The sequence below is a fragment of the Podarcis cretensis genome (genome assembly GCF_951804945.1).
Source record: "Podarcis cretensis genome assembly, chromosome: 2".
In the NCBI taxonomy this organism is placed as follows: domain Eukaryota; kingdom Metazoa; phylum Chordata; class Lepidosauria; order Squamata; family Lacertidae; genus Podarcis; species Podarcis cretensis.
This window is the reverse complement of record NC_137171.1, coordinates 19,753,915-19,997,707: the sequence shown is the minus strand read 5'-3', so window position 1 is coordinate 19,997,707 and position 243,793 is coordinate 19,753,915. Positions and strand designations below refer to the sequence as shown.

The 243,793-nt window shown below is 45.1% G+C and overlaps 2 protein-coding genes and 2 long non-coding RNA genes across 8 annotated transcripts in view; 1 reads left to right on the top strand and 3 right to left on the bottom strand.

The window, feature by feature from the left end:
• Nucleotides 1-1,977: 1,977 nt before the first annotated feature.
• On the bottom strand, nt 1,978-218,269 carry RAB11FIP4 (RAB11 family interacting protein 4). 5 transcript variants are annotated; one of them, XR_013835802.1, is made up of 17 exons: nt 217,952-218,269; nt 156,931-157,018; nt 133,143-133,231; nt 29,245-29,468; nt 23,357-23,548; nt 19,993-20,127; nt 19,324-19,359; nt 18,930-19,029; nt 15,651-15,754; nt 13,989-14,129; nt 12,152-12,233; nt 9,809-9,946; nt 8,431-8,589; nt 8,097-8,240; nt 6,385-6,480; nt 2,581-4,299; nt 1,978-2,544 (listed from the first exon to the last, which is right to left on the bottom strand). XR_013835802.1 is itself a non-coding variant. In XM_079965448.1 (16 exons), the coding sequence occupies exons 1-16, from the start codon at nt 218,102-218,104 to the stop codon at nt 4,183-4,185; spliced, it is 1,998 nt and encodes a 665-aa protein (XP_079821574.1). In that variant the 5' UTR covers nt 218,105-218,269; the 3' UTR covers nt 1,978-4,182. The 5 variants fall into 5 exon arrangements, 4 of the variants coding, with proteins under 4 accessions (XP_079821574.1, XP_079821575.1, XP_079821576.1 ...); XM_079965448.1 differs by having other exon boundaries at nt 1,978-4,299; XM_079965449.1 differs by having other exon boundaries at nt 1,978-4,299; nt 23,357-23,482; nt 217,952-218,265.
• Nucleotides 62,937-72,232, top strand: LOC307210156. Its single transcript, XR_013835883.1, has 3 exons — nt 62,937-63,869; nt 66,649-66,747; nt 71,651-72,232. It is a non-coding gene; the product is annotated as an uncharacterized lncRNA (long non-coding RNA).
• Nucleotides 218,270-231,139: 12,870 nt separating the features above from the next.
• Nucleotides 231,140-243,793, bottom strand: part of SCPEP1 (serine carboxypeptidase 1) — a 24,350-nt gene continuing 11,696 nt past the window's right edge. The window contains exons 8-13 of the mRNA XM_079965553.1: nt 243,189-243,317; nt 241,952-242,045; nt 241,284-241,397; nt 238,185-238,322; nt 234,886-235,049; nt 231,140-232,660 (exon numbers count right to left, since the gene is read on the bottom strand). Coding sequence (XP_079821679.1) covers nt 232,595-232,660; nt 234,886-235,049; nt 238,185-238,322; nt 241,284-241,397; nt 241,952-242,045; nt 243,189-243,317 — 705 coding nt within the window. The 3' untranslated portion in view covers nt 231,140-232,594. The remainder of the gene's footprint in view (nt 232,661-234,885; nt 235,050-238,184; nt 238,323-241,283; nt 241,398-241,951; nt 242,046-243,188; nt 243,318-243,793) is intronic.
• On the bottom strand, nt 238,711-239,372 carry LOC307210177. Its single transcript, XR_013835905.1, has 2 exons — nt 239,055-239,372; nt 238,711-238,983 (listed from the first exon to the last, which is right to left on the bottom strand). It is a non-coding gene; the product is annotated as an uncharacterized lncRNA (long non-coding RNA).

Below are 243,793 nucleotides of genomic sequence, written 5' to 3'. Positions count from 1 at the left end.
AATTAAAAAGAGCTGGCATAATTATCATCCCATTATTATTACTCTCACTGCGGTGGGAACCACCATAAATATCCACTGGACTTTAAGAGCTTCTTGCTCTGTTGTCACCAATATTACCATGGCTCATCCTGTTCCTTTTTCCAGTGCTATGGATAATTTCGGTGGCTTCCTGTTTTGATTCTGCTAATACTCTTCTTGGTCTCTCACGATTCCCATCCCATTCATCCACCTCCCCATCTCTTCAATCAACTGCAACTGATCCCTTACATGTTGGACATGCAATAGGAAGCTGCTGTGTGGCGCACTCTTGTTCAAGGTTCCAGTCAGCCATGCCTTCCCCCAAGAAACTCCTCATTTTCATCCCTGACCGTAAATCAACATTCAGTACCCTCTGTGCATGCTTAGTCCTCACTTGAGATGCACTGGACATTCCTCCTCAGAGTTTGCTTCCTAAAGATCTTTATAAATGTCTGTAAACTTTGGGGTTCCCTCAAGCCTGCCCCTGCCCCTTGTGTTTAGATGGTGCTGTTTTGACTTCATAAGGATGGGGACTCAGGTAGCTTGCTATTGGTGTATATCAGCGGCTCTCAACCTGTGGGTCCCCAGATGTTGTTGGACTGCAACTCCCATCATCCCTGAGCTCTGGCCTTGTTAGCTAGAGGTGATGGGAGTTGTAGTTCAACAACATCTGGGGACCCACAGGTTGAGAAAAGCTGGTGTATGTGATCACAACATCAAGTGGGAGAAATCTGTAGGCAACCCAAAGGCAGGAGCTACAGAAGCATACATGAATGCTTCATATAGAATAATTTTAATTGGTCATCCCATTTCAGAGGAAACTACTGAATCTCCTTTAGATATATCCAGACGAACAATAATATAGAGGCATATTTTCAAAGGAGACAACCTGGTTTGTTTTCTAGATTACTTCGTATCACTACTCTGGCTGAATTTGTCCCGGATGTTTGGCAAGATTTGCTTGATATCAAGGAGATTTGAATATAAACAGCTCTGGGGTGTAGTTGTAATAAAATCCGTCAGAAAAAAAGAGATTACAGTGGTACCTCGGGTTAAATACTTAATTCGTTCCGGAGGTCCATTCTTAACCTGAAACTGTTCTTAACCTGAAGCACCACTTTAGCTAATGGGGACTCCTGCTGCTGCTGCGCCGCCGCTGCACAATTTCTGTTCTCATCCTGAAGCAAAGTTCTTAACCTGAAGCACTATTTCTGGGTTAGCAGAGTCTGTAACCTGAAGCGTATGTAACCTGAAGCGTATGTAACCCGAGGTACCACTGTACTCTAGGGCACACCCAGGTCTCAGATGCAATGAACCTATAGGGAAGATCATTGGTGGCAGTGGAAAGAGGCGAGGGAGTTTTCCAAAGCACCAAAATACCACCCTACTCTTTGAGGTGTGTCAGTTACCCCAATGCGTTATTTGGATCATGAATCTTCTACAGACGCAGTCAACACATTTACAAGCCTTTCTCTTCAGCCGCCTTCCCCAACCCTCCAAAATGTTGTTTGCCTCCAGTTCCCATCATCTTTAGCCAGCATAGCCAGCAGTCAGGGATGATGAGAGGTGTAGTTCAAAACATCTGGGAGGACATCAAATATAGGAAGAAGGCTGCTTCACAAGGTGTAGGGAGAGACGTACGATTTCACAAGAGTAAAATAAACACCATGGGCATGTCAAACGCATGCAGACTCCTAACTCTCAGATAGCTCACCCCCTATTCTGTTTATGAATTGCATTCCCATCTTTTTCTCAAAAGAAAAGAAGATTTACTGTTGTTTGCCAAATGTATGGTTGCCCAAAAAGCTAATGCTTGTTTGGACATGAAATGTGAGACCACAGAAGAATTTTGATCATGATTTCCACAGAACCATTTTATATCTAGAAATCAAAGTGAGGGGCGGAGGGGTTTTGCTAGATATAGATCAGTGGTTTTCAAAATGACTAATACCCAAGAGATTCTGTCTTCCAGTTTATTGTTGGTAGCTACAGACCCTAGAAGTCTACACACCCAACTTCCCTTTTTAAAACAAAACAAAAACAAAACACCGCCACCAAGTCTGTTTTTTGACTTGGAACTGAAGGCTGTGATCAGTTAGGGAATGAAGACGCAACAGGTGCTAACAGATACAAGCATCACCCAAGTCTTGCAGATGTTTTGACACACTCTGTATTTTCTGCATGTAAACCACTATTGAGTAGGAAATTGCAGGAAACCCATGTGATTGAGTTCAAACCCCACCCCTCTAATACATGTGTCTGCCTGATTATCAAATTCAACAACAGACATGCTGCGTCCATGCAGCTAATGTGTTATCTGTGAAGCAGCTGTCACAAGGCATCTTTTGAGTTGGACAAGCCAAAAATGATAGCCCCCATGGTCTGGGAAAATGGTGTTATTTCGCTACCAATTTTCCCCACATCCCGAAGGTATCATTTGCATGGGTTTACTTTGGATATAGAATGGGGGGGGGGGAATGGATGACCACGCTGCAAAGCCGTGGTTTTAAATTAGGGATGGAGAACCTCCAGATGTTGCTGCACTCTACCTCTCATTGTCACTCACCACTGGCCATGCTGGCTATGGCTGACAGGAGATGGAATCCAATGACAACTGGAGGGCGTCAGGTTCCCTACCCCAGATTAAACAGTGAAAAAAAGAAAAGGAAAAGCCAGAGTGAGCTTGAGAATGCTTTTAGGTAGCACACAATGGAGGTGTAAGGTGATCAATCCTGATTTTTCCAGAGTGATCACACCCAGAATCAATAGCACAAGTGTCTGCATGTCTGGTTACTCACAAAAAAGCTGAGCTTGAGAGCCATCAAGCTGGATAAATGTGTATAAAGAAGCGATGTTTCTGACGTTTCAGGGAATTAAAAAAACAACTTTGTTCTTCAATGAAGCACATGGTTCATTGCAGTCACAGGCTTTGGATGCCTGTTAAATGAGGCATCTGTAGGTTCGCCCCCATTCCTTAAATTAATTTGCGCCTTGAATGGCTTTGTAAATAGGCACAAATCAGCAGGGAAAGGTTTGCCCAGATCTAAAGCAGCAGTAGCAACAAAATCTCCTGTTTGTTGATTTCTATTTGCAAAGCACGCAGCCTCACCCCACCCTGGGAAAACTTACTAGCCTTCAGTGGGTGGACAAGCCCACATTTTAATACGGCAGCTGCTAAGGCTATGAAAGCACAGTGAGTTTCATGTGACCAAAGTCAGCTTGCATTTGTTGCCTGGTGCAGCAAACAGTCTAATCTCCAGTAGCAGCCCTCGATGCAGCCCCGTGATAATTTCGATGCAAAAAGAAAAGAAAAAAGTTTTTCGGAAAACAGCTTTGGAGGTGTGAAGCTCAGAACAACATTGGCAAAACCCCAGCCCTATTACATGCTTGGACACATGGTTCTGCGTAATACTATCAGCTGCCCTAGAGGATTCATAACCATGTACATGAGCATTTTTAAAGTGTTTTTTTCTAGAGAGGAGGCAAATGCGTGTGTGTGTGTGTTTAAAAAATAAAAATTCTATACTCTTTCCCCTTCTGTATCATACATACATTCTTTTTGGCAGCACTGACCTTCCTGTAGCTTAAGTAGCAGAACACTGACAAAAAGGGGAAAAAATCAGTGCTTGTTAATTGAACCTGGAACTGCTACACATTTCCGGCAAGAGGAAGGGGTGAAAACTGATAAAACATGGGACTCCGCATTGTTTGGGGTAGGGAGGATTGGCACTAGATATGCTCACATTGTCTTTTTCTCCTTGCATCTAGAGGTAGTGTCATTTGTGTGTGTGTGTGTGTCCAGTATCTAAAAACAGTGCAAATCCAGTTACTTATGTGGTTATTTCGTTACAATCCTGTAACAGTCTCTTCTTCCCCCCTCCCACAAGTAGTAGTGAAAGTGCATGGAAAAAAACGGACCAAGCCAAATTATGATTCACAGACAAGGTGTACCAAACCTCATATAAACACGTCCTGTGCATCCACACGAGAGTATATATATATATATATATATATATATATATATATATATATATATATAATATGTGTGTGTATATATGTATATATATATATAGGTTCATTTACAGTAGCAAAGTGATATTTGGATCCAACAGCATCCCATCAGATGCAAGGCTCTACTTGCTTCTCCTTTCTTGCTCCAAGTCTTCAGTTTTTGATTTCCAGGATGGATGGGTTGTGGTCTAAAATGGCGAGGATTATCTTGTCCATGTATTGGCGCAGTCTGTAGTTGATCTCTTCCTGTTCTTTGAGGGCTTCCATGAGCTGAAACGAGGAAGGACGATGTCAAAAACCTCCATTGCGACATGACGTAAGGACCCATAGCTACTGAGCGATCAGGCACATTTTGGCCTCCAGCTTATTTTTATGGAGATTACTGTATTTTTCGCTGTATAAGACACACTTTTTCCCTCCTAAAAAGTAAGGGGAAATGTGTGGGCGTCTTATGGAGCGAATGTAGGATGCGCAGCTATCCCAGAAGCCAGAACAGCGAGAGGGATCGCTGCACAGCGCTCCCTCTTGCTGTTCTAGCTTCTGGCTTAGCCCCTCTGCCCCTTCCCCTACCTCCTGGAAAATCCCCCAAGAGCTGCGCTCCCTTTAAAGAGCTGCGCGGAGCATGTGTGTGGCTCTTGGGGGCTTTTCCCTCCTTGGGGAAAAACCCGCAAGCGCCGCACACATGCTCCATGTGGCTCGTGAAAGGGAGTGCTGAGCAGAGCCTGGGATGCATACAGGCTCTGCTCAGCGCTCTCTTTAAATAATTTTTTTTTCTTGCATTCCGCTTCTAAAAACTAGGTGCGTCTTATGGTCAGGTGCGTCTTATGGCGCAAAAAATACGGTATTTTAATGGACCAGGCAGGGGAGGGGATGGTGTGGAGATTTCCCAGTCTCTCCCCTCCACCCCCCCACCTATCAGTGAATCAAACAGGTTAGGTGGTTAGAAAGGCAGTTGAGGCTCATATTTCCAAGCCCAACTCTTATTTCCCCCATGTATTTTGCCCCCCAGTGAGAACCGAACCAAACCAACCTTTACCTAGCTCTGCCACAGGTTCCTCTCTTTCTTGCTGTGCATTTGCAGAGAAAGGGAGACCACAAAGTAGCAGAAAGGCACACAAGTTTTGAGGGGGGTGGGCATGAACGTAAACAGGCTAGTCAAAAGCCAGCTCTGTCCTCTTTCCCAAAGCGTCCAAGCCCTAAAGGGTGAAGCGCTTCCCCTTCCAAATGAGGTGCTGCGCCCTCTCCCTCCTCAACCCAGAACCTTTTTGTTGTTTTTTGAAGGGTGGGAGGACGAGGGAAAGTGTCAGGGCTTTTTTCCAGCCAGAACTCTCCGGAACTCAGTTCCGGCACCCCTCAGGTGGGCGCCATTGCCATTCTAAGAAAACACTACATCTTTGGGAAGTTGATAACCCGGTTTAACCATGTGTATAGTATGAAGAAGGGGACGCAGGTGGCGCTGTGGGTTAAAGCCTCAGCGCCTAGGGCTTGCCGATCGAAAGGTCGGCGGTTCGAATCCCTGCGGCGGGGTGCGCTCCCGCTGCTCGGTCCCAGCGCCTGCCAACCTAGCAGTTCGAAAGCACCTCCGGGTGCAAGTAGATAAATAGGGACCGCTTACCAGCGGGAAGGTAAACGGCGTTTCCGAGTGCGACTCTGGCTCGCCAGAGCAGCGATGTCACGCTGGCCACGTGACCCGGAAGTGTCTCCAGACAGCGCTGGCCCCTGGCCTCTTAAGTGAGATGGGCACACAACCCCAGAGTCTGTCAAGACTGGCCCGTACGGGCAGGGGTACCTTTACCTTTATAGTATGAAGAAGGACACAAATTTAACTACCTGTTTGGATACTTTAACCCAGGCAGCAGTCAAACAAGAACAACCATATTAAGTCCAGTCAAAGACGACTATGCGGTGACAGCGCTTATCTCGCTTTCAGGCCGAGGGAGCCGGCGTTTGTCTACAGACAGCTTTCTGGGTCATGTGGCCAGCATGACTAAACCGTTTCGGGTGCAACGGGAAACTGTGACAGAAACCACAGCGCACGGAAACACCATTTACCTTCCCGCCACAGCGGTACCTATTTATCTACTTGCACTGGTGTGCTTTTGAACTACTAGGATGGCAGGAGCGGGGACAGAGCAATGGGAACTCACCCCGTCGTGGGGATTCTAACCGCCAACCTTCTGATCGGCAAGCCCAAGAGGCTCAGTGATTTAGACCACAGCACCACCCATGTAAATAAAGTTTGGAATACACTGCAATATACAGAAAAGAAAATTCTATCTTGATTTTCTTTTTTTTCTTTTTTTAAGTACACTATTTGTTTGCTACAGCATGTCTGTATTATCTATTGCATTTTACCTTTAGAGACTCTGGGAGTTCATAAGCCTTAGAAATCTCTTGAATCTTCAGCTTTTGATCCCTGTCCCCTTGCAAAAGCTCTTTTACCATAACACCCTAAATATCAAATCATATTCTCACTTGAATAAAATACAACTGGAAAAAGTTTTTTAAAACTTTGGATTTATCTTTACAGATATTTCAGTTTCTCTTAGAAGTCAAAGCTTAGTTTAGCAAAGGTTCCTCGTGGTACAGAAATATTAATACAGCAAAGGAGAAGACAGATCATGGTCCATCACGGTTATTTCCTAGCAGACCAATTGATTCCTGCTGGTTGCCAGGAATTCTTGCAAGGGCTGCTGGGGCAGGTATTAATACTATTACTGTTATTAATTATAGTTTGCTCTGACTCATCAAAAACTCATTGATTGTGCATTCTTGCTTTATAAATTTAATCCGTACCAATGGACCATAAGGAGTCTAGCAAAAGGCTGTGCAGTGCTGGTGTCAAGTTGCTGTTAACTCTGTATTCACATGGGTCAGTGTGTCTGGCTGTTAACCAGAAGGTTGGTGGTTCGAGTCCACCCAGGGGTGGCTGCAGGCAGGATTCCTGGTTTGCAGGGGGTTGGACTAGATGACCCAACTCAACGATTCTACATCGCCCACTGACTACAGAGCTGAAGGCAGCACACTCCGCACTCGGGGCCACGAGGAGGCTGCTCCCCCAGCCATCCGGGAAGAATACAATGACAAAGGGGAGACTAAGCAGGCTGCCCCATCTGTTGGCTAGTGAAGGGGCAGTTGCAAGGCTCTTCCTCCCCCTGTTCTCCAACAGAAAGAACACTGTGCTCCAACAGCCAGCTGACTGCATAAATGAGGGGAAAGGAGACTTTGGTCCAATCTGTCGGCCAAAGGAATAAGAGTGACCAAATGCTAATCAAGCCATGCAGAAGATCATCCGCCTGGACCCTAAGCTGGATATAAATGCCCACTTTTGATCACCGCTTTGTTGTGGCTTTAGAGACTGATCTCCCTCCTCTACCTTTTCCCACCAATTCCCAGCCCTTGTGTGTATTTGTAAGGTCAGGTGGCAGCACCCCCCCCTCCCTTATTAACTTAGGTGAACAGCTTTGGAATAATTCTGCCCACCTTTCATGATAAGGAGGCCCTGTTTTGTTTTTTTTTATTACACCAACCAATGTTTCAAAGCAAGCCTCCCACAGAAATCTGGGCAGTGCTTAGAAAACTGGTTTCAAATTTCTATCGGTATCTTGTCCGCTCAAGATTTTGCAATCTTACCACTAATATCGCTCAGCCCGGACACTGAGGTCCAGCTCCGAGGGCCTTCTGGCGGTTCCCTCCCCATGAGAAGTGAGGTGACAGGGAATCAGGCAGAGGGCCTTCTCGGTAGTGGCGCCTGCTCTGTGGAACGCCCTCCCATCAGATGTCAAGGAAATGAACAACTATCTGACTTTTAGAAGACATATGAAGGCAGTCCATCTTTAAGGAAGTTTTAATGTTTGACTTTTTATCGTGTTTTTAATATTCTGTTGGGAGCCGCCCAGAGTGGCTGGGGAAACCCAGCCAGATGGGCAGAGTATAAATAAACTATTATTATTATTATTATTATTAGACAGATGTGTGTGCGTGGTGTGTGTGTAGATGCATGCTCACACATGCTCTGCCTGTGCACTCACTTAATCAGCTGCAAACTATTTTTTTTCACACTTTACCTCATCTCTGGAGGCAGAATCAATTTCAGCGGCCAACGACTGGGCTTTCGTTTGTGTCGCAAAAAGGTTCTTGGCTTCGTAAAGACTAAGACTAAGAATCTGCCCGTTAAGGTCATCGTTCTGGTCACGAAGCTTCTGATTCTCCTATCAAGAGAGGAAGGAGAGGAGAAAGGAAGTAAATTTCGCATCAGGCTGAATAAGAAAGCATCAGTCAGAATACTATTGTGGATATTTCCGCATTGCAACAATGACAAGGTTGCTTTCTTCTGCTCCTCCTGAAAGAGGCATGGAGGTTTCCTAAATCTCCCTCACTCCAGCCCCAAGAACACCTCACCTGCTTTAGCCTTTTAATTTCGTGTTCCATTTCCACCTCTCTCGTCTTCGCATTGAATTCGCTCAAGCTGGAGGAAGAGCTTCTCCCTCGACCAGGCCGCTCACATTCTAGCTTGTACAACTGCAAATGTTCCAGCTCCTTCCGCAAATCCTCAATAAGCTGTGTGGGGAGAAGAAACAGGACACAGAGAATACAATTTGTTAAGCCAACATACAGAACGGAATCTGGCGGTACACAGCCAACTGACAACTTAAAAATGTACTTGACAGGACTAAGCAACAACACACCCAGAAAAAAACAACTCATTTCCTGATTTCCTGCTATAGAGATAGAACCCTTTCCACATGCATGCGCCTGGAATCAATTCACTTGTCTGAATTGGGCTTGTTTCAAACTGAGCCTTTGGAGAGGTGGTGCCTCACCCACAACTAGGCAGTCAAGCTTTGCCTCTCTTGCAAATGACTATCGCAATCAAATAAATTAGTGGGGATCTTCTAGGGCTCACTGTGGATTGCAAGGCCAAAAAGATGCTGGACCGAACCACTTCCAAATGGACCCAGACCTCAAACCTTTGGATCTGCCCTTCTGAAGCCCAAGTGGCGTTATTAGCCCCAATCCATGAACTGTAAAATCCCTAATAATAATAATAATAATAATAATAATAATAATAATTTATTATTTATACCCTGCCCATCTGGCTGGGCTTCCCCAGCCATTCTGGGCGGCTTCCAACCAAATATTAAAATACAGTAATACATCAAACATTTAAAGCTACCCTAAACAGGGCTGCCTTCAGATGTCTTCTAAAAGTTTGGTAGGTGTTGTTCTCTTTGATATCTGGTGGGAGGGTGTTCCACAGGGCAGGTGCCACTATCAAGAAGGCCCTCTGCCTGGTTCCCTGTAACTTGGATTCTCACAGTGAGGGAACCACCAGAAGGCCCTTGGCGCTGGACCTCAGTGTCCGGGTAGAACGATGGGGGTGGAGATGCTCCTTCATAAGATCTTGAACAACCATGACAGTTTGAAAACTGCTGCTAACCAACAACTGGTAACTTCTTTCCCAAAGCAATTCTGCGGTGCAATTTTTAAAGGACCTCTGGGGGGAGTGTAGAGAGAAGCAACGCCATGGTGTATCTTCAGTAGCACAACTGGACGCTTTCCTCTCCCCAGGCTGCAACAAAACATGTCTGTCCTGTATCTCTCTCGGCAGACGCTGTAACCTTCCAACAGTTTGACTTCATCCCCAAAGGCACACACTTCCATTGTCTCCTGAGACAGAAATTGGATGCCAACCAATTTCTATTTAAGAAGTTCCAGTCTTTATTTACCCTTACACACGGGCAATATTAGCCCTGCACCATTAAAAATGGTTACCTACCTCCTGAGTAGCCTCCCTCTCCTTGTTAAATTCCATCCTGTTCTGTCTCAGTTTGTCCATCATCCTTTTATACAAATCCATCTCATCCTTGAGCCGCAGACTGGTGTCTTCCAATCGGTCTGACATTCGCTGCCTCTCCTGAGGAAAACGAAGAAAGAAGTTACAAGCTGCCTACAACCCAAGAGTCACTCTGTACAGTGGTGCCCCACAAGACGAATGCCTCGCAAGACGGAAAACTCGCTAGACGAAAGAGTTTTCCGTTTTGGAGGTGCTTCGCAAAACGAATTTCCTATGGGCTTGCTTCGCAAGACGAAAATGTCTTGCGAGTTCCTGCGGGTTTTTTTTTCCTTTCCCCCCCTTTTTCTAAGCTGCTAAGCCGCTTATCCGCTTATCCGCTTATCCGCTTATCCGCTAAGCCGCTAAAAGCCGCTAAACCACTAATAGCGCTAAGCCGCTAAGCCGTCAATGGGCTTGCTTCGCAAGACGAAAAAACCGCTAGACGAAGAGACTCGCGGAACGGATTCTTTTCGTCTTGCGAGGCACCACTGTATATTCAGGAGAAATATTTTGTCTTTGGCCTCCTGGAATGGTGTCATTTCAGAGGGGAGAAGGCTTGACTGTTTTGAATGCCCCCAATGTAAACAAACAAACAAACAAACAAACAAACAAACAAACACTAAATCAAACAAAAAGCCCTCCTTGTGTACAGAAAACTTGTGGAAAATGCTAGAATGTTGGTTTTTCTAGGGCAAAGTGTGTGTGTTTTTTAACATGAGCGAGCATTCAAAAAAGGCAATTTCCTACAACTGAAGAGACCGCCTTGTTCCATATGAACAGGCACAGGAAAACTCGGCCCTCCAGATGCTTTGAGACTACAATTCCCATCATCCCTGACCACTGGTCCTGTTAGCTAGGAATGATGGGAGTTGTAGTCCCAAAACATCTGGAGGGCCAAGTTTGCTGATGTCTGCATATGAACCTCATCTTCTGAGGCCCTTCTTCGTGTGCCTCCACCTCGAGAAGTCCAGAGGGTGGCAATGCAAAAGCGGGGCCTTCTCTGCAGTGGCTCCCCGCCTGTGGAATGCTCTCCCCAGGGAAGTTCTCCTGGCGCCTTCATTGTATACCTTTAGGCACCAGGCAAAAATGTTCCTTTTTAACCAGGCCTTTGGTTGATCTGATTGACATCCTTTTAAAATGTGGCTCTCTTTTTTTTGGGGGGGGTGTTATTGGGTTATTGTTTTTATTTTATATATTGTGATCTTTTCTGTGAACCGCCCTGAGACCTCCAGGTATAGGGTGGCCTAAAAATTCAAACAAACAAAATAAGAGGCACAGATGACATAGGCAGGGGCCAGCAAACTTTTTCAGCAGGGGGCTGGTCCACTGTCCCTCAGACCTTGTGGGGGGCCGGACTATATATATATATATATTTTTTTTAAAAAATTCCTATGCCCCACAAACATCCCAGAGATGCATTCTAAATAAAAGCACACATTCTACTCATGTAAAAACACCAGGCAGGCCCCACAAATAACCCAGAGATGCAGTTTAAATAAAAGCACACATTCTACTCATGTAAAAACATGCTGGTTCCTGGAATGTCCATGGGCCAGATTTAGAAGGCGATAGGGCCGCATCTGGACCCCGGGCCTTAGTTTGCCTACCCATGACATAGGGCTCTGCCATGCAATTCTTCCAAAGGCATTTATCAGCTCTCAGTTGTTCCCCCCCCTTTTTATTTCTCCTAGAGGTTTGCATATGGTAGTTAGGGATATAGTGGCATATTACTTTGTGATTTACAGTATATGCCAGGGTTTTCCAATTCCCAAATGCTTAAAAAGAAGGCTTCTTGATCCACTGAAGCTAATACAGTGGTACCTCGGGTTAAGTACTTAATTCGTTCCGGAGGTCCGTTCTTAACCTGAAACTGTTCTTAACCTTTTAGCTAATGGGGCCTCTTGCTGCCGCCGTGCCGCCGGAGCACAATTTCTGTTCTCATCCTAAAGCAAAGTTCTTAACCTGAAGCACTATTTCTGGGTTAGTGGAGTCTGTAACCTGAAGCGTATGTAACCTGAAGCATATGTAACCTGAAGCGTATGTAACCTGAAGCATATGTAACCTGAAGCGTATGTAACCTGAGGTACCACTGTAGGAGCTTTATCCAATGGCAGATTTGTATGCTGTCATGATATTATATTAGGGGCTGCCAGTTTATAAATACCTTTAGGAATAAAATGACCTAAAGGCAAAACTCGTGCTACAGACCCGTCAGGGCTTAAGAGGTGACAGACCTGCCGTGATTGAAAGTTAAGGTGCCAAAAAAAATTTCAAGAGCTCCATTACCTCATCCAGTTTCTCGCTTTGCGATTTCAGCCGCAAAACGGTGGTTTTGAGTTCACAGTTTTCCTCCTCGAGCTGTTGAACCCTGAAATTGAAGACGAAAAATAAATGACTGCACACAAAAACATTGTCTCCATCTGTACAGGCACAAAGGAAGTATCTTCTTTTGCCAACTGGCAAAGTACAACTAAACATCAGCTACTGAGAAGTCCGATTTTCAGAGCACAATGCTCAGCGTCAGGGCTGGTTTTTTAAAAAATCGTACCAGTTTTTCTAATCAGCATTTTCTTTGGCCCAAGAAATTGTTCTAAGATTCTCCTGCCTGCTTGCCCTCCCTCCCCTGCCCCAAATGTGACTTAAGACCCATAACATTCTCAGCCATGGCCAGTTTTGTACACTATATCAAGTTAAGGCAGGACACTTGCTCAGGAGTCACTTCATCAAAAATTGGTCTATCAAAAGTTTGTTTCATTCTAAACTAATAACAAGAAACAGAGTCGCCATTTGTCTATTGTATTCATTAAGAACCGATTTAAATCCTGCTTTCCCATTCCAATGAGTTTCCAACATGCCTGAACAAACAGTTTTAAAATAAAAACAAAACTAAAAACAGAGTGTATTTCCAAAAACAAATCCAAGCCAGAATACCCAGTGAAAAGCGTAAAAACAGGAACAAAAGAGCTATGCCAACGTTCGTTAAAAGCCTAGGGAAATAAAACAGTTTGCTGCAGATGCCTAATTAGGGCTGTGTGGATGCAGCAATTTTGCAGGAGCACGGAGGAAGAGCCAAGTGTGGTATTGAGAATTCACCCTCCAGAGATTTATTTTTGAAAAAGTGTACAAGTTTCTAGCCCTTATAGCTGAGAAATATGTCTTGAAATGCATAGGTTGATGATGCATAGTTCCAGACAGCAACCACAGAGAAGCATCTTGCATTAACAGCAGCTTCTGGGAAGTTTCATGCGGTTGCATATACAGTTTTCCTTGGCATGGGATTTTAAATGCCTAGATGCAGAATTTCTCTCTGCATGTAAAAGGTAAAGGTAAAGGACCCTGGATGGTTAAGTCCAGTCAAAGGCGACTAGTGTGGTGTAATGGTTAAGAGCGGTAGTCTCGTAATCTGGGGAACCGGGTTCGCGTCTCCGCTCCTCCACATGCAGCTGCTGGGTGACCTTGGGTTAGTCACACTTCTCTGAAGTCTCTCAGCCCCACTCACCTCACAGAGTGTTTGTTGTGGGGGAGGAAGGAAAAGGAGAATGTTAGCCGCTTTCAGACTCCTTCGGGTAGTGATAAAGCGGGATATCAAATCCAAACTCTTCTTCTTCTCTTATATGGGGTTGTGGCGCTCATCTCGCTTTCAGGCCGAGGGAGCCGGTGTTTGTCCACAGACAGCTTTCCGGGTCATGTGGCCAGCATGACTAAACAGCTTCTGGTGCAACGAAACACCATGACAGAAGCCAGAGCGCATGGAAACACTGATCACCTTCCCGCCACAGTGGTACCTATTTATCTACTTGCACTGGTGTGCTTTCAAACTGCTAGGTTGGCAGGAGCAGGGACAGAGCAACAGGAGCTCACCCCGCCGTGCAGATTCGAACCGCCAACCTTCTGATTGGCAAGCCCAAGAGACTCAGTGGTTTAGACCGCAGCGCCACCCGCATCCCTGCAGGTAAAGAAACCTTGATAGTCCACATTTCAGAAGACTGCTCGTTTTGGGGCTTATGTCCACATGTTCACATTTTGTTCCCTAGATAGTCATCCCTGTTGCAACTTGGAAACGAAGCCGTTCGTAGAGGCAAGCATGACTGAGGAAAGCCAGCAGGGTAACAATGAATATTACCTTGCGTTCAGCAGTTCGATTTCCGTGCTCTTCTCTTTCTCGTACTTGCTATATGCTTCTCTGTGCCTCTTTATCTCTTCTTCCAGAGTCTGCTCAGCTGACGTCTCTTGGTCTTTCAAGAGTTCTTCGAGTTCGTGAACTCTTAATCAAAAAAAGAAAAAGGTCGCCAATTTATTTATTTGATTTACCGTATTTTTCGTCCCATAGGACGCTCCGTCCCATAGGACGCACCTAGTTTTTCCCCCTTTATTTCCCCCCCCCAAACCAGGTCGGGGAAACCGAACCAGGTTGAGGAACAGCAGGATGACGGTGCTGCGCCTCCTTGCTGTCCCCCGAGCTTGTGGGCCTGGCCGATGTCTGTCCAGCGGGCGGGGCGCTCTGCTTCAGGGTACCCATCGCGCCGGGCCGCAGGCTGCTATCCGCAGCGTAGGGAGCCCTCCAACACGCTGCGGGTGTCTGTTCGGCGGGCGGGGTGCTCTGCTCCAGGGCGCTCCTCGCGCCAGGCGGCAGGCTGCTATCCGCAGCGTAGGGAGCCCTGCGGGGACATCCCGCAGGGCTGCCTAGGCTGCGGATGTGTTCCCGAAGCACCGGGCGCTCTGCTTTCAGGGCGCCCGGCGCTCCAGGAAACGGGCTGCTATCCGCAGCCTAGACAGCCCTGCGGGAACTCCCGCAGGGCTGCCTAGGCTGCGGGTGTGTTCCTGAAGCCTGGAGAGCGAGAGAGGTCGGTGCGCACCGACCCCTCTCGCTCTCCAAGCTTCAGCGAAAGCCTGCATTCACCCCATAGGACGCACCCAGATTTCCCCTTCATTTTTGGAGGGGAAAAAGTGCGTCCTATAGGGCGAAAAATACGGTATATACCGCCCTTCGTCGTAAGGTTCACAGGATAAAGTACAGGATAAAAATAAATAAATAAGTTAAGAGTGCAGCTGTTGACTAAGGGATAATTTTGCAAAACGGAACGTAACTAGAAGTAAATCAGAATTTGTAAACGCAGTGACACCAGATGTGGAAAGTGACTTAAACAAAATGTTATTAATTTAAAAATAATTTGTATAATTGGGATACAATTTGGAAAATCATTAAAAAACATATCTGCAAAAAACCCCCAAACGAAACAGCAAACAGAAGTAAATCCTGCCTGTGATTTCATTTGGTTGTTATATTTTCTCAAGTAATCAAAAATAGGCTTCCACTCTTCCATAATGTCCATTGTGCTGATCTCTTATTCTATTAAAATAATAATTTAATAATAATAATTTATTGTTTATACCCTGCCCACCTGGCTGGGTTTCCCCAGCCATTCTGGGCGGCTTCCAACAAACGATTAAAAATATATTAAAATGAAAATAAATACATAAAAATGTAATAAAAAGACATAGTTGCTAATAATACATTGAGTATCACATCTGGTCTGACCCTGAATCTTAGGCCAAAGAAACTCCTTTTTTTAAAGGGACTTTCCTGCCCACCCTCAAATCACAGCTATTGCAAATATTCTAAACATCTCTGTTTTGAGGGAAATCCTTTTGAAAGCAGACAGCCAACAGATCCAAGTGATCATTATCACTTCCATTGTTGCTGGAGTCCTTGCTGTGCCTAAAGTTCTAAATATAGCTCTGTGGCGGCTACAGAAATGAAACAGTAGGCAGTATACTAGATTACCTGTGAACCAGGTGTGTGTTCTCCTGTTTCAATTTGCTCTTCAGGTCACCGTTTGTCATGCTGTCATTTTCCAGTTCCGTCACTTTTTTCTCTAAATAAGTAACCTGTAAAAACGAATTATGTATAATTATGTATAATTTGAATTATGGTGCTGGAGGAGACTCTTGAGAGTCCCATGGACTGCAAGAAGATCAAACCTATCCATTCAGAAGGAAATCAGCCCTGAGTGCTCACTGGAAGGACAGATCCTGAAGCTGAGGCTCCAATGCTTTGGCCAGCTCATGAGAAGAGAAGACTCCCTGGAAAAGACCCTGATGTTGGGAAAGATGGAGGACACAAGGAGAAGGGGACAACAGAGGACGAGATGGTTGGACAATGTTCTCGAAGCTACCAGCATGAGTCTGACCAAACTGCGGGAGGCAGTGGAAGACAGAAGTGCCTTTCGTGCTCTGGTCCATGGGGTCACGAAGAGTCAGACACGACTAAACAACTAAACAACAACAAAAAACGAACAGGGATGTAAGCTTCTGCCCATAATGCAGTGATGGCCAAACTTGGCCCTCCAGCTGCTTTGGGACTACAACTCCCATCATCCCTAGCTAGCAGAACCAGTGGTCAGGGATGATGGCAATTGTAGTCCTGAAACAGCTGGAGGGCCAAGTTTGGCCATCATTGCTAGAAGGTTTACCGAAAATATAGACTGGAGGAAAGAGCAAGTTAGACCCTTAACGGTTTATTAGAATCATAGATGGAAAGGGACCATGAGAGTCATTTAGTCCAACCCCCTGCTATGAAGGAATCTTTTGCCCAATGTGGGTTTCGAACCCACGACTTTGAGATTAAGAGACTCATGCTCTACCGAGTGAGCTAATCTTAATGGTTTACAAATGGTAACAGCTTGGGAAATGTTGAGAGTGTAGCAGACTGCACTTTATCTGCTTGCACTGCCTGTGTGTAGGAAGAAGAAGACCTCATTCAGCACCAATTTGGGTGCCACAAAGTATTTCACCACTGCTGGGGGCTGGTGGGCCACCTGAAATTACTTTGTGGGCCTGATTTGGCCTGTAGGGCATGAGTTCACCACTCCTAGTGGGGGGGGGATGGGGTTTATTGCTTTGTAGTTTTTTCTATATATTTTTTTACAGGGGAACTTCGGTTTTCGAATGTAATCCGTTCCGGAAGACCATTCGGCTTCTGAAACGTTCAAAAACCGAGGATCGATGGGCTGGCTTCAAAGTCAATGGAGAAAAATGAAAAATGTGCCTTGGAAGCCGTTTGGCTTCCAAAAAATCGCTCAAAAACGGAAGTATTCACTTCCAGGTTGTCGGTCTTCAGGTTCTGAATTGTTTGGCCTCTGAAGCATTTGACAACCAAGGTTCCACTGTATTAAATTTTCTGTTTTACATTTTAGAATATTCATTTAAACAACCTTAAAATATCAAATGACTTCCCTTCTTCTCTTTCCGTGGTTTATTTTGCATAACATAAATCCCTGCATATTTCATATAAAGGAAACCATGCAGTATTCCATTATTACATCCAACAATACTTATTTATACGGTTGAATTTATCTTCATGCTGCCCACGTTCTCAAATGCACACAATTTCCCCCCATATATTCAATAAACACTTCCCAATCTACCGTATTTTTCGCCCTATAAGACGCACTCCCCCCCCCCTCCAAAAATGAAGGGGAAATGTGTGTGCGTCTTATGGGGCGAATGCAGGCTCCTTGGCTTCAGCGATAACAACGCTAAGCCTCCGAAGCCTGCGCTCCGGAGGCTTCGCGTTGCTTCCGCTGAAGCCAGGAGAGTCTACTCTTTGAGGCTGGCGGTAGGGAAAGCAGCGCTTCCCCCATCGCCAGCCCCAGAGGATGGGGGGCAGCAGGAAGGCGCGCGATGCCTTCCCGCTACTCTCCAACCCTCCTGTGGGCTTTTGCGGGAGATGGGGGAATTCCCCCACCTCCCGCAAAAGCAGGCAAAAGCCGTGTGCTCTTTAAAGGGGCTCCGCGACTTCTGCTGGCTTTTCTACAAGGGGGGGGGGGAATTCCCCCACCTCCTAGAAAAGCCCGTAGGAGCCGCACAGCCTTTAAAGAGCGTGCCGCTCTTGGGGGCTTTTCCTTGAGGAGGGAGAAGGGACTGACTGGCCGTTTCAGTCCCTTCTCCCTCCTGGTCATGCTGGGCTGCTGTGGGCTTTTGCGTGAGGTGGGGGAATTCCGCCACCTCCCACAAAAGCAGGGAGAAGGTCCAGAGCTGCGGGGGGGGGGGGAGGATATCATATTTTTTTACTTGATTTCCCCCCCTGAAAACTAGGTGCGTCCTATGGGCCGGTGCATCCTATAGGGCGAAAAATACGGTACTTTAAACGTATGTTCTTCTTGTTTTCTTCTATAGTTTGTCTTCTTTGTAGCTTTCCTCTTGTTGTTTTTATTATGTATTTTATGCTTTTATCTTGTCTTTTTATGTTGTGAGCCGCCCTGAGATGAAGGGTGGCATACAAATTTAATAAAAATAAAGGGATTATGCCAAGAGCTTGGCATTGTTTCACCAGCCACACTTTCCCTAATTTAAAATTGCTCCCCAGTTTCTGTCTACAGTGGTACCTCTGGTTGCGAACGGGATCCATTCCGGAGGCCGGTTCGCAACATGAAAAGAATGCAACCCGCAGCGGCGCGTCTGCGCATGTGTGGGTTGTGATTCGCTGCTTCTGCGCATGATGTCATTCTGCGCATGTGCCAGCGGCGAAACCCGGAAGTAACCCTTTCTGGTACTTCCGGGTCGCTGCGGGGTGTAACCTGAAAGAATGTAACATGAAGCGGACGTAACATGAGGTATGACTGTATAGAGTTTGGATTTGGATTTGATACCGTGCTTTATCATTACCCGAAGGAGTCTCAAAGCGGCTAACTTTCTCCTTTCCCTTCCTCCCCCACAACAAACACTCTGTGAGGTGAGTGGGGCTGAGAGACTTCAGAGAAGTGTGACTAGCCCAAGGTCACCCAGTAGCTGCATGTGGAGGAGCGGGGACGCGAACCTGGTTCACCAGATTACAAATCTACCGCTCTTAACCACTACACCACACTGGCTCTTGTATATCACATTCACACTGCATGAGACTTCAGGAAAGCCTCAGGACTATAAACTGACAGATAAGAAAAAGCAGCTTTGGCACATTAGCAAACCCTCAGAGTGGGGAACCAATGTCCCTCCAGATGTTGTTGGACTCCACCTCCCATCAGCCTCAACCAGCATAGCCACCCGTTCCACATTGACACCTCACCTTTTCTGTGATATCGTTATCGCATGAGTCTATGCTGTCTCTGAACAAGTCCTCTGTGCTGCCGTTGCTGCTGCTGAAGTTGCTGTTGTGGAAAAGTTGCCTGTTGGGAAGACAAGAGGACAGCTGCTTTGACCCTTTGGAGTAGTGTTTCTCAACCTGCGGGTCCCCAGATGTTGTTGGACTACAACTCCCATCATTCCTAGCCAGCATGACCAGTGGTCAGGGATGATGGGAGTTGTAGTCCAACAACATCTGGGGACCCGCAGGTTGAGAACAGCTGCTTTGGAGTAAGAAAGGGGGCTCTGTGAGCCACTTTAGTGGAGAAGCCTCCAATGTCTAAACAAGTCTGTATTTAAGGGCCAAGTCTCAGGTAGAAATGTGCGCTGATTCTTACCTGCCAAAAGCCGTACTTGTTATTTTTCTGTTTGGGCTAGAAGAAACAAAAAAAGAAACAACATAGGATGAGTTAAGGTTAACCCAAAGCTGTGGTTTCTTCATTATGGCCAGGGCCGGATTTAGGTTTGATGAGGCCCTAAGCCACTGAAGGTAATGGGGCCCTTTATATGCCCAGCTGCCCTTTGTCAACAACAAATTGCCACTGTTTCTTGTGTTGAATATATGTTATATGGTAATTTATGGACCTAATAGGCCCATACACAACACAAAACACTGTTGCTCTATGTAGGTTTTATTTGATTTGTTCTTTATCTTATATTTTGGAAATGTACATCCAGTCCCCCCCCCCTTGGAATTTATCCTATACTTCTTTCAGAATTTCACAATGACACAGATATTGAGGTTTCACTAATGTGCAACTTTATTCAATCAATGAAAACTCAACTAAAAGGGAATCCTATGCAGGTCTACTCAGAAGCAAGCCCGACTAACCTATTCAGTGTGTGCAGAACTGCAGCCCGCAACCATAATGAAATCATATTCTTCCTCATTTATTACTAATTTTTAATTCAATTTAATGCTAGTTATTAATATAACATCACTATCAATGCCCAGGGTTGCTTGAGGACTCTTGAAATGTTCCTGCAAGTCCACTGTGTTTACTCACCTGTTTGCTTTCAGGTTTTTCAGCCTGGCTTCCAAGTCATTCAGCAGGTTGATTTTCTTACAGCACTGTGTGCAGTAGACATCCAGCAACTCGCTATTGTAAATATGCCTCATTTTTCTTGGCGTCTGGCCGGCACTGTTGGCAGAAAGGCAAAGAGGTGTTCAAACGGGTCCTGTGTGGACCAGCCATAAATCACACCCACCCTTCTTGAATGATGACACCAGTGTTGCTCTTACCGCAACATCTGCAGCAGGGTGTTAACCCCAGGAAGTTGTTGCCTGCATTGCCCTGTTCCTAGTATGACCCCCCAAATCTGTGAGATTTTACAGTAGGAGCCAGTGCAGATATATTTGATTTATACCAGGGTTTTGCAAACTTGGATCTCCAGCTGCTGTTGGGAATAAAACTCCCATCTTCCCTAGCTAGCGGGGCCAGTGGTCTGGAATGATGGGAACTGTAGTCCAAAAACAGCTGGAGACCCAAGTTTGGGAAACCTTGATCTACACACATTCCAGTCCTCCTTCTCTTGTTGGCTTTTGACCAAGATAGATTATGGATATATAGTACATGGTTCAGTCAGTTAAGGCTACAATCCTATACCCATTCACCTGGAAGGAAGGCCATTGAACTTACTCCTTTGCTTCATAGTAGACTTCTAGAAGGGGAGGTGGGTGGCACTGTGGGTTAAACCACAGAGCCTAGGGCTTGCCGATCAGAAGATCAGCGGTTCGAATCCCCACAACGGGGTGAGCTCCTGTTGCTCGGTTCTAGCTCCTGCCAACCTAGCAGTTCGAAAGCATGTCAAAGTGCAAGTAGATAAATAGGTACCACTCTGGCGGGAAGGTAAATGGTGTTTCCGTGCGCAGCTCTGGTTTGCCAGAAGTGGCTTAGTCATGCTGGCCACATGACCCGGAAGCTGTACGCCGGCTCCCTCGGCCGATAAAGCGAGATGAGCGCCGCAACCCCAGAGTCGGTCATGACTGGACCTAATGGTCAGGGGTCTCTTTACCTTTACCTAGACTTCTAGAGGATTGTGCTCAGTCATGATTCAGTGAGCTGAGTTACCTGCCATCCTCTGGTAACAACTCATTGATCCTTCAATGTCTACATGAAGGCGGCAAGAGGAATAAGAGGACTTGGTCAATAACGCCACACTTCCATAGGTGAAATTCAACATTAGCTAAACTGTAGCCAATTTTGACAGCCTGGCTTGATGGATAGGATTGATTCCTTCCTCTACACTTATGTAAGCAAGTATGAGGAAGGCTTGGCCTAGGTTCCTCTGGCCTTACTGTAACACCACCAACTTCCACTTTTCTCTCAGGATGTGTTATCATATGCATGGTTGTTAACTCAGGGGTTCATCCCTGCTATGTGGATTAAAGGTCTCTACAGCCGCCTTCCCCATTCTAATGCCATCAAGTTGTTGTTCTAACTCCCAGCAAATGACTGGGTTCAATGGCAATGGAGTCTAGAACATCTAGAGAACACTGGCTTGGGGAAAGCTGCTCTGGAGATTCCCTGTTCACATAAACCACCACCTCTGATATTTAAACAAGCATCATGATTTAGTACAGATAGGGCTGCCATATGTCTGGAATTTCCTGGACATAGCCTGTCGAAACTGCCGTCTGTACGGAATTTTTGAAAACCCAGGTGTATGGCAGCCCATACTGGAAATGTTTAAAACTTCAAATTTTTTTGAAAACAACAATAACAAACTCAACAACTTTGCACCCCCCCCCCAAAACCCAAAACAGAAACTCAACTACTTTGCCAAAAAAAGTCAAGAACGTTTGTGTCTGGATTTTCACTTTTTGAAATATGGTAACGCTAGTACAGAATTATTTTGCTATCCAGGCTCCCTAAATGCTTTTCCAATAGCATCTTCAACAATGATATTAATACCCCCCAGCATGCACACAAAAATGGAAGGAACCAAAAGTTCTCACCAAAGAATAATGGATAAGTAAGACTATGCAGGCAAAGTTAACAACCAAAATAAGAGAACCTAAAGATGCAGGTTTTGTGGAAGAATGGAAGCCTTTTTCGGACTATTTAAAGAAATATTATTATATGATGGATATGTGAGCAGGATTTAAACTACAAGCAACAGAAGAACTTAAAAGATTATAGTAATGTTGTTAATGTTGTTAAGATATATAATATAGAAGACAAGGTGCAGCAGAGAGAGAGAAACAAAAACACAATGGAAAAGAAGGTGGGAAGTACCATATTTTTTGCTCTGTAAGACTCACTTTTTCCCTCCTAAAAAGTAAGGGGAAATGTGTGTGCGTCTTATGGAGCGAATGCAGGCTGCACAGCTATCCCAGAAGCCAGAACAGCAAGAGGGATTGCTGCTTTCACTGCGCAGCGATCCCTCTTGCTGTTCTGGCTTCTGAGATTCAGAATATTTTTTTTCTTGTTTTCCTCCTCCAAAAACTAGGTGCGTCTTGTGGTCTGGTGCATCTTATAGAGCAAAAAATATGGTAGACAAAAATCGCAAAGAAAAAAATGTTTTATTCTGTATTGAAATGTATGTGTTACATTTTTGAAAACTTAATAAAAAGTGTGATTAAAAAAACACACACAAGAAAACCTTTGTAAATTTGAGATTACATGGTGTGTCATGACTCATAAATTTGTCTTAGGGTTTGGAAAAGATAGTTGCAAGGTTCTCTCCGAAGCTAAAAAACAAACAAAGGAGAAAGCAGAGGCAAAAGCTGGATTTTATACTTGTGAAAAAGGAAGTAACTGCAAAAAAAAAAAAAAGTCTCTGGGGTATATTAAGTAGGCAGTTTCTCCAACCCCCAGGAAGGGAGCAGGGGGCGAAGGGAAGGATATGGTTTAAGTGACACAAATTACCGTATTTTTCGCCCTATAGGACGCACCTTTTCCCCTCCAAAAATGAAGGGGAAATGTTTGTGTGTCCTACGGGGCAAATGCAGGCTTTTGCTGAAGCCTGGAGAGCGAGGGGGGTCGGTACGCACCAACCCCTCTCGCTCTCCAGGCTTCAGGAAGCTATCCACAAGCCTTGGGAGCCCGGCGGGAAGTCACGCCGGGCTCCCAAGGCTTGTGGACAGCAGCCTGCAGCCCAAAACCCAGGGAGCACAGCGGAGCTCGCCCCGGGCTCCAGGCAGATATCTGCAAGCCTGGGGAGTCCGGCGGGAGTTTCCGCCGGGCTCCCAAGGCTTGTGGATAGCATCCTGTTCTGGGGTCTGGGGAAGCTTGGGCTTCCCCCGCCCCAGCCCCGTGCCTGGGGGGGGGAAATATATATTTTTTCTTTATTTATTCCCCCCCCCAAAAAAACTAGGTGCGCCCTATGGGCCGGTGCGCCCTATGGGGCGAAAAATATGGTACCAACCTGGAAGAAACAGATGAGCCAAGGTCTGAGTAGGCATTTGTTCGGCTTTCGTCGTCGGGGCAAGGGCTGCTGGGAGTGTAGTCCACATCGTCGCCTTCTCCGTAGTCTTCAAACTGTTCTTCATTACTGATCAAGGAGGCAGTGGAATAGGTGGAGAGGTCAGATGCCGCGGAAGGGTTGAGGGGGCTGGACCTCAGGGCGAGAAAAGGAACGTCAGAACACATGCAAAGAGGCAATTCGAATGGGACACCTTCCGTATTCAGAGCCAAATAGTGCCTTTAGGTCCACACCCATTGCCCACTTTGAGAAAACAGGGGTGAATGGAGCAGAGAAGTGTTCAGACCGCCACCCTAAGGTTTATGGGGAAATCCAGTTTGGGGCCGTAAGTGGGGAAGGACAGAACTCCACCCCCAGGTTTTGGACAACAAGCAATTATTCCACAGGATTGTTTTCACTCCTTTTCTACGACTCTTTCGTTGTATTTGTATATTTTTGAAACACATAATAAAAATAATCTTGCAGAGAAATTATTCCACAAGAGCCCCTATTTCTCTCATCAATTCACCCGTTTTACTCTACCGAGTGCCTTTTGTTCTGTGCATCCTGTTGATCGATATATACGCATACATATAATAAACCACTTGGGGGGGGGAGGAGGGGGAAATTATTGGGTTGTTCTTGGTTTTATTTTTATTATGCATTTTGTGTTTTAATATTGTGATTTTATGTTGAGAACTGCCATGAGATCTGTGAGTACAGCGGTACCTCTGGATATGAACGGGATCCGTTCCGGAGCCCCGTTCGCATCCACCAGCAAACGCAACCCACATCTGCGGGTCATGATTCGGCGCTTCCGTGCATGCGCGTGACGTCATTTTGACCATCTGCGCATGCGCGAGCGTCGAAACCCGGAAGTAACGCGTTCCGTTACTTCTGGGTCACCGCGGAGCGCAACCCGAAAGCGCTCAACCTGAAGCAACTTCAACCCAAGGTATGATTGTATAGGGCAGTAGAGTAGTAGTGGTAGCAGGGCCGGCTTACCCATAAGCGCTAGGGGCGCAGGGCACCCGGGCGCGGGGCTCTCAGGGGTGCCAGGCTGAGAGTCCAGGGCTGATATTTGGAGTCTGGAGATTGAAGAGGCCAGCCAACAGCTGCTGCCAAGCGGAGCAGAGCCCGTCAGAGCGCTGCAGACTTTTCTGCTGCGGGCGCTGAGGCAGCTGGCTGGCTCTGCCCTCCTGCGTGCCTGGGATTGGCGGGCCGTTGAGAAGTCCGCCCAGTGCATGCACACTGCTCACATGAGGCACGCAGCTTCCCTCCCAAGCCTCTCTGCATGGGAGAGAGTTGCAGGCCCCACAAATGCTCAGCAACCCCAGTGCTGCATATGCTAAAGACGGCCGTGAGGAGTAGTAAAGGTAAAGGTAAAGGTACCCCTGCCCGTACGGGCCAGTCTTGACAGACTCTGGGGTTGTGCGCCCATCTCACTCAAGAGGCCAGGGGCCAGCGCTGTCCGGAGACACTTCCGGGTCACGTGGCCAGCGTGACATCGCTGCTCTGGCGAGCCAGAGCCGCACACGGAAACGCCGTTTACCTTCCCGCTGGTAAGCGGTCCCTATTTATCTACTTGCACCCGGAGGTGCTTTCGAATTGCTAGGTTGGCAGGCGCTGGGACCGAGCAGCGGGAGCGCACCCCGCCGCAGGGATTCGAACCGCCGACCTTTCGATCGGCAAGCCCTAGGCGCTGAGGCTTTAACCCACAGCGCCACCTGCGTCCCTCCGTGAGGAGTAGTAGTAGTAGTAATAATAATTATTATTGGTCAACAACAAATTTGTTGTCTGCATTTTTTCAGATGATTTACAACGAATCTGATGCGCTGAATCCCAAAATCACATTGGTTTTTCTCAATCAGGTCAAGTTTTTGAGCTACGGCCACATGTCTTTTTTTACATTTTTGTTCACATGTACCCTTGTGTGGAGCATTTTAGAAGAAGTTGGTGGGGGTAAAATGCCATGTTGAATAATTGTTTTGATTGGAAATGATTATTTTAATGACAAGAAGTATTCAGGTCTGATAGTTCCGGGTGATTATGTCGAAAAGGGATCAGTTTGAAGTCATAAAACCTCAAAATCTTCCATAAATTGGTGCGGCAAAGCATAAAGTAATTTTGGTATTAAACTTGGTGACCAGGATAAAGCTTGGGCGCCACACATGGTGTGCAAGGCATGCACCGAGACTCTACATGGGTGGACCAATGGCAAGAGGAGTCTGAACTTTGGAATTCCCATGGTTTGGAGGGAGCCGACAAACCATGTCACTGACTGCTACTTCTGCGCTGTTGATGTGACTGGGATCAACAGAAAGAACCAGAGCAGCCTCAAGTATCCTGATCTTCAATCAGCACGTTATCCTGTAGCTCATTGTGATGAAATTCCAGTGCCTATCTTTGGAGAACTTCCTGACATTAGTGACGAAAATGCCTCCAGTGTTGAAGGACATGAAGAAGAAGAAGTGGTTCTTGAAGATGATGCTCCACATCCATTTTCCCAAAAGGAGTTGAATGATCTAGTTCGCGACCTCAGCTTGTCAAAGGACTCTGCCGAACTGTTGGCATCCAGATTGAAGGGAAAAAAACTCCTCTCTGACAGTGCTCGCATCAGCTTCTTCCGCAATAGGCATCAAGAGTACCTCCGTTTTTTCTCAGAAGAGAAGGACTTGGTGTACTGTGCAGATATTGTGCAGCTTCTGCTCAAGCTTGGAGTGCCACAGTACGAACCCAAAGATTGGAGACTGTTCATTGACAGCAGCAAGCGATCACTGAAATGTGTTCTGCTACACAACGGCAACCAGTTTGCCTCTATACCCCTGGCTCACTCAAGTACACTGAAGGAGAACTATGAAGCGGTGTAGTATGTGCTGGAGAAAATTGGTTATGATCAGCATAAGTGGTTTATTTGTGTTGACCTGAAGATGGTGAACTTTTTGTTGGGACAACAGTCTGGCTTCATCAAGTACCCATGTTTTCTGTGCATGTGGGATAGTAGGGACCGTGCTCAGCATTACACGAAGAAGGACTGGCCTGTGCGGGAGGAATTGGTGCCTTGCAAAGAAAGGAACATCATCAATGACCCTCTGGTGGACAGAGACAGAATACTCTTCCCACCGCTGCACATCAAGCTCGGCTTAATCAAGCAGTTCACCAAGGCTCTGGACAAGGATGGTGACTGCTTCACTTACTTGTGCCAGGCTTTTCCAGGATTGACCATGGAGAAGTTGAAAGCTGGCATCTTTGACAAAGGTCCTCAGATCCGTCAGCTCATCAGAGATCCAAAGTTTGGAAACTCAATGAATGAAGTGGAACTGGAAGCATGGAAGGCATTTGTTCTGGTAGTGAAGAACTTTCTGGGCAACAATAAGGCCAGAAACTACGCAGAACTTGTCAACAACATGCTGACTGCTTTCAGAAACCTGGGCTGCAACATGAGCGTCAAGATGCACTACCTATTTTCACATATGGACTGGTTTCCTGAGAACCTGGGTTCAATGAGTGACGAGCAGGGGGAGAGATTCCATCAGGACATGAAAGAGATGGAGACCAGTTATCAGGGTTGCTGGGATGCAGTCATGATGGCTGACTACTGTTGGACTCTGAAGAGAGACCTCCCTGCCACTGAGCATTCCAGGAGTTCCAAGAAACAGAAGTTCAAACCCAGAAGTTTGAAAAATGGTGAAGCAACATGCAATTTACGTGTACTTACCTTTATCAGTTTACAGTAATCGATGTTTCTATCAGGTAATCAATATATGTTGTTGGAAAAACATTTTTTTTCTCTTAAAAACATATTTAGGATGATATGTGTTGACAAAAATCAGCTGATAATTCCACAAAAATGTAATCGATTTTGTCACAAGATCTGATTTTTTTCAAATCAACATAGCAGAGAAACCTGACCTGATGGAGAGAAACGGATGCCGTTTCCTGATTCAGCAGTGCAAAAATACCCTAAATCAGTTGTAGAAATCTAGACAACATTCAAAAAGTAAAAAATTGTTGCCCAATGGTGGTGCATGGAATGCATATCAAAAGACACTTGTCCCTTTGCTCCCCTTTTAAAAAAGCTGATACTGCATGTGGATGCAAAAAGACAATAAGCACAACCAAAAATGCATCTGTTCCCTGATTAAATATCTTCCTCACCCCCAACTGAAATGCTGTCCTTGACATTTCCCCTGGGAATTGCACCTTCATGGGCCAGTTTACCCCCCCCCCTTTTTACAGTGGAACCTCTGGTTAAGTACTTAATTCGTTCCAGAGGTCCGTTCTTAACCTGAAACTGTTCTTAACCTGAAGCACCACTTTAGCTAATGGGGCCTCCTGCTGCCGCCGTGCCGCCGGAGCACGATTTCTGTTCTCATCCTGAAGCAAAGTTCTTAACCCGAGGTACTATTTCTGGGTTAGCGGAGTCTGTAACCTGAAGCGTATGTAACCCGAGGTACCACTGTATTTTACAAACACTTGCTCTAGGCTCTCTTTATGAAATCCAGGGCAAACAGGACATTAAATATATTCCTGAAAGCTTGCTGCAATCCCAACACAATTTAACAAAATCATATTATGCAGTTACATAGCAGCCCGGCTCAGGTTTATAATGGTTGCCACTGAGCCACACCTAGATAGCTAGACACTACCTATTCCAAAACTGCACCCTGGTCCTACTCAAAAGTTTCTGTGTTTCTGTGCTTGCATCAGGTGTTCTGTTGGGAAAGGAACCTTTGGGCCAGGTCAAGACGTTAAATACCAAAAGGGATATATGAAGCAATACAGTGGTACCTTGGTTCTCAAACGCCTTCGCCCTCAAGCAACTTGGAACCCAAACACTGCAAACCTGGAAGTAAGTGTTCCGGTTTGCAAACTTTTTTTGGAAGCCAAACATGCTCCGTTTTGAGAGCCACACTTCCGTTTTGAGTGTTACGCTGATGTCTGTCTGTTTTTGCTATTTATTTTGCATTTTTGTGGCTTTTTTGTTTTTGTGACTATGTGGAACACAGTTCAGCTATTGATTGATTGATTGATTGATTGTGTGTGACTGCAGTACATTGTTCATTGCTTTCATTTTATGGATCAATGGTCTCGTTAGACAGTAAAATTCATGTTACATTGCTGTTTTAGGGGTTGTTTTTAAAGGTCTGGAATGGATTAATCCATTTGGCATGACTTTCTATGGGAAAACGCACCTTGGTTTTGGAACGCTTTGGTTTTGGAACGGACTTCCAGAAGGTATTAAGTTTTGAGAACCAACGTACCATTGTATCAAATCCAGTTGAATGTCCCTATTTTCATTGGAGAAATTTTGGATGGTATTGTCATACACAGAGAGAGTTAATTGTGTCCAAGCCTGCTGAAGCACGCTCAACTTTGTGTTCAATTGCGACCTTCAGTTTTGTCACATCTACCAAGTATTTGGCACTAAGGTGTGCTTTTATACTGTGATCTCATTTTGCATGAATTTCTATGGGAAAGCGTGGCTTGGTTCTGGAATGCTTTGGTTTTGGAACAGACCAGGAACGGATTAAGTTTGAGAACCAAGGTACCACTGTACAGTGGTACCTCTAGATGCGAACGGGATCCGTTCCGGAGCCCCGTTCACATCTAAACACAAACGTAACCAGCGACGGCACGTCTGTGCACGCGCGCGTCGCTTTTCGCCACTTCTGTGGATGCGCATGACGTCATTTTGAGCGTCTGTGCATGTGCAAGTGGCAAAACCCGGAAATAACGCGCTCTGTTACTTCCGGGTTGCCGTGGAGCGCAACTCGAACGCGCTCATCCCAAAGCACATTCAACCCGAGGTATGACTGTATAGGAAAGGCGATGTAAAGCTTTCTACTCACTTATCTCCAGGCAGGAAGAGGCCACCCAGCATGCCATCTTTCTCCTCACTCCGACACACATCCGACGCCTCTGAGCTGTGGGCGCTTTCAATGGCACTGTCCATGTCGGACTCATGGTGGACTTCCTGCTGAGCCAGGGTCATGTTGTCTTCATCGGGAAAGAGATCTGATTCACTGTATGCACTTTCACTGTCCAAATAGGCGCCGTCTTGAATTTCAGGACCCTGGGAAAGAGGGAAAGAGAGCCTTTAGGATCGGAGGAATATAAAACCTTGATGATGGATGTGATAGGGAGAAGAGGGTAACAGCCTTTTCCCATTAAGTCTGCTAGCAGCCCCAGTCGGCAAGCCTGATGCTGAACTCCGTCTCACTTTGAAAACTGTAATGTTGACTTTGCCTCGGACAGCTGAGTGGGTTCAAACAGGTTGCCCAGAAGCTGAGCAAAGCTTGCCAAATTAGAACAAAGCAAACTAATTTAAATTTCATCTGCTATATACCGTTTGCCAGACAGCAGAGCTTGGGCTTGGAGCTTCAAAGTCAGGGTGGCGGCAGTGGCAAAACCCCTACAATTTCTGTCTTTTCCAGTGTTGGGAAGTACAGTGGTACCTCAGGTTAAGTACTTAATTCGTTCCGGAGGTCTGTTCTTAACCTGAAACTGTTCCTAACCTGAAGCACCACTTTAGCTAATGGGGCCTTGCTACTGCCGCCGTGCCGCCGGAGCACGATTTCTGTTCTCATCCTGAAGCAAAGTTTTGAACCTGAGGTACTATTTCTGGGTTAGCGGAGTCTGTAACCTGAAGCGTATGTAACCTGAAGCATATGTAACCCGAGGAACCACTGCATACAGTAATGGAGGACTGTGGGTATGGTATAAAATCGCACCTGGAGTCCCAAGTAAAATAATATAGTACGCTAAATAGGAAAAGCAGCTGTAAGCACTTGTAACACAGTACAAAGCTAACTGACAAGCCTGCAGTTTTAAGTTCCACATGCTCCAGGCAAGGACAATGCCCACTTTTGACCTAGTGCTTTTACTCCCTGCAACTTCAGATCTGATAAGAGGAATGACTGCACCTTAAGTTTCAAAATTCACCAAACAAGTACCAGAAAGACAAGTTCTTATCGACTAGTTTCCCCCCAGAAGATAAGTCAACAAAAGCAACAGTGGGAGTTTGGAATCAGAAATACTGAAGTAAGCCAAATGGCATGGGGAAGAACACGTTTTTATTCAGCCGCTGAGCACTAAAATCTTACTCAAAGCTTTCTGTCAGAGAAGAGTCCTCTAATTCTCCTTTCAGTGTCTCTGTGTTGTAAACACGGGCCATTACAGACCTCTGAATTCAAGTTTCTATAATGCAAATTTTGACCGATTGAGTGTATGACGTTTTTGACGTTTTCATCCCCAAAAAGTTTTTGATTTGAGTTTCTACTGAAATGAGGCTGCATTTCCCCCCCCCAAAAAAATATTAGTTTTCACAATATTATAAACAAACAAACAAACAAAACAAACAAACAAACATAAATCATAGCTTTATTGAAAATTACAGTTATTAACTTTGTTAAGTGACTTCCTCAGTTCCCCTTGGTTGAATTTCACTGCATGTCCTTTTAACGGTTTTCCAAGTCCCAATTTCTATAAAATTTAACTTAAACATTAACATCCTTAAATCTTCACCTTATGGAATTAAACATATTAATTCATCACTTAACATAGATAAAATCCTAAGCCCATTAGGTATCTGCAAGCTATTTTCAGTTAGTTTAACTTAACAAATTTAACTAAATAATCATTAAATTTATTCCACTCTTCCTGATACTCCTCCTCCTTCTGGTCGCAGACTCTTCCAGTTAGGTCGGCTAGCTCCGAAAAATCCATCATCTTCATGAAATGGGGCTGCATTTTAATGTTGTATTTTAATATTGTTTTAAAGTTGTATTTTAATCAATTGTTTTTATACCTGGTGTTAGCTGCCCTGAGCCTGGTCTTGGCTGCGGACGGCGGGGTGTAAATAATAATAATAATAATAATGACACCGATTGACAGGTTGCACTTTTAAAACTTATGGAACACCTTGTTGCTGTACTAGTGACAGGACTTGCCCAGTCCTATGAGTGGCTGCTCATAATATGAGACCATCAGACAAACTTTGAAAAACCAGAGTCGTTTAACACAGTATCCCCTCCTTGCAAGACGGTTAACTTCCAGACTAAGTGAAGAAACCACAACATAAACGTAGGCCGATTGTAGTTACTGAGATGGTTTTACATAAACACATACCCTCCAACTTTTTTCCGATGAAAATAGGGACGTCCTAAGGAAAGGTGGGACATTCTGAGATCAAATCAGAAACCAGGACAGCTTCTGTAAATCTGGAACTGTCTCTGGAAAATAGGGATACTTGGAGGGTCTATAAACATTTTATTGGAAGTGTCTGCTAGCATAAGGCATGAAAAAACTTTCAAGCCAGCAAAACTTTCTAGGAGCCATACTGAAGGGAGGGAGAAGTGGAAAGCTGTTAACTACAGTTCTGTGGTGAGAGGTTGGGCAGGAGCAGATACCTTATTGCAGAAGTAAGCAGAATCAAAGCTTATGAGGTCTACTTTGGTTCCCCCTCCTTAGAACCTCAAGGTCTACCATCAGGGGCAAAGTGCAAAACAGAATTAAGCTACCACTTTAGCTAATGGGGCCTCCCGGTGCCGCTGCGCCGCCGCCACACAATTTCTGTTCTCATCCTGAAGCAAAGTTCTTAACCCGAGGTAGTATTTCTGCGTTAGTAGAGTCTGTATCCTGAAGCGTCTGTAACCTGAAGTGTCCGTAACCCGAGGTACCACTGTACTAGAACTGAGCTTGCAGTCCTTTCACACAAAAACTTATTCGTTCTCCCCCCTGCCCACACACACAAAATCTTTGTAAATTAATAAACAATAAATTAAAAATGCCTCCTAATATCTGTAAAAAACACTGTGAGATATATAACAGCAAAGTTGGCTGTTAATATAAAAATTAACAGATTGTGACTTCTCTGGAGAAAATAAAATCAGCAAAAACTTTTATTTCAACTGGCACGTCCTTTGGGGGATGCTTTCTACAAAACTGGGCTAAGTAAGGCTATTTTTTTAGAAAACACATTTCATTGTCACTTTACGCACACAGAGAAAACATGAGGTAGGAACATCTGATAACGACTCCAATTCCGAGGCCTGTTTATTTTGCTAATAACCATTTTTAATTAGTCACTCTAAAATAGACCTGTTAGCAACCAGGCACGTAGCAACATCTCCAGAGTCAAGGATGCTTATTAAAACTTCTCAGAAGCTAGTAAGGTTTCGTTTCAACTCATTCCAGGAGGGATAGTTTGAGGTCACAGTATAAAAGCACACCTTAGTTCCAAATATTTGGTAGATGTGACAAAACTGAAGGTCGCAATTGAACACAAAGTTGAGCGTGCTTCAGCAGACTTGGACACAATTAACTCTGTGTGTATGACAATACCATCCAAAATTTCTCCAATGAAAATAGGGACATTCAACTGGATTTGATACAATGGTACCTTGGTTCTCAAACTTAATACCTTCCGGAAATCCATTCCAAAACCAAAGTGTTCCAAAACCAAGGCGTGTTTTCCTATAGAAAGTCATGCCAAATGGATTAATCCATTCCAGACCTTTAAAAACAACCCCTAAAACAGCAATTTAACATGAATTTTACTATCTATCAAGACCACTGATCCATAAAATGGAAGCAAGAAACAATGTACTGCAGTCATGCAATCAATCAATCAGTAGCTGAACTGCGTTTCACACAGTCCCAAAAATAAAACAAAAAGAGCCTCAAAAATAAAAACACAAAATAAATAGCAAAAACAGACAGACATCAGCGTAACACTCAAAACAGAAGTGTAACACTCAAAACAGAAGTGTAACACTCAAAACGGAGCATGTTTGGCTTCCAAAAAAAGTTCGCAAACCGGAACACTTACTTCCGGGTTTTTCAGAACCGGGCGTTTGAGAACCAAGGTACCACTGTAAGTCCTATTGCCCCAGCTAAGAAGAAAGGGGAAACAGACCATGAGAGGGAATCTGAACACTGGGCCCCCAGAACCAAGACTGCCTCAAATACCATATTTTTCACCAGACCACAAGACGCACCTAGTTTTTGGAGGAGGAAAACAAGAAAAAAAATATTCTGAATTCCAGAAGCCAGAACAGCAAGAGGGATCACTGCGCAGCCTCCATTCGCTCCATAAGACACACACACATTTCCCCTTATTGTTTAGGAGGGGGAAAGTGTGTCTTATAGAGCAAAAAATACGGTATTTTGGCACCTGAGGAAGGCCCCAAAATGGCACCGCACTCCCCACTAGGGAAGATCCACATTCGGAACAAAGGGGGGGAGAAAGAATGACATAAGGCTCTGATGCCCTGGTGGAGCTTTGCCATCTGAGACAGTTGCCCCACCTTGCCTCATGGTTGGGCCGGACCTGAATAAATATTACATCAGGATCTGCTGTCCCTATGGATCTTGCCACCTGAGGCAGTCACCTTATCTTACCTCATGGCTAGAATGCTCAGAAGATTCTAAAAATTACAATCAACTACCCTTTCCCTCTCTTTTATGCTATTTGTTTCTTTTTTGTTTATGGTGAGATTTTTATTTATTTATCTCTTTGTCTTTGTAATATGATGTGTTATAGAAGTATGGCAGCTAATTCTCACTGTACGTTAACTGAAATGGATTTGAGATAAGATAAGATACGTTACTATGCTGTGTTTCCCAGAATCATTAAAAATGTGAAGAAAGAGCTGTCCCGATTCCAGAATTAGAAGGAACGTTTCTAAATTTTGGACATTGTAGATTTGTCCTGCTCTGGTGCATGTAATGTACTTTGTTTTGTAGTTGTGTGATATGTGCTTCTGCTGTATTGTGATGGTCATTGGCTATAAACAATAAAACTTACTAGATTACAAAATTCATCCCTGTATAAAAACAGGACTGCATTTTGGAGGCCACCTCCTATGTACAGTGGACCCTCTGGATACGAATTTTATTCGTTCTGGGGATCTGCACACACCCCAAAAAATCCATATCCAGAGGCGCTGCTTCTGCGCACACATGCGTGATACAGTGCTTCTGCGCATACGCACGGTGCACAGAGCACTTCTGCGCATGCACGAGCGGCGAAACCTGAAAATATACTTCTGGGTCTGCCACTTTCACAACCCAAAGTTCACGTTACTTGAGAGTAACGTAACCCGAGGGTCTACTGTATATCTTGCTGTTGAACCCTGGTAACTGCAAGCCCAACCTATATGAATTGCCTGCATGTGTTCACATCTAACACTGTAAGTTGAACAAATACAGTGGTACCTCAGGTTAAGTACTTAATTCGTTCCGGAGGTCCGTTCTTAACCTGAAACTGTTCTTAACCTGAAGCACCACTTTAGCTAATGGGGCCTCCTGCTGCTGCCGCGCTGCCGGAGCACGATTTCTGATCTCATCCTGAAGCAAAGTTCTTAACCTGAAGCACTATTTCTGGGTTAGCGGAGTCTGTAACCTGAAGCATGTGTAACCTGAAGCATATGTAACCCGAGGTACCACTGTAATGCTAGGTGCTGAAAACCTCCACTGACACTATTCAAGGCCAGAGGCTGGAGCAGAAGAAAAAGAAATAAATTCGGGGGGAAGGACGTCCCTTTAAAGAGGTGTAATCTAGAGGCACCCCTGAAAATAAACTCATTTGTGCTCTCGCTGCTCCTTGCACTAGAGACATGATGTGGACAGAAGGCGAAAGGGGAAAGCGCATGAAAAGCCGCTTTGTGCTCTGGCGAGTTTCCACTGTGTTTTTTGGGGGGAGGTAAAAGCCAAAGAAAAACTGGCCTGGAATATGGAAAAGGGCCAGGAGCTACAGGCATGTTTGCATTTACACTACCTGTCATTCAAATGTGTGAGTTTGCAGAAGTGCCAGGCTGCTTAACATGAGAGGACCCATTCAAAGCACTGATTATTACTAGCAAAAAACCTGGTAGTGTTTGCTGTGAATTCATTTTGAATGCGCCCCAAAGGATTGTCAGTAGAAGAAAACAACAACACTAAAGTGGCGCTGGCAACATGTAAATCCATGTATGAAGGAAGCTTTAATATTTTTATGGCACCGTTGCTGTCAAAAGCCTGTTAAACATAGAAGCGCAATTCAAACCCAAGAGGTACCCAAATCAGTGCTCTTTTTCTAGAAAAAGAGGTGCTCACCATGAACACCTCTCTTGTTCTCTTACAATGGCCAGTGGGATCTTAGCTCAATTAGGCAAAACAGTCTCAAATTCAGACCCTGGTACCCCCAGTTAACAGGGCCAGGCAGGCAGACAATGGAAAATATGATCTATTCCTGAGACCCTAGAGACGCAGGTGGCGCTGTGGGTTAAACCACAGAGCCTAGGATTTGCTGATCAGAAGGTCAGCGGTTTGAATCCCCACGACAGGGTGAGTTCCCGTTGCTTGGTCCCTGCTCCTGCCAACCTAGCAGTTCAAAAGCACACCGGTGCAAGTAGATAAATAGGTACCGCTCTGGCAGGAAGGTAAACTGCATTTCTGTGCACTGCTCTGGTTCGCCAGAAGTGGCTTAGTCATGGTGGCCACACGACCTGGAAGCTGTACGCCGGCTCCCTCGGCCAATAAAGCAAGATGAGCGCCGCAACCCCAGAATCGGTCACGACTGGACCTAATGGTCAGGGGTCCCTTTACCTTTTACCTGAGACCCTGGAGAGCTATCATCAAGCAGAGTAGACTACAGCAGGTTAGTCCAACAATGAGATTAATATAGTCTGATCACATAGTCCTAAAACCAATATTACGAGCATAATGGAGGCTGCATGCATCCAAAAATAAAACAAGTGGAGCTTTTATGACTGTAGACTGAAGTCTTTGTCTCTCTGAGGAGGTACCTCCAGACTTTGGGGGACTGAGTGTGAAAACTGTAGAGCCTGCAACTGTAAGACACACAGTACTGATAGTATTTTCCTAAAGGTTTGCAGAAGTGCAAAGAAATGGGGAAAAGGAAAGGTAGAGACCCTACTGTTATGTACTGAGCTTGGATCCTAGAACAATAGGCAGGTAGGATCCTAGAATGCAACTATCTGATTGGCCTGCAGGAGTAGCCCAATCAGAACCCAGGAGGAAGTTAATCAGCCTATTAGGTCGCTAGGATCCTAGAATGCAACAACTGATTGGCCTGCAGGAGCAGCCCAATCAGGCTCCAGGAGGGAAGCAGAGCCAGCCAATCACACGGGACCCATTGTGCAAATAATGTATATAAAGCCTGAGGTTTGGAGGGAAATTCATTCACTGTTACGAGCTGAAATAAAGAGCGTGAAATCACTACGTGTCTCCGAGTATATTTCACCCCCCCCCTCAAAACAACCTGACCCAACGAGGTTGAGACTGTTCACTGGGCACAGAATGCAAATTGTTGGGGAGTGGGGGTGGTTGGAATGGAGTATCCTGGGAAAGGGGGTGAATAGACCCCTAAGCAAGAGCACTCCTCTACTTTGCCACATTTTTGTTGCAGGTCCTACTTGTACAGGTGACTCCTAACTTATGTGGGGGTTATGTTCCCACAACACAAGTGGCTGGATTTATAGTACAGCTACCACTCCTGAATTCAATAGGGTATTAGTGCCTGGATAGGATGTTGTTGTGAAGGGGAATTTACACACACAGTCCAATTAGCGATTTCTCAAAACCCAGGGGACAGAGGTGGAGACTGGAGAACTCTAGGGTATGCTGACACACTTGAACACTCGCTAAAAGCACCTCCAAGTATCTTGCCAGAAGACAATAATCAGGACAGTGCTAACGCCAAGTCCCTGAAAATAAGAGAAAGTAATGAAATACTCCTGTTCTCTGAGGTGAAAAGAAAAGACAAAAGCCCCTTAACAACATTTTTATCAGGTTGCTGAAAATAGGATTGATATTCACTAAAATGGTGATACTTCAAGTGAAGAAAAGGAGAAAATATTTTGCAAACTGGCTTGCTGATCTGCCATAAAGGTAAAGGTAAAGGTACCCCTGACCATTAGGTCCAGTCGCGGATGACTCTGGGGTTGCGGCACTCATCTCGCTCTATAGGCCGAGGGAGCCGGCGTTTGTCCGCAGACAGTTTCTGGGTCATGTGGCCAACATGACTAAACCACTTCTGGCAAACCAGAGCAGCACAAAGAAATGCCATTTACCTTCCCGCCGGAGTGGTACCTATTTATCTACTTGCACTTGAAGTGCTTTTGAATTGCTAGGTGGGCAGGAGCAACAGGAGCTCACCCCGTTGCGGGGATTCGAACCGCTGACCTTCTGATCGGCAAGCCCAAGGCTCAGTGGTTTAGACCACAGCACCACCCATGTCCCTAGTGCTATTTTCCACCTGATCCTTTATGTTCCAATCCTTGATCTTACAAGAAAACAAAAACCTTCGTACCTGGATGTATATTTGGAAATAAGTCACCATGTACCTCTCTCAACCCAAGAGTCACATGCTAGTAGTGGTAGGCGGGGCCAGAGGCAAAAGTAGGTGGGGCAATGGATGCAACACTCATCACTGTACATTCCAGCCATGGAAAAGGCATCCACACAAACAACAAACACTTGCTTCAGGCAAGCAAGAGGCGTTATCACCGGAATATTAGCCTTGTTTCGCCATCCTAGGCTTCATCAGTAGAACAGGCTCTAGGTAATGCGAATAAATACAATATCGTGATCTCACACATTTTTACAGCAAAATTAATATAAAAAATCCTAAATAATTGTATATACCATATGTAATATTACAGGATAATAGTTTATTCGCATTACCTAGAGCCTGTTATAATGATGAAGCCTAGGATGGCGAAACAAGGCTAATATTCTGGAAATCCTTGTCTTAGATTCTGTGGAACTGTAACAACTCTTCATGTGGATTATTGGACTCTATGAACAGACAGGTGGAATAGATACTTATACATGTATGGACCTTATGCATGAACTGACTAGAGAATGAACTGATCCACTGGGTCTTCTGCTTTTCTCGTTGAACTTTATGAGACTTCCATTGAAATCTATAGTTTGACACAATGAATATTATACCTTATTTATTCAAAAGTACAGCCGGTTACGTCTTGTGTATTGATCACATGCAGACACAAAACACAATGAAGGGCACCAACCAGTCTTCTTCCCTGCCTAAAATTTCACCCCTGGTATATCTTCTTTGAATCGTAAACACAATAACTCACACTTAACATGCTTTAACACCTACGCCAAACCTGTTGGATTTTTCCTTTCAGAATGCGGCAGAAGTAACCTTAGTAACAGCCATGGAAAAAGCACCCTAAGTGCTGGAAAACAACCATCACCATGGCACAGAACAAATCTTACCACTGTGGCAGAAATGTGATCCTAAAATACCCCTGATTTCAGGGAGATCAAGCCTTACTGGTATCAAGTTTGGGGTAGTATTTGCACTATAGCAAAGGAGGAAACAGTGGTGGAAGTGAGCTCATCCCTAGGGGAAGCGAAGGGGGGTACTGGACTGAGAGACAGACAGAGGCAACCAGAAAAAGTATGAAAGCTTGTAGGCCAGAAAATGAGGCAACAGTAGAGCAAGGAGAGATTAAAAAGAACACACACCAAGTTAACCTGCGTTCCCAGGACTTGGGAACATTCATAGGCATCAACGGCCAACGAGAACTAATGCACAGAGGGGGATAGGATTTGGACAAGGAGTCAATGTAATATACAGGGCAGGGGGAAAGAGATTTTCAGTATTTGCTGAATTCTAAAAATGTCTATGACATTTGCTCCAAGGTAGTGAGTTTGATGCTATACAAGATCTTGGCTCCAACCAGCATTGAGCTGAAGCACTTTGAGGAAGTGCATTTTTGAGAAGCCTCAAGGATGAAGAAGTGGATACAGATTTACAACACATCAGCTTGTGGAAGGAACATAGCAGATGGAGAGCGAAGCCTTGATCACTTGTTTTATGGCCAAGTGGACCAGACACTAAAAGGCAGAAAGGAAAGGAAGCTTAGCTCTAAAAATCACAGCAATGACAGTGTGTTGTAATGGACAAAATATTGAGCTTATACCTGTGTTCAAGATGCTGCTTAGCCATAAAGTTACAGTTTTGTTTTTTCATGTGGCAAAAAGCATTTCCTGGTAACTGAGGAATGAGAAGGAGCTATTCCCCTTTCACAGTCTATGTCCCTAATCTAAACTGGGGCTGGCTGTGGCTAAACCTAGCCATTTTTGTTAAAAATGGGAGAGCGCAGATCTCCTAGATGGCCATGGGCAAGTTGCTTTTCCACCAAAGACATTCAGTGTGACCCATGTGCAGGCAAGTGGATTAACCCCAAAACCACAGTTTGGTGTTGAACATGAACTGAGTTGTTGCCTCTCAGTCTATCATATACAGTGGTGCCTCGCAAGATGAAAAGAATCCGTTCCGCGAGTCACTTCGTCTTGCGGTTTTTTCGTCTTGCGAAGCAACCCTATTAGCGGCTTAGCGGATTAGCGGCTATTAGCGGCTATTAGCGGCAAAGCGGCAAAGCGGCTTAGAAAAAGGGGGGGAAAGCGAAAAAAATCGCAAGACTCGCAAGACGTTTTCGTCTTGCGAAGCAAGCCCATAGGGAAATTCGTCTTGCAAAGCGCCTCGAAAAACGGAAAACCCTTTCGTCTAGCGGGTTTTTCGTCTTGCGAGGCATTCGTCTTGCGGGGCACCACTGTATATGTGTGTGTGTGTGTGTGTGTATATATATGTACCACCCTGATTAGGGACGCGGGTGGCGCTGTGGGTCAAACCACAGGTCAGCGGTTTGAATCCCCGTGACGGGGTGAGCTCCCGTTGCTCGGTCCCTGCTCCTGCCAACCTAGCAGTTCGAAAGCACATCAAAGTGCAAGTAGATAAATAGGTACCACTCCGGCGGGAAGGTGAATAGTATTTCCGTGTGCTGCTCTGGTTCGCCAGAAGCGGCTTAGTCATGCTGGCCACATGACCCGGAAGCTGGACTCCGGCTCCCTCAACCAATAAAGCAAGATGAGCGCCACAACCCCAGAGTCGGTCACGACTGAACGTAATGGTCAGGGGTCCCTTTACCTTTCCCACCCTGATTATCTTGGGAGGGCAGATGGAACATGGATACAGCTGGAACATTGAAATAATTGGCGAGACGTTTGGCGGCCATTGTAATGCCAGTCTGGCAGTGAGACAGAGAAACCATTTGGCCACTAACAATGTTGTTGATGCTTAAAACATTTCATGCGGAGAGCCTTGTGTCGTTACTCTTCAGCTACATAGTAAGCTGAACCGGCTAGTTGCTTTGAAAGAGAGATGAGGGAAACATCCAACGAGGTGACCCACCCAGGGTTTGAAATTCACCAGATTATCGGCTACTTGGAACCAGGTGAAGATGCCCTGGTGCCAGGATGGTGCCTCACTTCTCCACCATCTGGAGGTACATGCCTAGGGAATCCTTGGATCCGCACTGTGTTTTCGCACCCTAGCATAAAACATCCTGTCAAATTCTATCCGTTATATTTCATCTGCACAACCAGAATGAATTTCAGGAACCAAAAAGTCCTGCTGAAAAATACGACTTTCAAGCCGTCTGGCCCCAAAATGGCAACTAAGCATACCATTTTGGTGATTGTATCTCTGGTTCAAGGAGCCATTTGGTGCCTAGCTTATATATCTGGGCTTCTAACAATGGACCCACCCCATTGTACTGAACGTTGGAGCTCACCTGCCAACTAGTGCCGGATTTATGTACAGTGGTACCTCGGGTTAAGAACTTAATTCGTTCTGGAGGTCCGTTCTTAACCTGAAACGGTTCTTAACCTGAGGAACCACTTTAGCTAATGGGGCCTCCCGCTGCCACTGCACGATTTCTGTTCTCATCCTGAAGCAAAGTTCTTAACCCGAGGTACTATTTCTGGGTTAGCAGAGTCTGTAACCTGAAGCGTCTGTATCCTGAAGCATCTGTAACCCAAAGTACCACTGTATAAGCTAAACAAGCTATAGCTTAGGGCCCCACTCTCTTGGGGGGCCCAAAAAGGAAGAAAACAACAACTGGATGTACATTTCCAAAATATAAGATAAAAAACAAATAAAATAAAATCTACATACAGCAACAGTGTTTTGTTTTGTGTTGTGTAGGCTCCTATGATGTAAGTAATGGGCCCCGCCTGCTAGCCTGCTCCCTAAAATATCACTGGTTTGCTCATTTCTATATATAGGGTGCCTACATTCTGCATGTGCAAATGGCTTTAGATACCTATTAGGTCCATAAATTACCATATAGCATATATTCTACACAAAAAACAGTGACAATTTGTTGTTGACAACGGACAGCTGGACATATACATTACCTTCAGTAGCTTAGGGCCTCATCAAACCTAAATCCGGCCCTGCTGCCAACTATGCCTATTTAACAGGTGCAGTACCACCAACCTTGCTTTGAACTTGTCATACTGTACACTTATATGTTCTAGCATGTATCCAATTGGAGGGTTCTAAAGCCATTAGCATACAGTGGTACCTCGGGTTAAGAACTTAATTTGTTCTGGAGGTCCGTTCTTATCCTGAAACGGTTCTTAACCTGAGGTACCACTTTAGCTAATGGGGCCTCCTCCTGCTGCTGCTGTGCCGCTGCTGCATGATTTCTGTTCTCATCCTGAAGCAAAGTTCTTAACCCGAGGTACTATTTCTGGGTTAGCGGAGTCTGTAACCTGAAGCGTCTGTAACCCGAGGTACCACTGAAAGAAAAAGCAGATGGACAAGGGAACAGCATGCAAGCTCATGTCTTTATGTGCCCCTGGAACTACAGCAACATGCCTATTTTTTAAGTTAATACTTCATGGACTCTTTAGGCAGCTGAAGCAGCTCTCACTCTCACTCATACTATGAACCCTCTGTTCACCTAATGAAAAAAACAGGGCACCTTTTGGGGGTGGCACATCTTCAAGGAAAAGAGGCCCTTGCAGATGGCAGTCAAGGCACCACATCCAATGGTACAACACTACACGATCATTCATACGATCAACAAATTTCATCATCTGTTTTTAAAACCCAGATAGCTGCCTTTAAGGAGATACAAATTATCTGGGATATTTTTCTGCCTCTGCACAAAGGATATTGCAGAAAGATGGGTTGCCAATGCTCAGAGGAGCCTTAAAATGTAACGCAATTAACCCACTCGCAAGTTCCCAAGGCAGGGAAACAATTAACATCTCATTTACAAGCTTCAAGTTCATGCTTGTAAAAGCCTTGTTTTTTTTTTTTTTTGTCTTTCTTGTGACACCACAGATAAGTGTGGAAATCGACAAAAGCATGCTAGCAGGGAGGAGGGGACCCTCCAGGTTAAAAGGGAAGGAGTGCCAATTGAAACAAGACTAAAAATGAAAGAGAAGTTCTCTGCTAAATATAAATTAGGAGAACTCTGACTAACAGAGGCTCCAGCTTAAAAACCAAAAGAGACCAGCGGGTGTTTCCAAAATGTGATAAGATAAAAGGTCATATGTTCAAAGAGGATGGTTTATTATAAGCAGAAGAAATTAGATAACTTGATGGCAAAGCTTCCCACACTTCTGTCTTGATCTGCCACACTGTTCAGCCTAGAATATGTATTTCAGCATTAAAAGCTTTCCTAAAACTCATATCCTCTCTTGGGAAGTCTTGCTGCTTCCAAATGATTTGCTTAGTAATGATCCACACTCAATGTTTCCAGTGCTTCATGATCAGGAGTGCAGGACAGGAGGAATTAGTTACCCCAACAACTTTTCACCGACATCCTTTTAACTCTTTGAGATAAAGAGAATATGCATCTGAAAGAGGCTTTAAAAATAAAGTTTAAGGCTGTGGTGCAGTAACCAGTCAGTCAAATTGACTGGAAGCTCCCCAAGAGAATCTCAGCAACTCTGGCTCCCCAATAAAAGCTCAACAACTTTGGTGAATCCAAAGTGGTAGATTACTGCCAGGTTTTTTTTAATAGTGGCAGTAGATCTCAGTCTCTTGGGAGTTGGACATGCCTGCCTTATGGTATTATGTGTGCATTGCTGTAGATCACTTTGAAACCTTCAGGTAACATGCAACTAATAAATTTAATTAATTTGTAAAAGCTCAGTAGCAAGCTCCACAGAGTTCCATGGGGTTTCCCCTGTTGACTGTGGGGCTGCAGTCTTAGTTACTGTTGTGATTTTTTTTTTAAGGGATGCTTTAAATTTGTCTTGCGCTTACCAAACACATGAAGTTTTCTGCAAATAGCTCTCACACTGCTAAACTTTAGCAGTCTGCCATGCTGCACTTCTGCGCGACCAATTGCTAGAGGCTTCCCTTAATACCAGAGCAGAACAAGGCTATCCTTTTCAAAACAAAGGCTGTCATTTCCAAATTTAAAACAGCCAGACAGCTAAAGATGGCTCAGTGTTGGGACAGAATACTGTTTAGATCATACTTAGCTCAGCAGTGACCCATGTCAAATTATGTAACTGAGTCAATATTCTATCGGGAGTCAGGACTGTGCATTGTTATTCAGAAAATGGGTGGGGTGGGGGTGGGGAGTCAATTCCACCAGTTAATTTAGCTGCTAATTAGCACGATGAATGAATGGGCAATTTAACATTATAGCACATTTCTGTTGCTGTTAGAAAGAGCAATGCATTTTGTCCTCTGCTCTCAAACAAAAAAACATAAAGAAAACATTACAGCTAAACAAAGAAGATTATAGCTGGTCAGGAAACAGGAGCTCTCTTTGCGCCACAACAAACAGACAGAGCAAATAAATAGATATCTTGAATAGTTCAGGGCACAAACAGAAAGCACATGCAAAAGATTCGTGACACCTGGTGCCTAGTTGTGAGCAACTTGAAACCATACAACTGGTTGGATTTGCTACAATTGATAGTGGTAACACATGCAACTGCTCTGAAATCCAATGCATGCTTTCCAGTGAGGCCACATCTTGTGACTTGTATTGTATGGTTAAGAATATATGGTGATCACACGCCAGGAAGTTGCAATGGGAGGAAACTTCACTGAGTGTGTCTACTACTCGGCCCCTGTAGAGACATAATGCTTAGCCATGGATTGTTTCCTTTAAGTGTGGCTAAAACAGGTTACAGTAGCTAAGCCACAGCTAAAGACTGGCTGCAAAGCAGGATAGAAAACCATGGTTTGAAATGATTTGACCAAACCATGGTTGGCATTAACCATGGTTCAGGATTGGATTGGATTGATCTTTATTACGGCCATTGGCCCGTTACACGACAGTTTCCCATACCAACATATTAAACTTAAACCTCCAAATTTAAAATCGCCTAAACTTACAAAAGACAAACAGGAACTGAAGCAAAAAAAAAACAAGGACGACCATCATACATTACAATAAATTTGTAACCTATACATCGCCCTCTGTTCATATATTAATCAAGGATATCAATGGTGATATCGCCTAAAACATAGATCATGGTTTAAAACAATGGTGATATCACCTAAAACATAGATCATGGTTTAAAGGGGTTATCCGAGCCACACAGGAGACCGTTTCTCTTCTTTAGGGATAGGACGCTGATCAAGAATCTGGCAACCATGAGTGATCTTAGGGGGTCATCGTCAATTAGTAGATATCTCAGTTTGGCTTCAATCGTATCATCGGCAATTCCCTTAAGATATTGAGCAAGAAACTTGCTCCTGGCCGGTAAGTGAAAAGCACAGTCAAAAATTATGTGATGCAACGATTCCGGTGCCCCACAATTACAATCACATAAGAGCGATATCTGTCCATTGGAGAATCTATTTCTCAGCACATTCGATGGGAAGGTGTTGAATCTTGCCTTTACAAAGGCATATCTATGAGCTGAGGAAGTTAAGGAATTCAAATAGTTTGGGAGCCTTAAGAGGGGTAATAAACCAAGATTTAGAGGTGAGCAGGTACCATTGCCCAAGACCATTTTCTGCTGCAAGTCCATCTCCTCTAGCTTACAGGTTACTGTTCTTTTAGCTGGGACTATGTCCTGCTCTAGTAATTTGGATGGGGAGATTCCCATTGCCGTGATTTTCAGCTGTAAATTTTTTACCCATGGGCTCTGGAAATCATCTCTCCACATACATTGTATCACGTACAAGTTTGGGAGATTGTGCCATAGAGATAACCAGTGACCATGGTTCAGGGTTTCTCTGTCTCACCAGACTCTTTGTTTGCAATGTGACAAGAAGGTAGTTGTGGCGTTTGCCTCCTAGGTGGGTCATAAGGAAAGGGTTAAAAATGAGTGTGATGTGATTGGCCAGTGGAAACTGATAGGAGGAGTTAGAGTGAGAGTGAAGCTGTGTGAAAGTCAGTTGAGAGTTGGGAGTTGAAGAAGGAAGAGGGAGGTTAAGTCTGTGGGTTGGTCGAGTTGTGTGGTGAGGGAGTGAGAGGAATTGTTAGGTGGAGTCAGATAGTTGGAATAATCAGTTTGAAGTTGTTAGGAACGCATAGAACAGTTACGGAACTAGGATTAAGAAACCGCTAAGAAAAATTAACTGAAACCATAAGCTTGTTCATGCCTATCAATAAACTTGATTATTTGTTACTGTTAACAACTGTCTGGACTCCATGATTACCTGTGAGAAGAAATGGGTTGGTGGCAGCGAAGAAAGCAATCACAGTGGTGGCACAGGGTCAATAGACCGTCAAACGTCCGGGGGCCCTGTGTGATTGCCACAGTAGTATTACTGAGTGCTGCCTTCCTGGACATGACCTCTGGCGAGCAGGGTCACCACAGCAAAAGTGCAACATGATTTGTGGCTCAGTGGCAGAGCATCCGCCTTGCTAGCAGAAGCTCCAAGGTTCAACCTTCAGCATCTCCAGGTAGGAGTTGTGGGAGACTGTGGTGTAGACAATACTGAGCTTGATGACTATGGGTCCAACTGGGGGGAAGGCAGTTTTCAAAGTTCCTATTGCACTGCAAATTGGGGGTCCTAATCAGGATTGAGGCTGCAATATACAATGTGTGAATGGTCACAGAAATAGGACAAGAAATATTCGAACATACAGGCCTTGTTGTTGTTGTTTAGTTGTTTAGTCGTGTCTGACTCTTCGTGACCCCCTGGACCAGAGCACGCCAGGCGCTCCTGTCTTCCACTGCCTCCCACAGTTTGGTCAAACTCATGCTGGTAGCTTCAAGAACACTATCCAACCATCTCGTCCTCTGTCGTCCCCTTCTCTTTGTGCCCTCCATCTTTCCCAACGTCAGGGTCTTTTCCAGGGAGTCTTCTCTTCTCATGAGGTGGCCAAAGTATTGGAGCCTCAGCTTCAGGATCTGTCCTTCCAGTGAGCACTCAGGGCTGATTTCCTTCAAAATGGAGAGGTTTGATCTTCTTGCAGTCCGTGGGACTCTCAAGAGTCTCCTCCAGCACCATAATTCAAAAGCATCAATTCCTCAGCGATCAGCCTTTTTTATGGTCCAGCTCTCACTTCCATACATCACAACTGGGAAGACCTGCAGGCCTTCAAAGTAGGCCCCCTCTGATACAATGCACCATTGACAATGTCCGTAGAACTGTTGGAAACTTCTGGAGAAGTCCTCTTTTCGTACTTTCAGTTCCCTCGTCACAGCAGCTTAGACGTGTGAAATGTTGGGAAATCTGTGCCCTTTCAGTGCAGATTTCAGTTTTGAAAAAAGAAAGAAATCTGATGGGACTAGATCGGGAGAATATGGAGGGTGGGACAACTCCGTAACCTCAGTAACGATTTCACACGGAATATGCAATTCTTCCGCCATCATTCGGATAGACAAACGCCGATTCTGCATCGATAACTCACAAACTCTGTCAACATTTGCCCCTGTTCTGCCCGTTGATGGTCTGCCAAATTGAGGGTCATATTTAATGGTTTGCCGCCCTTCATGGAAATGCTTAAACCACTCATACGCTGTCTTTTGAGTTACAGCTTCATCTCTGTATACAATTTTGAGCATATCGTGTGTTTCTGATGCAGATTGGATGTTCAAATATTTCTCGCTGTCCAATTTCTGTGACCATTCACTGAACATTCCGGTCACACCTTGTACTATTCACATTTACCTGTGAATAAGTCTCACTGAACTCAATGGGGCTTTCTTCTGAGTAGACATGCCTAGGGCTGCACTGCAAGGCAACAAACCACGGTTAAAACTAGTCATAGGTAAGTATTCTGTCTTCACCAAATATGCATAATTATTGCAGCGAACAACAGGGCAAGAACTCTACATAGCATTTCACCACAAGATTCTCAGATTCTCTCTGTTCAAAAGTGGGATACAATGTTTTAAGATTTGTTTGGGAATTTTTGTTACTTTGCACAAGCTAGTTCTAGAACTACAGTCAACCTCGGGTTGAAGTAGCTTCAGGTTAAGTATTTTTGGGTTGCGCTCCACGGTGACCCAGCAGTAACGGAGCGTGTTACTTCCGGGTTTCACCACTCGCGCATGCACAGATGCTCAAAATGACGTCACACGCATGTGCGGAAGCAGCAAAATGTGACATGCACAGATGCGCAGTCGCGTGTTACATTCTACTCAGGATGCAAACGGGGCTCCGGAGCGGATCCCGTTCGCATCCAGAGGTCCCACAGTATTTTGGACTTTCTTGAAATATGTATCCACTATGATACTTCTCTCAGGTCTCTCATAGTTCTAGTAACTGCGAATGTTGAATCAAGGGTCAGCATTGGTGTAACACCAGCAGTTAAATTATAAGTGACCACGGAAGACAACTGCAGTGAACTGGAGAGTCAGATTTAAAGAGAGCCAACCCTTCTCCATCTTATCTCTCTGTGGTCTCTGCTGCTCAAACTTTTTCTCCAAGCCTGGATCCAGTGCCAGAAATCAGCACAGCTGGGCTAGAAGACCTTGGAAGCAAGTGCAGTCAAAGGTTTTGGTTCCCTTCAACTAGTGCCTCTTTTGCATGTGAAGAATCAGATCCCACTATACATGATTCGGGCAGAAATCTTTCCAAACATAGGTTGCCACCCTCACGTCTAATTTGATCTGTCATGACTGTAAGAGCAGATATACAGGAAAGATCGCATAAGGGGAAAGACTGAAGCAGTCAGAGAAATATCTGCAGTTCAACTGACCTCCCAGGTCTGACCTCAGATTAATAATTAGCTCAACTAGCCAGCTGACTAAGGAACAAGCAACATCTACTGGATTTATGCCATGAATTTGCAAACTCACTGCAGCAACCAGGCATGGCTGCCCACCTCTCGGGAGAGACAGAACATATCCACTCTTTCTTGTAGAAATTAGTTATGAGCCAGCCTTCTGGCTTCAATTCTAAGGGCTGGTTCTTGCTTTGAAAGCTCTTTATGACTTGGGACCAACATGCTTCAGAAAAAGCCAGCTCCCATATGAGCCCAGTTGTGGGCAATGTTCTCCACAGCAAGCCTCCTCCAGGTGTCCATGCTATAGCAAAGAAAGACATCTACAGTCATACCTTGGTTCTTGAACAGAATGTGTTCTGGGAGTCCATTCGACTTCCTGAACTGTTCAAAAACCAAGACGCGGATTCCGATTGGCTGAAGGATGCTCCTGCAGCCAATCGGAAGCCACACCGGATGTTTGGCTTCTGAAAATCGTTCAAAAACCGGAACACTCACTTTTGGGTTTCAATCGTTTGGGAGCCAAGGCGTTTGAGATCCAAGGTACAACTGCATAGCGGAGAACAGGTCCTTGACCATAGCTGTTCCAGAGGCTCAGAGCTGTTCTGGCCTTAAAGCTTTGCAGAGAGAATGAAAGCTATAACTGCAAAGTGAGCATTGTGGGTGAATGCTGCTGCTATGATTGAGATTTTTTTAAAAAGCTCTGTGAATTATTTCTATTGTTTTATTTAGGCCAGAAGACACCTATGCAGGGCATAGTTTGAACAAACAAGGAGGGTCAAAATACAGCATACTGGAGAAACATGGTAAAGAACCTCAGGTCCATTCTGCATCTTAACTCTATGAAACCCACCTGCCAGAAATAGATTCTGCTCCTAATCTGGTCCCTGTGCCATTTGTATGATCCATGTTTGGCAAGCATGGGTGATGTAGTTTAAAGTGTCTAAAGGTAAAGGACTCCAGACAGTTAAGTCCAGTCAAAGACAACTGTGGGGTTGCGGAGCTCATCTCATTTTCAAGCCAAGGGAGCCAGCGTTAGTCCACAGACAGCCTTCCGGGTCATGTGGCCAGCATGACTAAACCGCTTCTGGCACAACAGAACACCGTGATGGAAACCAGAGCACATGAAAACACCGTTCACCTTCCTGCCACAGTGGTACCTATTTATCTACTTGCACTGGTGTGCTTTCAAACTGCTAGGTTGGCAGGAGCTGAGACAGAGCAACGGGAGCTCACCCCATTGCAGGGATTCAAACTGCGAACAAAACATCCTCACAGTCTCCACCCAACCCACCAGGAAAGGCAAAAGCAGTTCAACACATACTAGGAGGTATGTTCCACCCTCCAGTAACCATTTATTCCTTGTTGCTCTGATTGCATCTTAGCTATGGATGGGAAGAATTGAGCACTGTATTGGCATGTAAAAAGCCTGTGGAGATGGGAATTGAAAGTATTTTCATGCCCATGTTGGAGGCAGCTACCTTGAACATAGCCTAGTGGGCAAGTGTAAGTGAGTTGCCCAAGGCACATGTCTATAAAACAGGAAACACATGTAGAAGTAAAATAGATCTGGGTGGTTAAAACCAGCCTTCCCTAAACTTGGTGCCCTCCTGATGTTTTAGACTATAACATGCATCAGCCACAGGTTCTGGGATGGCTGGTAAAGCAATAAAGCTATGGCATGTGTCCAGTACTCTTTTTCTGGGGGGACGCATACCCCTAAACATTTTGCAAATATTTGCACTTTTGTCCGTTTACTGTATTTATTTTTCCCGATTTGATTTTCCCTGAATGGTGATTTTCTTGAATCAAAATGAGAGTACCCCTAAACATTTTTTAGGGAGGGAAAGGCACTGCATATGTCACTAGAGAAAGTAAAAACTCACTGCGGTCATGGTGAGCCAATCTGATCCGGCAGATTGTGAGCGACAGTTATTATTTCTAGATCCCAAATATGAGCAACAGTGGTACAAGCAAGCAAAAACCCCAAACCAAAACAAATCATGCCTCCCTAAGGGAATTTACTGCAATTCCACTTTGAACAATAGGCCCAGGTTTTTTGCAAAAAGAAGGAAAAGAGCAGAAACATAACACTCTCGCAGCCTCTCGCGAAATGTGATATTTCCACTAAAAAAAGAGAGAGGAGGACGGGGGAACAAAAGTGTCTCATTTCAACGCTCAATCTGAGATGTGTTTCATTTGAATTACAAGTGCAACAGGAAGCTGAACCACAGACATGGGTTAACGTCTAACAACTGCCAGAAAGTTCTCAAGGTATCTGAGCAGCAAAAGATAAACTTTCGTTCACCAACACCATGGATTCTTCAACCCTCTTCGTTTCGTGGAATCCATCTCCTATTGAGTTGCATGCAAGGGAACCCTGCACAACACAGAGGATTCTGGGACCAGAGGAGCAACCTGGCTGCCGATACAAATGCTGGTCACCTCTGATGGGCTTGATCAATTAGATTTATGTCCTGCTTGTTGACTAGTGACTTACAACATACACAAAATGCAATAGATAAAGTAACAACACACTCTAAAGGAAAACAACCATCTGAGTCAGCATCAGATTTTCCTTGCAACAGGGCAGTTAGTAGTAATGGAAGGTCTTTGGGGTTGTTTTTTGGGTAGGGGTTAGTGAGAGGCGGGGACACAGGTGGCGCTGTGGGTTAAAGCCTCAGCGCCTAGGACTTGCCGATTGAAAGGTCGGCGGTTCGAATCCCTGCGGCGGGGTGCGCTCCCGCTGCTCGGTCCCAGCGCCTGCCAACCTAGCAGTTCGAAAGCACCTCCAGGTGCAAGTAGATAAATAGGGACCGCTTACCAGCGGGAAGGTAAACGGCGTTTCCGTGTGTGGCTCTGGCTCGCCAGATGCAGCTTTGTCACGCTGGCCACGTGACCCGGAAGTGTCTCCGGACAGCGCTGGCCCCTGGCCTCTTAAGTGAGATGGGCGCACAACCCCAGAGTCTGTCAAGACTGGCCCGTACGGGCAGGGGTACCTTTACCTTTACCTAGTGAGAGGCAAGTTGGTGCACACTTCTGCCTGCTGGGCAGGGGACAGTCTTGCTCAGCTTTCCCCAACCTGGTGCCTTCCAGGTTTTGGTGGACTATAATTCACCTTATCGCAGACCATTGATCATGCTGGCAGGCGCTATGGGGAACTGTAGTCTAACAACACCTGGGAGGCACCAGGCTGTGTTAGCTGAAGCAAGTAAAGGTAAAGGTAAAGGGACCCCTGACCATTAGGTCCAGCCGCGGACGACTCTGGGGTTGCGGCGCTCATCTCGCTTTATTGGCCGAGGGAGCTGGCGTACAGCTTCCAGGTCATGTGGCCAGCATGACTAAGCCGCTTCTGGCGAACCAGAGCAGCGCATGGAAACGCCGTTTACCTTCCCACTGGAGCGGTACCTATTCATCTACTTGCACTTTTGACGTGCTTTCGAACTGCTAGGTTGGCAGGAGCAGGGACCGAACAACGGGAGCTCACCCCGTCGCGGGGATTCGAACCGCCGACCTTCTGATTGGCAAGTCCTAGGCTCTGTGGTTTAACCCACAGCGGTGTTAAACTTCACCTCTCCCCCTTGCTCTCATCATCACCCATGGGCAGTGTTAGAAACTTGGATATATAAGCTAATTGCCAAATACCTCCTTAAACCTTTGTTACAGTTGCCACCACATAATGTCTAGAAGCCATTTCCTCCCAATGAAGTTCATTTCCATTTCCACGCCACTTTATCTTTTAAAGGAAAAAATCTCAAAGCGGTTGGCAACACATTAAAACAGGCCCAGCAAAAGAAGGATGGATACAAAAACATAGGGAATAGGCAAAAACGGTGAAACTTACCAGACTGGTTGCACCAGTCACAAAATGTGCCTGGCTAATTTTGGACACTGCCCATGGGGAATATAGTTTTAATTCCTTGGGGCATACCCAGTGGCAGGCCACTAGACAGGAAGATCAAGAATGGTTGAATGTTGGTTTCTTCAAAGAAGCATGTCTGCCACCACTTATCTTCCCACTGGGGAATCCCAACCTCTCAAGGAAACCAGGGGGTACCCTCAAGTACAATTAAAAAACCTATTCCAAACTAGTCTACCCCACGTACGCCATGCCAACATTGTTTTAAGACAGCAAATGTCTACTGGCAGCACCTGTAGATTATACAGAAGAAGAGCTAAAGGCATCTAACACTTTTTTGTGCTGGGACAGTTTAGTGAACAGCAGAGATGCACTGAACATGCCCAACAGGCAGTTGCAGCCACTAGCTCAACTCAGCATAGCAGCTTCTTATAACTTTTTTTTTTTGCAAATATTTATAAACCACCACTTCCCAAAAAAAATGTAAAGGCATAATATATCAGAAAATTATAAAACAAATGGCCAACAATGAATCAAACTTTCCATTTTTAGGAGCAGTCACAAAAAAGTGCTCAACCACAAGTTGGCCAGACTTTTCAGATTCTCTCCGCTACTAGCAAAAAAACCAAAAAAAACCCTTCTAAGTGGAAGCATATAGAATTGCTGAGAAACTCTGCCTTCTCAAGAATACCCATATGGCGGCAACTGCAAAATACAGACCTGGCCGGATCAGCCAAATGGCAAACATGATGGTAAAATATTGCAGTCCTCAGCTTGCAGAAACAGATGTTTTGGGAATAAGCGCAGCAAATACAATTTCACACCTTGCTTGTTTGTGCAGTATTACAATCTCACTTAGCTGTCCTGAGGTTGCCATCCACTTTCATGCATAGTTGGCACATTTTGGGAGTCAAAAGATTTCTCTGCTCAAAGGAGCCATGACAAACCACTCCCATCATGATATGAAGATGCAGATCCACCATTAAAAGCCACTGGAATATACTGGGCTACCGTGTTGAGTTTGGCGACCCAGATTCATGGAGGAATCCCTAGTGATGTTGCTCTGTGTCTATCTCAGAGCTGCTGTGACAAGCAAATGAGTCAGGAATTTATGGAGGGTTTTTGTGTGTGTATTGCAACAGAAATGATTTACCGTGATGTAGAAGAAACTACTGGGGTCTCTCTGGCAACTATCCAGATTGTCACTAAACATGCAAACAAGAAGTCTTTCATTTTTCATTGGGAAAGACTTAATCAACAAAACACTCCTTGTGAACGCATTGCAGGATGCCGAGCACAAATGTAACCACTGGTAGCAACAAAACATAACATCCTGAACTGAACTACCTGCCCACAGATCATAGAATCGTTGAGCTGGAAGGGACCAATCCGCAGCATTGCAGGAGTCTTTTGCCCAAACCCGCAACCCTGAGTCTCATGTTCCACCAACTGAGCTATCTAGCCACATTGCATGGTAACCAGATGTTGCCTGGACTCCCAACTCCCATCAACCCCAGACAGAATGGTGGACGGGCAGGGATGATGGGATTTGTAGTCCCAGCAACCTCCGGAGGCCACCACGTTGCTTATAGCCTCATCTGTGCTTTTCGGTGCGGCACACCGATTCGTAGATCTCAAAACTGGGCAGTAAGACGCTTGCGTAATCAAAGGCGCATCACAGGAAGCCAGCGATCTGATTTTTCATTTCCCGATTCCCTGCGTCAGAATCGGTCCCCAAGACAAAATCTTACAGAGAGCACTGACGCTGGATCCAGACTTGCGGCTCTCACAAGCCCGACATTCGTGGAGGGGGGGTGAGGGGGGGGAGAGAGAAGAGAACATAATGCACCAAGCTGGCTAGGCTGATGCGCCGGGTACACCTCGATCCTGCCTCTGGTCCTTTCCCAGGGAATCCGGCGGAACAGCAGCAGCCCCGCGCACCGCAACGCGCAACCTGGAAAGGTCATGGATCCGGCGCCCTCCAGCGCCCACCCACGCCGCCTCCCGACTGCCCTTCCTCCAAGGAACGAGCCAGCCAGCCTTGCCCGTCCTCCCAGGACCTAAAAATAAAAACAACGTGAAATCTGCGGGAATTATATGGATAATCTACTTGCCTGCTTGCTGCAGTGGACGGGCTCCCACCCCGCGCTAGAGTGCAAAAAAAAAGAAGGAAAAAAAGAAGTAGACGTTGCCAGACCTAACAAAGAAATCTCTCCTGCTAGAATTTCGCTTTGATGGTATCTCGAGGTTCCCGGGGAGGAACGAGGGTTGAAGAAGGAGAGAGGAGGGGGGCGGGCAAGGAAGCGATTCCGCCGATCGCCCACTCCTCCCTTCCGTGGAGAAGAAAACGGGGTTGCGCGGGGGGGGGGGAGAGGAGGGGTGACATTAGGAAGAAGCAGATTGCTTAAAGCCAACTGACTCCCCAAGCAGTGGCCAACCGGACTGGAGACGCACCCCAGGCTTCATAAGGGGGTTCCCCCTTGCAAAGAAAGCAGAGCCCTCCCCCCGCAATTGTTAGACCCCCCCAAAAAAAAACTTTGCAAGGAAAGACCCCCCCCCCCGCCAGTCCCCGCTCCTTTCTTTCCGTCCAGCGTCTCTTCGCAGCAGCATCCAATTCATTTCCTTCCTTCCCCCTTCATCCTTTCCCCTTACCTGGCTCAGCGGCGGATCCAGGCGATGCCTGCGCTCCCCCCAGCCGCCGGGAAGAGGAAGGAGCCCGTCGGCCGTAGCTGGGCGAGAGAGCAAGTCCGGCCTCTCTCCTGCTCCTCCTCCTTCGCCGCTCGCTCACCCCGCGCTCAGGAGCCAGCCAAACCCTCCGCCTCCCACCTTGGGCAACAGTTGGCAGTTAGCGCGGAAGCCACGCCTCCACCCCCCCCCCGCAGGCTGTTGCTAAGCGCCCCGGCCCCCTCATTGTATCCTTTCGGCGGCATCAAAACGGGGCGGGGGGCGCGAAGATTCCAAAAGGGAAAGTGGGCGGCGCCAAGAGTTTTTAGAGGTTGCTGTTGTTGTTTAGTCGATTAGTCGTATCCGACTCTTAGTGACCCCGTGGACCAGAGCACGCCAGGCACTCCTGTCTTCCACTGCCTCCCGCAGTTTGGTCAAACTCATGCTGGTAGCTTCGAGAACACTGTCCAACCATCTCGTCCTCTGTTGTCCCCTTCTTCTTGTGCCCTCAGTCTTTCCCAACATCAGGGTCTTTTCCAGGGAGTCTTCTCTTCTCATGAGGTGGCCAAAGCATTGGAGCCTCAGCTTCAGGATCTGTCCTTCCAGTGAGCACTCAGGGCTGATTTCTTTCAAAATGGAGAGGTTTGATTTTCTTGCAGTCCATGGGACTCTCAAGAGTCTCCTCCAGCACCATAATTCAAAAGCATCAATTCTTCGGCGATCAGCCTTCTTTATGGTCCAGCTCTTGCTTCCATACATCACTACTGGGAAAACCATAGCTTTAACTATACCGACCTTTTAGAGGTAGCCGCTAGCAAAGCTTCCATCAGGGGTCTGTGGCATGCAAGCAATGGGGATGATGCGGGGTGGGTGGGGGCTGTGGTTGGGAATGCGTGGCTCTCTGCAAAGAGCAAGAAACTACGCCCGTTGCTGAAACTTGAGTTTCGTTGGGGGTGAAGTTCCCGCATTCCAGCATACGAGCCCAGCTGGCCTCAGTGGAACATGCTTCTGAGCAAATGGGCTTAGGGTCGTGCTTGTTACTAATCCTTTCAGTTTGTGTTGCAGGTACACACACGCAGAGAGAGAGAGCACTAGGAGTTTGCAACACTTAAGGGATTGCCTTCACCCAGCTGTTATTAACGTCAGAAACCACCTGGCCCATAGCTGTCAATGTTTTCCTTTTTTAAAAGGGAAATTCCCTTATTCCGACTAGGATTCCTCGTGAGAAAAGGGAAAAGTTGACAGCTATGATCTGAGCTGGGTGCCAACTTGGAATAAAAGTTGCACCCCTGCATAACTGTGCATATGACATGGTGCACACACACACCGTTTGAATGGCAGTGCCCATCAGCTTTGAAAGCCCTGCCCCTCTCAAATATTTTATTGGGGGGAGGGGAGGGAGAAAGACCCCTTGGTGCTTTGAGCCCACCCAGGGGTGGCTTTGGGCAAGATTTCTGCATTGCTGGGGGTTGGACTAGATGACCCTCAGGGTCCCTTCCAACACTACAATTCATATATGTGTGCGCGCACACTTGTATGTTTGTTGTGAGCCTGAGGGTTTGCAAAAGCCAGCTCCTAGGTGCAATGCCCAGCATTTCCAGGTAGGACCGGGAAAGTCCTCAATTCCTCAAGAGCGGCTGCCAGTCAGTGTAAATAGAGAGTATTGAAATAGATGGACCAATGGTCTGATTTATAAAGCTGTCCCCATCTCTCCCCCCCCCCCCGGAAATGACATGCCTGTACTGTGGTACCACAGGTTAAAAACTTAATTTGTTCTGGAGGTCTGTTCTTAACCTGAAACTGTTCTTAACCTGAAGCACCACTTTAGCTAATGGGGCCTCCCGCTGCCACCGCGCAATTTCTGTTCTCATCCTGAAGCAAAGTTCTTAACCCGAGGTACTATTTCTGGGTTAGCAGAGTCTGTAACCTGAAGCGCCTGTAACCTGAAGCATCTGTAACCTGAGGTACCACTGTACTGGAGAGAGTAAGATTAAAACAAAAATAAAATGCTTCGTAAGACAGGGAAACCAATATTCTATTTCTCCTATTGCTAAAATATTCTCTGCAGGATACAGAGAAAAGTACATAACCCCCCCCCCCCAGGAGAAGTATTTAGTATGAATCAGCAGATAGCATAATTAAAGTTACTTAAGGATATGAAGGAAGAAATTTCAGCTGTGATTCCATGCACACTTACTTTAAAACAAAGTGCCTCCCCCCTTAAAAAAAATCGCCAATGCCACTTTTTCCAGTGACACATTTAGGACGGATGGACTTTGAAGTCCAGATCCGTTGCCCATATATAGATGAATGTAGTGGAATGCAACCCTAGGCAGAGAAAACAACCCAATAAGCTCCTGTACTGCAATAAGGAATCCAGATTCTGCATGCAGAGCGTTATGGCCCATGTAAGCAGTGAGCATGCTCATTTTCCTATGCAGGCATAATAGTAAGACTTCCAACTTCCTTTTGAAGGCCCCCCTTTCTGGTGTCTGGAACAGTGGACTAGTAAGACACCATATTTAAAAAGGAGGTTTGTACAGATATATCATGCTATGTTCAGCAGTCTCTGTGTATTTTCTCAACGCAGATGTAACATTCCCTGCTGCCAAGGTGCGATCTCCTTTAGAAACTGAATTTTCGGGTTTCCACCTGAAAACAACTCCACCATGGCTTTTCATGGATAGACATTCTCCACTCTCTAAGGCAGAGCTTCCCAAACTTTTCATGTTGGTAGCACACTTTTTGGATGTGCATCATTTCATGACACAGTAATTCAGTTTTACTAGAAAATCGGAGGTTAAAATACCGTATTATTTTGCTCCATAAGACACACTTTTTTCCTCCTGAAAAGTAAGGGGAAATGTCTTTGTGTCTTATGGAGCGAATGCGTGGTCCCTGGAGCCAAATTGCCCAGGGGCAAAAAGTAGATCGTGCTTTTTTTTTTTTTTTTAGAAAGAGGGAAGGGGGTGTTGAAACGAAGCCGCAGAGCAGCTGGTCGGCAAGCGATCAGGAGGCAGATAAGGAAGGCTAGCGATAAAGGAGGCTGCCTGGGAGGGGGGAGGTAAAAGCCCATGGATCCTCAGGATTTTTGCATTGGGTTACCCCAAATTAACCATCAGATTACATAGCATGTCCATGGCTACAGCCTGCACCCAAAAAATCACGCATCCACTGTTTTGTGGGGCCGCAATGGTGCAAAAATGTGGTTACAAAGCATGAATCCACATGGATTCTCAGGATTCTCAGGATTTTTGCATTGAGCTACCCCAAACTCACCGTCAAATCACATGTCTGTGGCCATAGCATGAACCACAAAAATCACACATCCACTGTTTCGTTCAGAATTTTTTTTCTTCTTGTTTTCCTCCTCTAAAAACTAGGTGTGTCTTATGGTCAGGTGCGTCTTATGGAGCGAAAAATACGGTAATCCCTTTCCAGCCCTGGGAGGAGCATGGATAAAGTTTGTGACACACACCTATACACTGCAGCCGACACACTAACGTGTAGTGACACACAGTTTGGAAAGCTCTGCTCTAAAGACCTGCATTCTAGCTGCTGTTTCCATCTCAACTTTGGCCTCTGCATTACCCATCCCTCTAGGGAATGAGCCCCATCTGCATTCTCAATCCTGCACTAACTTCTCTTATTGATGATGGTGGTTAGCGTTTTTCAATAAAGAATGAAATAGTATGCCAAAGCAATAACGTAACTAGAAACTATTTCTCATGCATGTTTCACGGCTAACTGACATTTCCCTTCTTCCTCCTTGCACCAGTCCACACACGGAAATTCAGATACATGAAACAGTCATAACCATCAGGAATTTTTGCCAAGAATGAATTGCTGGGAGCCTTGAAAATTATGGATGTTCAGTGAAAAGCATGCCAAAGCCTATAGAAAGAATCTCGGATCTTTTGCTCTTGTATAAATCTTAACTGATGGGTCATTTTTTTCTATTACTGCTCCAAAGAGATTGGTATCACTGACCATGAAAAAGATCTTGGGATGATTGCCAGGAGTGAGCTATAGTCAGTCTTGCTGTTAAAGTCAGGCATATACAGTCGTACCTTGGAAGTCAAACGGAATCTGTTCCAGAAGTCCGTTCAACTTCCAAAACGTTTGGAAACCAAAGCACAGCTTCTGATTGGCTGCAGGAAGTGTTGGGTGTTCAGCTTCCAAAAGAACGTTAGGAAACCGGAACAATCACATCCAGGTTTTGATCGTTCGGGAGCCGATTTGTTCAGGAGCCAAGGCGTTCAATATCCAAGGTACGACTGTACACAGTTCCTTTAACAGAATGTTTGAATTTCCTTCCTCAAAAATATTCAAGTAACGCTAACTGTGAACTTAGCGACACTTGTTCATTAAGGATAAGAACCATCTCTGCGTGTATCATCTTCCAATACCAGCACAAATGTTTATATTTGCACCGCAAATATGTTTGCCAGACCCTCTCCAATAAGTCATAGTGGAAAACATTTGAGACAGCTGTAAAGGTGTACAGTACTGTCTGTGAATTAACTTCAACGAATTCTCCCTAATGTAAGCTGAGACTGATCAAAAGAGTCACACACACCATATATTTTATTCTAATCTTTGGTTTGAATTTCACTCCCCAAACCCATATTGCTTTAAGGCTTGCCATGGAATTCAGAGTTGCTCCTAAGGTCAGAAAGAAAGAAAGAAAGAAAGAGAGAGAGAGAAAGAGAGAGAGAGAGAGAGAGAGAGAGAGAGAGAAAGAAAGAAAGAAAGGTATAAACCCAAACACTCTTCACAGCTGTCATATTACTGTGCTTCTGCTTTCAGAAATTGCTTTCAGTAACTTCCTTTTTTGAAAACCAACATGTTGTTGTGCAAACCAGTATTTCGTTATTGTACAAATATATACTAGCAAACAAACAGGAGGCAAGAGAATAAAGAAATGAAAGTGGGACTATTGGGGAAAGTATCCAATTTTTACACAAGCATTTCCCGGAATGTGGCCACCTTGTTACAATGTCCATGTCAAACAAACTGAGTCGCAAATGGGTTCAAATTAGGAAAAGAAAAAAAGCAGAGGTAGTTTACAGGCTTCACTGTAGTCTGGAAAATCAAAAGAACACAGAATGACAGGCTATAGCTGATATAGCTGTCAGATATCTTAAATAAGTTTTACATCCTCTTTATGCAGAAATGGTCATTCTTTAATGAGGACTAACTCAGTCAACCATTAAAACAAACAAACAAACCAACCTGTGGCATATGCATTTTGAAGTTATCACAATAGAAAAAGTGTGGTTTGGTGTTTTGTATTTGCTTTTCTCTTTGTTTGGCCAATACATTTTCATGAATATTTGCTGCTTTTAAAAGGCACAAGAAAGTGTCTGTGAATCTATATTGGAAAGGGATACATAAACATAGGAAGCAGATGACTGGCTAATATAGTCACATGGCCACAACAATGGCTGCATTTTAATGTTACAAGCCATAGTTTATCATGACAGGAACAATTCTAGCCTCCCCCTGGGTTCACATTTATGCTGCAACTATGGAAGCTTTCGTTTCCATTTTTGATTAGCCACTGTTTGTTGTTTCATCTGAACCCAACAAACTTTGGCTAACCTTAACTATGGTTTCTTTGAAACAAGCCAAGTTTCAAATTTTGGTTTCTCAAACTGGCTTTGTTTCCAACACACGATACCTCAGATTAATCCCTGTTTAGTGTTGCATCTAGCCACTAGCTTCTGCTTCACTGTAAATGAAGGTTTGTATCTTCTGCTCTTTGCTGTGTTGATGGAAGGTTTGTGTGAGAGTCAGGAGCGGGAGGCGAGGGTTATTCCATCACGACAAACATCATTTATTGTGATTTTCCAAATGCAGCCCCTGCCTTTGCAACTACAAGCCTGAGAAACTAGGGCTGTTTATAAATAATGTGAGATTCCCTAGATGCTGAGAAGGCCACAGAAAGGTAATCTTGAATTTATACGTTGTACAAATTTGCATTAAGCGTAATACAACAGGGAGCTGGGTATATGTTTAGCCTGGAAAAGAGGAGACTGTGAGGAGATAGGATATCTTCACATATCTCAAGGGCTGTCACCTGGAAGATGGAACAGCTTATTTTCTCCTGCTCTGGAGGGTAGGACCTAAACCAATGCATTCAACATTCAAGAAGGGCGATTCCAACTAAACTTGAGGAAGAACTTCTGACAGTAAGAACTGTTCAGCAGTTATGGACTCTCCTTCTTTTGAGGTTTTTAAGCAGAGCTTAGATGGACTGTAAGAAGATCAAACCTATCCATTCTGAAGGAAATCAGCCCTGAGTGCTCACTGGAAGGACAGATCCTGAAGCTGAGGCTCCAATACTTTGGCCACCTCATGAGAAGAGAAGACTCCCTGGAAAAGACCCTGATGTTGGGAAAGATGGAGGGCACAAGGAGAAGGGGACGACAGAGGACGAGATGGTTGGATAGTGTCTTTGAAGCTACCAGCATGAGTCTCACCAAACTGCAGGAGGCAGTGGAAGACAGGAGTGTCTGGCATGCTCTGGTCCAGGGGGTCACAAAGAGTCAGACACGACTAAACGACTAAACAACAACAAGGGTGGCCATTTGTCAAGGATGGTTTAGTTGAGATTCCTGCATTGGAAGTTGGACCAGATGATCCTTGAGATCACTTCCAACTCTACAGTTCTGCATTTTAGTATTTCTATGAATCTGTTCCTTTTTTCACGTTGATTTGACACAACAGTAGACTGTCATATGCAACAGATTTCAAAGCACACCTAAAACAGATTTTGTCTCAAAGGCCAGATAAGAAAGCAATCATTGCTCAGCAAATGTCATTTATAAAAACGAGTGTGTGATAAATAAAAAGAACCCGTTAGGCACATTTTTCATAATTACCCTGTAGATTTCAGCGTGAAATGTCTCCAGTTACTCTTGATCATCCAGCATTATTTTGAGACCTGGCAGTTTATGCATTTAATGGAATTCCAACTTGTGCTGGGTTAGCAAATATACTGGCAATCAATGTTTAATAATAGCTTTAATGAAAGCATGTTTTATTAGCTATGGATGCCCAGGTGCCATATACTAATGTTTAATACACGAACCAAGTGTGCCATTAGTAGCCCATTCATTGCAAGGCAATAATTAAATAATAATAATTGGCATCTTATTGATAGAAATTTACCAAAGTTACTACAAACGGTGTCTCTTCAACAGATCAAGCCCTGTCTGTAGAGTGTTATATGGATTTAAATAAGCTATGAGTACTGAGGGATGTATTCCCCCTTGGCTTTCGGTAAAGCTTTGTGTTTTACTACCTCATATTAATTAAGTAACCGTATGAAAATCTGATTTTTCACATTGACGCAAATGCAGAAGGACCCCACTTTCACTCAAATGAAGACATTACGCAAAAAATTAATGCATTGGCAATTCCCAATGCAATGCGGATGGCGCTGTGGGTTAAACCACAGAGCCTAGGACTTGCCAATCAGAAGGTCGGCGGTTCGAATCCCCATGACGAGGTGAGCTCCCATTGCTCGGTCCCAGCTCCTGCCAACCTAGCAGTTCGAAAGCACATCAAAGTGCAAGTAGATAAATAGATACCGCACCGGCGGGAAGGTAAATGGCGTTTCCGTGCGCTGCTCTGGTTTGCCAGAAGTGGCTTAGTCATGCTGGCCACATGACCTGGAAGCTGTATGCCGGCTCCCTCGGCCAGTAAAGTGAGATGAGAGCCACAACCCCAGAGTCGGCCATGACTGGACCTAATGGTCAGGGGTCCCTTTACCTTTATGCATAAAATGATTGCTTTAAGTTCGAATTTTTCCAGGTAGTTTTGGATGTATAAAAATGACTGTTGTACTAGTTTCCTTTGCACAATATGGCAGACAGTCCTTGAGCCATGCCTGGGTTTGGGAAGGAGGTGTGAGGGCTCCAGGGGGATCATAGAGCCCTCTTACCTCCTTCCGAAACCTGGGCAAGTGCTAACTAGGCTTTGGGAATGAGACAGAGAGGACTCTGGGATCCTCACCCTCCTTCCCATAACCAGGCAAGTGCTTACTAGCCACCCTCTCTGCTCAGTGTCCATTTTGGGGGAACCGGTCACTCTGCCCTAAAACCATCTCTGTCGGACTCCTCTGATCCAGTGTACAGTGGTACCTCGGTTTAAGAACAGCCCTGTTTATGAACTATTTGGTTTAGGAACTCCGCAAAACCGAAAGTAGTGTTCCGGTTTGCAAACTTTACCTCGGTCTAAGAACAGAAGCCAAACGGTGGAAGGGCACCAGCGGTGGGAGGCCTCATTAGGGAAAGTGCACCTCAGTTTAAGAATGGTTTTGGTTTAAGAATGGACTTCTGGAACGGATTAAGTTTGGAAAACGAGGTACCACTGTAGATGTCTTTGTGGAACAACTTGTCATGAAATTCTACTCAATATTGACCAGAACAGATTCCAATGTATAGTTAGCAGAGTAAAAACTTAAGCACGTTGCAGGATTCCCAAAAAATAGACCAGAGGCAACTGTATTTCACCCAGCAGAGCTTTAGTGTTACTGAAGGCAAATAAGCATAATGGTCACAAATCCAATACATTCAGGACTGGCACTGTCCATAAGAAATCCAGTTGCAGCAGACTTAACTTAAATTTACAATAATGTATAATAAGGCTAAACCTTAACACTATATATAGAACACCACACCAGAAGGAAAAGAGATAGAAAGGGAAAGGGAAACCCAGGCTTCTTCTGGCCTTACTTTAATAGTCAGCATAACCTTGACAGAAGAGATAACAGAACCAGTTTAAGCCAGCTGTACTCAGCTTCTCTGAAGGAATAACCCAAACATCATGAACTTCTACCTGTTTCTTTCACACAGAGAAGCTTCCAGAACCCTCTTGAATTCATTAGAATAGGAAAGATCTCGACACATCAGATCAATCCTTTCTGCACTAAGAAATGCAAACTGACGCAGCTAAGGTAAAAGATCTACCACATAATATTTTATTTCATCTTTATACTTGGAACCACATTTTAAATTTTAAATTTCTGGATTCATTCATTCATTCATTCGGATTACACTAAAATAACCACCCCAGAAAATATATGCTATCTATTGTACCAGTATCACTGAATTGTGTCTCCCCCATAAATAAGTCATTGTGGGTTTAAAAAAAAACCACCATTGGTATGTGTGGATCTGATTCATCAAACTTCTGTAGTGGCTTCTTGGTTGAATTAAGATTTTCAAAGCTCCCATTCCCCTGAAATCCACACAGAAGCAATAAATTATTCTTCCAAAGCAAACCAGGCCTTTAGTTCCAGGCTACATAAGTTATTAGCGAGGAACAAGAGCTGCAATGTGAGGAACAGATACTAATTAACAACAGAGATAATGTAGAAGCTGAAGCCACAGTGATCTGATGAAATAACATGGAAACTTGTTTATGCCTCAAGGCTCTTTAACCAACTTCTTTGTGATGGGATTTCTCGGCTTACTTAGCACTGATATGTATGAAGCAATGATATATAATATAATAATATGAGATAATATGAAAGATTTTCATAGGTGTTTTTTTCCATAGGAGGGAGTTGAATTCATTAAGAGGAACTTTCCTTTGAATTCTGCTACAGAAGTGTGTTCGTTGGGATGCAAAGTTTAGTTTACTTTGTGAGCAATCTACAGGATTGATTTTATGATTACTATTGAAGGCAACGTGGAAGTTCACACCCACTTAGAATTATAAACTAATAATAATAATAATAATAATAATAATAATAATAATAATAATAATAAATTTATACCCCGCCCTCCCCGGCCAGAGCTGGGCTCAGGGCGGCTAACACCAGTAAAATTACAGTAAAAACATAATGGGGGGGGGAACCAATTTAAAATACAGGTTAAAATGCAATTTAAAATGCAGCCTCATTTTAAAAGTAGCCCATAGATCAAAACCATAAGGGGAGGGAAATATAAGGGTCAGACTGAGTCCAAACCAAAGGCCAGGAGGAACAGCTCTGTCTTGCAGGCCCTGCGGAAAGATGTCAAGTCCCGCAGGGCCCTGGTCTCTTGTGAGAGAGCATTCCACCAAGTCGGGGCCAGTACTGAAAAGGCCCTGGCCCTAGCTGAGACCAATCTAACCATCTTGCGACCTGGGTTAGTAGTGTTGGAAGGGACCCTAAGGATCATCCAGTCCACTCGCCTGCAGTGCAGGAATTGCAGCTAAAGCATCCCTGACAGGTGGCCATCAAACCTTTGCTCAAAAATCTCAAATGAAGGAGAGTTCACCAGCTTCCATTCCATCTCCTTACTCGTAGTTTGAATCCGGTGGTTCAGGTAAACCGTTGGTTTGGTACCAGCATTTAAAATTAGGAGTAAGATGTAGAAAGGGCCAAGGATGTGAAAAGCTCATAGAGATGATAGTATTCTTTAGCAAAGACCAAATGGCAATTCGGAGCAATGGCAATTGCTAATTAATAATAATAATAATAATAATAATAATAATAATATATTTATACCCTGTCCATCTGGCTGGCTTTCCCCAGCTACTCTGGGTGGCTCCCAACAGAATATTAAAAACACAATAAAACACCAAACATTAAAAACTTCCCTAAACAGGGCTGCCTTCAGACATCTTCTAAAAGTAAGGTAGTTGTTTATTTCCTTGACATCTGGTAGGAGGGCGTTCCACAGGGCGGGGTCTGGTTCCCTGTAACCTCACTTCTTGCAGGGAGGAAACCACCAGAAGGCCCTTGGAGCTGGACCTCAGTATCCGGGCTGAACGATGGGGGTGGAGACACTCCTTCAGGTATACAGGTTTAAAGGTCAGCACCAACACTTTGAATTGTGCTTGGAAATGTACTAGAAGCCAATGTAGGTCTTTCAGAACCAGTGTAATATGGTCTTGGTGGCCACTCCCAGTCACCAGTCTGGCTGCCACATTCTGGATTAGTTGTAGTTTCCAGGTCACCTTCAAAGGTAGCCCCACGTAGAGCGCATTGCAGTAGTCCAAGCGGGAGATAACTAGAGCATGCACCACTCTGGCGAGGCAGTCCATAGGCAGGTAGGGTCTCAGCCTGTGTTCCAGATGGAGCTGGTAGACAGCTGCCCTGGACACAGAATTGACCTGCGCCTCTATGGACAACTATGAGTCCAAAATGACTCCTAGGCTGTGCACCTGGTCCTTCAGAGGCACAGTTACCCCATTCAGGACCAGGGAGTCCTCCACACCTGCCCGCCTCCTGTCCCCCCCCCAAAAACAGTACTTCTGTCTTGTCAGGATTCAACCTCAATCTGTTAGCTGCCATCCATCCTCCAACCGCCTCCAGACACTCACACAGGACATTCACCGCCTTCACTTGGAGTTAAAGAGTGGGATTTTCCTGAGAAAGAAGCCAGGCAAGGGGAAAACCACCCGTGCTTTCTAGCATCATAGCGGCAAACAAGTGTGCACTGTGTAAGCCACGGATCTCTCATTTCAAGTCTCCTGTGCAATTGATGGAAATCATGGAAATGAATGGGGACGCCATGGCCCTCAAGACAGTCACTGAGCCCAGGACATCTGGCCCATCCTTCTGTCAGGTTGTGGTGCCTGACAGAGTCACGCAGGGTTCATGCGGGCCACAGGGAAGAGAATAGGACATGGCTATTGTTGAATGCTATGGCCCTATTGTTTGCAGGAGGAAGGGGGTCATTAGGGAGACAAGCTGCTATAATGCAGCTTTCAAGGGGCACAATGGTGTGTTTGTTTTTTAACAGGAGATGTCATTGGAGTGAAACAAGGACCACCTCCTTGAAGCAACTCCAAGGCCGACAGCACAAACCCTTTTATGAGACAGATCCGTGCAACTTGACGCAGTAAGGGCAGACTTTTGAAAATCTGTTTTGAATGCACAGAGATTATTTCTATGGAGCCAGTTCAGTCACCTCCCTAGCCCAGTGTTAAATCAGTGTGGTTAAAGCATTGGGTGAATTCATCTCCACACCTCCTTGTTTAAGAATGTGATTTGAAAAGCAATGTGTGCGGAGGTACCTATTTTTTGCTCTCTAAGACTCACTTTTTAACTCCTAAAAAGTAAGGGGAAATGTGTGTGCATCTTATGGAGTGAATGCAGGCTGCACAGCTATCCCAGAAGCCAGAGCAGCAAGACGGATTGCTGCTTTCACTGCGCAGCGATCCCTCTTGCTGTTCTGGCTTCTGAGATTCAGAATATTTTTTTTCTTGTTTTCCTCCTCCAAAAACTAGGTGCGTCTTGTGGTCTGGTGCGTCTTATAGAGCGAAAAATACGGTAATGATTTTGCTGCATTTCAAGCCACTAGGTAAAGGGACCCCTGACCATTAGGTCCAGTCGTGACCAACACTGCGGTTGCGGCACTCATCTCGTTTTATTGGCCAAGGGAGCCGGCGTACAGCTTCCGGGTCATGTGGCCAGCATGACTAAGCCGCTACTGGCGAACCAGAGCAACGCACGGAAACGCCGTTTACCTTCCCGCCAGAGTGTTACCTATTTATCTACTTGCACTTTGACGTGCTTTCGAACTGCTAGGTTGGCAAAAGCAGGGACCGAGCAACGGGAGCTCACCCCGTCGCGGGGATTCGAACCACTGACCTTCTGATCGGCAAGTCCTAAGTTCTGTGGTTTAACCCACAGCACCACCCGCGTTCCTTCAACCCACTAGCCCAAGTCAAAAACAAACCTCAAACACTTCAAGGTCAACTCTATTTTTCTTACTTCATCTCCCACAACTTCTGCTTTGTGGGGAATTTCACCTGAGGAAGAGTTCTGCAGTACTCAGAGGCTTGCATGCCATTTTGAAACGTTTCAGATGGTCCTAATAAGATGATTACTGGCTGTGAATTTTGGAGTATTATTCATAATGCTTTGTAAAAATATGACACCCCGATTCTGTGCTGAAATGTTATAGAGTTGGAAGGGACCATGAGGGTCATTTAGTCCAGCCACCTTCAATGCAGGAATATTTTGCCCAAACATGGGGCTGGAACCCCCAATCTTGAGGCTGAGAGTCTCATGCTCTACTGACTGAGCTAATTGAGTAATTGCTTGATTATGTGGCTGCTTTGGCTGTTGCAGCAGAGGGAGACATTTGTTGTGCAATAGCTCTTCCTGCTCATTTGCAAAGAAGAGCAGAGGAGGCCTGGTCATTTCTGCTCTTCTTTGCAAAGAAGACCTACCGTATTTTTCATTCTATAAGACGCACCAGACCACAAGACGCACCTAGTTTTTGGAGGAGGAAAACAAGAAAAAAAATATTCTGAATCTCAGAAGCCAGAACAGCAAGAGGGATCGCTGCGCAGTGAAAGCAGCGATCCCTCTTGCTGTTCTGGCTTCTGGGATAGCTGTGCAGCCTGCATTCACTCCATAAGATGCACACACATTTCCCCTTACGTTTTAGGAGGGAAAAAGTGAGTCTTATAGAGCAAAAATTACGGTACATCTACGCTGCTGTTTTCCACTTCATAGTACTAAAGCAGTTAAATGGGTATAATACACCCACCCACCCAATACACACACACACACCAATTTATCAATATTAAAAATATTATAATAAATGTACTTTTTTTAATTAAAAATGCATAATTAAGTTTATAAAGCAGTTGGTTTTCAGCCTATAGCGCAACTCTGCAGAACTGCCAGGCAGATGGGCATTTGGAATGCTCCCACCAAGACTACAGCAAGATTCATTGAATTTTCCTGCTCCATCCCTTCCCTCCACTGTTACACCAGCAAACCCAAGAGCAGGGGTAGGCAACCTAAGGCCCAGGGGCCGGATGCAGCCCAATCGCCTTCTCAATCCGGCCCATGGATGGTCTGGGAATCAGCACTTTTTTACATGAGTAGAATGTGTCCTTTTATTTAAAATGCATCTCTGGGTTATTTGTAGGGCATAGGAATGCGTTCATATTTTTTTTCAAAATATAGTCCGGCCCACCACATGGTCTGAGGAACGGTGGACTGGCCCACAGCTGAAAAAGGTTGCTGACCCCTGCCCAAGAGGCTCAGTGGTTTAGACCAGTGTTTCCCAACCTTGCGCCTCCAGCTGTTTTTGAACTACAACTCCCATCATCCCTGACTAGCAAGACCAGTGGCAAGGGATGATGGGAATTGTAGTCCAAAAACAGCTGGAGGCACAAGGTTGGGAAACACTGGTTTAGACTACAGCGCCACCCACATGGCCCTTGGACCAGACCTTATATCTTACTGTGATAGCATCAGTCAAGCCAGGGCCCGGTATACTTATTAACCCAAATGGAACAGTCAACTTTGCAGTCAGTTTTGCGGCAATATTGAAGGGCAACTGTCCACTACATAAAGATAAAAAAAACCTTCACCAGTTTTAAAGATAAAAACCCACACCAATACTATGGGCTTCATTTAAGTGTTCTGCCTCAGACAGGTGTTTTTGTTTTTTGTTTTGCAAACAACAGGTCTTGCCAATGTTAGCAATTGAAATATACAGTGGTACCTCGGGTTAAGAACTTACGGTAATTCGTTCTGGAGGTCTGTTCTTAACCTGAAACTGTTCTTAACCTGAAGCACCACTTTAGCTAATGGGGCCTCCTGCTGCTGCCGCGCCGCCAGAGCACGATTTCTGTTCTCATCCTGAAGCAAAGTTCTTAACCCGAGGTACTATTTCTGGATTAGTGGAGTCTGTAACTTGAAGCATATGTAACCTGAAGTGTCTGTAACCCGAGGTACCACTGTACCACATATTTATTAACTCATTTCTTGCACTGAGTATTTTTTCACACAAGATCATGTATGCACTGAAACATTAGGATGGACAAACTTTTAAAACCTAAAAACAAGTATATTAAATATACTGGCTCTCTCACCTCCCCAATCTTTCAAAGTTTGTTTGATGGCCCTCAGGTCACTTCCAACTTTATAATTCTATGATTTATTTTTGTGTGTGAAGTCCTGCAATTCAAAAAGCTTTCACTTGGCTTTTATTGGTTTTGTTTTTATTAGTGCTCTAAATGCTTCCATGGATCAAAGCAGAAACATCGTCTTAGGCTAGACAAACATCACCCTGGGGAATCCTTGGGGCTCATCTCTTGAAAGCATGGGATCTCTCGTTTGTCAGTTTTAATAAAAAGCTACTAAAAAAATAAGTGTGCACCATGTGCTCTCAATAAAGGCGAGACCAGATCAATCAATGGCAAACACAATCTGCTCAGTTTGCCACCAGCAGCAAATATCTATATAACACACGACCTCACTCGAGGGCTCCCTTCTCCATTTCGCTTTTCACGACACAATGAAGCCACTATGCTCAAAGCGCATCTTATACATCTGGCCACTTCACAGTCACATGTTTCCCTCCATCCAGAACAAGGCTGGAAAATACCATATTTACTTGGAAATCAGTGGCGCTTACTTTCGAAGAAATGTGCAGCGCATCGGACTGCACAAGCAAATCCACACAACTAAGTTTACTACAGGGCTGCAAACTGGTGGTTTCTGCCTAGATGTCATGCTTCAAAAAGCAGCACCAGCATTTTGCTGCCAGATGTCTCCCCCCAACAAATTAGGACTGACACTTTACAACCCTTCCTGCTGCATCAGAGAATGATTCCCTTCGCTCTCTATGCTACTCCAAGCTATGGTATTACTGGAAACAGGTTGCCAGAATCTCCTTCTGCTCCTCTCTGCTTCCGTTTCTTAAAGAGGTTGAGAAGTGATGAGGTTGAGAAAGAGATTCAGTTACCGTATATATGAACGAATTCTTATGCCCCACAAATAACCCAGAGATGCATTTTAAATAAAAGGACACATTCTACTCATGTAAAAACATGCTGATTCCCGGACCATCCGCGGGCTGGATTTAGAAGGCGATTGGCTGGATCCGGCCCCATGGCCTTAGTTTGCCTGCCCCTGGGTTAGAATAGGGTGCTGATAACAACAAGGTGCAGGTTCCTAATGGGACAGCTACATATTTCTGTATGGGGGGCTGGACTAGGCGATTCCCAGGGTCTTTTCCAATGCTACAGTTCTATAATTCTATGAAGACAGCTCTGACTGCAGTAAAAAGGGGGTTTCTTTCCCCACCCCTTCTTAAACTAATCATTTCAACATTTCTTTCCTGTACAGTGGTACCTTGGCTTACAGACGCTTCAGGTTGCAGACTCCGCTAACCCAGTAATAGTACCTCAGGTTAAGAACTTTGCTTCAGGATGAGAACAGAAATTGCGCGGCGGTGGCGCAGTGACAGCAGGAGGCCTATTAAGCTAAGTGGGTGGCGCTGTGGGTTAAACCACAGAGCCTAGGACTTACCGATCAGAAGGTCGGCGGTTTGAATCCCCGCGACGGGGTGAGCTACCGTTGCTCGGTCCCTGCTCCTGCCAACCTAGCAGTTCGAAAGCACGTCAAAGTGCAAGTAGATAAATAGGTACCGCTCTGGCAGGAAAGTAAACAGCGTTTCTGTGCACTGCTCTGGTTCGCCAGAAGTGGCTTAGTCATGCTGGCCACATGACCCGGAAGCTGTACGCCGGCTCCCTCGGCCAATAAAGCAAGATGAGCGCCGCAACCCCAGAGTCGTCCACGACTGGACCTAATGGTCAGGGGCACCTTTACCTTTACCTCAGGTTAAGAACAGTTTCAGGTTAAGAACGGACCTCCAGAATGAATTAAGTTCTTAACCTGAGGTACCACTGTAAAAGAAAAGCTGACTTCACCACCTGAATGAAATAACACTTACCTACTCAGATCCATTTACGGCAGCATTATTACTGTTGTAGGTACCCAGTAAGTGAAAACAGGTCAATATCCACCACTACAACTGATGGACAGTCCAGAAGGTCTCATCTGCACCCAATGTACACGTCATTTGAAATTTCAACAGCTGGTGTCCACTATTTCAAGAAGCCACAAGAAAATGAATTCAACATTTTCCTCCCAATAACATTTCCCACTATGATATGCAAGACTGAACCAAAGGATATATTTTTCAATCACTTATAACAAAGAGTTTGGGCCATTTTGTGCAAACATCACTGGTGCCGTTTTAAATGACGAAATTGCTTCTCGACAAAAGGCACTGCCACATCTATACTTAATGAAGCAATGTATAATTTATCACATTATGTGAACTCTGTAATAAAATTTCAAAATGTAAAAACCAGTCCTTCTTTATGATTCCTAGAGATAACTCTCATAATGTATACAAATAATGTTAAAAGTGTCCAGATCAAAAGGGGTAATATCAATTTGCATGCAGTCCTTTAAAGTAATGGAAGAAATTGACTTGCTGAGAATTCAGAGAGAGAGAGAGAGAGAGAGAGAGAGAGAGAGAAGGGGGGGGGGGGGAGAGATTATTCAGCCCAGACCAGATACCACTGTGTTGGAGATTACTGTTTTGGTGATATAAACATGGAGTCACTACTGTAATTATGCCTCACATCAGTGGTCTGGAAAAACATGGCAGTTCTTACACGCTTGATGGTTTTTGATCAAATCTACATTGATATCACAGATGGAAAGGATCTGCTTCACCATTTGTTATGACTGTAGCGGAAGAGATCTGAACAGCGTCACTTGACACAATACTTCCTGCCTCCCATTTCAGGTGTTGCCAATTACACTGTCCATCTCCCAGTGAACACTCCATGGAGAAATGCAATTTAAACTGGTGGGACACAAATTGCCAGGAGCGAGTCTCCTCCAGCACCATAATTCAAAAGCACCAGTTCTTCAGCGATCAGCCTTCTTTATGGTCCGGCTCTCACTTCCATACATCACTACTGGGAAAACCATAGCTTTAACTATACGGACCTTTGTCGGCAAGGTGATGTCTCTGCTTTTTAAGATGCTGTCTAGGTTTGTCATTGCTTTTCTCCCAAGAAGCAGACATCTTTTAATTTCACGATCTGCAGTGATCATGGAACCCAATCTCTCACTGCCTCCATTTCTTCCCCTTCCATTTGCCAGGAGGTGATGGGACCAGTGCCCATGATCTTAGTTTTTTCGATGTTGAGCTTCAGACCATATTTTGTGCTCTCCTCTTTCACCTTCATTAAAAGATTCTTTAATTCCTCCTCACTTTCTGTCATCAAGATTGTGTTATCTGCATATCTGAAGTTGTTGATATTTCTTCTGGTGGTATACAAATTAAAAGTGATGGTGATGATATCTCCGCCACCACCTGGTCGATTTATGGAAGCATGGTTCTTGCCAGGTTCTGACCTGCTCACATTCCTGGCCCTCATCTTTTAGGACTGGGGGTTAAATGCACCCAGCACAGCTGCTCTAGAAATGTCCTGCTCTTCCTATATTTTAAGCTATTCACCATTCAAGATGACCATTCTCATCTGATACCTTTCAGTTTTTTTCCAAATGTCCTTGCTTTGTTTATACCTCCTCTAAAACATCAGTGGCGTTTGGGTATGCATGCACATTAACTGCTGCAAACCCAAATTGCTTTCAGAACGAGCTAATTGTCTGTGTTTAATTGGCAATGAGCATGATTTAAAGTCTTTGCATTTTATTAGTCTCTCTAGACTACTGATGCTTACATACCACCTTAGAGAGACTTTGTTCTTTTTACATGGATACGGCGATCTCCCAAGTGAAAGAAAACAACTTAGAATAACTTTCCAAGATTTGACAATGTTGCTGCTTATTTAAAAAATGAGGCACTACTATATACTAGATAAAAGGAATGTATAGGAGTGCTCTCTCCATTCTTGGTGCTTTTGGGATGCATTTTGGTTCTCTTAATGCCACTAATTAGCATTCATTTGTGACTTTATGTGCTCCAAGGAAGAAGCCTTGCTGGCATCCCTCTTAAATTACAGTGGATAGTTTTGCTAAAATCCAGCTCAGCTCATTAAAAAAAGAAAGGACAGAAAACCCAGCTGAGCAAAGGTGGAAGATGTTTTAGAAAGTTTCCCAAATTAGCTGGGATCTGGATTTCCAAACAACACAAAATGAAATAGAAACTGGTGCCATAAAACCACTTTGTATCAAAGTTATAAATAAATGCCAACACAACCTTAAAACGCTCATCTCAATAGAGCTAAAAGGTTTTGCCCTATGATCTTATTCAATGGTCTCTGGTAAATATATGTATCATATATAACACACACAGGGAGAGGTGAAGTGTTTTGAATTCACATATAATTTAAATGAATAAAGGAAAATATGAACGTAAACCAAAATAACACCTGCACATACAAAAAAAGTAGTAACGACAATGTTGTAAAACAGCAAAAAAACAACAACAACACTTGAACAATGTTTGCGTGTGCAAAACACCTCACCAATTAGGTCTTACTATATTTTTTTTAAAAATCTGTATTTATATTACGGAATTAAGGCTGCTATAAGAATTCTAAGGTGTCATAAATAAAATGAATGTTCATGAGTGCACAAGGAACCTTATGTACATAAACCATTTGTCTGAAATAGCATAGGAGAGCAATCCAGAAGCCATCTTGACTCTTAAAGACCCCAAATATTTCCTCTCCTGATGGTTGTTTTCACTTACAAATCCTACACATCTTGTCTTAAGGGCATATTTTGTGTATGAATAGGCCTGTGACCTGGATTCAAAAACTAAGGTATTTACTATCTCAAAAGAATGGATCAGACAGCCCAGTGACCATTTGACATAGGACTACTATCCGTCGTGGGTGGCGCTGTGGGTTAAACCACAGAGCCTCGGACTTGCCGACCAGAAGGTCGGCGGTTTGAATCCCGCGACGGGGTGAGCTCCCGTTGCTCAGTCCCTGCTCCTGCCAACCTACCAGTTCAAAAGCACGTCAAAGTGCTAGTATATAAATAGGTACTGCTCCAGCGGGAAGGTAAACGGCGTTTCCGTGCGCTGCTCTGGTTCGCCAGAAGCGGCTTAGTCATGCTGCCCACATGACCTGGAAGCTGTACGCTGGCTCCCTCAGCCAGTAAAGCGAGATGAGCGCCGCAACCCCAGAGTCGGTCACGACTGGACCTAATGGTCAGGGGTTCCTTTACCTTTCTTACCATCCGTCCAGAATTTCCCAGACATATACAGGATTCGTCCGTCGGAAATAGTGTCCAGGCGGAATTTCCGAAAATCGGTAAAAATGTCAGGGAAAACACATACGCCTGGCAACCATTTGGGCAGTGTTGGTTTTTATTTTTATTTTGCGAATTTCCTTTAAAAATGCTCATCAACTTCATTTTTATTTTATTTTTAGATTTTGGAAAAAGAACTCAGGAACTTTTGTGTCCGGATTCTCATTTTTCGAAAGATGGAAACTCTATTTCACCATTATCAGGTATCTTCTTAGGCAGGAGAGAAGCAACACTCTCAAATTTCTGTTGTAGACTGCCTCTTTCTGTGATGTGTACGTGATGTTTTTTGGGTGGTCTTCGGCTAAGGGGTTGGGCAATTTCATAAAAAGTTTTTGCATACCTTCATTTTGGGTCCTCAGCTCCTTGCAAGGGGGGCGGGATGGGACTCTGTTGCATCAGAAAAATAAATATCTGTTTTCCTTTCACTGGTTCCTGCCTCCATCCATTCTTCTCTGACTGAGAACGGACTTAGAGGAGAATCCGTTTCATGGGGAGCTGGGCTGTACAAGGCAGCCCCAATTTTTTCTAGAACACTGCTTTACTACTATATTTAAGTTTTAGTTAGTAAAAATGATCATCTTATGAATATTTTAATCACTGTTGTATTTGTCAGGTGTCCTGAGAAGCTTTTCTCATTTATGTACATGTTTATTAATTTTTAAAATACTAATTATCATTCATACAACAAAACTTCTCATCTTATACAATAATTTTTGGACTTCTGTCAACACCTCTGATGATTTTCCGTTCTTATCACTTATTATGCATTTCTTAATTTCATATTATCTTTAATTATCTTTAACTAAAAATTCTCCTCATTATCTTTTTTGCAACATTTCAAATAATTCACCTTACAAAACTTCTTTCAAACCTACTAGCGTAATCTGTTCATCACAGTTACTTTTCAAATAGTCCGTAAATTTACTCCAGTCTTCTGAGAATCTCTGGTCCTGCAGGTTTCGAATTCTTCCTGTTAGTTTATCTAATTCTGCATAGTCCATCATTTTCATCCTCCATTCTTCTTTCGTCGGTAATTCTTCTTGCTTCCAATGTTGTGCCAATAATATTCTTGCTGCCATCAGTCCTGAGAAGCTTTTCAATACCTTTCATCTCCAGTTAGGATGGGAGTGGGGGGACCTGTCCCCAAAAACTTGCAGAGCTGTTGCCGGAAAGTGTAAACAATCTTGGTCTGACCTAGTAGAAGACAGTTTTCCATGATCCCAGTACTCTTAGCTGCCTGCCAAACACAGGCCTCAGAATTTGCAGATATGTGCAGGGAGGAAATGAGAAGTAGCAAATGCTAAGAGGTATCAAGGTGACCGAGATAGTCTGGCAGATGGGCAAAAAAGCAAGCATATGCTACCTAAGGTTGGGTACACAAGCAAGCCTGGGGGACAGGGGACAGACCCAGCTGTTAAGTTATCTAAGCCAAATGACATGAAGGCCACAGTATAACCTGAAGTCATATTGGCAAAGTGTCTCGCATGCATCTGCCATAAACAGTGTTGTTATGAATAAGGAATGTGTACAGAGGAGGGCAACCAAGATGATCAAGGGTTTGGAAACCAAGCCTTATGAGGAACGGTCGAAGGAGCAGAACATGTTTAGCCTGGAAAAGAGGAGAGATGATTGCAACATACTGCTTTTTTGTTGTTGTTAGAGCGTTTATTAATTTTCCAATAAAAACATCCAACTGACATTCAAATCATAATCATAATCCAATAAAAATAAAAAACTAAAATAAAAAAATCCAATTGTCTTCCAAATTTAGTTCAGGCCGTGGGAAGCCGCAAATTAGAGCAACATACCTAAACAGCATCTTAAAAAGTAGAGGCATCACCTTGCCAACAAAGGTCTGTATATTAAAAGCTATGGTTTTCCCAGTAGTGATGTGTGGAAGTGAAAGCTGGACCATAAAGAAGGCTGGTCGCCGAAGAATTGATGCTTTTGAATTATGGTGCTGGAGGAGACTCTTGAGAGTCCCATGGACTGCAAGAAGATCAAACCTCTCCATTTTGAAGGAAATCAGCCCTGAGTGCTCACTGGAAGGACAGATCGTGAAGCTGAGGCTCCAATACTTTGGCCACCTCATGAGAAGAGAAGACTCCCTGGAAAAGTCCCTGATGTTGGGAAAGATGGAGGGCACAAGGAGAAGGGGACGCAGAGGACGAGATGGTTGGATAGTGTCTTCGAAGCTACCAGCATGAGTTTGACCAAACTGCAGGAGGCAGTGGAAGACAGAAGTGCCTGGTGTCCTCTGGTCCATGGGGTCACGAAGAGTCGGACACGACTAAACGACTAAACAACAACAACTGCTAATACTGGAGGAAAGGTGTGGCTTGATTTAATCACGGCTGTGGCCATCTTGCAAGATGCTGAAAAAGATGGAGGACTACCTATGGAATACCACTCTGCCAAGCAATGCCCATATACTTTCAGCTGCTAATTTCTGAAGATCAGAGCCCAGTACCAGGGATGGGGGAACAACACCTAGCAGGCCACTTTTCCCCCAACCCGAGCTTAGGCAGACAACAATTTCACATGAAATTAACCCAAGCAGGTCCAGTTATACACTGAAAGAAAGGTAGCCTTTTATGATATGTAACCACCCTCTGTTATTTACACTTTCCCCCCCTTTTTCTTTTTGCATGGGGGTATATGTGTTTCCTGGTAATCTTGGTCGCAGATCCACTGTTATGTAAAGTGAAATTAGCCTGGTGCAAATTGGATATGACTTGGCTATGCAGATTGGAAGAGGAGTGGGTGTCCTTTGTTTCCTCTACAAAAGGAATTGGCCATCATTCTAGTGCCTGCAGGCTTCTGAGCCCAGAAACTGCTTCTGGCCAGGCCTCCGTGGGGCATATTGTGTTGCACAAAACAGGGTGAAGCAGAGGTCAGGCTCGACTTCAAGCCCACACAGCAGAAGCAAGCAGACACACAACACACAAGCTGATCTGGCCATATGGATAGTTGGATAACATGAATTCCTTTACACATGGAACAATGTAAGACCAAGGAGTACATCAGGGCATTGGGGCTGAAACCTCTTTTTCCCTGAGTGGCAAGCTAGCACTTATACTAGCTGGCTGGCTTTTCTTGCTGTTATGTAATTTTTGTCTGCCTGTTGGTTTTCATTATTATTATTATTATTATTTTAAAAAAGGTGTGATAAGAATTTTAAGGTCTTAGATATATAATAAATGTACCAACCAAGCACGTACATAGATCAGCACGGAAGACCGACCTGAAACCATTTTTGATCCCCAAATTGAACAAATGTTTTCTCTGCAAGGTCAAAGGAAAATGGAAAAGCCTCCCCATTGTCTTTTCATTCACAAATCCTGTCTTAAGGGTATGTCTGTGTATGAATAGGGTGAGCCTGTGACCTGGCTCAGGAACTAAGTATTTATCATTACAAAAGACTGGCCAGGCTCCCCAGGGTATCCAATCAAGTGTGCATTAACATGTAACCTGTCAGACGAGATAAACAACACACTCAGATTTCTGCTGTAGACCACCTTTTCTGTGATATAGGTATGATGTATGGAGGGGTGGTCTTGAGCTCCAGGGCAGGGAATTTAAAATGTCTATATAAGGGCAGGCACACCTTTGTTCTGGGTTCCTCCTCCTTTCCTGCGTGTGAGGGGAGCACCCTGTTGCAACAGATCAATAAAGATCAGGCTTACGAGCTGCTTTGCTTCTCAGTATTCTCTGGTTGGCCTCTGTTATTTTCTCCTACCAATAGGGAACCTACGGAAGGACTCTATATGAGCTCTTGGATACCCCATAAGGGAAATAGGGCAGATTTTGTTTAGAACAAAGGTTAAAGGTTTTTTATACAGTTGGGGATAGCTTTGGAAGCATTAGGCTCCTAAACTATTCTTTGGGCACAAGACACACCATATGGGGACTTTCGGTGAGGAAAAATGGCAGGCGCCATGGCAGTGAGCAGCTCCTGAAGCCAGCCAGAGCCAACTGCGCTACCAGACTGGCTCCAGGCTGCTGAGGCTACTGCTGTCACGTTTCCCAGGGACAGATTTGCAAATCTGGGGACATTCTGGGGACGGAATTTGTCCGGGGACAGATTTGCAAATCCGGGGACTGTCCCTGGGAACTGGGGATGTCTAGCAACCCTAATCTAGAAGCAATAGAGATGACCACTTCCTGATCCTGATGATTAGGCAATGGGCTTCCTTTACTCGTAAGTAGTGATCTCCAGTGTAGAAGCAGGCAGACAAGGAGGGAGAGAGAAGCAAACAAGCACTGCCCTTTGGAGACATTTTTTTCCAAGCTGAAACAATCAGTGGCCTAATTACGTAGGTGGTGTTATCACTGGAGAAAGCAAAAAGGGGCAGGGAAAGAAATAGAGGAAACAGAGGGTGGGGAGAGAGGGAGAGGGAGAGGGAGAGAGAGAGACCTACATATTTATCAGACTAGTTCCAATTGGAGTTGGGACGCAGGTGGCGCTGTGGGTTAAAGCCTCAGCGCCTAGGGCTTGCCGATCGAAAGGTCGGCGGTTTGAATCCCTGCGGCGGGGTGCGCTCCCGCTGCTCGGTCCCAGCGCCTGCCAACCTAGCAGTTCGAAAGCACCTCCGGGTGCAAGTAGATAAATAGGGACCGCTTACCAGCGGGAAGGTAAACGGCGTTTCCGTGTGCGGCTCTGGCTCGCCAGAGCAGCGATGTCACGCTGGCCACGTGACCCGGAAGTGTCTCTGGACAGCGCTGGCCCCTGGCCTCTTGAGTGAGATGGGCGCACAACCCCAGAGTCTGTCAAGACTGGCCCGTACGGGCAGGGGTACCTTTACCTTTAAGGGCAGGGAGTTATTTAGCAGGCATGAGTGTGCTCACTGAGGCGTGGAGGCCAAGGAAAAAAAAGAGAGCTTCCCGGATCAAATAATCCCTCTTGGAACATATTTTGAAAAGCTAAAGCCAAGGGTGTCTGGTGGATAAAGTTGAAGCCAACATGGCCAACTGTCAGGGAAGAGCCAAAGGAGATAAGCACAGGGAAATTCAGGGAGAATGAAAGGAAGTACTTCACATAGTGCGAGAGTGAGCAAACCTTTTCAGCAGGGGGCCGGTCCATTGTCCCTCAGACCTTGTGGAGGGCCAGACTATATTTTGGAAAAAAAGAGAAGAACAACGAATTCCTATGCCCCACAAATAACCCAGAGATGCATTTTAAATAAAAGCACACATTCTACTCATGTACTCATGGCTTTCTATCTGCTATACTGCTGCATTCTGATATTGTACATTATTTGATGCTTTTGTGGTCTATCTATATCTATCTTGAGGGACGCAGGTGGCGCTGTGGGTTAAAGCCTCAGCGCCTAGGGCTTGCCGATCGAAAGGTCGGCGGTTCGAATCCCTGCGGCGGGGTGCGCTCCCGCTGCTCGGTCCCAGCGCCTGCCAACCTAGCAGTTCGAAAGCACCTCCGGGTGCAAGTAGATAAATAGGGACCGCTTACCAGCGGGAAGGTAAATGGCGATTCCGTGTGCGGCTCTGGCTCGCCAGAGCAGCGATGTCACGCTGGCCACGTGACCCGGAAGTGTCTCCGGACAGCGCTGGCCCCTGGCCTCTTAAGTGAGATGGGCGCACAACCCCAGAGTCTGTCAAGACTGGCCCGTACGGGCAGGGGTACCTTTACCTTTACTTTATATCTATCTATCATCTATCTATCTATCTATCTATCTATCTATCTATCTATCTATCATCTATCTATCATCTATCTATCTATCTATCTATCTATCTATCTATCTATCATCTATCTATTTATTGTTGTAAAAGGTAAAGGAGCCCTGGATAGTTAAGTCCAGTCAAAGGCGCCTATGGGGTTGAAGAACTCATCTTGCTTTCAGGCCGAGGGAATAGGTGTTTGTCCACAGACAGCTTTCCGGGTCATGTGACCAGCATGACTAAACCGCTTCTGGCTCAACGGAACACTGTGACAGAAACCAGAGCACATGGAAATGCCGTTTACCTTCCTGCCGCAGTGATACCTATTTATCTGCTTGCACTGGTGTGCTTTGGAACTGCTAGGTTGGCAGGAGCTGGAAAAGAGCAATGGGTGCTCACTCCATCATGCAGATTTGAACCGCCAACCTTCCGATCGGCAAGCCCAAGAGGCTCAGTGGTTTAGACAACAGTGCCACCTGCATTATTTTATATATACAGTGGTACCTTGGGTTACAGACGCTTCAGGTTACAGATTCTGCTAACCCAGAAATAGTACCTCAGGTTAAGAACTTTGCTTCAGGATGAGAACAGAAATCATGCGGCAGCAGTGCAGCGGCAGTGGGAGGCCCCATTAGCTAAAGTGGTGTTTCAGGTTAAGAACAGTTTCAGGTTAAAAATGGACCTCCGGAACGAATTAAGTTCTTAAGCCGAGGTACCACTGTACAGTGGCGTAGCGTGGGTTGTCAGCACCTGGGGCAAGGCAAGTAATTTGCGCCCCCTAACCCGTGGATTTGCGCCCCCTAACCCTAACCCCCAGATGTTGCACCCGGTGCGGCCGGCCCCCCCCTGCACCCCCCACACTACGCCACTGCCACTGTATATAAATTGATGTAACCACAGTGGACCAGATCCTCTCTCCCCACCCCATGGACCAATGAAAATAGGAATGTCTTAAAGAATAGCGGGACATTTCAGGACCAAATAACAAACCAGGACCACTTCTGTAAAACTGGGACTGTCCCTGCAAAATAGGGACACTTGGAGGGGTCTGAAATTTATGTCTGTCTGTCTGCCTGACACGTGTGTGTGTGTGTGTGTGTGTGTGTGTGTGTGTGTGTACACACACACAAACACATGCCTGAAAATACAAATGTTCAGGAGAGGCAGCTCTCCACATGGAAATTGAATGATAAATTATTTCTGCATTGTTGGCCCAGTAATAGACAGTACCTAAGGTGGAAGCAAGATGTGGCATGCACAATCCACATCACTCACCTGGATAATGTTAATATATGTTAAAATATTCCTTTCTGAAGCAGAGGAATGTGACGGAATGGGCTGATGTAAGCCCAAGGGGAAAACAAATCTTCAGTTTCTTCACTTTTAGAAGCAGTTTAATAAGCAAGTGCCTATTTGGGTGGAAGCAGCACAAAATGTGCCCCTTTTTCAGTTTGGTTTTTTTTTTTAAGGAACCAAGAAATGTTTGAAAGCGCCATAACAGGCGGTGCAATTATCCCTCCTAATGGAGAAGTGTTGAATTGGGTGATTTTCAGAGACAAAGATGACATTTCAAATGCTAAGTCCCCTGTGGCTTTTTACCAGAAATCAAATGCCATTTCTAACTTGGATATTTTTAAATATTGGGGCCCTCCTTTTATTCATCTGCCATTAAATTAACTTTTTAAAAAGGATTCTCAAGAAATGTGCATATAGTGGTACACTTAGGTCAATTTTAGACTGGACTTAGAGGTCTTATTCACCCCCTTTTAGATTGCAATGGGTATTCCTTCACGTATAGCAAAATGCCATGAAGAGTGGGGAACTTCCTGCTCCTTCTACTAAATGTGGCCGTGGGCATCAGCTCCTAAGTCTCGTCCTGATGGTACCTCTGTGTGCATATATTTGTCTTGTTCAGAGGCTGAGCAGTTCCTTGTTCAGCCAGCCAACCCAGCATTGGAACATTCATGCGCCTTTTTTAAAAAAATATTTTAAAAAAAGAAACGGTGAGTGAGGAGATACTTGGCAAAGACCAGCTAGTCTACCTCATGAAGCACCAACACATTTATCAGTCCATCACATCTATACCTTGGCCTTGTTTCAAGGATCTCAGAGTTACGTTTGAGCCTCACAACCTCCCTGTGAGGCAGTTTCTGCTGAAAGATTGTGAGGTAGATCCAGATATTGGTTATATACAGTGCTATTTTTTACTAGGAAAAGAGGTGCCAAATCTCACCATGAACCCCTCCCTTGTTCTCTTAGAATGGCAATGGCGCCCACCTGAGGGGTGCCAGAATTGAGTTCTGGCTGACAAAAAGCCCTGGCTATATACTAAATCTGAAGGCAGGGTTTGTCTGTAATTTTATTTATTGTATAGTGGCTTGTTTGCTTTAGAAATAATAATTATTGTTGCGGTTTTTAAGATAATCCCTGCCCCCTGCTGAACAGATCATCAGTATCAACATCCTCTCTCCAACCAAGAGGATGTTACCAGAAAACTGGCCATTGCCCCAAGATGTCAAAACAATAACATAAATATTCTAATGGGTTATCCATCAATTATGAAAAATCAAAAGTCCTGGTGTTTGAGAAGAGATTCTCCCAAAGTAAATGGGTACTAGACCAGGGGTCAGCAAACGTTTTCAACAGGGGGCTGGTCCACTGTCCCTCAGACCTTGTGCGGGGCCGAACTATATTTTGAAGGAAACAAAATGAATGAATTCCTATGCCCCACAAATAACCCAGAGATGCATATTTAATAAAAGCACACATTCTACTCATGTAAAAACACCAGGCAGGCCCCACAAATAACCCAGAAATGCATTTTAAATAAAAGGGCACATTCTACTCATGTAAAAACACGCTGATTCCCGGACCATCCGCGGGCCGGATTGAGAAGGCGATTGGGCCAGATCCGGCCCCCGGACCTTAGTTTGCCTACCCATGATATAGTTCTTGCACAGGCACACATCTCCATACAAAAACCTTCCTTTAAGTAGGGTTGCCATACATCCGGAATTTCCCGGACCTACCCGGAATACTGCGGTCTAAAGCAGTGTCCAGGCAGAAATCGTCTACACATCTGGGAAAATCAAGAACTTTTCTATTCAGATTTTCACTTTTTGAAATATGGCACCCCTACCTTTAAGTGTTACTTGGGAATCATCAGCATGCCACAAGACATTCTGTTTCGCATCACAAATCTCCTCCAAACCATCTGCAAGAAGCTACGGTATTTTAGCCTAGTAAGGCTGACTCAGAAAAAGCTGTTCTTCTTTGTTGCTTTACCGTTATGTTGCATTTTTGTTCTGTCATTCCATTCCAGAACTCACTGTCTGTCAGAAAGCTATCTAGCTGCTGAACCACAGTCCCCAATTCCTTATGGTGATTGATGTAGAAAAAAATCTGCTCCTAAATTCTAGCTGAGTGAGCTTTTCCCAAAACCAGATGTTTGCAGGTGGAAAGTTCTGCTTCAGTTATTGGTGGCACCTGACAGATGGATAGTGTGGTTCAAGACAACACCAGATGAAGTTTACTGAAGGGTGCACACACTCAAGCAAATACTCTTTGAACATACATCCATAATCCTTTTGCACTCACAAGCAAGATAACCAGTAGTCAATGAATGGATTGTTTCCCCACTGTTTTCATGCATGTTGGTTGGGGGTCAGTCGAAGTAGTGGTTGTGAATACAGCAAGTTAGGTAATTCATCTGGAATAAAGGGATGTGATTCAGTGGATGTCAGGGAACTGCCATCGGAGCCAGGGGCGGAGGGAAGGCTCCAGAGGGATGCCGGAGAGGGTCCCAGTAGGGAGAGAGGCAGCCCAGCCGCTGGGGAAGGAAATCAGCGTAGCGCCAGTAGAGGAGGGGGGCAGATGGGGGAATCAGAGAGAAGGCTCCAGGACTCCTCGCAGGAGACCAGCGGGGAGAGCACAGGTCCTCCGCTGCCCACACCCTCCCTGCGCAGAAGACTTCCGCGCAGGAAGAGTAGGCGGAGACTAGGCGTCAAAGAACTTCTTTGCTGGAAGAAGTTCAAGAAATGCCCACTGACGGATTCTGCCAGTGATTGAGACAGCCACGGATGGCTGGCTGTCCGGACAGAAAGGCTTCACCCAGGGACTTCCGGAGGCGGCGCGAACGGCAATGGCGGTCCTTTTCCTTTAGTGAAAGGGAGCTCTGCGGAGATCGGGTCTTCCGCTACGGCGAAGCGGAGACCCGCGTCTGAAACCCACAGGCAGCAAGAGCCTGTGGTCCTGGGACTCGGCGGGCGCCAGGAGCGACCCTCAAAACGTTGAAGAGACCCCGTAAGGAGCCTCGGATCGTGGAGGGGGTTGCGGCGCTGTGAGTCGATCGCTACTCTGCAGAGTGAAGCCGCGCAGCTGCTGCCGGTGAGCGCTGACCTTTTTTCCTTGAAACGTTCGGAACTGAAAAGCAACAACCCGTGAGTAAGGAAGGACTTTTAAAAATTGGAGTCTAAATTAATGGAAATTTGGCTGAAAGCGGAGAGATGTTAAAAGGAAGTCCGTCTTCCGCTGCTATTTAAATTTCAAAGCAAAAAGAGCTGGAGGAGTGGAGCCACTGTAGAGGTTTTTTAAACCATCTGATTTGAGCACCCATTGAAGCTGCTTTGAGACAAAGTAAAGATTTAACTTAATTACTGGATTTAACCTTTACTTGGACTGTGATAATCTTCTGCTATGGGAACTATAGATTTTGACTGAGAAGCCCAGGTACTTGAGCTGCCTGAACAGTAAAACTGTCAGTTTGCAGACTTGGCTATTGTGGATTTGGACTTGCAACACTTAGAGCATTTTAAGACTTGCTACTTTGAAACACCAGTTGACACTTGTCAGAAACAATGTTTTGCTGTCAATTCTAACTCTGCTAAGCACTAGCTACTGAAGGTCTTTTTATCACATTGATACCAAAATCGGAAACTGAAAAGACTCTCCCTCCTAAACGTGGATTACAAAATATTTGCAGACATATTAGCAAGTAGATTTAAAAAAGTTTTGAATCAGGTAATTCACAAAGACCAGGCAGGCTTTCTCCCAGGAAGACATTTGTTTGCTAACACAAGGAACATAATTGACATTTTGGAACTTTTGCAAACAAATATCAACACAAAAGCAGTTTTAATTTTTATAGATGCGGAGAAAGCCTTTGATAATATTTCTTGGAAATTTATGAAGGGAAATTTGGAAGGGATGGGGGTGGGACGGAGTTTTGGGAATGGGATTGACGCAATTTATTCAGAACAAAAGGCTAAACTGATAGTTAACAATGTGATTACTGAAGAGTTCAAAATTGAAAAAGGAACACGACAAGGCTGCCCGATTTCCCCACTGTTATTTATCTCTGTTCTGGAGGTGCTCTTGAACATGATCAGAGGGGACCGGCTGGTGGAAGGTATTCAGGTCGGAGCGAAACAATATAAACTTAAAGCGTTTGCAGATGATCTAGTTTTGACCCTTCAGGAGCCAGAATCTAGCACGAAAAAAGTATTACAATTAATTCAAGAGTTTGGTCGGGTAGCGGGATTTAAGTTAAATAAGCAGAAAACTAAGGTATTGGGGAAAAACTTGACAGTTACAGAGTCAGAACGGTTTCAGAAAGAGACAGAGTTGAACGTGGTTAAAAAAGTAAAATACCTAGGGGTAAATATAACAGCAAAAAATCTGAGTCTATTCAAAGATAATTATGAGAAATGCTGGGCAGAAATTAAGAGAGACTTAGAAAGTTGGACAAGATTGAAACTTTCCTTGTTAGGCCGAATTGCTGCTGTAAAGATGAATGTATTGCCGAAAATGCTTTTTTTATTTCAAACATTACAGATTGTGGACAAAACAGAGTGTTTCCGGAAGTGGCAGAGAGATATTTCTAAATTTGTCTGGCAGGGCAAAAAGCCCAGAATTAAGTTTAAGATATTAACTGATGCGAAAGAAAGAGGAGGCTTCGCCCTGCCAGACTTAAGGCTGTACTATGAATCAGCAGCTTTTTGCTGGTTGAAAGATTGGCTGCTTCTCGAAGACACTGATGTACTAGATCTGGAAGGTTTTGACAATGCGTTTGGTTGGCATGCATATTTATGGTATGACAAGGTTAAGATCAATAAGAATTTCAAGAACCATATTGTCAGAAAAGCAGTGTTTAATGTCTGGACAAAATACAAAGACTTATTGGAAAACAAAACTCCAAGGTGGCTTTCACCATTGGAAGCTAAGGCCCGGAAAAGACTCAATATGGAGGCCAAATGGCCGAAGTATTGGGAAATATTAGAAAAAGATGGAGATAATTGGAAATTGCAGAGTCAGGAGAAAATGAAAGACAAAGTGCGAGATTGGTTACATTATGCTCAGATTAAAGAAGTTTTTAAACTTGATAAAAAGTTAGGATTCCAGGTGGAAAAATCGAAGTTAGAAACGGAACTGTTAGAGCCTAAGACTAAGGTACTCTCAAGAATGTATAACTTGCTGTTAAAATGGAACACACAAGATGAAATGGTTAAATCGGCTATGATAAAGTGGGCACAGGACATTGGGTATAATATTATGTTTGAGGACTGGGAAAAGTTATGGACCATTGGGCTGAATTTCACTGCATGTAATGCTTTGAAAGAAAATGTAATGGAAATGATATATAGATGGTACATGACCCCAGTCAAACTTGCAAAAATATACCACTTGTCTGATAATAAGTGTTGGAAATGCAGGGAAAGTGAAGGAACGTTCTTTCACCTCTGGTGGACTTGCCCTAGGGTTAAGGCCTTCTGGGAAATGATATACAATGAGCTTTAAAAGGTATTTAAGTATACCTTCCCTAAGAAACCAGAGGCCTTCCTTTTGGGCATTGTTGACCACAGGGTGCTAAGGAATGACCGAACATTTTTTATGTATGCAACAACAGCAGCAAGGATACTCGTTGCTAAGCATTGGAAAACCCAAGATCTACCCACACTGGAAGAATGGCAGATGCAACTGATAGACTATATGGAACTGGCTGAGATGACTGGCAGAATTCGAGACCTGGGAGAGGAGACGGTGGAAGAAGATTGGAAGAAATTTAAGGACTATTTGCAAAAATATTGTAAACTGTATGAATGTTAAGGAGGATGCTTGATCATAAACAACTTGGCACCATTGAATTAGATAAACTGAACTATGAAGATAAGCTAAATTTAGGAAAAAATCAACTTTTAGATAATGATTAGGCTAAACTAAAAAGTTTTAAAAAGTCAAATGAATATATCTAAAATTCAAGATATAACATTGGAAAATTAGATAAGGTGGGGACAAGGTGATAAATTGCTGAATTAATTTTTATATTTTGGAACGTAGGAGAGGGAGATGTGAGGAAGTCCAAAAAGGATAAGAAAATATGTTATGAAATGTGATATTTTTTGTATGTTTTGTTTATTATGTTATAATTTAAAAAAAAACCTATTAATAAATATTATATATATATATAAAAAGAAAGGCTTCACCCAGGTAACCCAGCCAGGTGTGGCGCCAACTTACGCACGAGCAACCCCCTAGAACCATTACAGTGGACAAGGAAGAGAAACTTTCAGAATGCATGTCCATTGGGAACAGAGATTTGTGGTCCTCTCAAGCATATTTATTCTTCTAAAATAAAGCTGAACCATAGCATTCCCTCTTGCTTCAGTCTCCCATGTAGGTCTCTGACTGCATCAGGAACAACTGGTACATGTAGGTTCCATGGCTCTGTTATAAGGAAAAAACTGCTCCTTTTCCCTTATGGGGTATCCAAGAGCCTGTATAGAGTCCTTAAGTGGGTTCTCCATAGGTAGGAGAAAATAACAGACGCCAAGCAGAGAATATTGAGAAGCAGATAGTCCAAAAACAGCTAGGGACCCACATTTGAGAAACACTGCTCTAACCACTAAACCACTCTGGTTCCATATGTTCCTCACGTGGATCTGTAAAATCTATTTGTTGGTCTGTTTGTAGTGGCTTGGCAAAAGATACTGGATAATCCATGTGATAAACCCCTATTGCACATAGCAGGTTTTCCTTCATTGGAGTAGCCTACATACTGGCTTTGAATACGACCCCCCCTTTAAGCCACTCTGCCTTTCTTGAATCAGGACTCAGATGAAGACGATGATGAAGCAGCCCTTATTCCAAACATGGGTTAATGAATGAGGTACACTGCGAAAGTGCCAGCAAAAATTAGCATGATGGTGTTCCTCAGCGAGAGGATTACATGAACCCGCCAGCTGGCTGGTGACTAGGTGCCAATTTTGCTTTATTTGGAAACTGGTGTCTTAATAAGGAAACGAGCAACATGGCAATTTTGCAGTGTTTGGAGCTGGAGGGAAACAATGTCTTGTCGACACCTTGAAATATAGATGTTGTTTTTGCCTAGCAGGATTGTGCATGTTTTAGTGCTGAATACTCAGCGGGAAACATTTCACACAGCTGATGTGAGGATCAGATTCAAGTGTCCTTTCGCAAGCAGCTGCAAAATCTGCAGGGTTTTCAAGGAGCTGTGGATACAGAAGGCTCTGTTGTGGAATGGGCAGACACGCAACAGAAAGACTGTAGCCATATGGAATTGAGCGAGCCTCACTTTAACCAGTGGCTAGCAGGAACAAAACACAGACCTGGCTGTTGTCTTGTGCAGAGTGATGCAACCTGGTGCTCTCTGGACGCTGGACCACAACTCCCATCCAACCTGACCATTGCCCATGCTAGCTTAGGGCTGGTGGGAGTTGGTGGAGTTCAACAACATCTGGAGGGCTTCACAGTAGAGCAGAGACCCTTTCTGGAAAATCTGAAGAACTGTTATAGTCATGTGAAAATGAGAGCAGGGTTCGAATTATGAGCAGTGGAACGAAAACAACACTAAGTGAAATAGAGGATAATTGTATGAGACAAAAGTACAGTCATACCTTGGCTCCCGAATACCTTGGTTGTTGTACAAATCGGCTCCTGAAAGATCAAAACCGGAAGTGAGTGTTCCAGTTTTTGAACGATTTTCAGAAGCTCAACGTCCGGCGTGGCTTCCGATTGGCTGCAGGAGCTTCCTGCAACCAACCGGAAGCCATGTTTTGGTTTCTGAACGTTTTGGAAGTTGAACAGACTTCCGGAACGGGTTCCATTTGACTTCCAAGGTATGACTGTATATTATATAAGGCAGCAGTATAATTCACACATATTTCATGATTTTGCATAAATTTATTTTAATAAACTATTCTGGATCCCCCCCCCCAGCAAGGTCTGATGGCATGGGAACTGGGAAAGACAGGAACTGCAGAGGCAAGTGAATGGTAGGGGCAAAAGATCATCGCCCTGCAGTCGTCCCCCCAGCAGACATTTTCAAACTCTTTCTAAGCCATTGCAAGTGCTGGAAATGTATTTTTGAATCTTCTCATTCTGCCACTATCGGGAAGCAGAGTTTACACAGTGATAAAAAAGGTAAAGATAAAGGACCCTTGGATACCTACTATCTATCTATCTATCTATCTATCTATCTATCTATCTATCTATCTATCATCTATCTATCTATCTATCTATCTATCTATCTATCTATCTATCATCTATCTATCTATTGTTGTAAAAGGTAAAGGTAAAGGAGCCCTGGATGGTTAAGCCCAGTCAAAGGTGATGATGGGGTTGCAGCGCTCATCTTGCTTTCAGGCTGAGGGAGCCGGCGTTTGTCCACAGACAGCTTTCCGGGTCATGTGGCCAGCAGGACTAAACCGCTTCTGGTGCAACAGAACACCAGAGTGCATGGAAATGCCGTTTACCTTCCCACCGCAGCGGTACCTATTTATTTGCTTGAACTGCCGTGCTTTCGACCTGCTAGGTTGGCAGGAACTGAGACAGAGCAACGGGAGCTCACCCCATCACGGGGATTCGAACTGCTGACCTTCCGATCGGCAAGCCCAAGAGGCTCAGTGGTTTAGACCACAGCGCTACCCGCATCCCCTTACACAGTCACACTAGCAGGTTGGAATGCATCTAGCTTTCTTTTATAAAGCCATCACAGAGATAGGATATATAGGCAAACCAAGCTGCCATTACACTGGGTGCAATCTTCCCATAAAGTCCCTATGTCAAAAGCAGAATTCAGCTGCCTCAGAGAGCATAATCATTGGGGGTCAAGGACAGAGGCGGATTTTGGGGAGTGCGACCGGTTCAACCGCACTGGGTGCCGAGCTGAGAGGGTACTGCAGGGGGCGCTGCAACAATGACTTAGAACAGAAGACGTGAGGCGCCCCCCAAATTTTGGTCTCACACAGACTTCTGCCGGCCTCGTGCTTGAAATAGCTAGCAGGGTGTTTGTCACCTCTGTCAGCTAGCAACGCAGAGAGTCCCAACTGTGCTCTCCTGTACAGTCGTAAATTACCCAAGGATCAATAAGGTCACATCTGTGTAAGTGTGATTAGAATATAGCTCTGTCTCAGCTGGACAGCAGAGATGGTTGGGAATATTTATATCTCATAGAATAGGCCATTGGGATTCTTTCCTGTTCCCTCATTTGCAAGTCTCTGATGAAGCCATTGATTTCAGTGTCAGGGGCCTAGCAGACAAGCAGGGATCCTCCCTGTTTGTTGTCCAGAGGTTGGTTGCTAGATAAGGTTAATCGCATAACATATCTTGAATCTATGAGGGGTGAAATGAATGTGAATATAACAGGTAAAATCAAGGGGGGGCGGGGGTTTGGGGAGGGTGGTTCAGGACAAACTGAAGGAAGTAAGAGAGGGCAGGAGTAGAGGGATGATGCCAAGCAGTTTGCAATAAAGTAATATTGGCTCCTGAGTCGCAGGCTGTAGACAGAACATCCAGTTCCTTCTGAACCTGAGTTGACACTGAAGATAAAGTGCTCTCAGCCAATCAGAATGCCAGGATGAGAACCAATCACAGTGTTCCTCTCCTGAATGATTAGTTGCTTCTGGAATTTTTTTTCCATCTAACTCCTTCCATGCCTTTGACAATGGATGAATGGTTGAGACCTCTGCTGACATTATTCTGGCTCTGCGGGAGTGAGCACCTGATCATAAAGCAAATGCTGATTTAATATTGACTTACTAGGCAGAAGTATATGGAGGGAATACTGAGATTGCTGCATGGAAAGTGTTCTATGAATAGTCTAAAGCAGTACATAAATGCCAAGGATTGTTAGTGCTATTATTATAGGTACGCGTTAAAAACTAGTAGAATTTTATAAAAGCATAAAAATAACTGATGTAACACAAGGTGGGGTTTTGTTTCCAAGCAGACAGGGCAAGATTGGTATTGCTAAGCAATGATGAGCACAGACCCTACTCTCTCATGAGTAGGAATGGAGAAGAATTTTGAAACACAGCAATCCTTCAAAATTCACTTATATCCGAATTTTGCGATGCAGTTCTCCACCCAAACTTGGTTACAAAAATGCATATATTAAAAGAAGGCGCTCATAAAAATGAATGTATTCATGAAAAGAACATGGAAATGCATTATATTAGGGAACGGTGTTTGCCAAAATGTGTGCGTTAGTCAAAACTGCATATGAAAGTTTGTGTATTGGGAGAAATTCACACTTAAATGTTGCTGAATTTTCATGGGGATTTAAAAAAAAAGAATTGCTGCAAAATATGAAGAACTAAGTTTAAGTCTGGGGAAAGGAGAAACCGAGGGAACCAGAACTGACAGAGACTTCCATCCTTACCCATGGAGACAAGGCTTCCAGGGGGCAGATTTTGAAAGCCATGAGGAGCCAAAATATAAGGGGCATAGTACCTTCTATGCTCTTGCGCAGCTCCTATTCATTTCAGTGGGGCTCAGGCACAGCAGGATAAGTTCCAGCTGGATCACGCCCCATATCAAATAGTTGAGAAGTGTGTGCTACAGACACCACAATATCATGTCAGCAAGGTCTAGCCAACACAATGACCATGTACATACGCAATAGACAATCTTTATAGAATTCCTTCAAACCATAACAAGTCAAAAATGAAATCTTTAGTCTCAAAGTCTCTGAAAATCTTTAAATGAAGCGAGGTACCAGACTTTGTATGATGAAAGAAAAGCTGTGAAGCTTTGTGTATTCAGCAAATGTGATGTCCAACACTGAACAGTGATTCTGGATATTGACTACTGATTCATAGAATTCTTCGTAAGCATGGTGGGAGGATACAGAATTGCTTCATAAACCCATCTTATTTCGAATGAATGTATGTAAATGAAAATATCAAATGCTGTGGAACAGTGCTCATGCAATAATGTAGTCATTGAGCATTGTCACATGAGCACTGTTCCACAGCATTTGATATTTTCATTTACATACATTCTCTTTGCAACACAGGGGTTTGTTTGGTTACCACAATATCATGGGCTGGCCCTCAGTGGAACAGCTTTTACTAACATGGAGACTCCTTCGTGAATGTGTCTGTATCCAAGCTCCATAGTGACACTTAGCGCAGCATTGAAGACCTAACAGAATTGAAACTCAGCTTGAATTTTGGACTGACAGCCATACGCTGGCAACAAAGCCCCCCCCCCGTCTTGCCAGCTCCACCTGGGACCGTGTCAGTTTGCATTTCTTAGTGCAGAAAGGGTTGATCTGATGTGCAGAGATCTTTGCTATTCTAATGAATTCAAGAGGGTTCTGGAAGCTTCTCTGTGTGAAAGAAACAAGCAGAAGGTTCATGATGTTTGGGTTATTCCTTCAGAGAAGCTGACTACAGCTGGCTTAAACTGGTTCTGTTATCTCTTCTTCAAGGTCATGCTGACTATAATAATAGGCCAGAAGTATCCTGGGTTTCACTTTCTCTTTCTATCTCTCTCCCTTTTGGTGTGGTGTTCTGTATATAGCGTCAAGGTTTAGACCTATTATAAGTTTTTTAAATAAATAAATAAATATTAAATTAAGATTACAATTTGGAAGACAATTGGACTTTTTATTTTAGGGGTTTTTTATTTGATTGATTTGATATGTTAATTGGATGTTCTTATTGGAAAATTAATAAACGCTCCAATAATAATAATAAAAGACTTATTCTAAGTTATTGAAAGTTTACGTTAAGTCTGCTGCAACTGGATTTCTTACGGACAGTGCAAGTCCTGAATGTATGGGATCTGTGTCCCCATTATGCTCATTTGTCTTCAGTAGCAGTAAAGCTCTGCTGAATGAAATAGAATTGCCTCTGGTCTATTTTTTGGGAATCCTGCAACGTGTTTAAGGTTCTACTCTGCTAACTATACGCTGGAGTTCTACTCTGAATTAATACTGAGTAGAATTCCATCTCGAGGACACATTTTCCAGTGGGACCATTGTTAAGAAAACAGAGCAAACAGGGTTACGCTGGAATGGATTATGATGGCTGGGAGCGGGGATGCCACAAGTAAGGTAAAGGTAAAGGGACCCCTGACCATTAGGTCCAGTCGTGACCGACTCTGGGGTTGGAGCGCTCATCTCGCTTTATTGGCCGAGGGAGCCGGCGTACAGCTTCCGGGTCATGTGGCCAGCATGACTAAGCCGCTTCTGGTGAACCAGAGCAGCGCACGGAAACACCGTTTACCTTCCCACCGGAGTGGTACCTATTTATCTACTTGCACTTTGACGTGCTTTCAAACTGCTAGGTTGGCAGGAGCAGGGACTGAGCAACGGGAGCTCACCCCGTCGTGGGGATTCGAACTGCCAACCTTCTGATTGGCAAGTCCTAGGCTCTGTGGTTTAACCCACAGTGCCAACTGCGTCCCTATGCCGCAAGTAGCTGTCCACAATTTCAAAGATGCATACTGATAATGTGTCCCTGTTTGACTCTCAGTGCTGTTGCCTTTTTTTTTTGGAGTTGATGGCTACTTAGAGCTTTCCATTAGAGACAGCTTGGATCCTGGCCATAGATGAAGTCAAAAGAGCTGGAGAGGAATCACAGCATTGCAGAATGTCACTGGCTCCTTCAAAGGAAGGTAAACAGATAGCTTTGGTTGGTACTGTAGAACCGTGCAAACACTGCCTTGGCTTCCTACATGGTAGAAAGACCAGATTTATAATAAACATCGCCTTCCAAATGAAGGCATCTAAATTTAATCGGCATTTGCCAGAGCTTTAGCACCTGGATGTGAAGCCAAGAGGTGGAACTGGGAGCTTGTATATTCAGAGAGTAAGCCATGTATTATCCCTGAGACAAAGCGACACATCCGACTTGGAAATGCTCTTCTTATTGCAGCTGCCCCTTGTGGGCTGGTAAAAAGCATATTGGCTTTTTAAAGGTCAGACGTAGAAAGAGTGGGCAGGTGTGGTACCCGATGATAAAGAACCAGTGCAGGCAATTGCTCACGTCCCGGAGCACGTAAATTTTGCTGTAGCAGGAAAAACCTTTCATTTCAGGAGGAGCCGAACAAGCAACAAATCACAAATGACTCAAAGGATTCCAGATGTCACAGAGAAGGCTTGGTGCAAACACTTAGCAAACCACGTTTACCATGAAGTGGCTGGGAGAGATCAGAACAACCAGCAAATTTTCTAAGCCTAGAGCAAGTGCTGGGAACCTTTTTCTGCTGGGAGTCACATTTTCTCTGAGATCATCTGCTGAGGGCCATATGTGGGCGGGGCCAGAGTCAAAAGTGGGTGGAGCTTGCAGCATTAAAGAGTTGCGTAAGAGGCACTATCTCTCTCTCTGCCACCTGATCTTTCTTTCTTTCTTTCTTTCTTTCTTTCTTTCTTTCTTTCTTTCTTTCTTTCTTTTTCACAGAGGGCATGGAAGAAGAAGAAGAGAAGCGTTTGGATTTGATATCCCGCCTTTCACTCCCCTTCAGGAGTCTCAAAGCGGCTAACATTCTCTTTTCCCTTCCTCCCCCACAACAAACACTCTGTGAGGTGAGTGGGGCTGAGAGACTTCAGAGAAGTGTGACTAGCCCAAGGTCACCCAGCAGCTGCATGTGGAGGAGCGGAGACGCGAACCCGGTTCACCAGATTACGAGTCTACCACTCTTAACCACTACACCACACTGGCTCTCAAAGGGGAAGTAATTTCCTGAGGCGTGTTCTGGGGGTGCAAAAGCCATCTGGGGGGAGGCACATAATACAAAGCTGGGAGCTACATTTCATTTCATTTCACTGTTAATTTGTATACCACTGTTCTGGGGAACCAGCATGGTGCAGTGGTTAAGAACAGTAGACTCGTAATCTGGTGAACCGGGTTCGCTTCCCCGCTCCTCCACATGCAGCTGCTGGATGACCTTGGGCCAGTCACACTTCTCTGAAGTCTCTCAGCCCCACTCACCTCACAGAGTGTTTGTTGTGGGGGAGGAAGGGAAAGGAGATTGCTAGCCGCTTTGAGACTCCTTAGGGTAGTGATAAAGCGGGATATCAACTCCAAGCTCTTCTTCTTCTATAAACAAGGTGGTTTACAAGCTGAAGAAACAACAAAATAGACAGATACAAAAAAGTCACAATAACTTTAAAATAAACAACTTATGTCAAATAAAACAATATTCAATAATCCGTTGGAATGTAATAGCAAACGGTAAAATTAAATTCCAGCAAATAATAATTAAACAGTTTACACTTATCAGTTACAATGAAGAATGACTAAACTATAATCAATAAAAATAACAGCATGTCACAACATGTAAAATACCACAAAACATACAAAACCATGTAAAACGGTCAAACTGAGAAATAAGGACTCACAACTCAAAAAAATATTTTTTTAAAAAATATCCCTGAACTCCTCTCTTCACATCTACTTCTGCTATTCTCAAAGTCATGGTCTGGGAGAGACTCCTAGGGCTCGAGGGTGGGGCAAGGTGGGTGGAAAAAAGCCATTGCCGAAAGAACGGCAAAGAGGCTGCTGCTCACCACTGACCTAAGTGCTTACATTTTAGGAACCAAAGACCCAAGGAAAATTACATAGAGATAGCAAAGAGCAGCAGCAAATTAGGACACGTGACTTAATGTGTGATTTCTTGAAGAAGTAAATTCATATGGGCCGGACTCGGTGCAAAGTTCCCACTATCAAGATGCCCACACAAGGACTTCTGCTAGCAAATGGGGATTTCGCCTTTCTTCACCCCCTATGCCCCCTAAATTGGCTTGTGGGGTGTGATGAAGAGGCCCCCAAACAGTGCATAGGGAGGAGGAGAGGAGTGATTGTTCCACCAGGCAAGAATAAATGCTTTACTGGTGTAACCATCACCTTTGCACTACACTGAATTCCGACCTACCTATTTATTTCACAACATTTAGATGCTTGTCTGAAAAACCTTAAGCACTTTTGCATAAAACAAATTCTTCGCATGGTCGTGCACACATAAATCTATCTAAAACAAAAGGGAATCATGACAGCTTAGATGACTCTGCCAGTACACAGAGAATACCTATGCAAGCTTAAACCCCCCTGGCCGCAACAAAACCTTCAGCACGCATACTGATGCTCTCAATGCTGTCCTTATTTTGTACTTTGCCCTTCAGCTTGAAGGCCAACTGCTGGCTCTGCTGGGAAAACTATTTGAGACTAAAGAAGGTCTGCATTGCAGATACAAATACAAAAATATGAAACCAGAATCCTAACACCAACCCAGAACAACCCAGCGGTGTGGAGTTACCCAAACTGTACAGGAACAAGTGACTCTGGATTCCCTAAACTACACCTACAGTAGACACAAGTTTTGGGAATCGCTAGTGGTTCAGTCATACTGGGTGCAGAGCTCCAGGGGCAATGTAGAAGGCACTGCAGCCATGGTGTAGAATGGAAGGCAAAGAGGAGAAGACGCAGCAAATTTTGACATTGCACAAGGAGCCGCGGAAATTTGAGACCCCAAGGTCTGCCACTGCCTATTAGGAATTAATTTCTTAAAAAGGGGAAATGCAGCAGTGTCTAGAATCCAGTCCTTTTGATCCAGACACACGTCCAGCAAAGTTCAAGGGGTTGGCCACTGCTTCCCAGCGGTGAGAGAAACAACATCATTTGGGTGCTGAGAAACACCTTTTCACAAATTACGCCTAGTGCAGTGGTACCTCGGGTTACAGACACTTCAGGTTACAGACACTTCAGGTTACAGACTCCGCTAACCCAGAAATAGTACCCCGGGTTAAGAACTTTGCCTCAGGATGAGAACTGAAATTGCACGGCAGCGGCGGGAGGCCCCATTAGCTAAAGTGGCACCTCAGGTTAAGAACAGTTTCAGGTTAAGAACGGAACTCCAGAACAAGGTCTTAACCCAAGGTACCACTGTATTACAAGGCTGCGCCCACCAGAGTTATCATATTTTTCTGTGTATAAGACAAGGGTTTTTTTATTCTAAAGAAATGCTAAAATTGGGGGTCATCTAATACATGGATAATGCAGATTGTGGGACGGGTGATTGGTGGCTGTCGTGAGCAGGAGTTTGTCAGCGTCGTTTGCGTGGGTGATTGGTGGCTGCAGCAAGGTCTGCTGGCGATTGGCTTCTGCGGCAATTGGGCGGGCGATTGGTGGCTGCTGGCGTTGAACGGTCAGACAATTGGTGGCTTCGTTGATGCAGGCGATTGGCAGCGGTGGTTAGGGGGGCAAGCAATTGTTGGCAATCCCCCCCAAAAAAGCTCAATAACTCTGGGCAACACCCTCCCCCAAGAAAGGTTAACAACTCTGGGCAATTTCCCCACATTTCCTCAATTTGGAGTCCCAAAAAATAGGGGTCGTCTTATACACGGGGGCATGTTATACACAGAAAAATATGGTAAAACAGATCTAAAGGTGAACAGATTTACAGCTGTAGAAATCCCTACATCAAACAAAACCATATGCAAGAGGCAGGAGTCGATCTTGGTTTAGGACCTTTTTAGACTACCACAAAGAGGCTTGCAACAAAATGTTGCAGTATAGGCTGCCATTGTTCAGGACTCCAGTCCCTCCATTTCAGTGGTGTGCGGTCAGTGGACTAGGGCGCCTCCTTTCCAAAACCCACGGAGCTTCTGCTATTTCAAACAAAGCTATTATTCCTTACTTGCCTCTACACTGGAGTGTGCAAGTTTCATCCAAATCCTCACTCTCTTTTTTGTCAAGGATAATGGTTTGATTTACTTTTCAACATGGTGTATTTTTAACATGTCCCCCCCCCCCCCGGGGTTTGGCAGAACTCTCATGTGATTGGCTGACTGGGAGTCACGCGAGAGAGGCATTCCATTCTGTTGTGACTGTTATTCAAGCAACTGTTGTTTTTAACTGTTTTCTGCTTCTCTCTGTGTGTGTGAGGGAGAATGGCTGCTGAGAGAGGAGTCTCAGGATATTGCTGTGTAATCTCTTTAAAGGGAAATAAACAGCGGAAGATCCCTGAACGTTAATTGGGAGAAAGCTGTGCAGGAACTCTCTGTAAAGAACAAAGTGAATAAGCATGAGTAAATATTTTCTTCTCAGTTATAAGTTTATGAAAGTGAAGTTCTTTTGAACAGAGTGAGTCTGGACACTGCATATCATCAAAATGTGTGTATATATATGTTTGTGTGTGTCAGTGCCAGATTTATGTATAAGCTAAACAAGCTATAGCTTAGGCCCCCACTCTCTTGGGGGCCCCCCCAAAAAAGTAAAGGAACAAAACCTGGAAGTACATTTCCAAAATATAATATAAAAAAGAAATAAAATAAAACCTACCTACAGCAACAGTGTTTTGTGTTGTGTAGGCTCCTATGATGTAAGTAATGGGCCCTGTCTGCTAGCCTGCTCCCTAAAATATCACCGGTTTGCTCATTTCTATATATAGGGTGCCTACATTCTGCATGTGCAAATGGCTTTAGATACCTATTAGGTCCATAAATTACCATATAGCATATATTCAAGACAAAAAACAGCAACAATTTGTTGTTGACAAAGGGCAGCTGGACATATAAAGGGCCCCATTACCTTCAGTAGCTTAGGGCCTCGTCAAACCTAAACCCAGCCCTGGTGTGTGTACACACAGACATCATTTTTATGGGGTGCACGTGATGCATCTCCCCTCGTTTTTCTGGCAGCGTGCAAGCAGCCACCCTCACAGTCTGGACACTGGAAACAGAGGGGAATGATATGCCATCAGATTGGATAAGGAGGCGAAGGGACGCTCCGGGAACAAGGCGAAATCTTGAGGAGGCCAACAAGCTCCACAGGCGAGTTTGGAACAGCCTCCAATATGGATGCAGCACACAGGCAAGCGGGCCTAGAGGAAATTGGCTGCTGTCCCCAAATCGTTTACTTTCAATAAGGCTGCTCCTGGGCGAGCGGCTTCAGGAATACTGAAGCAGCCAGCAGGCAGTCGGGCTCCATATCATCTTGCAGCGAGTTTTGCTAATGGTCGGCTGAAAACAAAAGCCCCTTTTCTCCACCGTTTCGCTGCACGGCAGGCCAAGACGACGAGCACAAGCAGCTCAGCTTAAATCAGATGGTTGGGGGGTTCTTTTTCATTTTTTAAAATGCTTTTCTAAAAAAACCCAGCCCCAAAGCTGTGCCCAACTCAGCAGATTGATCACTTTCTTCACTGCATGCGGAAACCCTCTTGCTCACCACAGTGCTCGTTTTCTTTTAATTAAAGCAGCAGTGCCAAGTAATCAGCTGGGTCTGTCAATGGGACCCGACACTGCTGAATGTATGGCATTAAGCGAAAATAAAAGCCGCTGAATGATCCTTTCCTTCTCTCTCCCCCCCCCCCAACACCCTCCCTCTCCGGCAGCTGCAGCTAGATTAGCAAACGCAACCCTGAGATGGCGATAGGGAAGAAAAGGCTGGGAACTGCCACAGAAATTGGCATCTCAATGCAGAGGACGCGGGCATGACTGGAATCCTGATCAGCTGGAACTGAAGGAGGAATGCCAACCAAAGAAATAAGATGATGAGGATGGAGAAATGACGAACAGGGAGGAAGAAATAAGAAAGTCTCCACAGATGCTGTGGACCATCTCCTTGGCTGCGGATTTTAAACAGAGATGCTCATCAGTGCAGGGTCAGGAGTTGGACTGATGCTTGACCTTCAGGTCAACTCCAGGATTGTAGGACTTGGGTTGTGTTCACACATGCAAAAATATTTGGGTTGCGGTGAAACTCCTGTTATTTGCAAATGTTTTCAGAAATGTAAAACAAAACAAAACATGGGTTGTATCCAGCCAAGTTCTACTGAGAGTAAAGTAAAGGTAAAGGGACACCTGACCATTAGGTCCAGTCGTGGCTGACTCTGGGGTTGCGGCGCTCATCTTGCTTTATTGGCCGAGGGAGCCGGTGTACAGCTTCCGGGTCATGTGGCCAGCATGACTAAGCCGCTTCTGGCGAACCAGAGCAGCGCACGGAAACACTATTTACCTTCCCGCTGGAGCGGTACCTATTTATCTACTTGCACTTTGAGGTGCTTTTGAACTGCTAGGTTGGCAGGAGCAGGGACCAAGCAATGGGAGCTCACCCTGTCGTGGGGATTCGAACCGCCGACCTTCTGATTGGCAAGTCCTAGGCTCTGTGGTTCAACCCACAGCGCCACCCGCATCCCTCTACTGAGAGTACACCTACTTAAGTCAGTTAGTCATGCCCATTAACTTTAAAAGGTCTACTGTGAGTAGGATTAGCATTGGCTACAAGCCCATCTCCATTTTTTCAATGAGGTTTTTTGGTGCCCTTTGCAAAACGATTAATGTATTCATTTGCATTGTCCTCACTTGCCCTCACTCTAAATTGACTTCACATCCTCGGTGACATCATTAAGTAGCCAAATCTGAATGGCTGCCTAGCAATAAGGAAATGACAATGCACGATGGCTGAATGGATAGGTGTCACAAGCCACTGTCAAAAATGTACAAGACGCTGTTAGAATGGTATACCAAGGATGAAGAAGTTAAACCAGTAATGCTACAATGGGCAAGGGATTTTGGATATAATATACAACTCTCTGCATGGGAGAAGTTATGGAAAGAGGATCTGAAATTTACAGCATGTAGTACGTTGAAAGAGAATTACACCCTTGGGCAAATTAATTGAAACAAAGCATGTTTTCTATCATACTCGTAATCCTGTACAACACTCAAAACAAACACGAAAAGTCAATTGATCATTATGGGGTTGGAAGCCTGCAGCCAATAGAAGGAATGATGCGCTCGCCACAATATATTGAGGTTCTACGAAAGAGAGTTATTCCAGAGCTGGAAAAGAGGAATCCTGACGGTACTGTGATATTGCAGCAGGACCTAGCCCCCTGTCACACATCGAAAGTGGTGAAGAAATTAATGACAGAGCAGCAAATACAGGTACTTGATTGACCAGGGAATTCCCCGGACGTAAATCCCATTGAGAATTTGTGGGCTATATGCAAAAGTCACCTCCATGTTGTAGACTGTACGACTATGGAAAAACTCATTCAGGCTCTGATTCAAGTGTGGTACAGGGAATCCAAAAATCAACAGTGACTGTTCGAAACTCGTAGACTCCATGCCAAACCGTGTTCAAATGCTGCTTAAAAATAATGGAGGTCATATCCGTTACTAATGTGGATATGTGAGTTTTGTACATGTATATGTGAGTTTTGTACAATAAACTACATTGTTTGTTTCAATTAATTTGCACAAGGGTGTATATGAAGATGATGTATACATCGTATTTAACTCCCAGCAAATTAGCGAAAATGTATAAGACTTAACTCAAATATGTGCTGGAAGTGTAAAGAAAAAGAGGGCACCTTTTACCATATGCAGTGGACCTGTAAAAAGAGACCTCTTTCTACTCCTCTGGTGAGTTGGATCCATCACCTGCTCTGTCCAGGGTCCTTATCAGACTTCATTTGCCTGTTGGGATCCTGCATCGCCTGTCTTGATACATCGTGCAGGCCTAACGTGTGTAGGCAAATGCATGGGGGGGTGCCAAACTAGATCTTTGATGCAAGAGAAATAAAATTTAGTTTCACCCCTGGTGCATTGCCCTCTATTCTGAAGCAAGCGGCTGGGCCAGAGCTCAAGGGCAGAGCATACCAAGGCTCCAGGTTCAATCTTTGGCTTCTGCAGGTTCCACTTCCTACAACCTCCTCTCAACGGGCCATCTCCAGCGTGTAATTCTCTTTCTCCAACATCGTCTCCATGGAAGATAGTAACAAACTCCAAAGGAAAATTCAGATGACTATGTTTAAAAATGTGTAGGGAGCATTTGTGAAGATGAATGGTCAACCAGGAAGGGTGAACTGATCACCCTTTTCTCACCCCTGGGCTGCTCTTCCACCTTCCATGATGACACCATCTGATTCTGATTCTAATATTCTCCTAGCCCCTTCTTCACATTCTGCAGGGGTACCGTAGAGACAGCATCATCGCTATTCTGTTGCCCACTTCTTACCGGACGTCGTTCAGTAAGCAGTGAGAGGCATGCTCTCAGATTAGATAATTGTGATTCTTGTGTCAGCATTGCTATCAATATGGCAGGCAGGAAATTGTGCCATCTAGATGTTCACCTGTTCTGCTTCATTGTCCCATGAAGCAGAGAAGACTGGTGAGAAGTTAAGGATTTATAGCTGAGGAATGGATGAAATCTTTGGACAATTTAGAGACGGTAATGTACATGCAAGTGGATGTTAGTGAGAGACAGCAAGAGAAAAGGGAGAAAGGAAGATTCCCTATTTATTTTTGGTACTACTGTACTACTGTCCATCTACATTGCACTTTGTAGAACAATGCACATTGCACTTGTCCAAAGCAGCATACAAACCAAGAGTTTCTAGGGAATAACAACACAAAACATCAGTTTGGGAGGAAAAGCAGTAGATAAATAAGTAAATATCCATAAATGATCCACATTGATCTAAAACCAAAAGCAATTTGGTTAGATTCTGCTCTTGTGTGAGAGCTTGAAATAGCAATTGTTCTTTAGATGAGTGATGATCTTTGTTGCTGTTGTAAGTCCTATCTCACTGAATTATAGAAACAGGTGAGCTTAACAGGTGTAAGATTTAGCCAGTGCCTATATCTTTAGCCATGGGACGTGGGTGGCGCTGTGGGTTAAACCAAAGAGCCTAGGACTTGCCGATCAGAAGGTCAGCAGTTCAGAAGGTCCACGACGGGGTGAGCTCCCGTTGCTCGGTCCCTGCTCCTGCCAACCTGGCAGTTCGAAAGCATGTCAAAGTGCAAGTAGATAAATAGGTACCTCTCCAGCAGGAAGGTAAACGGTGTTTCCGTGTGCTGCTCTGGTTCGCCAGAAGTGGCTTAGTCATGCTGGCCACATGACCTGGAAGCTGTACGTCGGCTCCCTCAGCCAATAAAGCGAGATGAGCGCCACAATCCCAGAGTCGGCCACAACTGGACCTAATGGTCAGGGCTCCCTTTACCTTTACCTTACTTCCAAAGGCTCTCCAAGATCTGGGGCAGATATGATTCCTGGCTCTGTTGCGCATGAGACGCTTGTGAAAACATTGCTTCCCCCAGAGAAATAGTTTCTCTTAAAAGTCACCTCTATTGGTCTGTCACACACCCCCCCCCCTTTATTACCTGGGTTATGAAGGCGCCCTAAAGACGTTAAAGCAAAGATTATGGGATAATACACACAGTGACTTGCAATCTCGATCACACATAGTCTGTAGTCCGCTGGCAGTAGGAGTACAATATGGGCATGTCTTCAAGTTAACACCTTACATTAAAAACCTGACAGTACCAAATTATCGAAGGTTATTCACCAAAACCAGACTAAATGTCTTTCCTTCTGCAGTGTTGGCAGGTTGAGAGGAGTTCCCTACCAGGACAGACTTTGCTCGTGTGCTCAAGACATTGATTCTATAAAACATATTTTGCTGTATTGTGCAAGATATGAGTAAGCCAGGGCTGAACTGATATTACCCTTGCTGGTACCTTTCCCAGGAAAATCAGAGTCTCACTATGTCAGGTTCTTATTGGAAGACCGGACAAATGCTACAACATTAGCAGTGGCGAAGTTTTTATCGGTGGTTGCAAGAACCAATGATCCCTATCTTTAAGTCTGAACAAAATGCTTGTTTAACCTGGAGGTAGGCTGTCTGAATTGTGCATTGCTTTGTAATGATTTGTTAGGTCTCTGGACCATAATAAAGATTGATTGATTGATTGATTGATTGATTGATTGATAGTTTCTCTGAGTTACAATTCCCAGCACTCCTAACAAACTACAGTTACAGTGGTACCTCGGGTTAAGTACTTAATTCATTCCGGAGGTCCATACTTAACCTGAAACTGTTCTTAACCTGAAGCACCACTTTAGCTAATGGGGCCTCCTGCTGTCGCGCTGCCAGAGCACGATTTCTGTTGTCATCCTGAAGCAAAGTTCTTAACCTGAAGCACTATTTCTGGGTTAGCGGAGTCTGTAACCTGAAGCGTATGTAACCTGAAGTGTATGTAACCCAAGGTACCACTGTACCAGGATTCTTCAAGTTTGGATGTGACCAAGCAGGCAATTCTATTCTCACTGAAGGTGGTCAGAGACGAAAGCCAAGCTCCTTCCTTGACTCATATCAACCTCTTCTGTCAAGCCTAGCAGGAAAATTGCAGCAGCCCCTTTACAGCATAGTTTGGAGACACTCCAGCATCTCAGCTCCACTAAGCTGCCATCCCTATATTCTGCTATCCCAGGAGATTTCAGTCCCTCAAAACACAGATGGGTATTAAGGTAAAGGTACCCCTGCCCGTACGGGCCAGTCTTGACAGACTCTGGGGTTGTGCGCCCATCTCACTCAAGAGCCCAGGGGCCAGCGCTGTCCGGAGACACTTCCGGGTCACGTGGCCAGCGTGACATCGCTGCTCTGGCAAGCCAGAGCCGCACACGGGAACGCCGTTTACCTTCCCGCTGGTAAGCGGTCCCTATTTATCTACTTGCACCCGGAGGTGCTTTCGAACTGCTAGGTTGGCAGGCGCTGGGACCGAGCAGCGGGAGCGCACCCCGCCGCGGGGATTCGAACCGCCGACCTTTCGATCGGCAAGCCCTAGGCGCTGAGATTAGCTCGTTTTAATTTGAAAGCTGCCTTCTATGAGAAACGATGTAATCTCCTGCCTGTATCGACAGGCCTCCGTGGGAGAATATGTACAGTCGTGAAGGAAGATCTCTCTCAACAGGCAGGGAAATAAAATGGGGCCTTCACTGCTTCTTTCTTATAATAATTTCTCAGCAATATCACATAAACGGGGTTGGGTTTTGTTTTGTTTTTGCACTGTAGGCAGCCTCAAAGGAAGAAATGATGAGGGTGAGAATATCAAAACCCAAAGCCGGAATTAATTTTTATTTTAAAAGAGCGCTGAGTTTCTTATCTGCCTAGTGACATTACAGTATTTGTCATGCACTGAAATCCGAGGGAACTTTCATTTGTCCTATGGGGAGCACACACGGCACAAAATGAAAGTCTACTGCAGGGATTGGTGGTGTACGCAAGAAATCTGAGATGAATTGTAGTGTTTTCCAGTGGAAAACGTCTTTGGATTACAACTTCCATTTTCATATATGCAGCAAGACAGGGACTTTGTTAGTTGTTTAAGTTCCACCCTTCAAATGTCAGAATTAGCATTTCTGCAACTGCTTACTGTTAATTCCTATGGAACCTTTTAATCTGCAGTATTAATTGCATTCCATATAACACCAGTCCTGAAAGACCTACATTGGCTCCCAGTATGTTTCTGAGCACAATTCAAAGTGTTGGTGCTGATCTTTAAAGCCCTAAACAGCCTCGGCCCAGTATACCTGAAGGAGCATCTCTGTCAGGGAACTGCCATCAGAGCTAGGGGCGGAGGAAAGGCTCCAGAGGGATGCCGGAGAGGGTCCCAGTAGGGAGAGAGGCAGCCCATCCGCTGGGGAAGGAAATCAGCGTAGCACCAGTAGAGGAGGGGGGCAGATGGGGGAATCGGAGAGAAGGCTCCAGGACTCCTCGCAGGAGACCAGCAGGGAGAGCACGGGTCCTCCGCTGCCCACACCCTCCCTGCGCAGAAGACTTCCGCGCAGGGAGAGTAGGAGGAGACTGGGCGTCAAAGAACTTCTATGCTGGAAGAAGTTCAAGAAACGGCCACTGACGGATTCTGCCAGCGATTGAAACAGCCACGGATGGGTGGCTGTCCGGACAGAAAGGTTTCACCCAGGTAACCCAGCCAGGTGTGGCACCAACGTACGCACGAGCAACCCCCCTAGAACCATTACAATCTCCATCGTTCAGCCCGGACACTGAGGTCCAGCTCTGAGGGCCTTCTGGCAGTTCCCTCACTGTGAGAACTGAGATTACAGGGAACCAGGCAGAGGGCCTTCTCGGTACAGTGGTACCTCTGGTTACAAACTTAATTTGTTCTGGAGGGCCGTTCTTAACCTGAAACCATTCTTAACCTGAGGTACCACTTTAGCTAAGGGGGCCTCCCACTGCTGCCGCATCTCCAGCGCGTGATTTCTGTTCTCATCCTAGGGTAGACTTCTTAACCCGAGGTATTACTTCCTGGTTAGCCAAAACCCAAAGTTTTTGTACCTTGAGGTGTTTGTAACCCGAGGTACCACTGTAGTGGTGCCCGCCCTGTGGAACGCCCTCCCATCAGATGTCAAGGAAACCCTGTTTAGGGAAGTTTTTTATATTTTATGTTTTATGGTGTTTTTAATATTCTGTTGGTAGCTGCCCAGAGTGGCTGGGGAAACCCAGCTAGATGGGTGGGGTATAAAAAAAAAATATTATTATTATTATTATTGTGATTGTTGTTGTTATCTGGATTTGGTGTGTGTGTGTGTCAGTAAATGAGGGGAATTAAGACTAAGAGAGCTGAGTGGGAGGTGCTCATGTAATTTCACTGTATACAAGTTGTACAAGTGACAATAAAAGTATTTCATTTCATTATTATTCAGCTTTACAACAACCTTGTGAGGTTACCCCTTTTTATGACTGAAGAACTGAAGCTGAGAGTGAGCTGCCTAATGACACACTATGGTCATAGCAGAGGCAGGGCACGATCCAACTTCTTGGTCTAACTCTCTATCCACTGGATCCACATCGATAATTATGGGAGGCAGGACAGGAGATTGCCATTTGCCATCTGCACTATAAAGCAATTCCATGCCCTGGAATTTCCCATTCTGGATGCGTAGCTTCTCCCTCGCTAGAAAAACATGTGCCCATAAATACTAACATTCAAACGTGATTGTTACAAGGAAAGCATTATGTCACATAGAAGTGAAATGTGGGAAGCCTACAATCCTTTGCTCACTTATCTGGGAGGAAACTTCATCGAACTGAATGGGTCTCACTTCTGAATAGGCTGAATAGGATTGCACAGTAACTGTCTCTTTGAATCAGAATCAGAATAGTATGATGATAAACAATTGTAGGGCAGGCATCAGATAAGTCAGTTACTGGAGGGGTCAGCAAGGTCTCAGGTTTTCACAAGCATCTCATGCGCAGTAGAGCCAGGAATCACATCTGCCCCAGATCTTGGAGACCCTTTGGAAGTACTGGACCAATTATTGGATAAAATACAAAGCAGCTTCAGGTGTGTTCAAACAGTCTGAAAGAAACAGCACATATCTGTGGCGTATAGCAGTTAAGATTAAGAAAGGCAGAATCCGAATTTTGCACCCTCGCCTGAGATATTTTGCTTCAGTGTCACTGTTTCAAAATGACACTTTCTTCTTGGGTGCCCGTGATGTATTTCATCAGTATAATTAATCTCTCTTCTAAAAAAATATTTAAAAAATACATACAAAGAGATGATTCTCCAAGCTGCTTGCTTCCATCTGAGAGCTCATCTTTGAAGGCACACTAATTGGGCCACTTTAAATGGACAAAAGACACCGTGTCTATAAGGGAAAGTAGGTCATTGGCTCAGTCCAAGTCCTTCTTGATCCATATGTGTGATGTCACCCCTCTGTTAGAATGCAGTGAGATGAAATTCAGTTGAACACACTGTAAGAATTTTGAACCAGTAGGTCAGGGAGCAGCAAAAAATCCACCCAAAAATGCCGTTGGAGAGAAACAATATCTAAATCTTACAGGCAGTACCGCCGTAAAACTTGTTGACAAGATAACCCCATTAAACTAGCAAGTTTGGACGTACCAAGAGTTCTGGCAACAGATTGAAATATTGCAAATCAGTTGGGCACAGAATCTATTCCATAGCTCAGTATTCAGTTTTTATGTTGGCGTGTTGCTTGGACCCTGACTGTGTGATGTTACCTATAAATATGTTGGGAGATGATAATCTGAACATGCTCGTCATACACAACAACTGTTCCACCATGGCTGAATTTGTGCACCTCATAGCAGTCACATATCACCAGAAGAAAGTCAGGAAAAGTTTAATTAAGTATTGATGGGTTTGTCCTTATTTTAAAAACAATGTAATGGTTTGATTCATCAGCTCAGATAACACTTATTATGCATACAGCATTGAGTTTATTTTGTGTAATTGTAATTCTTAATTGGGACGCAGGTGGCGCTGTGGGTTAAAGCCTCAGCGCCTAGGACTTGCCGATCGAAAGGTCGGCGGTTCGAATCCCTGCGGCGGGGTGCGCTCCCGCTGCTCGGTCCCAGCGCCTGCCAACCTAGCAGTTCGAAAGCACCTCCGGGTGCAAGTAGATAAATAGGGACCGCTTACCAGCGGGAAGGTAAACGGCGTTTCCGTGTGCGGCTCTGGCTCGCCAGATGCAGCTTTGTCACGCTGGCCACGTGACCCGGAAGTGTCTCCGGACAGCGCTGGCCCCTGGCCTCTTGAGTGAGATGGGCGCACAACCCCAGAGTCTGTCAAGACTGGCCCGTACGGGCAGGGGTACCTTTACCTTTACCTTTACCTAATTCTTAATTGGATTTCATTGACTTGAACTTTTTACATTTCTTTGCCATTTTAACCCCATCGCTTAGAATTCTCTGACCCCAAAATCCCCTTGACTTACATATGAATTACCTGTCAGCTTAGGATAACTATACATGCATCCCGTGAAGTGGACTCTAGACAACAAAGACACATGCCACAATAAATTTGTTGGTCTCCACAGTGCTGCAATTCTGTAGGTTTTCCCTGCAGCTGGCTAATACAGCTAGCTCTCAAGACATCAACCATTAACACTAACACCGCAAAGAGAGGCAAACGACATTTCCCTCTTAATGGAGCAGGGACACCTTTTGCACCAGCTGAGAAATTAGCCTCAGATCCTTAATGGATGTTTAAGAGTTCTAATGCCCGGGCAGATCTGTACATCCCGTCAATGCAGGCGATGCCTTCTCCGAAACGCCTGAGGATTGCTTACCATATGCTTAACTTTCTGATTCAGTGCTCCTGACCCAATTAGGCTTCAGAATCCTCCTTAAATGCTCAAAACATCCTCTCAAGGATATAGTAAAGAAGTAGGCCAGGGAGAGGGAGGGGGGGATCCAAACCGCATCCGCCACTGGAACAAGATTTCCAAAGGAGCCTGGAGGATTCAAAAGCCGTGGGCAATTGAGAAACTGAATACTGCCGTCTCCTTGTTGAGCTTCAAGTAAACGCACTCGCAAAGTGATGGAAGTACAAGGAGGACAAACTGGATTTCCTTTTACTAGCCTCCCTTACGGGCATGTGGAAAGCAGAGGAAAAAAATATTCTTCTTTGGTGATCACTCATAGCCGAGTAAGATTGTCTTCCATATAAAAGGTAAAGGTAAAGGTACCCCTGCCCGTACGGGCCAGTCGTGTCCGACTCTAGGGTTGTGCGCCCATCTCACTTAAGAGGACGGGGGCCAGCGCTGTCCGGAGGCACTTCCGGGTCACGTGGCCAGTGTGACGAAGCTGCTCTGGCGAGCCGGCACCAGCGCAGCACAAGGAAACGCCATTTACCTTCCCGCTATAAAGCGGTACCTATTTATCTACTTGCACTTAGGGGTGCTTTCGAACTGCTAGGTGGGCAGGAGCTGGGACTGAAAGACGGGAGCTCACCCCGCCGTGGGGATTCGAACTGCTGACCATACGATCAGCAAGCCCTAGGCACTGTGGTTTTACCCACAGCGCCACCCGCGTCCCACGTCTTCCATATACACGGTTTTAAAAGTGAGTTTGTAAGTGTCTGTGGAGGCCAATTCTGGATCCACACGTCCTTCCACAGTGGGGACATAGGTTTCTGGGTGGGAGTTGATCATGGTGAGGGTTTGCCAAGCATGCCTTCCTCTTAGCACGTTTCTCCCTTTTGTTCTGAGTTTGAGCATCTTCACAGCCCATTACACCATTGGTAAATGCTGTTCTCCAATTGGAGCGCTTGCAGGCCAGTGTTTCCCAGTTGTCAGTGTTTATACTACATATTTTTAGATTTGCCCAGAGAGAGTTTTTAAACCTCTTTTGTTGAACACCAGCATTATGCTTTTCATTTTTAAGTTTGGAATAGAATAGTTGCTTTGAAAGATGATAATCAGGCGTCCGCACAGCATGACCAGTCCAACAAAGTTGATGTTGAATCATTGCTTTGACACTGGTGATCTTTGCTTCTTCCAGTACACTGGCATTAGTTTGCCTGTCTTCCCAAGTTATGTGTAAAAATTTTCAGAGACACCATTGATGGAATCTTTCAAGGAGTTGGAGATAGCATTTATAAGTGGTCCATGTTTCACATGCATACAGTAAGATTGGTAGTACAATAGCTTTGTAAACAAGCATTTTGGTTTCCCTGTGAATGTCCCAGTCTTCAAACACTATGCATTTCAATCGGGAGGAAAAAATACCCCTTAGTTGCCATCGCATGGATTCCTCATCTGATCTCCTGAATTGCCAGGTTGCACCTGGTAGGCTGAGTGAATCAGAGGGGTGATCTGTGAAAGCTCAAAAGAGGTAATAATAAACTTTTGGTATCAATTTACCCAGTTGTACACCTACCCCCCCCCCCATTGCACCTCACATTATGACCAGCCTGTGGCAAGAGAGAGTGCATAAGGCACGTGATGAGGATAATAAGCCCATAGGAATGGTGAATACAAATAACTATGCAAAGGGTTAATGCTGTAGCATAGAATCTTGTGATGTCACATATATACTGACTGAGGCAGGTTCTTTTCAGTTATCAACTGTGTGAGAGTTTCAGTTGTGAGAGCAGCAAGTGTGTTATGTGTTCTGCTGCTGCCTGCCTCAAGAACCAGTCTGTATCAGTCAGTCTCAGATGCAAATTCATGTAAATATGTTCCAGCAACGTAAGTATCACCTGCATCTCTTGTACATTCGATCTGACAGGAGAAAGCATGGCAAGTAAAAGTCCTGTTTCATTTTTATACTTTATAGTATTTTTATTTTTTGAATATTTTTTATTAGGAATTTCAACATAACAATTTACCAAAGACATATCATCCTCATCCCCCCCCCCCTGTTTTTCCTTCCCCCTCTCCAGAAAAGAAAAGAAAATCCCCACCCACCCACCCCTAGACTTCCATCAGCTCCTCTCTCTGGTTTTTCAGCACGTTATTTTCTGCATATTATAAAATTGTAAAGATCCTTAATTTATCTATCTATATGTTACCAATAATAAATTTGTGTATGTTTATTCAAAACCTGCCAAGGAGTCCAGTTCATTTTGTTGTTTCTTTACGTACTTTGTGAAAGGTTCCCATTCTTCTTTAAAGTCACAGTTGTCCTTATCACGTAGTTTGCGTGTCAATTTTGCCAATTCTGCATAGTCCATTAGTTTCTCTTGCCACAGTTCTTTGGTCTGGATTTCTTCGTTCTTCCATCCTTGTGCTATTAAAACTCTTGCCGCCATTGTCGCATACATGAAGATGTTTTTCAATTTCCTTGGCCAGTCTTTTCCCACAATCCCTAACAAGAATGCTTCAGGCTTTTTTTTACAAATGTTAACTGAAACATTTTCTTCAACTCATTGTATATCATTTCCCAATTTTTTAAAAAAATTTTACTACAATCCCACCACATATGGTAAAAAGTCCCTTATTTTCCTTACATTTCCAACATATATTTGAGCCGGTTTTATATATTCTTCTTATCTGCACTGGTGTTATATACCATCTATACATCATTTGCATGTAGTTTTCTTTCAGCAAAGAGCAGTCTGTAAATTTTAAATCAGTTTTCCATAGTCTTTCCCAATCTTCAAACATTACGTTATGACCTATATCTTGTGCCCGTTTAGTCATGGTTATTTTTATCCTTTAGAAGCAAGTGTTGCGTGGTTTTTCTAGGAGAAAGGGGAACTATTAAAAAGGGCCAAATGACCCAGGGAACTTCCACACAACTCTGTGAGGTATAGTTACCAGAAAACCAAGGTGGGTGGGCACCTTACTCCTTGTGCTGGGGTGGGAGCTTACAGGAAGAGGGAATTGATATCTGCTGTGCTACAGGAGCCCCAGTGTATATGGTCGAAGGCTATTTCAGCTATCATCCCAGAAGCAAACATCTCTCAGCCAGGTGCTTGGCATTCCATCTTTATTTTGAAGTCTCAGGCAGACAGCAACAACAACAACAGAAACCTAGGACAATTTATATCCAGCACCTGAATGGGCTGGCATATACGTATGTCAGCTTGATGGCTCACAAGTTGCGGAAGCCTGAACACACTCCATGCGACGCTGCCGTGAATCTTTCTAGGATCTCAAATCGACAACAACACATTCCTTCCCATTCTGCTGCTTGTACACACAAGCGTTCTTCTCGGACCCTCTCCATTTGGCTTTCCCTTTCCTCAGATGGAAAACTTTTGCCTTGCACAATTCTTCTTCCACACAGTATTTCTGCATCCTTATTAAGCAAAGGTCAAACCATTTGTATCACGTTTTAATTGAAATTTCACAGTGCTATCTCAGCAGCTGACAACGGAGTTGTGCAAATCTCTTGAGAGCAATGCCTACAATGGTTTTTCAGGTGCTATTTTCACCTGCTACAGTTTCATTACACCCCAATGACCCCAGCCCAATTGAATGCTTGAATAAGAATAGCTCTTTCCACTCCACTCCAGTGGTACCACGGGTTAAGAATTTAATTCGTTCTGGAGGTCCGTTCTTAACCTGAAACTGTTCTTAACCTGAGGTACCACTTTAGCTAATGGGGCCTCCTGCTGCCGCCACCGCACAATTTCTGTTCTCATCCTGAAGCAAAGTTCTTAACCCGAGGCACTATTTCTGGGTTAGTGGAGTCTGTAACCTGAAGTGTCTGTAACCTGAGGTACCACTGTAGTTGAAATCCTCTCAGTGTGCAAGGAGGGCAGAAATCCTTTTGGATTGTGTGCTGAGCTGCACTTTCTCACCAAAGTGGAAGGAAATAACCTCCCATCGGGTTAAAGTAGATTAGCCAAATAAAGTAGATTAGCCAAAATGCTGAGTTGCTGAGGTCTGTTACGCAAGCTGCGAAGACTCTGCGGATCCCTAAGTTTGCCGATGTCTGTTGGCATCGGTTGCTGTGATGTTCAGGCTGAAGAAAGCTTTTGAAGCTCCCGAACGACTGACCAGGAGGGAGGGAACATGCCAGTCATGCATGTTTCTCTGCCAGGGTCCTACTCGAGAGTAGGACGAGCTCCTGGCAGTTATATCCTCCTCCCCCCCCCAGTTCAAACTGTACAAAATGCACTTTGGGGAATTATTACATTGCAGACAGATACCGCCAATTAGTACACTGGCAATATCTGGGTCACATTAGCAAAGGCAGGGGGCATGCACATCACCCATAGGATATGCTTCAAGTTTCATGACATTGCAACTATTACGCCCAAATCTGAGACAGCTGGGAAGATGCTCTTGGGAAATTAATGTGGAGGTTGGGAAGAATTCCTATCAGGTGCCGGTTAAGAGATCCTACACGTGCAATCACAGAAAATGAGAAGTTTGCTGTACTCAAAAGTGCACCACTGTTTTTGGCCTGTAGGGGCAGCATAGCAAAGTAAGAAATACGAGATGAAATAATCCACCGGGAGGTCTATTATGCTCCCATTCAGAGACAGTACCTACTTCATTGAAAACAGACCATTTTTTAAACACAAGATCACTTTGCAGAAACTCACCGCGACTCTTTTCTCTTTTTGCCTTTGTAACGAGACGCAGGAGCTCTTTTGCTCAATTTACTGTTGTATTTAAACCCCGAGGAGGTTGATAATTTTTATGCATGCTTTTTATTTACTAAGAAAGGGAGGGCACTGGTTCTTAGCATGTGGCTGTAGAAATTCAGCATGTAATTCAGCTGACTGTCAGGTGAACACGGGCAATTTCCATTTAAATTAGTCCCTAGCAGGTGGTGCAATATTCTTCTGCCATGCTGAGTAATTGTCCACTTGGGGATTTCTTGGAAATAGTAGGGAATATGCTTTCGAGATGCTGTATGCGCACATTTGCACATGCAGCATGGGTGGGTGGAGAGACAGCGAAGATGAATTGCCGAAAGCCTTGCACTTTGTGGGAACAATAAGCTCAGAGTCAGAGAAGGAAATATGTGGCCCATCTATTAGCACTGTGTTATACTTTTATAATAGGATTGTAGCTATAAATAATGGCAACATGTTCATTCCCAATGCAACCTTGCTCCTATAATCACATCTGAAACAAAGCAGAATGGAGCTTTTCTCCCCGCAGAGACGTGGAAAGTCACTGCAGGAGTCTCTAAGTATCTCCCTGCTCCCACCCCAAACAGCAAGGATTAAGTGGCAAAAATTTTCTGCCATTGCTAGGAATCGAACTGAGATGCAAACCCTCTAGGTCCCCCACCTCTCCAGAGCTTGGTTACAGAGCCTCCAAGTGTCCCTATTTTCCAGGGACAGTCCCGGATTTACAGATGTCGTCTCGGTTTCTAATTTGATTCTGGAATGTCCCGCTTTTCCTTAGCATGTCCCTATTTTCATTGGAAGAAGATCAAACCATTCTGAAGGAAATCAGCCCTGAGTGCTCACTGGAAGGACAGATCCTGAAGCTGAGGCTCCAATACTTTGGCCACCTCATGAGAAGAGAAGACTCCCTGGAAAAGACCCTGATGTTGGGAAAGATGGAGGGCACAAGGAGAAGGGGACGACAGAGGACGAGATGGTTGGACAGTGTTCTCGAAGTTACCAGCATGAGTTTGACCAAATTGCGGGAGGCAGTGGAAGACAGGAGTGCCTGGCGTGCTCTGGTCCAGGGGCTCACGAAGAGTCGGACACGACTAAACGACTAAACAACAACAACAACAAATATCAGCTTCAAATCTAGAAGTTTCAATATCATCAATTATACGAGATATTCAAAATAGACAAACAAAAAGGTTTTGCCATAGAGACTTCTGTGTTGCTTTTTCATAGAGCATCACAGAGCCTGTTGGGCAGCTGAGGGGGAGGCTGCGGGCGGAGGCCAGCACCACGCTGCTTTTTCGGGCAGCACGGTGCCTGCAGATGTCCAAGTCATTGCATCACTCCCAGGAGAGACACCGTGGCTCAGGCACGCTGCAGGCCCAGCCCTGCTCACAGGGTCAGCATGTGCCAGTTGTGTCCTTCTGAGTCGCCCTCTGGTGGTGGCGGTGGGGGGACGCAGCAACTCAGTGCCCTGTGGGTACAGCTCTGGACCATGCTGCTTTGGGGAACGGTGTGTCATGCTGTGGGGTGCCTAGACTTGGGTGACACCTTGGGGTCCGGTGTGCTGCCCCCAAGGCAAGTGCCGCCCAGTGAGCCCCCCGTCCCACCCCCCTAGCTATGCGACTGGTTATGTGACCACCAAGCCAAGGAGATATATAACTATACAACCATAATAATAATAATAATAATAATAATAATAATAATAATAATTTATTATTTGTACCCCGCCCATCTGGCTGGGTTTCCCCAGCCACTCTGGGCGGCTTCCAACAAAGATGAAAAATACACTAAAATGTCACATATTAAAAACTTCCCTGAACAGGGCTGCCTTCAGATGTCTTTTGAATGTCAGGTAGTTGTTTATCGCTTTGACATCTGATGGGAGGGCGTTCCACAGGGCGGGCGCCACTACCGAGAAGGCCCTCTGCCTGGTTCCCTGTAACTTGGCTTCTCGCAGTGAGGGAACCGCCAGAAGGCCCTCGGCGCTGGACCTCAGTGTTCGGGCAGAACGATGGGGGAGGAGACGCTCCTTCAGATATACTGGACCGAGGCCGTTTAGGGCTTTAAAGGTCAGCACCAACACTTTGAATTGTGCTCGGAAACATACTGGGAGCCAATGTAGGTCTTTCAAGACCGGTGTTATATGGTCTCAGCGGCTGCTCCCAGTCACCAGTCTAGCTGCCGTGTTCTGGATTAGTTGTAGTTCTGAATAAGGAACTTTTTTAATGCTTAATGTTGTATTACCTTTTCATGTATGTTGGAAGCCTCCCAGAGTGACTTGGCAAAATCAAAACAAATCCCAGAAGAAGGTGATGTTGCAACTCTGTTCCTGTGGCTGTAATTTGTTTTACCTATTTTTTTCATTCTGAATCTTAAAATGGTTGTAAGCTGCCCTGGGACCTGCTGGTGAAGGGGGGGGGGGAGTTGTTCTTCATCATCAACTTCATTGAACTGGTCACGTTGTTCTGATGCCTGATGATCCTCTTCCAAAGCAACTACTCTATTCTGAACTTAAAAATGGAAAGCGTAATGCTGGTGGTCAACAAAAGAGGCTTAAAAACTCTCTCAAGGCAAATCTTAAAAAATGTAGTACAGTGGTACCTCAGTTTTCAAACGTAATCCATTCCGGAAGACTGTTCGACTTCCGAAACAATCAAAAACTGAAGCATGCATTTCCAGAAGCATTTACTTATGGAAAACTCAAAACGGAAGCTGAGTAGCATGTTCGACTTCTGAAAAGCATTTGGAAGCTGAAGCAGTTACTTCCGGGTTTTTGGCATTTGAAAACTGAAACATTCGACTTCCGAGACATTTGAGAACCGAGGTACCACTATATAAACACCGACAATTGGGAAACACTGGCTGGTGTGTGCTCCAATTGGAGAACAGCCTCTACCCAAGGCAGCATGGACTTTGAAGACGCTCGAACTCAGGATGAAAGGTGCTAAAGTGGGTTTGGCAAACCCTCACTGTGATCAGCTGCTGCCCGGAAACCTATGTCCCCACTGTGGAAGGATGTGTGAATCCATAATTGGCCTCCACATCCACCTACGGACATACCCCTAAGAACGTGTTCATGGAAGACAATCTTACTCAGCTATGAGTGATCGCCAAAGAAGAAGAAGAAGGGGGGAGGGCATAATAAATGTAATACTGATAGTGGCAGAGAGTGGGGTAGTAAATATGATGATGATGATGATGATGATGATGATGATGGAAAGGATGAAATAGATTTCTCACTGGATATCCTTATAAGCATCCTTGACTGATTCCTTTTCCTTTTAAACCTCCATGCAGAGGGACTCTGCACAGTCTCCCTTGGTAAGCTATTTCACTGCTGAATTTGTCATCCTCCGGATTAGTAACATCAGTCTGTTGGGAGGAAATGCAGACCCCTTTTGTGCCTAGCGATTACAAACAGATGCTGAGCTGATTGCTTTTGACTACGCACGGTGGGTGAAGGAAGGAAGTGGGGAACTTTCATCTTCAGATGCGATACATAAAATGCCACACATCTGGAGATATAACCAAGGCCAGAACGGAAGAGTGAATTATTGTTTTTTTTTAAGTGAGGGGGAGAGAATAAAGAGCATTATTTACATGACGTGCTTGTGTCCCACCATTTCTGCAAGGAAGCAGCCCACACCAGAGCTCACCACAGGCCGCCATGTTTTGAACTCACAGTACCCTTGCAAGATGGACAAATATTTTGCCCCTCTCCCCCGTCAACAGGAAACTCTCCTGCAACAGGTCTTCCTCCCCTCAAGCAAACACCATTAGGGCTAGCGCGGGTGCAGCACTTTAAATAACGATCGATTTTTCCTGCCATGTGAAATGTCTGTTAATGTAGGTTCGCCATCACTGTTGCTGTGCCCCTGGGTCCCCTTTGTCCACTAAGCATCTTTCAGATGACTTATTTCAACCGACAGCGGAAGCTAAAAGGCAAGGAGCGATCCGAGAGAGAGAGAGGAGAAATCCCTAAACTCTCTCCTCCCTTCCAAGCTGCTTCTGCTTTTCTTCAAGTCCCCAGAGCGTTGCCCAAAATGGAATGTGGCTCTTGGCCCATGTCAGGAGTGCGTGCAGGAGCCAGGCCCTGTGACCAGTAGGGCTTCGCAGGACTGGGGCCTTCCTAAGTTTGTTCTGGAGAGACAAGGCACAGCCACACAGGTGAGGCCGCTTGGTAACTCACTGCACCTGGTGGCAAGAGCCGGGAAGGGATATAAGGTCAGCATTTCCCTTCGGCTCTTGGCCATAGCAACATGTCTCCTGCCTTGCTGCATCTGGCTTCTTGCTTCCTGATCCTTGGACCTCAGCTTCTTGACTCCTTCTCAACCCTTGGACCCTTGACTTTATGACTCCCTGATTCCTGACCCTTGGAACCCTGGCTTCTGGACTCTTGCTCCTGCTCCCACCCCACCATCTTGCCCCCGGTCCCAACGTCCTCAGCCGGGACTTCAATCACCCATAGGCCAGACCGTGACAGCCCATCTCTGGGATAAAGGAATCAAGAACCCATGAGACAAGCCATTTATGTGTTCTCTTAATCTTAGTAAAGGTAAAGGGAGCCCTGATCATTAGGTCCAGTCGTGACCAACTCTGGGGTTGCGGCACTCATCTCGCTTTATTGGCCGAGGGAGCCGGCGTACAGCTTCTGGGTCAAGTGGCCAGCATGACTAAGCTGCTTCTGGTGAACCAGAGTAGTGCACAGAAACACTGTTTACCTTCCCGCTGGAGTGGTACCTATTTATCTACTTGCACTTTGATGTGCTTTTGAACTGCTAGGTTGGCAGGAGCAGGGACCGAGCAATGGGAGCTCACCCCGTTGCGGGGATTCGAACCGCCGACCTTCTGATTGGCAAGTCCTAGGCTCTGTGGTTTAACCCACAGTGCCACCTGCGTCCCTTCTCTTAATCTTAGAAAAGAGCTAAAACTTGCAAACTCCTTGACAACTGCTAGAATAGGGGTCATCTATAGGGGGGGCGTGGCACCCACAAATTTTCAGTGAATGGGCTGAGGGCTCCCCAGGTTCTGCTCCACAGCATGGGCACACTGACACACCCTCATGTGATGCAGATCAGCATGCGTTGGGCACCCACTGTCCCAGGGGCAAGGGGGCACGCCTGCCTACTAGTGACCATCAGACTTCTCCTGAAACCTTCTCATTCTTAATATTACAGCAGAAGGGTTTGAGCAAGGAAGCTGGGGAATGATGGGGAAACACAAAATACAAGAAATGTGAGGGATAAGACTGAAATATCACCTCTCCTTTTCCTATGCATGTCTAAGGGCAGAGATTTGTGCTGGCTTTTTAGATGGAAGAGCCATAGCTTGCAAAAGGCCCCAGGTAAAGGTAAAGGACTCCTGGATGGTTAAGGCCAGTCAAAGGTGACTATGGGGTTGCAGCATTCATCTCGCTTTCAAGCCGAGGGAGCTGACGTTTGTCCACAGACAGCTTTCCGGGTCATGTGGCCAGCATGACTAAACTGCTTCTGGCGCAACGGGACACTGTGACGGAAACCAGAGCGCATGGAAATGCTGTTTACCTTCCCGTCACAGTGTTACCTATTTATCTCCTTGCACCAGCGTGCTTTCGACTTGTTAGGTTGGCAGGAGCTGGAACAAAGCAACAGGAGCTCACTTCGTCGTGAGGATTCAAACCGCTGACCTTCCAATTGGCAAGCCCAAGAGGCTCAGTGGTTTAGACCACAGTGCTACCCATGCCCTGGCATGCCAAGGTGGAGATGGAATTGTTCTCTGCCTGAAATCCCAGAGAGCTGCTGCCAGTCAGAGTAGGCAGTTCTGATCTAGAATGATGGACCTGATGGCCTGTCTCAATATAAGGTGGTTTCCTCTCCACTACTTCTGATTCCAGTTGAGACTTATGATGCTAAGCTGTTTGGGTTATGATAAAAACCAGCCCTTCACTCCCCCACTCTCCTTGAAGCTGCTAATTTGTGCAGAAACCGAGCCACAACCATTACCCCAGCCCTTTTTTCTTTTTGACCTGGTCTGGGTGTCAGCAGATGATGGCCAACTGACCCTTTCAGCAGGATTTGAGAGAGGGGAGGAGAAGGGAAAGACTGGAGCCTCAGTAGGGAACTCGCTAATTGCTCCAGCAAATATTTTCTAAGCCACAGATCAGCTGGTGTGCTGGGCTCCATCCCAGAAGCCAACCCAATTTATTTGTCATGTTTCAACACTCCCTCCCTCCTTGTTCATGCTGTGTATTGAATCACTTGGCAGGTATGCAGAAACTGCTCCAGACTGGGCTGACACCTTTTGAAATACAATTAGCTCCATACCTTGCTAAGGACTGACAGCTAAGAAGGGGGTGGGGGAGAGCAAGAGAGATAGAGGCCCTGCAAGGGCACAAACAAGGGCGGGGGATAAATGTGAATGAAGGAACAAGCAGCCAACAGCATTCAGCGCCAGCGCCGCATGAGAATCTTAACCAATGAGCAGCACCATTGTATCTAACTTCATTAACCCCAAGGTTCTGAATCCGCCCCCAAACAGATGCCGAAGTTTAATGCTAGTTTTGTGCCATTTTGTGCCATGAACCCCCATTTCATGCCCCTACCACCCAACCGACTAATTGACACAACAATTCAGGGTCATGAGTGAATGCAAAAAGTAAATAAAAATCCAGCCTTGTCCAATGGACTCCAAGTAGGTGCCAAAGCTTTGTGCTAGTTTTGTGCTGCAAACCCCACGTTTTGTGCTGCCCCCCTAATGGAATAATTGACACTTAAACCGGGGTCACAAGTAAATGGTCCAAACCTTGTCCAATTGCTTCCAAATCAATGCCAGATGAAGCTACTGTATCTCCCCTCTGTACAATGTAGTGCAACTTTTTTTTTTCATTTACTGAGATGGAAGAAGAGGCTGGTCCATTAGGTAAAATGAATCACTGCCCCACCAAATTCTCTCTGTTCTTTGACAACCCCCATCTGCATACCTTCTTACGACTAGTCACAGGGAGTGGCAGTGCCACAGGTCATGACCAGCTGGTAGGGGGAAACAGTTGGCAGGGCAAAATGGTGTGTGGAGGCATTGCTCACCTGGTGTCCCCAGTGAAGGTCATTGTTGGTGGAGAACGGAGGAGGTTGACAGCAGCTGGAGCTGATCTCCCCACTGCCTCAACCCTGCACCTTTCCCTCTCGCTTACCACTGCATCACTGTCTTACTGTCTTAGTTGCAGTTTCCTCCATCTATTTCCTTGTTATCTGGAGGTTTCAGGTGGCTGTGTAGTAATCTGGTCCAACCCCTGCAATGCAGGAAGCTTTTTGCCCAATGTGGGGCTTGAACCCACAACCCTGAGATTCAAAGCATCATGCTCTAGCAACTGAGCTGCTGTTGGGAAGACAGGTGAGCACTGCTGGCAAGTGAAATTTTCCTCCTAGCCCCACTCCTGCCTTGCCATTGTATTGCCTTTCCTTTGGCTTTATAATCACGCAACTCTCCATGCTGAAAGAAGACCATTTTGATATGTATTTGAACTCCTAAGCTGCCTTTCTATGATTTGCACCCATGGCAGAGTGCGGAATTTAACATGCACACATAAATTACCACGCCCCACTGAAATCAATAAGAAAGAAGCTTGTTGGGGGTTAATGTTTGGACAAGACAGAGGAATAAAGGGAGAGACAAGTTGTTAACATTATTTCAGTTTACAGAACACTAACTATCCAGAGATCTGTTTAAAATAAGCAAAATACATAATCCATGTACATAAATATCCAATAAACATGGTTTATAGTTATAAAGTTCCAAATAGATAAATATGCAATATCCACAACACCAGATCTATATACCGTAACTAAGATCAGAGAAAATTACTAGGCAAACTCCCAAACAAACACAGGGTAGAATTCAATGTTGTCCTCTTCCAGTTATTTTTATCTGCACATGCATTGCAGCTTGACAGATGGAACGACCTCCTCCTCACATGAGTTTTTTTTTTGGGGGGTCCCCCAAGCCAACTTGGGGAGTGGGGCTGCATGGGTGGAATCCCCTTTACACAAGCAGAAGTCCTTGCCCAGGGCTTCTGCTGATGGGGTTGGTTAGGCGAATCTCGCCCCCTAGCTTGCGTTCAGCTAAGTCCTACTTAGACTCACTGAACATTAATGAACCCAAGTTCATCATGGTTATTAACTTCAGCAGGTCTACTGTGAGCAGGACTAGCATCACCTCCCACTCACTAACCCAATCTCACGCTTTCCACCCATTCACACAACCACTATCACCATCTCATGCAATGTTTGTACCAGCCAATCACGCACGCTCTGGCCACTGGCATTCAGCAACGCCACATCCCAGGTATGCTTGCTGCAGCCTCGTATCCTTCTAACAAAGGATCGTCGCAATGCATGCACAAATATCAGGTTCTCCAGTTCTTTTTCTGCAGCACGAATGGGCTCCGGGCTCACACCCACTGACTTATCAAATGCTCCCTATCCAATATACAGAGAACAATCAGTGTCATGTTGAACATCAAATATACAACGCCTGCTAATTATTTGCTTCGACTCTTTGACACAACGTCTTCATGGGTTCCTTGTTTTCAACATTAAATTAGCACCAACACTCTGCTAGGTCACATTGCAAGGCGCTCTCATTGTTGTTGACAAAGCCAAATCCCCTGGGATGCTTAAAATAACATCTCTTCCTCCCTTGTGTTCTTCTGGGGTGGAGAGTTTGGCACCCCAAGACTAAACAGCAGCAGCTGCTCATTAAAGGGAATATGGGAAGCTGGAGGGAGCCACAAGAACAGACAGGTGCCTTACTTTGCCTAACACTGACACTCTGTGGCCATTTCTCAGCATCACAGCCATGAGCTTAGGCTTTCAAAAACAAACTCGGAGGGAGCATTCACGGGACCACTGATGGAACACTGCTAAGTTCTGATCAGAGCAGAATCACTGAAATTAATCAAGCCCACTTTTTAATGTTCATTAATTTTAGTTGGAGTAGACCAAGTTAGATTTAGTCAAATACCACCCAAGAGAAGCAGGGTTTGGATTGCTCTGCTGGTTCTCCCAGGCGGAAAAACTGAAACAAAGCTCATGTACAAGTACAGTGGTACCTCGGTTCTCAAACTCAATCCATTCTGGAAGTCCATATGACTTCCGAAATGTTTGAAAACCAAGGTTGATTGGCGCGGAAAACAATGCCGACAGCCAAAACACTTCCAGGTTTGCAGGGTTCGGGAGCGGATTTGTTCGCCAACTAAGCCGTTCGGGAACCAAGGTACCACTGTAACTGGTTTGCTCATCTGTTCCCCTCCCCTCTCCTCTTTCTTCTCCCTCGCTCGTCTCTTCAGAGCTGTCTTTTTTTGTTGTCTTACTCTGTGCAGCGTAATGCGAGTTGATGTTGCTGTGTTAATTAATTGTGGAGGTGGGGGGGGGGAAACACTGGTGTTTGAGTGAATCCATATTACCTCGCGTATGTTTTCTTTAACTGCAGTCCCTTAAAAAGCTGAATGAAAAATATATGTATTGTTTAATAATTCTATGACCACAGGGAAGAAAGGAAACAAACAGAAGGCGATAACCTGCCAACAGCCTGCTTGCTTGAGGCTTCAGCCCGTGGAGGGCACCGTGCAGCTGTTGTCTCCCTTGGCGAACTGGGAAGAATAAGTTACCCTCTTGCAGTTCCTCTTCAAGTGGCCACTTCCATCCTTACCTGTGTTGTTACCTTTAATGGACTTTAATAACTAACTGCATGACAACCAGAAATGCAACAGCTAAAGGTGCCTCTCTGTGCAGGAATCATTTAGTTCTTGCATTTCTGCCTTGCAAAGTGGACTTTAAAAAAGAAGAAGTGTGAACCATAGCCATTCTGTTGCAGATATTAAATATTGCACAGTTTGAAGTGAATTGAAGCATAAGAACTGACTCCTTTGGAAATGAAGCATTGCCTAGATCAGAGGTTTTCAACGTTTTTGAGTCCACGGCTCCCTTGACCAACTGCATTCCTTCTGCAGCACCCCTGTGGAGCTCAGGAGCCCAGTAACGTCACCCCTTGCCTGCAGAGCTGGAAGCCTCTCACCCTTTTTTGAACACCCTCCCCCTTTGTGGAGTGTTCCCTCAACCTCCTCTCCTGTCCAGAGCCAGTGTGGTGTAGTGGTTAAGAGCGGTGGACTCGCAATCTGGGGAACCGGGTTCGCGTCTCCACTCCTCCACATGCAACTGCTGGGTGACCTTGGGCCAGTCACACTTCTCTGAAGTCTCTCAGCCCCACTCACCTCACAGAGTGTTTGTTGTGGGGGAGGAAGGGAAAGGAGAATGTTAGCCGCTTTGAGAGACTCCTTAGGGTAGTGATAAAGCGGGATATCAAATCCAAACTCCTCTTCTTCTTCTTCTTCTTTGGGAGTCTGCCAGGCAGCAGCCGTCACCACCTCTGGTCCACCCAAAGAGAGGCGACTCCTCAAACTGCCCCACAGGGGCCTGGGAAGAGGATGCCTCCAGTTTAGCGGCCCAATGGAGACTGGCCAAATGTGAATGTGTAGCAAGCACCTTACCTTGGGAGGCAGCAGTGGGTGCTGCTGGGCCTGCACGGCAGACTGTCTCCCCTTCAGCTCCCAGGCAGGCTTTGCACACAGCCAGCACAAGAAAGTACAATGAAGAAGCAATTGTATTTCATCCAGCAGAGCTTTACTGCTGTTGTTGTTGTTGTTTAGTTGTTTAGTCGTGTCCGACTCTTCGTGACCCCATGGACCAGAGAACGCCAGGCACTCCTGTCCTCCACTGCCCCCCGCAGCTTGGTCAGACTCATGCCGGTAACCTCGAAAACACTATCCAACCATCTCGTCCTCTGTCGCCCCCTTCTCCTTGTGCCCTCCATCTTTCCCAACATCAGGGTCTTCTCCAGGGAGTCTTCTCTTCTCATGAGGTGGCCAAAGTACTGGAGCCTCAGCTTCACAATCTGTCCTTCCAGTGAGCACTCAGGGCTGATTTCCTTCAGAATGGAGAGGTTTGATCTTCTTGCAGTCTCCTCCAGCACCATAATTCAAAAGGATCAATTCTTCGGCGATCAGCCTTCTTTATGGTCCAGCTCTCAGTTCCATACATCACTACTGGGAAAACCATAGCTTTAACTATACGGACCTTTGTTGGCAAGGTGATGTCTCTACTTCTCAAGATGCTGTCTAGGCCTGTCATTGCCCTTCTCCCAAGAAGCAGGCGTCTTTTAATTTCGTGGCTGCTGTCACCATCTGCAGTGATCAGCTTTACTGCTACTGAGGGCAAATGAGCATAATGGTCACAAATCTAACACATTCAGGATTGGCACTGTCCATGAGAAATCCAGCTGCAGCAGACTTAACTCAAACTTACAATGATTTATAATAAGACTAAACCTCAACACTAAGCATACTATGTACAGAAGAAAACACCAGAAGGAAGGGAGATAGAAAGAGAAAGTGAAACCCAGGCTCATTCTGGCCTTACTTTTATAGTCAGCATGAAACTTGACAGAAGAGACAACAAAACCAGTTTAAGCTCAGCTTCTATGAAGGAATAACCCAAGCGTCACGAACCTTCTGCTTGTTTCTTTCACGCAGAGAAGCTTCCAGAACCCACTTGAATTAAGAAGAATAGGAAAGTATTCACATCAGGTGAATACTTTCTGCACTAAGAAATGCAAACTGACACAGACTTCTGCTTGGTGTGTGGGTGTAGAATCTTAATTAATTGAGTACTTTCAATGCTTTTTACTAGCTTTATGCACTGGGGGGGGGGGCAGCTGCCTCCCTGCCCCACTCCCCTTGGCTACGCTGTACCGCAACTAACTTATTATTAGGTCATGTTAATAACTGCTGCCACCACCTTTACTTTTACCATGGGGCAGGATCATCTCTGCTCTGGACCCAGCGCACAAGGTCTGATCCTGCGTGATGTGTCTCTGTGCAGTAGAGCAAAGGATCACACTCTTTGTCAGCAGCTCTCAGCAAACAGAAAAGAACAAGTACATGGCACACAGCCCAGGAATTATTGATTTCTGTTTCATTGAGGATGAGTACAAGGAAACCTAGAAAACAGACCCGCTGACAGAGGCAGGATCATGGGTAACGCTACAATGCTCCTCTGTCTATGTGCATATCGAGACCAATTAAAGCCCCCAAAAGGTAAAGGTAAAGGTACCCCTGCCCGTACGGGCCAGTCTTGACAGACTCTGGGGTTGTGCGCCCATCTCACTTAAGAGGCCAGGGGCCAGCGCTGTCCAGAGACACTTCCGGGTCACGTGGCCAGCGTGACATCGCTGCTCTGGCGAGCCAGAGCCGCACACGGAAACGCCGTTTACCTTCCCGCTGGTAAGCGGTCCCTATTTATCTACTTGCACCCGGAGGTGCTTTCGAACTGCTAGGTTGGCAGGCGCTGGGACCGAGCAGCGGGAGCGCACCCCGCCCCAGGGATTCGAACCGCCGACCTTTCGATCGGCAAGTCCTAGGCGCTGAGGCTTTAACCCACAGCGCCACCTGCGTCCCCAAAGCCCCCAAAGATGGTGCTAAATATTTTTTTACTGGCGTTAGCAGGCATGGCATGAATCCCTACATCGCCACCCAGGAAGCAGAATGCTTGCAAGGCACTAGGACAGGGTAACAACAATTCAAAGAATACCGTATTTTTCTGTGTATAATACGCCCCCGTGTATGAGACACCCCTTCTTTTGGCGGACTCCAAATTAAACAAACAAATAAATATTTTTTTATTTATACCCCGCCCTTCCCGGTTCAGAAAACCAGGCTCAGGGTGGCTAGCAACAAATTTAAAACACTTAATTGATGCAACAAAAAAACAGCATAAAATACAATATAATACAATACAATTAAGAAAATGAGGGGAGGTTGCCAAGAGTTGTTAAGTTTTTTGGGAGGGGAGGATTGCCCAGAGTTGTTGAGCCCGTCCCCCCTCTGCACTATCCGTGTATAAGACCACCCCAAGTTTTTAACATAATATATTAATAAAAAAAAACCCTCGTCTTATACACGGAAAAACACGGTAATTGCTTTTAATGGGAAATCTAGGAGATTTCTCACAGGCTCCATATCTCAGACACACTTTGCCTTGCATTTAGTAAGAAGTAAAGTCAAACCACCCTAGTCTGAGGGGTAGTTTCCATCAGACAACCCCTGGATTGTACCTTCACATTTTTTTCCAATTCTGAGCACTGGGACAAATCCTATTACAAGTTGAATCCTGATTTAGGATTCTCATCGCCTTCACAAACAGGCAGTTAGTGGCAAGTTCAGCAGTTTTCTGTAGGGGCCCCAAAACAACATGCTGCCATGCCAAAATTTTGCAACCTATTCAAGGAACTGTGGCTGAACAGCTCATCACACGCTGAATTCCTTCTGGCAGTGGAGGTCAGCTCACCTGGCTGGAGCTTGATGGACAGGTACAGCAGGAGATAGAGGTAGGTCTGGCTGGTATAGTCAAGGCCTTCCACAAGTCCTCCTCCTGCCCCCACCTCTCCTACTCCACTGTCTCCCACGACCAGGCAAGGATTGAGGCGGGAGGAGCAGAAACAGGTTGCATGCAAGCACGTGTAAATGGCATCTGCTTGGGTGGGGGAGATATATAAACAACTGCACTGGCTCCCGGTGGAGTACAGGGTCAGGTTTAAGGTGCTGGTATTGACCTTTAAGGGGACGCAGGTGGCGCTGTGGGTTAAAGCCTCAGCACCTAGGACTTGCCGATCGAAAGGTCGGCGGTTCGAATCCCTGCGGCGGGGTGCGCTCCCGCTGCTCGGTCCCAGCGCCTGCCAACCTAGCAGTTCGAAAGCACCTCCAGGTGCAAGTAGATAAATAGGGACCGCTTACCAGCGGGAAGGTAAACGGCGTTTCCGTGTGCGGCTCTGGCTCGCCAGAGCAGTGATGTCACGCTGGCCACGTGACCCGGAAGTGTCTCCGGACAGCGCTGGCCCCTGGCCTCTTAAGTGAGATGGGCGCACAACCCCAGAGTCTGTCAAGACTGGCCCGTATGGGCAGGGGTACCTTTACCTTTACTATTGACCTTTAAAGTCCTATGCGGCCTAGGACCCTCGTACCTACGGGACCGCCTCTCCTGGTATGCCCTGCAGAGGACCTTAAGGTCCACAAATGACAACATTTTGGAGGTCCCAGGTCGCAAGGAGGTTAGATTGGTCTCAACTAGGGCCAGGGCCTTTTCAGTACTGGCCCCGACTTGGCGGAACGCTCTGTCATAAGAGACTAGGGCCCTGCGGGACTTGACATCTTTCCACAGGGCCTGCAAGACAGAGCTGTTCTGCCTGGCCTTTGGTTTGGACTCAGTCTGACTCTTATGCTGCCCTCCCCTTATGGTCTTGATCTATCGACTACTCTTAAAATGAGGCTGCATTTTAAATACCCCCCCCCATTATGCTTTTACTGTGATTTTATTGGTGTTAGCTGCCCTGAGCCCGGCTCTGGCCGGGGAGGGCGGGGTATAAATAAAATTTATTATTATTATTATTATTATTATTATTATTATTAGCTGAGATCGGGGCCTCTCTGTTGTGGTGACTGCCTCAATGGGTGCACACCGAGGAGTAGCTGAGAAACATAGGACTGATGGACATGCCTTCCCCTAACTTGTAAGGGTGCCTTTGACAATAAAGAGTTAATTCCTCGCTCTGGACATTCCTTGTCTGACAGCGTGTGATGGCCTGGGAATCCGATTCAGAGGCTGAACCGGAGGAATCCCAGCCTGCACAGGAGTCCCCGCCTCCAGGGCCGGCTGAGCTGGGGCAGGGCCTTGGATCTGAAGCGCCTACACCTGTGCCAGATCCTCAGGAGCAGGCACCAGGTGAATCCACTCTGGCTCCGGAGGTGATTGAGGACACAGTGACTACAGGTGAGTCTCCCTCTGGGTCCAGTAACCCTTCAGCCTCTCCTGAACTGCAGAGGCTCAGGGCAGAGAGACGAAGGGTACTGGGTTCTCTCAGGAGGAGTGCTCGCCTTAAGACCAGGAGAGGCGGGTCTCCTGGGGGCCGGGACAGCCCCTGGCCTCAGAAAAGATAAAAGCCAGTCAGCCCGGTCCCAGGTTGCGGGAGCAACGTCGTTGATGAGCTGTTTCGGCCAGCATCCAGTCCTGTTTCCCCCAGAGTTCCTGTCCTTCCCGACTTCCCGCTGTGGACCCTGCTTCGCCTGAGGAGGACCGTCTGCCGACCCTCAACTCAGGTCCTGGACCTCGCCCCACGGTAACCTCACCCCTGGACCAGCACACAGCGCCTTGACAGGGTGGGCAACTGGTAGTAAAGACCATTGGTGTTTGAGGGCAAAGAATGAGGGGAGCCAATCAAGTCTGCCTGCTGCAGGTCCCTGAGCAGCTAGTTGATCTGGTGGGTATTCGGCTTGGAACTGTTTTTTAAGGTCTCAGATATATAAACTAAATGTACATAAATGTACAAGGCAAACCCATACATAAGTATATAAACCAGGTGCAGGTTGATGAGGCCCTAAGCTATTGAAGGTAATGGGGCCCTTCATATATCCAGCTGTCTTCTGTCAACAACAAATTCTTGCTGTTTTTTTTATGTTGAATATATGCTCTATGGTAATTTATGGACCTAATAGGTATCTAAAGCCATTTGCACATGACAAAATATGTACCGTAATTTTTACTCTATAAGACGCACTGTATGTTTCACTCTACAAGATGCACCAGACCATAAGACGCACCTAGTTTTTGGAGGAGGAAAACAAGAAAAAAAATATTCTGAATCTCACAAGCCAGAACAGCAAGATGGATCGCTGCACAGCGAAAGCAGCTATCCCTCTTGCTGTTCTGGCTTCTGGGATAGCTGTGCAGCCTGCATTCGCTCCATAAGACGCACACACGTTTCCCCTTACTTTTTAGAAGGGAAAAAGTGAGTCTTATAGAGCAAAAAATACGATATTTTATCAAAGTAATTGTTGAACTTCTCTTATATTTTGGAAATGTACATCCAGTTGGTTTTTTCCTTTAATTTTTTGGGAGGCCCCAAAGAGAGTGGGGCCCTAAGCTACAGCTTGTTTAGCTTATACGTAAATCCGGCACTGACCACGTGTCTAAAATAGTACAGGAGAGCAATCCTGAAGTCATTCTGAATCTCCCAGTGACCTCAAATATTCCTCTGCAGTAGGGAGGAAAATAGGGAAAGCCTTCCCATTGTCTCTTTGCTTACAAATCCTGCCTTAAGGGCATATTTTTGTATGAATAGGGTGAGCCTGTGACCCGGATCCAGGAATTAGAATATTTACCATCACAAAAGAATGGCCAGGCTGCCCAGGTAATGCAATCAGTGACCATTAACAGATATCCTGGCAAACAGGATTTCTGCTGTAAACCGCCACCTGTGATGTATGTCTGCTGGAGACCACCTCCTTCTGTGATGTATGTATAATGTTCTGGGGGTGGTCTTGGGCTACAGGGTGGGCAATTTCAAAAGTCTATATTGCACACCATTGTTCTGGGTTCCTCCTCCCTTCTGCGTGTGGTGAGTGGGGATGCTGTTGCAACAGTTTTAATAAAGATCAGGCTTACTAGCTGCATTGCTTCTCAATATTCTCTGGTTGGCCTCTGTTATTTTCTCCTACCGATGGAGAACCCACTTAAGGATTCTATACAGGCTCTTGGATACTCCATAAGGGAAAAGGAGCAGTTTTTTCCTTATAACAGAGCCATGGAACCTACTTGTACCAGTGGTTTCTGATGCAGTCAGAGACCTACATGGGAGACTGCAGCAAGAGGGAATGCTATGGTTCAGCTTTATTTTAGAAGAATAAATATGCTTGAGAGGACCACAAATCTCTGTTCCCAATGGACATGCATTCTGAAAGTTTCTCTTCCTTGTCCACTGACTCACATCCTTTTATTCGAGATGAATTGCCTAACTTGCTGTAATTCACAACCACTGCTTCGACTGAGAGTCTGCACACCCCCAACCAGCATGCATCAAAACAGTGGGGAAACAATCCATTCATTGACTACTGGTTATCTTGCTTGTGAGTGCAAAAGGATTATGGAAGTATGGTTCAGGAGTATTCGCTTGAGTGTGGGCACCCTTCAGTAAACTTCATCTGGTGTTGTCTGGAACCAATATCCATCTGTCAGGTGCCACCAATAACTGAAGCAGAACTTTCCACCTGCAAACATCTGGTTTTGGGGAAAGCTCACTCAACTAGAATCTAGTTTACGATCAGAAATGAAAAAGGATGTGCACATCCATCATACTTCCACTGAGTCAATGGTTGTGGTCTCATTGACATTTCTGGTGCAACCTACTAGACAACAGAGAACCTTGCAGATGACACCAAACTGGGAGGGGTGGCTAACACCCCAGAGGACAGGATCACACTTCAAAACGACCTTGACAGATTAGAGAACTGGGCCAAAACAAACAAGATGAATTTTAACAGGGAGAAATGTAAAGTATTGCACTTGGGCAAAAAAAATGAGAGGCACAAATACAAGATGGGTGACACCTGGCTTGAGAGCAGTACATGTGAAAAGGATCTAGGAGTCTTGGTTGACCACAAACTTGACATGAGCCAACAGTGTGACGCGGCAGCTAAAAAAGCCAATGCAATTCTGGGCTACATCAATAGGAGTATAGCATCTAGATCAAGGGAAGTAATAGTGCCACTGTATTCTGCTCTGGTCAGACCTCACCTGGAGTACTGTGTCCAGTTCTGGGCACCACAGTTCAAGAAGGACACTGACAAACTGGAACGTGTCCAGAGGAGAGCAACCAAAATGGTCAAAGGCCTGGAAACGATGCCTTATGAGGAACGGCTAAGGGAGCTGGGCATGTTTAGCCTGGAGAAGAGGAGGTTAAGGGGTGATATGATAGCCATGTTCAAATATATAAAAGGATGTCACATAGAGGAGGGAGAAAGGTTGTTTTCTGCTGCTCCAGAGAAGCGGACACGGAGCAATGGTTCCAAACTACAAGAAAGAAGATTCCACCTAAACATTAGGAAGAACTTCCTGACAGTAAGAGCTGTTTGACAGTGGAATTTGCTGCCAAGGAGTGTGGTGGAGTCTCCTTCTTTGGAGGTCTTTAAGCAGAGGCTTGACAACCATATGTCAGGAGTGCTCTGATGGTGTTTCCTGCTTGGCAGGGAGTTGGACTCGATGGCCCTTGTGGTCTCTCCCAACTCTATGATTCTATGATTCCTCTAAACCAAGAGACCTTCAAGTCAGAAAAGCTGCGCAAAACGTTGTAAGTACTTTCATATCCCAAATGTGAAACCACCACAACCTTGTCAAGCAACCTACATCTCAAACCCTGTTTCCATCAACAAAGAATTTTCAGTTTTGCAATCTCCACCCTGTGCACCTTGATCTGCATGAAAATAACACTTCTTGTCCCCAGAGATAAGTCTCAGAACCCAGAAATACACTGAGTACTCAGGGCCATTGAAATGCCCTCAAATTTTCAAATAAATTGCTTGGCTCTCCCAATGTTTTCACCTTGAGTTGATGACTGTCACATCCATTATCCATAAATGCGACTTTGCAGAAAGAGGCCTTGTGCAAAGTGGAAGAAATTGCTGGAATGCGTGACTTCCCACCCTCCACCGACCAATTCCACACAGAGGTTTTAAAAACAGAGACTCCTTTTACCTGGTAGTAGTAATCCACATACTCCGTCTCGTAGCGCTGAGGTCTGAGGCCCTCAGCAGACAATGCATCCTTCAGTAACTCTTCACAGCCTAAACATAAGAAGGGGAAGATGTTCAGAACTGCATTCCTTCCAACAGTTTAGGATAGAAACATGTGTGCATGCCTCAGCTAGAAGGAAGGTGAAGAGGCATTTGGGATATTGCAAATATTACCGTATTTTTTGCTCTATAAGACTCACTTTTTCCCTCCTAAAAAGTAAGGGGAAATGTGTGTGCATCTTATGGACCGAATGCAGGCTGCGCAGCTATCCCAGAAGCCAGAACAGCAAGAGGGATTGCTGCTTTCACTGTGCAGCAATCCCTCTTGCTGTTCTGGCTTCTGAGATTCAGAAAATTTTGTTTCTTGTTTTCCTCCTCCAAAAATTAGGTGCGTCTTGTGGTCTGGTGCGTCTTAGAGCAAAAAATATGGCAATTATTAGTAACAGGGGCATTGCACTGTTTGCAAGCACGCGGGGCAGGTTAAGGGTGAGAAGGGTGCCCTTCATCTTCCATGCTCCCCGTCCCTGACCGCCATGTTGTTCCCAGTGTTGTTTCTGGAAATGAATGTCTCTCTCCAACATAGCCTTTGGGGCTAGTGGAGATGGGTAGTAGCAATAGCACAAGCTATTGTTCCTGCTGCTACAGAGCTGATGAGTGCCGCTCAGCATTGAGGGGGGTGGGGAGCTTATTGCATGCAAATGATGTTAAGTTGTGGGTGAGCATATCAGACGACACAGCGATTCTTCAAACAGCTCTTGTTTATTCACTGGCCCAGAACAGAACTGGGCTGAAGGGTTCAGCCAACCTGCTTATATAGAGCTCAACTACAAAGCAACAGTAACAACTTTCTTTAACTATCCAATCACTGAACGTCACTTTCAGTTCCTTATTTGCATATGTGGACCTGAGTGAAAACTATCTACAGTATCTCCCTGCTGGCCCAGGGTGAGAATTTCAGTACATAACAAATGACATCATACATGCAATGTTGCACATGCCAGGAGGAGGCTGTGGGGCCCACCAAGGTCCGCCACCACTGCAGAGGGGCCCGATGAGGCTCAGCCCCTCAAGATTGTGGGGAGGCCCTCAGCCCCGTCCCCACATATGTTGTTGTTGTTTATTGAATTTATATAACACCCTGTACCCAGAGGCAGTTCACAGAAAAGATCAACATTAAAACTACAATATATATAATCAAAATAAAAACAACAACCCAATAACACCCCTCCCCCAAAGACCCACATTTTGAAGGGTATAGAATGTTTATTAGGTCAGCCAAAGACCTGGTTAAAAAGGAACATTTCTGCCTGGCGCCTAAAGATGTATAATTGTGATGGCCTGGGAATCTGATTCAGAGGCTGAACTGGAGGAATCCCAGCCTGCACAGGAGTCCCCGCCTCCAGGGCCGGCTGAGCTGGGGCAGGGCCTTGAATCTGAAGCGCCTGCACCTGTGCCGGATCCTCAGAAGCAGACACCAGATGAATCCACTCTGGCTCCAGAGGTGATTGAGGACCCATTGCCTACAGGTGCGCCTCTCCCAGCCCTGTCAGGGGAAGGTGAGGTTGCCTCTGGGTCCAGTAACCCTCCAGCCTCTCCTGAGCTGCAGAGGCTCAGGGCAGAGAGACGAAAAAAACCCATAGATTTAGTTAACACCATCAACATCCCCCCAGCCCCCCACCCCCACAGAAATCCCCACCCCAACACCAGCCCAGACGACCTCAACCACATTTCCCACCACCCACACCTTCAACATTCCCATACTCCATACTAAGGAAAAACAACTCCTCCAACCTCAATAACACAACCCACAATCAGGCTAAAATCTGATACCCAACCAGCACTATGGTGGCACCAGAGCGTACCAGCACCCACACCCACACCCCAACACACCAACAATGTTGCTCATAACATTGGCAACATTGCTCATGAACCTTATACTTGACAGCGACGTTACAAAGTCACTTCACACTGTCTCACTGATCTCCCCCTCTCGCAAACAACAGGGGGGACGGCCTGTCCTTGAACACGGCCTTCCACACCAGCTGAGACCTAGGACCAACCGGCTAAATGCCAGATGGCCCAAAATACCCCAAACAAACACCTATATGACTACATATAGGAAACTCTCTACAACTTACCCCCTACTCTTTAACCCAAATCTTATTCTAATCCCATTAGCCCCCCACCCACCACACCCTAGGTCAGCGCAACCCCACTGGTTCTTTAAACAACATGAAGAGAGAGACACAAGACAACCCGAACACGTTGGCAGGGAATCGCCCCACATAATAGATAAGCAAGATGGCTAACCTAAAAGCAATTACATTAACCGTGAGGGGGCTGGGAAACCCCATCAAAAGAAAACGCATCACCTCATACATAAACACCATAAAACCACACATCACCTTCCTACAAGAAATACACAACCTACCCAAAGGCAGCAAACTCCTGAGCGACCCCCGCTTCAGTCAGCAGTGGGTCGCACGAGGCTCAGGGAAAGCTCACGGTGTAGCCATAATACTCAGTAGAGACCTGAACTTCACTGCCACAACAGTCCTCAGGGACAAAAAAGGCAGATTCATTTTCGCTAAAGGGACACTAGATGGTAAAATCAAACTGACAATTGGCTCCATATATGCCCCAAATGCGAAACAATTAGAATTCTTCCAGAAGACACTAAACAAATTCCTCTCCTTCTCTGAAGGGGAAGCAATCCTAGGAGGGGACCTCAATCTAAATAAGAAAGGTATATCCCTGAAAGATATCCACCCTACAACCCCATGGGCAACCTTCCTCCGAAGGAAACCCCCAACAACTAGGAACTCTTACAAGTTACTAAAAATGCTAAAAAACAGGGGTCTCTACGACATTTGGGGTGAGCAAAACCCGGGAGACATCAGCCATACATTCCAATCGGGACGTCATGATACAGTGTCCAGACTGGACAGCATTCTACTCACACAGGGTCTGATCCCCTCAGTGGAATCAACAAACATCGGTAACATTAAAATCACAGATCACGCCCCAGTAGAAGTCATCGTTAAAATAGGAGAAGGAACACAAACCACCCCATCATGGTCCTTCAGTCCCATCCTAACTACAAACAAACAAATTAGAGAGAGTCTCACAAAAACCCTCCAAAACTACTTCAAGGAAAACGATGTAGACAATATAACAACCCCCCTCCTATGGGACACAATGAAAGCGGTCACCAGAGGAGCTTGCATAAAAGAGAAAACATTCCTTAAAAAACAAACCTCCTCAAAAATTAGCAAAATAGAACAAGACATCACAGCCCTCTCAACACGCTACAAACAAACAGGATCTAAAAAACTCCTCAAACTTATAGAACAAAAAAGGAGAGAACTAGACTCCCTAGAAATTAACAAAACAATGATCAGCATTCTATATTCTAAACAACGTTTCTATGAATATGGAGGGAAAAACTCCAGATTACTAGCAAATAGATGCAGGAAAAAAGCACTCAAAACAAGAATACACTGCATCACCAAAAAAGATGGCAACATAACATTCTCCCCTGAAGAAATAACCTCAGAATTTGCAGAATTCTACTCCAACCTATACACCTCCCATAACCCACCAGAGAAGGAAATCAGAACATTTCTATCAGGACTGACCATGCCTACCCTAACTGATGAGGAACAGGAATTCATGGACAGCCCTATCACCCCAGAGGAAATAGATGTGGTCCTCAAAAACCTGAAACCACACAAAGCCCCAGGCCCAGACGGCTTCACAGCAGAATTCTATAGGAAATTCAAAGAAACCTTGATGCCCTACATGACTCGCCTATTCAACGACATCATAAAAGGGGGCCCCATCCCCAAAACCTGGACCCACTCCAAAATAGTCTCCATCCCAAAACCACTAAAAGACAGCCTCAAAGTAGAATCATACCGCCCAATCTCATTAATAAACCAAGACTACAAGATATTCACATCAATCTTGGCCAACCGCCTAAAAATCTTCCTACACAAGTTAATAGCCCCAGACCAGACTGGCTTTGTCCCTGGCCGCAATATAACAGACCCCATCAGGAAACTACTGAACCTGATCGAACACAGCAAGGCAACAAAACTCCCATTGACAATTATGTCCCTAGACATCCTCAAAGCCTTTGATTGCTTAGAGTGGAAATACATATTAGCAGTACTAACTAACATGAAATTTGGCCCCAACTTCCTACAAATCCTCAAACAAATATACTCCCAAGCCTCAGCAAAATGCAGAATTAACAATATGGATTCTAATACTATAGCTATCCAAAGAGGCACGAAACAAGGATGCCCACTGTCTCCCTTCTTATTTATCCTGGCTCTGGAACCCTTAGCAATCCGCATCCGAGCAGCCACAGACATCAAGGGAGTGGAAATAAAAGGCAGAACCTATAAATTAGGGCTCTTTGCAGATGACCTAATGGTGACAACACCAGACCCCATAAGCACAGCAACCTCCCTAATCAGAGAACTCAACAAATTTGCAATGGTGTCGGGCCTACAGGTAAATTTTACAAAGTCAGAAGCTATGTGCTTCAACACCCCTCCTCACACCCAAAAAGAGCTCACGAAGGTCACCAAAATAAAACTCTGCCACACCAAGTTCCGATACCTAGGGGTACAAATAACCAGAAACCTCAACAAATTGTACCTCCACAACGACAAGCCCCTGTGGCGACAAATTAACAAAGACCTAAAGAGATGGAATAACACGAATTTCACTCTCTCAGACAAAATAGCCATGATCAAAATGATCACACTCCCAAAACTAACCTACCTATTCCAAACCCTCCCAATCTGGATCCCCTCAACCCAATTCCGCAGTTGGCAGAGAAAACTACACTCTTTCATCTTCTCACATAAAAAACCAAGAATAAGCCCCAAATACCTGTACCTCCCCACCTCAGAAGGAGGATGGGGAATCCCCAACATAGAAGCATATTACATTGCCAACCAAATACGTCATACAATCCCATACATACTAGAAGATGAGACAAAACAATGGGTACTCCTAGAGAGGGACACAATTGAAAATACCTGCACCACAACATACCCACTCCTCCCAAACAAACTAAAGAAAATTCCCACAACACTTAACAGGTACACACAGACCATGCTCAAAGCATGGAAAACACAAATAGGCAAACTATCCCCAACCCCATCCCCACTAATCCCCCTGGCGTACCACCCATTATTCCACCATGCAGCACAAAACCTCCAGATAAAAGCCTGGCAAACCAAAGGCTTATATCGCCTAATAAAGGTAAAGGTAAAGGTACCCCTGCCCGTACGGGCCAGTCTTGACAGACTCTGGGGTTGTGCGCCCATCTCACTTAAGAGGCCAGGGGCCAGCGCTGTCCAGAGACACTTCTGGGTCACGTGGCCAGCGTGACATTGCTGCTCTGGCGAGCCAGAGCCGCACACGGAAACGCCGTTTACCTTCCCGCTGGTAAGCGGTCCCTATTTATCTACTTGCACCTGGAGGTGCTTTCGAACTGCTAGGTTGGCAGGCGCTGGGACCGAGCAGCGGGAGCGCACCCCGCCGCAGGGATTCGAACCGCCGACCTTTCGATCGGCAAGTCCTAGGCACTGAGGCTTTAACCCACAGCGCCACCTGCGTCCCATATCGCCTAATAGACTTTTATAAAAATAACAAACCCTTGTCAACACAAGAAATACAAGACAAACTAGAAGACACCCAAATGCCCTGGTTAACACAACACCAACTACATGCCCTCTTAAACAACCCAACAGTAAAATCAGCAGCAACTAGGCCCCTGACAACCTCCTCCTAACAACAAAGGGAAATGGTAAAGGGACGGTATCCGCAATATACAAAATACTACTCCAAAATCCCGCAAATCCCCTAGACGCAATCAAAAAACAATGGGAGAATGACATAGGCTATGAGATTAACCCCACTCAATGGACCAGAATGTGGTCCAAACCCCCCTTTAAATCCATATCAACGAAAAGAAAAGAACTCACACTGAAACTCACCTACAGGTGGTACCTAACACCAAGGAAACTAGCGCTAGGGGGCCACTAGGTGGCGCATCGGAAGATGGCTGACAATAACATCTCTCCGACCCACACGAGGTAATTTGGAGGCTATGATGGGGGTAATTAGCCTCCTTAACCCCCCCCCAGGATTATGGGGGGAACGGCCCTTGCCTGCTGTGCCCTATACCACCCCCGAATTTGTGGGGGTGGGGGCACTAGGCACAAAGCCCTCCTGTGGGATTTTCGGCACTCCTTGACGCCGTCCCCGATTCGCGCCGCTGGTTGCAATGATCTTTAAAAGAAATAATTTGGACATGATTAATTGCACATACATCAAGGAAAAAGGGGAGTAAATACTGCTGACAGAAGAGATCTCTGATAACAAGACAACAATAAAATACGAGAAGAACGTCAAGATACGGTAATGACTGAGGGGGGAGGGGGGAAAAACCTGCCTCTACCTTTTTATGTGATTTAACAAGAATCCCCCTCCCCTAATGAGTCAGAAATTAAGGAATTAAGCTGTGGATTTAAGGCTGTGTGGAGATAAACTTTCGATCCAAAGCAATGTTTCAAGATGAAGCTGGAAAGCTAAGAGTTTTGGAGTGACGCAGTCAGGAAAAAATGCCATTCGCCATTTTGTGAGGCATTGTGGGAGCTCTTGGGTCTGGGAGGAGAAAGAGAGAAATAGAGTTGTTTACATATCGTGAATCAACTCCTCGGTGGGACTTAAGAGCGACAAATGCCAAAATTTACGATGGATAAAGTGATGTTATCTACAAAGGAGATATATGGAAACCATCTGGACTTAGTGAAGGAACGGGAAATCCACACAGGATTATTACACTTGCTATCGGCTTAAGGAGACTAACAGAAGAGATCGTAAAGGAAAAAGAGAAACTATACGAACAAGATATGATGTGGCAACACCAAGATAAGACTGGATAGAATTATGAACTTTGCTTGGACTGATTGGGACTGATTTGGACATTAACGCAGTAATAAGAAGATGATCTGAATTCCCCTTTGCATCTTGAAGTATGGGTTCCCCCAACAAAATTTAAAAATTTGGCTTTGTAATTCGGAATTTATATGATGTGATTTAATTTGATGTGATTGGCCAGTTAATAAAAATTATTAAAAAAAAAAAAAGGAAACTAGCGCTAATACACCCAGGAACCTCACCAAAATGCTGGAGAGGGTGCACCTCCACAGGCACATACCTTCACATGTGGTGGGAGTGTCCCAAAATCCAACTATTCTGGACAACAGCCATACAAGAAATATGTAAAATAACAAAGCAAGTATTAGACTTCACCCCAGAATTGGCCCTACTAAACATCTTCCAAGACAACAATGCCCATTTACACCACAAAGAACTCATAACCCACCTACTTTCAGCAGCCAGAAACACCATAACCAGACACTGGAGAGACCTGTCAGGAGTAAGCATGGACCAATGGTACCAAATAGTATGGGAAACAGCCCTACTAGAAAAATTAACTAATAAACTGAAACTGACACGGGGACAAACAGAAGACACCTTCACCCCAATATGGCTCCCCTTTATCACATACACAGCCCAACAGGACAATGACAATAATCCACCAACAGCATACAAATCAATATGGCTAACTTGATCCAAAACACCCACCCACCTCACTCACACACGAAAACAAAGATCACCACAGCCAATCACAAACAAACAATCACATCCTAGGCCAACCCCAACCTCTCTCACCACCAAAGGAACACAAGTGAACAACACAAGCACGCTGACACCAAACTACATACATTAAGCATAATAGAAACACCGCTACCCGACCCCACCCCCATCCATCTCCCCTCCCTCCACTCTCCTTTCTTTTTTTTTTCTTTTCTTTTTTCTTCTCCCCCTAATGCCTCAACAAATGAAATGGATTTGTAAAAATGTTACACGGGGGAAAAAATACGAGGCATTACACTTACACTGTAAAACAAGAAAACCCTTAATAAAATATATTAAAAAAGAAGAAGAAGAAGAAGAAGAAGAAGAAGACCCCGTTCTTGTGTTGACACCCTCTGGACCTCTCAGGTAGGGGGCACACGAAGGAGGGCCTCAGAAGGTGATCTCAGGTTCATATGGAAAGAGGCGGTCCTTGAGGTATTGCGGTCCTGAGCCATTTAAGGCTTCATAGGTCAAAACCAGCACTTTAAATTGGGCCCGGAAACTAATTTGTAGCCAGTGCAGTTGGACCAGGATCGGTGTAATATGCTCAAACTGTCTTGCTCCGGTGAGCAACCTGGCTGCTGATTTCTGCACTAGCTGAAGTTTCCAAACTGTCTTCAGAGACCGCCCTACGTATAACGCATTGCAGTTATCTAACCTTGAGGTTACCAGAGCATAGACAACAGTAGTTCGGGTATCCCTGTGCAGATAGGGGCGTAGCTGGGCCACCAGCTGAAGCTGATGGAAGGCACTCCGGGCCACTGATGCCACCTGAGCCTTGAGCGACAGCAAAGGATACAGGAGTACCCCTAAGCTATGAACCTGCTACTTCAGAGGAAGTGTAACCCCATCAAGACCAGGTGACCTCCCACCCAACTGATCTAGGGAACCACCTACTAACAGTGCCTCAGCCTTATTAGGACTGAGCTTCAGTTTGTTGGCTCTTATCCATTCCATTACCTAGGCAAGACACTGGTCCAAGACACTGGCGCCTATGTTGCTGCTGCTGCTGCTGCTACAACGATGGTCGCTATTTTATCTCTATGTATTTTATATCTCGCCTACTGCTAGGTATTTTAAAATTAGCAAAACAGCACAATCTTAAACACTTGATATTTAAAGAAAGGGGAATGGAAGTGATGGTTAAACAGCCGAACCAAAAGACGTCAACCGTGAACAGAAATCTTATCTAGGAAAAGCCTAAGAAAGAGGTAAGAATTAAGAAGTGAAATGAATGCAGACAGAGAAGCAGCAGAATAAATGTCGATACCAAGGGAACTCCAAAGATAAGGGCCGAGGGAGCTGAACACAGGTGTGTAGAGAGTTTGCTTCTGTCTAACAAGGAGAGGGGGCAGGATGGAACTGTAGAGCTGAAGCAGAGATGAAAGATTAGAGAGCAGCGAGTGAATGAAGTCATTTGAGATGAAAGATAGCTCGAACATTCTAATACAAAAGGTGAATGAAAGCTAAGGAAGTTAGTGAGGCAGAGGAGTGATGGGATCACAGCGGCAAGAGGAGACAGTAAGACACGCAGCCGAATTTGCGACAGAAAGGAGAGCTGTGCGTGTCAAGTTACCAGTTCTGAGTCAAACATACAGTCTACAGAGTTTTCTCCCAGACTTCACTTGGTCAGAGGTATACTATACTTACATTAAGGGCCGTGATGTGTCCTACTTGGCAGACGGAAACCCTCTCTGCAGAGGGTCCTGTATGGAATACATGAGCTTTGCTGTGCCTGCCAACTCTACAGTTCTATGATTCTATGAGTCCTTTATTTGAAGGGCTGCTGGGCTCGAGACCATCTTAAAGAAAAAGAACCCTAGAAAGAAAAAACCAGGGTCTTGACCTTGGACAGTAGACAGAGCAGCCACAGAGGTCATGTGGGAATGTTCAGGGATGCAGGAGAGGATATATTTTTGGATTATATCCTTTTCCAACTTGTGTTAACAAGTTCCACAATTTAGCAGAGTAACATTCCCCTTTTTAAACTTGCAGCGGATGCGTTTGCTCAGGCTTGCTAAAGCCTCTATAATAACTGTTCTGGTATTTTCCCCTTATTCCTTCATAAACGACAAGATACGACACAGTCTTCTATAAAAGTATAAAAAGGTTTACTCACACATCATTCTGTTCACAATAGGATCCCAGAAGGCAGACTTAGCTTAGAAAAGTAACATACTATCTCATAAGAAGACAGTCCCTTTGTCCTCTCTTGGCTGGAGCCAAGAGAGCATCTTTGGCTAAGCAAATGTTGCTTCTTCGATGCATGTAGTCAAAAGGGAGAGAGATGGCTGCCCTGCCCTGTGCTTTTGTCGTTACCTGCACAGGTGAGGCCACGCCTACCTCTAGTCACATGCAGAGGAAGTCTGTCCCAGCCCAGAAGGAAACAGGAAGTTTACCTGCTGGCTGGACAAACATTCCTCCCCATGTGTAAACATGTTCACTCTAGGAATGTTGTACTTGACTGCTCTTGTGTTTCACATCCCACAGGTCACATGCTCCAGAGGCATAGCATGGGGGCGGGGGGGGGGCTGTCTCCCAGGGTGCAGTTTTTTTGTGGGTGCATAGCTCACGACACCCTGCCAGCCTGCGGGGCTAGCAGGACATTGTGAACTGTTGTGTCTTTTCATGCCGCCCTCCAACTGGGTGCTGGCAGCCGATGGTATGCTGCTGCCATATTCCCATGGAACTCTGGGGGTTGTAGTTCTGCGAGGTGAACAGGGCACTCTCTCTCCTAACTCTCTCTCCTGCTTGGACTACTGCAATGTGCTCTACGTGGGGCTACCTTTGAAGGTTACCCAGAAACTACAACTAATTCAGAATGTGGCAGCTAGACTGGTGACTGGGAGTGGCCACCGGGATCATATAACACCGGTCCTGAAGACCTACATTGGCTCCAACCGAGCACAATTCAAAGCCTTGGTGCTGACCTTTAAAGCCCTAAACGGCCTCGGCGTCTCCACCCCCATCGTTCATCCCAGACACTGAGGTCCAGCTCCAAGGCCTTCTGGCTGTTCCCTCACTGCGAGAAGTGAAGTTACAGGGAACCAGGCAGAGGGCCTTCTCGGTAGTGGCACCTGCCCTGTGGAACGCCCTCCCATCAGATGTAAAGGAAATAAACAACTATCTGTCTTTTAGAAAACATCTGAGGGCAGCTCTGATTAGGGAAGTTTTTAATGTTTGATGTCCTATTGTGTTTTTAATATTCTGTTGAGAGCTGCCCATAGTGGCTGGGGAAACCCGGCCAGATGGGCAGGGTATAAATAAACGATGATGATGATGATGATGATGATGATGATGAAACAGACAGGTGTGTGTGTGTGTGTGTGTGTGTGTGTGTGTGTGTGTAATATTACCACCTACTCAACCCCATGATGGTTTCAACACACCCAGATGGTGGTGGTGGTGGTGGTGGGGTGGTGGTGGTGGTGGTGGTGGTTGTTGTTGTTGTTGTTGTTGTTGTTATTATTATTATTATTATTATTATTATTATTATTATTATCTCCTCTAGGATTCTGGGCATTTCCCAGGATTCTTTGCAGGAAAGGCATGGCTGTTTAAAGTGCAGAATGGAGCTTTCCCCAGCCTTTCCTGGAGAGGCCAGGGATTGGACCTGGGAGCTTTTGCATGCAAAGCATTACTCCTCCACTGAGCCAGACTTTACAAGAGGCATTGCCTCTGGGAGGTAGTTAACGTTCTCTCTGCTATTGCTAACAAGCATGTTAGAACCTCAGGGTCGTGGTTTTTTCCTTTTCTTTTTAATCCATGTCTGTGTTTCTATTCCAAGGACCCAAGTACAAAAATGGAATGAAGGTGCTCAATTCCCAAGTCCATCAGAAAGACCAATTACTCTCTTTTTTAGCACTGAGCTGTGCAAAAGGACACTGAGGAGGCAGGTTGCTTTGAAAACCATTGAGCAACAGCCCCCACTGTTCAAACTGTGAAAATCTCTGTCTCTTCTGAAACCAATGAACCCCAGGAAGGCTGCAATAGCTTTTTGACATCTCCCTTTCTACTTGATTCCAGAGCAAAGGTATGTGGTGTTATAGATTTGGGAGGGGAACACCCCCCCCAAACACTAGAAATTAATAAATGGTAGGATTTTGGATTATTTTGGGTGTGAAGGGAGAAATACAAGCTGCAGAGGAATTCTTGACCTAGACAAGCTAGGGCCAAACTAGGGTCATTAAGAAACAATACAAGAGAATTGTCCTTCCCCTTTGTCAGGAGGTGTGAGCAGAGACTGGAAGGGTTTGGAAGGTTTCCAGGTGTCAGGGAACTGCCATCGGAGCCAGAGGAGGAGGGAGGGCTCCAGAGGGATGCCGGAGAGCGTCCCAGGAGGGAGGGAGGCAGCCCATCTGCGGGGGAAGGAAATCAGCGTAGCACCAGTGGAGAAGGGGGGCAGATGGGGGAATCGGTGAGGCGGTCCCATGACTCCTCGCCGGGGGCCAGCGGGGAGAGCACGGGTCCTCCACTGCCCACACCCTCCTTGCACAGAAGACTTCCGCGCAGGGAGAGTAGGCGGAGACTTGGCATCAAAGAACTTCTTTGCTGGAAGAAGTTCAATAAACGCCCACTGACGGATTCTGCCAGTGATTGAGACAGCCACGGATGAGTAGCTGTCCGGACAGAAAGGGTTCACCCAGGTGACTCAGCCAGGTGTGGTGACGACTTACGCACGAGCAACCCCTAGAACCAGTACACCAGGGTAACTGGGTGTGAGGTGGTCGGAAAAGAGTCTGTTATCAAGGTGTGCTGGGAAAAAGAAGGGATGAAAGAAGACTGAAATCCATCTTGAGCAGGCTGGCTGCTGGTGGCATACAAATCCCTCTTGGAACGATTGTGCTGTAAGATCTGGACTCCCTCCATGCAGGTTGCAAGTAAAGGACCCCTGGATGGTTAAGTCCAGTGAAAGGCGACTATGGGGTTGAGGCACTCATCTTGCTTTCAGGCCGAGGGAGCCAGCATTTGTCCACAGACAGCTTTCCGGGTCATGGGGCCAACATAACTAAACCACTTCTGGTACAATGGGACACTGTGATGGAAGCCAGAGCACCGTTTAGCTTTCCGGTGGAGTGGTACCTATTTATCTACTTGCACTGGTGTGCTTTTGAACAGGAGCTGGGACACAGCAACAGGAGCTTACCCCATTGCAGGGATTTGAACCGCTGACCTTCTGATTGGCAAAGCCCAAGAGGCTCAGTGGTTTGGACCACAGCGCCACCCGTGTTGCAAGTCTACAAAAGGTGAATAAACCGTATTTCTTAAAGCTACAGCAGTCTCTGCCGTGTCTCAGTTCTCCAAAGGAATACAGACCCCCGCTGAGTACCCGGAACCCCATGGGATCTTGCCACCAGTCGGCGGGGGGGGGGTTAGCACCCAACTTTTGTAACAGTCTTTTTGACTGTGACATCCTGTCCTGCTATTCCCCATTGCAAAGCAGGGGAGTCACAAATAAGAAGCAGCATGGAGTTGTCAGGAAAAGTGAGAATCACACCAAATTATGCAGATTACTCACTCCAGGTTTCAAAGCAGAGGTGGGGGGGGGAGAGAGGAGGAGGAGGAGGGGCTTTAGGGGAGAATTATAGACAAAGCACATGGAGCTGTTTAGGCAGGAGAACATCTCTTGACAAATGGAAGGAGCTTTGACGGTATAATAACACTGGTTGCAGGGGGCCCTTCTGTGTGCCTGCCTCTTTCTTGTTGGCGTACGGGACAAGAAATGAGGAAGCAGATGCCAAATGCATTTTATGGTCCATTCTGAGGAGCCTCTTCCAGACAGTGAAGGACCCACCTCTTATTATTATTATTAATTTTTTAAGAAAATTTTTCTTTTACAAATTTAAATAACACATTCGTATCCACTATAATACAAAATTCTTTTGGACTTCCCCCCGCTCCCTCCACAATCCTCATAATTTTAAATTTAGTTCACATTTCCTTTGTAATTGTATTGCCAGTTAATAAATCTTTACAGCTCTTTTCCCTCTTACAATACCCTTTCTCCTCACAAAGCCTCTTTAAATCCAACTAGCGTTGTCTGTTCATCACAAATATTTTCCAGATAAATCGTAAACTTTCTCCAGTCCTTTGTGAACTTGTGATCTTTTTGGTATCTAATTTTTCCTGTCAGTTTATCTAATTCAGCAAAGTCCATCAGTTTCCGTCTCCATTCTTCCAATGTTGGCAATTCTTCTTGTTTCCATTTTTGAGCCATTAAAATTCTTGCCGCAGTCACTGCATATTGAAAAAGTTTATAATCACTTCTATTAATTTCTCTTCCTGTAATTCCTAACAAAAAGGCTTCTGGTTTCGTGAAGGACCCACCTCTTCTAATGCTAAGTGGTGGTTGTGAGGAAGCCTGCTAGTAAGGGCATTAATTTGTTTCTTTTAAACAGCTGGGTGCAAGAAAAGAATATATAAATAGTTGGGTCGGAGAGAACCGAGACCGACAGCAATGTTTTCCATAGTGGGGTGCCAAAATCTCTAGAAAGAGGCAGCTTTAGAAATCATGGGATGAGACAACAGCAAGACATTTCCCTTTCCTAAGGACAATTCAACCATTGCACCTTCCCTGAGCTGGTGAGGTTAGATCATAGAATCATAGAATCATAGAGTTGGAAGAGACCACAAGGGCCATCGAGTCCAACCCCCTGCCAAGCAGGAAACACCATCAGAGCACTCCTGACATATAGTTGTCAAGCCTCTGCTTAAAGACCTCCAAAGAAGGAGACTCCACCACACTCCTTGGCAGCAAATTCCACTGTCGAACAGCTCTTACTGTCAGGAAGTTCTTCCTAATGTTTAGGTGGAATCTTCTTTCTTGTAGTTTGGAGCCATTGCTCCGTGTCCGCTTCTCTGGAGCAGCCAGTCACCTGGTACTGAATGCATCCTGAAACTGGTTTGACTAAGGTGGCTTGTGAGCAATAGTGTTGCTCCAGGATTCCACCCTAGCCAGAATTGGTTGGTTCTGCCTCTCATTGACTCTGGCTGCACCTACTGTGGATTTCCTTGCCTTCTGCCCCAAAGGACCAGTACAGTGGTGCCTCGCAAGACGAAATTAATCCGTTCCGTGAGGCTCTTCATATAGCGGTTTTTTCGTCTTGCGAAGCAAGCCCATTGACAGCTTAGCGGATAAGCGCTATTAGCAGTTTAGCGGCTTTTAGCGATTAGCTGTTAAGCGGCTTATCAGCGGATCAGCTGATAAGCGGCTTAGCGGCTTAGGAAAAGGGGGGGGGGAGGAAAAATAAACCGCAGGAACTCGCAAGACATTTTCGTCTTGCGAAGCAAGCCCATAGGGAAATTCGTTTTGCGAAGCGCCTCCAAAACGGAAAACCCTTTCGTCTAGCGGGTTTTCCGTCTTGCGAGGCGTTCGTCTTGCGGGGCACCACTGTACTCAGTTTTAGACACATTTACTATCATTTTGCATTTCTCAGTGCAGAAAGTATTGATCCGATGTGTAGAGATCTTTCCTATTCTGCCTAATTGAAGAGGGTCCTGGAAGCTTCTCTGTGTGAAAGGAACAAGCAGAAGGTTCATGATGTTCGGGTTATTTCTTCAGAGAAGCTGAGTACAGCTAATATTATTATTATTATTATTATTATTATTATTATTATTATTATTGTATTATTATTATTATCATCATCATTATTATTATTATTACTATTTATACTCCACCCACCCGGCTGGGTTTCCCCAGCCACTCTGGGCGGCTCCCAACAAATTAAAAACAGAATAAAATATCATGGCTTAAACTGGTTCTCTTATCTCTTCTGTCAAGGTCATGCTGACTATAAAAGTAAGGCCAGAAGGAGCCTGGTTTTCACTTTTCTCTTTCTATCTCTTTTCCCTCTGGTGTGGTGTTCTGTACATAGTATGCTTAGTGTTGAGGTTTAGACTTAGGTGGCGCTGTGGGTTAAAGCCTCAGCGCCTAGGGCTTGCCGATCGAAAGGTCGGCGGTTCGAATCCCTGCGGCGGGGTGCACTCCCGCTGCTCGGTCCCAGCGCCTGCCAACCTAGCAGTTCGAAAGCACCTCCGGGTGCAAGTAGATAAATAGGGACCGCTTACCAGCGGGAAGGTAAACAGCGTTTCCGTGTGCGGCTCTGGCTCGCCAGAGCAGCGATGTCACGCTGGCCACGTGACCCGGAAGTGTCTCCGGACAGCGCTGGCCCCTGGCCTCTTAAGTGAGATGGGCGCACAACCCCAGAGTCTGTCAAGACTGGCCCGTACGGGCAGGGGTACCTTTACCTTTACCTTTAAGTTACTGTAAAGTTAAGTTAAGTCTGCTGCAACTGGATTTCTCATGGACAGTGCTAGTCCTGAATGTATTGGATTTGTGACCATTATGCTCATTTGCCTTCAGTAGCAGTAAAGCTCTGCTGGATGTACTAGAATTGCCTCTGGTCTATTTTCTGGGAATCCTGCAATGTGTTTAAGTTGTTTATTTGCTAACTATACACTGGAATCTAATCTGGATCCATATTGAGTAGAATTTCAATGACATTTACACACGCTATCAAAGCAGCTCACAAGCTTTTATTGAAGAATAGTAGTATACAGTGATACCTCGGGTTAAGTACTTATTCGTTCCGGAGGTCCGTACTTAACCTGAAACTGTTCTTAACCTGAAGCACCACTTTAGCTAATGGGGCCTCATGCTGCTGCTGTGCCGTCGGAACACGATTTCTGTTCTCATTCTGAAGCAAAGTTCTTAACCCAAGGTAATATTTCTGGCTTAGTGGAGTGTGTAACCTGAAGCATATGTAACCTGAAGTGTATGTAACCCGAAGTACCACTGTAACTTGTGCTTGAATTCTGATTGTGGGTTTCTGGGAGAAAAGGGTGCCTCACTAGATGGGTCTGATCCAGTAGGCTCTTCTCATGTTCTCTTCTCATGCTCTTCTCATGTTCTTCTGTTCTTAACTGCAGATTCACTTAGTCACATAAATAGAAGGTTTTCAAGGCTCTTCATTTTAGACAGTAATTATCACAATGTATTTCTAGGTGTTTTTCTTTTTTTTTTCTGTACAGGGGTGCTTTCCGTGGACTTGTTGCAGAAGGCAATTTAATTTTCTGATTGTACCCTTTGGATGTTAATGACAAAGTCTCATTTGTCACCAAGCTACCTGGTGCCTCTACGTCTCAGCAGAGTCTTTAAAGCCTAAATGAGCTGCACGCACAATGCTAAACTCACCACGCAAGACAAGGGGACACATTCGTTAAAGTGAGCTATTGGGAAATGAAGGGAGGCAAGCAATCACACGATAAGCAGGAAGCTTTGCCAACTGGTGTCACGGAGGGCATCTGTGGTTGTGATTCATCACAGAGACAATGTTACCAGCCATTGCTCATACCCTTCTATTCATAACACAACCTTGCAGCAGCAACAACAAAGAAGCTCCTTCAGTCAAAGGCTTGGAAAGGCAATGGATGCTTAACTACAACAATTCATTGCACTTCTTTAGAAGAAAGAAGAGGACATTGGACAGACAAGGACTTCACAAATGTGCTCATAATGCCATCAGGAAGTGCCACTTGCAAAATGGCTGCCATGGAGGCATGGTCTAACACAAAATGGCTGCCGGGGTGCAAGGCCATAGCATAACACAGTCATTGCTGCTTTTCCATTCCCACCCCCATTCTGTGACCTAACACTTGTCTTTTTGCAGCTTGTGTGTGTGTGTGTGTGTATCTGTCTCATACCCTTCAACATTTCTCCGATGAAAACAGAGACATCCTATTCAATTATTATTATTATTATTATTATTATTATTATTATTATTATTATTATTTTATTTCTACCCTGTCCATCTGACTGGGTTGCCCCAGCCACTCTGGGCAGCTTCCCACATACAGTCATACCTCGGGTTAAATATGCTTCCATTTGAGCGCGTTTGAGTTGTGTTCCTCAGCAACCCGGAAGTAACGGAGTGCACTACTTCCGGGTTTCGCCGCTTGCGCATGCGCAGACGCTTAAAATTACGTCACGCGCATGTGAAGAAGCATCGAAAAACGACGCGCGCACGCAGACGTGCCATTACAATATTCTGTTGGGAGCTGCCAAAAGTGGCTGGGGAAACCCAGCCAGATGGGTGGGGTAATAATAATAATAATAATAATAATAATAATAATAGGTCATGGGAAGCTTGGAACATGGTCAGATCCTGGTCCATCCAGCTCATCAATGTTCCCCCTGACTGCCAGTGGAGCAGATTTCAGGTTAGACTTTGCTGACTTCCAACTGAAGAAGAGTTTGGATTTGATATCCCGCCTTTCACTCCCTTTAAGGAGTCTCAAAGCGGCTAACATTCTCCTTTCCCTTCCTCCCCCACAACAAACACTCTGTGGGGTGAGTGGGGCTGAGAGACTTCAGAGAAGTGTGACTGGCCCAAAGTCACCCAGCAGCTGCATGTGGAGGAGCGGAGACGCGAACCCGGTTCCCCAGATTACGAGACTACCGCTCTTAACCACTACACCACACTGGCCCTGAAGATACCGGCGATTGAGCCTCAGAGGACCGACCAATGAGCTACAGGCTCTTCCAAGACCATTAACTGGGCATGATGCTGCTTATCCATGAGCGTCACGTCGGCTGCTGCTTTATATTTTACAGGCCCCCTGGGAGGTTCACATGGGGAGCACAATACAAACGGGTGAATGCATTAACCCAGGCTTGCTTCCGACACGGATACATATGTTTTCCTAATGCAGGCATACACTTGGCTGCCAGCCTAGAAAATGCCAATGTGTGGAATTAATGCGTCACCATGAGACAGGAAGGAAGGGTCTTGACTGTCTACCTGATTGTACTATGAGATGCACAGTGCTAGGAGTATCGAGCCTGAAGGAGGAAAAGAGAGAATGTTTTTCTCCATGTAGGGAGAAACGCCAGTGCAGATTCTTCCAGATGGGCACCCGTGCGTACAGAAGGCTGCATCATGTTCTTCCAGGGAAATGGGGGGAACCAAGGGCAGTAAAATCTGTGACAGGTTTATAGGGTTGCTTTCTCAGTTGCTAGAGCATGAGACTCAATCTCAGCATCAAGGGTTTAAACCCCACGTTGAGCAAAAGATTTCTCCATTGCAGGGGGTTGGATTATCTTGGTTATTATTATTATTAAAGATTTTCTTGTTTTACAGAAGTAAGTGTAATGTCTCTCATATTTTTTCCATGTAGCATTTTTACAAATCTGTTTCATTTGTTGAGACATTAGGGGGAGGGGGGGAAAAGGGGGGGGGAAAGGAAGGGGTGGAGGGAGGGAAGATGGGTGGGGGTGGGGTCGGGTGGCGATGTTTCTGTTATGCTTAATGTATGTAGGGTTTGGTGTCAGCGTTGCTTGTGCTGTTCACTTGTGTTCCTTTGTTGGTGAGAGAGGTTGGGGTTGGCCTAGGGTGTGGTTGTTTGTTTGTGGTTGGCTGTGGTGATCTTTGTTTTTGTGTGTGAGTGGGGTGGGTGGGTGTTTTGGATCAGGTTAGCCATATTGATTTATATGCTGTTGGTGGATTATCGTCATTGTCTTGTTGGGCTGTGTACGTGATAAAGGGGAGCCATACCGGGGTAAAGGCGTCTTCTTCTGTTTGTCCCCGTGTCAGTTTCAGTTTATTGGTTAATTTTTCTAGTAGGGCTGTTTGGGTTGGATTATATTGTGACCGTGGTCCAACTCTACAATTCTATGATTCCAGGTTTCTGGCCCAGGATGCTTTTAGATGTCCCAGTATTGAAAAGTACGATGACTCCTGTAATTTCACTTTCCAGAAAGCAGTGTTACAGAAAGCCAATTACACAGTTGACTGGAACTGTTTTCTTCAGGGTGTGTAATTGTTTGAGACTTTGCTAGGATCTAACAACAAACAGAGGCCGAGTTCATTATTAATTTGCTTTTCCACCCACAGGTGACCAGGCATTTGCCATTCAGCACCAGCACTCTTTGTTCAATGCCTTAGGGCCAATTCCTGCATTTTTTGAGGGGGGACGGGACGGGACGGGAAACATATCGAAAGGCCAAATTCAGCCTGGGTGGAAGTCATGGATATTTTATCTACACAGGTGCCAAGCAGGGAACAGCAGGGGTGTTTTGCTTTATGCGTGAAAAAGTTGCACACAGGGCAGGAGAATGAAATACTCCCCTCTCTTGCCAGCACGGTGGGACCAGAACCTGGGAGGCTCTGGGTTCAAATCCCCACTTGGCCATAACTCTCACTGGGAGCCCTTGGGCCAGTCACCATCTCTTTGCCTGACCTACCTCGCAGGGGTGAAATGGAATGTGGGAGAAGTTTGTACTTTACTTTAACCTCCTTGGAGGAAAAGGACCCCGGACCACTAGGGTTGCGGTGCTCATCCCGCTTTACTGGTCAAGGGAGCCGGTGTTTGTCCGCAGGCAGCTTCCGGGTCATGTGGCCAACATGACTAAGCTGCTTCTGGCGAACCAGAGCAGTGCAAGGAAATGCTATTTATCTTCCCACCAGAGCGGTACCTATTTACCTATTTGCACTCTGACGTGCTTTTGAACTGCTAGGTTGGCAAGAGCAGGGACCGAGCAACAGGAGCTCACCCCCTCACGGGGATTCGAACCGCCAACCGTCTGATCGGCAAGTCCTAGGCTCTGTGGTTTAACCCACAGCGCCACCCGCGTCCCCCTTGGGGGAAAAGTGGGGTGTAAATGCAATGGGTAAATCAACACTGCTGCTTTTAAGCCATTTGTTTCTGCCCTGTTTCGCTTCTGGTATCAAAGCTGTACTCAGAGGAAACTGGCCCCATGTCACCTGGTGAGTTTCATTGCTAGCAGGGAATTGCAGCGCACTGCAGGCTTACAGTGGTACCTCTGGTTAAGAACTTGATTTGTTCCAGAGGTCCGTTCTTAACCTGAAACTGTTCTTAACCTGAGGTACCACTTTAGCTAATGGGGCCTCCCGGTGCCACTGCGAAGCCACCGTGTGAATTCTGTTCTCATCCTGAAGCAAAGTTCTTAACCTGAGGTACTATTTATGGGTTAGCGGCGTCTGTAACCTGACGTGTCTGTAACCTGAAGTGTCTGTAACCCAAGGTACCACACGACGCCCTGATATTGCGTGAGCCAGGGGGCAGAAACTGCGTCAGCCCTTGGTGTTGGCACTCCTGTGTGGGCACCTCTCCTGCCCTGCTTGCCCTTACCAGCAGCCTTCCATTATGTCAAGCCTTCGGGGAATCCTAGCCCTGCCCCGGTGGCAGCCAAAAAAAGCGGATAAACACAAAGAGTGCTTACCACATAATTTATTCAGTATTCAGAGAGAGAGAGAGAGAGAGAGAGAATGTAGTCTCTATTCAATGATGGCATTGCTCCAAGTAAAGTCCCACTCACCTATGTCTCCCTTATTCAACATCACTTCTGCTGAGCTTTTGTTCTAATACCCTCAATGCCCATCTAGTTCTAGGAGAAGGGGGGTCAGGAATACTTTCCAAGGACACTGAGTCTGTCAGCTGTCTCTCCCCTGGTGCTTCTTCTTCTTCCTGCTGTTCCAATATTTCCCAGCTTCTGCCCTCTGCAGCCTCTGAACTATGCCCTTCTGCAAACCGCTGTTCTAAATCTATACTGCCCTCCTGTTCTCAGGAAGGTTCAGGAGAAGGGGGAGGAGGCCCCCACCATTCCTCTTCAGTCCAGTTCCTGACACATGGGTGGGCACAAAGCTGTGGCTGGCTGGCTGGCCGGCATCAGCAGCCCCCAAAAAGTCAGAGGTGACCTGGAAAACTCCCCAGCCCATGGTGTAGTGGATACTTCTTGGAAGGTAAAACTGGAGGCCTGCAGCCCCACCAAGTCCATGCTCCACCTCACCTACCTCCCCATAGGCAATGCTAACTCTGGGCTTGCGGAGCCCACGGGAAAAAGAATCCTTGCAAGGGGTCTGGGGGCAGAGATGAACACTCCAGAATTGGGGGTTGGGTTTTGGCATTGGCGTAACCTGTCCTGTAGCCATTTTTCTTGAAGCAACTGCAGTCAGGGCTCAGTGTCCTTCCTTGTACCAGAAACATCTTTGTCTTTTGTTTTTTTAAAGTTTTTTTTTTTTAAATAAATAAATAAATAAATAAATCCTCCAAGCTGAGGAATAGTGTTTTTGTAACTCAACCAGGTACACACCACACCATGAGGGAAGCGATGTGTGTGTGTTATTGAGGTTTTTTTTAGTTATTGTTACGTATTTTGTGTTTCTAATCCTGTTTTTATCCTGTATTTTTATGTTGTGAAGAGCAGCATATAAATTTAATTTAATGATAATGATAATGATAATGATAATGATAATGATAATGATAATGATAATGATAATGATAATGATAATAATAATGGGCCCTTGGTGGGATCTAAAAAAAAGTATTGGATCACTGTCCTTGCTTTAGTTTTCTTGATTTTGTGTATTTTTTTGCAAATGTTTACCATATTTCATTTTGCGTGAGATTGTGTGGAATAGGTAAATAAACAAATGGAGACAACTGACCCGTATTTGTAGTCAAAAATGCATCAAATGATAACAGAAAGGAAGACAGTTCTTTGTATTTCACCAAGAGGGACCTAGAGAGGGGACTTTAAAACACGGCCGCTAGGGGGAGGTCTTCATTCATTTAAACTGAGAAAGGAAAGACAGAGGAAATGCAATTCCAAAATCCTTAATAGAACAGCTAGGAAGCTATGTAACACCAGCTCAAGACCATTGGTCTTGTGGTCTTGGCTGGCGTGGTGCTTCTCAAACCTGAGATGTTGGGGGCTGAACCTGCATATAAAGTGGATTCTTTATTGCTGAGCTCCAGCCCTTCTTTGAAACTTTTGGCAAGGAAAACCTTTTGCCAACCAAAACATCACAAAATTGCATGCAAGCTTTCGAGCTCTCCAGAACTCTTCAGCAGGCTAGACAGGAATCAAAGCAAGGACAAATAACTTGACAGGTGGTGAAGCCATGAAGGTTACAGCCTTTAGGTGTAATATAAAAGGTAAAGGACCCCTGGATGATTAAGTCCAGTCAAAGGTGACTATGGGGTTGCAGTGCTCATCTTGCTTTCAGGCTGAGGGAGCCAGTGTTTGTCTACAGACAGCTTTCCAGGGCATGTGGCCAGCAGGACTAAACTGCTTCTGGCACCGTGACAGAAACCAGAGTGCACGGAAATGCCGTTTACCTTCCCACCGCAGTGGTACCTATTTATCTACTTGCACTGGTGTGCTTTTGAACTGCTAGGCTCACAGGAGCTGGGACAAAGCAATGGGAGGAGGCAGCAGTGTGTGTGTGTGTGTGTGTGTGTGTGTGTGTGTTTGTGTGTTGGTGAGATAGACCCTATGCCCACAAACAAACAAGACAATTGGTGCAGTTTTCACCCAGTTGAAGTTTGGCAGTGTTTTCTAGGGAATGGTGATGCTTCTCAGGCCCTGTGCCAGCGTGCCAGCCATAACATCAGCTGCAACAAGAAATCACAGGGATGTTCTTCTGCTGGGAAAGAGCAGGGCAAATCAATACTGCTCAGGCCTTCCGCTGAGTAGCAGGGGTGCATCCAAAAGAGTAACTTGTTTTCTTTTCTCTGCAAGTCATTTTAGCTCCTCTTAAGGCCTGCAGACATGCTCCAGCAATGAGGTTTGGGAACCCATTCCTAGCATGCCAGATCCCAGCGTTTATCTCATAATTTTTACTCAAAGTTGTGAAACGCAAAGTCACCACCAAGAAACACACTCACGCAGCCGTTCTCAGATTACCCAGTTGCCCTCAATTGGTTTTGGACACTAACAACTTTGCAATCAGGGGGAGACGGTTTCCACTAGGTAGAAGCTGAGCAGCAGCACCATCGATTCTGAAGTTAAGGGAATGCTCTGCCAAACAGACAGTTGTTTTAGCAGCTTATGCTGTAGGCACACAGGGTTGCATGGAGCAAAGTCGTACCATTTGTGCAAGATTTTCCGCTCGCGCAGCAGAACTTCCCCTCCTTCCTCTTACCCCTAATATCTGTCCCTGGGCTTCTCTAAACCACCTGGAGCAGATTTATGAGAGGCAAAAAATGTTGATGATGCCTACCTTTGATGGCAAACACTCCATGGCAGAAATCTTTGAAGTTGATCTTGCCTAGATCATTGGGATCCAAGTATTTGGCAAATTTTTCCACCTAAAATAAATAAAATAAAGTATTAGAGACTATGCAACACTTATAACAGCTTAGCACATCCTAAGGATGATTCAACTCTTGTCTTGGTCTCACCCGAAAAGGAGGAGTCCAGAGGGAACAGAATGTGAATTCAAAACATTTTCAATCAATCAATCTTTATTACGGTCCAGAGACCCAACAAATCATTACAAAGCAATGCACAATTCAGACAGCCTCCAGGTGGGGACGCAGGTGGCGCTGTGGGTTAAACCACAGAGCCTAGGATTTGCCGATCAGAAGATCAGCGTTTCGAATCCCTGCGACGGGGTGAGCTCCCGTTGCTCAGTCCCTGCTCCTGCCAACCTAGCAGTTTGAAAGCACATCAAAGTGCAAGTAGATAAATAGGTACTGCTCTGGCGGGAAGGTAAACGGCATTTTCGTGCGCTGCTGTGGTTTGCCAGAAGCGGCTTAGTCATGCTGGCCACATGACCTAGAAGCTATACGCCGGCTCCCTTGGCCAATAAAGCGAGATGAGCGCTGCAACCCCAGAGTTGGCCACAACTGGACCTAATGGTCAGGGGTCCCTTTACCTTTTACCTCCAGGTTAAACAAACATTTTGTTCAGACTTAAAGATGGGGATCATTGGTTCTTGCAACCACCGATAAAAACTTCGCCACTGCTAATGTTCTAGAGTTTGTCCGGTCTTCCAATAGGAACCTGACATAGTGAGCCTCTGATTTTCCCGGGAAAGGTACCAGCAAGGGTAAGATCAGTTCAGCCCTGGCTTGATCATATTTTGCACAGTGCAGCAAAATATGTTTTATAGAATCGATGTCTTGGGCACACGTGCAAAGTCTGCCCTGGTAGGGAACTCCTCTCAACCTGCCGTCCAACACTGCAGAAGGAAAGACGTTTAGTCTGGTTTTGGTGAATAACCTTCGATAATTTGGTACTGTCAGGTTTTTAATGTAAGGTGTTAACTTGAAGACATGCCCATATTGTACTCCTACTGCCAACAGACTACAGACTGTGTGTGATCGAGATCGCAAGTCACTGTGTGTATTATCCCATAATCTTTGCTTTAACGTCTTTAGGGCGCCTTCATAACCCAGTTAATAAAAAACATTTTAACCTGGCATCATTTGTTCATGCTGGCATGCTTACTTATTGAAGTGGCTCTGAGACAAACGAATGAATGGAGAGAATGAAACATTATGGCTGATCTTGGGAGTGGTCTGGATATGAAGAGAGAGCACCCTCTCATGTTATGTTTGATCTGTGGGAGATGCACTTGGTTAAAATGAAAGACTCAGGGCAGGTGCACCAACTTTATGGGGCTGAGGCCTCTACAGACACCCGCTGGGATGATAATAATAATAATAATAATAATAATAATAATAATAATAATAATTTATTAATACCCCACCCTCCCCAGCCAAGACCATGCTTAGGGCGGCTAACAACCAATAATAAAAACAAGTTGATTAAAATGCAACTTAAAAAATAAGATTAAAATACAGCATTAAAACATTAAGATGCAGCCTCTTCAGAGGAGGAGAAGGAACAAAGAAAGAGGGGGAGGGAATCAAATTGATTCTAAGCCAAAGGCCAGGCAGAACAACTCTGTCTTACAGGCCCTGCGGAAAGAAATCAGATCCCGCAGGGCCCTAGTCTCATGAGACAGAGCGTTCCACCAGGCAGGAGCCAGAGCTGAAAAAGCCCTGGCTCTGGTTGAGGCTAATCTGACTTCCTTAAGGCCTGGGACCTCTGGGGTGTTGCTATTTATGGACCTTAAGGTCCTCTGTGGGGCATACCAGGAGAGGCGGTCCCGTAGGTATGAGGGTCCTAGGCCAATCTTGAGGGGGCAGAGAAGGCCTGGCAGGAAGTCGCCCTGGGCTGTGCAGCAACAGGAGATGCTGCATGCGAATGTTTTATTGGGAGAAGACCTGGTCTGCCTCACTTCATGCGACAGTCGTTACCTTTATAAAGGTAAAATTTGCATTCATTGCTCTGCCCCACGTTTGCCTTGGTCACCACCCAGGAAACATTCCTCGAGAGAGAACGCAGCCCTCAGGCTGAAAAGGTGCAAGTTAACAGCATGACGATAACGTTGAGAAGGGGCCACAAGTCCTGTGAACAAACAGCTTCACCTGCAGATACTGAACCATATAGCCTTGCTGTGAGGCTTCTTTTGGGGATGGGGCCAGCCTTTCTCAACCTGTGGGTCCCCAGATGTTGTTGAACTACAACTCCCATCACCCCTAGCTAGCAAAGCCAGAGCTCAGGGATGATGGGAGTTGTAGTCCAACAACATCTGGGGACCCACAGGTTGAGAACTGCTGGTCTAGGCCCTGTGTTATTACTGAAAGGCCCACATCTTGTGATAAAGAACAGTGTGTAAAGAACACACTAAAGAACAGTGTGTAAAGGATGGCCAATAGGAAATTTCCACTGAAAACAGGGATCCTCAGCTGAAAATAATAATGGAAACATCTCAAGTTGGAATGGCATGGAACTGCCTCCCACCCCCGAGGTTCTGAAAGGAAAAACCGTGGGCATGAACATTTCACCACAGAGCAAAAAGCCAAGCTTAAGGCATAGGCAGCTGCTGAATACAGACATGACCTAGATTCTCAGTTTTCCAGTTTTAAAAATGTGAGCAAAACCACCACACACATTTTTTTAAAAAAACCAGCCCTCAGATAAAGCAATGAGGAGGAGTGCTTTGCACATTCATTTTCCCGGAGTCTTAATCTGGACAGGGGATAGAGATACTGCTCATGTCTGGTAAGGTCAATGGGCATGATGCCCTTCCTGATGACTTTATGGTAAACCCCTTCAGCAAAAGAATCACAGAAATATCGAAGAAATGGGATGTTTTCAATCCCTGCGGCAGGCGCGTTGAGCATTTGATGGGAGGCAGTTATGATCATCTAGATACACGGCCGAGTAAGACACACACTGCAGCCGTGTGTAGCAATTATGCTGTTAGATACGAATAGTGCCAGAGGCAAGAGATGAGCAATGCTTTCCTGGATCAGACCATTGCAATGTCCAATGGGAAGGGAGGAATAATTAGTGTCGTTTGGCACAGACAAGGTTGCATTTTATGTGACACCCCCCCCCCCAAAAAAAAAGCTCCCGAGCAGGATAGCTTGCATTTGGCAGCAAACGTGAACAGCAGTCAATGCAAACCCTCCTGCAACTTCAATGCAAACCCTTTGGTAACTTCACAGATAAGAATGAATGAACAGTTGATATATTTATAGTCCTTTTATTACAGCATCATGTTGCAAGCACACAGCTCACCACACAAAGGGCAGTTGGCTACTTTAAATCCTCCTTCTGCAGCATTTTAGGCGCCAATGGGAAGTTTCTCCCTCCCTCTGACTCCTTTGCTCTCTGATACATTCGGACCTCCGAGTCCGTGGAGGGGGAAAGTCACCCCCACTCTCAAGTGACATCTTGGCTAGCTGCGCCCTCCCTTCTGGTTCCCTTGTCATTATCTTGAAACTGGGCAACTCCTCCCTACAGCTTCTGACTCTCTCTCTGCTTCTGAACATGCTGTGGACAAGGGGGGCAACTCTTCCCCCTCCAGCTCTCCATCGGAGAGAAGCTGGCCTGCCACAGAATGCATTCCCCAGTCCTCGTCTTCAGACCATTCCCTGCCAACCAAACATAACACTAATATTTAGCGCATGTTCCTTCAGAATGTGACACAGCATGTGCCTCTGTGTGTGAAATTTATGGTCATTAGTCACACAGCAGAACACAATCCCAATTCAGCACCACAGACAGCTGTCAGTTTAAAAGAATTTGTCAGGTCATGCACCAAGTGCAAGCATTCTGTACCAGCGACCCAGATCCTTTTAAAAAAATATATAATTTTTTAAAAAAAATATATAAATTTTTTTAAAAAATATATAATTTTTTTAAAAAATATATAATTTTTTTAAAAAATATATAATTTTTTTTTTTAAAAAATAAAAAGTATAAGAATGAATGGAGACAAACTTTCTTGGTGTCCTAGTTTTCCAATGTTCAGACGGCTTATGTTAGTGAATTATAGACATGCTTGTGCTGCAACAAAAGCAGTAAATCTCCCATGTGCAGGAAACAGCAGCAAACTGAACACCAGGAGCAGCACGTCCCTTCAGATTTATGATCAAACTAGTTCCACTCAAACCTGGAGGGGAGCCCAAGCTGGCTGACTTTGATCTCTCTTCTACAGAACTTCAGTTCACCAGGTCCCCTGCCTGCGATACTGTTCCCATTTTTCACCTGCCTGAACATATACAGGCAGAGAGAGAGAGAGAGAGAGAGAGAGAGAGAGAGAGAGAGAGAGAGCTTTGTGTCTATCACACCAACGGTCTTCCAGGACTCCCCTATTGGGCCATTAAGTCTGGTGTATAAAATTATCTATCTGCACTGCTGCTTAAAGCTATCTTCATCAACCTGGGACCCTTAGATGTTTCGGACTACGATGCCCAGTACCGGATTTACGGATAAGCTAAACAAGCTATAGCTTAGGGCCCCACTTTCTTGGGGGCCCCAAAAAAATTAAAGAAAAAGAAACTGGATGTACATTTCCAAAATATAAGATAAAAAAGAAATAAAATAAAACCTACATACAGCAACAGTGTTTTGTGTTGTGTAGGCTCCTATGATGTAAGTGATGGGCCTCGCCTGCTAGCTTGCTCCCTAAAATTTCACTGGTTTGCTCATTTCTATATATAGGGGGCCTACATTCAGCTAGGGACGCAGGTGGCACTGTGGGTTAAAGCCTCAGCGCCTAGGGCTTGCCGATCGAAAGGTCGGCGGTTCGAATCCCTGCGGCGGGGTGCGCTCCCGCTGCTCGGTCCCAGCGCCTGCCAACCTAGCAGTTCGAAAGCACCTCCGGGTGCAAGTAGATAAATAGCGACCGCTTACAAGCGGGAAGGTAAACGGCGTTTCCGTGTGCAGCTCTGGCTCTGGCTCTGGCCAGAGCAGCGATGTCACGCTGGCCACGTGACCCGGAAGTGTCTCCGGACAGCGCTGGCCCCTGGCCTCTTAAGTGAGATGGGCGCACAACCCCAGAGTCTGTCAAGACTGGCCCGTACGGGCAGGGGTACCTTTACCTTTACCTTTTACATTCAGCTATTTATAATTATTAGTAGTTTGCACCATATATTTATGCCTATTCTTATTTCATGTTATAGCAAGTTTCTAGAGACTAGATTATGAGTCTTTGTAAATTGTGTTTCTAAAGGAACTTTTGTTATTGCCAAACGCAAATGTGTTTGCATTATTAAGTTTGTTATGAGTAAAAAAGCATTTTGAGTTAGAGCTTAATAATTATTTCACTATTAATATACTTCTTCTTAATTGTATTTCACTATTAACATACTTCTTAATTGTATTTCAGTTCAACAATTACTTTGATGAATACATATTTTGTTATGTGAAAAATGGCTTTAGATACCTATTAGGTCCATAAATTACCATATAGCATATATTCAACACAAAAAAAACCCCAGTGACAATTTGTTGTTGACAAAGGACAGCTGGATATACAAAGGGCCCCATTACCTTCGGTAGCATCATCAAACCTAAATCCGGCCCTGATGATGCCCATCAGTCTGAGCTGACCATAGCTGATGGGATTTGTAGTCCCAAACTGGCTTCAAGTTACAAGCAGAAGCTCCAGCTCTGGACTTGACAACCGAATGCTTGACCTCAGCAGCAAACTCCAGCCCCCATCCCAGCTTCCTGTTACGCCACCAGCCTTCTGGACTGTCGCCTCCCTGACAGCTTATTCTTGTGCCTGCAGGGTTTGCTTTCAGAGCACATATTGGCTGTGTCATACATTTCAAAAGGCTTCCCTTCTGGAGCTTGGCCCCCACTCCTCCATGGGGTTTCCTTCTGCTTTTCCTCCTCCCAATGTTGAATGTATGTGACGGTGTGCTTCTGGCAAGTAGCTGGAAGTAGATTTTTTTGGGGGGGGGTCCCTCATAAAAGCGGAGGCTGGTGGCACCCAAAGCAACACTTGCTGGTGTGTGACAACCAACCCAAATGAATTTGAAAGCACTACAGGGCAAAAGCTTCAGCAGTTTGTTCCCTTCAGTGAGTGACTCTGCCTCTTGCACCGCTCGCTGCTAAGAAATGCTAGGCAGACTGCTTATTCAAGAGGAGGAAGAGAAACTGGGTTTAGGAAAAGGGAAGCGGGGAATGATGTACCAGTGGTATTTGACTCCTAGGGACATGGGTGGTGCTGTGGGTTAAATCACAGAGCCTAGGGCTTGCCGATCAGAAGGTTGGCGGTTCGAATCCCCGAGACGGGGTGAGCTCCCATTGCTCCGTCCCTGCTCCTGCCAACCTAGCAGTTCGAAAGCACGTCAGAGTGCAAGTAGATAAATAGGTACCGCTCCGGCGGGAAGGTAAACGGCGTTTCTGTGTGCTGCTCTGGTTCGCCAGAAGTGGCTTAGTAATGCTGGCCACATGACCCGGAAGCTGTACGCCAGCTCCCTTGGCCAATAAAGCAAGATGAGCACCGCAACCCCAGAGTCGGTCACGATTGGACCTGATGGTCAGGAGTCCCTTTACCTTTAAGTTAGCAAAAATGTATAAAACAAGTACAAATACCTGCTGGAAATGTAAAGATAACGAAGGTACCTTTTTATCATATGTGGTGGTCGTGTAAGGTAATAAAAGCTTTCTGGAAAATGATGTACAATGAATTGGAAAAAAATGTTTAAAATAACCAGAAGCTTTTTTAATTAGGAACTGTAGGTACCAACATTCCAAAGAAGGAGAAAAGACTTTTTATGTACACAACAACAGCCGCACGGATGCTACTAGCATGGAAAGAAGAAAGAACCCCTACCAGAGAGGAATGGCAAACTAAGCTGTTAGATTATGCCAAAATGGCAAAACAGGCTGGAAAGCTCAGGAACCGAGAAGACAAAAATTTCAAGAAAGAATGGGAAAAGTTTATAATTTATTTAGGAGACCACTGTAAGCAGATGCAAACATCAGCAGGATTCTAATAACACTTGTAACACTTGCGGACCTAACATATAGAATAAGAGAACAAGAAGAACATACATTTAAAGAAGATTGGAAAATGTTTATTGAATATATGGAGGAAAATTGTGTTTATCTGAAAATGTGGGAAGCATTAAGATAAATTCAACAGTGTACGTAAGTTTTGGTGGATGTAATAATGGAATACTGAATGGTTTAGTTTATATAAAATATGCAGGGATTTATGTTGTGCAGAATGAACCATAGAAAGAGAGGAAGGTAAGTCATTGATATTTTAAGATTGCTTAAGTGAACATTCTAAAATGTAAAACAGAAATTTAATTTTAAAAATCAAACAAACAAAAAATCAATCAATCGAATGAATGAATGAATGAATGTTTGCCTTGGGAACGTAACAGTTTGGCTGCATAACCATAGGAGCATAAGGAGAGACTGGAGGATCAGGCCAGTGGCACATCTAGCCTAGCATTCTGATCTCACAGTGGCCAACCCCACAGTGGCCTGTGGGAAACCCCATTTAGAAGGAATGGCACAAGCAGAATCCATGTTACTCTCTCTGTATTGAGTGCCTGCCCATATTATGCCATTTGCTGAGTTACAGAACATATTCACACCTCACTTTTCTACAACTCAAATGACGCAGGTCACAAAACGCTCAACAACAACACGGCAGTAGAAGTGAATCCATAATTTCGTTATCTGTTTGGCGTCAGCGGCGTCACCCATCCTTTCTCTCTGTTTTGAAAAGAAATCACAGCTTTGCCTTCTCCTGCTCAGCAGAGCACACTAGAGACAATTAATCAGACGCCTCTGTAATAGCGAAAGGCTATGGGGCTACCAGTATTATTTATGGTCCTGTAAAAGGTTAAGAACATCACTTGAGTAATCAGGATTCACGACACAGAACTCCTTTTGTTCCCTAAGATATATAATGTACTTGAACAAGCAGTAAGAAGCAGCTGCCAGCTAGCAAGCAGCCTTCTCAAGCTTCTGGCACTAGGAAAATCAACAACAAAAAGCAGACTTTTCACATATATTAAGACACTGGAAACTTTCTCCATCTATTCTGTGTTTGGGGGATTTCCACATCCAATCAGGACTTTGCGTGAATAGGGGGGCCACCAGGTGGCGCATTGGAAGATGGCCGACAATAACATCTCTCCGACCCACACGAGGTAATTAAGAGGCTGCTATGGGAAGTATGCAGCCTTCCCACCCCCCACCCCCCAAGGAGATGGGGGAACTGCCTTGCCAGCAGTGGCCACAATGCACCCCCGGATTCGAAAGAAGGGGGTGCCGGTCACTTGGCATGACCCCTCAGTGAAGTCGGCTATTCCTGACGCCGTCTCCAATCAGCTCCCAGGTTCGCTTTAGCTCAGAAATATAATTGGAAACATATAATTGGAAAGAAGCTAAAGCACATACATCAGGCGAGATTCGGGAGATAAGACTGCTGATTAATGGATCTCTGTGACCGGAGCTATGGATGGGACAAATAAATCAAGTTATGAACCACCATCAAGAGACTGGTACGTTTGGAGTGAAATGGAAGGGGGGGTGGAGGAAAAAACTTTTCTTTTCTTTGCCTTATGTGGGTATTAATAACCCTCCACCCCAGAAAGAAGTTCGTGGCATTTTATTAAGCACAAGCAGGAATTCAAGAGCTGTGTGGAGTGAATTATAGATCAAAGAGATAATTGGTAAACAAAGGAGAACGGAGGAAAGTTTTATGACGCAGTTTTAAATGGCGTCTCGCTAAGACAGGCTTGCCTAAGAAAGATGGGGGGAGGAGGACCAGGATCATTGGAATGTGAATAATGACTGGAATGTGATCTAAACCTGGCAGAGCCCTCCTGATATTCTGATATACTTGGCAAGCCTGGAGAACTAAAGGACAGACCAAGGATAATTTTTTTATGGAAGTGTGGACTGGCATCTGTTCCTAAGTGATATGATTCTTGGAGAGTGTAAAACCCATGCAGAAGATGTCTGTTTCCAACCTGCTTGTGAAGATTATCAGAGATCGCAAAGAAAGGATTATATGATAACAACAAGAAGATGAAGAAAGTAATAAAGAGACTATCTGGACAGAACTGGATAGAACTGTTTAATTAAAGCAGCAACATAAGTGATGCTTGGATCCCCGTTTGGAGCTTGAAGTATGGGTACCCCCAACAAAATTTAAAAATTTGGCTGTATAATTTGGAACTAATGTGATTTGGAAATAATGTGACTTGATTGGCCTGTTAATAAAAATTATTATTAAAAAATGGACTTTGCGTGAATAATCTTGGCACCTCCACTTAAAAGGATTTCAGGTAGCAAGATCGTGGAAGACCTCTGCCTAAGGCAGTGTTGCCCAAACTTGGGTCTCCAGCTGCTTTTGGACTATAATTCCCATCATCCTTGACCATTGGGTCTTGCTGGCTAGGGATGATGGGACTTGTAGTCCCAAAACAGCTGGAGACCCAAGTTTGGGAAACACTGGCCTATGACTCCCATCATCCCTGAGCCATGCTAGCTGGGGCTGATGGGAGTTGAAGTGCCAGTAACATCTGAAGGACCTCCCAAGTTCCCCATCCATGTTCTAAGTCCTTAGAGAGCGGCTGCCTATCAGAGTGGCCTAAGATGAAGCCACAGCCACAGCCTGACACAATGAGTGACTCATTACTGCCCCCTTCAGACCTTCATGTATACATATGGCAAACCTATAGAGGATGCGGGAACAAGATAACACAGAGAGAGAGAGAGAGAGAGAGAGAGAGAGAGAGAGGAGAAGAAGAAGAGGAGGAGGAGGTGGAGGAGGAGTTTGGATTTGAGAGAATGCAGGGAGAAAGTTGCAAGCAATTCTTTGTGGTGGAGGCCACCCAGTAAGTTTGGCAGCTAGGGGGAGAGTTGAAGCAAGGACTGCCCAGCTCAACACTCAGATCCTTCAAATATCAAAGCGAAACAAAGTTATAACTGATGCAGCAGAACTATCATGGGTCACTGATCAAAGGCTGACAGCGAGGCATGCAAGGAGAAGATAATTTATTGTGATCTTCAGCTGTGTCTGAAGAAGGGAACAATATGCTTTGGTTAGCCTCAGCTCAACCTGCTTTTGGCTGGGGGTTGGAATGGGGGGGGGTGCATTTCTCTGCATCATCCCACATATCGCTGCAGTCTTGAGGCTAGCCGAGGTTTTAAGGGACAGCTATTGAGAGGCATCTGTGTGGCCAGGCTTCCCGTTGGCGCCTTTCCTCTCTGTTCAATTAATAGCAGAGAGTGGTAGACTTTGTTAACAAGCCAGCAGGAGGCCTGTAATTGATTTTGCGTAGATCTGAAGATGAAGAAGCGGACGACAAGTCAAAGGCCAAAAGAAAACCTCACAGTGCCTTTGGGGAGCAGTAAAAAAAAAAACAGAATTATATGGACGGCTCATCAAAGAGGGTTGTGGGGGAGTCAGAGAAGGAGCTCCCCACTGAAGTCGAAAGATACTTAAATCAATACAAAAGATTTGGGAAGGGAGATGAAAAAAGAAATATACATCAAGGGCGCCAATGGGAATAGATCTTATAATAATAATAATTCATTATTTATACCCCGCCCATCTGGCTGAGTTTCCCCAGCCACTCTGGGCGGCTCGCAATAGAGTGTTAAAAACAATACAGTATTAAATATTAAAAACTTCCCTAAACAGGGCTGCCTTCAGATGTCTTTTAAAGATAGGATAGCTGCTTATTTCCTTCACATCTGAAGGGAGGGCGTTCCACAGGGCGGGCGCCACTACCGAGAAGGCCCTCTGTCTGGTTCCCTGTAACCTCACTTCTTGCAATGAGGGAACCGCCAGAAGGCCCTTGGAGCTAGATCTCAGTGTCCGGACTGAATAATGCGGGTGGAGACGCTCCTTCAGGTACAGTGGTACCTCGGGTTAAGTACTTAATTCGTTCCAGAGGTCCGTTCTTAACCTGAAACTGTTCTTAACCTGAAGCACCACTTTAGCTAATGGGGCCTCCTGCTGCTGCCGTGCTGCTGGAGCACAATTTCTGTTCTCATCCTGAAGCAAAATTCTTAACCCGAGGTACTATTTCTGGGTTAGCGGAGTCTTTAACCTGAAGTGTATGTAACCTGAAGCGTATGTAACCCGAGGTACCACTGTATACAGGACCGAGGCCATTTAGCAGTAAACTGCAAGTGACAGCAGGCCTCTCTGATGGGTTAGGAAATGGAGCTGTGGGCAGGATCCAGCAGGAAGGGACAGAGAGACACTCTGAACCCAAGAGCTGGAGCTGTTGTCTCTCATTTTAGGGTTCTGCATCAAGTGTGAACACACTGTGACCTTCCAAACGTTGCTGAACAGCCCCAGCCATTCCTAGAACAGGCAGAACTGGTTCTGTGGGGATGAAATAAATGGATTAGGGAACCCAGTAAGAAGAGATGCACATCAATAAATAATACCTTCAGAAGCCTCCTCTGGGGTAATTGCTGTGCCTTTTCCAAAATGTGAAAGCAGAATAAAATAAATCTCGGCTTGGCTTGTGGGTGGTGCATTTTAAGATCAGCAGTTCAAAAGTTTCCCTGAGAGACCAGAGGGATGTGGGTGGAGAAGATGTCATGACACAGAGAGGGACGGGGTATAATACTAGAATTCAAGGTCGCCCAGTGAATCTGATTGACAGGAGGCTTAGGAGTGATGAAAGAATGTACTCCATCGCATGGCGTATAATAACTGGTAGAATTCACAGCCATGTAGCCACTTAGATGGCTTCTAAATAATTAGAGACATGCATGGATGACAGTATAATTCTGAATACCAGGTGGTGGAGACAAAGATGAGAAGACCATCACATTCATATACCTATCATCTTGGTGGGCTCCTCAGCTACACAGAGAACATAGCAAGCTGCCCTATCGTGATCATCTCATTGATCCATCAAGTTCCCTTCTGTCTACATTCTCAAGTAGTGACTGCAGGACTCCAGATAAGGGTCTTTTCCAACCCTACCTGATGCTGGGAATTTGAACCTGGAACTTTCTGTGTGCAGAGAAAGAGTATGTGTGTTGTGGAAATTTCTCTCTCTAGGCAACATTGTCCAGTGTCCAGGCTGAACGATGGGGGTGGAGACGCTCCTTCAGGTATACTGGACCGAGGGCGTTTACATTTTTTCACTTTTTGGATGTTATAAGTCTCCCATGCATCTAATGTTTATTTCACTGCACGAATCTTGGCTATTGGTCCCTTTCTCTCTCTTTTTTGACCCTTGTGTCTTTTCTCACTGTCTGTTTTACACCTTCCCACTCTGGAGGCATCTATGAACCATGCTCCTAACAGTTTTAGCAGGTGGAAGGAAGTCAGACAAATATCACAGCTAAGAAGGTCAAACTATCCCTTGGGCGGTTCCATTAGCATTTCTTAGGAGAGGATTTTGCACATATAGTTTGCTTGCACCTAGCTGGAATTTTCTCTGTAGCATGAAATCAAACACATAGAATTCTCCCCAGGATGGAGTTTGAAAGGCTCTTGCATGATTTATAAGATCCACTGCAGAGCAATGGCATCTTAAATTTGATTATAGAGTATTCATCTTGGTGCAGAGCACACGTCGCTGAGAATACCGAAGACGGTAACAAAATTCAGCTAGACTGGAAAAACAGGCCTGCGGTTGCTGGATGTGTGTGCCTATCTAATTTGTACTGAAATATATTGTATCTTTGCAATCTTTACTTAGAATCTACAAGACTGAAACTCTTCCCTTGACTCCAGTTATGCCCGAGATACTTTTACAAGATGAGATACGTAGAGGGGAGGGGTACTCTTTGATTTGTTGGAATGCTTTAACACAGCAAATGTTTGCTTATTTTTATACTGTTCTTTGGCTCCAAATCAAGCTTTAAAATTGCTTTATTTAAAAAATGCCATGAATATAAAACTAACCTCAAAGCAGGGCTGTCTTAAGCATACATGGCGCTGGGGTGCAAAAATCCGCCCAGCGCTCCCCCCAGGTTGCCCAGAGTTGTCAACCTTTTTTGGGGGGGCAGCATGCTCTGGGCTGGCCGTTGAGGTGCGCAGGCGGGGCAGAGCAGGGCACAGAGGAGCTTGAGGCTGCGGCACTAGGCTCACCTGGCCGGGAGGGCAGCACGCTCTGGGCGTGCCTCTCCATGGCCCTACCCCAATCCCAGGTACACAGGAGGATGGAGCCAGCCACCTCAGCACCTCACTATCTTGCTTGCACCCGAACTCCTGCCAGAGACGGGCGGGCTCTTCCCCAGACTCCAACTCTCAGGCTCTGGACTCTGGCCTGGTGCCCCTGAGAGCCCGGTGCCCGGGTGCCCCGCACCCCTAATACCTACAGTTAAGACGGCCTCAAAGAGTCATTCACCAGACATCTTCCAGTTTAGAATTCTGTCCCACGGTACCCTACATTTCTCCGATGAAAATAGGGATGTCCTAAGGAAAAGCGGGGCATTCCGGTCCCCAGTCAGCATAGCCATAGGTCAGGGACTGGAATGTCCCACTGTTCCTTAGGACATCCCTATTTTCATTGGAGAAATATTGGAGGGTATGGAATAGAACGTCCCTATTTTCATCGGAGAGGACATCTCTATTTTCATTGGAGAAATGTTGGCAGGTATGAGATGGTGACTGCAACTTAATGGCTGGTTCTGTGACTTGAAAGGCTGCAGCACAGCGAGAATAAGGCAAGCAGCTACTACTAATACCACCTTTCTAATGTAGAGTGAAAGCTTTATGAGTATGCTCCAGTTATGGAGTCAGCCAGCAGAGTCACCTTCCTCCCCACAATGGGATGAGCAGCGAGGCCATCGCTTTGACTTAAGCCCCTTTTTTTTTCCTTCTTAAAAGAGGAATCCCTGCAGAGAACAGAATTACCAGGAAAGCTGAAAATAAATTTGGAACAACGCCTCTGATGAGGATATGAGGTGAAATTTGCTCCCCTCCCCAACTCTCTCTAAATCACTTGTTCATTTGTACACTGTAATAGGCAGCAGTGATATACCACAGCTCTTTTGTGCCAACATGAGGGGGTGGGGAGAAACCAAGCTTTGGAGGGAGCAAACTCTGCTTTGCAGGTGGAAAACACCAAATGCAGAAAGCTCTTTGGTTCATGAAACAGAAGCAGCAGCAAGGGGTGTCAAGAGCACTCTGTCAGCCAAGAGGATGTAAGCAGGAGTGCCAAGCAGGGGACAGAGCAATATTCCCCTTCCCCTCTCAGGTTTTGGGCCACACATGATTATTTCTTCATTGCCTGCCTGTATTTTTGGCTAAACACCTTGCTCTGCACCAAAGGTGGGGGATGTCAGGGCCAGGATTCAAATGTGGCCTTCCTCACTTGTGCATTTGGTGCCTTGAGGGGCCCAGGCCAAGCCCCTCAACTAGAAGTAGCTTCAGGGTTTTTCCTCCCTCAAGGGGAACTCACAGAGAAACTCAGTTCCGGCACCTCTTAGGTGGGTGCTATTGTCATTCTGTGAGAATGTGGGACGTGTTCATACTGAGTTTGGGCACCTCTTTTTCGAGAAAAATAGCACTGAGGAGCTTGTTCAGTGAGGGGAGGCATGCTAGCTTCCTGTCAGGTATGTTACTGTCACTTACTGAGAGGAAGAAGATGAAGGGCAAACAGAGCCGTAGTTTGTGATCTTGAGCCCCTGACAGAACTGTCCAGATTGTGCCCCCCCCGCAATGGACAAATTACCGTATTTTTCGCTCTATAAGACACACATTTTCCCCTCCAAAAATTAAGGGGAAATGTGTGTGCGTCTTATGGAGCGAATGCAGGCTCCTTGGCTTCAGCGATAGCAAGGCGAAGCCTCCGAAGCTGCGCTCCGGAGTTCCCGCTGCGCTCCGGAGGCTTCGGGTTCCTTTCACAGAAGTGTAGGTGCCCCTTCAGCTAAGGTGCAGTGCCCCTTCAGCTAAGCAGGAGGAGAAATGGAAGGGGCTCCGTTTCTCCTGCTGCTTCGCTGAAGGGGCACTGCGCAGAGAGGGGGAGATTTTTTTTTCTTCTTGTTCTTCCCCTCTAAAACAAGGTGCATCCTATGGTCTGGTGCGTCCTATAGAGTGAAAAATACAGTAGCTCTTCCTTCCGCCTCTCCTCCAAACCCACCACCACCACCCATTCAATTCACCCTCTATTTAAAACCTTTTCTTATGAGGCAATAACCAATATTTTTATTTAAAGACATATTTATGGACATATTTTTAGCCGAGTTTGTGCCCTCCTCACCTGCATCCCTGGCAGGGGCCCACCTCGCCACTCCCTAGCTATGACCTTGAGGGCAAGGCAGTGGGGAGGTTGGCAAGGTGTGGGTGCATGGGTGAGAGCACCAGAGTGGAACTATCAGTGCATGTGCACCACAACAACCTCCCCATTGCTTTTCCCTTCCAGTAATGCACAGCAACACACTTGCCCCCTGGGTGAGTCTCTTCCATCCTTCCTGCTCTGTGCTATTTTACCTGACAAGGATGTCTATTTTACAGTCCTCAATTTGAAGGGCTGTCAGAGGACATTCCTAAGGATCCATAATCAGGGAGGGTCTTGCACCTACCTATAAAAAGTTTACACCTAGGCAGGTAACTGAACAGGCACCCAGGTCACTTGGTCGCTGTACAGTGGTACCTTGGAAGTTGAATGGAATCCGTTTTGGAAGTCCAAAATGTTTGGAAACCAAGGCGCAGCTTCCGAATGGCTGCAGGAAGTTCCTTCAGCCAATTGGAAGTAGCGGAAGTTGCGTCGGACGTTCGGGTTCCAAAGAACGTTCGCAAACCAGAACACTCACTTCCAGCGTTTGGGAGCCAAAACATTCGACTCGCAAGGCGTTTGGGATCCAAAGTATGACTGTACAGTGGTACCTCGGGTTACATACGCTTCAGGTTACATACACTTCAGGTTGCAGACTCCGCTAACCCAGAAATAGTACCTCGGGTTAAGAACTTTGCTTCAGGATAAGAACAGAAATTGCACAGCAGCAGCGGGAAGCCCCATTAGCTAAAGTGGTGCTTCAGGTTAAGAACAGTTTCAGGTTAAGAACGGACCTCCGGAATGAATTAAGTACATAACCAGAGCTACCACTGTACTGTATTTTGATTTTCATTATAGCACTGTCTAAATGTGCATCTATAGCTGTAAACTAGCACATGCAGGTTTTAGGCCTTTGCCTTCTTATTTTTTGTGCAAGTGGCCACCACAATTTTAGGTCTGGCCCCACAAGATAGCCCCACATGTTTGCTTTCATCTGAAGCACGTAGCTCCATTTCCATGAAAACAGCTCAGAAATACAACTCATTTTTATTTTTAATTGTCTTCCTGCCCTTCTCAGACAGTCACAATACAAATTCCAGATAGGATGACCTAAGAAAGACCCTCAATCAGGAGGGAAATTTTTCAGCTTCTTGATGAGAGCCACCGACACAGAAACATGTCCTTAAATGCACAATCTTCCACTTAGCTCAAGGAGGAGACACTTAACCTTTCAGAGCCTGCAGCTAGGACATTTAATCTTCACCTCACCGCTATCGGAAGGGCATCCAAAAGGAAACAGGCAGTAAACACCACGAGCTTTGACAGGGATAATTGCCAGACACAAAATGGATCTGACACGTGAGTGACAACTGTTGATGCCACCAACTTTCAAGGAAGGGAAGTGAATTAACGTGCTGTGTCAATTTGACTTGAGGCTTCGCTCTGCCAACCAGCTCGCTTTTGCCTCCAAATTTATAGAATGTCCAAATGCAACTAAGTGCTGGTGGTGGAACAGCAGCGACACAGTACAGTTTATCTCCTGTGGCTTGACTACGTTGAGGTTCCTTTAATCGCTGTTAAGAAAAATCTGGTGCACATGCTTCCCTTAACTTGCACCTGCAGGTGTTGTGATTAGTGTTTGAAGGTCACTGTGATCTGGAAACTGGCTGAGGGTGTGGTCATTCTTGGGTATATTAAGAGGGGGCTGTACATTGCCAACAAAGGTCCGTATAGTAAAAGCTATGGTTTTCCCAGTAGTGATGTATGGAAGAGCTGGACCATAAAGAAGACTGATGATTTTCAATTACGATGCTGGAGGAGACTCTTGAGAGTCCCATGGACTGCAAGAAGATCAAACCTATCAATTCTGAAGGAAATCAGCCCTGAGTGCTCACTGGAAGGACAGACCAATACTTTGGCCACCTCATGAGAAGAGAAGACTCCCTGGAAAAGACCCTGATGTTGGGAAAGATGGAGGGCACAAGAAGGGGACGACAGAGGATGAGATGGTTGGATAGTGTTCTCGAAGCTATCAGCATGAATTTGACCAAACTGTGGGAGGCAGTGGAGGACAGAAGTGTCTGGTGTGCTCTGGTCCATGGGGTCATGAAGAGACGGACACGACTAAACGGCTAAACAACAATGTACATTGCCTCTTTGCTTCGTTGCAAGGAAGCTCTGTCATATTGATACTGAACTCTGTGCTGTGAGTTGCACTTGCTTTGCATTTGAAGCATTCACCTTGTACTAAGGATCTAGTGGAAGCTGTAGATAATGAATACAGTGGTACCTCGGGTTACAGATGCTTCAAGTTAGAGATTGGATTGGATTGGATTGATCTTTATTACGGCCATTGGCCCGTTACACGACAGTCCAAGTTAGAGACACTTCAGGTTACAGACTCCGCTAACCCAGAAATACTAATAAAAAAATTCCTTCCAGTAGCACCTTAGTTGGTCTTTAAGGTGCTACTGGAAGGAATTTTTTTATTTTGTTTTGACTATGGCAGACCAACACGGCTACCTATCTGTAACTCCAGAAATACTACCTCGGGTTAAGAACTTTGCTTCAGGATGAGAACAGAAATTGTGCTCCGGTGGTGCGGTGGCAGCGGGAGGCCCCATTAGCTAAAGTGGTACCTCAGGTTAAGAATAGTTTCAGGTTAAGAACGGACCTCCAGAACAAATTAAGTTCTTAACCCGAGGTAGCACTGTATAGTGAAACTGCCTTCACCCTTTGGACCTGTCACTAAAGGACTGAACTGACTGAAGCGTTGGGAGTCTGACTGAAGTTCTTCCAGCGCAAAACTGCACTGCCATGAAGCTACACACTTGGGGAGCTGCACACATTTGGCATATGCCAACAGAGGACCTACTCGCAAGTGACGGTGTTAAAAAGCACTTGGTACCCTGAAATGCAGTCCTACATCTCTACTCAGAACTAAGCCCTATTGCAGCGGCATGCCAGTTTGGTGCCTTCCAAACACTGTTGGATTACAGACCCAATTACCCCAACCAATGGTCATGCTGGATGGAGATAGTGGGAGTCAAACTACATCTGGAGGGTCTTCTTCTTCTTTGGCGATCACTTGTAGTCTTCTATAATCCTGGTCTTAACAGTGAGTCCATAAGTGACTGTGGAGGCCAATTCTGGATCCACACATCCTTCCATAGTGGGGACATAGGTTTCCAAGCGGGAGTTGATCATGGTGAGGGTTTGCCAAGCGTGCCTTCCTCTTAGGGCACCTTTTCTAGACCCTCCCCCTTTTCGGGGTGAGCAGAGTGAATCCTAAGTAGGGCTACTCAGTCATGGATACAGCTGCCAAGCGGCTCAACTGTCTCATTCCTTGAGTCAGAACGACTGAATCTCTATCCACCACCCGTGTGCTAGGGGCTTCCAGATTTCACAGCCCTGCCCTTGTTACCATTTGCCAATCGCCATGGGACTTTTTTGGGTTTGGGATGGTTTTTTGGGAAGACGCCTGTGCGTGAATTTGTTTTATGTGTATAGATCAGGGCACACTGACCAATGCACAGTCTTCACAGTAAGGCGCTATTCCGATGGCATGAGTAATCTTGACGGCCAGTAGATTCATATCTGTTGCAGCTTTCATCCATCTTCACAGCCACTGCAACATACCACTTGCTATCTTCCACCTGTTCTGCCATTGAGGACTTCTTGGATCATTCTTGGTCTAGTTCCTCTCCTTTGATCGTACCGCCTTGGGTGACCCTGCTGGGAGTACGAGACTCCCGACAGCTTCGCTCACAAGGGTCATAGGAACATGCAAGCCTACTCACTATGACAAGGTGATGATCCAGCAAGTGAGATCTAGAGGGTACCATCTTGAATACCACGTGCTCTATTGGGTTCAAGGAAGCTTACTCCCAGGTAAGTAAGCATAGGGTTTTAGTCTGGAATCCAGCCATTTTTGCTATTGTTGTGGGACATTATTGCAGTAAAACCAGCCATTCATGTTTGGCCAGATAGGCACATGAAGGGGCTGAGCTGAGGCTCACAGAGCTTTCCCGCAAAATTTGCTAGAGAGAACTCAGTGAGATCACTTCCTTTATCTGCCTTGGTAGGAAGATGTAACGCAACATACTTCCTTCCTGCCCAAGTATCTCTCTCTTTCTTCATCATGCCTCCGAGTTGACCACATGTGAATGTCTGAGCTCTGCAGCTCAGACCCCATTTTGAACTCATATTAGCCCTGTTGTCTGGGGCTAATGGGAGTGGAAGGCCACAGATTCTTTGTTTTTGCTGTAAAAGACTAACAGAGCTACTCTTTTGGTATCTGCCACTTAAAGGGTATTGTAATCATTAGTTTGCAATTGTGCAAAGAACCAGATGAATTACGTGCAACCCCCACCCCATACCCACCCACTTCATTTTTCATAACTAACTGGTGCGATAAACCCACAGCTACCTTAACCCCCCCCCCCATTATTTCATTGTCTCTTGAGAACCAGCACTAATCATTCATATCTGCACCTTTCTCCACTAGTAATCAGCACAAGCAATAAGCTTTCAGCAGCGATAGCTAGAGGAATTCTCCCCGACTGCCTGAGCATTTTGGGTTCTGCATAGCTAGGCGTGAAGCAGCTGGTTTCTCCTGAATTTTGACAGCGCAATTTCATCCTGCGATTCAAGTTACAACTCCCATAAAACATCCCTCAGCATCGGAGGAAGGCTGGTTGCCCCCAAGTGCAAAGGAGCAGAACAGCGATCAGGAATAATGGCTGCAAGTAGCAGCTACCTTCAGGAGCCCTGGTCAATGTGCTTTTTAGCCTGCTACAACTTATTGGATGATGGTTTTGGGTGGTAGGGCCAATATATTATTATTATTATTATTTGTTGAATTTATGTACCACCCTATACCCAGGGGTGTCAGGGCAGTGCACAGAATAAAATCAAGATATAAAACCACAAAATACCTTATAAAAATAAAAACAACAACCCAATCGATAGACTCCCAAAGCTAAGCATATTTTAAAAGTGCATAGGATGTAAATCAGATCAACCAAAGGCCTGGTTAAATATAACCATTGGAAAAAAACCAAAACCAGAAGCTTTGTTTTTGGGAATTATAGGGGCAGAACTGCCTAACTTGTATAGAAGTTTATGTATGCTGCTGCAGCGGCAAGAATGCTACTTGCCCCAAAATGGAAAGAAGCAGAAGTCTCAGCAAAGAAAGAATGGATACAAAAACTTATGGAATATGCAGAAATGGCAAAACTTACCGGAAGAAATCAAAGTAAGAAACTTTTTATAAAAGAATGGAAATGGCTTATTGAATTTTTGCAGATTAATTGCTAACAGATAAAAACATTCGCAGGATTATTGTAATAACGTGCAGTTTCATAAGAGTATATATTTAAAATAGATAATTAAGTGAGTAAATTAAATGAATTTGGATATGCAGAAGATACTAAAAAATAAATTTAAGGAACCGTAGAAAGAGGGGGAAGGGAAGAAGTCAAACTTTGAAATGTTAAAATGATTGCAACATTAATGAAATGTATAAACATGAAAAGTACAAATAAGAACTTAAAGAAATGAAAACAATCTACTGCATCCATCTACGTGTTCATTTCAGAGACCCATTTCTCCGTGCCTTCTGATAAATTAATGCCAGCTCACTGACAGCATGTAGCCTCCTTTACGCTGCATGTTTACAAGCTCTTGCTGTAGAGAATTTGGGAGAGCAGAAATAATGGCATTACCGCAGCATTTACAGGTAGCACATTTACAAGTGCTTTCACTTCGTTTCGCCGAGTTCCACTCAATCAAACAAATCAAGGGGGTAGAAATGAGAGGCAGGAAGCAATCAGATTCCTGCACAAGTACAGCCATGCAAAACCACTTCCGACATCAGGAGGAGGTGGGACTGCGAGCTCACGCCTCCAGCCCCGCGTGATCAGGGGAATCCTCGGGCCGTGTCATCCCCTGAGCCAGCCAACTCATTTAAGGCAGGCACGGACCCGGGATCTCCCTCTTCAGTTCGCGCAGCTGTTGTGGTTTCCCACCCACCCTTTAAGGTTTCCCTTCTGACATTGCTATGGACCTCGGTTGGTCGCCATTAAGGGGCCTGGTAGGAATTTTTTCCACTTGGCGAATTGGCACTGGCCATTTGGTTTCTCGCCTACCTCGTAGCAAATCATCACAACTCCTTGGTTTTGGTGGTTAGGCATTGGTAGGGGTATTATTATGTAGATGTGTTGGGGGGGAGCGCCATCACCTTCCCCAAATATTGAAGGGTAGTCCAGTAAAGGATTCCGGGGGGCGCTGCCTCGTCTGAAGCCTATGGAGGCGAGGGCCTAAGCGCACCCCTGATCGGTGACCCCGGGGGAGAACCTAGTTGATGTGCATCAGCAGGGCTCCCCCTGCTGGTGTTAACCCTTCCCGGTTTTCAAGCAAACAGGCTGAAGCCGGATAGTCTGGTAGGACCAATGCCTAAGCCAATACCGCTCTTACCTGTAACCAATAAAGTTGTGGCGAATTTTAGCCCATTAACCTTAAATAATGGTGTCCTGCGTCTTTATTCCTACTGGGGGGAGGCGGGAACTTGCCACGCAAAGATCTTTAAGGTGAGCTTCGTGGATAGGATTGCCAGCTTTGGTGATGGCATTGTCTCCTCTGGTTTTAATTATAGCCCAGCATGCAGGAATTTAGCAAGCAGAGCTTTTCCTGGCAAGAAGATTAAGAGAAGGGAAAGTGACACCTGCTTAATGCCTCTGTGCCAGGCTACAATTAAAGGCATGGGAGCAGGGCCAGCATAAAAAGGAAGCAGAGCTGGCAACCCTTTTCTTGGCAACTGTAAAAATAGCAGAATACACACACACACACACACACACACACACACACACAAAATATTTAGTGGCCCAAGGCTCAAAGACACTTTGCCATCATTCAGCACTAAGTGCACAAGATAGAATAATCTTGTGTGAAGCCTAGGGCTTCTGTGCTTGCCCCATCCTGCCCAGCCAGAAAGACTTTGCCAACATTTAGCTGGCATCTGAAGGCAGCCCTGTTTAGGGAAGCTTTTAAAGTTTGATGCATTACTGTATTTTAATATTTTGTTGGAAGCTGCCCAGAGAGGCTGGGGAAGCACAGCCAGATGGGCAGGGTATAAATAATAATAATTATTATTATTATTATTATTATTATTATTATTATTATTATTATCCTGGCTCTAGGCATAAAACAAGGGCAGAGAAAATTGACAGCATCTCTTCCATACCTATAAGATGGGAAGCTTGCATGACATTTGGTTGTGTTCAAGGGATTTTGGCAGCAGTGCTCTTTTTCTAGAAAAAGAGGTGCCGGAACTCACCATGAACACCTCTCTTGCAGCAGCGCAGCTAGCCACTTGGGTGCCTGGTGCGGGGTGTGTGTGTCCTGTAGCTAGGGCAGGGTGATCTGTGCCCACGGAGGCGGGGTGATCTGTGCCCATGGGGGCAGGGTGATCCGTGCCATGGGGGCAGGGCGATCCTCTCCGCCGCTTGGAGCCTCTCTGCCGCCTCCCCCTCAGCTGTAGGGCGGCTGAGGGAGAGGCAGTAGGCAGACACAAGTCCCGCGTTGCGATTTCAGGCAACACAGACCCTGCCGGCGCCTAAGCCACCATGTCACTCCTAAAAAGTTTCGTGAGCCCAATTTCTTTTTTAAAATAACCCTCATTTTGTAAACAAAAACAAAAAAAACCCCAGCGATGACAACCGGGGTGGACCACACCCCCTGCACCCCCTTCCTCCGCCAGTGTGGTGTAGTGGTTAAGAGCAGGAGACTCATAATCTGGTGAACCGGGTTTGTGTCTCCACTCCTCCACATGCAGCTGCTGGGTGACCTTGGGCCAGTCACACTTCTCTGAAGTCTCTCAGCCCCACTCACCTCACAGAGTGTTTGTTGTGGGGGAGGAAGGGAAAGGAGAATGTTAGCTGCTTTGAGACTCCTTCGGGTAGTGATAAAGCAGGATATCAAATCCAAACTCTTCTTCCTCTGCCACTGCTCCCTTGTTCTCTTAGAATGGCAATGGCCAGAGGTGCCAGAGCTGAGTTTTGGTGAGTTCTGGCCAAAAATAAGCCCTGGTTTGCAGAATGAATTCCCTGTTGCTCGGTCCCTGCTCCTGCCAACCTACCAGTTCAAAAGCACGTCAAAGTGCAAGTAGATAAATAGGTACCACTCCAGCGGGAAAGTAAACGGTGTTTTCGTGCGCTGCTCTGGTTTGCCAGAAGTGGCTTAGTCATGCTGGCCACATGACCCAGAAGCTGTCTGCGGACAAACACCAGCTCCCTCGGCCAGTAAAGCGAGATGAGTGCTGCAACCCTAGTTATCCACGACTGGACTTAACAGTCAGGGGTTCCTTTACTTCCTTTACAGATGCTACCACAGTCGTGTTAATGCTTTTATCACAGTGCCAGAGTTCCTTACACAGCTTTCTGGGTGTAAAGCAGAAATCACCTTGTGACCTTGTGCCGCAAGTAATTTGCTTTCAGAATGCAAGACAAAATGCATCATTTCTTATAATTAAAAACTGGACTTTTGGACTCAACCAACGGAGTCAGATCTCATAACTGACCAACATGACAACTGTGACTCTGACATGCTGACAGCTGAATCATACAGATAGCTCAACTGGTATAGAATGAGACCCCTTAATCTCAGGGTTGTGGGTTAAAGCCCCACATTAGCCCTGCAGAGAGCTGGTCTAGATGATCCTTGTGGCCCCTTCCAACACTACAATTCTATGATATAGCCATTTCTGAGTATACAAAAGGATAGCCTCTAGAACCAACTGGATCCTATGCTAACAAGAACCGACTAACACGAGAAAATGGGGAAAACCAAGGCTTAATTAAAGCTCAAGCTCAGATTTTCTTACATTAGATCACCTATCATTTCCCTAAATATCATTTCCCTAAATATCATTTCCCTGTCATTTTCCATCTCCAGAGAAAAGAATGTCAGAAGGTCCTATCAACTTAAAAGGGAGCTCCACGCTGCTTGTTTTTCATTCCGATGTTAAGTTAAGCCGCCCATGCACTCATCTGCAGATGTTTGCCAGAGCTGACTCTCAACTTGTTAATGATTAAAGATACTGCAGTGCCAGTCTGAAGGCATAATGGAGAGCAAATACTGAGTTACATAATGCCATAAAGCTACTCTGTCTGCTGGAGAAAAAAAAAAGGAAGTAACCTGGGCAAGATTCTTCATACAAGATGCAAAAATACAACTTTCACAACCGGAATCTATCTCTATTGAGGCATCTAATCATAAGCCTGAATTTTTATTAAAGCTTATATGTTTAATCAGGGCTTGTATTTTAAAAAGCTTAAAGAAAAATATTTTATGCCAGGCAGAAGAGCAGCTGCCTAGAAGAACCTTGGCAATGTTTTACTCCTAGACAAGGGGCCCCCCTGATTTATAGCAGAAAACAATTCTCAAAGTCGTAAAAAGGGAATTACAGGCTGACAGCCAAGGTTACACTGACCCTACAAAGTAAGAGTGGATAAATAGTAAAATGAGCCATATCTTCTTCCTAAGGTTAAAAAAGGTCAAGAGCAGTGAAAAAGCAACTGGTCTGGCTGGCAGAAACAGAACATTTTTGGGAAGTCTTTTCTAAAGCTGTTTCTTTCTTAAACTAAGATCCTTTTAAGATTTCTTTTCCTTTTAAAAGGTTATTTATGTATTAAATATATTAGTTTAAATATAATTATGCAAAGGATTTAAGAAATGCTAGATTCTTATTTCATATAGTTGGAAGAGATCACAGGGGCCATCAGGCACCAGCCCCCCCTTGTCAGACAGGAGACGCCATCGAGCACTCCTGATATATGGTTGTCAGGCCTTTTGTTTAGAAACCTTCAAATGAAGGAGATCTCTCAATGTTGATGTGAACTCAAAATCCTTGACATATGCTTAAGATAAAAATTCAAGATTAATCATCTGTTTTGGAAGGCAATAGGGCAAGGAGGGCAAGAGGTGAGCTGGTAATTAAGATTCCTTGTTGAGACACATGTAAGATATATTACTACTTATTTGTCATTTATAGATAGAAGAATATATAGCTTTTTATTTCCCATAAAAGGGCGAGAGGAAATGGGTGTATCTTTTGTGATTGGTTCTAGCAAATAGCCAATAGGAATTTCAACCAGGCTGATTGGACAGAGGCAGCCACAGGAGGAGCAAGGGGGCTGGATTAAGGAAATATAAGTGCTGGCCAGAATGGCAAGAGGCCAGGCCAGAGCTTGGTAACCATATACCACTGTGCCTCATATTTATTTGTCTGACAAATAAATTACTATTTTAATTTCTCTATTGCTGCGTTGAATATTTCATTCCAGCTAAGCGTTAACCACAAGCAGGGTGCTACACTATTAGCTCAGATCAGAGAAAGACAAACACCTGCCAAGATTTGTAATAATGCGCAAAAGATGAGCTAGATTTTCATTTTTGAAGTATCAGAATTGATACACGGCTAAGCATGTTGAAGCACACTCTAATCTCTTAGATGGCAACCCTCCAACGCTTTGAAGCCAAAATCCATGACGCTATCTTTCCGGGTGCCATCTCCCCATTTATTTATTTTTTGTCGTGAGAGCACAGCAGCCATTTTGGTTGCCCTGATCTCACATGAATTCACACCACAGTTTCTCCCCCACGGTTTTCACGTTTTGGAGCACCACACAAGATTGCAGCCCCGGCAAAAAGTGCTTTTTCCAGGGGGAAATTACAGCATGAGATCACAGCAACCAAAATGGCCACCCTTCTCTCGCAATAAAACAACGGGATGCCCCAGTATGTACTCTCGGCACCTTTAAAAAACAAAAGCAACCTAGAATTCTTGGGAGGAAGCCATGACTGTTTATAGTATTACCTCAGGGACTTAAATATATGGTGTGAAAGTGGCCTTGCTGCAGAGGGTTTCAGTGCCATGAACCAGCTCATCTCGGAGGGGTATGATTAGATTGTCGAACTGCTTTGAATCCCAGCATAATTCCCAAGCACAGCAAATACAGGCCGTAAAACAGGGAACCAGCTAAGGGTGGGAAAAGCCAAGCAGAGGCAGAGACCAACCCTTCGTTCATCCCTATTATCAAAGCTTTTTGGTCCTCGCTCTTCTGTTATTTTCCCACCAGTGGCATAACCATGATGGGAGTCACAAAAAGGCAGGGCCACTTGAGTTCTTTCACATAATTATTAACCATCGCCTCATCTGAAGGACGCCTGTGAGAGTCCCCTGCAGTTTGAGCTGTGATTATCTTGTTCTCCCCTGACAAGGTGACATTAAGGAGGCCGTTCCTCTTTCGATTCCAATCAAACATTGAAATCCCACTTCCCCAAACACTGAAAAACACCTCACAAAAATCTGCAGCTTTACTTATTTATTTGGCACCACTTTTCATATGCTCACTCGTATGTTATTGTCTCAATTAAGGCTCATTGTTGATTCATGTCAGGTTCCTGTGTTATTAAACACCCCCCCCCAAACCAAAATAGATTTCAAACCAGACTAAGGGAGGATAATAGTCTGGAGGTCTGGGAAAGATATACCATGAGTTGTTCCATGTTTGTGGTGCACAGGGCCAACCTAAGACCTATGGCTGCCTGAGGGGAAGGACAAAATGGTGCCTGCCCCCAATTCATGAACAGATGCTGGCTGGGTTGGCATTTGAAGCTTATCATTGGCAACAGAATGTCTTCCCTGCACTTGAGAGAAGTTAGCTAGTTTAGGGACTGTACAACGGGCGTGTGCCAATGCCAAACGCAGCTTGGGGGAACTTTGGAGGAATGGCTAGAGGGGCTGCTCCTCAGCATCTGCCACCTGAGGCAATTGCCATACACTGCCTAATGGTAGAGTCGGCCCTGAGGCAGAAGGTTTCAGAGGGGGAGAAAGGCCAAGGCAGTCAATAAGAGCCAGACTCCTGGGGAGAGGGGGAATCACAGCACATATTTCCCCTGCATGTCAAGTCTTGGCTATTTCCCACATTCAAAATCAATGGCAGACTAGGCAGCTAACTGAATACTAATTTGGTTAACTGTCTTCCTTTCTGTTCCCTCATGATGTGGATGAGTTGTCCAGCTTTGTAAATAGCATAAAATAAAGGGCAGTGTCTCTCTTTCTCTGTGTGTGTGCATTCATTGAAGTGAAAAACAATTTCTCTCATTTTATTTTGTTTTATAAATACAGCCAACTACACTGGTACCTTGGGTTACATATGCTTCAGGTTACAGACTCCACTAACCCAGAAGTAGTACCTTGGGTTAAGAACTTTACCTCAGGAGGAGAACAGAAATCGTGTGCTGGCGGCATGGCGGCAGCGGGAGGCCCCATTAGCTAAAGTGGTACCTCAGGTTAAGAACGGTTTCAGGTTAAGAATTGATCTCCGGAACGAATTAAGTTCATAACCAGAGGTACCACTGTATTTCAAAGTTGGAGAGCAAAAGCGGAAGTCGCCATGATAGGATATCATTGGCACTCTATGCTTCCGCAGAGGGCTCCCTCACTCAAAATTATGTACATTCTAGTTCTTCAGGTTAGCAAATGTGTTGCTTCCCCCTCCCCCTAAGGAGCACCACTTGACAAGCTCTGACCTATTGATGTAAAGGGACCTTTCTTGGCCACTCTTACAATTCTGTCCTTTGGCCAGAGTTGAGTGACAAGGCATGCATGACATTCCAGCTATACATGACATGTCTCAGGTCACTAGTTTAGATACACAACAGGGTTGTGTTTGGGCACCAAGGGAATCTGCAAATGGACTGGTAGATGTGACAACTCTGACAGCTCAAAATTGCCAAGTTTCGGCTCTTGAATCCAACAGTTCACCAGTTCAGAAGACTGGCAGCCAAAACATTCCAGTTCATCCTTTGGGTTATATTGTCTTTCCAGTTCTTAGTTAAAGGTGAGCCAAGGTGCACTCTACAGAATAATTTTGGCACAGAGAGGACCTCGGTAAAAAGGGGTTTGACAGCCCCTTGTGCCAGAGGGCAAGACATGGAACACTTTGCTCCCAAACCAAATCAGCCACAAAAGAAACAACAACACCATGCTGTTTCAGAGGAAGCTTAAGGTAAAGGGCATAAGGACACTGAGCTGCTGTCATGTTTTATATCGGTTGGAGTGAAATGCATTGGTGCACAGTCCAACTTTGGTGTGTTCTGCAAAAAGGGAAAGCAGAATGCAATTCTCTCTCTCCCATCCCCTCTTTCCTAATATACCGTATTTTTTGCTCTATAAGACTCACTTTTTCCCTCCTAAAAAGTAAGGGGAAACGTGTGTGTGTCTTATTCAGCGAATGCAGGCTGCGCAGCTATCCCAGAAGCCAGAACAGCAAGAGGGATTGCTGCTTTCGCTGCGCAGCGATCCCTCTTGTTCTGGCTTCTGAGATTCAGGATATTTTTTTTCCTTGTTTTCCTCCTCCAAAAACTAGGTGCGTCTTATGGTCTGGTGCATCTTATAGAGCGCAAAACACAGTACATATTCCCTACGTCACTCAGAGAAACAGCAGCAATGTCTTCATAGTTTTAACTGTTTGGAGCCAAATTCTCCTCAGAGGCCAACATAAATGAGAATAAACACAACCGCATTCTGTAAACCAGCCCTGTGAGATCACAAAGTGTGGGGAGATGATATATCACAGTTTAATCACTCTGATTACTCCATGCAGCTTTAATGATGAAGGCAGGTGACTCATTAGGGGGGATCCATGACTCATCAAGAACTTGGCACAGAGGATTATACAGAGGTTCTAGAAATCTACGTGGCTGTGATCAAGGCGCAGAGCACAAAATATGGTGTCAGATAGGCACAATCCACCTTTCTGACCTAACTCCCAGGAGGAAAAGGCTCAGAGAAGAAAGTTCATTTTCCCCTGCTGTGTTTCAAGTTGCATTTGCACCAGAGAGGGAATGAGGATGCCACCCCTCAACATGTGCAATGCAATGCGACGTAATAAAAACATATTAAAACAACACCAGAAATAAGTTGCCTGAAGTTTCTTCTTACTTGCCAGAGGCAACCGATTTATTTATAGACCTAAATCAAGTCCTGTCTGGCTCCAAGGCTATGTACGTAATTTACTCTATTTTTAAACGCCCTTCGCACACGCACGGTCTGGCCTCCACTTGGTAAAAATCAAAATGACAACAGGGATAATAAACTAGATAAATGTGAACGAGTCTGATAGTGTATTAAACCTCTTAATGAAGCTCCATTGGATGCCAGCGAATGCTGCTGGCTGTCAGGTTTGGAAAGGGGGTGGGTAGGACTAAAAATACAAGCAATAAATTGTTCCCTGTTGAAACCAAGCAGATGATCAATGTGCAGACAAGACCAGGTCAGAGATTTCCTAGACAACTGCAAAGCTGTAATGTAATCTCTAAAGGAGGCGAGATTCCATGTTAACTGTGATGAAATCAATAGAAAAGAAGGAGAGAGAATGTTTGTTTTTCCCACTGGGCTGAACTTCACAGCATGTAATGCTCTGAAGGAAAATGTAATGAAAATGATATATAGATGGTACATGACCCCAGTTAAACTTGCCAAAATATACCATTTGTCTGATAATAAATGTTGGAAATGTAAAGAACATGAAGGAACATTCTTTCACCTCTGGTGGACCTGCCCTAAAGTGAAGGCCTTCTGGGAAATGATATATAATGAGCTGAAGAAGGTATTTAAGTATACCTTTATTAAGAAACCAGAGGCCTTCCTTCTGGGTATTGTCGGCCAGAAGGTGTTAAAGAAGGACCGAACATTTTTTATGTATGCAACAACGGCAGCAAGGATACTCATCGCTAAGAACTGGAAAACTCAAGATCTACCCACACTGGAAGAGTGGCAGACGCAGCTGATGGACTATATGCAACTGGCCAAAATGACTGGTAGAATCCGAGACCTGGGAGAAGAGAGGGTTGAGGAGGACTGGAGGAAATTCAAGATTTATTTACAGAAATATTGTAATTTGGATGAATGCTAAGAAGGATGCTAGATCATAAATAACTGCCCACCACTGAATTAGATTTGATTTTGACGATAAGTGAGAACAAGGAAAATATATTTTTTTTGGAGAATTGTTAGATTTTATTTAAATGAGTGGAGATAAATATTGTAAACAAGTGGGTAAATTGCTTGGAAAAAATCTTTTGTAACGATGTAAGTGGGAGCGGGAGATGTGAGGGAGTCTAAAGAAGTGATGAAACTATGTTATGATATAAGTAATGTTGATTATGCATTTGTACTCAAAAAACCTTAATAAATATGTATTTTTTAAAAAAGAGAATGTTTGTTTTCCACTTCTGAATTTAGTGAGCGGGCGTCTTCCGTATCTGTTACAAGTAAACATATGGGGCTATGCAAGAAAAGCTACCACAAGACAAATATATGTCAATTGTGTTAATGCAATTCATGTTCAAATATCACACACACACGGGCTGGGGAATATATCATACAAAACTGGTTTGATATTGGTTTCATAATTTGTGACCTGACAATATACTGTGAATTGTGGTATTTGTGTGTGTGCTATGCAAAAATCACAATGTGAGAAAAACAGTGAAGCCACCCAATGCTTCTCTAGATTCCTGCAGCAGCTGTTAACCCTGCTGGCTCAGCTCCCCCTGCCTCATGTATCCCGATTAACCCTCAAAAAGGTGCCTGATTTGCAATATGCCCTTTGAATGGGATGGATCAATTGAATGGGATGAATCAATCAAATTGGTTCTGAAGGCAGATGATGAATCGACTATATATTCTTCAAGCTAGTTGATGGGCCAAATCAACACAGCCATCACAACTCTGGAATGCTGGGTTTTGCAATGCCCTTCACCGTGTGAATAAAAAAAGGCTATGCACCGTTAAAGTTCTGTCTCAGATCGCTGAAACATATTTCTGAATATTTATCACAGCCCTAAGACGGATGCAGCGCATTCACATATTCATACAGCTGAAATGCATTAATTTGCACACTCTGTGACCTAGATCTCCAGGCCTTGAAAAAAACCTCCCCCCCTCTCTTTTTTTTAAGTAGAAAATAAAATAAATTAGCTGCGAAGATGGTAATGCTTAAGCAGCAAGCATCCACTGTTGTTTTCAAAAGGCAGAAGGAATGTGTATCAGTGTCAGGCAAAGCCTATTTCACCCCTGAGTCTCTTTTCTGGGAAGCTGTTAAGATTGTTTGTGTTGTCTGCTGTGGGGTGACCCATTTAACGAAGATTTCAGAAGGCTCCCCAGCAGTTCGCAGTTCCTCTTTATGCAAAGCTGTGATGTGATAGGCAGCAAATATTCCTGAAATTGCACTTATAGGAAATAATAGGATTTTTTTTAAAAAAAACAAAACAACAAAACCTGCCAAGATCAGAATGCACAGCCAGTTCAAAATATCTGGAGCTTAATTAACATTGCAATCCTATCTGTGTCTACTCTGACGCAGGTGCTGTTGCGTTTAATGAGGTTTACACCAGGCAAGTGGAGTATAGGGTCCCAGTTTAGTATGGAAGCAAGATACAGTGGCGTAGCGTGGGGGGTGCAGGGGGGGCCAGCCGCACCGGGCGCAACATCTGGGGGTTAGGGTTAGGGGGCGCAAATCCACGGGTTAGGGGGCGCAAATCCACGGGTTAGGGGGTGCAAATTACTTGCCTTGCCCCGGGTGCTGACAACCCGCGCTACGCCACTGGCAAGATATCCTTGCCAGATGGATTGATAAGGGATACATGTTCTCGTAAATGGCACGTAATGCAGTAAATTTGTGCATCAACTGCTCCATTTCAAATGGCAGACGAAGGAGTGCAGGATCAACTGCTCCCTTCCGCAAGCATGCTCACACATAAGAAAACTAGCATGTAAGGCAGAACGGGGAAAAGAACTCATATTCCTGATGTGCTGCTTTTCCCCGCTGCTATTTTCCCCCAGGCCTGAACAAACAGGAGGTTGTGGTGAAAATTTAGACAGGGATAAACACGGAGAAAGAAAAAGCTAAATCTCTCAATATACACTTCATAGAAATAGTATTCGCCAGGAATCAGAGCAAAGGAGGAAAGGGTTAAACTCTCCTGCCCCCTCGCTGTGCTAATCCTGATAAATGTTGGGGTGCCATTTGGACCCAAAAGTGCATGTTTGGCCCTGAATTTGAGTGTTTCTGTGTTCCTGAATTCGACTGTTTCTGTGTTGCTTCCCCAACCCTCTTTGTATAATGTCTATTATAGATTGTCAACCTGCGGGCAGGAAGTGTGCAATCTCCATCTTTGTAGGCCTCACTAAATATTGAAACACATGCATCTTGGTCTTTTTTTCCAGGGTGGCAGTACCCATTTCCGCAAGACCCATGGCTCTTGGGAGATACAGTCATACCTCACGTTACGTCTGCTTCATGTTACGTTCTTTCAGGTTACGTCCCGCGGCGACCCAGAAGTACCAGAAAGGGTTACTTCCAGGTTTTGCCACTCGCACATGCGCAGAAGTGCAAAATGACATCACGTGCATGAACAGAAGCAGCGAATCGCAACCAGTGCGTGCGCAGGTGCGCCGCTGCAGGTTGTGCTCTTTTCATGTTGGGAACGGGCCTCCAGAACAGATCCCGTTCACAACCAGAGGTACCACTGTATCTCCAAGTGGGGTTGGGAAGGAAAGGTCCACAAGTTTCAAATGGCCCACCAGCCTTCAATACTAGCGCATCTTCATTCTTAGTCTCAAGAAAATGCTGACCATTATTCTACATCCATCCCAAAAATGGAGAAATTGATAGCACTACAAGCTAGGAGAAGGTGTTGAAGGGCTCCACAGGCACAGCCCAGAATCTAATGGCTCTGGTGCACACTGCAGAACTCCGTGTGTACAGAAGAATCAATGCCCATCCCACAATTGGAATCACAGTGTGCCAGGCAGAGCATTTCCCTTGGCACATATAAGGTTCTGGACTGTGCAGAAAATGTCTAATAACATTAGATGGTTAACCTATCAAGTTCCTCCAATGCTTATGAAATAAGGCTGTCAAATAAGGCTACCTTGGTTCTCAAACTTAATCCGTTCCAGAACTCTGTTCCAAAACCAAAGCGTTCCAAAACCAAGGTGCGCTTTCCCATAGAAAGTAATGCAAAACAGATTAATCCGTTCCAGACTTTTAAAAACAACCCCTAAAACAGCAATTTTACATGAGTTTTACTATCTAACGAGACCATTGAGCCATAAAATGAAAGCAATAAACAATATACTGAACTATAAAATAAAGAAGACAGTATTGTAGATGATAAAAATTAAAAGTATTATTTTTTCCTTACCTGCACTGATGATAGTCATTGTTTGGATGGGGAGCTTTTATCCATTTCCACAGTCACACAATCAATCAATCAATCAATCAATCATAAAATGAAGAACAAGCCACAGTCACAAAACCGAAAAAGCCACACAAAGAAAAATCCAAAAAAATAGCAAAAACAAAAGCACCAAATATAAGCTCCAAATATCACCTCAGAACACTGCAGTCAAAAATGGAAAGCCTTGATTACAATGGGGGGGGGACGCAAATTAGCAGTGCAACAGTGAAAACAGAAGCTTGGGAGCACATTTGGCTTCCGAAGCAAAGTTCACAAACCTGAACACTGACTTCCAGCTTTGCAGCGTTTGAGTTCCAAGTTGTTTGGGAACTAAGCTGTTCAAAAATCGAGGTACCATTGTACTAGTCATGATGTCTATACTCTACCTCCATCATCGGAGGCAGCAATGCTTCTGAAAACTAGTGACGGATCTACACTCATGGTTTATAACGCTAAGAAAGCATTAAGGAATGATAATAATACGTTATTAAAATGTGACTCCAGAGTGCGCTGCCGAGCAACCAGGACCCTACAGTTAGGCAAACTGCGTTATTACTAACAAAACAAGGTAGGAACATTTTAAATAATTATTTCTCCAGCCTTGCTGGGCGACTCCCAACAGAATATTGATAATGATAATAATAATAATAATAAAGCGATAAAACATCAAACATTAAAAACTTTCCTAAACAGAGCTTCCTTCAGATGTCTCCTTAAAGTCAGGTAGCTGCTTATTTCCTTCACATCTGAAGGGAGGGTATAAATAATAAATTATTATTATTATATTAGAGCATGCGACTCTTGATCTCAGGGTTGTGGGTTCAAGCCCCACATTGGGCAAAAGATCCCTGCATTGTCAGGGGTTGGACTAAATGACCCTCAGGGTCCCTTCCAACTCTATGAAAACACTGATTGTGTGATTCTTTGCCTGCTGTAAATTGCTACGAAGATGCCCTCTCTCTCCCACCCAAAAAAGGGCAAATTGCAGCGAAACAGCAGCATATGGAAAAGTTCCATTAATATCACACATTTCTAAACAACAGGAGACATTAATACAGAGAGAGGGGAGGGGGGAAAACAGCAGCCTCCTTCAGCAAATACCAGGAGCAATTTGTAGTCGTGTTATTGTGTGTTGTATCAACTCAATTGAGCAGGGCCTCTGCTGGAACGGCCGCATAAATCATTCACATTTATTTCTATTTAGGAGGACTCCGATAAAGTCAATGCCTCTGGCTGAAGGGAACTAATGTGATCCACAAATTACAGTGCCGAGGATTGAGGGAGGGGGCTGAATTAAGCCGGCTAGGTTAAAAATAAACAACAGCCATTCACTCATGACAAAGCTAGTTGGCAATGCCCGTCCACTTGTCAGCAATGACAAGCTGCGGCTTAATTGCTGGCAAAAATGCGACTATCCTGAAAAACCAGACATCATTGCAGAGTGTGGCAAACTTTTTAAAAGATAATATTAATGCATCTGTGAAGTACTCCCTGGTACAAATCCATGAGGACATATGTGCAAAAATGGCTTTCTCTAAACTTGCTTTCCATGCAACATCTTTGATCCAGCGGATCTCATCTCTCTGGGACATCTGGTCCCCAGATCACACACATATAAGGAGCATCCAAGAGCTCTGTTTTCCCATGGTGATGTGTGGACAGATGAGGTGCATATACCTCCAATCAGAGGTGTTTATGTGTGTTTATGTATATGGACTGCAAGAAGATCAAACCTCTCCATTCAGAAGGAAATCAGCCCTGAGTGCTCACTGGAAGGACAGATTGTGAAGCTGAGCCTCCAGTACTTTGGCCACCTCATGAGAAGAGAAGACTCCCTGGAAAAGACCCTGATGTTGGGAAAGATGGAGAGCACAAGGAGAAAGGGACGACAGAGGACGAGATGGCTGGACAGTGTTCTCGAAGCTACAAACATGAGTCTGACCAAAGTGCAGGAGGCTGTGGAAGACAGGAGTGCCTGGCGTGCTCTGGTCCATGGGGTCACGAAGAGTCGGACACGACTAAACAACTAAACAACAACAACAACAACAACAACAACAACAACAACAACAACAAAGCTAGTTGGGGGTGTTGAAGTCCAGCAACATATGGGGATTGAAGATCACACTGTTCTATACAACTTCAAAATGTACATTTCCCCTCTCCTGGTTTGGGGTGTGTGTGTGTGTGTGTGTGTGTGTGTGTGTGTGTGTGATCTTCTGGCCTTCTTCATGATGACTTCTTCATCACACATTGTTGTTTAGTCAAACTCATGCTGGTAGCAGTTTAGTCAAACTCATGCTGCTAGCTTCGAGAACACTATCCAACCATCTCGTCCTCTGTCGTCCCCTTCTCCTTGTGCCCTCCATCTTTCCCAACATCAGGGTCTTTTCCAGAGAGTCTTCTCTTCTCATGAGGTGGCCAAAGTACTGGAGGCTCAGCTTCACAATCTGTCCTTCCAGTGAGCACTCAGGGCTGATTTCCTTCTGAATGGATAGGTTTTAGCCAGGAATAATGGGAGTAGATGTCAGGAGCCCAGGCCCTGATAACTCAGCATGCAAGTCGTAATTAGCTTGAAGATTTATTGCAAGACAATCAATCAGCCTCCGGCACTCTATCGGAGCTTCCGTACCTTACGATTCAGTTGACCCTTCTGAGGAGTTCTTCCTGCTTCTGCAGAATATCCTGAACTTATGACCCTTCTGGTTTTGTTTCCTGTCTAATATCTTCCCCATATGTCAACTCCTTGGGCTCACAGGATTAATTCCCTCTTCTTCCGGTGAGGAAATGCTCTCCCTTCTGCTTTCCGAGCCTGCCTATGCTTCTTGAGTGAGTTGGCGTCTCTCCATCCCACCCTCTGCTAGCGTCTTATCTGCATTCCTTTCAGTGTCAGGGGGACTAGACAGCCGACACGCTCCCAGCTGTCTGAGAGAAATGCAAGCTTTGCTGCTGGCTGCTTCCTGACTCATGCTGTGCCTCTCTACTTGGGGCAGATGTGTTCATGACAGTAGAAATCTAACAGCATCTGGGGGGCTCAAGCTTGAAGGGCAATGCTATGGAAGAAAGTGCTTCTCTTTCACCACCTAAATGATGCATTGTTGGTTTGGAGCTGCTCACATGGTATTAAAATTTTAAAAAATTATATTTATATATACAGTGGTGCCTCACAAGACGAAAAGAATCCATTCCGCGAGTCTCTTCGTCTAGCGGTTTTTTCGTCTTGCGAAGCAAGCCCATTAGCGGCTTAGCGGCTTAGCGCTATTAGCGGCTTAGCGGCTTAGCGGCTTAGAAAAAGGGGGGGAAAGGGGGGAAAAGTCGGAAAAACTCGCAAGACGTTTTCGTCTTGCGAAGCAAGCCCATAGGGAAATTCGTCTTGTGAAGCGCCTCCAAAACGGAAAACCCTTTCGTCTAGCGGGTTTTTTGTCTTGCGAGGCATTCATCTTGCGGGGCACCACTATATATATATATATATATATATATATATATATATAAAATAAAGGTTCATAACTGCATATATAAACCACATGTCTGAAACCCCACAGAAAAAGTCCTGGAACCATTTTGTCCCTCCCAAATTGACTTCAAATATTTCTCTGCAAGGTCAAAGGAAAATGGAAAAGCTTCCCCATTGTCTTTTCCTTCCCAAATCCTGTCTTAAGGGTATGTCTGTGTATGAATAGGGTGAGCCTGTGACCTGGCTCAGGAACTAAGTATTTGTCATTACAAAAGACTGACCAGGCTCCCCAGGGTATCCAATCAAGTAACCATTAACAGGTAACCTGCCAGACAAGAGATAAACAATGCACTCAGATTTCTGTTGTAGACCACCCTTTCTGTGATGTATGTATGATGTATGGAGGGATGGTCTTGAGCTCCAGAGCAGGGAATTTAAAATGTCTATACAGTGGTACCTCTGGTTACAAACGCTTCAGGTTAAATACGCTTCAGGTTACAGACTCTGCTAATCTAGAAATAGTGCTTCAGGTTAAGAACTTTTTTTCAGGATAAAAACAGAAATCATGCTGCGGCGGCACAGCAGCAGCAGGAGGAGGCCCCATTAGCTAAAGTGGTACTTCAGGTTAAGAACAGTTCCAGGTTAAGAATGGACCTCTGGAATGAATTAAGTACTTAACCTGAGGTACTACTGTACAGTATAAGGGCAGGCACACCTTTGTTCTGGGTCCTCCTCCTTTCCTGCGTGTGAGGGGAGCACCCTGTTGCATCAGTTTCAATAAAGATCAGGCTTACTAGCTGCTTTGCTTTTCAGTATTCTCTGGTTGGCCTCTGTTATTTTCTCCGACCAATGGAGAACCTACAATGGACTCTATAATGGCTCTTGTGTCCTCCATAAGGGAATAGGGGCAGATTTTTGTTTATTACAGTAATCTAGGGTATCCTAGTGAAAAAAAATTGGGCTGGGCTCCTGTAGTAGTTGTGCAGAGAGGATTTCAGCATGATAAACCATACCTCCTGAAATGCCCCTTTTTGTCACCTGGCCACTCTACAAATGGCTGTGCATGGAGCCCCTTCCTGCTGGAAGCCATTCATCATCCCTGGTTGTGACATGGCTGCTGCACCCTCCCTTGGGATTGCAGTCTATAAGTTCTGGAACGAAAGGCAAGCCAGAGAGCCATCCCTAGTCTTTCTTCAGCTTAGTGTCATCCCTGCAGAGTGTGGACAAATAGCCTTTTAAGTCCGTGGCTAAACGCAATCTTCCCTCCATAATAATCAGTTTCTTAAAAGAAAGAAGGAGGGGGGGGAGGGAGGGAGAGAGACTTTCTACACTTGTAATTGCCCAAATGAAGAGAGCAAATGTGTGCGGATTAAAAAGGATTTGTCATTTTGGATTAACAGGGATCAAGCCACTGCTTCTTCAGTGTAACAGGTTCCCACCAGATATGGTGAGCACCGTTTGATCTTTCTGTTCCACATGCAAAATCACATGAGATCACAGCACCCAAGATTTTGAAGATGTGGCTTCCAGGAATATAAAACTATCAAATTGGCACCTTTTGATATGGGCAAAAAACTATCCAAGACAATTCATGGCTGGAAGATCACTGAAGTGTAGGTGGGTTCCCATAAGACAAGACACAGTGATAATAGCTAGAACATTTATTGAACTACCAGAACTGGACAACAGGGGCAAAGCAACTGCTTATATACGTTGCTGAAGGTCTGGGCCACTCCCACTCCCAACATGATTGGCTGTCTAAACTTCCAAAGCTGCGAATCATGACTCAGAGTTTAAGGGCCAATGGCAGAGGCCCAAATCCTGAAATGTTCTGTGATTGGATATCATGTATCTAATCAGAACACAGGAGCTCAGACTCAAGCTCAGGCAAACACAGATCATTGAATATGTAACAATCACCATTCGGACCGAGGCTACATTAAACCTATGACAACAAGGGGTAAAAAAATAAATAAGCCACCATAAATGCAAAACCTAAGACAGAGTAGCTTCTTGGCTTCAACTGCTTCCCTTTGGATTCCAATACATTTTTTCATTTAACTGGGCCAAGATAATAAGCTTTCCTGGCATTTAACAACCAGCAAGCCTGCCAAAGTACTACATGAAATGAATACATCCTTGTTTGATCTGTGGCCCTATTGAAAATGCCCCAAACCGCTCCTAAAATACATCAAGAAACTAATTAATCCATGTTATGGGCAACACGCTCAAGGTGACATATTTTATACATTTATGTATCCCTCTTCAAAAAGAAAAATAGAAAGCAGAGTTGTTTACATTCTTAACCAATGGCACTTGCTCTCACTACTACCTCAAATTTACAGATGGAAAACCAAAGCCAATAAGTAATAATCTGTCCTAATCCATGGCACAGATGGAAATTGAAACCTGGTATCCCAGTCTGAAGTCCAACACTATTGCCACTAGTTTTGTCAAGTTATTCTCACCCCATCTCTCCCCATTAGAAATTCCCAGGTAAAAACCCCCCACATCTAAATCCTAGGACTGTCTTCTGGGCTTAACTGGATGAAACAGGCATTTAGCTCTTTGATGTGCAAACAGGGAAAACAACAATATATATTTTTTAAAAAAATATTTTTAATCTTCTCATTTTACATACCTTCTAACAAAAACAACTGTACATAAAAACCACCTACATTTCTTTCAGCTTCCCTCCCTTCCTTTCTGCGGTTACCTATTTTATATCTTTCCTCCACTGCATATCAAATTTATATCTAAATACTAATATCTCATTATTATTCTTTTTAATTATATCTAACTGCAGCAGTCAACCCTGCTAATGTTTTAAGTTCTTTACAGTGTACAGTGGTACCCCAGGTTAAGTACTTAATTCATTCCGGAGGTCCGTTCTTAACCTAAAACTGTTCTTAACCTGAAGCACCACTTTAGCTAATGGGGCCTCCTGCTGCCGCTGCGCTTCCGACCACGATTTCTGTTCTTATCCTGAAGCAAAGTTCTTAACCTGAAGCACTATTTCTGGGTTAGCGGAGTCTGTAACCTGAAGCATATGTAACCTGAAGCGTATGTAACCTGAGGTACCACTGTATCTTCAAATAGCCTATATATTTTCTCCACTCAGTCATAAAAAGTCTCTCTTCTTGATTTCTTAATTCTTCTGGTAAGCTTTGCCATTTCTGCATATTCCATTAATTGTAATTGCCAGTTCTCTTTTATTGGAGCTGTTTCTTCTTTCCACCTTTGAGTACCGTATTTTTCGCTCTATAAGACGCACCAGACCACAAGACGCACCTAGTTTTTGGTGGAGGAAAACAAGAACAAAAATATTCTGAATCCCAGAAGCCAGAACAGCAAGAGGGATTGCTGCGCAGCGAAAGCAGTAATCCCTCTTGCTGTTCTGGCTTCTGGGATGGCTACGCAGCCTTCATTCACTCCATGAGACGCACACACATTTCCCCTTACTTTTTAGGAAAGAAAAAGTGAGTCTTACAGAGCAAAAAATACGGTATATATCATATGAGCTGCTGTAGTAGCATACATGAATAGTTTTTTTTTCTGCTCTAAACAACCCTGTTTTTTAAGGCTGCACACAAACACCATAAGTTTAAAGCACATCTTTTCCCTGAAGAATTGTGGGAATTGCAGTTTCTTAAGGGGTTGGGAATTGTAGCTTTGTGAGAGGTAAACCACAGTTTGGGGGGCGGGGGGAGGTTAATCCTGAAAACAATGAAAGACTTTCTCTGCTTATTCTCAAGTGAGGGCCTTTAATTATATTCTGAACAGAAGGTAATAGAGATGGATATTACTGGGCTTTTTATTTACAGTCACACTGCCTTTGTAAAATCATGCATTATGTGGCTGGCAATTGTGTCTGACATGTCCTGTTATCATTCATCTCTCTAATCACTCCCTCCTTCCCCACTTAATTCAGTCAAGTAAGCTTTTTTTAAAATGCACACACAAATATATCATCGCCCCGCTAGTAGGGACGTAAAATCTAAAGCTACCCAGCTCAGGGAGACTCTGTATTGCTCAGAAGGGATGGCATATTGCCTTGAATGGAATGCAAGTTCACTTCCAACAATCTGCTCAACAAAGTTTAAGTAGGCAAAACACCTCCAATAAGTGCAAAAAAAGAGCCTCCTTTAGGCGCAGAATCTATATGGAACTTTAAAAGCAAATCCAGGGAGTGAGAATAGAGGTTTGGCAGGGGGTGTGGGTGGGATGAGGAATGCACCAAAGGGCATCACAATTACGATGTACAGTGATACCTTGGTTCTCAAACTTAATCCGTTCCAGAAGTCTGTTCCAAAACCAAAACGTTCCAAAACCAAGGCGTGCCTTCCCATAGAAAGTAATGCAAAACAGATTAATCCGTTCCAGACTTTTAAAAACAACTCCTAAAACAGCAATTTAACATTTACTATCTAACGAGAACATTGATCCATAAAATGAAAGCAATAATCAATGTGCTGTACTATAAAATAAATAAGACAGTATTGTAGATGATTAAAAAAAAAAAATTAAAAAAAATTCTTACCTGCATTGATGATAGTCATTGTTTGGATGGGGGGCTTTTATCCATTTCCGCAGTCACACAATCAACCAATCAATCAGTAGCTGAACTGAGTTCCACACAGTCCACAAAAACAAATTAACCGAAAAAGCCTCAAAAACAAAAATGCAAAATAAATAGCAAAAATATAAGCACCAAACTTAATCTGTTCTGAAAGCCCATTTGACTTTCAAAATGTTCGGAAACCAAGACGCAGCTTCTGATTGGTGCAGGCGCCCCGGAAACAATAGCTGAAAACCACATTGGACATTCGGCTTCCGAAAAACGTTCAAAAAACGGAACACTTACTTCTGGGTTTTCAGTGTTTGAGAACCAAGGTGCTTGAGAACCAAGGTGTTTGAGAACCGAGGTACTACTGTAGTAAACTGAGCAGAACAGAGAGGTGGGGGTTGCTGAATTTCGACCTTGCAAAGGCTGCTGCTGAAATTTGATAAACCAAATTCCTCCCCTGGAAATGTCTTCCCCCAAGTCACCAGCATGGAAGTCTTCAACTTTGCATCAAGCTATTAACACAAAAGAAGTCTACAGCTTCATAAAGGAGTGGCTAACTGGCTGACCACTTGTTTAAAAAGCCTGATATAAGACAGTATAAAAAGCAGAGACATCACCTTGCCAACAAAGGTCTGTATTGTTAATGCTATGGCTTTCCTAGTAGTGATATATGGAAATGAGAGCTGGACCATAAAGAAGGCCAAAGAATGGATGCTTTTGAATTATGGTGCTGGAGGAGACTCTTGAGAGTCCCATGGACTGCAAGAAGATCAAACCTCTCCATTCTTAAGGAAATCAGCCCTGGGTGCTCACTGGAAGGACAGATCCTGAAGCTGAGGCTCCAATACTTTGGCCACCTCATGAGAAGAGAAGATCAAACCTCTCCATTCTTAAGGAAATCAGCCCTGAGTGCTCACTGGAAGGACAGACCAATACTTTGGCCACCTCATGAGAAGAGAAGACTCCCTGGAAAAGACCCTGATGTTGGGAAAGATTGGGGGCACAAGAAGAAGAGGATGACAGAGGATGAGATGGTTGGACAGTGTTCTCGAAGCTACCAACATGAGTTTGACCAAACTGCGGGAGGCAGTGGAAGACAGGAGTGCCTGGCGTGCTCTGGTCCATGGGGTCATGAAGAGTAAGACATGACTAAATGACTAAACAACAACAAGACAATATATTCACCTTTCCAGTGCTTTTTTTCTGGGGGTTCTCAAGGCTACGCATTACCAGCCCCATTTTTTCTAGAAGACAAGCACTGGTTTAAAATGTGGCACTTACTTCATGGTGATTACTGGCCCATTCCCCCCCCCCAAAGAAAGGCACTGCTCCTTTCCCATGTTTCCTTGCTCTGCACTGTGATTTGACTCATCATTCTGCTTGGCTGCATTGTATTTTAATGAGCTGTGTATTTTTTATTAGATGTTGCCTTGATTGTTTTACATACAACGTTAGATGCTCTGCTGCTGCTTTCAGAGCCATGAAATGGGATACACTTTATAAACAATGGGTCAATATGTCTACTCAAACCTATGTTTACTCAGAAGCAGGGCCTTCCAAGTTCAACAAGACTTCCTCCACAGTGATGTAGGACTGAAGCCACGGCAATCTTGGAGTGGGACAGGGGCAAGACCTTTTCTGTTGGAAAGCTGTTTCTTGTGGAAGTCCCTCCTTGGGAAAACTCAGCACATATGTTTGGAAGACAAGTAAAAACTTACATATTCAGGGAAAGATCTCTATGCTCTTTCTTCCCCAACTCCACTGTGACACTGATGCTAGATTGCCTAGAAATGAGAATGGATTCCTTTAAACTATTTTAAATTATTACAAAACAAAAGGCACTCCTATCATGCGATAAAGTGAGTCAGCCAACAAAGAATCACGAATTCACTTTACTCTGCTAAACATAGAAACAGATGTTTAAAAAGAAAAAAAAGAAAAAAAAATCTCTTTTATTCTTCTACCGTGTTAGCTGCTGACAGATCAGCTATGCAAAGTTGATGACACAGCTTACAGATCAAAAAAGGCCTCTCTTACCAGCCACCATCTTCCCAGAAACATTAATTGTACAATTCATTGTAGCTGATCTACATAATACGCCTTCCAGAGCTTAATGACACTGAGGAGAAAGAAAACTCCACATGTAGGAGAAATCTGAATATCAACAGGAATAAAATTTCTGAAGATTGCCCAGACAATACCACACAGTGAAGAATGCCAATTGGTACATCTAAAAACCGAAAATTGTCAGGCACAAAGGGGGAAAAAACCAAGCTATAAAATATGCAACCCATTATGCAAAGGAACAGATGTCTAAGCGCAAAAATTTCATGCTCTGTCTCCAAAAGAATACAAAATGGAAGGCTTCCCTGGATCTAGGAGGAAGTGCCTTTTACAAAGATATGTCAGGACTATTTTCGCCTTAATCATTATGTGCCAAGGCAAAACACAGGAGTTACAGGAAGGCAGTGTTAGAATTCCTGCTCCATGATTGCAGTCATGGGATTTTTGTCTATCACATGACAGTGTATGTTTTGACTCCACAAAGTGGGAAGTGACGGCGACAGGATGTTTGTGTTACTGTGCTCTGTGAAGTGGGACTATTGTCCTTTGTTCTTTCTCTTTGCCGTCTAATGTTAGAAAGAGATGGAGCCATGTTGCAGGGCTCCGTGTGTGTTTATATGTAAATAAAGTAGATTAGCCAAAATGCTGAGTTGCTGAGGTCTGTCAGGCAAACGGCGCAGGCTCTGTGGATCCCTAAGTGTGCCGATGTCTGTTGGCATCGGTCGCTGTGATGTTCAGGTAGAAGAAAGCTTTTGAAGCTCCCGAACGAACGACCAGGAGGGAGAGAACATGCCAGTCAGGCATGTGTCTCTGCCAGGGTCCTACTCGAGTGTAGGATGAGCTCCTGACAGGCAGATGCTTCAGAGAGATGTAAAAATGGCAGTACTTGAAACAGAAACCAAAGATCATTCAAAGCTTTTCCTTTTCAGTGGTTCTGACATTAGTTGACTATCAGACTCATGCATGCAGCTTGTGTGGTAGTAGCTATCTTTTAGCTGCATGAATGGACACTTTTCAACACTTGCCTCTTAGGCATTTTTTTGCATGCTGGTCCAATAGCAAACGGTAGTTCACTAGTGCATATTCACTGGGAAGTACTTTGACATCATGGAAACAAATGGGAATTGTGCAAAAGTATTCTAGAGGAACACAGAAAGTTTGCTTTGCACTGACTGAGTAGGACTATTTGTCTATCTATTCATTGAATCATTAAAAATGGTAAAGTTGGAAGGGACCCCAAGAGTCATCTAGATCAGTGTTTCCCAACCTTGTGCCTCCAGCTGTTTTTGGACTACAATTCCCATCATCCCTTGCCACTGGTCTTGCTAGTCAGGGATGATGGGAGTTGTAGTTCAAAAACAGCTAGAGGCACAAGGTTGGGAAACACTGATCTAGATCAGGCATGTCCAACAGGCAGATCGTGATCTACCGGTAGATCACTGGACGTCTGTGTTAGATCACTGGTAGATCATTGGCTCCCCACAAAGAAGCTGAACAACTGCGACTCCCCTAAAAACTTTGACCTGAACCCCCCAAAAATGGGCCTTCCTCCTTCCTAAAAAAAAGCTCAACAGCTTTGACCTGAACCCAAAAAAGGGGGTAGATCACTGCCAGTTTTTAACTCTGAGTAGATCACACTCTCTTGAGATTTGGCCACCCTTGATCTATATCAACCTCCTGCAATGCAGGAATCTCAGCTAAAGCATCCATGACAGATGACCATCCAACCTCTGCTTAAAAACCCCCAAGGAGTCCACAACCTCCTGAGGGAGACCGTTCCGCTGTCAAACAACTCTTCCTGTCAGAAAGTTCTTCCTGATGTTTAGTCGGAATCTCCTTTCTTGTGACTTGAAGCCATTGGTTTGAGTCCTACCCTCCAGAGTAGGAGAAAACAAGCTTGTTCCCTCTTCCATGTGACATCCCTTGAGATATTTGAAGATGGCTATCTCCTCTCCTCTCAGTCTCCTCTATTCTAGGCTAACCATGCCCAGCTCCTTCAACCGTTCCTCATAAGGCTTGGACGTGTGGTGCAAATGTGTCCGAGGCACACCTCTTGTTAAAAAAAGGGGGAGGAAGCGAGGATATTTTGGGGTCTGCACACACATACACACACACACAGAGAGAGAGAGAGAGAGAGAGAGAGAGAGAGAGAGAGAGAGAGAGAAACAGAGCAGATGAAGTGTATCCCAATGGTTAAGATGTGTTTACACTACTGAGGCAGTTGAAATCTGATAATAGATTGCTTTGTACTTGTATGGGGTGACCTATGCACTTCCTCCCTTGGATGGAAAAGCTGAATTAGAATGGGCAGCCAAGAAATAAACTCCAGCCTACTTGAAGCAATGAGACTCAGCTGATGAGACATGTGATTGCTTCTTAATGAATATATATATACAACAGAGCAGCTGCCAAGTCAGTGTTGACAATACTGATCTAGATAGACCTTCCCATGTTCCTATGCACCCTTGGTCTTGCAGACTGCAGCCATATGGAACGTGCCTGCTGTTGTTTTAAGACGGCATTGTACATGCAGCAAAACCAGGGCAGTAGAGGGATCACATCTGTCATGTATTTCCCATATAAGAGACACTCCCTGCTTGTAGAAAGCTAGCTTAATGAGCAAGAAGGTGACTATCTTCCTGGTGTTCTGTGCGCTAGTTTTCTATATGCAAGGAAAGTTTGATTTTGTGTTTTTTTAAAAAAAAGGTGATCATTTCGGAGAGCATTAGCAAAATGTGTCTCCAGACTGAAATGGGAGGGAATTCTATTTGGAGAGTTCAACCATAGATTTAATTCCAACTTGTGCATTTCAGAGTGGTGTGTTTTTGTGTGTGATGGGAATATTGCCAGTAAGAAATAAGCCATAACATCAATAGAGCTTTCAATTTAATCTCTTTATTGGGACCAAAAATACCTTCAGATGTTTACTTTGGGGTTTCTTTGTTTTTAAATAAAAAGAATGGCTCAAATGTTATCATTCTAGCCCAAAATTCCTTCACTGTTTCTGCCCATTCTTTAGGGGCACAGGCTTTTGGTCCTTGGAAGTTGCCATTTCTTAGTAAAACTGAGATTGTTTTCAGAGGGGAATGACAATCAGGATCAGGCATGTGATCCATAGGTGATGTTTCTGATTTAAGGTCTGCTGGTTCCATCAGTTGGTTGTTTTTGTTTTTGTTTTGGTACCTTTATGAAGTCTTATCACTCGCACTTTATCCAATAAATGCCCCGTGACGTTTATGAATGCAAATTGAGGAAATGTATTATTGAGAAGTCGCAGTTTTAGAAAATGTTGAAATTGACTGGATGTATACATACAACAGTAGATTTTGCTTTTGTTGTTGTTAAAACATGCCAAAGCACAAATTGTGCATTAGTATTATTGGAAAGAGTTCGGCTGAGGTAGGGTTTGCCGATACAAAATAATAATAAATATTCCAATGGGTCATTTGCAGAGCAGAATTTTGTTTTCTCCTTGGTCAAAAGCCACAAGGAGTGCTTTGTCATGGACAACGGACTTCCGCACAATAAAATGGGAAGTGTGGTGTAATGGTTAGGCCTATGACCTGGGACGACCGGGTTCAAATCCTGGTGCAGCCATGAAGTTCATTGGGTGACTTTGGGCCAGTCGCCATCTCTCAGCTCACCTACCTCACAGGGTTGTTGTGTGGATTAAATGGGGAGGAGAAGAACCACACGTACCACCTTGAGCTTCTTGCAGGAAAAGGTGGGTTGCAAATGTAGATAAATAAATCCATTTATTAAATGTTCAGGTGACTTCTTTTTCGGAGCACAAATCTGTCTGACATGGCAAGGGGGAACACGTCTGATGGAGTCAGAGAAGCTGCCATTCCTTTTGACATTTAAAAATTGTCAAACTACGTTGACTATACGTTGACTACCTTGGTACTTGAACGGCTCGGCTCCCAAACACCGCAAACCCAGAAGTGAGTGTTCCGGTTTGCAAACATTTTTTGGAAGCCGAAGGTCCGACGTGGCATCCGCAGCTTCCAATTGAGTGCAGGAAGCTCCTGCAGCCAATCAGAAGCCATGCCTTGCTTTTCAAATGGTTTCGGGAGTCAAACGGACTCCCAGAACGGATTAAGTTTGAGAACCAAGGTACCACTGTATAGAACTTTGTTCTGCCAAGTTTTTCAAGTGTTACAAATCAAGAAACAAATTAATAAGGGACTTACAAACCTACCCCTAGCATCATTGCTCAGTCCTTATTGAGGCTAAAACTTCTCTCTAAGTTAGTACACATAACAGGCTAATTTGAGACCCATATCATACATTGAGTGACCATAATTCAGATGACATATACAGTGGTACCTCAGGTAAAGTACTTAATTCGCTCTGGAAGTCTGTGCTTAAAATCTTGCCAATGTTTAAACCTGCTTACAATAGTCTTCTATAGAAATTATAAACTTTTCCCAAAAGATCTTGTCTTCTTGATTCCTGAGCTTCCCAGTTAGTTTTGCCATTTTGGCATAGCTTGGATGGACCACTTTAAATGCTCATTAGCACCTTTATTTAAAAGATGTGAACAAAAGGTGCTGACTTTCACAAGCAACTTCATAACACTAGCTTAGTTTTTTTTTTTTTTAAGTTTAAAACTAATTAAATGGAGAATACAGAAGCAAGAATGCTACTTGCCCAAAAATGGAAAGAAGCAAAAGTCCCAGTAAAGGAAGAATGGATACAAAAACTTATGAAATATGCAGAAATGGCAAAACTTACCAGAAGAATAAGAAATCAAGATGACAAACTTTTTATAAAAGAATGGAAATGGTTTATGGAATATTTACAGACAAACTGTAAACAGATAACCACTGGCAGGATTATTGTAATAACCTGCAGTCACATAAGTGTATATATTTAAAGAAGATAAAAAATAAGTTAAGTTAATTTGGATATGCAGAAGATATTAAGCTATCCGTTCTAAAAGCACATTTAGAAACACATAGCAAAGTAATAGATTTTAGGAGTTAAATGTAAGGTTCCCCCCCCCTTTTCCTTTCATGTTAAAATGATTATATAAGCACAGAGAATGTAATACTTCTAAGAGACTAGATTAGATACCTTGGGGATTCATAAATGAATATATACACACCTGCTAATTACCAATCAAAAAGGCACACACACACAAGAGAGGCAAACTAGTACTCACATTTTGCATGTAGACAGAGACAAGGATCTCCTAACATGCCATTCGTGTCTCCAAACAATTGTTAATTTTATGGGAGTGCAAAGAAACCATGTCAACAATCAACCATGGAAGGGTGGGAACCGCTACACTAAATGGGGGAAACCCGTCCATAACCACCAAATCATCATTTAGCGTATTTATTTTGACTAAGTTAACTCGTAGATGGTCAGTGAAACCATTTGAAACCATTGCTTGACACAGAGCAGGCAAGTAGTTAAAACAGTACCTTCAGCACTGGCCCTGTGGACAGCTCCGGTTAATCTATAGGCAGGTTTTCCCCCACTCCCAATAATCTTGAACTTTGCTTTTTAATCTGAAAACCAACTCTGGAAGTTTCAGGCAAGAGTAGAAAAGCAGAGTGAATGGGGACAGGGTGGGGGCTGGGGGGGAGGGCTTGTTAACCCTTTCCCTTTTCATCATTTGATCTCTCAAAATTGCCCTTAGAATCATAACAATGTAGAGTTGAAAAAAGCCCTTCTCCCCAATGCTTTTCTTCTAGAAAAAAAAGGTGTTGGTGCTGCGTAGCCCCAGAAAAAAACACTGCTGCTCCTTGTAGCTGAATTTCCTCCATGTTGTTGTTGTTTAGTTGTTTAGTCGTGTCCGACTCTTCGTGACCCCATGGAGCAGAGCATGCCAGGCACTTCTGTCTTCCATTGCCTCCCACAGTTTAGTCAAACTCATGCTGGTAGCTTCGAGAACACTATCCAACCATCTCGTCCTCTGTCATCCTCTTCTCCTTGTGCCCTCAATCTTTCCCAACATCAGGGTCTTTTCCAGGGAGTCTTCTCTTCTCATGAGGTGGCCAAAGTATTGGAGTCTCAGCTTCAGGATCTGTCCTTCTAGTGAGCACTCAGGGCTGATTTACTTCAGAATGGATAGGTTTGATCTTCTTGCAGTCCATGGGACTCTCAAGAGTCTCCTCCAGCACCATAATTCAAAAGCATCAATTCTTTGGCGATCAGCCTTCTTTATGGTCCAACTCTCACTTCTATACATCACTACTGGGAAAACCATAGCTTTAACTATACAGACCTTTGTTGGCAAGGTGGTGTCTCTGCTTTTTAAGATGCTGTCTAGGTTTGTCATTGCTTTTCTCCCAAGAATTTCCTCCATAGTGGCCCACAATTTGTGAGAGGGGGCACTAGGTTGAATCCTGACAAGACAGAAGTACCGTTTTGGGGGGCCAGGAGGCGGGCAGGTATGGAGGACTCCCTGGTCCTGAATGGGGTAACTGTGCCCCTGAAGGACCAGGTGCACAACCTGGGAGTCATAGCTGTCCATGGAGGCACAGGTCAGTTCTGTGTCCAGGGCAGCTGTCTACCAGCTCCATCTGGTACGCAGGCTGAGACCCTACCTGCCCACAGACTGTCTCACCAGAGTGGTGCATGCTCTAGTTATCTCTCGCTGAGACTACTGCAATGAGCTCTATGTGGGGCTACGTTTGAAGGTGACCCGGAAACTACAACTAATCCAGAATGCGGCAGCTAGACTGATGATTGGGAGCGGTCGCCGAGACCATATAACACCTTTCTTGAAAGACCTACACTGGTACGTTTCTGAGTGAAATTCAAAGTGTTGGTGCTGACCTTTAAAGCCCTAAACAGCGTCGGTCAGGATACCTGAAGGAGCGTCTCCACCCCCATCATTCTGCCCGGACACTGAGGTCCAGCTCCGAGGGCCTTCTGCCGGTTCCCTCGCTGCATGAAGCCAAGTTACAGGGAACCAGGCAGAGGGCCTTCTTAGTAGTGGCACCCGCCCTGTGGAACATCCTCCCAGCAGATGTCAAATAGGAAAACAACTACCAGACTTTTAGAAGACATCTGAAGGCAGCCCTGTTTAGGGAAGCTTTTAATGTTTAATAGATTATTGTATTTTAATATTCTGTTGGAAGCCACCCAGAGTGGCTGGGGAAACCCAGCCAGATGGGTGGGGTATAAATAATAAATTATTATTATTCATGGCCCCACAAAAACACTTTAGCCTCTTGTCTCTCACTTCTCTGTGAACAAAAGTTAGAATATAAAGGAGAGCTGGCCATTTGTTTCAAGCAGGGGAAAGATTGGCATGGAAGCAGCTTCAGAAGAAAAAGCAGTTAGGGTAGATATCTCTTTAATCAGAAATTTCACCAATGCTGTTTCACCTTCCACACAACCCATCTTCTCTCTTTTGAAAGTATGTGTGCATTTAGAGTTTGAGGAATTCTGCAGGGACCACACTCTGCGAGGCATAAAAAGGAGAGACAATCAGGCACAGATCCTCTGGTTTGCAAACAATGATGTACATTAAGCAGCCTTTTCTGTCTCCAATGGCCTATCAATTAAAATCAAAGGCGTATACGGAGGGGGCACCCCACAGACCAAAGGAGCGTCTCCATCCCCATCATTTTGCCTGGTCACTGAGGTCCAACACCGAGGGCCTTCTGGTGGTTCCCTCACTGCGAGAAGCCAAGTTACAGGGAACCAGGCAGAGGGCCTTCTCGGTGGTGGCACCCGCCCTGTGGAACGCCCTCCCATCAGATGTCAAAGAGAACAACAACTACCAGACTTTTACAAGACATCTGAAGGCAGCCATTTTTAGGGAAGCTTTTAATGTTTAACAGACTACTGTATTTTAATACTTTGTTGGAAGCCGCCCAGAGTGGCTAGGGAAAGCCAGCGGGATGGGCAGGGGTTAAATAATAAATTAGTAGTAGTAGTAGTAGTAGTAGTAAGCACCTGTTTTGCTTGCAAAAGGCGTAGATAGTGTAATCTGCTCTGGACCCTCCCCCCCCCCCAGCAGCAATCATACGACAAAGACCCCTCTCCTTCCCTCAGGAACAACCCTCAATTGCTGCCACCAACTTTATGTAATAGAGACATAGCTGCCAGGGTCATCAGTTTTCTGGCTTGGCAGTTACCCAAGCCATTTGCAATGAACATAACCACACCAGGAACCTCAGCAGGGACTGTACAGTAAAGCCATAATAGGTCTTACAGCACAGTGTCAGTGCAACATCAAAGGATATCAACACAGCCTTTTGAAAGGGTACAGCCTTATCTGTCCTCATGACAATTACGTTATCAGGCCTCCCTGAAGAACAGGATTGCTAAGGTGCACATCAGAGAATAAGCATTTACCTTTAAAATCACTGATAAAGTGAGAAACAGGGTTGCAGCCACTCCTGGCTCCTTCTCCTCTGTTCCTTTCCTTTTCCTTTTTCGCCTGTCCTTGCCCACCTGAGGTAGGAGAACAGAACTCTACTCCTGCCCCTATGGCAGGCACAGGCAGGTGGATGAAAAGGATCAGAGGAGGAGGGGAAATGGTACCTTCTAGCCTCCTTAGATGTGTGTTTAAAGAGGGAAAGGTTTATTTTCCAGGCTGCAACCCAGCAACCCTACAGAGGACTGCTGTGCTGTAAGTGCTAGGACTGAAAACCTCCTGCCTTTCATGACTTCCAAAGGAAGAGGAATCTGGAGCAGGTCTTTGCTCAACAACCTGAGCATGCTCATTTTTCCTTAATGAATTCGTCAGAAATCAACAGTGGACTGACTTGGGTCTGCTTGGGTAGAGATGGGTTCATTGTGTAATAAACGAAAATCTGCCCTTATTCCCTTATGGGGAACATAATAGCCCTTATAAAGTCCTTTGCAGGTTCTCCATCAGTCGGAGAAAATAACAGAGGCCAACCAGAGAATATTGAGAAGCAAAGCAGCTTGTAAATCTGATCTTTATTGAACTGTTGCAACAGGGTGCTCCCCTCACATGCAGGAAAGGAGGAGGGCCCCGAAACCTAGGTGTGCCCGCCCTTATACTGTATAGACATTTTAAATTGCCCGCCCTGGAGTCCACGACCACCCCCCAGAAACATCATACATACATCACAGAAGGGGTGTAGCCCAAGACCACAACCCCAGATACATCATACCTACATCACAGAAAAGGTGGTCTACAACAGAAATCTGAGTGCGCTGTTTTTCTCCTGTCTGGCAGGTTACCTGTTAATGCTCAATTGGATACCCTGGGGAGCCTGGCCAGTCTTTTGTAATGATAAATACTTAGTTCCTGAGCCAGGTCACAGGCTCACCCTATTCATACACAGACATACCCTTAAGACAGGATTTGTGAAGGAAAAGACAATGGGGAGGCTTTTCCATTTTCCTTTGACCTTGCAGAGAAAACATTTGGTCAGTTTGGGAGTCAGGGCTGTTTTCCTGTGCTGCTTCAGACATGTGGTTTATATATTTATGTACATGTTTGCTTAGTACATTTATAAACATTTATTATATACAGTGGTGCCCCGCAAGACGAATGCCTCGCAAGACGGAAAACCCGCTAGACGAAAGGGTTTTCCGTTTTGGAGGTGCTTCGCAAAACAAATTTCCTATGGGCTTGCTTCGCAAGATGAAAATGTCTTGCGAGTTCCTGCGGGTTTTTTCCCCTCCCCCCCTTTTTCTAAGCCGCTAAGCCGCTTATCCGCTAAGCCAATAAGCCGCTAAAAGCAGCTAAAAGCCACTAATAGCGCTAATCCGCTAAGCCGTCAATGGGCTTGCTTCGCAAGACGAAAAAACCGCTAGACGAAGAGACTCGCGGAATGGATTCTTTTCGTCTTGCGAGGCACCACTGTATACGAGACCTTAATTTTTTTATTTCAATTGCAAGTCTCCCTGCACCACTGAAGCCCAAAGGTAGGCCAGCATTGTGCCACCGTTATGATAGCACATGTCACTCATGGACAAAGCACATAGTTTGAGTGCCAAAGATCCCAGATTCAGTTCCTGGGATCCTAAAAGCCATGGGGCTCATAGGCCAGTGCCTATTTAATAATCTGGCACTGCTGAAGTCACTCCTCTAGGTGTGGATAGTCATTACAGGCAGACTTCATCAAATCTAGAATTCCTTTCCTTCCATTATGGCCTTTTGTTCCCAGCAAGTGAGTACATATGGGAGCATATAATTTATTCCCAGAGGGTAAGGTTGAAAGATTCTGGATATCATTGCCCAATCTTTCCAGATCATGCCTTCGCTTTAGGCGGCAGGCTACGATGTCCTCATGTCAAATTACAGCACATTGTTTATCCATGTGAATCAAGTCCTGAAATCACCAGTCGGGCAGTTTAGGTAATAAACAAGCACATACAAGCCAACAGCCGAAACTTAACTACTAAAGCTTTCCCCCCAGAAAGCAAATGTGAAGAGCTGGAAAAGATTCCACCTATTGAATTTTTCTTGCCACAGAGCTGCTTAAAGCAACAGGGGTCCTATCACACACACAAACACACATACACACGCACCTCCACCATGCATCCTGTTAACAATACACAATTGTAAAGCTGAAGGCACAAAGCAAATGTACACTCTTGGTAAATAATATCACACAGCACAGGAAAAAGAAAATCAGAAGTAACACATGGCACAGATAATAATAAGGATAGCCATATCCAGTCCGAAGTAAGTGTGTGTGTGTGTGTGTGTGTGTGTGTGTGTGTAAAATAGCACCTACAGTTTGAAAGGGACGGACGCAGGTGGTGCTGTGGTCTAAACCACTGAGCCTCTTGGGCTTGCCGATCAGAAGGTCGGCGGTTCGAATCCCCGCGACGGGGTGAGCTCCCATTGTTCGGTCCCTGCTCCTGCCAACCTAGCAGTTCAAAAGCACGCCAGTGCAAGTAGATAAATAGGTACCGCTGTGGCAGGAAGGTAAACGGCGTTTCCATGCGCTCTGGCTTCCACTGCGCCACAAGCGGTTTAGTCATGCTGACACGTGACCCAGAAAGCTGTCTGTGGACAAACACCGGCTCCCTCAGCCTGAAAGCGAGATGAGGGCCACAACTCCATAGTCACCTTTGACTGGACTTAACTGCCATGGGGTCCTTTGCCTTTTTTACCTTTAAGATGGTTCTAAAGTCTTATTTTTCAACTGACTGTGATTGATTCTCAGTTAAGCATCTGGCTAGCTCAGATGACAACCTTGAGTTAGGTTAAGAGCTTTGAGAACTTAAAGGAGAAAAGTTGTTTGATCCAGGATCCACATATATATTGGCCTATCTTTTTATTAATAGTGGCAGGAAGGTAAACGGCATTTCTGTGCACTGCTCTGGTTTCGGTGTTCCGTTGTGCCAGAAGCGGCTTAGTGATGCTGGCCACATGATCCGGGAAAAACTGTCTGCGGACAAATGCCAGCTCCCTTGGCCTGTAAAGCGAGATGAGTGCCGCAACCCCAGAGTCATCTGCGACTAGACTTAACTGTCAGGGGTCCTTTACCTTTACAGTTTGAAAGAAGATCTTGGGCATGGCCAGAGCCCTTTGGATATGCTAGCACTACAAAGCTGCTGTTGAGAAACCCGTCTCTTTGGTCTAAAGGAGAACAACATGGGCTACTGTGATCAAACTCTGTGATCAACATCGCTATTGAATACTACTCTAGGCCACATTCACACCAGGCATTTAAAGCACTATGATGCCTTCTCAGAGAACTCTGAGAAGTGTAGCTCTGGAAGGGGCTCTGAGATGAAAGGCTGCTATTTAGTCACCAGGGACCACGAGTGGAGGTGTGCTTTTGTCCTTTTGCCCTGGCTGTGGGCTACCTATAGGCATCCAGTGGGCCATTGTGAGAACAGGAGCTCTTGAAGTTCCCCACAGGCATGTATCTCAGGCCACTGAATGTGCATTATTGTATTTACTTTTCAGCTGTTTCCATTTCCCAAGGCATCCAGTCTACATGTTGCACCAGAAAGAAATTAACTAATCTTATTTTCAGATAGCGCCTTACTCTTCTTGCTGTGTTGAATCCCTTCCTAATTCTAGGCAACCTTTGCTGATTTTTTTCCAGTTAAACAGAGCTGTTACAATGTAAAGCTTTCCCACAGCAGAACACCAGCTCCAGAAATCCCACTATCTCCCTAAGCAGATATGAAATGAATACAACAAGGACAAACAATACACGAGGAAAAGGAGATTTGTTGCGGCACACATTAAATTTGGCAGGGATTTGTTCTGTTTCAGCTGCAAAGATTGATAGGGGTAGCCATAGGACTGGAATAAGAGGCTACCAAGCTCCACGGAAACCAATTCATCAACACAGAAGCTAGGTATTATATAACACCTGTATGCGCGCACACACACAGAGGGGGGGGGGGTCTGCCAGACATCTTTCAGGGTCCCAACTGGCTGTTCTCCACCAGCCAAGAGAGGCAAACGAGGATGCCTTGAAATGTTGCAGATGAAATGCTCAGATCACACAAACACCCCACGCAATAAAAGAACTACTTGTATTGGTTTCTCCTGGATTCTGATATCAGGAACTTCTTAATTATATCTGAAGGAGCGTCTCCACCCCCATCGTTCTACCCGGACACTGAGGTCCAGTGCCGAGGGCCTTCTGGCGGTTCCCTCACTGCGAGAAGCCAAGTTACAGGGAACCAGGCAGAGGGCCTTCTCGGTAGTGGCACCCTCCCTATAGAATGCCCTCCCAGCAGATGTCAAAGAGAACAACAACTACCAGACTTTTAGAAGACATCTGAAGGCAGCCCTGTTTAGGGAAGCTTTTAATGTTTGATGTATCAAAGTATTTTAATATTTTTTTGGAAGCCACCCAGAGTGGCTGGGGAAGCCCAACCAGATGGGCTGGGTATAAATAATAAAATTATTATTATTATTATTATTATTATTATTATTATTATTATTTATTCTCAGTTCCAGTTCAAGAGTTGCCTGCAGCAGTCGGTTGGCTGCCAGCCTTTCTCTGTAAGCCTCTCATTAATGAAAGTCCCAGCTAGTTGTGTACCCTCCTCGTGACTTCATAACATGCACTCCATCTTATTTCTCTGGCTCTCCAGGGACCAATAAGGGATGCAGGAAGCTGCCATACTGAGTCAGATCATTGGTCCATGTAGCTCAGTCTACACACTAACTGGTAGCAGATCTCCAGGGTTTCAGACAGGAAGTCTCTCCCAGTCCTGCTTGGAGATGCCAAAGATGGAACCCATGACCTTCTACATGCAAAGCAGATGTTCCATTGCTGAGCTACAGCCCTGGCCCTAATGCTAAGTGACCACTGGAGCTGTGCAACATACAACATTTATGATGAGGAAAGAAAGTCTTGGGTAACCTGTGTCATAGAGTATGCATCGGGGTGAGGAACTGGACCCACCAAGTGAGATGGATATTTTTCCTCCTTCACTCTCTGTAGACCAGCGGTTCTCAACCTGGGGGTCCCCAGATGTTGTTGGACTACAACTCCCATCATCCCTGAGCTCTGACCTACCTTGCTAGCTAGGGATGATGGGAGTTGTAGTCCAACAGCATCTGGCAACCTACAGGTTGAGAACCACTGCTGTAGACCAAGTTTGAAAGTAGGTGGGGCCATCTACCTGTCCATTGCATGACATCATGCACATGAAGGAGCATTTCCACCCCCATCGTTCTGCCCGGACACTGAGCTCCAGCTCCGAGGGCCTTCTGGCAGTTCCCTCACTGCAAGAAGTGAGGTTACAGGGAACCAGGCAGAGGGCCTTCTTGGTAGTAGAGCCCACCCTGTGGAACACCCTCCCATAAGATGTCAAGGAAATAAACAACTTTTAGAAGACATCTGAAGGCAGCCCTGTTTAAGGAAGTTTTTAATGTTTGATGTTTTATCATGTTTTTAATATCCTGTTGGAAGCTGCTCAGAGTGGCTGGGGAGGCCCAGCCAGATGGGTGGGGTATAAGTAGTAGAATAATACGATATTCCCATACTTTCTTGTATAAATTGGTATAGTGTTGTTGTCCTAGTACTTATGTAAATGCTAATAGCCCACTACATTTTGTATAAACTCATTCCAAATGTTATCATATTTATCCATACAGAGTCTGCGCCTTTAAGCAGTCCATTCATAAATTGCCAGTGATATATCACCAGTCCATTGACTGAAGGGTAGCATCTCTTTATTTTTCCAGTTCCTCAATATCAATCTCTCGGCCACCATTAGGGCACAGAAAATCCATTTCCGTTGTCCTGTTGACAATTTCCATAATAATTCAATAAAACATTCTCCGCTGAAAGGTACCTTTAAGAATTATGTAGAGTTGGGAAAAATGCCAAATGCAGTATTTTCACCTGCTGCCCAGATCTCTCAAGAACTGCCTACTCCTATGAGAACCTGTCCAATTACTCACATCATCCCTGGTGGTCCTATGCCTCCACAATTCAAGATCCCATAGGCCATCACAAGAAAGAGACCATCTTGTGAGTCACTCTTGATTAGTGGCAAAAAGCTCACCTGTCTCCTTCCTTGTAGGCATCAGACCAAAAACCTTACAATTTTGTAAAACTTTTGTGGTTGCACATTAACTGTTTCGGTTCCCTGTAGTTTAAGCATCACTTTTATTTTTAACTCTGTTGATGCTGATATTGTTAGTTGCACCCTGTTGCTATGTCCAAAGCTGGTTTCAATTAATACGTGTGTTCTTATCTTTCAATTGTTGTAAGCCACCTCACGGATCTTTCTGATGGAAAGATGGCATATATATGAATAAATGAAAGCTGCACCTGCTAAAACTTATTTGTCTCCATTAGAGGTGGCGAACCTGTGGCCCTCCAGATGTTTTTGGACTACAAATCCCATCATCCACAGCCAGCATGGACAAATAGCCAGGGATGGTGGGAGTTGTAGTCCAACAACATATATAAGTTTCAAAAAAGGATGATTAAGCTGTTTGTGTATGTAAGGACAGCAGCTAGGATTCTTTATGCAAAAAATGGAAGGAAGAAGAAGTTCCCACCAAAGAAGAATGGATAAGCAATGTGATGGACTATGCAAACAGCCAAAATAAGAGAACCTAATGACAGTTGCTTTGTAGCAGAATGGAAGCCTTTTTCGGATTACTTAAAGAAATTCCATAATATGATGAACTCATGAGCAGGATTTGAACTATGAGCATCAGAAGGAATTAGAGATTATAGTATTGTTGTTATGGTATAAGAGATAGAAGACAGGGTGCAGCAGGGTAAACTAAAAACACTATGGAAAATGGGTTGGGAAGTCTACAAAACCAAAGAAAAAATTACTATGTATACAAGTGAGTACGTTAAACTTTTGAAAATTTAATTATAGATATAGATATAAAATAGAAGGCTGAATGTTACGCTGATCTGAGATTAAGTGTCTTCAGGTCCGGCAAGAAAGTTAAAACCATGAATCTCAAACATGCCTCAGCCAGGCACAGGCAAACTCGGCCCTCCAGATGTTTTGGGACTACAACTTCCACCATCCCTAGCTAACAGGACCAGTGGTCAGGGATGATGGGAACTGTAGTCAAAACATCTGGAGGGCCGAGTTTGCCTATGCCTGGCCTAAGGTGACATTACTGCCTTTGAAAATACTATCACTGGGGGGGGGTGGTCAATGGCCATTTTAAGTATAAAATGATGTCTTCTGGAGGTCATAGAAAAATGGTGACGAAGCTGTGGCCCTCCAGATGTTGTTGGACCGCAACTCCCACCATTCCTTACCATTGACTATGCTGGTTTGGGTTGCTGGGAACTGGAAAACAACATCATCTCTGGAAGGCTACAGGTTTTCGGCCTGTGGCATAGATCGTAAACAAACAAGCAAACTGAAAACATATTTGATACTCAAACTAGTTTTGATGTCCGGTAGTTCCATTCAGCTCCAAAGTTAAGTTATGGTCTTCAAACCAATTACGATTCTCAAACCCAGTTGTTTTAGAATTGTTGATGGCTTCAACATAATAGTTTTGGGGCGCTGAAGCTCAAGGGTCTTCTGTTTCTGTACAATACAATACATTCATTGGATGCCTTGGTAAAGCTACCAACTTTATTGACACTCCATATCAGAGCAAAGGGAAAACAAAGACGAACCAAGTTCAAACACTTTGATGAAGCACAAAAGCCCTCTCCATATTCGCATCAAAAGAAATTGTCAGCAAGACCAGTACCAAAATCTTCCAACATTCCCCCCCTTTGTGGGATGCCTGTAGGCTGTTTTAGAGAAAGAAACTGTGTTCTAGTCCTGTTCAGCAATCACACAAATAGTTTGAAGAGCTTTGCCCTACAGATATTGACATTCTTCACATAATCACCCAATGAGACAAGTCAACTGCTAGTGAGATCAGGCAATTAAAAAAAGAGAAAACCAACAGCAGGTAAGAACTATACTAGTGGCCAGGGGAGCAGGGATGGGTAAGGAATAAGGCTGCTGTTGTTGTCTAGTAGGCTATGGGAAGTATATAGGGAAGATGAGAAAATAAGTCTGTCCAAAATCTGTAACACAGAAGACGTGACTAAGGAGCAAACATGTGATGGTCAATTACAAGTAAGGGGGGGTGGGGAAGGCAATTCTCACAACGGGGATTCAGTTTTCATTGCAATAACTGCTTTTAAAGTGCTGTGCACATCATCTCCCTGCTTAAGGCTATTGGTGAAATGTTGAAACTACATGCAGGATTCAGGGCCATAAAATGTATCTCAAGTCATTTGGAAGCACAGAGCTATGAAATCAGGGGTGGCCAATGTAGGCTCCTTAAGACGTCACTCTGCTCCACAGATTTCCATGCAAGTACGTTCCGTTCTGTGACACAGGGATATACCCCCAGTCCTGACTAGGGCACTTGGTGCTTCTATGGGGTTCAGCATCAAGAACATGCCTCAATCTCCATTTTATGGTGTTCCACTGTTGCTCTCTCCAACGCACCAGTCTTCTGCATGGGGAGTAGGAGTCTCTGACTCCCCCCAAGAGGAAGGGTGCTCCTTTAGTGCGTATTTTCTAAAGTATAGGCCATGAAGATAGAAGCCAGCACAAAGGCTCACCGGCTTACTTAAACATATGGCAGCCACAGCAGTGAGGGAAAGGCCCTCTGCACATGCACAGAGGCATGCCATTATTCCACACATTCCCGGACAAATGCATACCATTTCTGAAACCCTGAGCCCCATCCTGTGCTGTAAGAGATGTGTATCATTCTGATAGAATCTGGGGGTTGAGGGTGGGGGAGCAGTCTCAGAAATAGGGCTTAGTGAGATTTGGGGAGCCCCAAGGATAATGCTCCCCCCTGATGGAAAGGAAGTTCTTAAATATCCGGCGGGAACGCAGGTCCCCCCCCCCCCACCACCACCAAGTTGCCTACCTCATCCCCCTGGCCAAACTGCAGCCCCAGGGCGACGAAGTGCTCCACCCGGATGAAGCCGTCGGCGTCCTCATCGCACACATCGAAAACCTCCTTGAGCTTCCGCAGAAACTGCATCAGGTTCGGTGGCTCCCCGAGGCCACTGGGCTCCATGGCGCCCTATGGGGATTAGCTGGACGCCGCCGCGGGCGAGAGGCTCTCCCGGTCCATCACCGCAGGAGGAGAAGCGGCGGTGGGGGCGGAGGCAGCGGCGGCGGCAGCAGCCATGATCTGGGCAGGCGAGCGGCTCCTGCTCTTCTCTCGCCTTCAGCCTGAACAGCTTCTGAATGACATCAGCAAAGGGAGGAGAAAGGCGCGCGGGGGGGGGGGGAGGCGGAGGGAGGAACAATGGCGAGAGGAGGAGGAGGAGGAGGAGGAGGCAGGGCGCGAGGGGACCAGCTCGCGGGGGACGAAGGATGCACATCAAAGAAGATGCCCGCGGCCGCCCAGGGGATGCGAGCGTTGGGTACCACTAGGGGGCAAGGTTGCCGTTCCGGCGCATGCCATCTCCCCTCAACTCTTCCTCTATCTCTCTCTCTCACACACACGTACTCACTCAATCTTCCGTTTTCACGTTTCTAAGACGCCGGATTCGTTTACACGAAGAGCCACCACTAAACTCGGCACCTGAGCTGTCAGCATATATTGAAAAACGAGAAGCGCATGTGCCAGATCACATTCAAGAGGTTTAGTTCCCTTGCACTGCTCTGTTATATATACCCACAATCAGTTTTCGGCAGTTTAGATCCCCTCCCCCGCCTTTCAACAGCTGGTTTTGGCAAACGTGAGGATTGTATTCCGCGTTAGAGACGGGGGAGGTGGACGGAGTCAAGGGTGCTAATCTTGGTTAATTGACGTCGTCTTCAAAGGTGAGGTTGGGTAGGTGGCATTAAGAAAATATATCCCCCATCCCCAACATAGAAGCCAACTCCTAGGGACCGAGGTCCCTCAGACGCCCCCCCCCCCATAAAATAATGCCCCCCAAAAGTTGGTGGGCATTGCCATTCAAATGGCGCCACATAATGTGATCGATTATATGGGGAGGGGCTCATCTGGGCCCCCTCAATATTTTATTCAAGTTGGCACCCCTGACTTTCCAGTGTTTATTCACCTGGTACAGCTAACCGTGTGGATTAAAGTGTTTAAAAATGTAATACTAGGACCAGGGAGACACAGAGTCAGTTTCTGCTCAGCTGAGAAACTCACTGGAAGACCTTGGGTTTGTTGCTATCTCTCAACCTAACCTACCTAACAGGGTCGTTGTGAAGATGAAATGGAGAAGGGGTGAATTGCCTTGAGCTCCTTGGTGGAATGGTGATTTTTTAAAAAATATGATTAAATGTTATGGAGTAAATAGTCTTTGCAAGCATGCTGGGTTTAAATTAAGCATGCCATGCTTAATTTAAACCAAGATTCAGCAACTGGCCTCACCCAGGACATGTCAGGTGGTAAATTATTAGGACCCCAATCTCAGGAGTAACCATGGAGTAAATTCCATTGGCCTCTGTGGAGCTTATTTCCCATTTTCCTAATGGGACAGTGATGGCTGCTACATTGAATATGATCATGTGAAATAGTCCTCAGACATGAGTTGTTACCTATTCTATAAAGGGAAGAGTGAACAACCATTGCAGGGGGCAATTCCTTTTGGTGCATTCACATCAAAAATTGCCCCATTCGCTAGCATTTCAGAATGAGAAAAGACCAAAATAACAACCCTCAAACCAAAAACCTTGAGCTGGAATAATATTTCACACAAAAATGGCTTTCAAATTTGGGTCCCAGATTTTGCATGTTTACCGTTCATATTTTCATATTTTCTGTTTAACTATTTGATTTCAAGGGGCATGGTGGTGGTTGCTAGGGGGGAAACTTCATATATTTATAGGTAACAGTAATTAGTAATAATTAGTAATTAATAATTAGCCAAATTCAGCCCCTTGCACTCTATTAGGAAAATACATGACAGGTGTGGGTTCCACACACTCCACTAGTAAACACCTTGTTACACATCCCTAAATCAAATCTTCCACAGCTGGGAGGCATATAAATTAGGCAGGAACCAGAGATCAACAGCTCAGGTATCCTGGAGAACTAATGTATTAGCTGTGAAGAGCTGGGAATAGAAAAAAAGAGACTCTCGCTGCTGCTAGATTTCGAGCTGTGTAAATCTTGATTACAGCCTTTGAAGCAAGTGCTGGGATTCTTGTGAAATCCAGGTACTTGAGGGCTTGGACTCTCGCCAGGATTTCTGCAGCTTGATAGCTGGGCCCTGCCTGTTAATGAGTTCACACTGTGCCATTACAGCTGTTTTTACATTTCCTGAGATTTTTATGAGTGATGTTTTGAAGAGCATTACTGGACTTCAACTTCCAGAAGCATTTTCTACTTTTTTTTTTGCTAGAGATGTTAATATTGACACTTGCAGCTGGAATCAAAGGGCACCTCGTTAAGTACTTGATTCTACCAGCAAAAGGATTCCGTTTCAACTTTTTTCTAGAAATTCTGGATTGAAAGGAGGATGTGGGAAAGTAGTCAATTTCTGCTTCTCCATCGTGCTACCTTCTGTAATGTTATCCAGTTGTGGCGCTGCTTTCCCCCCTTTTGCTGCCGGTTTTAATGTTTTCATGTTCGATTCAAAACATATATTAAGCCTTATCTATAATGGACTGCAAGAAGATCAAACCTCTCCATTCTGAAGGAAATCAGCCCTGAGTGCTCACTGGAAGGACAGATTGTGAAGCTGAGGCTCCAATACTTTGGCCACCTCATGAGAAGAGAAGACTCCCTGGAAAAGACCCTGATGTTGGGAAAGATGGAGGGCACAAGGAGAAGGGGACGACAGAGGACGAGATGGTTGGACAGCGTTCTCGAAGCTACCAGCATGAGTTTGACCAAACTGCGGGAGGCAGTGGAAGACAGGAGTGCCTGTTGTGCTCTGGTCCATGGGGTCACGAAGAGTCGGACACGACTAAACGACTAAACAACAACAACATAAGACATTTTTAAAAATTGCATAGGAATATCAGAATCTGCCTTACACTCAGTCAGACCACTGACCCATCTATCTTAGTACAGTGGTACCTTGGATTACAAACACCTCAGGTTACAAACACTTCGTGTTACAGACTCCGCTAACCCGGAAGTAGTACCTCGGGTTAAGAACTTTATCTCAGGATGAGAACAGAAATTGTGCACCAGTGGTGCGGCAGCAGAAGTGGGAGGCCCCATTAGCTAAAGTGGTACCTCAGGTTAAGAATGGACCTCCAGAACGAATTAAGTTCGTAACCAGAGGAACCACTGTATTACCTACACTGACTCGCAGCAACTATCAAGGATTTTAGATAAGGCTGGGAGAGACACTTACCTTGAGAAACAGGAAACTGAACCTGGAAGCTTTTCCATCTAAAACTGATGCTCTGCCACTGCTGGGTTTCAAGGCGTAGGCATGGTTTGCAGGGACAACACAAAATAACGTTGAAAACACCTTACGCAGAGTCACACACTTGGTCCATTCTAACTCAACCAGGGATCAATGGAAACTTTTGCATGCAAAACATGGATCCCTCTGAACTACAACAACACTTCATGGGGGGCGGGGCGGAAATGCTCCTAGGTGTTTTTGGTTTAATGGGCTTGCCTATGCCATATGGGGACGTGGGTGGTGCTGTGGGTTAAACCACAGAGCCTAGGACTTGCCAATCAGAAGGTCGGCTGTTCGAATCCCTGCGACGGGGTGAGCTCCCGTTGCTTGGTCCCTGCTCCTGCCAACCTAGCAGTTCGAAAGCACGTCAAAGTGCAAGTAGATCAATAGGTACTGCTCCGGCGGGAAGATAAATGGTGTTTCCATGCGCTGCTCTGGTTCGACAGAAGCAGCTTAGTCATGCTGGCCACATGACCCGGAAGCTGTACGCCGGCTCCCTCGGCCAATAAAGCGAGATGAGTGCCGCAACCCCAGAGTCGGCCACGACTGGACCTAATGGTCAGGGGTCCCTTTACCTTTACCTATGCCATTTGATGTCAGGTGTGGTGGGACAGGTTGCAAAGGGACAATCAGACTCTGCAAAAGGCACTGCCAATTGCTCCATGGCAAGTGGGGTTTGTATCAAGTGCCTTTTAAATTTGGCACCAAATACAGGCCTCATAGCTGTCAACTTTCAGATTTGAAAATAAGGGATCAGCAGCCTTGAAAGTAAGGGAGCAGCAGCCTCACCTGTCCCGGGGACAGTCTTCGGGATTTCTAACAATCCAGGATAGCAGTGGGAAGCAGCGGGAAACGGCGCTGGAATAAGGGAATTTCCTGCAAAAAAAGGGAAGGTTGACAACTATGACCGGGATGGGCTTGTGCAGCTGATCCCTTGGGGGAGGGCTTGGGACCACTGCTGAATCCAACCCACACCTGTGAAGGAACTTTCCCCCTTTTTTCTTTTCTGTTCTTTTTGAAAATCATTTTCATTTGATTTTACAATACAAAATTATAAAGTAAAATTCAAATACATATCCATATGCAGAGATTCCTTGGATCTCAGGACTTCCCCCACCCCCTCCCTGGAGTTCCCATTTTAAACGTTTCATATTGCATCCTCTTCAATCTCTAACTGTTGTATCAATCCATATTTTCCATGGTATTTGTTACACTACAAGTGGAATCAAAATTCTGCCATTGTTTCCATTTGCTTACAGTGGTGTCTTAAGTAACTTAAAAATTTTTCCCCATTCTTTTGTAAAGTTTTTCTCCTCATAGTTCTTATTCTTGGTCCTCAGCTTGTTTGCCACTCTTCTCTCTTTGGGACTTTGTCTTCTTTCCATCTTTGGGCTAATAACATCTGGGCAGCTATTGTTCCATATATAAAGAATATTTTCTGGTCTTTTGGGATGTCGGTACCTGTAATTCCTAATAAAAAAAAACTTTTTTTTTAACAAAAGTCATTTAAAACATTTTTTTTTCAATTCATTGTATATCATCTCCTAGAAAGCTTTCCCTACCCTTCACATCCACCACATATGCTAAAAGTAACCTTCTCTTTCTTTACATTTAACTTTCACCCTTTTCTTCGTCCTGCTTCAGCCAGGCTGCAAAGGAAAAAGCTGTCACCCACCTGTCAAAATGGCCTGCAGAAGTCGAAGACCTCAGGAGCCTGGATGTGCAGATGGTGACTTGTTTCACTAATGACCACCAATGTCACTCAGCTTGAGATGAGAACGAAGCAGCCACCAGAGGAGTGGAATTATTATCTTCTAAGGGTGTCATGATCACTGCTGATGGTGACAGCAGTCACGAAATTAAAAGATGCCTGCATCTTGGGAGAAAAGCAATGACAAACCTAGACAGCATCTTAAAAAGCAGAGACATCACCTTGCCAACAAAGGTCCGTATAGTTAAAGCTATGGCTTTCCCAGTAGTGATGTATGGAAGTGAGAGCAGGACCATAAAGAAGGCTGATCGCCGAAGAACTGATGCTTTTGAATTATGGTGCTGGAGGAGACTCTTGAGAGTCCCATGGACTGCAAGAAGATCATTCTGAAGAAAATCAGCCCTGAGTGCTCACTGGAAGGACAGATCCTGAAGCTGAGGCTCCAATACTTTGGCCACTTCATGAGAAGAGAAGACTCCCTGGAAAAGACCCTGATGTTGGGAAAGATTGAGGGCCCAAGGAGAAGGGGACAACAGAGGACGAGATGGCTGGACAGGGTTCTCGAAGCTACGAACATGAGTTTGACCAAACTGCGGGAGGCAGTGGAAGACAGGAGTGCCTGGCGTGCTCTGGTCCATAGGGTCACAAAGAGTCAGACATGACTAAACTAAACAACAACAACAAGGGTGTCATCCCACCCCCCCGCCGCCACCACCCATGTAGCCCAGCAAGGTCTACCAGGGAGATTTTCCAGGCAGTGGCGATGATATCACTTCTGCCGCTCCCTGCATGAAGATGAAGGAAGCAAGCTTTAAAATTTACACACGAAAAAATGCTCGAGTCTCATTAGAGTGCAGGCCTAGGGATAGTGTCAGACTTGAATATAAGATTCTGGGATTCAGATTCCAGGTTTGTGTCTTGGATTCACAGCTGTGTGTGTGTGTGTGTGTGTGTGTGTGTGTGTGTGTGTAGCAGCAGCAGCAGCCTCCTCATCTGCATCTTCAGGACAGAAAGGAGCCTTCCAGGTTTGGTTTGGTCTGGTCTGGTCTTTTCTGGTTTGGTTTGGTTTGTTCCCTGCTGCCTCTCTCCTTGTGACTGGTGGCTGAAATGGACCCCCATGCAACATGGGAGGGGGTGCATGGGTTGGGAGAAGCAGGTTCCAAGTGGAAAGGAATAATACCATCCCTATGTTCTGCAAATTCCTGCTGTATTGAAATTTTGCATGCAGCTTTCATGTTTTGGAAACCTCGTATCTGCCGCACTAATGGACATTTCACAGATAGGTTGCGCATGGTGCAGGCAAGTAAACAGAAACCTTCCCTTTTTCCGATTTGTTCCTCAGGGGCTTTTAGCTCATGTTCCCTTCCAGCTCTACAGTTCTGTGATTCTAAAACCACATGTTCTTGCTACAGATCACAAGGCACTGAGCAGCCACAGTCTGACAGCTGCCCATCAACTGTCTCCGCACACTAATGAGATCTGGGAGAGGCAAGAAATGAGGAATCTGGATGGTGCTGTAGGAAGTGTCACTGCCAAGCAACCGAGAATGCCCATTTGCGATGTGACAGCTTTCAGCGGGGGTGAGGGGTATGAGAATGAAGGGGGGGGGGAGGAAAGAGAGGGAATGGATCTGAGACCAGGTCTGAGACCAGAAATAGGTAAAGGTAAAGGGACCCTTGACCATTAGGTCCAGTTGTGACCGACTCTGGGGTTGCGGCGCTCATCTTGCTTTATTGGCCGAGGGAGCCGGCGTACAGCTTCCGGTCCATGTGGCCAGCATGACTAAGCTGCTTCTGGTGAACCAGAGCAGCGCACGGAAAGGCCATCAAACCACCAACCTTCTGATCGGCAAGTCCTAGGCTCTGTGGTTTAACCCACAGTGCCACTCGTGTCCCTGAGACCAGAAATGGTCCAGAGGAAAAGCCAGCTATTTTAGAGTGGCTGGGGAAACCCAGCCAAATGGGCAAGGTATAAATAATTGTTGTTATTTTGACCCATGAGCTTGTTTGGATTTTTGAGTGAGTGCCATGGGAGACATCCCTCTCTGCTCCATGTGTAAACTTAGATCCCATAGAAAATCTGAGCTTTGAAAAGCACATAGAGCTGGAAGAGGAAGTGGGGAAGAGAGTCAGTTTTCCCAACTTCCTCCTTTAGCTCTATGAACTTTTCCAGAGAGAGAAAGGCAACTGGCCTCACCATTCCATAAGCAACCCTAACCCTAACCGCAATACGCTCTCCATGAATTTGTCTAATCCTCTTTTAAAGTCACCCATTCCTTCTTTTGCGCCATTGCTTACATAGCAAAGAAGTCACCATCTATGGATCGGGGGGGGGGGGGGGGTTGTGAGAACCTCACAGTTTGTAGAAGTACGAGATAAAGAAGCAGCAATCTTAGGGGAAATTCCAGACAGCCCAGTGAGAGGATGTACATACTCGGTGTCTATGGAATAATGACAAACTGGGAAGCAAGGCTGGTTGAAAATGAGGGAAGTGGAAGACGGAATGGAATGGTGTCACTGAAATAGTGAAGATGGGAACACCACACTGCAACGTTTTGTTGCAGGCCCTACTTGTTCATAGCCCTTTGCAATAACCTCTTCCCACTTTATGAATGGGGATTAACTGAAACAGAGTGCCAAGATATGACAGAATGGGTTTCTGGGGAACAACTGCATGTGCATCCATGAAGAAAGTGAAAATCTGGAAACAAAAGTTGTTGAGCTATTTTTAGGCTTTTATTTTTTAGCTGCAGGCTTGTCCCTCATAACTGCACGCAGATATCTGCCGCAAACTATCAGGATGGAAACAGATAATATACAATGTGCCGGCTGCCGTATTAGTCAGTACCATTAATACCCTCTGCTCAGATCATGTGCTCTGTGGAACAGCAAGCGTAGGGCTTGTTATGGAAGGAGAAGCGCCTTTTCTGCTCCTGAAATATCACTTTTGATGGGCTTGTCATTTTGGCTTGTTAAAGGTTAGTGATTGAGGAGGAGACATTTCACGGTGAGGCCCTGCGGTATCCACAGAGCTAGCAGGATTCTGCCAGTTGTCAGATGTTTTCCCCTATCAATGCCATCCCTCTTTATTTAGCTGGTGTCACAACTCCTTTTGTAGCAAATGCATCACCCAAAGGCTGGTGACCTTATCACCTGCCATTTCCATCACCTTCCAACGTACAGTAGCAACGTCTCTTAATACATTTGCAGGCTGTGTTCACCCTAGGAAACACATCTCACATTCTCCTATAGATATATTAACAGCAGATGTGCAGTTTTTTCATGTTTTCCAGGTTCCTAGTTAAGAGCTTTCTCATCTTGCCTTCAAGAAGCTTCTCTGAAGGTTGTTTTCAGGTGGCACTGGACCCCGGCTTGTCTAGCCAAAATCAATACATCCCTGTGTCCCTCCTTTGTTGGAAAGGTTGTGAGAACCTTGGGACATATTTTCATGCTTAGTGGGAATGCAAGATTATCTATACAGTGGTACCTCGCAAGACGAAATTAATTCGTTCTGCGAGTTTTTTCGTCTTGCGGTTTTCTTCGTCTTGCGAAGCACGGATTTTGGAAAAGCTTCAAAAATCACCAAAGTCTTCAAAAACCTCAAAAAAGGCTACCACACCGTGTGCTATGAGTTGCTCCTCGAAGTCAAGTCGCAACTGCACCCCCTGAATGCACAGTTTCAAGAAAAAGGAAACAAACTTGCAAGACAAAGGAAACAAACTTGCAAGACGTTTTCGTCTTGCGAAGCAAGCCCATAGGGAAATCCGTCTTGCGAAGCAACTCAAAAAACGAAAAACTCTTTCGTCTTGCGAGTTTTTCATCTTACAAGGCATTCGTCTTGCGAGGTACCACTGTATATTCTGGACCAGGGTCTTTGATACTATCTCCAAAATTGTTAACCAACCTCTCTCATCAAACCCAGCCTTTGCTCTGCCTTCACTAAACCCAGATTCTAATCCTACTATCCAGCATAAAGATTTATTCTCCCCCCCTACTGATAGCCGCATGTCTCATTATACCGTATCACTGGAAATCCCAGGAAGCCAACCTCTAATAAAAACAATAATAATTTATTATTTATATCCCACCCATCTAGCTAGGGCTCCCCAGCCACTCTGGGCGGCTCCCAAAAGAATATTGAAAACACGATAAAACATCAAACGTTAAAAACTTCCCAAAACAGGGCTGCCTTCAGATGTCTTTTAAAGATAGGATAGTTGTTTATTTCCTTGACATCTGATGGGAGGGCGTTCCACAGAGCGGGCGCCACTACCAAGAAGGCCCTCTGCCTGGTTCCCTGTAACTTCACTTCTCGCAGTGAGGGAACCTCCAGAAGGCCCTCGGAGCTGAATCTCAGTGTCCGGGCTGAACAATGGGGGTGGAGATGCTCCTTCAGGTATACTGGGCCGAGGCCGTTTAGGGCTTTAAAGGTCAGCACCAACACTTTGAATTGTGCTTGGAAACGTACTGGGAAATAAACCCCCATCCTGAAAAAAAATATAGTCCGGTCCACCACATGGTCTGAGGGACAGTAGACCAGCCCACGGCTGAAAAAGGTTGCTGACCCCTGGCATAGGTCCATCGAAATCAGAATTGCCTGCAATTGACTGGAAGTCGCTCTCCAGGAAGTCGCTTTCTCAGGAAGAGAAAAATATTTTTGGCAGGAGCACGTGAGGCAGGAGAGGGGTGACAGAGCCGCATCTCCAATTTTTATTTTTAAAAATATTTTTATTAACAATTTCAGCATAACAAAATTTCAAAACATATCATATTCATTATTTTCCCCCTTTTTCCCCACCGCCCATCAAACCCTCCCCCAGCTCCTCTCTCTGATTTCTCAGCACATATTATTCTCTGCATATTATAAACTTGTACACATCCTTATGTTATCTTTCTATCATGTTATCAACCAATAAATTTGTGTATGTTTATTCAAACCCTGCCAAGGAGTCCAGTTCATTTTGTTGTCTTTTTAGATAATTTGTAAAAAGCTCCCCTTCTTCCTTAAAGTCACAGTTGTCCTTGTCTCTCGGTTTGTATGTCAATTTAGCCAGCTCTGCATAAGCCATCAATTTTTCTTGCCACTGTTCTTTTGTTGGGATTTCCTCATTCTTCCATCCTTGTGCTACCAAGACTCTTGCCGCTGTTGTAGCATACATAAATAAGTTCTTTATTTTTCTTGCATCTCCCATTTTTAGAGGAGCTTCAGGGAAAATTGCAATTTTCTTCTTCTTTTGGCCTCCAGTGCAGTAAAGACAGCTCATACAGCTCATCACATGGGAGATCTGCAAGTTCCCCTTTGGTCATTGTACTTGCAGCATGAAGAGCAGAAACTCTGGTGCTCGCATATAAGAAACAGCAGCATTCTGTCCTGGTTCTTCGTCTCTCAGCATCCCAGTCTCCTGCACCCAAATCTACCAACTTCATTATTTCCCCTTCCTTCCACCCACATCCTTGCCTTCAGCTCAGTGTGGGGCAATGGTTAGTTTTTAAACATTAGCATTTCAAGCACTAAACAACTTAGGCCCAAATATCTGAAAGACCACCACCTTTCCCACAGTCCCACTTGGGCTGGCCTCGGCCCAGTATACCTGAAGGAGCGTCTCCACCCCCATCGTTCTGCCGGGATGCTGAGGTCCAGCACCGAGGGCCTTCTGGCAGTTCCCTCACTGCGAGAAGTGAGGTTACAGGGAACCAGGCAGAGGGCCTTCTCGGTAGTGGCGCCCGCCCTGTGGAACACCCTCCCATCAGATGTCAAAGAGACAAACAACTACCTGACATTTAGAAGACATCTGAAGGCAGCCCTGTTCAGGGAAGTTTTTAATGTGTGACATTTTAATGTATTTTAAATTTTTGTTGGAAGCCACCCAGAGTGGCTGGGGAAACTCAGCCAGATGGGCAGGGTGCTAATAATAAATTTTTTATATTATTATTATTATTATTATTATTATTATTATTATTATTATTACTACTACTGGCAGCAGGGCCACTCAAGGAAGTCCCATCATCCTCAGAAGTTTGGGGGTGGCAGCTTCTCAGTTGTGGAATTCCCTTCCCATCAAACTTGGCACCTTCCTGGTCTAGTTTCTATGGTAGATTGAAGTCAGATTTCTTTACCCTATCCTAGGCATAGGCAAATTTGGCCCTCCAGATGTTTTTGGCCTACAACTCCCATCATCCCTAGTTAGCAGGACCAGTGGTCAGGGATGATGGGAATTGTAGTCTCAAAACATCTGGAGGGCCAAGTTTGCCTATGCCTACCCTAGCCATTGGCACCTGATATCGATTAGGAACCACCCTATTTTTGTGACTGTCAACTGTTTCAAATTGCTTTTAATATTGCTTTTCTAAAGCGCTGCAACCTGTCCTTAGACCTCACGAAGGGAGGTTAACAGCTCAAAAATAAAATAAAATACTTGGATCAGGCTTCCAATCTGCACTTGCCATGAAGCTCATAGGCAGTGTCTGAAATTCGCCAGATTGCGACCAAGTGAAGATGCCTGCGTGTCAGGATGGCACCCAACATCTCCACCATCTGGAGGTTTATTCCTGGAGATCCTTGGAGCCGAACTGTTTTCACACACTAATTCCACATCCTGTAGAATTCTATCGGTTCTATTTTATCTGCACAATCTGAATGCATTTCAGGAACCAAAACGCTTTTTTTGTGTGCAGGCTGAGCAGGAGCAGGGAATGACTTTAGAGTTAACCGTAGTACCTTGTTTTCATTTCCCCTACCCCACTTCCCTGTTCACAGTTGTGAAGAACCGCATTTGTGGATGAACCACCTACCTTGCCACTTGTGTGTCATCGCACATTCTGGTCTGTGACCCTCTTTCATAACTGCTTAAATTGTTAACACTATGCAGTCTATGGTGGGATATTTAAAGTCTCCTTACTCCACCTGGTGGCTCAGAAGTCCACTGCAACGTTATGAGTAACCAGACAACACGGCCAAGAATCCGTGGCAATTAATGAAGGTACAGAATATTTTTAAGCGGTTCAGATGTATTATATGTCTCAGAAAAAATGGGCTGATGCACAGAAGTATAACTGCACCAGATTCTCTGTCTACACTTGCTGAAAAATCAGCACAAACGTCTTGGGTGGAATTGGGCAGAAAATCTCTGTAGCAAACAGCTGTATTAAGCTGTCATCTTCTAAAAGGAAAATAAAAATCTAAAGCTATGTTGTGGAATCCTCTGCTCCTCCAAAGTGGTGCCATGCCCTCAGCTGCAATCACAGCTACTGAAGGTCCAGTCGTGGTCAACTCTGGGGTTGCGGCGCTCATCTCGCTTTATTGGCCGAGGAAGCCAGCGTACAGCTTCCGGGTCAAGTGGCCAGCATGACTAAGCCGCTTCTGGCAAACCAGAGCAGCGCACAGAAATGCCGTTTACCTTCCCACCAGAGCGGTACCTATTTATCTACTTGCACTTTGACATGCTTTCGAACTACTAGGTTGGCAGGAGCAGGGGCCGAGCAACAGGTGCTCACCCCATCGCGGGGATTCGAACCACCGACCTTCTGATCAGGTCCTAGGCTCTGTGGTTTAACCCACAGCGCCACCTGCATCCCGTCCAATCACAGCTATTATCAAGTAGCAATTAATAGCTCAGTCAGTAGAGCACGAGCCTCTTTATCTCAGGGTTGTGGGTTTGAGTCCCATGCTGGGCAAAAGATTCCTAGCATTCTGGCTGGAGATGATGGGAGCTGGGAGTCCAACACCATCCATAGCACTACAGGTCCCCACTGCTGGTTTAGAGGAAGGTAGGTAAATTGGTTTCTATCCCAAACCCAGAGAAATAATGGCATCAGGGCATACACAAAGCCTAGGCCACCACAACAGGCAGACTGAGAACGACGGAAGCTCTGTTTTAGTAAACAAAGGTGGGCATCTAAACCTTAACATATATGTTAATGGACTATGGAGAAGTATTCACCGGAAACATATAATTGTCTCTAAGTGTTTGTTTTGAAGAGCGCTGCAGGCAGAGTTCATATGCATCATGCAAATGTGGCTTCCATCCATTTATTATTTATTCAGAGTCATCAGAAAGACATGCATTACATAAATAAGCAACATGGGTTTCTATTTCCAATATCCGGCATATTTGAACAAGACACAGCGCTCTCCTCCTGGACAAATGTTCGAGAGATGTATTGCAATTTGATCTTGGAATGCTGCTATATCGACTTCTGAACTCAAGGCAGGGGGGGGCGCACGACGGGACAGCCACGAGAGGATAAGGCAAAGCAGCATCTGGCAAAACCTTTTCCTTCATCTTCCCATTTCACGGAGCAACAAAGGTCCAGAGATCTGCATACCCACTTTGGGAGTTTTTGGCTGAGGGCCTTGTTTCTTTCAAGGAGGGATTGTAAACAGCAAAAACGAAAATAGCCTAGCAACTAGTCCTCATTAAGGTGGCAGCAGCTGCCCTTACTGCCAGCTGCCCAATTTAACAAGAAAACGTGAAGCACAGGAAAGATTACCTACCAAAAAAACCCCACACCACCATTACAATGTTGTGCTGGGTTTTTAAACAACAGGTTGAGTTACTGCTCAGATCGTTTCCATTGGGTCAAGTTCAAGTGCGGAAAATGGGCAGGAGTGCAAGGGTTAAGCGCTGCCCTGTTCCCTTGCTGGTCCCTCTGCCCAAGACTGTAGCCTCAATCACATCAACAGTGAAAAACAGGGGCGCTGATGCTGCAATCGCTGTGGCCTGTTTCCCCACGGCCATGTTTCAGACCTTTGTGCCATAGATCAAGCTTCAGGAGGTTGCAAAAGGGAGACTGGTATCTTTGGGAGTTTAAAGCTAGGGCTGCAAGCCCAGACTGCCTGCGTAACAGTGCTTTTCTGAATGCGTATATATAAAAAGATAGTCACCTTAAAATTAGATGCAATAAAATTTCCCTATCATAGTTTGCATTTCCCCATCCCCACCCGACACATTTTACAAGCCTGTGCACTTTGGTGCCACGTGGCCTTTTGTCTCCGGGGTCTACCAAACAGCCCCACCCAGCCTGACTACAAAGTTGCTCCTAACCCTAGCCTTGTTTTGTGTTTTCTACATACAAGGTTGTCCTGAGTCATTCACAGCAAATGCTGTGGTTTAATAGAAGGGCCTCTGCTTTTCACTCATCCTCCGGGGGCACGGCAAACCTCAGTTGATCCTAAGCTCTTGCCCATTTTAAGGGGCAACAGTGCAGAAAGCCGATGTTCAGTGAAGTACTTTATCGTACCGAAGGTCAGTGGGGGTACTGCGGAGACAGAGGCAATGGTTTCAGAGGAGTGTGAAAGGCAATGCTTAAAAAAAATAAAATGCCTTGCATAGCATAGCATATCATATAGGGAAAAGACTCAACCGCCCTGAAGAGCTACTGTCCCGCCGGCAAGTTCCGTGTGCAATGAGAACATTCCAACAGCATGATGCGCTCTTGTGGGAAAGCCAAGCCAGCTGGCCCCAGTTCTCTTAGCGGCATTGGCGGGTCACCATTTTAACCATTTTCAGCGCCATATCTCCTTGGTCAGCTGGTACCTGTTAAGGAGAGGAACGTGATCTTTACTCTTTTTCCATTATTACGTTTTTATTCCATCTTTTCTCCAGAGAGCTCGTACACAAACACACGTCTTCCTGTCTCCATTTAATCCTTGCATCAGCAGCATGAAGGAGGTTAGGCTGAGAGAAGATAGGCTTCACGGCTGAGTGGGGATTTGAACCCTAGTCTCCTACGTCCAAGCACAGTGGTACCTCGGAAGTCATCGGAATCTGTTCCGGAAGTCCGTTTGACTTCCAAAATGTTCTGAAACCAAGGCATGGCTTCCGATTTGCAGGAAGCTCCTGCAGCCAATCGGAAGCCACGTCGGATGTTCGGGTTCCAAAGAACATTCACAAACTGGAACACTAGACTTCCGGGTTTGTGGTGTTCAGGAGCCCAAAAGTTCAACTTGCAAGGCGTTTGGGAACCAAGGTACGACTGTAATAGCCTTTTATAATGTGGCTGGGGTTTTTTGGGGTTGGTTTTATTTTTATTTTATCTTGTGAACTACCCTGAGACCTGTGGGTATAGGGCGGTCTACAAACTATTATTATAATAATAATAATTCAGGACTCTAACTATCACATCATGTTGGCATGCGTCGACTGCTATTAACTATTTTATTATTTGTCTGTCACTATGCCTTTTTAATGTTTTTATTATGGATGTTCTGTAACATGTTTCAAATGTTGTACACTGCCCCAGGATCTTTTGATAAAGAGTGGTATGAAAACTGAATAAATAATAAATAGTGATGATAGAAGCAGCTAGAGAGAATGTCACAGGTAGCTACAGCTAATGATTAGTCATTTAGAAAAGAAAAGGGGGGGCAAACTCCAGCTATAATATTGTTCATCTCAGGGTTTGTTATCATTTAAAGACAGTGATCCAGAGATGCCAGGGTAAGGCTCCCCTCCCCTCCACACACAGTATTTTTTGGCGTAGGTAAAGAACTGTAACAGAAATCTGAGGCCTACTGATTTCAAGCGCAACCCAGCAAAACCTTTAACCTTGTAGAGATGATGGGATCGAAAAATTCCCAAGAAACAAAGGCCAGTGCACTCTCATCATATCACTATCATCTAATGAAAGGTCTCAACTTATGGGAGCCTGCCATCTTGAATAAATTATCCAATCATCATTGTGCCCGCTCCACACTTCCACACTGTAAGAATCAGAACTGTAGCGACCACTGCGACATGATGAGATTTGTCTCTTGCTGGCAGTTGGTGATTTCAGGATTTTCCCTAACTACCTACAGGGTTTAGTCATTTTGACATAGCCCCTTAAGGACGAAGCAGTTGTGTTTGCTTCCCTTTCGCTTTCATCCTTTGTAGTTCTTATTCAGGCCCAGGCAGGTACCAGAAGAATAAAGGGCCCCTGGACGGTTAAGGCCAGTCAAAAGCGATTATGGGGTTGCGGCCCTCATCTCACTTTCAGGCTGAGGGAACCGGCGTTTGTCCACAGACAGCTTTCCGGGTCATGTGGCCAGCATGACTAAACCACTTCTTGAGCAACGGGACACCGTGACGGAAACCAGAACACATGGAAATGCTGTTTACCTTCCCGCTGCAGCCATACCTATTTATCTACTTGTACTGGTCTGCTTTCGAACTGCTAGGTTGGCAGGAGCTGGGACAGAGCAATGGGAGCTCACCCCATCACAGGGATTTGAACCGCCGACCTTCCAATCGGCAAGCGCAAGAGGCTCAGTGGTTTAGACCACAGCACCACCTGCATACCAGAAGTAGCCTAGCCTTGGCTCGATAATAAACAGCCCCCAACCCTATTTCGAGTGCCTTTTTGTAGAACTGTTATGACTATCAGCCTGGTCACATATAACCCATTGGTTTTTATATATTTCTCTCTCTTAAACACACAAGCCTGAAGCAAGATACTTGGCAGTTTAAAAGCTTCTAGCAGTATTTTATAGAACCAGCTGGACCAATAAAAGGTTTCAACTCAATTGTTCCGTGTTCCTTGTTCTGTGAAATATTAAGACGGCTATTATAATTATTTCCTTTGGCACCTTGCATGGGAGCGTAAGTGAAGATTCTCCATACTGTGCTAAATCCCTGCTCTCCGAGTCATTGCACCCAAAAATGATGAACTGCCACAAAGTAACTCCTTGAAAAGACTGCAACAGAAGCATCCAATTAAAAAGAAATCAAGTCTTCTTTATATTCCATTTTGTTTCTTTCCCAAGGCATACAAGTTAACTTACCATGTGCCCAGCTTTCAGAATCCAGAAAAAGTCCAGGTTTTCATAGGACTTATGGAAAGCGGCCGTCGCTGTAGATTCTGAGCCTACATATAAAGGCTTCCATCTTTGCGCAGTAAACTTTTTCAGCATGGGCCACTTCAGTTTCCGCAGCCACGCTTCCTGCCCTAAACAGATAATTGAGGGGGGGAGAGAAAATGCTAATGTAAGAAAGAGGTGTGCTGTTTTGCCAGACATCACACTCCACACAAAAAATGGTGGAGGTAGCGGGAAATGTCCTTTTTGGGTTTTGCTATCTGTTTTAGAAGACCCTGGAATACCACACTTTCCCCCCAGCACTGCAATAATCAATATACAGTGGCACTGCAATAATCAATATACAGTGGTACCTCTGGTTACGTACCTAATTTGTTCTGGAGGTCTGTTCTTAACCTGAAACTGTTCTTAACCCGAAGCACCGCTTTAGCTAATGGGGCCTCCCGCTGCTGCTGTGCTGCTGCTGCCCGATTTCTGTTCTCATCCTGAAGCAAAGTTCTTAACCCGAGGTACTATTTCTGGGTTGGCGGAGTCCGTAACCTGAAGCGTATGTAACCTGAGGTACCACTGTAATCAATTTAAAGGAACAACAAAGAGCTCTGCTGCCCATAGGATGCCTGAAAGGGGGTAAAGTTAAAGGACCCCTGGACGGTTAAGTCCAGTCAAAGGCGACTATGGGGTTGTGGCGCTCATCTCACTTTCAGGTCGAGGGAGCCGAGTTTGCCTATGCCTGGCATAGAAACTTGTTTTTCATTTAACCCTGCGGCATACATCTTTGCTCATCCCTTAGTACAGGTATAGGCAAACTCGGCTCTTCAGATGTTTTTGTACTACAACTCCCATCATCCCTAGCTAACAGGACCAGTGGTCAGGGATGATGGGAACTGTAGTCTCAAAACATCTGGCGGGCCGAGTTTGCCTATGCCTGGTCTTGACAATGGGTGGATCTACACACAGGGGGGTGGGAACCACTATAAATAAGTCAGAAATTAGATTATAACAAAATATTTTTAAAACCCTATGGAAAAGGGCGTATAAAAAAATTCCTGCTCTCTGGCACCATCTGGTGCTGCATGTTTACAGCACATTCAAATCACTGTTTCTTTCCTAATGTAGCCGAGTCCAATATCTTAGGAAGGCAAGCCAGAATTGTTAAGAAACTGTAGTTTGGGATTGGACATTACAAACTGCATTCTCCTCTTTGTGGCTGTACTGGGTGAGAGAGGACAGAGCACTCGTGCAGGAAACACTATCGATTGGTGTAGTGATCAGGTGGGATTGCTATGAGGAATTATAACAAATATAGAGTAAGCCATCTGTGTCAGCAATGAAAGCATTGCGTAGACTGGGTTTAAACCATTTTGATATGATTCTTGATCAATCTACACCTCTGCATCCCTGTTCCATTGCTCTTTCTTGACCAGTCACATACACTGCCAGTTGCTTCGCCAGGCAGGCATCCTGGGTCATCAAAGACAGTGGGCAGCTTCTTTGAAGTAGTCTTTCTGACATGTTAATCCCAGGATGTTAATCTTAGGGCCAGGAAACAGATCTCACATGAAGGTCATAATGATCGCTGTCCTCCTGGCCATCCTTCTTATCATGTATATTGCTTGTTTATCACCTTGGGGTTGCCAAATGCTCTCCTTTGTAGTTCTGTTTTGTTTAGCCCAGAAATATGTGTGCTTAATTAGTTTTGGTACTTTAACTTTTCCCCACGTGGGGCTTGTTGAAATGCCCAGAAGAAATCTGATTGGTTCTTATGAACACTTTGTAAAAAGTTCTTTTGTGAATAAAACGACCTGGGCCAGGGGCTGGAGACAGACAGACACTATTATATGCACCCTTCCCAGAGTCTTGCTGGTTCAAGCCTCTCTGTGTATTCTTATTAATCAGAGTTCAATCCTTCCTTTACTTTGTGAACGCCTCAGATTGGCACTGAATCCAAGCCAGAATGAGGAACCAAGGGGAGGAATATTGAAATAGAGTGACTCGACTGGCAACAGGATGGAGACGTTACAAAAAGGTGGGTTGCCAACTGCCCGAGGAGAACCATGACACTATCAGGGAATCATTTAAGACATTTATAAGCCACTGGCGTGTGCACACCGAATATGCCTGTGACTTCTATAGTCATCGCCTCTCGTCTTCACCCTGTCTTTCCTGATACTAACAATTATAGTTTCTGGAACCGCCTACAAAATTACTTTTCTAAATTAGCTGCTGTGGATTCACCTCTTCCTGGCAGATTGTTTGCATCTTAAATGCAAACCTGAGCCAGCAAGCTTGTTCCCAGTCAGCTGTCCACAAACCATGTTGCCTTAGGTGTAAAGAGATAACGACATAAAAGTGGATATTTGAATACAGTGGATGCGAATGTGATCCGTGCGGGATGCATGTTCACAACCCGCATCTGCGCACGAACGGGTTGCAATTCAGCATTTCTGCACATGCGCAAAGCGCGATTTAGTGCTTCTGCACATGCGCGACTGCCAAAACCCAGAAGTAACCCATTCCGGTACTTCCAGGTTTCGGTGGTCCATAACCCGAGAAAACACAACGTGAAGCGTCTGTAACCTGAGGTATGACTGTATAGGTTTTGTACATTTTGCAGAAGTTCTTGTTTTAGCCTAGGACAAGACAACCTGGTTCATAATCCAAATATTTGGGCAGGCATTCAAGCATGCTTCCAGAAGCCTGAGTTCTCGTGGCTACAAGTTAATCTGTGTTCTCAGGGCATTGATCATATTGCCTTGTGATGAAACAGGCCCTGAAAGCCAGTCAGTTGTGCATATTTTCAACTGCACACTGCAAGAACTGAACCTGCAATCAGCATTGCACATGTTTGCAGCTCCTCGTATGCTGGGTTGATAAACAGTTGCAGAAGGTGGGAGGAAGCAAATATTACGGTAAGTTTCTAGATCTTATAGCTTTGAAAACATTGGAGTAACGACTGGTGAAGTCTCAGAATGGGGCACAGCAAATATTCAAACTCCTAAGCAAGCAAGTTTAACACTTACACCAAGGTTTTCCAAACGTGGGTCTCCAGCTGTTTTTGGACTACAACTCCCATCATCCCTAGCTAGCAAGACCAGTGGTCAGGGATGGTGGGAATTGTAGTCTGAAAACAAAGTGGGAAACGCTGCTATATAATATCACGACTGTGAGACGCAAATGGGATTTCAAAAATGCGACGCCTTGCCTATATCGTCATCCTCCCTATCTCTAATGACCCCTGACCCTTGCGCCCCCAGAAATATCCTTACCTATGGTAGAAACGATGAGATCCAACTGCCCATTGTAGACAGTAACGTTGACGTTGGCTGCCAGTAAGTCGTCTACGATATCTATTACATTCTTCATGAAGTCTTCAGCCATATTCGCAAACACGTCTTTTGACTGGCCTGGAAGAATGATGACAAAAACATTAAGAGACAGGGGCAAGGAAAGGAAATATAATCAGTGTGGCTTTTCCACTCATGGGGCCAGGCCCTGAGTTATCCGAGTCAGTATGCTATACTGCTAAGGAGAAGTAGAACATTTTGTGAGTTGGAGAAGAAATCAGAACATCCAATGGCATGCACTTTCTTTAAGAAACAACAGTCGACCGCCTTCCATTTTTTCTGTGCAAATAAAACTGCGTATCAACTCCAACAATGAATTTGCATTTTTTTAAAAATAGAAGTGCGAATTTTAAAGTCTTCATGTATATACGCTCTTCTCATTAAACCGAGAAAAGTAATTGAGAAGAATATACTTCCACATGCTCTCTTAAAACTAAACCAGCCTGCCAAGACAGACAGAGTTTTCCACCAAGATTCACAACTGCCATCAGGTCAGAATAATTTAGACTCAAAGGCTTGCGTCCAACTAAGTACTACTCAGAGTAAACCCATTGACATCAATGCAGCTAAGTTACGTCCAATAATTTCAATGAGTCTACTCCAGGGGTCAGCAAACTTTTTCAGCAGGGGGCCGGTCAACCGTCCCTCAGACCTTGTGGGGGGCCGGAATATATTTTGAAAAGGAAAAAAAATGAACGAATTCCTATGCCCCACAAATAACCTAGAGATGCATTTTAAATACAAGCACACATTCTACTCATGTAAAAACACCAGGCAGGCCCCACAAATAACCCAGAGATGCATTTTAAATAAAAGGACACATTCGACTCATGTAAAAACATGCTGATTCCCAGACCATCTGTGGGCCGGATTTAGAAGGCGATTGGGCCGAATCCGGCCCCCGGGCCTTAGTTTACCTACCCATGGTCTACAGTGGTACCTCAGGTTAAGTACTTAATTTGTTCCGGAGGTCTATTCTTAACCTGCAACTGCTCTTAACCTGAAGCACCACTTTAGCTAATGGGGCTTCCTGCTGCCACCGTGCCGCCGGAGCACAATTTCTGTTCTCATCCTGAAGCAAAGTTCTTAACCTGAAGCACTATTTCTGGGTTAGCGGAGTCTGTAACCTGAAGTGTATGTAACCTGAGGTACCATTGTACTCCAATTATGACTAAGATTAGATGCAACCCACAGGGTGGTAGTCCACTAAGGTTTACTCAGAGTAAGCCTACTTGAACTTAGGCATGTCCATTAAGTTTAATGGGTCTACTCTTGAGTAAAACTTAGTTGACCATCACCCATTGGTTGGGATCTTGAGTTTCCTTCTGCCCATGGAACACTCCAACTAACAGAAAGGGGAGGCAACTTTAGTGGATACATTCTTTCCCCCACTGCTCCCCACAAATCTGCTCTGGAGCACTGAGGACAAGTGGGGCTGTAGCAGGGCTGGATTTAGGTTTGATGAGGCTCTAAGCTACTGAAGATAATGGGGCCCTTTAATATAATTATAGTATTTCTATATAATACTATAGTAGCAAGTGGAGGTAAATAGGGAACTGTACTAGTAAATAATAATATAGGCCTACTAAATAAAAAGGAACGCGGGTGGCGCTGTGGGTTAAACCACAGAGCCTAGGACTTGCCGATCAGAAGGTTGGCAGTTCGAATCCCCGCAACGGGGTGAGCTCCCGTTGCTCGGTCCCTGCTCCTGCCAACCTAGCAGTTCGAAAGCACGTCAAAGTGCAAGTAGATAAATAAGTACCGCTCTGGCGGGAAGGTAAACGGCGTTTCTGTGTGCTGCTCTGGTTCGCCAGAAGCGGCTTAGTCATGCTGGCCACATGACCCGGAAGCTGTATGCTGGCTCCCTCGGCCAATAAAGCGAGATGAGTGCTGCAACCCCAGAGTCAGCCATGACTGGACCTAATGGACCCTTTACCTTTACCAAATAATAAAGATGAATATTTTTCTAAAGTAATTTTATAATGGGATCAAAATAAACAAATTATGTATTCCATGAAACCAATCAGGAGGCATAAGACTCATACCCTTAGTCTATGCTGCCTGGTCATCAGTCTACAAGCACGCTTTAATATTAGATAACAGGTACAACAGCTTGGCCGACACTCAACTGTGCTGCACTGCAGTCTGCCATGCAACCAATCCAGGCAGAATGTAGGCACCCTATATATAGAAATGAGCAAACCAGTGATATTTTAGGGAGCAGGCTAGCAGGCAGGGCCCATGACTTACATCATAGGAGCCTACACAACACAAAAACACTTGTTGTGTATAGATTTGATTTTATTTGATTTTTATCTTATATTTTGGAAATGTACATCCAGTTGTTTCCCCTTTAATTTTTTTTGGGGGTGCCCCAAGAGAGCTATAGCTTGTTTAACTTATACATAAATCTGGCACTGGGCTGCTTTGGTTGGAAGCCACTACTGCTCTTCGAACAGATGGGATCTTCCACTGGATTGCAATTTCTTTCTTTGCACAGTGGTACCTCTGGTTACCAACTTAATTCGTTCCGGAGGTCCGTTCTTAAGCTGAAACCATTCTCAATCTGAGGCACCACTTTAGCTAATGGGGCCTCCTGCTGCCGACGCACAATTTCTGTTTTCATCTTGAGGTAAAGTTCTTAACTCGAGGTACTACTTCCGGGTTAGCGGAGTCTGTAACCTGAAGTGTTTGTAACCCGAGGTACCACTGTAGAAGGTAACTCAAGAATCCAGTTCAAAAAGTGGAAGAGTTATAGGGAAACAGACTGGAAATGCTCTATCACATGCATAGGCAAACTCGGCCCTCCAGATGTTTTGAGACTACAACTCCCATCATCCCTGACCACTGTTAGCTAGGGATGATGGGAGTTGTAGTCCCAAAACATCTGGAGGGCCGAGTTTGGCTATCCCTGCTCTATCAAAAGGACCACCCCCTCATTTTTCCAGAGATCAGAGTATACAAATTACCGCTTATGTTACTAGAAAATTTTCAGCTTTATTCCAGAAGTTATGGCCCTACCTCCCCACTTGACATGGTCTGGAATTATTTTCAGCTTCTTCCTGATGGGCCCGTTCATCAAATCACTTAGCTTGTCCTTACTTTGATGTTGTACATGACGCTGGAAGAGTTTCACTTATGGAAAGAGAAGGGAAGAGAAATAGAGAAAGGCTTTCATTGGAGACTGCATGAGCCAGTTCATCTGGAAAGATGACGCATATTAATTATAGAGCCTAAATCCTTGCCCTTCAGTTGCAAGAACTGCAGGGCGATTTCTAGCAGGCCAAAAATTAAAAAACCAACAAAACAAAAACAGTCTACAATAGCTGGGGGAAAATCAGACAGTGTGAGATGGCAATAAAACTTCCCATGAGTGGCAGCAGAATCAAAACTAATAGCTAAAAGACAAATTAAAAAGTCATGGCTTGGCACCAAGTCATGCAATTCAGTGCTAGGAAAGATTCCCCAGGAGAAATATTTCCTTTCCTTGGTCATATGACCTGTCTAGTCATATGACCCAGTGCAGCATCCAAGGCCATAAATGAGGCCTTGCGTGGAAAAACATGGAAATTCCCAAATCCTATGGCTGCCACCAAATGTGATGGTTGGAGGAAATGTGCCTGGGGCACAAAGATATTTCTGGCAATGATAAACCTGCCGTCAAATAGGGCATTTCCCTCTGAACTTACACACAGGGACTGTTTCGCTTGCAATGGATGCAGCAGCTGTAGTTGAAGTAGTATCCTGAGTCAGAATGTTATAGAAATTCACACCATTCGTGTACTAGAAAAGAAAATGGAGAATGCAGTGAGGAGAGCGAGAATGAGAACTTCTCACCAGAAGACATCAGTACACCTCAGCTTTATACAGCTCTGGGTTTTCCCTCAGGACAAGTCAAAATTCAGCTTTTTGGTGGGGGAGAATGAGCTTTTTAGGGAAGGAGATTGTCCAAAAAGTTGTTGAGGGTTTTTTTTGACATACACTTCCTGGTTCTGTTTGCAAAAAAACCCCAGACATATGGCAACCCTACCACAAGTCATGAGTTGTGCCTCCCTTGCACCCAGTCATTAAACTGTCTCTGTTTCTTCAAAACTACTAACCCAGGGTTGGCAAGGCTTACCGGGCATGGGCCAGATCACTCCCACAGAGATCTTCCATGGGCCAGACCACTGCAGCGCGACGCCGGAAATCGTGTCTGCGCATGTCCGTGGCGCGGGAAGTCACTTCTGCACATGCTCAGACGCCAAAAATCGTGCCTCTGCAGAAGCAATTTTCAGCATCTGGGCTTGTGCAGAAGCGATTTCCAGCGCCACGGACATAGGTAAAGGTAAAGGGACCCCTGACCATTAGGTCCAGTCGTGGCCGACTCTGGGGTTGCGGCACTCATCTTGCTTTATTGGCCGAGGGAGCCGGCGTACAGCTTCCGGGTCATGTGGCCAGCATGACTAAGCCGCTTCTGACGAACCAGAGCAGCACACGGAAACGCCGTTTACCTTCCCACCGGAGCGGTACCTATTTATCTACTTGCACTGGCGTGCTTTCGAACTGCTAGGTTGGCAGGAGCAGGGACCGAGCAACGGGAGCTCACCCCGTTGCGGGGATTCGAACCGCCAACCTTCTGATCGGCAAGTCCTAGGCTCTGTGGTTTAACCCACAGTGCCACCCACGTCCCTCACCATGGACATGCACAGATGCAATTTCCGGCATCTGGGCATGCGCAGAAGCAATTTCCGGAGCTGCGGAAGAGAGTACCTCTGCCGCGCTGAGCTGGTTTAGTGCAGTGCGTGGGGACTCGCTGAGCGAGCGTCTCAGTTCGGCATGGCTCATGGGCCGGTTAAGCGACCCTCATGGGCCACTTCCGGCCCACGGGCCTTAGGTTGCTGACCTCTGTCTAATCTGCTCACACAAACTCCTTACAAAGCTTACCTCTTCTATGGTATCTTCGGCCTTACTCCAAAGCAATGTAGCCAGCTTGAATTGCCTTTTATTCATAGCATCAAGGACCTTTTTGGCAGCTGTGGTCACTTGTTTCAAACCTTTATCGTCAAGGTAAGACTGCAGTGCAAAATAGGGAATATGAACATACATGAAAATCATATGACAGATGTGTTGACCACCCTGCCATATGCTGTGGACAAGGTAGCTATACTTTCAAGCAGACAGTCCTCTATGAGAAAGGCGTCCTCTATTCAAAAGGATGTGTGGTCCAAGGATGGGTTAAAGATCAAGAACTATAGAAAAGAGACAGCAGGGACTCTGAAGTTGCTTATCAACACTTAGTACCCCGAGAAAGGCCAGGTACACACCAAGTCATAGTATTCTGCACTAAGGTAGGGCATATTGTGTATTTCAAAAAATTTATTCCCCCCCCCCCCAGGCGCTTGGGGGCCGGCAGCGGGGAGAAGCGCTCTTCTCCCCACCGCCCGCCTGCAGACCAGGTCCGGGTACAGCAGGAAGACGCGCTGCGCCTCCCAGCTGTCCCCGGAGCTTGCGGGGCAGGCAGCGGGGAGAAGCACATGTCTCCCCGCCGT

What these genes read in the sequence shown, in the direction of transcription:
- RAB11FIP4 (XM_079965448.1), bottom strand. Translation starts at nt 218,104, where the DNA reads ATGGAGCCCAGTGGCCTCGGGGAGCCACCGAACCTGATGCAGTTTCTG. An exon ending in TGGAGTGTTTGCCATCAAAG is followed by an intron (nt 133,232 to 156,930) that starts GTAGGCATCATC and finishes TCTTATGTTTAG; the next exon opens with GCTGTGAAGAGTTACTGAAG. An exon ending in ATAACGATATCACAGAAAAG is followed by an intron (nt 15,755 to 18,929) that starts GTGAGGTGTCAA and finishes TCGTTTTTACAG; the next exon opens with GTTACTTATTTAGAGAAAAA.